Source organism: Rhyacophila brunnea, unplaced genomic scaffold (genome assembly GCF_057557595.1).
Source record: "Rhyacophila brunnea isolate RB1 unplaced genomic scaffold, BYU_Rbru_1.0 scaffold_17, whole genome shotgun sequence".
NCBI classification, from domain to species: domain Eukaryota; kingdom Metazoa; phylum Arthropoda; class Insecta; order Trichoptera; family Rhyacophilidae; genus Rhyacophila; species Rhyacophila brunnea.
Genome location: NW_028232827.1, coordinates 38,068,791 through 38,357,148, shown reverse-complemented (window position 1 = coordinate 38,357,148; position 288,358 = coordinate 38,068,791). Strand labels below are relative to the sequence as shown.

At 35.2% G+C, this 288,358-nt stretch overlaps 7 protein-coding genes across 10 annotated transcripts; 4 read left to right on the top strand and 3 right to left on the bottom strand.

Moving 5' to 3' along the window:
- Positions 1-91,049: 91,049 nt before the first annotated feature.
- On the bottom strand, positions 91,050-97,227 carry LOC147074049 (glutathione S-transferase theta-2-like). The gene is made up of 6 exons (XM_085944314.1): positions 97,160-97,227; positions 95,199-95,355; positions 93,861-93,948; positions 92,911-93,061; positions 92,021-92,204; positions 91,050-91,634 (listed from the first exon to the last, which is right to left on the bottom strand). Exons 2-6 carry the CDS (start codon positions 95,308-95,310, stop codon positions 91,483-91,485), a joined length of 687 nt encoding a protein of 228 aa, XP_085800440.1. The 5' UTR covers positions 95,311-95,355; positions 97,160-97,227; the 3' UTR covers positions 91,050-91,482.
- A 625-nt stretch (positions 97,228-97,852) lies between these two features.
- Usp5 (ubiquitin specific protease 5) lies at positions 97,853-114,324 on the top strand. The gene is made up of 16 exons (XM_085944575.1): positions 97,853-98,028; positions 101,232-101,357; positions 102,489-102,674; positions 103,247-103,353; positions 104,091-104,256; positions 104,796-104,963; positions 105,291-105,452; positions 106,020-106,123; positions 106,697-106,877; positions 108,883-109,094; positions 109,318-109,440; positions 111,002-111,104; positions 111,198-111,323; positions 112,211-112,361; positions 112,784-112,999; positions 114,007-114,324. Exons 1-16 carry the CDS (start codon positions 97,924-97,926, stop codon positions 114,177-114,179), a joined length of 2,409 nt encoding a protein of 802 aa, XP_085800701.1. The 5' UTR covers positions 97,853-97,923; the 3' UTR covers positions 114,180-114,324.
- A 903-nt stretch (positions 114,325-115,227) lies between these two features.
- mRpS18A (mitochondrial ribosomal protein S18A) lies at positions 115,228-117,931 on the bottom strand. Its single transcript, XM_085944322.1, has 3 exons — positions 117,799-117,931; positions 116,772-117,044; positions 115,228-116,599 (listed from the first exon to the last, which is right to left on the bottom strand). The coding sequence occupies exons 1-3, from the start codon at positions 117,905-117,907 to the stop codon at positions 116,442-116,444; spliced, it is 540 nt and encodes a 179-aa protein (XP_085800448.1). The 5' UTR covers positions 117,908-117,931; the 3' UTR covers positions 115,228-116,441.
- Positions 117,932-118,522: 591 nt separating this feature from the next.
- Positions 118,523-125,966, top strand: thoc5 (THO complex subunit 5). The gene is made up of 5 exons (XM_085944312.1): positions 118,523-118,751; positions 120,595-120,732; positions 121,302-121,592; positions 122,249-122,591; positions 123,096-125,966. Exons 1-5 carry the CDS (start codon positions 118,647-118,649, stop codon positions 124,313-124,315), a joined length of 2,097 nt encoding a protein of 698 aa, XP_085800438.1. The 5' UTR covers positions 118,523-118,646; the 3' UTR covers positions 124,316-125,966.
- Positions 125,967-131,907: 5,941 nt separating this feature from the next.
- Positions 131,908-150,398, bottom strand: Slmap (Sarcolemma associated protein). 4 transcript variants are annotated; one of them, XM_085944134.1, is made up of 13 exons: positions 150,229-150,398; positions 149,829-150,020; positions 140,192-140,308; positions 139,596-139,715; positions 139,300-139,434; positions 138,891-139,112; positions 138,485-138,634; positions 137,977-138,123; positions 137,600-137,773; positions 136,868-136,967; positions 136,315-136,466; positions 134,839-135,015; positions 131,908-133,850 (listed from the first exon to the last, which is right to left on the bottom strand). In XM_085944134.1, exons 1-13 carry the CDS (start codon positions 150,250-150,252, stop codon positions 132,867-132,869), a joined length of 2,694 nt encoding a protein of 897 aa, XP_085800260.1. In that variant the 5' UTR covers positions 150,253-150,398; the 3' UTR covers positions 131,908-132,866. The 4 variants fall into 4 exon arrangements, with proteins under 4 accessions (XP_085800260.1, XP_085800261.1, XP_085800262.1 ...); XM_085944135.1 differs by having other exon boundaries at positions 131,908-133,847; XM_085944136.1 differs by having other exon boundaries at positions 134,839-134,970.
- A 929-nt stretch (positions 150,399-151,327) lies between these two features.
- Lis-1 (LisH and WD40 domain-containing Lis-1) lies at positions 151,328-252,323 on the top strand. The gene is made up of 10 exons (XM_085944213.1): positions 151,328-151,461; positions 171,255-171,446; positions 236,565-236,718; positions 237,478-237,624; positions 242,130-242,286; positions 244,854-245,031; positions 245,160-245,295; positions 246,722-246,877; positions 248,509-248,704; positions 249,270-252,323. The coding sequence occupies exons 2-10, from the start codon at positions 171,409-171,411 to the stop codon at positions 249,341-249,343; spliced, it is 1,236 nt and encodes a 411-aa protein (XP_085800339.1). The 5' UTR covers positions 151,328-151,461; positions 171,255-171,408; the 3' UTR covers positions 249,344-252,323.
- A 1,491-nt stretch (positions 252,324-253,814) lies between these two features.
- On the top strand, positions 253,815-274,337 carry Rpn1 (regulatory particle non-ATPase 1). Its single transcript, XM_085944627.1, has 16 exons — positions 253,815-253,960; positions 254,048-254,104; positions 254,199-254,722; positions 256,620-256,778; positions 257,856-257,985; positions 258,978-259,203; positions 259,377-259,610; positions 261,069-261,217; positions 263,232-263,337; positions 263,640-263,806; positions 267,013-267,193; positions 268,792-268,943; positions 269,258-269,442; positions 270,147-270,352; positions 271,521-271,639; positions 273,972-274,337. Exons 1-16 carry the CDS (start codon positions 253,898-253,900, stop codon positions 274,164-274,166), a joined length of 2,853 nt encoding a protein of 950 aa, XP_085800753.1. The 5' UTR covers positions 253,815-253,897; the 3' UTR covers positions 274,167-274,337.
- The last annotated feature ends 14,021 nt before the right edge of the window (positions 274,338-288,358 follow it).

Genomic DNA, 288,358 nt, shown 5'->3' with positions numbered 1-288,358 from the left:
GCAAAAAACAACCTGAGAACTGTTTTTTGTAATTAGAAGAAAAGTATTGAACTCCCTTGAATACTAATGAGTAAGTGAGTCGATTTACATTATTTTTAAACATATATATGATACTACAGCACACTATGAAACAATAGATCTCCCTGATTGGTTAGAAAGGTCTTGATGACAGAACTCACATTATTCATTAAAAAATGTGAGTTATGACACCAATAGTCAACTTTGTCAACGATTTTCACATGGTTTAAAGTGACCTTTGATAGCCAACTATTTTTTTTATTATAGATTAATGTCTTTAGAATCACTTATATTTTACTAAGAAATTACAAAATCGCATGTGAGTTGTTATGACTCTAGGCGACTTAAATGCACAATATCGTAAAATCATCTTTAAATGACGCTGAGTTATCAGCGCTAGAAATATCAAAAAACAGAAAGTCAAAAAATACATGGTCACATATAGATTTCTTATAACTTTTAAACTACAGTACCCATACGTAAGTGACGGAAATTCAGTTGGATAAAGCCACAAATAGTATCCATATAACACCATAAAAAGAGGTCTATAAATATCTTTTAATCCCTCTTCACCATAATACCGTACTTCAATTGATTGATTCGGGGATCAAGCAATACCCACTCTCACTTTGTAATTAACTTTTCATTCCGTAAGGCGTAAACCCTAGAAGACCCGGAAAGTACATAGGAAGGCTCACACAATTTTCATCACCCTGTAGGGGTCATTACCTTACCATCTGCACGAGTCAATTTATAATTACATGTACCTTGTAACATAATATTGTGAAACAGCAAAACAAGCGATTTATGTGAATAAATCAATTTTTAACAGAAAGCTAATTTAGCAAAATAATTATATTTAATAATTATTTATAATTTACAAAACATCATGATTTGCACAAAATTGTTTATATGAAAATCAATCGTGCCTAATAATTAAAAAGTGCTTAATTGTCTAAAATTAAAATCAGTTATTTATAATTTACAAACAAGCTATGCATTGCACAACAAAGCATGATTATCAAAATATCCAAATAATGATCAGCATTTTCTATTGTATCGAATCTGTATAAAACACTCAATTACATGAAATCAATTGTCAGTCAGTTATCAAAGATTTAACCGTAAGGTTATCGTTCAATTCCGCCCGATCGACTTAGCAATTTCTCATAACGCATAAACTGCTTTCGTTCTACTAAATTAAAATCGGTAAACTTATCTGTAATAATTAAATTGATATTTATTTGGAAGGAGATAATAAAACCAGGGTTCATTTCATTCACGCATCAATCTTCTTATTATTGGAGTCAAACAAACCTACCCTCCGGTTCCTTATACCATCTCACTTCCGATAACCCTATTACAAATAGCAGTGGCGAGGGGGGAAGATTTGACATAAATAGTGGACACTAAACTTTGTCAATCATGCTTATTCGTTTTCATTTCATTGAACTAAAAATACGATTTGCAGATTTTGCTAGTTAGTTTTTAAAATTCAATTAAACCCTGCCTAAACCAAAACATATTTTTTTAGGTGTACTATGGGCGATCCGACAAAAATAGTGCACACTTTTTCAGTCATACTTTTTTTTCGTTGAATTAAAAATAAGTAAGTACATAATATTACAGATGGTGTTGGCTAGTTTCTTTTAAATTCATTAGGTTGATACATCAGTGAAACGGCAAACGATTTTCAACTATAGGCGCGACGAAATTTTGGACTCGCTGCCATTCGGAGAGAGAACGTCGAGCTGGAAACATGTCAATTTGTTGCGTGATGGCAACGGGCGTATTAATTCTTAAATCGTGTAAAGATGACTAAAAACGTTACCCATTTACTTTAAAAAGAAAACATGTCAATGAATATATTATTATTGTTACTGATAGAACATACGTTAAAGTGCCCACCACCACCCGTCATATATGCACAACCGTGGATATGCACGGCCGCTTTCTATGACGCTTTAAACGTGTTTGAAAGAAGTGATTTTAAGTGCTCATTCCGTCCCGAGACGGAGCCGCACAGGACTGATGCTGCAACCATGCACCGTAGTGCGTAAAGAAGAAAGTTAAGAAATATCAATAAACAGAACATTAAATGGACACATGTTAGATTTATATGACAAATTATATTTCGTTTGACATGTGTCATTTGCACCCGCGACCCGCAAGCCGCGCATCGCCTAGCCACGATCTTTTTAGACCGTGCCTCAACTAAGGTATAGCCTTTCCTAACGAAACCATAATCGATAAAAAAAATATTCTATTATCTACTATAGCTTGGAAACGTCTGAACTGTTTAGAGCGAGATAGATAGTTTTGACGGTAACTTATTACTAACAATTATTATAATACCTCGATAAATAAATATGATAAACTATCATCGATATCCGCCGATAGCAGTCTTGTGTATAGAATAGATACGCTGACGGTTAACTTATTTTATAATTAACCCCCTCAATACATAAATATGTTAAACTACCCTCGATAGCTTTAGCTTATTTAGCTACGTATTTTTTTCGACTTATACGAGGTTTAAATGAGAACCAATGATACGTATGCATAATGAGTAGATGATACCATTCTGGGCAGTGTTAATCTGTGTGTCCCTGATAACTACTTAGAAATGGAGAGCATTAGTTGTTTATTCTCCCAAGGTGCAGAACCAACCTGACACTGGTAATGCCAATTGGGAGGGCGATAACTATGTTCAACCAAATTGCTTCGGGTGTTGATATATTCCACTTGCGTGAGGTGAATTGAGGTGGGCGCTATTTTATAAATTCCTCCTTAGCAAACTCGTTGTACTTCTTTGAACTTCTACAGATTTTCATTGCTTTTGTATGTTTATAATATTATGTTCTCTTTTTATATTTTCATTTTTATCGCTTTTATTACCTTTTTCTTCTTCTTAATAATAATGTTTCATGTCATGTTGTGAACGTCTTAAACTTATAATTTGTAATGTCCACAATATGCTAAAAATAAATTAATTGAAAATTGAATAGCCGCCGATAGCGGCCTTGTTTATAGAAAAACCTATAGTTCTCCACTGATGACTCTGTAGCACACTTATAGATTGGAGTAACCTCTGATATCTTACACATTTTCGGAAATATTGTAAATCCATTAAACAACAAAATATACTTCGACCTGTATTACTTTGTAAATAGGGCTTAACAAAGAGTAAAATACAGTACCAGACAAGGTATTAATAAAACACAATGTTGACAGTTACAGCACGTACGATCTGTTGCGATTATTTTGTAAACTGAAACGGAACGTGTCTGTTGCACCACGCTAAAATTACATAACTAGTAATGTTGTGCATTGGGATTAAAATTAGACCAGCGTTATACAAACTTGTTTAGACAAGGTGCCGCTTTGTTCGTGCTCGTTTCGCTACGAAGGGTTGTTTCATCTGTGTCAGTCCCATATGACTCATATGCTATGTCTACGTTTGCCTTAAACTTTCTTTATATTACCTATGTCGTTTCCAGAATGTGAGAATATTTCAAGAAAAATAGATAAAAATATTTGTAGTATAAATTTCTATAACACAAAAAATTTAACAGTAATATTAATAAACTACTTCTTTTATTCAACGAATATGACACAATATTTCATCGATAAGCATTTCATGTAACAACTACTAGTTAAAATCGTCGTAATTACCTAAAGCGCCCGTAGTTTAATTCGTAAAACATACTGGCACGAATTCAGCAGATACAGGTTCAAGTCCCGTCGGGTGTCGTATTTTTTTTTTTTTTTTTACAAAAATGATTTTTTCTAGTGTGTATAGATATACGAGTATAAGCATGAGATGTTGAAAATGATGAAAAAGAACTTTTCATATACAACGTTTTTAAATTTTCTGTTGAATTATTATGCTCAATATGCTCAAACTTGTACTTGATTTGAAGTAAATAAAAAAACAAACAGACAAACAAATATAGAATACTGAAATGTCATTTTGACATTTCATTTTGATTTCCATAGTAACGCACGTATAGGTATATCAATAATTTTGTTGCTAGGACCACTCCTTTAGCAACCAATAAGTCTTTTACTTTTTACGGATTTTTCTGAAATAACTTTCCATACAAAACAGAATTAACTGAAAATGAATTCAATTCTGCTTAAAGATGGCTAAAAGTATTAAAAGAATGCATTGGTATCGTGTTCTGATATTATATTCTAAAAGTTTCAAATGTCTAGCTAGTCGGGAAGTTACTTAAAAATCGATTGCAAGATTTTTACTGGACAAAAAACCACCGGACAAACAAGAATACGAGCTAATAAAAATGTTGTCAAAAAGAATATTAGTACTAAATATAAACTTCATATTATACTTATAGCGCCTGTACACGTGCATGGATTTACTGACAGCAATCCTGTGTATTTTAAACTAGCGTGACAATACCTGTTTACATGTAAAAGTCTTGACTGTCTCTCCAATCTCATTCTTCAAGAGTGAGCGAGACGCGATGTTGTCATTTTATGGTACTGACAGGTAGTGAAAATCGGTTAATACCGAAAATACCGGTATTTTGGACTTTTAAATATTTGAAATAGTATCAATAAATAATTTAATACAGGTATTGCAATCCCTAATACATGATACCTACGTATAATGATCTTGAAATCGTCCTAACAAAACTAAGCATTTTGCTAGCTATATTACCTACTGATGTTAATAATATGCTGAATCAAAGTGAACATCATCATAATATAATACACCCAAATCCTTTAGGTACCTCACTAACTCCACTCAATATTATACCAGACAATGTGTATGGGAACAATAGGAAATGCTTCGAACAATTAAATTAAATAATATTGCATGCATATTTTAGGTAGGTGGACGATTCAAGTGTATTCAAAATAGCACCTAGATCGGATTACATCATGGCACAGCATGGTGGGGTTTCAATAGTTCCAGCAAATAGCAAACAAGAAGAATGGTTTATAACTTTGACATAATAATATAATACTTACATATATATCAGGGGTGTCAACTAATTTTTACATAAGTTCTACTTTGGAAAAGAAAAATCCTCCGCGATCTACTTTTTCTGAAATTAAAGCCTCAATTACATTGAGCTTCTTTACGAGCTGTTTATTGGCGAATTTAAAAGCGGGCGATTCAGCTACTGCGATTTGATGATTACACACAAAACTTTCCATTCGCTGAAAAGCCACAAGCCAGCCACTATTTTGACGGAACGTAGTTCGTTTTTTTACCGGGAGGTTGGTACTGCGCTCTACTGCGCAGACGCAGTAGGCCCACACCCCGGCGAATAGCGTGTAAAGTTGACCGGCTTTCAACTTTTCTCGGTAGAGTGTTTACAACCTGCTTATTAGCTTATTCGATGATTACACTGGGCGTCTTTAGAGGCAGATTGTAAATTCGCTAATAAACAGCTCGTAAAGAAGCTCAATGTAATTGAGGCTTAAGACGGTACTTCAGTGAAACGGCAAATAATTTTCAACTATAGGTGCGACGAAATTTTGGACTCGCTGGCAGTCGGAAAGCCAACGTCGAGCTATGAACACGTCAATTTGTTTCATGATGGCGACGGGGGTATTAATTCTTAAATCATGTAAAGATGACTAAATAATGTTACCCCTTTACTTGAAAAAGAAAACATGTCAATGAATATATTATTATTGTTACTAATAGAACAATAAACAGAACATTAAATGGACGCATGTTGGATTTATATGACAAATTATATTTCGTTCGGCACGCGTCATTTGCACAATCCGCGCATCGCCTAGCCACAATCTTTTTAGACCATGCCTCAACTGAGGTATAGCCTTAAGGATTTATAAGTATATCTAGTAGGAAAATTAAATAAAGAGTTGCACATAGAATTTTTTTATTTACATAATTGTAGTTATTTTATTTTGATTAGGTACCTCAATTTTATTTTGAGCTTCCGGATACTACACAGCTCGAATTACTTAAGCTCAGCTGAGGCATGGTCTAAAAAGATCGTGACAGGGCGATGCGCGGATTGTGCAAATGACGCGAGCCGAACGAAATATAATTTGTCATAAAAATTCAACATGCGTCATTTTAATGTTATGTTTATTATTATATTCGTAATAATAATAGTATATTCATTGACAAGTACATGCGGAACGTTTTTTAGTTATCTTTACACAATTTACGAATATATTCCTCCGACGCCATCACAAAACAAATTGACGTGCTCACAAGTCGACTATCGCTCTCCGACTGGCAACGCGGCCGAAATTACGTCCCACTTACTATTGAAAATTATTTGCCGTTTCATAATTTATGCACGCTCTTAATGTCCTAGATTGTACGGTGTCTACAATTTTTGTATAATTTGGTAGCATTACTGCCATCTGTTTTATGGTGTTAGAATTAGATAATTTGGATAATAGACATAATTATGTATAATAAATAAAATCCCATTATACTTCTAAATTAAGAATAAATAAATAAAATATTCTTGGTGAAAATCATTTCGCGATCGACCTTATTGACGCCCCTGAATTATATATTAGCATCGTCATCATCATCATCATCATCATCATCATCAACATCATCATCACTAAGGCGTCCCATAACTCAATAAGCTTATAAGTTTGTATATGGTATTACGGTGACCTTTAGTTACCTTGGGAATTTGTCCAGCGGTTGTCTACTCGCCGAGCGACATTCCAGCCCACTGCCATTTCATCTACTAACCCACCTCTATCACATCGCGTACTCTTTTCTGTTTCCTTATCCATTGGTCTCTTTTGTGATCTTTACGCGTTATGATCAACATGCACCTTTCCATGCCACGTTGCCAACACCACATTTCTAAGGCATCAATTGCTTCATACTATAATACGGTTTAAGTACCAAGTTAATTTTCTTTTGTTACAAGAGACTTGGTATTAGTATCAATAACGACAAACGTGACATCTCTCCGTTACTATTTTTCATTGATACGAGTATCACCGAAATGTTGTTTTATCTAAAATCCAACAACACCTCTTTTACAAATCGTGCAGTTCTTTTGAATAAAATGTTGATGTACATTGTTATTGGTGTAGTTTATTTGACATATTATGGCAGGGATGGCGAATCTATGGCACGCATGCCACCAGTGGCACGCGAGATGATTTTGCATGGCATGTGAATGTTTCATTTTGAATATTACTATTTTACACATATTTAAAAAAGTTTTACAAATAAATATATAGGTACATACGTATAGGTACGTAGTATAAGTACTTACTTATTTATAATATTAAAAAAATATGACGACAATTCCATTCGTGTTTTCTTCGGTTTTTCATATTATGTTTAGGTACCAATCGATGCGCAAACGGAAACGACTAAATTCAGGCATAAATAATGACAAATCGCATTCTATAAACAATTGCAGGCAAATCATTTTAAAGAATAATCATTATGTTTAATGTAAATATGTATACGATTGCATAGGTCGGTCCTTAGGATCGGGGAATTAAACATAAAAATATTCAATCAACATACCTTATGAAATTAATCATCGACAGTCATTAAAATAATATAATAACTGCTTATTGTTTTACCTCAAACATAATCTCTAAAGATGGAAAACCGTTCAGTGATGGAGAATATAATATGAAAGAAGAGTGGTTCAAATGCTTCCATGATCTCTTTGAGTAATTTGAGTAAAACAAGGAGAAAAATATTCAAATAATAAAAGATATGCCTTCGGCTAGAAATACGGTGAAAGATAGAATATCAAAAATTCAAAACACACTCGCATTAAAAAAAAAACTGCTTGGCACGTCGGACAGTTGAAAAATATTTAATCAATAAAAAGGTTCGTCATCCCTGTATTATGGTATTGTTTTTCAACTGCACCAAAATAAAATTTTGTTTGTATTCACCTAGGTGTCGAGAATAAACGTGACACGTCGGCGTCACGATTTTTCGAGATACATCCTCTCAATAAACGTATTTATGACAAAACACTGATCTCAATGTTATTTTATCAAAAACGCAACTACACCGTTCTTCCAGAAGAAATATTTTGTATGAATAATGATTCAGTTATTGAATAATTTATATTATCCATTTTATTTATTTGACGTAATATTAACAAGTATATGGTGAAGTATTTTATTAATTCTTAGCCATGGAATTTTTTATTCTTCTATTTAATGATATCTTACTTATCGTTTGATTTACTTTGATGTCTGAGGGGTGAAGTGTTATGTCATTTAATACAAATAGATCTTAGACAGTCGTTTATTCTTTTTTTTCTTTAACCGCGTTCGCCCCTTGTCCGCTTGTCTGTCACTATTCGAGCGTACATATTCGTACACAATTTTTGTAGACCTATCCCTCGTATCTACTCAGTGGCGGCTCGATGACGTTATAGGTGGTAGGGTTTAGCAATTAATTAATAAATATACATACCTACCTACATTAGATATACTTATTTACCAAATAATAATATAATTTTATTAATGAGGTAATGGGTAATTTTTCAGAATAAATAATATGATTATCTGAGTCGTTACTTAATCACATCTGAAAAGCGTGCTTTAAAATATTAACTTAATTAATGCTAATAATTATTATAGACTTACCATTACCAGTTTTGAACAACGAGCGTTTTTACTCACTTAGGGGTCTTTTGATTCACTCCCCAGTATGCATATGCTAACACTAATACATTCACATTATTGTATAACGAGTATTGTATCGCGGCGGTGGGATGGGACTGAGTGACCTCACCCCAGTCAGTGAAAAATGGACCCCACAGCTTTCTTAATTTATGCATAGGTATGAGTCACCGTGAAATAGGATGTTTTTAATTTAATTGATGATTTTATACCGCATAATCATCATTATGTTATTACATTAATAATAAATATCTCTTTAAAATTGCTACAGGATTAGATGTAGAAAAAAAAATACCTATTTAATTTAATTATCTAATTAGTAGGTATATTATGACAATAATAAAAATATCGGACGTGTATTTTTGACATGATAACGATGTGGGGATGGTTCCTACGAACCCTTCAGGTAGAGCCGCCCCTGTATCTACTATAGTATAATAGGTATATTAGGGGTAGCTTAATCATAACACGTGTCCGAATCAGTGAGTCGCGGATCATTTTTATGTAACTGATGGGCAAAGTTCGAATTTTGTATGCAAGAGATTTGTTTTTATTTAGTTAAAATTAGTAGTTAATTTATCTTACATCTACTCATTACCACGTTTTACTTAGCTCGTATTCTTGTTTGTCCGGTGGTTGTTTATCCAGTACAAATCTTGCAATCGATTGTTAACTAACTTCCCGACTCGCTAGACATTTGATACTTTAGAATATATCAGAACACGATGCCAATGCATTCTTTTAATACTTTTAGCCATCTTTAAGCAGAATTGAATTCATTTTCAGTTAATTCTGTTTTGTATGAAAAGTTATTTCGTCACCATTATTGGTTGCTAGGGGTCTGGGGTCCTAGCAACTAAATTAGGTATTAATATATACGTGCGTTACTATGGAAATCAATATGGCATGTCAAAATGACATTTCAGTATTATTTTTATCAAGTACAATTTTTTTTATGGTTTAAGCTAGTCAAGTCAAGTTTATATGATTCAACAGAAAATTTGAAAACGTTGTATATAAAAAGTTTTTTTTTTATCTTGTAATTATTTGAGTATAATGCCGGGTCCACACTGGCAACATGTCGCGCGACAACCTCGTTAAATTTTACGATAATTATCATAATTGCTTAAGAAATTTTACGATAATTATCATACTTATCTTAAAATTTAACGAGGTTGTCGCGCGACATGTTGCCAGTGAGGACCCGGCATTAGGTACAATAATCTATTGACATAACGACATAGCTGTTATCTACCAGTATTTGACAGTTCTCCAACATTTGTGAAAACCATTCATTTCCGGTATGATTTTCATCAATTGAGAAACAATTATTTTCTCCTTCAATATATTTTATACTCGCAAAATAATGTTCAATATTATTACTTTTTTTTGAAGTACTTACTAGTTTATAGACATTTTTTTTATTATAAGACAATCTAGATTTTTTTCTGCCAAGTGGCAAACTTCACTCAGAGCTTATCCCCATTGTAAGATTTGTTAAAACCAGAATTTCTACTCCAATATTGTTTATATCTTTATATTAAATGCGTACTCCCAAGGGACGTCATCTTCAGCGCTATCAGGTTCTTTATTTTCAGACTTACATTATTTTCGTCGGAACATATTTTAAAGTTTATGTACACCAAATTTAAAAAAAAATCAGAAACATACATTATTAAGAAAGAGTATTGAATCGGGTAGGATACGAACTAACGGAGTTATCAATCAGTATGACTCAAATGAGTTGTTTCAAATAACCATGCTATCTGAGTATTTCAAAAGTAATTTAAATTAAGCTAACTCGCCAGCTACAAACATGATTTCAAACATGTACAATGGTTTCGAAATTTTAATTAAGTAAACTATTTTTTTTATCAAATTTTTTTTCTCATAGTATAGATATATTTTTGAAGTATTCCAAATTGTACCTATTCATTTTTTAATAATCAAAATATTTTTATCACCTTTTTCACACCAATAATATTAAACATATAATGCGTAAATGAGAAAATATATCGCCCTTTTGCATTGTACCGATATAAATATATGCCCGATCTAATTTTTCAAAATTTGATGATATAAAAATAATATACGGATTAAATCAACATATTTAAAAAAAACTTTAGTATATTTTTTTAAATTATTGTCAAAATTATCGGCTAAACGGATCAGATGATATTTTAACCACCCTATGACAAAGACACAGGTGGCAAAACATCTTCAAATAAATGTCACATCTGCAGTGGGCGCTAATAATTGACAATGAAATGAAAGGAGAATAAAATATTATTTATGAGAAAACACATATTAAACGTCACATACTATCCCTAACTATTCCCACCCTTGTTCGAGTCGAGATCCTACCATAATATTATTTATATAAAACATTTGTCAAAGGGAAATGAAAACACATTCAAAATAATCATGGATTAATTATTATCAATCATCACATTTTCTCTCATTTTGTCTATGTTTGTGTACATCTTAGTTTGCAATAGTCATAATATTTTCTTGCACTTTTATCTAGTTATGACTTTTTCTAATATTGGATGTATAACTAAGTTCTCTCGGGAATATCATCTGTAAGGGATCTTGACATTAAGTCAACAGTAACCCGACGTTTATGGCTTAAATGTGTAACAAGGCACTACACATATTTGGCGCCATCTTGCGTACTTCCCAGGTATTTTCGAATGATATGGTTGTAATTAAAAAATTTCAAATTTCAATTCAATTCGAATTTATTTATTTTACATATACTGAACATAACAAATTATAAATTTAAAGCGTTCACGACATGACATAAAATAAATGTTAACAATGTTTAAAATAAAAATACAGAGAAATGTGAATAAAATAAGAAAAGAAAATAAAATAAAATAACAAAAATAAAAATAAAAGTAGATGGAAGCACACAGAGTGAACTTTGATACACCCTATCTTAAAAACTTATAAAACAACGTCCATCTAAATTCACCCTCACGTAAGTGGAATATATCAATATCCGAAGCGATTTCATTAAACATGGTTATTGCCCTCCCAATTGGCATTACTAATGACAGGTTAGTTCTACACCTTGGTAGAACAAACAACGGATGCCCTCGATTCCTAAGGTAATTATCAGACACACAAGCCAACACCACCAAGAATGGCAGAGTTCACATTTATGCCTCGTATAACTCTGAAAAAATATGTAGCTAAATAAAGATTCTTTCTAAATTTTAAGCTACAGTATGTAAGCATACGTAAGAGAAAGTCAGTCGGATAGTGCCACGGATAATATCCATACAGCCGAAAGTAAAGGAGTCTCAACAAAAATTTTTGGACTCTCTCCACCATAAGGCCGTACTTCAACTGATGCGGGGCCCAAATGATCTCCAATGAGACCCACTCTCAAGTCTGCTTCTAACTAAAGAGTTATAGAAAATTTTTAGTACCGTAACATCCGAAAAGACCCGTGAAGTACGCAAGACAAAGCCCAACATCTTTAGCGCCTTTTTGCAAATGGTATATATATGACCACTAAACGTCAGTTTACTGTCAAACGTAATGCCAAGATCTCTTACAGATGATATTCACTAGAGAACTCTGCCATGCATCGAATACTGGAAAAACAATACTCGTGAGGCTTTAGTAAGCGATAAAACATTGCATTTATCAATATTGAAGTCCAGTTTGTAGTAAGCGATAAAACATTGCATTTATCAATATTGAAGTCCAGTTTGTTACGCCTGCCCCAATCTAATATATTATCTATATCAAGTTGGAGTTGACGACAATCATCCAAGGTGACAACTTCCATGAAGAGTTTCACGTGATCAGCAAACAACAAAAACATAGAATTTTTAATTAACAATGCTATGTCATTTATAAAAAATCAAACAATCATTCCATTCAGCATTAAATACATACTGCATTTTGTATAAATTTGAAGGACAATGCATATATCCTCACTCAACTTATCGAGTCCGTCACGTGACGCACTACTATTATCACGAGTTCTTCATTTGACATAGTTAACTATCACTCCACTCGAAACAAGTTTTTCAGTTAATCAACCTAAACAGATCTCGATCACATCTTCTCCACATCATCTACCGCCAAATGGTATTACAAATCTTTATAAAATCCTTGGTTCAAAGCCGATAAAGCTGTCCTATTCAACAACAACAATAACGGTCGAGGGCATTAGAGAGATAATCGACATGCTGCATAACAATAATTCGTCTTGTATTAGTTTGAAAATCAATGCGAAGAAATCCAACGTTTTGTGAAATTGCACCTGTCGAAATACAGATTTATTCCTGATTAACGACGGTCAAAACCAGTGATGTCCTGTGGGGGTAGACAGATTTGGCGTCGCTTGGGGGCAGCAGTTACTCGAAGGCCGGCAAATCGAGGAGAATCATTTGGTGTATTATATATATATATAGAAATAGCTACTTAAACTTAGTAATAACGAAAACATCTTTACTTTAAATAATGAGCTCATTGGTTGGAAACAAAATGTATTAATTAACATAAAAGGTTTAACAGGACTGTATTTTTTCTCGAGTTCGCGGTGTCAAATTTACTTCCGTTGCACTTTAACGTCCATGGCGACCAGAAACGACGTGTTCACGGATGTTTTAAAAAAAATAGTGTTTTAAAAAAATGGGGCGGCATTTTGTCTAGGGTCATCACTGGTCAAAACATCGAAAGTGTCGACCCGAATGGAAATGGCTGGAGCAACATTTAAGGTGATACTTCAGTGAAACGGCAAATAATTTTCAACTATAGGCGCGGCGAAATTTTGGACTCGCTGGCAATCTGAGAGCGAACGTCGTGGTGTGAATACGTCACTTTGTTTCGTGATGGTGACGGGGGTATTTATTCTTAAATCGTGTAAAGATGACTAAAAACGTTACCCATTTACTTTAAAAAGAAAACATGTCAATGAATATGTTATTATTGTTACTAATAGAAAAATAAACAGAACATTAAATGGACGCATGTTGGATTTATATGACAAATTATATTTCGGTCGGCATGCGTCATTTGCAACCGCGACCCGCAATCCGCGCATCGCCTAGCCACGATCTTTTTAGACCATGCCTCAACTGAGGTATAGCCTTAAGTCGATGTGGAGTGTCTGGGACGAGTGTGCTTGATTAAAATCAAATGCCATCTATTCAACGCTTGCGTTTTGTACGAGACACGGCACCTTATGAAGGCTCAGAATAACCGTATACAGAGAGAGTGCGGTAGTATAGTTTTAGTCGGCTCTCACATCAAAACTCGTCTCGCCCGCAACATGTCGAAAACGTCGATGTGACGCCATCGTTATTCATAAAACACACAGTGCCAAATGGAGCTCTGCAGATTGGTCGAATGCGACTTTTTAGTTTGAAAAAAAACATCTGGAGGCGCATGCAACTATTTTCATCCGAATCCCAAAATGTCACACTTCGTCACTTATTTTGGCTTGACGAGTGACGTCATTGTCCTCGCAAGGCCTTGCTATGCGCACACAAGAAAGTTGTATGTTGCGCTCAGTTTTGATTTATGACTATTATCCCGGACGAGACGATTTTCAGTGTGCGACTGGGCTTAAGAGAGAAGAGAGAAATAAGAGAGCGGACCACACAGCCTCTCATCACGCTGTGAAGAGTGAAAACACCATGTTGGACCTAGCTCGACTACATGCTGCGGATGTCTGAAGAGAATTTCAACCTTGTTTGCTTATTTTTTAAGTCAACCGGATTCCGACGTCCTGGAAAGGCTACTAAAACTATCTACAGTACGGCATCATACATTATGTATGGCGAAGTTACATGACCTGGAATGACGCGAGCGACAGGATTCTTAGAGGCTCCGAGTGGTGTCCATATGCTCCAACTAAGAGGCGGACATGATAAAAGATGAAGAAGAAAGTTTGAAGCAGGCTTGAAAGTAGCTTCGGGCCCCACATCACTTGTAATGGTACAGAAAGTTCAAAAAAAATTAGTTACTTTAGCGTGCATGTATAATGGGTTACAGTGTACGTAAAACATTTCACCGTGGTACAGTTCGCCGTGAGCTTTTTATCGGAAAGAGATGACCATATACTATACGCTCTGTAATTTTATTAGATTCAATATGAACATTAATTCAATTTTCATAGCTGATTTTGGCAAAATTCATGATTTCAAGAATGAAAACCTAACCTAACATATCCTAAAAAATAATCTAGTATATCGGCTATTTTTTAAATTTGTTTGCTGCTGGCTTCCTGTAAAGTGTAAACCGACAAAAACCGTGTTTTATTTAGGCTAACTGTATACGTACAAGTTTCCGGACACTGTATAATGTACTCTATATATATGACTTATTTTCCGATAACTTGTGTTGTCTGTAGGTAAATATTTCACTCACCTACAAAGTGTGTGATTTTTTCCATTCCTAACTCGAACCCACTTGTGTACACGTGTGTGAACACTGATTTAAGAAACGAAATAGTAACATAAGCCGGAAATATCTCTCGTATCCTGTTGTCTGTGATATTTGACGCCTCCGTTCGTTTTCCACGTAAAAATATAATAACAAATATTTTCATAGACAAATCTGGGCAAATAATCCTTCACAAAGGACGTAAATGTTCATATAATTCGACGCAAAAATAATAAATCCGCAGACAAAGCTGTTCGTATTATGGTTTGTTTACATACCTGCTGTCTGTTTCCAACTTCGTTTTAATAAAAAAAAATGTGATTTGAATAATAATTCACACTCGTCGTTTCCGTCTAATAAAATAATCCACAAAGAAAAATTCACAGATTCATATTTCATACGACCGTCAAACTTAGACTAGCAGCTTCGCTCATGATCCATGGGGTGAGAATGGAATTTCGTGATTATGTCGATTTGGCATTTTTTTTATTAGCCAACAACACATATTACTAATTTTGAAAACACTTCTGAGAAAATATATAACCAATAGAAAAAATCTTTTTGAAAAAAGTAAGACACCCCGCAGGTATCGAGCCTGCATCTCTCGGGTATCGCGCCCACGCACATATAGAGTTGTGTTTCGGGAATTCTCAAGAAATTTTCGAGATTTTCCATCCCGAATCTCGAGAATTGAAATTTTTAACATTTCGGGAAATCTGTTCTCGAGATTCGGGATTTCTTTATTATCAAATATTAATTGAAAAAAGTGTACAGAAAACACAAACCGTTCAAAGACTGATCGGGGCATTTAACATAATTAAGCCAACGTTTTATACCCACGGTGGCCGCGCGGCTTAAGCGTTGGACTATAATGAATGAATCCTGGGTCTGGCAAGTACACATATTGTTTTTCAATTGTTGCGTGAGTCAGGGTAATCTAATTGGTTGAGCAAGTGGCTGACATCCATTTCTCGTAAAAACAATTTTTTTAATACATATCTCTACTCTGTGGAAGCCCATATTATGATCCTGTTAGGATCGGACATGGTCGAAAAAAAAGCCAACATCGACTCTAAATGAGCGCAATTTTTGCAAACGCAGCGATTGACAGTCTGTGTTTTTTGAAATTCCATTTTCATAAGTGATGTTTTTAATTATTTTTGTTTTTCTCCTTCTATTAAGTTTGTCTTCTTACATAAATAAAAAAAACATATTTATTGGAATTTACATGTTTTTACACTGATTTTATGATTTTTACAGATTTTTTTTAAATTTCCCGATATCTCGAGATTTCCCGAGAATTCTCGGGAAATACCCAACTCTACGCACATAGTCCACTATGCAAAAGGAGTCATACTTAATTACGACAACTCACCGAAATGCTTTCCAAATTGAGCTACTGAATGAAAGAATGTATTACGCATAAAAGCTAGATACCTACTGTTTAATCTCCTATTAGCATTACTCACCCTTTGTTTAGATCATACATACAATTTATTTATATAATATACTTAGAGCCATCCCCTATTTTACAGCGTTCTCTGTACTTAGATAAAGTACATATTTGTTCATAACACCCTATTCAGCATCGACGATTACCCGTCTGAGCCTTCAGCTCGTACGAGCTTTGATGTCGGTTGTCCAGTTTCGAGAATAATAGATTGATTCTTGAACCTCCAGGGCGTATTTGTGTACGGAGAAAATCCTCGCATGGAATATGCAACATAATATTTTCTATTTTATCTCAGGGCTTAATTCTGCTTTTGGCAAATGCGACAGACCGTACGGTATTGAAAGGAGTTTATAATATGCGTTGCGAAACCAGGGTTGCCTATTTTAATATGTAAAATTTAAAATTAATATGTACTTCAAATAAATATTTCAAATGAGAACAGGCGGCTAATAGATTAAACTATTTTTTTTATCCAACGAATAAGACACAAGATTTGAGAATGTAACATTCGAGATATTGAATATACATAATTTGAAAACATCTCATGTATATATCTCATGCACACGTTAAAAAAAAATTTGTAGAAAAATAATTACAAGATAAAAAGAAATTTTTATATACAACGTTTTTAAATTTTCTGTTGAATTATTATGCTCAATACGCTCAAACTTGTACTTAATATGAAGTAAATAAAAAACAAACAAACAAATATAGAATACTGAAATGTCATTTTGACATTTCATCTGGATTTCCATAGTAACGCACGTATATATTAATAATTTAGTTGCTAAGACCACCCCCTTAGCAACCAATAATAGTCTTTTAATTTTTACGGATTTTTCTGAAATAACTTTCCATACAAAACAGAATTAACTGAAAATAAATTCAATTCTACTTGAAGATGGCTAAAAGTATTGAAAGAATGCATTGGCATCGTGTTCTGATATATTCTAAAAGTTTCATATGTCTAGCCAGTTGGGTAGTTCGTTAAAAATCGATTGCAAGATTTGTACTGGACAAATAACCACCGGACAAACAAGAATACGAGCTAATAAAAATGTTGTAAAATACGACACTCAACAGGACTTGAACCTATATCTGCTGGATTCGCGTCAGTATGCTTTTCCAATTAAGTTACGGGCATCTTAGATAATTACGACGATTTTAACTGGTAGTTTTTGCATGAAATGCTTATCGAATTACGTTATAATATTAAATTCAGTAGATACAGGTTCAAGTCCTGTCGGGAGTCGTATTTTTTTTTCTACAAAATGATTTTTTCTAGTTTGCATATGCATGCGATGTTTTCAAATTATGGTCAATAAATAATAACATCAAGAATTTATACGCTAGATATTTGAAATCTCTGTCCTATTAACAAATTATTAGAAACTTAATAAAACTAATACGATCAACTGACGGAAATTGGTATAATTTATAAAATGTATTTAAGTTCTAGCTCCATGAGTAAAATATTAATATAAATGTATATAATAGTAGTTACAAAATTGTCATCAATTATAATATGGATACAAATTATTACATACTTACATACAACAATTTCTTATAATGTTTAGAATGTGACATTCGCTGTTGACGCACCATAAGTCAGGAGGCTGTCATAAGAGTTATTAAAATAATGAATAAGCTGCTGCGGAGAACGGTGTTTATCCAATAGAAATACTGTTAAACTATGATTATAGTATATAGTTAAAATTAAATATATTAGGTGTCGAATAGTCGAGAGTTGAAAGTCCGAATTTATAAAATAGTTTTAAAAAACATTTGAATATTTGTCTTATTTTATTGTAATATACTTATACTCTGAATCAAAATATTATTGAAGTTATACTTCTTTTGGCGCGTTTGGGAAATCAGATCAGAGTGTATTTTTGGCGTGTGACATGTAACACATAATTTATTTTTTCACACGAAAAAAGATGCACTCGATTCGATTCGAACCACCGATTGTTCGGTTATCAGCCGAACGCACTACCTTTACGCCACAGTATGATACTGCAATCGTGACGATTATACAGTATAATATTATAGTTTAGAATTGTTCCATTGCCTAGGCAGCGAATTTATTATTGTAGGCCATTTGCAATCCCTTACGTAAACAAACGGTTAAACGTCATAGTGGCAGTTGTTACTTTAAAAATAAAAACAACGATAAATAATTATATAATTTAGTAATATAAGTTAAAATTTATAGAAATAAACCAACGGCGCTTCAATAAGCGGCCCGTTTTCTTACGTGTGTAATTTAACAAGATAATTAAGAGGTAGTCGAATAATTTAGGTTATTACAAGTTTTGTTTTTGTTTTGTTACGCCAAAGAAGTATAACTTTTAATGCGCGTACATAAGTACACACACACAGATTTTTTTATCTATACTTGGAAAGAACTTAACAAAAAGTATGTAATAATAAACTAAAACTGTCCATCTTATTTGATTTTTTTCTTTTAATTACTTAAAGAATATCTTTGAATTAAATGACTATATATTTAACCTTTTTTTAATGGTGTACGCATTACTTAAGGGCGGACGTGCTCAGCGTGGGTCAAAATGGAGCTTTTTTTCTATTTTCAAAGCATGATCCTGGACATACCTTATACGTTGTAGATAGGGAATCCAATCCCGAGCCAAAATTCTGATCCCGGGATTATAATTTGACAATCCGGGATCCCGGGACTGGTCCCGGGATTGGCATTTTTTCCATTGTTAATATAAAATTTTTATATTTACAAATAACATTGATAAAATCGGTCAAAAATAAATCTAGTAAAATTTATACTATTTAAGACATTTATTGTTAATATTGTATACGTTCAATCTTGGAAATACACAAGTTTAATGGAGTAAATAATATTGTAATATAAATAATAATATGAATTTAATAGGAGATTGCTGTTTCTGATAGTAAAGACTTAATGAATGGATTAGCGAGATTTAAAATAGTAAAGCAAATAATCATGGCGTACTTATGGCCTTTCCGCTTCATAAATCTAATTAGTCAGCCTAATATGAAACTGCCCTAAAACGTATGATATCATGGTGGAATTACTTTGTTAAAAGTGCGAAGCATTGTTTTTTCCAATCTTTCCATTTTTAATAATTTATGTGAAAATATAAAATGAATCGGCAACCTACACATGGGTATAAATCAAACTTCATTCAAACTCAGTTTATTTCTAATGTAGTTATTTTTTATTAAAAGTATTTTTTCTGTTATATTTTCGCTTTTATTTTTTTTTCCATAAAAATTGATTGTTGTTGGCACTCTTCATCAGTGTCATTCTTCAGTGAATTTACGAGATGGTGCACGTTCAAAATATTCTGCAAAATGACTTAACATTAGACTAAATTTGTCGCCGCGAAATCGTGACAGTAGGCGACATGCACCTCAATTTGATTCGCGCTAAAGACGGTACTTCAGTGAAACGGAAAATAATTTTCAACTATAGGTGCGACGAAATTTTGGACTCGCTGGCAATCGGAGAGTGAACGTCGAGCTGTGAATACGTCAATTTGTTTCGTGATGGCAACGGGGGTATTTATTCTTAAATCGTTTAAAGATGACTTAAAAACATTACCCATTTACTTTAAAAAGAAAACATGTCAATGAATATATTATTATTGTTACTAATAGAACAATAAACGGAACATTAAATGGACGCATGTTGGATTTATATGACAAATTATATTTCGTTCGGCACGCGTCATTTGCACAATCCGCGCATCGCCTAGCCACGATCTTTTTAGACCATGCCTCAACTGAGGTATGACGACCACTTCTCGCATGAATAATTAATCCTGTACTTACGTTGGCAGCCCTGAACGTTTTGTGTTTTGTATTTATGTGCATGTCTCGTAGGAAAGTTTCCCTTTAGTTTAGAAGCCATAATACCTGGTAACTCCAGAACAGTGAGCATACCACCTTTGTAATGATGAACTATAAACTAAATATGAAATAGATTTTCCTAGAATTGAGCGTTTGTTTGCTAAGCCCCCTGTATGGCTTTGAGCGAGTTTTGTACGATTTGAAACGAAACGAATGCCAAGTATTTTGAAATGTTCTCAATGTCTTTCGCATAATACTGTGCTGCATTAAACTCATACTAGCATGAATCACCAAGCATCGCAGCATCCTCTACAAAGGATTATTTATTATGTTAACTGAATGAATCATAGAGAACGCGGGTGTGTATGGTGTCTTCGTGATTCGAGTTTGAAAAAGGTGAACTTAGATTCTTTGCAAGAGCGTTGCGCACTATTTTTTTTAACCAGCAGCCAATTTAGCTAAAAAAATATTGTTAGTACATCACGGATATCACTAAAACAACAATGAGGTCACCTCACGTTGAACTGCACTGCATAGACACCTGCACGACGTTTTGAACGTTTTTATCATATTTCACATGCCTACACTTTTCGAATTTCATGTCAAAATACTCAAAATAACCTTTTTTGTTTTTAGCTGTTGGCACTATGTATTTTCGAAAAGAATGTTGTCTATTATCTATGGTCTGCAGGTTGGGTTCTTTTCAAAATATTATCTATGGATATAATATAGCAAGTATTTTAACGTACGCACACGTAGAAACTGTTAAAATTAATTGAAATTAGCATGAATAATTAATAATAATTCAAATTACTAATACATTATAGTAGGCACTCTTCATCACTGTCATTTTTTAGTGAATTTACATTAGTGAGATGGCGATGGTTCAAAATATTCTGCAAAATTACGAAACCATAAATTTAACGTCGCGCAGCGTGACAGTAGGCGACGTGCATCATGATGTGCACCTCAATTTGGTCGCGCTCAACCGACCATTGGTGAAATATTGTTTCGCTTTGACTACTTTTGTCGAAACTAAGTTTATTTGTATTTTTAAAATGTGGTACTTACATCACTTTTGTTTGGTATTATTTAGTTTATGTGAAAACTATTTGCTAAATGTTTGAATGTTTTTTGTTTATCTGAATTTTGACTAAGGGACTAATAATGATAATATCTATACGACGCAAAATTATACACTACGATAAAGTGTTGTTATCCAGGAAGGATTCTAATTGGCATTTCTATGCGAATGATCATTGCATTGTATTGCGAAGGCTCGGATGGGAATCTTCCAATAATATTATTGATTACTTTCGTGTTTATACATTCTAAGAAAACGTCTCAAGGATTTCGCATTATATTAAATAAAATTTATTATACAGGTGAAACCCAGTGTACCGTACGTAGTAACCGAGCAGGAGCCTTGTTTCCCCACATTTATAATACAATGGGAATATCTTGAATTTATTTGATACCACGAACGTGTTTTCGTTCGCCATATTATAAATAAATTCAGTGGCTACTCTTCTTTAGAAAATCCAGAAGTTGGAGCCCACCTGTACTTATTTTACAACCATAATATAACACTCACATTATTGTTACAGTAGAGTAGTTGATAAAATTCCCATATTTAAAGCCTCGTGCGTGGATTCAAATCCCCTCTCTGGCAAACATTACATCTTGTCTTTTTGAAGTTATACTTATTTTCCCGCGTTTAGAAGAGGGGAAATTTGAGAGCTGCGCGCGCACACCGTTACGAAAGTGCGACATGAGGAAGTTAGCCGTGATCGGGGTATATACAAAACGTTCATGTGCGAATCAGTCAGCTGTATACAAACGCAAGATACTCAGCATATCACGTGGTTATTTTATTTTGTTTAATTGTGTTAAAAGGAAGGCAATGGAACGGAAGGCAATTAAATCCTTTGAGATGTGGTGTTGGCGACGAATGCTTCGTATTTCTTGAACGGAACACAGGACAAACCAGTCAATCATCCAGAGACTGAAGATAAAGGAACGGCTTTCGACAATATGTCTGAGAAGAATTCTGCAGTTTTTTGGACATATTATTAGGCGCGGACCGGACAACCTGGAGAAACTGGTAGTTTTGGGTGGCCTCCAGGAAAGGCGAAGCAGAGAAAGAGCGTCTGCGCGCTGGAGCGACCAAGTGAAAGAGCTGACTGGGGGCACCATCCATTCTGCCCTGAGAGAAGCGGAAGATCGAGAAGGGTGGAAAGTCTTGGTCGCTCAAAGGATGGCGAAATTCAATTGTGGTCACGATTCTCAGCCATGAGTGCACGGCCAAGAAGAAGAGAGTAAAAATAATTTAACTGTGTATAAATAAATATCGTTTTAATTTGATCATGATTTTTAATCAAAACTAAATTCATTGCATTAAATATCTTTCTTCAATTATTTTATCGTATTTTCTACTTACGTAAATTATAGGCACGCGGGATAAAAAAAATAATTGTAATTGTTACAATAAGTGTTTTTTTTTTTTTTTTTGTGATTTTACCGAGGCTTTGACTGCGACTCGCTGTCATATCGCCTCTTCTCTTCTAGAAGGGGATCCGTCGATCAGGTCCTCACTCCTATTCTGTTAAATAACTTTACAATTTGTTATAATTCGATAATTTCCTATCCTATTTAGCTGCCGTAGCGGACCGAGAGCAGCCTTGTGTATAGAATAGACCCGCAGGATTGAAAACCATTCCTCGCGATAACAGGCAAAAGTGTAACTTTCTCGCTAACTGTGACTATAATATCTAGTTTTTATAGTTCTAGTGATTTATATATTTTATTATATTATATTAAACTACACGAAAGAATATTAGTATATACATATGAAAAAGTTTATACGTTTATAAGAAAGGGTGTGTACGTATTTTACAATTAAACTTTAATTTTTATTTTATAACACGAGCCGCCATTGGATATATCTGCTAAGACGTCGTGTCTATGAAAGCATTCAATAATAATTAGTATTGTGACGGAATGTCGCTACAAATTTCGTATTAGTGCATGTCTTAATGTACACTAATATAGTAGTTAATCATTATTAACCCTAACACAAAAATTATTTATATATTATAGAAATTTCTACATATATTACCTATAAGATACTACAATTGAATGACATTACTAACTACTAAAATACATTTTTCAATTTTTCATTATGTTTTACACATACAAATTATATTAGAATTAGATTGTATACATCATTAATGTCTCCAGTGGCGAAGGGTTGAGGTAGGTTGATAAGATCAGCCGTATATAGTGCACACTAAATTTTGTCACTCATGCGTATTTGTTTTCATTGAAATACGAGGTGTTGGCTAATTTTTTTAAATTCAATTAAACCCTGCAAAACCAAACCATAATAAATAATATATAAAAAAATACTTTTTAATTTTTCAATTTTAATTTATTTTACATATTGTGGACATTACAAATTATAAGTTTAAGACGTTCACAACATGACATTTAGAAACAAAGAAATATTATTAAAACAGTATTATGTAATACTGTAATTATGCAATATTAAGTTATTCTACAGTATAAATACAAAAAATATGAAGTATATAGGTACAAGGAAGTACACCGGATGAGTTAAGCAGACCCTATTTTAAGAATTTATAAAATAACGTCCACCTATACTCATTGTCTATCTATAAAAATCTAAAATTATGCCAATAGACTATTTATCATTTTAGATATTTTATAGATATAATGATATTTTTTTATCTATTTTAGTTTGGTTTAGGCAGGGCTTAATGAATTAAAAAAAATGAACCAACAATAATATGTATAATATTATGTAACGAAATCCAAAATAACGAATCCAACGAAAACAAATAAGTATGAATGGAAAAGTGTGCACAATTTTGTCGTATCATCCAAAATATACCAAAACCATTATGGTTTGGTTTAGGCAGGGTTTAATTGATTTTTAAAAAACTAACCATCACCATATTTAAATTATTGTAGTCTTAGTTCAATAAAAACAAATACGTATTACTAACAAAGTTTAATGTGTACTATTTATGGCGGATCTTAACAGCCTACATCCACCCTTCACTACTGATTTCTACAAAAGAGTTTTAAAACATTGAATGAAATTTCATATCTCACTGTTTTTTTTTATGAAAATTCATAAACCGTGTTTAAAAAATGAGTTTGTTAACTTCAATAAAACAAACGAGAGTGCATTTTTCTGTTTGCAATCTGACTGCAGATACGGATTCGCTAATATAAAATGATGTCGACTTTTTTCAATCGTACGTCTCTTCAACAGACATAGTTTTGATTCGAAAACTTTTATCTCCAAAGATCGGTCTGCGAGTAATTTATTTACCTTTACATTTACCTTTGCGCAGCGTTTGCATGACTATATAAATATATCTCTATTATATAATAATATATTATTTTTTTAATATTTGTTATTTATATTGACAATATACGGTCCGCATATTGTGTTGCTATGGTACAATCCGTGATGTATTTGAAACTGTCGACGCTCTCGATGATGATCTAGATCAGGATAGGTGCTATTACACAAAACGCTGGTTTTCTTCGCATACCAACGGGGTACACATAACGGGAGATGGCATTTTGCATAGAGAGCTCGCTATCCGAATGGGAATGGCTGGAGTAACATTCAACTCGATGCGGAGTGACTGAGACTCACGATTGTGCTAGTTCAAAACCAAATGCCACCTATTCGACGATTGCATTCAGACGGTGCTGCTTTTCGGTAGCGAATCATGGCACCTTACGAAGGCTCAGAGCAACTGTATACTGAGCTTCGAAAACAGATGTTTGCGATGGATGGTATGACTTTAGGAGCAACGAGGAGATAAGGGAACGCACCAAGCAGCCTCTCATTACGCTGAGAGTGGAGAAGCGACGTTGGACCTGGCTCGGCCACGGGCTGCGGATGCCAGAAGAGAACCTCAACCTGGCTTGCCTGTTTTTTAAGCCAAGCGGATTCATTCCGACGTCCTGGAATACTATCTATAGAGTGTATACGGTGAAGCTACGGGATGCTGGTTTGACCTGGAACGAAACAAGAAGACTGGCAAGGGACAGGGATTCTTGGAGGCGCCGCGTGGTGTCCATATGCTCCGACTAAGGGATGGACATGAAAGAAGAAGATACAATCCAGTTTTGTATGTTTCTAGAAAATCGCATTTGAAATAGCTGATTTAATATTATTGTTTAAATAGAGAAAATATCTTCTCAAATATATACCCTGTTTGAACGTATGAAAATCGTAAGCTCAAACTGGACTATCTGGAATATCTGTGCAATTATTACACATCGATTACTAATGTGTATCCAGATGTCCCTTTTCCCATATTCCTTGTTATCATTATGCGATCCCGAAGGGTTGCCAGTCTGTAGGACGAGCAATAATACAAGCTACATCCTTGCTGTGAATTCCTTACTTTAACATTTATCCCCATTTCTACTCCCTAATAGTTCCAACTAACCCGCCCCACGCCACACTTGGTCCTAATCGAACGTATCACGAGGCCCTACGATTGGATCATCAGCAGTTGTTTACGCCTGAGAATGTCTCAATAGCAGATGCCCGAGACTGAGGTTGCCATGCACTTAAGTGTGCTTTGACTGAGTTTACTGAGGCTTAATTTATATAAATGATTCTAATTAATTTACATATCGTCACCTCAATACTCCAACTAGATAACTCTGATTTAGTAATTGTTGGGAAAATGTATTTTAAACTTTACTTGATTAATATAAATCTAGGCTAAAATTATTATTTAAAATTTAAATGGAAAATTGTGCTTGTATAATTGGGAACAATTAAATAATGTTCAATTCTATGAAAAAATATTGTACATAATATATTATTTGATTTATTTAATGCATTTATGGTTTAAAAAAAAACCTTCCGACCACGTCCGATCATAATAGGATCATATGGGCCTCCACAGAGTGAATGTTTGTATTAACGGGTTTTGTTTTTACGAGAAATGGTTGTTAGCCACTAGCTCAACCAATTAGGTCCATACTCTGACTCATACACAAATTGAAAAACAATGTGTGTACTTTCCAGACCCAGGATTCGAACCTGGGACCCACGACGCTATAGGCCGACGCTTAAGCCTTTTCAAACACAAAATTAATACAGTTCCCGTTAACTTCTGGCTTATCTAGTCTTATCATTTTGTAGAGAAAGAAATGTTGAATCATATTCAATAACTAGGTATCTCAAAAACAGTGAAAATTAAGTTATCTAGTTGTAGTATTGAGGTGACGATATAATATATAAAAACATAGCTAAAATTATTTTCTTTCTTTCGATCATGTCCGATCCTAAGATGATCATATGGGCAGATCAGAATGAAGGTTTGTATTAACAGATTTTGTTTGTACGAGAAATGGATATCAGCCACTTGCTCAACCTATTAGGTCCATACTCTGACTAATACACAAACTGAAAAACAATTATATGTACTTGCCAGACCCAGGATTCGAACAATCTAATATTTAAAACTTAATCCCCTTCATCATCTTCTAACTATAACAGTGGCTATATAAAGATTAAACAACAATAGTTATTATTTTCGTTTGCTATAATTATTTACATACATCGAATATACAGTTGCCACCACTGCTAATATAAAATCCACCCTTAAAAATAAGCTCAGCACTCATTTATACGCACATTGCTCAGATAACCCTAACGTTATTATAATCTTCGAAGCTATAAACTCCGCCGTAGCACCATGACAAAGCATCGTAGTACCTCTACGTTACGAGACGAGCGTAGCCATAGTTACATTTTGTCTCTCGCTCACGACTGCAGACGGTAAAAGAAGGGCTACGAATGTCTGTTGCCACTTGTTGCGCTCAATGTTTACGTGAGGGAAAATTCAGAATCATTACGTTGGTATGTATGTACCCGTAATCAAACAATACAGACAGGATGTAGGATTTAACATAAGCCTTTCAGTACCTGTCAGAAGTTATATCTTAAATCCAAAAATAACATTTCCAGGAAAACGTAATTTAATACTTTTCAGATGATAGGTAGATGATAGGTAGATGATTATCTCTCGATACGGTAGGAACAATAAGGGATTGCAATACCAGTATTGATTTAATCAGTTTCACCGTTAAAACAGATAAATATTAAGTATCTTATCAATCAACGTAGGTACCTAGCTATAAAAATCTCTTATGGTGGTTGCTCCGATGGATGGAGGAACGAGTTTTATTTGCAACGTAAACAGTCGGTACAAGAGTATGTTACAGTAGTCATGTTACAATACTTATGATAGTGTTCCGAGGTCCGAATCTCGGTAGAATGAGATGTTGTGCGGAGCGAGACTGAAATACTAACAGACCGGGATTTTATATTCGAGTGACATGTGCAATGAATTATGATCCGCTATTTATTGACGTACTCACAATCAAAATAATATTTAGGAAATAATTATTATAATTGAGTCAGCTATTTTATATGGAGTTTGCGTCATCGGATATAGCTGACTATGTGGTAATATGGATATCGCGGAAATTATAATAGCAGTAAACTATTTACTGAGTTTGCCATAATTGGACAATACGGAAAAGGATGTTAAATAATTTTTTAAGTATTTAATATCGCCGTTCAATATGCTGACACGTATTGGGTTGTATATCTCCATACATTGATATTGTATAGCGTACATATTAAAAATGGAAAATAATATTAGTAGTGGAAATGACTCTTAAATATACCTTGAATTTATTAATGATTTGAACTGAAATATTCCTTCAAAAATATTCATCAATAGTAGAGTCGTTCAAAGAACTACACCGAGTTAGCTAAGGAGACTCTATTTTAAGAATTAATAAAATAGCGTCCACCTAAACTCACACTCACGCAAGTGGAATATATCAACACTCGAAGCAATTTGGTTGAACATAGTTATCGCCCTCCCAATTGGCATCACCAGTGGCAGGTTGGTTCTGCACCTTGGGAGAATAAACAACTGATGCTCCCTATTTCTAAGATAGTTATCAGGGACACACAGGTCAACACTGCCCAGAATGGCAGAGTTCTCAGTTATACCTCGTATTAGTCGAAAAAAATAAAAACATGACGGGTGGAGATAGGGTAACTCAAATCAGTCCTATTTGGTGCCACGTAGGTACTACTTGCAAGTCACACAACGAAATCGACCCATAACTTCCGTTTCCGTCAATAATTTTCCGGTCAATGGTAATTTTTTGTTTTAATTCAATTAATGTAATGTTTCTGCTTTTATAATACGAAAAATACCGGTATTTTCTTTGTTTAAAATTGGTATTTCGGTATGAATACTGGGATCCCGTTTTTGGAATACCGGTATTGCTTTCCCTAGCGTATGCTGTGTTTTGGTTTTGTTTGTTTGCCTTAAATCGAAGAAAACAGAACAAAAATTGGTGGCGCAGTTATCATGTCGCAATAATCGCAATTATTATAAAGTGGAAATAATGTTCGCTTATGAAGCTGTGTGGATTTTCGGTTTCAATCCTGAAACTAGAAAATTCATACGATGTTTTCAATATGTATTTGAATCCAGAATAACACCTAATAATAAGACCTAATAGCAAGTGGCTAGCATTCATTTATCGTAAAAAGGTTTTGTTATAAGAAACCGTCCCTCACAAGCGACGATGCCAATAAACTGATGGGTTTACTCATTGCCGACTCAAGTTGAAAGCCGATACATTCACAACGACTGGTCTTACTTTTCCCACCCCTCCCGTTGTTGCTTATGGATGACCTGTCATTGTTCTATAGAATGCTCATACTGACGCGTCTGTCATGTTCACACAGAGAATGGTTTGATTTGAATATATGAGTTACATGATAAATAACACACTAGCATTAACACACTTTCTACAAATATTATGCCTCTAGATCAATGCTACATATTTTTTGGAAATCGATATTATCACCGGTTTTTGTGTGAAGAACTAGTCTGACTTTTGAGCTGATGAATAACAGGAATGTATATTGTTTATAAATAATACTGATAGTTAATACTATATTTGATTTGAGATTTTTTTTGTAATTCAATTTGAAATGAGAGAGGGCGAATCAATATCTCAAGCAATCTGGGATCTGATTTTGATAGCTGAACAGTGGACCACTCGTTGATTTTGCAAAAAGATATGCTCAGGCTTTATTAATCTGAAGATGGCGCTGGCTTACTTAATAAATAATCGTTGGGCTACTGGGTATACTAAATTTCATTCTTTGCTAAACTGATGAAAAGGTATCTACAACAAAAGTAGTACGAGAGGTGCCCTGGTTTGTAGAGTCTCCTTTGACGAGGAATGAGCTTTAATTAATACTGAGGCTAAGAACAAGGGACACAATGGGCAAAAGATTTGATGTCCTCATGGGAAGAAGCAAATCGCAACTCTGCGAAGAATGTCATGTTTTAGAGGACATTGTACATATAGCACTACAATGCCCTAAATTTGAACTTTACAGAGTACAGCTGTGAATTGCGGATATCTATGAGAATGTCGACGAATTGAAGGGTGTCCTGGCGGTGGGTAAGACGGAAGAGCTAGGCAAAATTGTAAAGTTATTTAACAGAATAGGAGTGAGGACCTAATCGACGGATCCCCTTCTAGAAGAGAAGAGGCGATATGACAGCGAGTCGCAGTGAAAGCCTCGGTAAAATCACATAAAAAAAGTATTAATAAGTCCACAAATCAATATTTTTGTTACGACGTTTTTGATTTCTACGCTTGGAACACAGTGGGTGATTTTAATATATTTTTTTTGCCGTTGTATTGTATTTTGAATAAGATCTTATACTTGTTTAATACTTATTTTATAGCCACGCTTTTTCAATACGTTGGCAAAATCAAGATTAAATTGGATTTTTTAAGAATGAATTCGTATTATTTAAATTATCTGATTTCTATAAGTCAAGTGTTCAAACATTCTTTTCATAATATGCTTTTAACATGTTTTTGAAAGTTGTAGATTATATTATGTACGTATTTTATATCTATCATTCACGCAAACAATGATTATTGTCTCGCTAGTATTTGTAATATTTATAATATCGACTAATCACATATAAATATATGAACAGTTTTAACTACATCTCATTTAATATCAACAACATTAAAAGTTACTTTCGTAAACACACAATATCACACCACTAATAAGAATTTCTTGTCATGTCAATAAAAAATATACGAATTGATTATACCTCACTAGGTATACTTATTAGTGTATCCACAATTGGTCAATTGAATTCAGTTAACTACTTAACTGATAAAGTAAATATTAAATGTACCTATATTGAATATTATTCTAAAACAATTCAATTTTTACTTTTACAGTTCTGTGATAATTATAAAATATTTTACTAATTATCAAGCAAAAAATTAGCAAGAATTCTGACTTCGTACTTATGCGGTGTTGCCTGAATCCTTTGCGACTTTCGCAGCTCTAATATTTTGAGGTACCTATGCATACCGTCATGTCCGGAAACTTGTACGTATGCAGTTCGCCGTATCACACTTCACCATGAAATGTTGTATCGGAAATATATGGCCGTATATTAAAGACCGTCCAAACTCTTTGGGTCGTATAGTACTGAAATTAAATTCATGTTTAAATAAAACACGGTTCTTGTTGGTTTACGTTTACACTTTACAGGAAGCCAGCTGCAAACAATTTTTAAAAATAGCCGATATATTGGATTATTTGTTAGGTTAGGTTAGGTTTTCATTCTTGAATTCACGAATTTTGCCAAAACCAGCTATGGAGATTAAATTAATGTTCATAATATTGAATATAATAAAAATTGGAGTCCGTATAGTATACGATCATCTCTTTCCAATAGAAAGCTCACGGTGAACTGTGCCACGGTGAAATGTTTTACGTAAAATTTACATGTAACCGCATAACGTGACCATACGTCCCGTTTTTATATAGCATATCCCCGTTGTCCAAAAGCACAGCTTCGGGACGCCGATGTGCCACGTTTTCAGAAAGAGAGCAACCTACAGTAAAAATTTCAAAAAAGCCGCGAAAAATCAAATAATCAATGGAAAAGCATCAGCAGAAAGGGTCTTTTCTCTTATTTAAGAAGTACCTACTGGCCAGAATTTCATTCTTATTTTAAATCAAAACCGAATATACTCTGTTCTTCAGAAAAATATGAGACCACATAAATTGTTTATTTTCATGTGGTCGGTCATTCATGTTCTTTTCATTAATAACTAAAACTATGAAGAAATATGCGTTTTCTTGAATAGGTACACATACTATTATCTAAAAATTAGTAGATGTTCCGTTTTGAGGAAAAAAATAAATGGTCACGTTAGGTATGCATGAAAAATACGTTCTTTATAGATTTAGCCTAAATGTATGAAATTGAAGCAACAAAATACTTAGGTATTAAGTTAGCTACATTTCAGATCCATTTGCAAAGATATTCACACTACTGCTATGACATTTATTTGCCAATTTACAGAGCGAATTAAAAGACAATCTTTACAAATTATTTATAGTCCAAATTCTTTGTATTAATGATATTTTGATGATGTTTCAATTTAATGTAACTCGACATTCTATGCATCTCGGCCTAAAGCCGTATGTATGCACCAGTGGCGAAGGGTGGAGGTAGGCTGTTACGATCCGCCATAAATAGTGCACACTAAACTTTGTCAGTCATACGTATTTGTTTTTATTGTATTAAGACTGCAATTTATAGAATATGGTGTTGGTTAGTTTTGCTTGCTTGCTGCTGCGAAAGCCAAGCCATAATAGATAATAGTCAAAAATACTCGTCTATCTAAAAACTATTAAAATTATACTATTAAGCCACACATAACTTTGGATATTTATGGATAGAATAATATTTTTATTAATTATAGTTTGGTTTAATAAATTTAAAAAAATGAACCAACAATATGTGTAATATGTATTATTAGTCCAACGAAAACCAAATAATTTGCACATTTCCATCGTATCGCCCAAAATATACCAAAATTATTATTTTTTCGTTTAGGCATGGTTTAATTGATTTTTAAAAACTAACCAACACCATCTTTAAATTGTTGTCTTAGTTCAATAAAAACAATTACGTATGGCTAACAAATTGTAATGTGCTCTATTTATGGCGTTAACTACGCTACTGGTAAGCACAGCACCGTGTTAGTTGCATTGGAGTGAGACAATAATATGCACGTTTGAAAATTACTATTTACTTACAGTAGCTAATTAAATATTGGCCATTCTCAAATAATGCATCCCATTTCGGATGAATTCGATTTCGATCCCACGTGGCTTTGCATGTGCTAATAATTTAAGGGTTACGAAATTCCATATTGATACACAAACCACATCAAATGCCTTTATCAGACTATCGACATTTCATGCCAGTCTCGAATGACATCGCTTTAGTTTACATGTACTTGCAAAATATTAACACACAAACCGCGTCAAATGCATGCAAACAACGCTGCGTTTGATGCATTTAATGCCAATATCTACGAGTACTATGACATTCGCTTTGAGAAATCCTGTTTAGCATTTTGGTAATTAACATGACTGTGATAGCTTTGTATCGAATTGAAACTGATGAAAGCTACCGGTCGCCTGGGAAAATTAAATTTATAAAGTCATTGTATAATGCAGGGTTTCCCAAACTATGTTCCGCCGAACCTGAATAGGTGCTCCGCGACAATTTGGAAATGTTTTATACACTTTTGCAATATTTTCTGAAAACTAGTAAGGATGATTCCTGGGTTCGGAATCTATTTTCCGTGACAGCTAAACCAGTAGGCTTAAGCTCAAGTGACTATGAAAATCTTATTGATTTAACTAGTGACTCTGATTTGAAGATCAGCCTTTAAATGATTTCTGGGCGAGTTTGTCAGAAGAGTAGGTACCCTAATTTTTCAAAACAAGCTATTATTGTTTTCATGGCCCCCACAAGGGGGGGCTGACAGGGCTTTAGCCTGGGGCACGGGCTCTGAGTGGGCCCGGTGTGGCGTGTTGATCAGATAATTAAGATAAACACATCACAAATTTGCTTTAATAGTTAAAAAAAGTCGCCTGCGGCGCTATTATAGTTCATAACTATTAACATTTGTTAATTTTAAATTATATAATTGAACGATGTAATTTTTGATTATTGCGTATTGATACTCGACAACTCCATAATAAAAGTAGATGTATTAAAAATAGAAAAAAAATATTTAATAATACACTGAATATGAGCCCTTAATTTGAGCTGTAACAAAAATTGAAAATTGTTAGTGTGATGTGTCACACTGCCTTTAACATTAGAGATAGGTAGGGGGGCAGTCAAAGATCCTAGCCTGAGGGCCCGCTTTTCAAACTCTCGACTCAAAATTATCAAAGTCATTACCTAAGTGCTTTATTTATTCATATGTTTATATTATAGTTGTGTACTTACTAAATAAATAATTTGTTTTATTAACATTTTTTTAAATTTTAACTAAGTAGTAGGAATCAATCTAAAAAATAAGCCAAGTTTTACGTTAACATTTCCGGGTTTGCGAAATGTTCCATTGCAGAAAAAGTTTGGGAAACCCTGGTATAATGAATGAATAATATTATAGGTGTTACGTGTGTGTAAATGTGAATATATTGTAAACTAGTGCTGCCCAGCCCGACATGTTATTTATGCATCGCGATCCACCGTCTAATTCTAATGTCTGAATCATAGGTAGGTGTCAACTTTTTGACCTTACTAAAACGACATACTAAAAACTTACGAAAAAATTCATCTAGAATCCGAGTCGATTATAGCTCGTCCTGGCAAAATGTTTTTCTTAATACGATCAAATTTCCCGACCAAATTGAAGATTGATTTTTTCCCATTCGTTCCAAAAATGTTGGTAGGTGAGGAGTCCGGATATAGGGGAAGGGGGTGATGAAACAGAATACGAGGCACTGACCTTTATGATGATTTGAGGGATGGCGCCAATGACATTATTAATCGACAGCGCACTCAATACAGTAGCTAGCAAGTAAATTCGCGCATAGCGACATTCGCACATGTATAGGTACAATTTCCATTATGCGATATCACGCATCGGGAATTTATAGCATTATGACCTTTATTGCAATGGCGTTAGAACAGTGTTTCTATTGTCAATGTTCATTTGAGCGAACCCGTTCGAACCGAACCATTCGGCAGACCCGACAAAAAAGTGAGTGTCATTTTTTTCCAGATGCTTCGTCCATATTAATTTCATTGGCTGGCGCGCACTAGCACTGTCACGGGTCATACACTCACGCACTGGTTTGTTTTGGGTCACCCTGTTCGCAGCACTTGACACACAGTTTATGGATGATACATGAGGGTGAATGAAAGATGATGATCTGTATGATTGATTGATCAGACTCCCTGTGCCGGTAACACAGCCTGGGTCAAGGTTCTGATCGTTGTATTGAGTCCTTGCTAAACGATTGTGACACTGTATCAAGTGCACTCACTCGTTGTTGTCGCATAACACCCTGTCTCTTTGCAACACGGTCTCTAATGACCCGTAATTGCTAATTGATTGTCTGGTGACAATAACACTGGCGATTAAGAGGTGGGTGGGGAGATAAGGAATGTAATGGGAATATAAATGGCCCAACCAGATACTAATTTTAAAATACATGACAATACTGGATTTTTGGGACTTAGTTATCATTTATAAGTGCACGGGGCCGCATGCAATTCTGTCGTATCGGTGTATCTCGCTCGGTCTCCTTCTCGTTGTAGTAGGTACTTCAACGTGGTATATTTTCTAACATCTTTTTATCCGTTAGTTATAATTTTTAACGTTTATTTATTATGCTGCAAAAAACATGTATCATTGATATACATTATAGTTCAACTTGGTGCGCGGCACATACAGCGATGAATGTTCGTCAAATTGTGAGTAGACTAGACACATTCGAAGATACCGAAATGATAATATATCATAGGTTCGTGAGAGAATATATCATTATCATTTATGACAGTGCTTCTCAAACTTTTTCTTACCACGGCACCCGAAATCAGAAAATAAAAATTCAAGGCTCCCCTCCCGAAAATTTTTAGTCTTTAGTAGGTAACCAACAGTACTTTATTTACCATTAATTATTATTATAAAATTATAAGTACAAATTTACTTAAAGTAATAAAACATTTCATTTACTTGCTTATAAAGCGAAATAAAAAAAAATAAAAATTTATTACCAACTTATCAACACAATTTAATGACAGGGACATCAATATCTGGTACAATTTTTGAAATTATAATTCGCAGGGTTTGCTCCAAAGTCACCGTTGAAAGACACGAACTGTGTTTATTTTTTATTATCAGTAATGATAAAAATGCTGTTTCGCATAGGTATGTTGTCGCAATTAGGTCAATATAAATTGTGTATAATATTTTGTTTAACTAAGAAATCAAAATAAATTATAAACATCAGTAGATTGTTTATCCATATCGGAAAAAGTATTGTGATCGCGTGAAAATTCGACCTCGTATCTCGTCCAGTGATCACATTTTTATGATTTTTTTTCAAATACTGAAATATTTCACGGGGCAGCAGCTCTAGTTTGAGAAGTACTGATTTATGAGATACAGCTCCTAATAGTAAAATAAAATTAATAAACTGGTCACTGTCATAAAAAGGTAATTCATCACTGTTATAAATATAAGATTTACATATTTTTTCCACAGTTAATTTAATGACTTTATTGGGCATTACCGGTGGAGAAGCGTGCGTGTGAATTACTATTTCGTTCATTCCTAGTGAGATATCCTGGGTTCCAAGGCTAATTCAGGATGTTGGTAGAACCAGGGATTCACAAAATTAAATAATAAAAATAGTCTTTTTGGTTGAGCACGTTGTTTTATATTTTCACCGGTTATTTATACAAAAAAAAACTTATGTTATACAGTGCGCATATTATTATGGTATATATAGTTAGTTTCTTAATTAATTATATCTAGTATCCTTATATCATAATTATTACTGCCGAAATGCGTTTTATGGTTAAGAGCGTACTTCAGTGAAACGGCAAATAATTTTCAACAGTAGGTGTGACGAAATTTCTCACTCGTCGCCTGGACTCGCCAATCGGAGATCGATAGTCGAAGTGTGCACACGTCGATTTGTTTTGTCATGGCGTTGGATGAAAATATTCTTAAATCGTGTAAAGATTACTAAAAAACCTTCCGCATGTACTTGAAAAAGAAAACATGTCAATGAATATACAATTATTATTAGTAATATAACAATAAACATAACATTAAATGGACGCATGTTGGATTTTTATGACAAATTATATTTCGTTTGGCACGCGTCATTCGCACAATCCGCGCATCGCCTAGCCCAGTGGTCGGCAAACCGCGGCTCGCGAGCCACATGCGGCTCTTTGGGTATTGGAGTGCGGCTCTTTGCCAAATTCCAAATTCACATTGTTTACAAAAAAGGTATACCTAATTGTTGTCGTTTTAAATCCGTCCATTGCAAAAGTCGACAAATTAAATTTTTCTTCATTTCCTATTGACACGAACACTTTTTAAATAGTTTTTTTTGTGGATTTAACAAGCAAAGAGTTGTGTAGCTTCAAATTAGTAGGTCTTTCCGGTATAGCTTTCCGAGCTCATATTCGAGTCTACATAATATGTATGTGAACAATCATTTTCAAATAGGAACAATATAAATAGCATTTAGAGAAGTCAAATAACCAATGAGAATTTGGAGTCACGCCTAAAATTGAAAACTACAAGTTACATACCAAACATACAGACACTCCAAAGAAATGCAAGGAAGGTCATTGTTCACATTAGTTTTAAGGAATGCGTGAAAATTGTATGTACCTAACTCATTTTCTGTTAAAATTATATTTATAATTTCAACAATAAAAAAATTTATATTTGCGTTAGTTTTATTCGCAAAATCTTCTTCACTCGATAAATAAACAATAACAGTCACTGAAATAAATCATATTTATAAAAATATATGTATGGCTCTCGAAATTTTTTTTAACCGTTGTGATACTTATATTTGGCTCTTTTGGTCCAAGAGTTTGCCGACCCCTGGCCTAGCCCACGATCGACCATGCCTCAACAGGCGCGAGAATTCGCGAGCTTAATATCGCGTTAATGAGAGTCGTGGGGTCGATGCTCACTCTTTAGATGGCGACCCCCATAGACTTATATATTTTTCCGACCCCAGTCTGATTTTTTTTCTTTCGAGCAGTGTTGTCATCTTTTTTTTTTACATACTCCTTAATATTAATTTCCCATGGCTTTCGTCTCTTTTATTTGGCACAACCACATTTTTCCCTGACACACTATTATTATAATTGCAATTCTTACGTGCTATTACTACTACATGTCGTCGGTGTTTTGTAAAAAGGGCTAATTAACCGATATGCTATTTTACTTCTTCTTCTTCTTCTTCCACCCTGTCACGTCCCAACATTGGGGCATAGGGCAAGCACAATTTGGCGCCATTTCCCTTGATCCATCGCCAAATCCTGCGCCTCCCGCCCTGTCACATCTACAGCACGTAGGTCGCTTTTGTAGCACCGCTGCAGGGTGAGGGAGGGCCGGCCACTGCAGGAGGCACGGAACCCTTGAGGCTGTGCCACAAGGGTACGAAGTGCCGCACTCTTTGGCGGCATCCGGAATACGTGTCCCAGCTACGTAAATCGTCTCTTCGTGATAACTTCAATAACTGAAGGCTGTTGTGTCTGCTCACGAACTCGGGTGTTTGTAACGCGGTCGTACCAATGTACCCCTAAGATTCGGCGGAGACATCGATTCTCAAAGCTCAAAAGCCGAGACTCTTGAAGCTTAGTAAGATGCCATGTCTCACAGCCATACAGGAGAACAGGTAGCACGCACGCGTTAAACAAACGATATTTGGTCTTCACAGAATACAGCCTTGACCTCCATGCGACTCCAAGTTGGTTGAACGCAGAGCCCGCCACACCCATGCGGATTCCAAGCTCACTAGAAATACCACCACGTGGATGATTATAAATATCTAACAAGTTTATAATAAAGCTTAGAAAGAATACTGTCATTATAATAGGCATTATTATATAATATTTTAAAAGGCCTAATATGTCACATTCGCTTTTTGTTCGTAATATTAAATTGATATTCGCCCTTACGATTATTGGTTTTAAGTACTTTACTGTGGCGATACAAATTCGCCGTTTTTACACAACAAAGCTAGTGGGGTACATGTTGTATTTTCATTAAAATCTCGATTTCTCCAAAATGGTTGATTCGCCCTTTCCAAAAAACACCGACGATATTTACCCTACAGTATTAAGTACTCACAAAAACTTCCTTAAAGTTATTGATTTAAAAATGTACATCTCTCATACAATCCTGCTGGTTAACCGAGGAGTACGATCGAGTGTTTTTCTAAACTTTTTTTTTATTGACTACATAATTAATGGGCATGATTAGGCCTCTTAAAAGATTCATAAGTACTTCCGGTATAAGACCGGAAGTGTGAGAACGTATCACTAGACTAACAAGAATATTCTTGGCTTTGAGTTAAAAGTATTGGAGGTTCTTTGATTATGTTGATGATGGTTGGCGCCGTTTGTTACATTTGATTTTTCGTGACCCTTGACGTCATCGGATTTATCAAAACTGAACGCCTGCAATGATTCAACCACCTGACGCGTATGTTTGAATAAGCTTCGAAAAAGTGCAAATAAATCGCACGTACAAGCACTTAGGATTTGGATGACGGTTTTTAGCAATTTCAGATTTAAGCACGTGTAGTAGCCCTTTTAATATATTCATCAGCAGGAACGGATTTAACTATTCGGTGGCCATACTCGTGCGTCAATTTCCTATTTCCCATAGAAAAAATATTTTCTACAAATTTCAATTACGTTTCTACGCGTAAACTTGCATTTCACATATTATTTGGTTTCATTTTTAAATGAAAGCAAACAATATTAATTAATCACTATCAAAAGCTACTCTCCTTTCTCTTACATAGCGTATAATGCAATTCCCAAACAATTTGAACTTAAGCAATAAGGAGTCTTTCAATATGCATGCCGTACCAGGAATTTTGAAGGTACATACCTAATTGGATTTTGTACGTGTCCAGTCCAGGATAGGGATTGCAATACCGAATGAAAATACCAATACCGGTATTTGCTATTAAATACCAGTATTAATACCGGTATTCGTTGAATATATTATGGAAAAAAAGAAGAATCTACCAATAAATATAGATGCTTACTTTATTTTTTTCTAAATATTAATATTTTATTGCAAAAATATCTAAATATGTAATTACATTGTAAACATGTTGTTACATGTAATTACATATGTAAACCTTTAAAAATAGGTAAAGTTAAGAAATGCTGAAATTTGTCCTGTTAAATCTTTTATGTTAATTAATACGTTTTGTTTCCAATTTCAATATCGATATTGTCTGATTTTTAAAACCGGTATTTCGGTATCAAAAAATACTAGGATACCAGTTTTGAAATACCGGTATTGCAATCACTAGTCCATGTGTGGCATATTATAAGGGTACCAAATTAACGAAATAATGCAAATTATACAGCGTTATCATAGAGGTATTGTTGTTTTTATTTAATAAAACGCAATTTTTTTGTAGTACTTATTCCACTTTTATATAAAAGATTGGACCAGTTTCGTCCGCCTCAGAGGGACATTTTCGAATTGAAAATGTCCCTCTGAGGCGGACGAAACCGGTCCAATCTATTGTATAAAAGTGGAATAAGTACTACAAAAAAATTTCTTTATTAAATAAAAACAACAATACAATGCAGTTCCACCATGAATTGACAGTTAACAAAATAAAAGAAGAAAAAAATTATCATTGAGCTATTAAATAAAAAGAGGGGCAAGTATTCTCTTTCTCATACATAAGAATAAAGCAGTTATGATCATATAACAGAATGAAGCAGGCCAACAATTAATAGCCGACAACTTCGATAAAAATAGCGACGCGATAAAAAAAATGCAGGTCATCATGGAGGATTTACTTTGGCCTTTTGACCGTCATTATAACGTACCCATACCTTAATTTAACAATGTTAACGTGGAAGTTTTGCTGCAACTTGATTACCATCCTGCCTAACCATACTTTTATATAACCTACCGCCCCTAGAGCATTATATTCCGTAGAGATGACAAAATTTTCGCCTGCAGCGTTAATATTATTTATTTATTTCCGTGTATGTGTTCGTTCTGTATAGAAAGATCTTTGCATTAAATAACGTCTCTTGGCTAACTGCTTAAAACGCGTTCTTCAATTCTTCGGTCACGTAGTGAGAAGAAATCAGGGTAACCTGGAGAGAAGAGTGATCTCTAGTGGCATCGGAGGGAGCTGGTTGCGAGGGCGTGCACCTTCCAAATGAAACGACACCACCAAGAAAGTTACGAAATCAGCAATAGCAGAAGAAAAAATATCCAAGTGTAATCGTGACTGTCTGTCACCTAATTATGCTGTATGTCCCCTGTGTTTCGAGACATTTGAACCCTGGGGACCGTCTGCTTGAAAACGGCGGCTGAGATTGGTCATCGCTTGACTGATAAAATAGGTGAATGCCTTTCAAATGAGTACATGAGATAGCGAATATGCACATAAATTCAAAGAGATGGAGCAGTCGCTGATTTCGGTACATTTGAGGCATCCACGTGACGTATTTTATATAGGTACTTGGGGAAAGAATTAATTCGATATAATATATCTATTCTCAATGCAATATTACAATATGTAACTGTTTGTTTCCTTTAATAAAATAGTATCAGTTTAAAAAAATATGTTAGTGATAGTAAGGGTGGCAATTTGATTGTATTAAAGAAAGGCACTGGGCTTGAGTACATTCTCTCTTCTTGGTCGTGCACTCATGGCTGAGGATCGTGACCACATTTAAATTTCGCCATCCTTTGAGCGACCGAGACTTTCCACCCTTCTCGATCTTCCGCTTCTCTCAGGGCAGAATGGATGGTGCCCCCAGTCAGCTCTTTCACTTTGTCGCTCCAGCGCGCAAACGCTCTTCCTCTGCTTCGCCTTCCCTGGAGGCTACCCAAAACAACCAGTCTCTCCAGGTTGTCCGGTCCGCGCCTGACAATATGTCCAAAAAACTGCAGAATTCTTCTCAGACATAACGTCGAGAGCCGTTCCTTTATCTTCAGTCTCTGGATGATTGACTGGTTCGTCCTGTGCTCCGTCCAAGAAATGCGAAGCCGCCGCGACGCGGCGCCAACACCACATCTCAAAGGCATCAATTGCCTTCCGTTCTCTTGCCTTCAGGGTCCACGACTCAACTCCGTATAGAAATATCGAGAACACTAATGTTTGCACAAGCATCATTTTTGTGGCAATCGAAATTCCCCGATCCTTCCATATAGTGGTAAGGCTTGTCATCGCATTTTTTGCAATCTGTGTGCGCCTTCTTCACATCCGCCCTTTCCACTGATGGTCGATCCAAGATATACAAACTCATAGGTTCGAGGTTTCGAGGTTTTGGGGTGTACTTGGTGTTGGTAGAAGGTTGGCCCGATCAACAACCATCAACTTGGTCTTTTTCCTATTAATAAGGAGGCCGTATTTTCGACTCTCTTCCTCTACCCGGTGTAGCAGCTCTGTGAGTTCTCTTTCATCAGCAGCGATTAGTGTGGTTGTAATATTTGTACCCTTCCGAATCGTAATATATTGTGTCACCCGTGTAGGGGTACCCCATTATTTAACAAAATGCTCCAAGGGTTGTAGAGGTATATAAACCTAGAAACTGTCATGTTGTTGTCAATGGGTATTGATAGATCATATACAACTACGCAAAAACGGGGAAGGAAACGGTTACATCTCGACCGACTTAAAACAGTTTTTTCAGGCCTTTCAACAATGTAGTCAATATACACGCGCAACTCCGCGTAACATTCAATCTAAATTCAAATTATAATGAAAACTTTCCAACTCAACATAAAACCAATGTGATAGTTCTTTATTAGTGCTGTGTTTATCCAAACTTTATTACTACACTATAGAACCGAGAAAATACCAACACCGTGTATTATTCAACTGTGTCCCGAATATATCATGTCACGCATTACACACCAAGCCACCTTCTTCGATACGAAAATTAACATCAGCACCTAACTTCATCCCCCGATAGGGTTCCACCACCCAAAAAAGGTTAAAAATCACTGCATAGATCAGTGGTTTCCAAACTTTATGTTACTACGCCTCCCTTTTAAAAAAAATCTAATCTTGGCGCCTCCCCCCCTTTATTTCATTAAATAATACAGACACCTTTTTAAATAGCCAAAAATGTACTACTTAATACAACAAAGAAAAAAAACTTAATTATGTATACAAATAAACAACTACTTTTATTATATTCATTTTTAAATTAATTTGTTTTTCATGCGATGGACGTGCTTGTTTCTTAGCACAAAGTGCTCTTTTTCTACTAAACGGGGTCGATATTTGGATTTCATTGCAGCTAAAGCAGAAAATCCCGTTTCGCATAAAAATATGATGTTACGAATGGTATAGCAGTACTTTACTTACAACTTGCATTGCTTTTCTTGACAAAGTATTATATTATTTCTCCACTTCGATTCAATCAAAATTGAACTAGGGTTTTTGTTTCAATGAATTATCGCATGATAATTCTATCATTTTTTTTCCTTTTCAATAGTAGTCAATCCAAATTCATCATCGTTCATTGACAAATGGATTCTATCATGGGCCCCACATCCTGAAGTGGGCCCACCTACCTATCGCTGAGGTTAAGAGCAATCTGGTGTTCTAAAGTAGTGTTTCCTAAATTATCCACGGGAGTTGTCATTTAAGTACCTATAGCAATCATCATATAAGTATCACATCAAATTGCAATGCACTACTACATATTTAAAATATTTAATATTGGTGGAACAAAGTAGCGCCGTAGGCGACTTTTTTTGAACTATTAGATTAAATTTGTGATGTCTGTTATGCCTGGGCTCTTTATAAACTATGCATTTGCAAACTGTAAAGCTGTGACTACATTATTTGTGATAAACTTTTCGCGCCTCCCTTTGCAACTCTTCGCGCCCCAGTTTGGAAATCGCTGGCATAGATGATACGATCGGCCAAAATCCATCGATCGACTCGTTGAAAATGCCTGGTCTACGTGAAACAAAACCACATGCCGTAGTGATATTGATAATTAATATATAAAGTTGCTTATATGGAAAATGATTTAATGCTCTACCTCAATAATGCACTAACATAATTTGATTCGAAGAACCGACAACCGCTAGTCGAAATACATCGCAATATTGCAATATGATGCGTTTAATATTACAGCATCAAATTTTCCGATTTAAACAACGTTTGCACAATATTAAATTATTGTGAAATATAAACACATCACGTTTTCAAAAAATAATGGCATCACCCAAAAAGTTAGTGGGGATTTACAACACATTTCAAATCAAGACTTCTTTCAAAGATAATTAAAATAATTTTTATACAATGCCTTCACTAGCAGGGTTATTCTAACATAGGTACCACCTCCAAAGTGGTAAATATGATAATATGTCGTATTCTGGCAGTTAATTATCCCGGGAAGTTAACTGTCAGATGCACGGCACCCGGCTTCATTTAGCAATGCTATGAAGTCTATGGTCAGGGGCCTTATGTTCTAACTTGTGACATTAAGTCACCCGACGATATGACGTAATTGTGACGTAAGCCAATACACGGTCGAGGCAAGCCGCCCAACGCACACGGCTCAAACATGCTGAAACACCTATTTGTGTATGGGGACAATGGATAACGCCAGTGTTTGAGCAGCGTTAATTTCTAGAATGCTATTATCACTCCGGTAGTACGTCACAATGATGTCATATGACGTCATGTCGACCGGGCGACTTGGACTCGCAAGTTCTAACATAAGGCCCCAGGTGTGAAATTTTTTAACACGGCCACCCATGACCGTGCTAACCGCGAGCTGTCAAATGTCGTTGAGTGACACAGTTAACACGTCTTAAGCCGGGTACTCATTAGCGAGCCGTAACTGTGACCGTTGCAGATACAGTAACCAGTGTAGACGCCAAATAATTAGTTCGTGAGCCTAATAAATAAATATTTGTCATCTAGAGTCGGTTACAGTATCTGGAATGGTTACAGTTACGGCTCGCTAATAAGTACCCGGCTTAACTTGATTACAAACGTATTACATTAGAATCAAGTAAGACGTGTTAACTGTGTTAACAATTATTTTAGATAACCGCCTTGTTTATGAAATCGCTCCGAGTGATATACGTGTTATTTTTTGAGCAATAAAAATAACGGAAACTTGTTACCGAGTTAACTATTTAGAATAACGCTGCAGATTACCGTGATACCGTTATTTTTCTTGATCCAAAATAATACGGATATCAGTCGGGACAATTCCGTATACACGGCGGTTATCTGCAATAATTGGTAACACAGTCCAATTTAATATTCTAATCGGATGCATTTGGAATCAAGTAAGAGATTGCCATTGCAGAATGGCATATTTACAAAAAATATGTAGCAGTACTACTTAGAGCTCAGATACACGACACTGGAGGTGCTAGTCTCGCAATGTTGGTATTAATTTTCAAAATCGCTTCATCTCAATTCTCAATATGCAATTGTCGTAGTCTATCTCGCTCTAAAATAGTAATAAACACGGTCATGAGTGCGATATTAAACATCACGCGTTACAGTTCACATCCTGGGATATTTATTAATCTCTGAATACGATACAGCATATTTATCACCCTTTTGATTTTTGGGGTTAAGAGATATGTTAAAATAGATCCTCAGGGCCGTATTAACCCTTTGACTCCTAGCTGATTTAGCCTAGCATAATATGTGAAAACTCCCAAGCGTTTTTTGCCAAAAAATCGTCGATTTAGTTTTTTTTTAAATAAATAATTCTACACGTCATGTTTTAAAAATTTGAAACTTTTCTTGTGTGTTCTCAATGGTGTATAAAGCAATAATAAGTACTTAATAATATTGGTAGTGGTACAGTTCGGTTATGAGGAATACAGCGGCAAACACATTTTGAAAATAGCCGATATACTGAATTATTTGTTAGTTTAACCTAACCAAACCTAACCTAAACTAACCCAAACTAACAAATAATCCAGTATATTGGGTGTTTTCAAAATGTATTTTCCACTGTATCCCTCATAACCGAACTGTACCACTATGTTTTAACTACAGAACAAGTGTGACAACATTTTTTTTATTTATAATTGATATATCAAATTGTATAGTAAGTATAATCTATTCTTACCTAGTAACAGGATAAAAAATAAACATATTATTATTTCTCTATGAAATAGAATTTTTATAAAGTACTTAATCAAAAAAAAAAACGTATAGTGTCAAGGTATTCAAGAATTATTCAATTCACGAAATCGCATGAGAATTCGATACAGTATCGAGGACTAACTGATATGGGAATGAAGTAATTTCAAAAAATAAGTTTCAAAGCACTAAATCCATTATAATAATATTTATTCATGTATTTTTTCACCATCCTACCAAAATAATAGTGGGCATTAATTGTTTGTTCGGTCCAGGGAACTCAGAAATAATGGGAACTGAAATACATAACGGGTACGGCGATAGCAGATAACCGACTCGAGTAAGGAAGAATCCGGGTTAAACTTACAGACGTGTCAAGAATACGTTTTACGTCAAATACTGAAAACTGCTCTCGGTTTATGCATATACGCTCATTTAATGTTGGTGTATTACACACACTATTGCACGTGCACAATGCGTGCTTCATTTTCGTAGGATACTCACACATTCAAAACCCTGCATCAAGATGCGGCGTATTGAATATAGCCTATCGGTATTCTATTTATTATCTGTTCTGTGGTTCGGTCAGTTCATAAAAATTACAAAATTTATAATGTGATGTGAAATAATATGAATCATAAAACACTAAAAGAAATGTCAGAACTTAAAATGTGTAATAAAAATAATGTTTTATTATTTTTATGACCCTCTTTGGCCTCGAGTTCGACAGCAAGAGCAATAATAATTATGTCTTGTGAGTTATTAGGGTTATGACCAGCGGTGGCTCCTTTAATACCATGCAAGTGCTACGCACTGCCTGCATTTTTGAAGACATCGCTCAACTTTTCATTGTTATTCATACGTGTATCACTCACTTCGCGAAGTAGAACATGTAGCAGTATTATGAACAATGAGCGCAAAGCGATTGCGATCCAAATGGATTTTCATTTTGCACAGGATTACAATGAGGTCATTGTATACTACTTAAGCGGTGGCCGTATGTTCCTGTAATGGCGTTTTGTGTAGAATTTTTTACACATTTTTAGATCGGCGCACGAAACGAAGGACTCTAGAAACAAAAACGCCAGTTTCTGTTTTATAACAATGTTGGCGAGTTAATTTTTAACAATTTTACAGTTAACATATTTAATGAATCGCCAACATTTTACGAAAATGCAAACTGCTGCGTTTATTTCTAAACCAATCAAATACATTCAAAATAATAAAAAAAACACATCGGCGGTTATTTCTTTGGCTGACGCATTATTCGCTCGGAGCGTAAAGCCATAAACTGTGACATTTATATTTCTTTATTGATATTAAATCATTCTAGCTGTTCAAATACTTTTTTGAGAAATAGTATAAACAAACAAAGACATATTCAATTTACCTTCTGAGAAGTCGGTAAGAGAACACGGCAGCCTTCGGTGATTGAGGTAATCATGAAAAGACGCTTTACAACCTTACGTGGCTAGGACACGTATTTCGGATGCCGCCAAAGAGTGTGACACTTCGTACCCTTATGACACAGCCTCAAGAGTTCCATCGCCATGGCCGGCCCTCCCTCACCTTGCAGCGGTGCCACAAAAGCGACCTACGTGCTGCAGGTCTGACATGGCGGGAGGCGCAAGAATTGGCGATGGACCGACTAAAGTGGCGCGAACCTGTGCTTGCCCTACGCCCCAATGCTGGGTCGTGACAGGGTGAAAGAAGAAGATCTTCTCTATATAGAAGGTAAACCATTGCGTACTACCAGAAATACTACCAGAATGCTATTCTGAAGACCACCGGCCGCCACTGGTTATGACACAATTATAAACAAGTGCGATACTAAAATAAATATTAGTCACACCTAACACAGAGCGAATGTAGTGTCTATAATATACTAGACGAAATATGACGGAAAAAATTGGAATAAATCGTAAATTTGGTTCCAAACTTTCGGCCGATGGGATCGGCCCAGATGGAGTTTTTGCATAGGTATGGTGGGCCGAAGTATCGACCGAATAGGAGTAAAAGGGGGTATTAAAATGCATGGCTTAATCGCAGATTAAGTTAAATATACAGATATACCTATTGTTTCTATACAAAAATGAGAAGTCATACTAATAAATTGAAAACAATTCAGAAAATCATAAACTCTGAACACGCCAGAGTATACGCCATGTTGCTATTATTTTTCAAAAACGAACACAAACTTAGTCCCACCAAACTAACCAGCCCCGCACCACACTCGGTCTTAGTCGAGCATACCACGCTGTGCTACGTTTGATGTGAATCATCAGCAGTTATTTACACCTGATAATGTGTCAGGTGCAGTTACCCAAGACTGCGGTCGCTATAACGCCCATAACGAACAATTCGCCATACGACCTCCTAAACGTTAACTCATTTTCAATCAATCTATACTCAGTACCTACTTGGCCTTGAAAAAATGAAAGGCAATTATGCATCTTTGAAAAAAATGTTGGTCTTCGGAGCCATGCGCGAACCACGAATTATCGCACTTACAACAATTCATCGTGACTACGTAAATCTGGACAGGTAGCAGCGGTAAAGTGGTGAGGTGAGGTATAGGCCTGCATCCAACCGTTGTCGATCGCGCGGGTTTAGTCTATTATGATACTGACATATGTGTCAAACATAACTTGAAAACACCTCAGATATATACGTACCCACTAGAAAAATCATATTTAAAAAAAATACGAACCTCGACGGGATTTGAACCCTTATAACCATTGGTGTCGCCCCAATCTGTGCATTAACCAATTATGCTACGATACTCCTATCTAATTACGGCCATTTAAACTAGTAGGTCATACATGAAATGCTTATCAAATTGCGTTATTATTGACTATCGGTGTTTGTGTATTAAATTAAGGAATATTAATTACATTAATTACTAAACGACGCCAGGCTCTCGCCAATATTTTAGTTGCTACGTCTACTTGAACTTGCTAAGAATTTTTAATAAACTATTTCTTTTATTCAACGACTAATTCACAAGATTTTGAGAATGTAACATTCCATATATTGAACATAACTTGAAAACAATTCAGATACACCCACTAGAAAAAATCGTATTTGAAAAAAATAGATATGAGGAGAAAATTAGATAGGAGTCTCGTAGCATAATTGGTTAATGCACAGATTGTGCGCGACACCAATGGTTATACGGGTTCAGATCCCGTTGAATAAAATAAATAGTTTATTAAAAATATGTGTCAAAGATATTACAATAGAAATATTACATAACAAATTTAAAATAGATTCTCAATGATTTAAAAAAAATCAAAATAATATTACTTGTACATACCTAATTTTAGCTTACCTACGATATTATATTGCGTACATTCAAATCAGTTCATTTCTTCAATGTCTGCTATTTATAACCTAATTACTATGTATTATTATAATGATCAATTCAACAACATAATTGGTACTTCAATTCATTTCAATAAGATTATATTTCAAGTAGGGACCTACTGATTCAGCATTTTAAATGTTCCTACCTATTAAATATTATTGTTTACTACATATGTCATGTTTTGACAGTCAGTTTATTTAGATCAATAATATTGCTTTTGTTTACTTAAAATATTGTTGACATCTTATTATTCCCATCCGTAATAAACACAACTACACGAACGATAGTCTTGAGGTTATCGCGGAAGTCCCTCATCATCGTCATAATGTACGGCACTACAACCCTTAGCGGATCTTGGCATCCTCCAATAACGTTTTCCACCCTGGAAGATCCAGCACCGATGCTTATCAGTTGCTTTGGCCTACCAATCTTAAGGGGGAGACGCATGCCAGCAGAGAACCTAGCGGAAATATACGATGCTTGCAATTTGAGATTTTTTTTGATAATTTACAATTTCAACTGTATTAATTAATAAATATGTATCCGAATACATTAAAAACATTTTTTATTTTTTTTAAACTTAAAGATAAACTTACGATTGTAACAAAATGTAATAAAATGTGAATTCGTTGCAGGGTCAAATCTTATTATTGCATTATATTTTATGGTCATAATTATCATTAAAATTTAGTTTATTAAGTTTTAGATTTTCTGTCGTTTAGATTTTTGACTAATTCATCGTTTTAATATTTTTTATATTTATTTTTAAAAACATCGATTTTTATGAAAAATATAAATGTGTATAACTTGAAATCCTTTTTATTTATATCAACTTGAGCTTCAATATTGTGACCATGCCTAAAATAAAATTTGATATAAATAAAAAGGAATTCAAGTTATACACATTTATATTTTTATAAAAATCGATGTTTTTTAAAATATATATAAAAAATATTAAAAGATGAATTAGTCAAAAATTTTAACGACAAAAAATCTAAAACTTAATAAACTATATTTTAATAATAAATATGGCCATAAAATATAATGTAATAATAAGATTTAATCCCTGCAACGAATTCACATTTTAATACATTTTTTTACGATTGCCAGTTTATCTTTAAATTAAAAAAAAAATTAAAAATCTTTTTAGTGTTTTCAGATACATATTTATTAATTACTACAGTTGAAATTGTAAATTATCAAAAAAAAATCTCAAATTGCAAGCTTCGTATTTTTCCGTTAGGTGCCTCTTTTTGCCTCTGATAGTATACTGTGGCGACGATAACGAACTAATAAAATGTTTATTTTCCATTATACTTGATACGATCATCAATAGAAAGTTAGTTTTTTTTTAAAATCATTGTATTAATAGTACCGGACTACCATCAAATTTCTATTGAATATTTTGCTTCCGCATTCACACGTGTTTATCGAATTTGTCCCGGTTTCTAGATTATTAATAATTACCATTTATAGATGGCGTCTCATCATATCACATGAATTGTGTCAAATCAAATCTTATTTAGGTATGGTCACAATAGCTGATTTGATATAAATAAAAAGAATTTCAAGTTATACACATGTATATTTTTATAAAAATCGATGTTTTTTAAATTAATATAAAAAATATTAAAACTATGTAATACTAATTAGTCAAAAATCTTTCCAAAGAAAAATTGAAAACTTAATACACTAAATTTTAATAATAAATATGACGATAAAAGTAAATGTTATAATAAGATGGGGACGTAAACAAAATTCACATTTTATAACATTTTTCTTAAATTATTGAAGGTTTATCTTTGACTTTTGAAAAAAAATCTTTTTAAGGCTATACCTCAGCTGAGGCATGGTCTAAAAAGATCGTGACTAGGCGATGCGCGGATCGCGGGTCGCGGGTGCAAATGACGCAAGCCGAACGAAATATAATTTGTCAAAAAAGTTCAACATGCGTCCTTTTTATGTTATGTTTATTATTATATTCGTAATAATAATAATATATTCATTGACATGTTTTCTTTTCAAGTTTTTTAGTCATCTTTACACGATTTAAGAATATTTTCATCAGACACCTCGACTATCGCTCTCTGAATGGCAACGCGGCCGTAATTTCGTTCCACATACAGTTGAAAATTATTTGCCGTTTCACTTATATACGCTCTTAATGTTTTCAGATACCCACATATTTATTATTTAATACAGTTGAAATTGTACATTATCAAAAAAATGTCTCAAATTGCATGCTTCGTATTTTTCTGCTAGGTGCCTCTTTAAAAAGGGCTCAGTAAAGGCTTCACCTCGATGTCTACAAATGCTGAAAAAGCAACTACACATATGAAATTCGAAAAGGCATGATGTATTTCAGGACTTTCTCTGTTAAAACTGGATACACATGTTGCATTTAAGTAGATACACTCCATATTATATTTATTTTTCCAGAATCCGTCTGAAGCTATTTCCAAGAATAATTGCTCTTCTTCCGCATGCGATAAACCTTCTAGCATAGATGTTGTATTAATGCTTGTTGTACCTAGGGAATCCATTCCCGAGCCAAAAATCTGATCCCGGGATTTCGGGATTACAATTTGACAATCCCGGGATTGGCATTTTTTTCCATTGTCAATATAAAATTTGTATATTTAAAAATAACATTGATAAAATCAGTCAAAAATAAATCTAGTATAATTTACACTATTTAAGACATTTATTGTTAATATTGTATACGTTCAATCTTGGAAATACATAAGTTTAATGGAGTAAATAATATTGTAATATAAATAATAATGTGAATTTAATATGAGATTGCTGTTTCTGATAGTAAAGACTTAATGAATGGGTTAGCGAGATTTAAAATAGTAAAGCAACTCATGGTGTAGGTACTTATGGCCTTTCCGCTTCATAAATCTAATTAGTCGGCTAAATATGAAACTGACGTAAAACGTATGAGATCATGGTGAAATTACTTTGTTAATAGTGCGAAGCATTGTTTTTTTCCAATCATTCTCATTTTTATTAATTTATGTGAAAAAATAAAGTGAATCAGCAACTTACACATGGGTATAAATCAAACTTCATTAAAACTCAGTTTATTTCTAATGTAGTTATTTGTTAATAAAAGTATTTTTTCTGTTATATTTTTGTTTTTATTTTATTTTCCATAAAAATTGATAAAAAATCAATCCCGAAACTTTCGGGATTATGTTTATCAATCCCGGGATTCATAGGGATCGAAAATAGCTCAGGATCCCGGGATTGGAGTCCCTAGTTGCGCCAAGCGCAGACAAAGCCCGGTGCAGCGCATACCCCCCCCCCCCCCCCCATCAAACTCTTCCCGTACCCCAGGGAGTACGCGTACCACACTTTGGGAAACACTAAATAAAGAATAGAATAAGTATTTTTCCGTTCACAAGGCAATAAATTTGAACCGTTCATTGCTCGATCTATTTATTTTAAAATTTAGACCCTGACAAAAGAACATTGCAGCTTTCTTATTGAATATTGCGTATTATTGAATATTTACTTTATATTATATGAATTGTCTCTCACTGTTTTCATTGTATGTAGGTATTTATCTTTATAATATTTTCATTTCTTGTTGTGAACTGTAAACATTTCGAATGTAAATTTTATAATCTCATGTCGATAATTAAAATGTATTGAAATAAGTGTGATTTCAGTTCTGCAACGGCAGTGAAACCAATGGTGGAAAATGATTATTATTTCGTAAGGATACCGTCCTTGATGAAGTATATTTGTCTTCATTTAGGGTGGGAATCTTTACGGAATGGTTATATCAAAACAACTCCTTACAACAGAAGAAGAAGAGTGGAGATGCATCATTGGACTTGTGGCAAAATATTATTGTGCGATGGGCTGGGACCAGTGACGTGGGTGATTTTTAATATCTTCTGGCATATTGTTTCGTTATACATTGTTTTATTTATAAAAACAACCATGCACTTACTTACAAGTTATATATTCAAATATTCCTGACCCTATATGTAATATGCAGAAGTAATGTGAAAAGTATATCTGTATGCGAGATGAAAATGGAGATAAGTCTAAAATCACTACTTTTCGGGAGGGCCAAAAGAAATTTTATGAGAAGCTGTTTTTTGTGTGAAATTCACTAATAATATTCAGAGGCGTTTATTAATTTATCACATCCTTTTTTCTTATTTATGAATTCAAACTGTGCATTACGGTTAATTTGGCATATCAACTTAAAGCCTTATCTCGCTTTTTCATTCGCACTCAGATGTATTTGAAAAAGATAATGTTATTTTCTATTTTATAAGACATATTAGTCTATTACAAAAATAATTACAGGATAAAAAGAACTTTTTAAATACAACTTTTTTAAATATCCTGTTGCTTAATATTAATTATAGTTATTATGCTCAATATGCTCACACTTGTACTTGATATGAAGTAAATAAAAAAAAAACAAACAAACAAATATAGAATACTGAAATGTCATTTTGATTTCCATAGTAACGCACGTATATATTAACAATGTAGTTGCTAGGACCACCCCCTTAGCAACCAATAATAATCTTCTTTTTACGGATTTTTCTGAAATAACTTTCCGTACAAAACAGAATTAACTGAAAATGAATTTAATTCTGCTTAAAGATGGCTAAAAGTATTAAAAGAATGCATTGGCATCGTGTTCGGATATATTCTAAAAGTTTCAAATGTCCAACAAAAATGATAAACAACCACCGGACAAACAAGAATACGAGCTAATAAAAACGTTGTAAAATATGTTGTATAAAATCTATCTTTTTCTGTCTTGCTCGAATAACTTTTTCGACTTCTTCCCGTTTCCACAGAAACTTTAAATTCGGTACACAGATGATAATACCATGATATTATATTCTATTGACATCTTCGGACGGTTCGGTAGACCAAACTTTTAATCTACATACGATAATATACAAAAAAATAACATTTTATTAATGATCCGATCTGACCTTCACTAATAGTTTTGTAAGATTTCTGGATTTAAATGTAAAACAAACATGGGTGTCGTCGATCTACTTTTCGAGATAATGGAACTTATACGTTGCAATCCCTGTCTACCCGAAGAGTAATTGTTCTTTTAAAGCATTTCTTTTTACTTCTTCGTGGGTTCATTTACAATCCGTATATACTGGCAAATATTAATTTTCATGTTCCCACCAATATCACTCATAGCTCCACGGTCTTCAAGATACCTCGTCGCAGGACAGATGTTATGTTTCATGATGCTGTGTATCGTGCAATTAACTTATTTGATGGCACCATAAAGGTTGATTTGTTTTTTATTAACTATATAATGTTTGTGGACGTATTAAATAGGTTAAATTTATAATTGTATAAATTGTCATATTTCATTAATATTTACACATGCTGTCTTTTTATTGTTATTTGCAATTAAGATATTTTTATACATTTGTATTTATTATGTATTATGGCGCATTGGCCAATAACTGTAATGCCGTAATACTCTTTTTATAAATAAATAAATAAATAAATAAATTGGTGCGTTGACATTTTTCACATATAGCAAAGGGAGGATAGGGACTCTAACAATATTATTTTAGTTTTTGTTAAAAGATTTGAATGATGATATACGCGTGCGCGTTGGCTGAGCGATAACACGGTGTCGGTTTATGAATTCGTGGGTCTTGGGTTCGAACGCGGGTCTGGAAAATTCACATATTGTTTTTTTTTCAGTGCGTCATGGATCTAATAGGTTGAGCATGTGACCTACATCCATTTCCCATAAAAAAAACCGTCACGAAACGTCTTCCTGAGGTGATCCAGGTCTTTCATAGGGTTGTAGAATCAATTAAAAAATAAATAAATATGCTTTTTATCATATTTCCTTAAATGGTCCGCCTTACCCGGACTTCCCCTATCTAAATGTATGTATATATGCGTAAGAATTCATAACTATGAATGCTGTACCTTACTATTTTAATAGTTAGATGCCACATAGGTTTAATACCAAAAGACGTCGAAAAAATCCTTTTTTATACCTATGGAGATGGAGCCTGAATGTATGAATTTGAAGCAAAAAAGGGACGAGTTGTCCACTGATTTAAGTTAGTTAAAAATGATTTCGCATTGCAAATTCGTTTGCAGAGAACTTCACACTACTGCTATGACATTTACTTACAATTTTCAGTGCGTATAAAAATACAACCCGTCACTATGAATAGACAAGTAGCCAAAAATCTACACTTCGGCATCATTATTTAAGATAATATTGGTGGCGCTTTTCGCAAGTGGACTGTAATTTTAAGGATAATGTGGATACCGGATCTAGGGGGGGGGGCGATTTAACAGAATGCCAGACACTGACCTTTATGATGATTTATGATAGCTCCGTGGTCTGGTTGCACAGTCACTCGCGCGGTATTGTTTGTTTTGATTACCCGGTGCGCGGCACTTGACGTTACAGTGTTTATGAATGATAATGAGGTTGATGAATGATGATGAGTTGTATGATTGATGAGGATAGATATGTCTGTAGGATTGAATTCATCAATAACTGTGGTTTAGCGTTAACAGGCACACACACACCAGTGTCTTGAACTAACTTTTGAATAACTCTGTACTATCTAACATGGCCTCGTTCGTATCATATCAGATAAAACTCGACAGCTTTTAGCAAGCCTACGCGCTCGGCGGTTCTGTGGGTCTATTCTATACTACTTATCGACCGCTAAAGTGATAAAGTGATAAATGTTATCAAACTTAGGATAGGTTTCTATCAAAGTCTTAGCACGTATTGTAACAATTACAATAAGATGTTTGTAATTGTTGAAATAAATGCTATATTTTAACAGCACCTCTCTTGCTGTAGGAGGGGATGACAGGGCTCTACCTTGGGTGCCCGGGCTCAGGAGGCGCCCCGCGTGGTGAGTCGACCAGATAAGTGAGATAATCACACTCACAAATTTGTTCTAATAGTACAAAATATGGCGCTATTTTTCTTCAATAATGTTATCACGTCACGACCACGCGAGGCTGCTCACTCAGTCAGTACGCGCCTATTTAGTAAACGCTACTGTAGAATGTCACACAGCCTTTATCCTTAGCGATAGGTAGAGGGGTCCGCCAAAGATCCTTTGGTGTAGCCTGGCTTCCTCCGACAAATCACTCCACCTGTCCCTATTCATAGTGACTTTTCAGTTCGGTACCTACCTACTCCAAACATGCGGCACTTATTGGTGACTCCACCCAGTCAGCGAATTTTTGGTCTGCATCTTCGACATTACTCTCATTGCTGGATATAATAGGGTACATATGACGTAGCCAGCGCAGTCTCGCAATCTTAACCGATCTCCTCGGACCCTAGTTCTTCACTGCTACGTTCATCTGCTGAAAATTATGAGTTTATCTATCCAGTGGGTTTTAGGGCGTCCTTTAGTACCACTTGGATACCACTGTGTGACGACATTTGTCCAGCGGTTATCCACTCGGCAAGCGACACGTCTATTACTATTTCATCTGCTATGCGACCTCTATCACATCGCGTAATCTTGTCTGTCTCATTATCCATTGGTTTCTTCTGTGGTCTTTCCACGTTATACACACCTTTCCATGCCACGTTGTGCTACTCATAATATTTGTATTTCTCTTACATTAAGTGTATATGTTTCACATACATACTTAAGCACTAGTAGCACACATCGGCACACACTTTATGCTTAAGATACACTGGGAGGTCACTTTTGTACTACAATGTATTTAGACGCCCAAAAGCGCTTCATATCAGTTTGGTTCTGTGAGCAATCTCTTAACATAATATGCATTTTAATATAAAAAAACTATTTACTTTTTTCTTTTTTTTTCAGAAATTTCGAGACTAGATCTTCGCCCGGCAATGAAGGAGTCCAAGAATATCGCGACTTCAGTTCATGATTCGCCCGAGAAACATTGAAGCGCTCAATTGAGACATTGTTCAAGAAACATGCCACCATATTCAGCACTCGCCATGGGATGCAGCACCAGCTGCCCAATATGTTTTTCCCTGGACATTGCCATGCGCATTCACAGGGAGAAGGAAGACGGAAAGGACCTAGAAAATCATTATAACTTTGATTTCCAATCCATGTACCGACACATGAGCAAAGTGGTACGTATAGTTTTAGGAGCAAATTTTATCGTAGAGGAGGTCTCACCGAATCAAAGAAACTCTGAAGCGTCTGAGGAGCATCGTCATTTTGTACCACTAACCAAAAACATGGCACCGGAGGCTTCGACTGTAGTTTCTACATCACAGCTCGCAATGTCACAATCTTCCAGATCGCCACATGCCGCGGTGGAAGAATGGCGATCTAATATATCATCATCAGAATCTATGCTAGAATCTTGGCGAGTCTTGCAATCGCACATACCGGCTCATCTCGGAATGCAATCGCTCTTTAATATGGAAGAAGGTGGTAATAGTGCCATTACACAAGACTTGCAGGCTGACAGTCAAGCTACAATACCAAAGATCGTTAATATCGTAGAAGAGAGTAATTGTACTCAAGACTTACAATCTAATCTTCCAATACCGGTGATCATCGATATGGAAGAAGGGACTAATAATACTGCAGCGACTTCATCACATCCTCCAATTGAACACTTGCAAGCGTCACAATTATTGGAAGAATTTGATTTTAATAATTCATCACAACACATGGTAGAACCCCTGCAACCTGATATTTCCGCAGTGAATCCAGATCAGTCAATGTCGAATTCCTTTCACATTCCTCCATTATGTAATAATTTTGGTGAATCATCGAAGGAAATTAATGAAAAAGTAGATCAAGTATCGTCAAACACGCCACTAACTGCAGAAGTAGTCACAGATCAAATATTATGTGATCATGAAAAATCAGATTCTGCGAATTCTGACAAGGAGACGGAGATAACTACCGAAGAAGAAATGGGAGAAACTACAGAAGACGAATTACTGAATGAACCGGAGGCGGTGGATGTGCTGGAGGTGCCGAAGGTGCCGTCCATTCGTATCTCACTAAACATCGATAGAATTGGTCATTCTATCGGAAGCATTGTCGGTAATACCGCATCTAACTCCAGCACTATAGTTCCGGAGATCAGCACCCCTGATATTCATTCAACCAGTGATGGGGTTTCAGAAATTCAAATGGCAGACTTCAAAAAACCGATTGTGCGTTTGGTTGACTTTAATATTCACAAGCAAAACATCTACGGAATGGACACAAATAATGACGATTCCATGAAAAGTCTTATGCAACCGAAAAGTAAACGCAAATCTCCTTGTGACAAAAAACCTATGAGACGAAAAAGTTGCAGTTCTGTGTTTGATAATCGGACCAAAATTGGATTTCAAAAAATACAATTACGGTCACATTTGAAAAATCTAACCGATAATCAGTCAGAAGTTCAGCAACCGACAGAAGAGTCTTCGAAAAAGGCTGAACGACACAAACCAGGGAATAAGACTTTGACTAAAATCAACACGAAGGCCAAAAATGTACACCGAAAGTATCAAAGGGCTACCATCAAAATAAATACATATAAAAAACTTTTTGGCTACGATGACGAACTCAAACTTTTGATGGACATCTCTGAAAATCAAAACTCTAAACGAGTAATGATTACTCCCGTGCGTGAAAAGATTTCGAAGCGACTCATAGATACCATGGTTTCAATGCCTAAAATGAAAAGCGCAAAAGGAAATACGCAATACAAAAAGAATCAGAAAAAATCTGGCAAAACGATAGTTGAACATATTGAATCTGGGAATGATGAATCTTCAAGCAGTACGCAGGAACAATTAATGGATGAAACTTTCCAGAATGTCTATGTTAACCTTGAACGGATACACCTTGGTTTGTACAACGATAAACCGGATACAACAAATCAAGACAAAAAAAAGAGGCGCATGTCTGAGGGTTCAATTATACCTGACGGAGAATCCACCTTCAACCATCCTCATAAAGCAAGCCCTAAAGTGCAGAAGAAGTTAACAAAAGGTATTTATAAAAACTTGATTTACTTCTACTATTTAATTTTTTACACTACAACACATCATGAAGCCTAATTACAACAGTTAAACATATAACAGAATTTTATTGTAATTCGGGAATCAAACCGGGAAAAACCTCCGCTAAGAAAAACCAGTGAGAGATGCCACCAATTCTATGTATATTTAATATTTTATTAACACTAGAATGAAAAATATCTTTTCAATTCTTTCAAAGCTTTCAACTTGTAATTATTATTTATTTAAGAAAACAAAACATTGTGGACATAACAAATCTAAATTCAAGAAGTTCACAACATGACATTTACATTATAACAATTAATATTACCCTCACAAGAGAGAAGAAGAGAATATAATATTATAATAATAATTATAATTTTAAAATAAACATAAGTACAATAATTTTACACAGAAAAATAAAATTTCAAATACATAGCACATCACTGACAACGTCTACGTTTTTGGGGAGTGCATTGACTAGTCTTGCACCCCTCGCTAATGGTGCCTGATAGGCTTGATCCAGAATAAATCATAGCTAGTAGGTAATTGACAGACGCATTTAAATTCAAATTCGTGTACGAAAACAACATTAAAACTCCAATAGGCTTGGATTGAGGTAACTATATGACATCATATATTATTTTGAAGCCATCCATAGAAGGAAATCGCACAGTTGAAAACCACATACAAAAGAATACCAAAAAATACATCTGAAAAATTTACATTTAAGCCGAAATACCAGCCAAACCGCAATAAAAAAAAATGTGGAATCTCCATCGAGTGATTTAAAATATTCATACGGCTCCCTCTAGTTAGAGTCCAAAGTCATTGATATCGTCTGAATACTCTAAATTATACATAGTATCTAAGATTGCCCAAAATAAAGTCAGTTGGATATACTCACGGACAATATTCATAGGTGAGATTGCTGATCATTACAAACCTTTTCCAACCGAGGAATCACTTCTTAATAACACTTCCATTACTGTAATACCATCTTAGGTACTTAGGTTACTCAGCCCATTAAACTGCAAAAATTTTAATTGATATGAACTTCATCATCTTCATATTTTGGCTATTCCTAGAATCATCAATATTACATCTAATTAAAATGATATCTATAAATCGATGGCAATACCCAGTAAATACATATAATTGATCGATATCTATCAGATGCTTAGACTATAGATACATCTAGACGCCACCCGTTGCATTGCTAAATGAAGTTGCGTGACGTGCATATGGTTTGGGGGCGAGCGAACGCATTCATACACAAATGTTTGAGACCATAGACCATTTCGCTAGTGCTCGCCCAAAGCGCTCGCACTAGACGCTCAGAATTAAATTCTAATTTTCTATTTTTTTTACGTTATATAGTATTTTTAAGCATCAAAATGCAACCATTAGGTAAAGATATCCATAATTTAAGTTATTTTAAAGAAACAGTAGGTCACTTATATTAAAATATATAATAATATACAAATAAATTATCACGAACATGTATCAACTACCTATGAAACGTAATACCATCTTCTTGCTTATCAGTACGACTACCACATATTAATACAAACACAGAACCATCTTTTCTACTTAACTAACTAAAAATATTTACCACTGACTTTATGTTTAACACAAAAAATATCAATTTTAGCAACACACGTTCGCAGGTTATCAACGCTTAGTTAAGCAACAAACTAAGATTTGGCGGCGACACCACAGCAAATCATCTCACACATCTGTAAACCTTTTATCGTACTCTAGCGCATGTCGCAGAGATTATAAGGGTGCCGAATACTTTCTCACTCGCACGTATGCATCGTTTTTGTTCAGGCCTTGATCAGATGTCTCATAAAATTATAAATTAACATTACGTACAGAGTGTCGTATTCAATTACGAACAAAAGAAATAATTCTAAAAGTATATGCGACAAAGAAAGACATACTCAATTGTGAGATAGAGATATGAAAATAAGGCGTGAGATCAAGATAGGATTATGTCTTGTTGGCTGTAAGAATATATAGAAATACTCGTATTATTATAATTAGGTTATTATGCCTTTTTAATCATTTTATAGATGAAACAAATTGTGAATAATGATGCTGAAACCTTATTTGTCTTTTGTCATAATAGACACTTTCCTTCTACATACTTTAATATTGTTAATACTAACTAAGGTGACACCACCGGAACGGACAGAATTTATTAGCATCATAAAGGGAAGGTTAATCAGACAATCAGTGTATTACCTTGGTGGTGAACCTATGACACGCGCGATGATTTTGCATGGCACGCATTTAAGGAGAAAAAAAAACTTATACTAATAATAAATGACAGATCGCATTGTACAAAAAATAGCAGGCAAATACTCTTCAAGAATAAGCATTACGTTTAATATAATTATATAATTGCATAGGTCGGTCCTTGGGCTTCATGTGTCACATATAATATTATCGCACTAACCTCATCGGGTGGCTGGGGATGCTGCACTGCGAACCTAGACCACTATAGCTAGAAAATGCCTGATCTGATCGAAGGAATTCTGGTCTAAATTTGTGCGTTAAGAACCAAACTAATTTATACATTAACGAACAATTTCATTTTTACCCACAAAAAATGGCTGCACCAAATAAGAAACAAAAACTTGGTGAAGCTATTAGTAGTAATTCTGGCATACAGTTTCAAAATTGATGGACCGAAATGTATGGCGTAGGTAATTGAGAAAAGTAATAAAGCCATATTTGTGCTATGTTCTGTGAGTGGTATCTAGAACAGAGGGGGGCAAACTTTTTGGATGGAGGGCCAAATTCAAGAATTCAAAATTAGCGGCGGGCCGCAAGTAAAATACCATTTTTAGATATACACAATAGTGTTGAATTATCACTAAAAATAAACATTACAAAAAAATTAATGAGAAGAATGAAACTGTTGTACATTTTTTAACATTTTTCTAAATTCAGGTCTTAATTTTGTAGTTGATATTCTCAAAACTGCTTGCGTGTAAATGGGCATCGGAGATATTTGATCGTAAAGAATTTTTATTGAGGTTCATGATCGAAAATGTTTCTTCACATATATGGGTTGATCGAAAACTAACGAACATTTTTCTTGCATAATCTTTAAGTTGGTTGAATTTATCTGAATTAAGGGCATTGTAAAATTTGGAGATTTCTTCACGACGATGCAATCATTCTCTTAAATCAGTGTCACACTGCAGACCAATAATCTCAAGTTATAGCTCTGTCGGTACACTATCAATATCTATTGATAATGAATCGCGTACTATTGCTAAACTTGTCTCAATTTTTCGGAAATCACCAAATCTTTGTGAAAAATCGTCATTCAGAGCTTTAATAATTTTACCATATTTTTCAAATTTATTTTCTGGTATATTCAGAAACTTCAAAGTTGGAAAGTGGTCCACGTTGTTATTCGATATTTGTCGAAGGAATTACTTGAGTTTTAATTGAAATCCATTCAAACTTTTTACAATATCATGGGCATATATTTTTTTCCTTGCAACGCCGAGTTAAAAGTATTTCAATTTGTCACGATGTTCAACGTAGAAAATATTGGTTACATAGTGTGAGACGAGAATCAAGGAAGACGTACTGAGATAATACATTTACGAAACAACAAATTCTTCAAATTTCAATCTATTGTCAATATTTTTTAAAAAATTATAAAAAAGTTATTCGTAATCAAAATTACAATTAATGATGGCGGGCCGCAAAAAAATACCCGGGCCGCAGTTTGCCCCCCCCTGATCTAGAACATCATCATTTTTAATAGAATTCTTATAAAACTGTTTTTACCTCAAGAAAAACTGTTCGGCACGTTACGACAGTCGAAAAATATTTGAGTAATTTTGGTATGCGTACGTAATAAGGTTTGTCATTCCTGGTGTATTACAATAGTTGAATTCCTTACCTGGTCCTATGAGGTATCTTGACGGACTTTTTACGGGAATCCGTCTGTAGTAATTTTCTCTTTCCATTATGAGGACATGCCTCAGTTTCAAATACACATATTGATTAGGAAAAAAAAACTCTCAATTTTAACCAGCCAGCGGGATTCGAGCCACCCGTTTGCAAGCGAGCCGCGCAAAACTCTGCGGCATGACAGCGGGCAACATCCTTTGTGAGTGTACCAACATTTTCCATTATTTGAAGTCGTCTGACTGTAGGAATCGAATATAGCTTAGCCTCGATGAGACTCAACCGCCGCTTTAAAGAAAAGGGGGGTAGTTAAAAAAATGTGATGCAATTTAAACAGGAAAAACAGTGAAAAATTTTCATGTGACAACATTTATGGATGACATCTTTCATATTATCAATACTTTTTTTTTAATAATTCATTAAAACATGTTTTGTATATTTTAATATATTGCGATTATAAACATACCGCATTAGTGTGTGGTTTGATAGTTCTGACAAAAAACAAGGAATACTCTTAGCGGCGTCGAGTAAGAGAAAGCGATGCAATTATCAAGCAACCATAACGATGATCACATTCATCCTGCTGCGCACTAGTAGAAATTATATATGCGCATGTTCCAGGTAAAATTGTTCCACGATAACTTTTATTTTGATTGTTTTGATGTTTTTTCAGGAAAGGGAGAACGAAATATTTCAATGCAGACGGCCATCAAGCTCTTCGCGCAGAATAAAACTTCCTTTGAGCAAGATGAATGTTCATTAGTCGATAATAACGATGCGGAAGATGACACAACGGCGATTGACTCAACTCTTGAAGAAACTGTCACATCAAACTTAACAATAATGCCACAGGCGGTAACAGCAAATGTTTTTGACGAGCGGTTGGATTATTTGCCTGATCTGTTTTTGGCAGCAGCTAAACAGAGAGAAGAAAATTCCAAAAAAGCTTCATCTACAACCGACAATATACTCTTAGATTCGAGTACAGTAATGAATGCGGAAGGTGTACAGCAATCAGAAAAGTTATCTGAAACTACCATCTCTCATTTGGCAACTTTTCCACAATGTGATGTTCCCAGTATCAGTGACCAATTGGTAAACAATGAGTCTTCATTCACTTCCAGTGATAGTGTAGATTCAAGTATAAAAATAATGAAAGTGAAACATGTAGAGCAATCACAAAAAGAGACTCATACTGCAGTTCCATATTTGACAACTATTTCACAATCTAATATAACCGGTGACAGTGACCAATCGGTAAATTATAATTGTGTCATAAATGGTAACTCCCATGATACACAATCAACAGTTGTAAACCAGTATGGCATTCGAGAAGAAGCTGAACCAACGCAATACATCAGGAATGCAGCACCCAATACTCGACAACCATTTTACACATATGAGTAAGTCGAAAATAATTGATGGTTTGTTTTATTACTTGTAATTTTACCGGGTCTACGGCCGTATCTTTTCCGAGTTCATGTCCTCTTCAATTAAAAATAATTTATGGTTTTATTAAGCTTTTCCCCAATGCCAGGGCACATTTCAGTTCCTTGATGTTTTTAAAGACATCTGCAATAATTGCAGTTGCGAATTATTCGCAACTAACTCTACATTGTGCTCCGACTTAATTGATAATAGTATTTGCACAACGTGACAATTTGTTATTCACTCATTCCATCATCAGAGGTGGTTAGAAAAGAAAAACTTAAAAAATATTGCTGACATCCAAACTTATTAAGCAAACACATATTTTGTGATGGAAACTTTATTACATATTCATTAAAATAAAATTGACTGTTTATTATAACATAGTCCAGTCATATGATGGTTTTACCTGGAAATAACTTTCTTAAAGGAGAAACTTTGCATATGCATAGTGCTAGTAATAATAAAAATTGGATATAGTTATGCAGAAAGTAGTCAGTCCACAAAAAATTTAAAAAAATGAGATATGAAATGGATCAGATGCAAGAAGGTTTTCTCTACGTTCTGCTGAAAATAGCTAAGCCGCAAAAAAAATACTATTTGACGAAAATGACTTTTTGATGTACTGAAAACAACAAAACTACTGCCCATCGACTGCGAAATTCCCATATCTGTAGTTACTTTAACAAAAATGATACAACCATTTTAGTAATAATTTCCCATTTTTTAGCCATATCACATGAACAGCCGAAAATATTTAAAATAAAAGTTGAAGATGATTAATAAATACACATCTTCAATGAGAATAAATTTTATCATATCTGTTACAGTTACAGAACTGTAGAGTAGGAGATAATGTAAAAAACAGAATTTCAAATTTATTTAAGTGATGATTGCGTTCCACTTTTAAATTACTGTGTATCGCATGAACTATCTATTTTTTTTAAATGGCTGAACATTTTTAATAGCTCGATGTTTTCCAAGATGGCAGTAAGTAGTAGCACTTACTAGAAACTGACACTATGATTATATAAAGTCTCTCCATTCGGGACATTATTTCTTGGTAGGGGGTTATTTTAACCTAAAATGACTTAATCCATATAACTAAACAAATCGTCACCCTCAAGGAAGAACTCACCAACCAACAAAAGTAAAATCCTGAGATAATCGACTTTTAAGCTTTTTGAAAATTTTAAATTTCTCTCATTAGAAAACGAAAATACATAGAAGGAAACGGTTTTTTTTGTTTGATTGGTTATTTTTATGTTTATGTACATTACATTTAAAACATGTAACCTTTTTCCTGACTTTTTCCGTAACACAAATATCTTTTTGGTGAATTTTTTGTTTTTGTAATTTTTGACATAAAACGTATAGATAGAATTTTGGTGATTTTTTCTAAGATTAAGATTTTCTAAGTTAAAAATTGCAAGATTTTCTGTATAAATAACTCATTTTGAGCAAAAACTGTATTTGGTGAGTTCTTCCTTAAGGGGGACGAAATATCAAGTTCACTATTTGTCCTCTTAAAAGGAAAAACATTATTAACTGAACATGTCCTTCATTTGACAATGTCTCATGATCGTTATAAATTTATGTGTTTTAAAGCACTATGCGACGGCTGTTCAAAAAATATTCAACCTTTGGTGCATCACGGGCACACGCGAGGCTAAAACTTTACCAAAGATTACCACCTGGAGATCCTTCGTCGCGTTGTTGATGCCATGCAGCGCAAGAGACTGGATCTATCGGCAGCGGCACTCAACATCTACGCACTAGCTCATTCATCGCATTTAATTTAGACTTTCTTAGCATTCCTGCGGCTCGTCAAGCTCACTATTCTCCCGAGATGGCCGTTCTCCAAGCTGAAAATGCTACTGAAAGGTATCTGATTTGAGTCACTAGAAGAGATGCAAAACGTGACAGCCCGGCTCAATTCTTCCGGAAGTGCTTCCAACAACGGCGGAACCGTTGCAAGAAATGTGTGCTATCCCAAGGAGACTATTTTGAAGGGGATTATGGTTTCAGACCTCAACGTGAGTAATTGTATTTTTCCCGGCCAAGAGTCAGATATTTTTTGAACGGGCCTCGTATATTTTATTTCATTATAATTAAAATGAATCCCAACTGAAACACAAAGAACTGCACTGACACCATTTTCCATGACATAAATATCTTTTGAATGAAAACAAAATAATATGATTCATTCAAAAAATAAATATATTTCCGAAATATCAATGTAATAAATATGTGAATCGTATGTTTTTGTATAGGTGGTGTACTATATCGCAATAATATTTAACAATTGAGCCCATATCCGGAACACGAGTATTATCGTGATAACGCTGTTTTTTGGTAAATTAGTTTAAATTACGGGGTATTCACCTCTCCATGCAATCACCAAATATTACTTTGATATTCTAACAAGAGGTGGCAGTAGACAGTCCAAACTGACAACGCGTTGCACACTGTTTTTCCGTAACCGAAATGTTTAACTGCCAATATCTCTAATATAATAACGCTCGTTTTCCGGATATGGGCTCAATTGATATATCTATATTTTTTTGATTCATTTAGAAATTAGATCGTTGAAAAATTATTGAAGTATTCTTAGACTTGCAGCATTTCAATCTGCATCAAATTTTTTTCATTAATTTGAAAAATTCAACTTGCTACTTAACTCTATGCTTGCACTCGAACAAGAAAGTTTTCTGTATTATATGGAGTTATTTACGGCATTGCATATTCTTAACATATTATTTGTTGTATCAAACTCTGATGATCTCTTTTGCTGACAGTAAAATTGAGCCCTGGGCTTTTTGAAGACTGTTCTGGTGTCTTTTTATGGATCGTTGAACCGACTGCAGCTACCGTCTTCAATGTTGTAAAAGAAGTTTTTTTTACTTTCAGAAACGATTTCGAAAAATTCATTCAACAACAATTCCTGTTGGTGACTGCCTCGATAGAGAGTTCGCCCACGTAAGTTTTTCACATTATTTTATCTGAAGAAAATAATCGGCAGATTTCCAAGGGAAGACTGAGACCTTACCGGAGAAACAACGTGGCGAGGGATGTCAGGAAGTTATAGATGATAGACGACAGCCGAGGACCGACTATCCATTTGGGCTGTAGTGCCATTGGAATAAGAAGAAAAAATATCAGTATTAAACATAACAACACCTGCTCAAAGTATAAAATCAAACTCTTATGAGGTACGAACTCTAGCCGAATATATGCCACAAGAGTGTTTACGAGCTCTAAAATTCCGCGCGTGCAAGACCAACAATAGAAAATGAGCGTGTATACACCCTGTACTTTACACTGATTATGCTAGATTGTTTTAAATCTTTTAATATATTGTACACACACTGCCATCTCTTGGAATCATGGTGAAATACGTAACCGAAATACAAATTTTTCATATGGCCCACCGGGTACCGCTATGCTTATACCTCCCAGCATTTAATGCAGGGGTAGTCAACCTTTTGAGACCTACCGCCCACTTTTGTATTTCTGTTAGTAGTAAAATTTTCTAACCGCCCACTGGTTCCACAGTAATGGTGATTTATAAAGTAGGAAAGTAACTTAAAGTTACAGCAAGTTAAAGCATATAATAATAATTACTTACCAAATACTTTACGTCAGACTTTCCCTAAGTTTGGCAGAATAAATCTTTATAAAACAACTTACTGTAGTTAAATCCATCTTTTTATTTATATTTTGCATACATAGAAGCATGAAGTCTAATGAAATTACATTTAATTAATTAAATATTTGGATATTTTTGACAGGCATTTATTTATTTTGCGATAGGTTTTCAAATCCCTACCGTCTACCATGAAAGCTGGAACACCCATCAGTGGGCGGTAGGGACCTGGTTGACTACCCCTGATTTAATGGGTTAATACATATGCCTACCGGAAATCTAGTTATATAACCACTTGGGAAAGGATTGGAATGAATGTGAAACTGTTAATTAAACCTGAAGGCAGCAATCGTGAACTTTAGGTATACGCTTGAAACTATGTTATGCAAAAAAGTTTCCGTCACTTGTATTAGATGTTTAGTGTCAGACATCAAACCTCATCAGCACCGCGATTTCCTAACTATCGTCTCGTGTGGCACCAGACGACATGACGTAATTGTGACGTCAGGCAATACACGCTCGAGCGGGCGGCATGTACGTGTACGTGTGAATTACGTCATGTCGTCTGGTGCCACACGAGACGATAGTTAGGAAATCGGGGAGCAGAGCTTAGTTTTACACCGTTGCACTGTTGAGCGGGTGTTGCTTTATGAACGTTCTATTGAACACTGATTTTTGCTTCACCTAATTATTCGAAAATGCACAACAAGCTATTGTTGCATTAGGTGCGAGGTTAGGGTTGCATTTTGGACGGAAATGGCTTTTGAGGTTTATAATTATCTGACTGGGCAATCTCAATGAACGGTTCAGTTATTTTTTAGTATAATGTCTATACCTATCTCGAATTAACTCTTTAAATTTGTTTCAATTTTTGTTTTTGTTGATTTACAGTGAAGAGCTTCACGACACTTCGGTAAGCCAGCTGTCGGTCAGTGAAGAGGACAGCTGTAATGGTTCATCGAATCAATTAAATCAATTGACTCAGCACGATGAAATATTGAATACAATTGAGAGTAATTCAACTGTGAGTCCAGACCGATCCCAAAATATGGCAATACATGAGAGTTATCCAGATGAAGACTCTTCTGAAGTATTTATAGATAACGATGACACCATTGATTTATTAGAAAGCAGTATCAACAACGAAAATCGTCTCGTTTGTATAACAAACGACTTCAGAGAGACATTAAACACAACACAAAATAAATTATCGTTAGAGTTATTATATAATCAATGGCTGTCGCAAATAGACGAATGTGTCAAGCCCACATTGTTTAACTCTCCGTGCAGCTCGAGCATTAACTATTTAACGAACCCGTCGCAGAAAATTTACTTGAACGGGTCAAGAATAAATACCAATTTTTCTGCGTTGGAATTTCTCCTTAAAAACCTCGCATCAAACAGAGAGAGTATTCTTAACGTACCTTGGACACTAAATTTTACAGCGGATGCAATAAACATATACAGTGACTCGAAGACAACTCGCGGCGATGGAAATAGACAACTCGCAGTTTATGAGTCTCTCGATAGATTGAGAAATCAGAACTCAAAAGATTGTGAAAAAATTATTAATTTGGACAAGGAAGATGGTGAGACCACTGCGAAAAAAAGCTTTATAGTGACATTTAATCTGTTGGAAGATGACGAGACCTTCGATGTTAAGGTACTAGAAAATATTACAATCACCAAGAAAACACCCACTTGCATCAATCCGGATGAAATTATACTCATCGATGATGATAGTACTGAGATAATTGACATTAATTCAGTTGAATCATCAGAATCGAAACCGAACAAAACATCTATATTGAATGTTAATAACAAATCAAGTGAGAGTGCCGCAGGGGGGTATATTTTACCCGTACCGACTGTGCCGTGCTCTGAAATCATGAACGCGTTGATTGAAGAACCGAGATATTTATCAAAAATATCTGAAGACGTGGCAAACGTGGATTCTACAATTAATAATTTGCATTCTGAAGTAAATAACTTACGTATAACAGAGCCAATACAGAGTGATGAACATAGCATACTGAAAAGAGCCTTGCCATTGGATAATAATGATTGCTCAGATGACGCAGTTTTGAATGGGTTTTTGACAAATAAGGTCTTCATTATAGCTCACCGTCAAGATTCAAAAATGTCAACTAATACAAGCAGTAGCAATGTTTGTATCATGACCGACGACCGTAGTAATTTGATCACACCGTCTACTCCAACTTCTCAGATAGAAGAAACCGCAACACAGCACAAACAGACATCCGGAATCACCGTTGAAATGTTACCAAAAATAGAAAAAATCGAAACAATCGATCATGCCGATTCACAAGACGATACAGATGATTCCACTCCGATAGAGCCACCGTCAAAAATAGAAGTAAAAGATGAACTTGTAATTAAATCTCCAGTTGATGATACTACGATATGTGAATCAATGGTATGCGATTCGACAACGGATTCGACAAGTCATAATACGGAAGGTCTCGCTGAAGAAATGTCACGTACATCTGGTAACACTGAAACTTCCAACAAAAGACATCAAGCAGAAAATACAACACAAAGTGTACACCGTGTTGTCAGAAAATTACTTGTAGGTCAAAGAGAAATTTTAGATGTTATTTCTTCCACAGCAGTACCTATGAATAACGATAGCGATGAAGATATTCATCAGAAAACAGTTACAGTCGGCAATGAGGAATTGAGTAGATTGAAATCGCAAGATGTCATTGGGTCCATGTCAATTTCTTCAATAACAAAAGAGTTGCCGAGAAACAAATGTATCGATTTGCCAGTGACGGTGACCGAGAATGATAATGGAAGTGAAATAATTCCAGTACTGATGCACGAAGAACATGTCATAGATAACATTTCAAAGCAAGCGAAAAATTCTAATACAACAATATACGAGAGACGAACGATGGCTCTCCTCATGGGAAAAATACCCGAGAAAGAAGTTTTAGCGGAAATAAATAAATTTTCGCTTAAGCAAAGTCAGGGAAAAAATACAAAATCACAAAAAAGAAGGAGGTCACTTGATTCTCTATGTCCGATAGGGTTTGTTCAAACAGAGCCAATTAACTTGTTGAAGAGGACACCTTCCAAATTGCAAAAATCACGCGGCTCTCAATCCAGAAAGACTACAATGAAAAGGTTGCCGAACGAGAATAAAACTATGCAGTGCACACTAGCAAAAGAAATCAAAGCTCAAAGAAACATTCCCAATGAATCGTTACCGTCTTCATTAAGACTGGTGAGGAAGCCTCCGCTTCCAGAGATTGATCCCAAAATTGATAATCATGTTGCAAATATCAACATTAATAATACTCAATCTAAAAACATTCACCATCCTGTAGATTTGTCAACAGCTGGACGTGAGAGGGAGAATCTTCCCATGGTAAACAAGAAGAATAATGTGCACTTGTATAAAGCCACGGCAAAACGTGAAACGCCTTACCCAAATGTTTCCCATGGTCTTTTGAGGAGTATCGCTCAAAAAAATATGCCACGCATCGCGGTCCCCCCAATGGATCGACGCAAACAAGTGACCTCGGGGTCACTTTATTCAGCATTTCCTTCCGGACTTTCTGTAACTGTGGCAAAGAAGAAACCTGAGCATCCTCAGAATACCGACAAATCAAAGGACACTTTACCAAATGTAGACATATCATATTCGACACGGGAAATGTTGACTTCAGGCTCAAAAAATATTCAACCGAATTTTCCTGTTTCTGAGAATTTTACTGCATACCATAAACCGGACTCGAGAATAACAACAGTTGAAACAACAAAACACCAAAATTTGCAAACGGCCGCGTCGTCTTTCAATCACCCTCCTCCGCTACCGGCCGTTATACGAAATGAAAGTCAAACCTTACCTAATATCCAGTACCAGGTTACCTCCGCACCTCATCAAAGAAATGAGTTTCTGGGCTACAACAGAGTGAATGCAGGAGAAATTACCAGTACAGTGAACCAACAACCTCCGATTCATCAGCAATTTTACCCTACCGAATCGCTGCCGAAGGTACAATCCATAGAACCGTTGCAGGGTCACAATAACGGAATCAATTTCCAAGTTCCACCACCGCCGTGTATGCAGTCAATTTACCCGAATGGATTTCCGGGTCAACCGGACGGTATGCATCATCACCACCAGATGAACAACCCCAACCAGTTTATGATGAATCAGATGCACAGTAATTTCAGAATGAATTCCTTTAATCCAAATAATCAAGCACCATTCCTCTATCCACCGCCGCAAAATATTTCTCAAAGTTACGCCAATCCGTCGGTGTGCAATTATTCACCGTCCAATAGTGATTGCCGGCAATGCTGCTTTGGCCAGCCTTGTCCGTATCATTTTAGTCATAATCGCAATGTCAATACTCCAAGACCGTCAGCATATCCGACGAGAGCCGATTGGGGTAGGTCTCACTACAATCGCCGCGGTAGGCATTGCGGTCCATTAAAAAGCCACGAGGACTGGAATAAATCAAAATAAAGAATCTCACATTTAAATGAAGAAAACTTTTTTCAATCGAGATGAATTTTCATCAATCAATTGTAACCGTGGAAGATTTTCTCTTTACTCTTGAAAAAATTATCAAATGGACAGGACGGATAAGAATGGACATAATAGATAACCGATTATTAAACAATTTGCCAGCGGTCAAACCAACAAACAAAAAGAAGTGAATTACATCAATACTTCATTTACTACTAATACAATGTGTGAAACAAACAAAATTAATGTCACGCAATTGGAAACTATTTATAAAACACAACGAATGTAACGAATTCCAGTGGAAACACTAAATATGTAATAATAATGGGAACCCCTGTAATAAATTATTATCAGTGACGTAAACCAACATGGAAGTTCAATGTACAATTTGCCAGGACGACATGATCTAACTGGAAGCAATACACTACAACCAACGTATGAGAGTAAGTGAATATTTTGTAACTATTTTTTTTATTCAACGAATAATTGAGGTCCACAATTCAATATTTTCGGGAAACAACGTTTTTATGTTTCAAGCTTCAATTATTTGTTTTAACGTGAGATTATTTTTTCCGTTGTATTCTATGTCGAAATAAGAACTAAATGGCAATTTGTTTCAGCCGATAAACTCCTAAATGTAATAAATATAGGCAAAATAAAATTGGACGTAGCGCTATTTGTACCTCACTTTTTAATTTATTCCGCATAAGGCACATATTTCCGTGGCACTGTTATGAGTTTACCAGATGCTACAGCATGGGAGACGCCCTTTTCAATATTGAATGTTCCCTTATTGGTTTACTTAAGCACGCGCGAAATCAACCAAGCTTTAAATAACATGAAACACGGACTTGGCGCTTTTTGTAATAAATCGAGACTTAAATTTTTTTTTTTGTAGGGTTATGTCGCATTTTGGAATTTATAGATCAATACATATTGTGTAAAATTATACAAAGAATACGTGCGTATTTTTGATTTTGACCAAATGTGGACTTATCGCTTTTTGGAATTAGACGCCTCAATTCACAAGATTTAAGAATGTAACATTCTCATTATTGAACATACATAATTTTGAAAACACATCTGAGAAAATATATTATAACCAATAGAAAAAAGTAAAACACCCGGCAGGAATCGTGCATCTCTCAGGTGTCTCGGGTATTTGATTTAAAATACAAAAGCCGATCGCCAATAGTAGCTCTATTTAGAAAACACTTCAGAGAGTATTAAAAGCCACTAGTTAAAATTTGTCACAATTAAGCATGACGCCTATAACATAGTGGTCTATGTGCATGGGCGCGATACCCGAGAGTTGCGGGTTCGATTCCTGCGGGGATTAAAAGGAAAATAAAAAGAGATATTAGAATGCCCGTAACATGCTTAAATCTTTCTTGCCGAATAAACTTAATTGCCAGCAATTGACTTGCACCACAATAAAAATTAGGTATGAAACAGATACTCGGAGTAAGGATGGTGTATTAAGATTAAGTCCAGTCTGACTATCATTCATCATCGACACAAATCATACATTTTGTATTCGTCCATAGCTAGAATTAACGCTTTAAAAACAGTTTAATGAAGGATTTTTTTTGTTAATTTACAGAAAACGGACTTCACAAGATGGCATCTGACATTCGCAATAAAATCATCACGGGGGAACCATCAACTTGTAACATCTCGGTCAACCATCAGCACGGGACAGAAATGAAGATAAGACTTCTCATGTCCGCCAGATACCGACTTAATTAGTGTTGTCCCTGTCCCTAGGCAGAATGTCACCTTTTAGGATAGTTACAATGCTGTACCTTTCCATTTTAGTCGCAATTATTTGTAAAATATCTGTGGTCTGTAATATGTGAATACTGTTAATTTCGAAATATGTATACAATTTTACAACGCTCTTTTATATTGTGATCAAACCCAGCAACAGATGGCTGTCTGCCATATAGGTCCGCCGATGTTTCAATGGATATTATTATTTAATTCTTCTTCTTTTTTGATTTTTAAGAGATTTCAAATATAAATTATTGAAACAATGATTGGTATCCACATAGTAAGTTTTATAAAATTTTCCATTGCAATTATTTTCTCGTTTTATAAATTTAAAATAAAGGTTCATTGGCTCAGCGCTCTATGCATAGTAGTAATTATTTAATCAGCAGATTTCCAGATAAATAAAAAAATGCATAACTATAGACAGATGACACTATAAGTCGCACTACTGGCAACAAAATATTAAAACAAAACTGACAACTGCTGCAGCTCAAATAATTACATTTTTTAAACAGAAATACATAGTAAATATTGTTTCGAACAATCCAAGATTGTATTGAATACTGATTACCTAGACAAACACCAACAAAAAAAAATTTGCAAGCACAATTGATTAAAGCGTCGATGACATTGAGCTACTTTACAAGCTACTAGTCGGCGAGTTTAAAATCGGACGAGTCAGCTAGCACGATTGTCATGATGACACACAAAACTTTCCACTCGCTCAGAAGCCAACAAGCTAGCGAGTTGAAACCATCATTTTTGGTACTATTTAACAGGACGTATTGAGTAGTTCGTTTTTTTACCGGCAGGTTCGCTCTACTGCGCAGACGTAGATCCGCCCACACACCAGCAAGTAGTGAGTAAAGTAGCCCGGCTTTCAACTTTTCTCTGTAGATTGTTTACAATCTGCTTGTTAGCTAGTTCGATGATGACACTGGGCAAGTTTACAAGCAGATTATGAATTCGCCGGCTTGTAGCTTAATGTCATCGACGCTTTATTGAACACAGGAAGCGTGTTGCCCACAATTCAATAGTAAATAAAAATAATACTGGGAATACTTATCTGCGAGTGTGCATTTTCAATTAAAATAGGTACTGATAAAGTAACCATTAATTATTTAAAGATTATATTTTATAATATTCTATTTATATTGTTTTCATATTTTTACCATTGTAATTAATGTAAATTGAAGAATGTCTTAAAAATCTACGGTGACATTTCGGTCTCGTTTCACACTATCAAATTTTATCACCGCAACTGTTTTCAGAAAAGCGGTTGCAATGGAGCGAAGAACTGTATAACAGTTTTCTATTGAGGTGATAAAATTCTCTCCGTGTGAAACAGAGGTAAATCTCTGTATTACTTATCTGTTTTTCTACTTTCAACTGTACATAGCAATCTTAACTGGTTAATTTTACATAACGTCGACATTCTATGCAACTTCTCTTCTAATGAAAAATATCAGTTTTTCACGTATCATAAAATGATCAAAGACCACAGATATTCAAATATTTTTAATTAAATTGATGTCAATAAATTTTTAATAATATTTTTGTTTAGGTAGATGTAGCAATTCTGTGTCTATGATATTGGATTTTACAAAAAAAATGTAAATTAAAAGACAGATTGGTTACAGAGCTTTAAATACAATTAATTAATTAATATTCAAATACAATTACCTAATTAATATTCAATTAGAGTTACATACCTAATAATAATACATCTACAAAATAATACGTTAATCCATATTCATAGAGTTGCACATATCTCAGTTAAAAAGCGTAACATCAATTCTAATTGCAGTAGTTAGTGTTCTAATTGTCTACTTATGAATGTTAGATAGGTACCAATGAAAAAAATCTAAAATATTATTTTTATAAAAAAAAATATGTCAATATTGTGTCTATCATTATCAACTGGAGTCAATCCACAGCTGGATTAAGGTCTCCATTAGTTATTCCCACTCTTCGCAATGCTTAGCTTTCTGCTCCTTAGCGATCCAATCTATGGTGGTGGTCAGTGGTGGGGGGGAACACGTGATTCCACACGTCAGTTGTCAATATCATCTTTAATAAATTCATATACCTATCTCCTAGTCAACAACACATCCGAAATCGTTCATTCTCTTTTGCAAATCTTTAAAAAGAACATCAAATTTCCAATATTTTTCTGATTCTGTAAATACTTTTCCATCTTACGTATATTCATAAAATATCCTATCGAGCTAATAGAATAGAATAAATAAATAGAATTAAATGGGAGATTGATTTCAAAGTCGTTTATATACATCAGCTGCCATTTTTTTTGTATTTAACGAGTTACTTTAAAAATAAATTTTAATGACCATATAAGGACATTTTATTTTGCTGTTCGCTTTTTCAAATTGTTTACTAATATATTCGCAAAAAGAAAATAGTCTATTTTGTAGTCTTAAATTTAATGTGCTTTACGGTTATTTGACATTATCTCATTATGTCGGAATATGGAGGTTACCGACTTTGAAATTGACACCCTCACTTGTCAATTTATTTTCATGAACCCAATATTGGCAATTTTATTTCAACTCAGGTATTCTTCCATCCTTTTTTGTGAAAGACGCTAAACATTTTCATCAAATCTTGTAAATTGTCATCTGATTCTATGTTAAAGAATGTGTCCATAATTATGTCATCACCTGCCGATGTTTTGTAGCTTCGCGTATGTATGGTGTGCATGTTTTGCATTGGTATGTGTTAAGACTATGCCCTACTTTATCTCTGTCAACTTTTCAACCATGGATTAAACATCTCTACAACATGTATTAAGCACAAATATCGTTTTGATTTGATGCATCCTTCACACGTGGCTGAGCCAGGTCTACCCACGCTTCTTCACTTTAAATGTGACAAGATCAAAGAGGCATACCACCGCACACCCGGTATACCCGCCACAAGCATCTGTTCTCGAAGCTTAGTATACGGTTGCTCTGACAATTAATAAGGTACCTTGAAAGCAGCATGGTTAGAATACAAGCGTCAAATAGGTAGCATTTGGTTTTAACAGAGTACAGTCATGAGTCAAGAGCCTTTACAAATTGCCATCTCCTGTGAGGTACACCCCGGTATATTAAACTGTCGACATTCAATATTTTGCCTGTCACTTATCAGGGTGTAATTCGGATCAAGACAGGTGTTATTGCACATAATGTTGGTTTTCTACATGTCGATTTTCAAACTGATTATGAAATTGAATATATCGACCGTGTTTAGGAAAAAGGGCGTAACCCACACAGAACAAATTTTACAGGAGAGGCAAAAAACGTTTTTTGAATGATTTTGGTTTAATGTTAACAAAAAAAAATAGACACAGACATTGTGTGCATGATGATTGATGATTTGGTTTAATATCTTTTCGATCTACTAATAATTATAGAAGTTATTACAGAAAAATCATTAAAATGGAGGGTAAATGCTTTTTTCCTTAAATTAAAACATAAATAAGGCTCAATTAAAACCGGAATTTAGATAATAAATCAGCATTTGCGGCTAACTCCTTTTTACAGAACGTGTATTTAGTTGTATACATTGTTAATATCTAGTAAAAGCACTGCAAAGCAAAAATCGAGGGTTACGCCCTTTTTCCTAAACACAGTCGATATGAAACATGAATAAATGAAACATGAATTATGAATATGAAACTGAACTATTATTATGCAGTCTGCGATTGTATCTTTCTATATTATCAAGGGGAACTAAACAGCGATAAGTTCACCTGCCGAATCAACTGACTGATAGAGTTTAGCGGAAGTAGCTTGCAGCAAAAAATTAGGGACCACCGGAAGCAACTAGGGTGAGCCCTTCATCCACAAGCGAATCGAACCCCGGTTGATGATGATGATGATATTACAATATATTTCATAAAAATTTACAATATATTGATAATGTTTTGAACATATTTTTTTACCATCATTTAAAATATATCTTAGCATGGTGATAACAAAATATGAGGTATCTATTTCTAAATACTGATAATATGTCCATTATTCAATATGTGTAAAGTATATTTTTGGATTTCTAGCTAGAATGATTTGTTTTAACGTTGGTTTCATTCTTCCATTTAAAACAATATTCATCACAATAAATATAAATTTATCATTGTAATAAATTACAAAGTGTCAAGTTTAATTTAGAATTGGTATTCAGCACCATAAAATACATTTCTAAATTTAAAATCAATCAAATCCGATGATAATTATAGAATACTTTAATTTTGCCAACCATCTTGGTATCTCATAGGCTTCCAATTGCAAAATGTCAAGATTTACTTCAAATTAGTATTCGGCAGTCTAAACCGAAAATCAATTAAATCAGATAGTAATTAATTATAGAAAATTTAATTAAAATTCCGCCATTTTAGAATTATTGGGCATTTGGTTAAGTTTGAAAGTGACTCAATATATTAAAAATGACCTTTAGGATATGCCTATTCTTGCCAAAGTTCAAGATTTTATACCAAAGTGCAAATTTTTTTAGCTATACCGCTAGCTAGGCTATGGGACATAGGTCATTACATATTGTATGAAGTTACATAATAGAATATGGACATATATTTTTGATAGATATTGACAATAGAAATAGATGCCTCATATATATTATATACCAATTAAAGAGAGTTTAATATTACTAATATTTTACCAAAATTGTTGTAAAAGATAATATTATGTAGGTACATCAAAGACGTTGAAAGAAACGGTTCTTCCAAATAGAATAAATATTCTATAGATTCCTTATCAAAATTATTGTTAAAGCAAATTCCAATTTAATGTGAGTGCCATTTTTCTGCTAGTCCAACAATCTGCTTCTAAATATCTTTGGGTAACTTCAAATTTTCATATTGCATGAATTAAACTATAAATTCATTTAATTTTTCTTGCGTTGATTTGTGTTTTAGCCGATGAATCTTCAGTAAAAATTCACGTATTGTTTGAAAATTTATAGACCCGAGGGTCTTGACTTTTATAATGTTTAGAGTCCATATCATCTATAGAAGGTTTTCTTCAAAATCTTTGATTCGCATACATTTTTTCAAAGTTTTCAAAATTGTTTTAAATTTAATTTATGAAATATATCGAAAGAACATTTCTATGTTGTCTAGTACGTATGAAAATTTGATAGAATTAAGAAAAAAAAAATGTGTTCCATAATGTTGTTGTGAAATACGTGTTTTTAAGTGTCAATTTTTGGGTCACCAACGACCAATAAGTCATAAACGCTGTTAGGTTAAGTTGTGTAATAAGAATATTAAATTTCATAGATGTAATTTTCAGTGATTAGATTAAAAACGTTTATGTGAAGTGTTGATTTTACTTAGCGATCATTGCACAAATTAATGAACCTAGAGTACCCAATAAAATAAATTGTATAATTTCTTTTTAATATGTCTTAAATAAAGTATTCTAAAATATCAGGTGTTTAGGACATAGGAGTGGCGAAGGGTGGAGGTAGGCTGTTAAGATCCTACATAAATAGTGCGCACTAAACTTTATCAGCCATACGTATTTATTTTCATTGAACTAAGATTACAATTTACATATTATTATCGTGTTGGTTGGTTTTTAAAATTCAATTCCCTGCAAAAAACAAGCCATGATATAATATAATAGTAAAAAATACTCGTTTATCTATAAAATATCTAAATTCATGCAATTAAATCATACATAACTTTAGACATTTTTTAGAAAGAATAATATTGTTTATCTATTATAATTTGGTTTAGGCAGGGTTTAATAAATTTTAAAAATGAACTAATAATATGTGTAGGTAATGTGTATTCTTAATCCAACGAAAACAAATAAGTATGAATGAAAAAGTGCATTATTTTGTCGTATCGCCCAAAATATACGAAAACTATTATCGTTTGGTTTAGGCAGGGTGTAATTGATTTTCAAAAAAACTAACCAACACCATCTGTAAATTGTAGTGTTAGTTCAATAAAAACAAATACATACGACTGACAAAGTTTAGTGTGCAATATTTATGATCTTAACAGCCTACCTCCACCATTCGCTACTGGGACAGGTAATAATAAAAAAGGTTTTTGTTTTTTTATTTGTTAAAAGTGACTGCTGATTTAAAAGAAAAATAATCACTTACAACAAAATCAAAACGGTTTGTTAGTCGTTGCATCATAATGCATGTACCTGGGTGCGATTATCGCATTGCAATATTCCAGCCAAAACTCATTGTATTATAGCACCTGTACACGTGCATGGATTTATTTGTATCAATAGTGTATAGTTTAAACTATCGCCATAATAATTGTTTACATGTAAAAGTGCTAACCGTCTCGCCAGTCCCATTCTTCATGAGTAAGCGAGATGCAATGTTGTCATTCTATGGTACAATTTGAGTCTTAAAAATCGGTTAACTTCAAAATGAGTTTTTTTGGCAATTTTTTGGAAATTTCCGGCAGATTTGCCACTATTGTTCTACTACCCAGACGCAGATATCGAACAAATCCCAACTGTCGCGTGAAAATTCAGAAGCTTCTGAACTTTTTTGATTCATGCATGCAATCTTGCAACTTCCAGGATAATAGTTGACAAGTGTATTCTCTTGTTATGGCCGCGATATTACGTTCTGTCAGCAGTAAATCCAATGAAGTCCCTAGACAGAATGCTGCCTCATTTTTTTATACAATTTTGTATCATCCTTTTATGACGCCAATATCTAATAAATATGATTTATGGATACATTACTAACAAAATATATATCACTAAAACATACGAATTAAATTTAGATATAAAAAGCGAATAAATATAATATAGGTAATTATGTTTGACACTTCATCCAAATTCTTCACTAAATTATCAGTCTGAGGTTATATTTGGTTGATATTTCTGACACATTTGGTTTATACCAATTGGCAATACACAGATTTATTAATTTCACACCATTTTTGCATACTTACATGTAAACAAAATAATTTTAACTATTTCTATATACTTATACCAAATGGTTATCCTCGATTTATTGCCCTTCGAGTAACTGCCACCCTCAAGCGACGCTCATTCTGCCTACCCCCACGAGACATCACTGAGTAAATCCATGCACTCGTAAACGGCGTATAATGCACAAAATGAAGAATCAAGCGCAATGTTCGCATACGCAAGTAAAATCAAATGTCCACATTCAATTGGGTTGCAATGATCGCATAAATAAAATCACCACATTAGTTGGTAGTAAACATATTAGTATAAATACATAATATGAGCTTTTCAGGTGCTCTTTCTACATTTGACCAACGAGTCACTAAATCGTTCTTGTAAAATAAAATAAAAATTGTATTATGTGAGCACTAAATGTTTGGTGGTTAGTTAAATTTAAATTATGTGTGATAAGTGTTACTAAATATTGTACTACATACATAGTACATACAAACTTTATCTTATGAGCTCTTTGGGTGCTCTACATTTGACTAATGAGTCACAAATTCATTTGTACATACATAATATAATATTATGTAATAAGATTATGTACTTCTTACATAAAATAGATTTCATGACATGTTACCAAATGTTTGGTGATTAATTAGATTTAAATTTGTTTTGTAGTACTGTATACTGACTACCAACTCTTATTGTCAGCTTCTTGGGTACTCTAAATTTAACCAATGACCCACACAATCATTCACGTAAGTAAAATAATAAACTTGTGAAGGTAGAAGGATAAATAGATCTCACGTGTGTTGAGTGTCGTCCATGTCGTCTATATCGACACGCCCTACCGGGGGGAAGGTCTGGTTGGGTTGGAAGGGTTGTAGAAAATGTCACAATTTTTTTGAGAATATAAATATAAATATGTGTGTAAATCTAACTTTTTATTATGAGCTTACTCCTATGGGTCCTCTACATTGTAACCAAAGATTCAATAAATCATTCTTATAAATTAAGAATTCTTATATTATGTAAATGGATCTCATTTGTGTTGCCAAAAATCTTTATAAATGACAAGTCTGGTCATTGATCGAAGAATTGTAATGCTGATGATGTTCAAACATTACTTGTAAGATTTTTTTAAATCGGCTATAGCCTGCATCGCGAAGGCAGGTATCAGGTGAATATTTGAACGTAGAATACGTCTTGAGGTTAAGGGGTTGAGAAATGAAATAACGGCTACATTCTGGATGACTGAGGTTGCAAAGTCAGCATGATTTTGTTTGTTTGTTTATCGTATGAGAAGAGCATACAAAATAATTTTGATAGTATATTACGCATTTCATATGTGCCGACACTTTTGATACTTCTAACGGCTATAACTTTCAGAAATTGTAACCATTCTTCACAAATATAAGTGTTTTACACAGATCTCATTGAGACAAAACTGCAGACATCTCACTTAATTATGTAGCTTAGTTTGTACGTTACAGGCAGCTGAAAATCGCAGACTGACGCAAATCAGGCTTATTTTACACGCCCTGTATTTCGTGCTCAATCTCGGATGTTCTACTTTTCAATGGGATATCACTTATTACTATACGGTGATTAGTTGCCAAATTATAGCTGTTAATTGCTACTAATTTCATATTACTCCAATTCTAGGATAGCGGTACCTCGTATGGAACTGTTTGAAAGACGTATTCTACGTAAAAAAAGGTTGAAATATTTGTGTACATAATAAAAGTGTTCTATTTGATTAATGTTGCCAAATAATAATACTCTAATGTTTTTTGTTAATTATTGCCATATCGCCCCTCAGCAAAAATTAACACAAATTTGCCAGGCATGAATGTTTTTATACCGCTTCACTCCATCTTTAGTATTGGTAACCAATTAACTATTTATTTTATAAGATAATAGACTATTTAACATGAATCTATGGGTAGAATTATTATTTTTAGCATCAGAAAAATCTACCAAAGAAAAACATTCTCAGAAGCATAGATATTAATTTATTATTTAAAATTGGAATGTATACTGCCACCTAATATATTTTCAAAATATAATAATAATTTTAAATTGCCATCTGTGAATACTTATACATACTAATACTTTTAAAAATAATTTGGTTTGTGTCTACAATAATAGTTTTCTTCTATGTAGTGAATGGATTAATGCTTTTAATTTGACAAAATTCACTTTCCTGGGAATTTTCATCAACGCGTAAAATAAGTGTCGGTTCAAAGAGAAATTATAATTTTAGGATCAACAAATACATAGTCTTAAAGTTGCATCAGTGATTTAAATTTTTATCTAGAAAGTCTTGAATCAAAATATTCGATTGGTTGATGCTGAGGGGGAGGCAGTTATGTTTAGGTATTGTTTAAATTTGTGTAAATAGAATTAATTATCAATTACAAAGAAGCCATTATTATTTGCTCACCAATACCATAAACTGTGATTAGTATTAAATAAGTCCGCAATCGAACATTGCATTAGTTTTAATCATTTAATCATTGATGTTAAAAGAATATTAATACTTTACCCACATGTTTGTCTATAGTCAGCCCTCAATGTGCCCAAAGAATTTGATATATCATGATATAATATTCTATAGCTATGTCTACACTTGTTCACTTCATCTTACAGTTCGCTTCAGCATATAATTATGCTTTTTAACACCGTAGTTTTATGCATGCGTTAGATTGAACGTGTTGTACGCACTCTGTAAACACTAATTATTATTGTACGTCAAATAGTATTCAATTTTTTACAGAAAGTAGGGTTACCAACTTTTTATATACTGATTGTTCAAAGAATATTTTTAGTTTTGAATTTTTTAGTAGATTTGGCTTATTTGGTGTATAATATACTATTATACATTTTTCGCAGTATCATTCGGTTGGCAATACTGACGTGATGTTCAAAATTACATGCGCTCATAATGAAAGTTCATTATGAAATCGACCATATTGTAAATGGTTTGACGCAAACCAGTACGTACGCTAAGCATGCCCTGCATTGTGTTCCTCTAACAAATGTAAAAATGCACGAGTGTAGACATAACTTATGAAAAATTTAATTGTACTTAATAATATATAAATATTTATTACTATATTATGTAGTAACCAGCCTGCGACTGCAGGATACAAACAATGTAAAAAATTAATATAACCCCATTTATGTACTTATCGTAAAATAGTACTAAGCAAACTGACACAATGTCCAAATTTACATAATTATTTCAATGTGAGTGCCATATTGTAACAAGAGCTAGAAAAGGAACCAAACCTTGGGAACCCCTTAATTATTTTGGAACCGGAACCGTTCAAATTTTATAAATTATTGTAGTTCCAAAGGGTTTTATTGTCTCTTAATTTTTATTTTGTATTATATTATTAATTTGTTATGATTGTTCACTAATTCTCGAGGCAAATGTGGTTGAATAGTTACAAATTGTGGTGTGCATAATATAATATTATGCTCTACCTGATATTTGAATCTTGAAAAAATCTTGTAAACACTCAGTTTTCAACGGTTGAAATTAAAATAAAATATCTATAATGTACAATAAAATAGGTAATGTAAGTAAACACATAATATTATATTAGTTTTAAGAACTGGAACCGAAATTCCAATTTTTCCACTGGAACTCAACTCGGTAATGCACCCTTGTATAAAAAATGGGCTTATTTTTCCTCTGATTAAAACATAGCTGAATTACCATATCTCAAAATCATCTAATCCCTTTTCAAAAATATAATTAAGTAAGTAATAATGATAAAAAAAGTCTAATATGTGATATTTCGAAATAGCAGTCATTTGGGTAATTGGGGTGAGTTAAAAACTCGTGTAAAACATAAATTTTGTTGTCGGGTTGTGAATGAGGTGTCTATTTTCAAAATCAATATAATATATCCACAATTTAATGTTTGTGGTAAATGAGGTTTTTGTTTTTGAATCTTAAATGATTGGTCTTAATGTTAGTTCACTTTTCCATCGTGTATTTTCCTATCAAAATAATATGTACATTTTTGTTAGCCGATCAACCCAATCGGAAGCAAAATATAATTGGACCATAATTTGTTTATATTATTATAAATATGTTTCTGTAAAACATTATATTTTTTTAGATTGTTGATTTTCAAAAACCGACTTTTTAAAGTGACGTAAAGAAAAGTTGATACACCCATTAATCACTACCTTTGTCTGTAGTGGTATTCTTTTAATTTGTTATAATTGTTTACCTCCATCAAACAACCAGTCTTCGCCACTAGTAGATACTTGACAGATTTTCACTTTCATGTTGTCAATTATTGAAAATTTGATACAATAATAATATTAAATACAATGTCTCTATAAGCAAAAACAAGACATGGTTGTTATATTAATTATATGTATCAATTATTAGTTCCTACGTTTATTTTATTTTATATACTTATATACTATGTGAATCCAATATTTTACTCATTGTTGCGTCGACATTTTTATAAAAGATGGCATGCATATTTTTAGACCCTCGGTAAATTATTACCGAGTTATTACTGTAATGATTAAAAAGTTATCGATGTATAAACATATCAGTGTGGTCATTTATAATTAAAATTGATGTGTAAATGTCAACCGATAATTGTTGTGAAGCCATATTATAATGGCCAATTAAAAATATTGTATTTGTCCCAGCACACTGGCAATATATTAATGTAATAAATTAAAAGCTGCTACATTGTTCCAATTAAAGATCTTGAAGAAAACATTGTTCTATATACTAAACATAATGAAAGTGAAGACAAAAAAGGATTCTTGGTGTACTGATTAGATTAGTTGCGTTCTCACACATCGGTTTGGTGAACATTGTATACCTACATACCGTTGGAACAATTTTGATACATGAAAATATTTTGTTTTTCTATGTGGAAATAATAATATACAGATTTTCTTGGTTTGGATAGGCGTTAGAGCAGCATTCGTATTCATACACCTAACAGTACACTTTGCCATATTACCTTTTAAAAATAAATAGTCTATGCGACTTGCCCGAAATGTCGAAGAAAGAAGGAGAAAGAAGTACACATGGACAACCCAAAAATGAAAACTTTCAACTCTTCTGGTCTAAACTTTCACTAAACATCTTTTATAAAAACCTAATGCATCCCACCTACTATGTACTTATTATGATGGATTATGTTAGGTTTTGGTTTGATTGTCAATGTCATTGATGACTGAGATATTCCCATTATACATTAGTATGTATCAAGAGTATAAACACCCATTATGCTAATAAATTTGGCCACATTCAATAGATAATTTTATCTAATTATGGAGGTTTTCTGAAAGATCTATGTCACCAAGTGTAGACAACAACACTAAATAAATGTTGGATAAATCTCGAAATACTATTACGGAACAGAAAAAACATTGATCTTTGATATCTATGTATAGATTAATTGTATTGTATTGGTTGGGCGATGTAGCAGTAACTTAAAACTATCCATTCTGTATGCTTACCCCATAAAATATTGATGTTTCTGTTCTCTGTATTTTTTTATAAGTGGATTTTATTGTAAAAATAAAATATGAAACTATCCCTTTCAATGCGTTTTACTTGAATACCCAGGTTAAAAGCAAAAGGGCTTTTATATGGAAATCTTTTTTTTAGTCCTTGCTTTTTCGTACAAGGTGATTGTTAGTAATTTTGAACAATCACAAACACCCAGGCTTTGAGAAAAACACATAAATATTATCTCCTCACCACGAATTGAACCCAGAATTCTCGGGTGGAATACCAGCGTCTTGCGCACTGCACCACGAGAGCCGCCTTTTTTATTTAAATATGGAAATCAACTATTCGTTAGAAGACGATTTACAGTGAACTTTCCATTGACATATCACAAAAAGTGATAAATGTGTAAATTTATCACTTCAAAAATTCAGGCAATTAAACACGGCTTCTCTTGGCCGTGTTAACTTTTAGAGTGAAATAGAGTATGTAATGAAAAAATTGAGATGTGACTATTTTGAAAAATAAAACTACCAATGTCATGACCTATGCCATACCCGCGAGCTATAAAATATTGTAGGTTTTGTTCGATTATTGTTTCGCTTTTTTTTGAAAATTTCCCTTCAGGTAGGAGAGCTTTAGAGATACACAAACTTGACCAAACTTCGCAAAAAAGAGATGTATTTCAAACAACATGTGTGCCGACTTAAATTTAAATGTGTTACCAATTATTGTAGATAATCACCTCGTGTATGGAATTGCTTCTGTGTTAAGGTGAAGCCTTTGGCTCAATTTACGATGAAATGTGACTTCAACGCCATCTAAATGCGTCTTACCATGGATTTCTAAAAATGATTACTAAAAACTTTGGTCGATCGCAACCAGATGGCAATAAAATCTAAAATAAAATATTGAGTGTCGCCACATATTAAAAATCATAAGCTTGATAAAAATGCATTTAAATTTATTATATATTTACTTCCCTATGTAAAAATAATTACCAATAATATATTAACTCCATAAAATATTTACAATTCTGACATGTCTATTTGATTTGATTTAAAGTGTTTATGATTTTTTCATTTTGTTTACCGTAGTTTTTTTACACTGGCAATAAAAGGTAACCTGTCCAGTCAATGAACCAGATTTTTTTACGTTGTCAATACTAATATAAATATTTTTCTACAGTAAAGTTTATTTATAGTAGTAAATGAACATTTAAATTCAAATGTTTATAAGATTGAGTTTAATCTTGAACAATTGACAATTACATCGAATTTCTAGAGGTGGAATAAAAAAAGGATATTAAATGAATAGCAAAACAAATGCCATTCGAAATATTATTAAACAAAATAAGGAATATACAGTCGTACTTGGTTATTACGAGGAAGGTTGGACCGGCTGAATTTGCTCGTTATAAGTGGTACTCGTTATATCAGAGAATAGGTATTTTCATTGTCGGCGAAAACAACAATTAGACACTTAACTAGTGTCATAAACGTAATCCGTCCCCTACGGCATCTTGTCCGATCGGATTTTATTGCTTAGGGTCGAAATGTTTTTAAACGATCAACACATTAACAGTATTTTAGCTCGGTATATCCAATAAGTTTCTCGTTATAACAGTGAAAAAAATGTAAGGAGAAAATCATATACCAAATGTCAACGATTGTTTCCTCATTACATCCGAGATCTCGCTATGTCCGAGATTGTAATAACGGAGTTCGACTGTAGTTATAATAATTATGACACAGACGATATATAGACATCCCAATTTGTTTCGTTTCATCCATGTCCGATCCTAATGGGATCATATGGGCCTCCAGAGAGTAGAAGGTTTGTATTAGCTAACTAACTATATCCAAGATAAAAATAAAGTAAGACACGCAACGAATTGAATAAAAAAGAAGTTGGAAGTAAGAAAAAACGTAAATAAACATGGGAACAAATGTTGATAAGCAAACCCAAGGACAAAATAAGTGACAAATTTAAAAAAAAATGTAAAACATAAGAAAAAAATTTAGAATTTGAGGTAAGTGCACCACTGATTACATAATATTCTAAGATAAAGACAGAACGTTATTTCTTTGAAAAAATCTAATGTCGATTTTAACGAAAATGCAAGATAAAACAAAAGATAATTATATTTATTTTACCTATGTTATGTAAGTGAAATGGATATGGAGATATAAAAAGAAGCCTTTTTGGCCCAGTGGTTTCTAAGTGTGGACTTTTGTAATTCCCTGAAGATCTCGAATAAATAATTAAAAATTATCAACACCTATACCATATTCCTAGGTATCTACTGTGATTGAAAAGTAGATCTTAATTTTTTGTATTTATGATTGCTTCGTAAAAAAAACAATATTTACGGCTTTATGATGTGGCAGATAAATGAGCAAGTAAATAGTGATCCAAATATTATGAAAAGTCCAACTATCAAAGCATCACGGCATAAAATTAGTAATACTACGGTTATACACAATTTATTGTACATACCTATTGTTATAATTTTCTTAGTTAATTTAATCGTTGTTTTAATTTAATTTATTTGAATTCAAATTCATCTCTTATGTGTTCATTCACTGAATTGTTTACCCTAGCTAGCGTATATTCTTTACTATTTTCAGCATACTAAATTATCAACCTCCACTTTTTGATAGGATGACAGACAGTTATAATAGGCACGTAGATAATAATTTTAAGGCCGTAGACAGGAATGAACGTTCGATGGCCCAAATATAGTACAATAGTATGTATGTAATTAAAGTTAGGGTACAAGTCGGTTATCCTGGATACAGCGGCAAACACATTTTGAAAATAACCAATATACTAGATTATTTGTTAGGATTACCTAACCTAACCTAATCTAACTTAATCTAACCTAAACTAACCCAAACTAACAAATAATCCAGTATATCGGCTATTTTCAAAATGTGTTTGCCGCTGTATCCAGGATAATATCGGCTATTTTCAAAATGTGTTTGCCGCTGTATCCAGGATAAACATATAGAACAAAAGTTAGTGAAGTGGAAGTTTGTCGAGGCTGTTTTGATCGGGTTAATTTGTCTTTGAATAATATTGTGACTAGAAATTTTAACAATTCTTATTATTTTTAACATTGTATATTGTTCATAATTTTCACGACTACCACGTGAATAGACGATTTTTTTTTTACTTATAACATTTTAAACACTTAACATAAATATGGATAAATTGTACAGTTACTAGACAAAGATTAAATTTGATGTGTGTCAGAAGTATCTTAGGCATTTTCGCTCGTATGCTTTCTTTATATTATTATGAAACTATATTTATTTTAAAATCGCTTTATAAAAGGTAGGTACGTCAAAACAGTAATAAATATCTGAAATAATTACACAACACTATTTCAGAAAGTGGAGGTTGATATATGTAGTCCATTGACATATCCTTCAATATCGCAAACAAAATATTATTGACAGCAGAATTAACAGAGTGCTTGTCTTCGTACCTGGCGAACCTTTATTTTCAATATATGTGTGTGTGTGTATTTTTTAATCTATGCAAGTATTGTTTCAAAAATGGTTCGATTTATTTCCGCGTTAGCAGCACATGTCGATCAAGTCTTGTCAAATATTATTTACAATCAATTCGTTAATATACAAAAATACAAGATTAAATTTAAATAACTGGCCTAAAAATTAATAAATAATATTTTTAATAGAAACGCTAAGCGTTTTTCGCGATTAATTGCGTCTAAACCGAGATTTTTCGATTTTAATTGCATGCTTTCTAACCTCTAAATCGATGTTTTTTAAATTTGAAAAAAAAGATATAAGGATATAATAAATTCCAATTTCCGTTTAGCGTTTCCCTAGGTGATAGATTTACGTACATTTTTATCGTAATTTTGATAATAAATCTTATGTCATTCATTCTTACCACCCGATAGAAATGTACCGAATTTGACACGTATTTTTGGTATATAGAACTCCACGATACTTCTTAATTTTTTATTTTATTTTTCTCATTACTTTTAAATATATATTTACCGATTAATAATTTTTTCTAGCTATTTTTCGATAACAACTTTACCTAGAGACATCACCTTAAATAACAGAAACATGTTTCCGTGATAACTGTTAAGAATAGCTCTGCTGGAATGTATCTTAGCCTTAAAGCAAAGTATTATGCATACTGTGCCTGATAGTGATAGATAAATGATCATGAATTACAACAAATTAAAGGCTAAATCTCGAAAAGATAACTATTATTATTTATTATGTTAATATTATAGCAACAGTAAAAAATATAACGTATAAAAATAACAGGTATTAAATTGCACCATAATCCACATGAATATACTAATCATAACACTAATAGCAACTCCAGACAATCTGTTGATTTGTAGGCATATTCTTCATCTCCGATAGGACCTCATGACTGAGGATTGTATCCCCGACGATTCGGCTATCGTTTAGTGACACGCGAAGCATGTAACAATGAAAAATCTACAGCACTCTTAATTTGCTGTCCGTCAGGAAAAAACAGTTTCCCATCCCTTCCAACATTCCATCAAATCAAAATCCTAGTTTTTCCAGAGTATCAATTAACAAGAGAGTACAGACACAATGGATACGAATCAGTGTATTCTCTGGTGCTGGTGTGACTATTTGATACTTCAATTTACAACTTTGAAGATCCCGCCTCTCGTTTCTTGGCAATCTTATTGACAATAGTGTGCGCCTCGTCATAGTACGGATTTAATTCTGACCGAACTCGCTCCATCCAAGCTGTTATATTTGGCCGCCCCTTCTTCGGGTCGTACCCGGCCATTCCTGAAAAATAACAATTCATGCCATGAGATATGGTTATAATAATTACTGTTGCATCAATATACTGATTATTTTATCCACTTTTTTAAATAAAATATGGGCCGGACATGTTGCTCGGCAAATGGGAAACCGTTAGACAATAATTAATGCAGTCATCCCTAAAATTTGTTGGAATTTTTAATTCGAAAAAATCATGCATTTAAGGGTTACAATAGGCTTGCCTCACACACCATCGTCATCACAAAAACACCACCCTTTTAGGTTGTCTTCTAAAATTTCACAAATTGAGCCTCTGTATTAATATGTTAAATGATGTGAACTTATGTTTGCCTTATGGTCCGAGTAATATAGTAAAGGAAGGAAGAAAGGAAAAAAGTAATGTTACTCACTAGGTTGCTCGATTTCACAGCAGCCGAATAAGTCTGCCACGGTGAGAGTGTCACCGAGTAAAAACTTGTGGCCGTTTCCCAGCCACTTGTCTTCGAACATGTCAAGCGCGGTCACCGTTTTCTTCATTTGATTGTCCACTCTCTTTTGACTTGGCTGTTCACCGGTTATCATAGGATCTGTTACCTAAGTATTCAACAGAACGAATAAATCAACATACAAATTTTACACTGTTTTCCAATCTTGGCAACACACGTGACAAAGACTAAGCATTTGCCTTCCTATATGTATGTATGTATAAACCACTTTCATTTTCCAATACAATCCATGAACTGTATTTTTAAATATACAGGCTAACTCCGGTTTTTTACATTTGGGAACTTCATAAATCATAAATAAACCATACTATAGTTAACAGAGACACATCAGACCAAGGAAAACTAAAATATAGTTATTGAAAATCATTGTGAAGTGGGGCAGGCCTTATCTCAAGGATATAAGACATGTAACCACCTAGAAGGTTCCTCTTTGATATACGAGAAGGGAAAAGACACAGCATCCCCAAGGCCATGGCAGTGGAGGAAGCTTGCGCAGCAGAGGAGAGTAAAGATATGTTTGAGGCTTTCACGGTTGTTTTTTATTGTAGTAGATTTTTGGGTTTCCCATATCAACTCTTGATAATGGCCTCTGCAACGAGCCCGAAACGTCGAGTAAAGAAGGAAGAAGGACACACGGTGGAAACCCAAAAATCTACTACGATAGAGAGTAAAGATGTTTCCTGGAAGCTGCCAAAACCCACATTAGGTTGCAGTTCTGATGATGGTGATTTAAGAGTTAGTCTCTAATTCATTTTATTGTTAAAGAGTTAATGGAGTAAAAAAATGGTGTTTACCAATAACATGAAGTACAGAGCGCACGGAGCCCTTATTCCAAATTGTTGCCATGATAGGTACTCATTGACTCTTGCTTGAAGTTTTATGTCAGATGGAAATAAAGTCTCAGGCAGAAGCTTCATCTCGCGTAAATATTGCACAATTGCAACACTGGAACAATTTAATTTTAATATTATAATGGTACATAATTGGTATATTTTGAGTTAAACTTAAAGAAACAGTTATTGTATTTCTAACATTCTTAAAATACTTCATCACTTACGTGATGATCTAATATAAAGACGCATTTAGACCAAACAAGCGAATGTTTTTTCTTCCCCCACTCCGGAGAAATTCTTATGCTCGCTCAACAAAAAGCGTTTACGTCAAGAGAATTTCGCTGGAGTGGGGTATTTCAAACATTCTTAAAATACTTCATCAGATACGTGATGATTATAAAGCCACATTTAGACCAAACGAGCGACTGTTTGTTCTTCCCACACTCCAGAGAAATTCTTATGCTCGCTCAACAAAAAGCGTTTACGTCAAGATTCGATGGAATGGGGTATTTCTAACATTCTTAAAATACTTCATAAGTTACGTGATGATCTAATATAAAGCCGCATTTAGACCAAACGAGCGACTGTTTGTTCTTCCCACACTCCAGAGAAATTCTTATGCTCGCTCAACAAAAAGCGTTTACGTCAAGATTCGATGGAATGGGGTATTTCTAACATTCTTAAAATACTTCATAAGTTACGTGATGATCTAATATAAAGCCGCATTTAGACCAAACGAGCGACTGTTTGTTCTTCCCACACTCCAGAGAAATTCTTATGCTCGTTCAACAAAAAGCGTTTACGTCAAGAGAATTTCGCAGGAGTGGGGGAAGAACAAACATTCGCTTGTTTGGTCTAAATGCGGCTTAATATTATAGTTTCATCATAAAAGATATTCGTTTTATCAGTACCTTTCTGTTAATATGAATCCATTGTGTTCAATGACGGGCACCTTTTTAAATCTGTTAATTTTTTCAAAATCCTCTGAGAAATGAGCACCTAAAGGGAAAGAAATAAATAAAATATGATTATTACATTTTTTAAATAGAGAATGTTTTGAAAACAAAAGTATAAACTGATTTGCTGATGCAAAAATCTGTGACAATAAATTATTATTAGCAATATTGAAGAAGAAAAATGAGTCAATTAATCAATATTGGAGCTATTTCATGCCAATTAGCATGCAATACTGATGCTGCAAGGAAAAGCAATTGCAAATGAGTAGCTACTAAGAGGAAATTGATTACATGAATTTAATTTAAATGTGCATTTATGACATTAATTATAAAATGTTCAGATAGTTAAATTTTGTTTAAAGTAAAATAAGGCTCTCGAATGGTTAAATCGGTCCTTAGTCATTGATCAAGTGCATTCCTTAAATGAGTCGCACATACAAACTCGACTTCAAGCTTGTCCGTGTCTCGGCGCGAGTCCACGTGGACAGCTCAATGAGGTCACATGTAGCTCAACCGCGCGATGATTGACACACGGCGATTAAATGTGGATGGCTCAATGAGGTCACATGTACCTCGACCGCGCGATGATTGACACACGGCGATTAAATGTGGACGGCTCAATGAGGTCACATGTACCTGAAATGCGCTGGAGTCAAATAGCACCATCTGCACAAGGCCTATGTGTAAGTATGTGATTGTTAAGATTGATTAAACAGATATAAGTTAAATGCACTGCTGCCATGCAACATTATTTATTATTGATTAATTTAATAAAACGCAATTTTTTTTAGTAGACTGCGAAATCTTTAACGTGAGACCTGGCGGTAGCGCTCGTGTTGTATCTTGTCTATGGTTTTCGATTTCGAAGTATTGTAAGTACTGAAACGCGAGAGGAGGGGATGTAGTTCTCCAAGCCGCCGCATATCACCGATTTTGCATGCTTATTTCACTTTTATTATTAATAAATCTGGACCGGCTTTTATTTTTGAATTGTTAGTGACAAAGTATTATTGGTCGGATAATGAAATGTATTGGTAGATAATTTGTGTAGCCTTTTGATTTTCTTATGGTAAATACCTGTTTTATAAATATTATTCAGTTGAAAATGTCCCACTGAGGCGACGAAACCGGTCCAGATTTATTAAATAATAAAAGCGGAATAAGTACTAAAAAATTTTGCGTTATTTTTTTAATTTTATTTTTTCATTTGGTTAGCATGTATGAAGTAGTTCTCACTGAACGCCTGCATGCAGGACTTAAAACATAAAATGAATAAAAAATAAATTTACATACCATTTTTTAGATCCACAGATATAGGTTGGAAAGGTATTTTAGCTGTCTTAAATAGAATGTACAGCGCCCTCGATGGTTGAGATAAGAAGTCATAGTACAGCTTAAAAGACATGATGTTAATATAAAATGGAGCTAGCTGCCGTTGCTTATACAATTCCTGGAAGTATGATATCTTAGACTATAGATACATCTAGACGCCACCGGTTGCATTGCTAAATGAAGCCGCTTGCCTTGCGTTTGGTTTGTGAGCGAGCAAACGCATTCGTCTACAAATGTTCGAGACCATAGACCATTTCGCTAGTGCTCGCCCAAAGTGCTCGCACTAGACGCTCAGAATTAAAATATAATTTTCTATTTTTTTACGTTATATAGTATTTTTAAGCGGTCAAAATGCAACCATTAGATAAAGATATCTATAATTTAAGTTATTTCAAAAAAACACTAGGTCACTGATATTATAATATATAATAAAATACAAAATAATTATCACGAACATGTATCAACTTACCTATGAAACGTTATACCATCTTCTTGCTTATCAGTACGGCTACCACATTTTAAGACAACACACAGAACCATCTTTTCTACTTAATTAACTAAAAATATTTACCACTGACTTTATGTTTAACACAAAAATATCAATTTTAGCAACACGAGCTCGCAAGTTATCGACGCTGTGTGAAGCGTTTTGCCCCGATTTGATGGCGATATTTTTGGAAACTAGCTTACACAAATGTAGACTTTTTATCTTACTCTAACGCGTGTCAAAGAGATCGTAAGGGTGCCGAATACTTTCTCACTCGCACTCATGCATCGTTTTTGTTCAGGCCTTGTATGATATATATTTCAATAACATTTTAATTTGAAGTGATTAGGTAATCCGGCACGTTCAATAGTCCGGCATTTTGCAACTCAGCTCTCCTGCTCTATAATCCGGCAGGTTTCACATTAAACTGCCGGATTACAGAGCGGAGAGCCTGCCCGGTGTTCGGTGCCCGACCTTGACAGATAAACACGTGTTTGTTTGTTTTGTATTGATTAAGTAAACAATGTTAACGATTCTTTTGTGTATGTTTACATAAACTAATAAAGATTTTTACTGTGCAAATCTGTGATAGAATTATTTCCTATAGAGGTGAAAAAATATGGGTGGCAGATTACCGAGCGCCTACTGTAATAACCAAGTCTAAAAAATATTATTGTATAATATACCTACTTTTTTTTTGCACAACTATAAACACGATTTGGTATTGGCTCCATTTAAATAAGCATGGTCTTATGTTAACTTTTTTTAGCATCAAAATTATTCATCTGTTTATTATGCATGTATTTGTCTAAACTAAACATAGAGCTGTTGAATAACATGTCATAAAATAGGGTCCAAAGTCTTTCACATGCAAAATAGTAAGAGAGCAATAAATGCTTGAATTTTCTTATGTTTTTCATTATTTATAGAAATATAATGGCTTGCCATTTAAGACACTTGCACAATATGTAACTAGGCCTGGTTAGAACTTTTAATGTTGTTTTCGCTTCAGATCACCGATCCGTTCTATTTATGTGGTACAACTTAACAATACATCGGTTTTTTATGCTGGCTTATTATATCTTATCTTAAATTGAATTTCGTACAAAGTTCACAGCCCACCTGTCGGACCCTACGATAGGTGACATATTATTTACAAAAATATCTGAAACTATTGGTAAAGTTATAGTACTCCATATCGTTTTTGTGATCGAGGTCTTTTGAGACCAAAAACCTAACACAACCTACTGAAAAACAACTCAAAACGTAACACAAGCTTATTTTTGGATTACAGTAGATTGTTTTTGGTCTCAAAACACCTGAACCACAATGACGATAATATGGAGTACTACAAAATTACCAAAATATTGTATTAGAATCGCGAAATAATATTATACAAAAATATTAATAGTTAAAAGATGACATACACACTCACCTATTAATTAATTTCCTTTTGACAGCGATACGGACTTGGACTTTAGGTTTGTTATGCCATTAGTCTATGGTTATGCCGGTGACAGATGAACCCATAGACTACTATAAATACTATATTAAGATGAACCATAGACAAGGCTATCTAATTGTAGATAAATTTTTATTTATATTATTTTAACAAAACATAAATTTATTTATTATATTAGCATTTATTGTATAGTAGGTAGTTCATCTTTTTGATAAATCAGTTTATTGATATTCCAAATGAATTCCAGAACGACGTGTAGGTAAATAGTAACATTGCGATTATTGGTATTGGGTACGTAATGCTAAAAAATTACGTACCTTTAAAACTCTACACATAAACGTAAGCATTGTATCGTATAATAAAACCAAGGGAGTAATTTTCTAGAGTTTTTTTATTAGGACTTATACCTACTTGACATAGCATTTATGTCGTCTTCTAAAGCAGCATAAAAATATTAGATAGGTACATATTCGTTGAGTTTGGTTTCAACCACTTCATTTTTTTTGTAATTATTTCATTATAATTATTTAAATCATTAGGTACCTAGGTACCTATTCCGAAATCAAAATAAATATTCATCGTTGCTCGACTTATTTTTGAGTTCCCTGGTCTATGGTATAGAGATTTTTGAATTTTAGTTTTGAGAACCTGTCATTTTGGTTCTTTGTCATTGTCAATGTTTTTATCGCTTTAGGCCGGCATTTTCTCCACTGCTAAATAAATCATAATTACTAATTATGTCGGCAATCGATATTTTAACACCTCATTTGGCAAAAATAAGAATCCCATCTTCTCACCAAAAAATTTACAAAGACGAATGTGTTTACTCGTATGACGATCCGGTGAGTTGCACAAATAAATAACCTAAAAATATGTGATGCTAAATTTTATTTTAACCATTGAAAAGTGACATTCTTGGTCTCGATAAATAATGTTCTTTCGATTATTATATTATACATATTAATCCACATGAATTTACTGGCGTTTTTAAATGAAATATTTTTTTTTTTGACAGTAGATATTTTTATGTACAATTTGACACTATATTGCGGGTAGAACAGTGTTTTCTGAAGTTTTTCTCAAGTATTTAATATTCAAACCACCCTTCAAAAGATGATATACATTGGCGATGACTATAAAGGAATTAGAAATAATCTGGTTGGCATTATATGGACACAAAAACACAGATAGCGTAATATCAAACATAATCGGTGCCCATAGCAACATGTTCCAAACAAATGAATTTTTCGCGTGAGATATCATTTCTGTTTTTGCTGGACAATTTTTACTCGTTTCATTGTGAACTTTTGTAAAAATAACTGAGGAAAATAGAATTGGAACTAAATAAGTAAAAACAAGCACAGATAATATGTAGATTTTTAAATAATTAGGCTCTAAAAAAACACATTTTTTCACACTGCGCTTCTTTTGTTTCGATGTAGTTTGTCTTCGGCGTTCGCATGTTGACAAATGCACTTTTATCTAGTTTAAACTCTTGCGTAACTATGTAGAAATATTCTGGCTCTTGCTTATCGGTCGAATTATTTGCATCATTCATTTTGAAATCGTCAATTAATTTGTAAACACCTCCGACGATGTCTTCAATTTCCTCTGTAAAGTTTACATGAACGACGTTCAGCGGATGTTCAATAATTTCAAGCATCTCTTCGTCCGCTTGAATATCTGTCTTATTAATTATAAATCTATCTGCATAACTGACTTCTTCAGTATCATTTTGCACATTGTCGTAAAAATCATTTGTCAAATTTGTAAAACAAAAGATTGATAAATTATAATCATTCGATAGACAATATTCTGCACTCATAGATTTAAAATTGTGTTCCGGTCTTTCTCCGTATATTCTTACAGAAGACATTGTAGTTGTCGCTATTAATTGGATTAGCCATTGAAGGATTACACCGGCAACCATTATATGCTTACTGCTCATCTTCTCAAAGTTGTATGTAGCAATCTTCTTCTTCTTTATAATAACGTCATGGATAATTTTTTCGTCGTTATCATCCACATATTCAATTTCCTTTTGAGACGTTGTCGGTATTTCAAAAGCAATATTTTTATTCGTTTCATTATTATCATTGATTTTATTTGTTTCAATTGAATCCGGTGCATCGCAGACTTCTTTCCAGCACAATACACTTAACCCAACGTAACCGGCGAATGAATTAACGAATGGCAAAATCAACGGCGCGTATTCCACAAATATATCGACAAAAGAACATTTTTCATCACCGTCGAATAGATCCATCCCTTTAGCGAACATAAATCTAGAAAAAACCTCAATATTATCGTTCGATAAATATTCATTTTTAACGTTAGATTGTGCCGCATATCGTAAAACGAATAAAACACCGCACACCACACTAATTAAACTCTCCGATAAAAATAACACCTTAAAACCGGTTCTATCTTTTTTCTTTGATCTGTACAAGGACACGGCGTAAAATATGATAAACAAAATGGATGCAGTTATTGTTGTGATTCCCAAAAATAGATTATACATCGCGTACATCCTTTGATACTTGATATCCGCTGGATGAATGAATCGCTGTGTCAAAAAATAAAAGATGCAAGCCCGTGTTTCGAAAATTGATTAAGCGTTGTTTATTGTCTTTTAAACTGTATATTTCATTTTTTGCCATAGGGGTCTTTACAGTTATAATCAAGTAGATAATTGAAAATAGATAAACGTCTCTGTACCTCTATTCATACGTGTAATTTAGTGCAGCAGTTTCTTCATATTTATGTGGGTGGGTGGTTAGCTATATGACAACCCACATAATACACAATTTTGCACTGTTTTTAACCAAAACAGTAATGACTCATGCCAATAGATACTAAATACCTATTGTAATACAAAATTTCATTTTATTAGATAGTACATCATGCCATGCTAGTTAATTATATATTCAATGGAAAATTATATAAAACTAACATTTAAATATTATATTATGCGCACGCAGTGGATGAATGGTGGTAATGTGTCCGGTTTTGGAGTTGTGAGTTTCGGGTTTGAATCACACGTCTGACATATTCACATGTCACATTTCAATACAAATGTTCTCATCGAACTAAGACTATAATTTGCAGATAGTGTTGGTTTTTAAATTCAATTTAACCCTGTCTAAACCAAACCATAATAGTTTAAGTATGATTTTGGAAGATCCGATAAAAAAAGTCCACACTTTTTCATTCATACTTTTTTGTTTTGTTTTTGTTGAATTAAGAATACATATTACAGATAGTGTTGGTTAGTGTTTTTAAATTCACCAAACCAAACCATAATAGATAATAAATATTCTTCTATCTACAAAATATCTAAAATGGGATAATTTTAGATATTTAATCGACAAATGAATATTTTTTGACTATGTGACGCTATCTGCAAATTATAGTCTTAGTTCAATGAGATCAAATACATATGACCGACAAAGTATAATGTGCACTATTTATGTCGGATCTTAACAGCCTCCACTCCTTAACTCCACCCTTTGCCACTGCTATATAGTCATCTCGAAACTACCAATATTGCAGTTATCGTAATTTCACCAAAGACCTCAAATATTATTTCACCGTGGAGTAGTGCCTGCCAAATTTCTCATCTTTGAGATTGAATCCCACGTATTGTAATTGTATTACAATGTGTTTAATCTAGATCTCACTCCCGATGGGTCGGAAAAATTACTAACAACCATCCCTTCTAAAAAGTCTTTAATGAACCACACAAATACTTTGTAAGACTCGATAGTTTGGGCAGTAAACAAAAAAAACGTGGGAGGTGCGGCGTGTGAGACAAACAATACAACAGGCGGCATCTAAACACTATCGGCGATAATGACCATAGACAATAAACAGTTAATTCTGCATCCTGCGCATGGGATGAATCATTATAATACAATTTACTCTACCTGAGGCCCAATGATTGATTCTGCATGATGTCAGATTTTGGAAGAATCGTGTAGGCCAGATACCATCTCTGAATGTAGGATTATGGAATAGAAGATAATTCATGGTTTTTTGTTTGCAGGAAACAGAAACAGGTTTATATATTTCACTGACCAGTTTTCTAGGCTTTGGCAAACAATTCGTGGAGCAATACTTCCACCATTCTGGAAACCCTGTATTCTTCCACATCCATAGGACAAAGAAAGCCGTGAGTATTTTATTGTAATATGATCAATATAGGTTTGTACGCATATAACTTCAGAATTCTATCAGCATAAATAACAAAGACATGTCATGTAAGCCTTTTGATAACAGCAGTTTCTATAAATTAGCTTGCAATGACTGTGACTGCAATTATATTGGAAAAACCTCTTGTAACTTCAGTTGTGCAGTTTTTTTTTACCATATCCGATTCTAAGAAGATCACAGTGGCAAAGACTTCATATTAGGCGATTTAATTAAAATAAATCGAAATTAAAACGAATTAAAATAATTTTTAATTGCCTATTAACATATTATTTAAATAATAACTCCATTATTTTATAGTCTACAAAAAAATATAATTTGCCAACGACATCTGTCTGTAGATATGTATTATAAATTGGTTGTCGACTTGGTGTACAAGACAGCACATAACAATTCCACTAAGTCGTAACAACCTATAACACAAACACAATCTAACAAAGCCAAAGGCTTCAATTAATTTGGTACATTTCATGGATATAACACATACAAACGATTACACACGTATTGTAAAAAACACATGCATATAATGTCAAAATCTGAGGCTATAGGTAATATAACCTTAACATGTTTTGTATGTAATATATTCTCTCGAAGCTCGAAGAAAAGACAATCGGACAAATTTACTCACCCAGTGGTATCCAAGAGGTACAAAACTAGAGGCCGCTGGATCGATGAAATGATAAACTTCTCTGGAAGTACGTGGCAAAGCAACGCACAGGACCGAGAGAAGTGGAATCAGCTTGGAGAGCCCTTCATACAGCAGTGGATAGATTCAGGCTGAGATGATAATATTCATTATTTTTTTACGCTGAATCTGATCTGCAATTGAAGCTGAACGAGACAGTAGAACTTTCTAACCTGAGTCCGAATCGCGGTTGAGCATTACTTTTTTATATCTATTTCAGTGCTTGTTGCTGTTTTTTCGTGAAATAGCTATTATAAAAAGGTAAAGTATAATTTTATTTGTTCAGTAAAATGAACAGATGAACAGAATTCAAATTCAAGTCCTATAAATATATATATATATATATTTCTGAGGTTCGTGTTTATGTTTCTGAAACCCCGTGAAAATATGTTTTCGACATTCTTTTAGATCCCTCTCCCGGAGCAGAAGGGTGACGGACCGGAAAAGAAGATCACTCGGTTAGCCATCGGCGTGGAAGGAGGCTTTGACCCGGAGTCGGCAAAGCAGAAATATGAATACACTGACCACTATTCAATTGTCGTCATGCCCAACTTCACAACCATCGAATGGCCCAATGACAATTTGCCAACTGTCGTGAGTATTATGCGTATATATTATGTAATTTAATTAAGAAATTAACTCATTGCGATTAGGAAATTACTAGCAAAATGCAGAGATGATTGGTCGTTGGCATTTATGACAATTATTTGGACAAGTAAATCAACAACGGCAGCGTCACCTGCAGTGAAAGGTGACAACTACAGCGTCGTGGGTCCCAGGTTCCAATCCTGGGTCTGGCAAGTGCACATATTGTTTTTCAATTTGTGTATGGGTCAGAGTATGGACCTAATAAGTTGAGCAAGTGGCTGACATCCATTTCTCGTAAAAACAAAATCTGTTAATACAAACCTCCACTCTGTGGAGACCCATATTAAGATCGGACATGGTCGGAATGAAATCAACAACCATTATACGTTCATTTCACCACTAACTTTTTAAAAGTTTCACTTCTACCATGACTGTACTTACTTATTTTAACTCTTCTTCTACATCTTACATCTTCTCCCGTGTTATCTGCATTATCTCTGAAGAAGAGTTTAACCACGCTCAATTGAATTATTATTTAATATATCGTAATGGCAGTTCTAAAAGTCTCCTCTTTGCAGGTGGTGGAATCCGTGAAGGGTATCCTTGCGGCAGAATCACCGTTAAGACTGGCTGAATTAGAAGCCCTCGCTGGCACGTGGGACGGGGAGACGAGGCAAATTTCAAAGTGAGTTTATGGTTACAAATGGTTAATAATTTATCTCATGCTCTCTTTCATGTCTCATGCCCAAGTTTATGAACAATAATTTAAATGAAATTGAAATTTTCAAAATACATGTGTTCTTCTGAAATATGAATCTTGACCGTGCCATTTTGAGACATTTACCAGTAAGCGATGTCTACCGCTAGTCAAGTGACGTTCTTGTACTATATTCAACTCTGAATCGAGGTCAACATTTAAGAATATTCTGATACACAATTTTCAAAATCTCAGAAACATACATATTACAAGCAACCCGAGAAAACTTCGATTACGATTAAGTTAGTAAAATGTCATTTATCCTTAGTTTATTATAAAGTCGATTTGATTGCGTTTTTTGAAGTACCGCAGATAAAATATATTTATTACTCTTGTTCCAATAATTGTCCTAGAGTATACATAGCACACTATTGAATGCAGGCTTCCACTCCTTTCGGTCCATAGCTTTACAGATCCACGTATTTCCGTACTGTTGTCTGCTTCCTTATCTATTGGTCTTTCGATTTTATGTCCACGTTCCATTGGTCTGGAGTGACTTTTGAGATAGGACTTGCTCTTCATCTTGAGGATATTTTATATTTAAGGATGCACAGCATCTAAGAACGCCACTGCCGTGATCAAAAGATCAACAATACATTTATACAAATATACATATTTCATCATGATTTTTCACTGACAATACTTTTGGTATGTTGCTATTCCAGACATGCCGCACAGCTAGTTCAATTAGACAACGGCGTGAAGGTGCCCCCCACGGGTTGGAAGTGCAGTAAATGCGATCTGACGCAGAACCTCTGGTTGAATTTGAGTGACGGCGCCATTCTGTGCGGAAGAAAGTTCTTCGACGGCTCTGGGGGCAATGACCACGGTGTAAGATATTTGTTCCACCATAGATCTACCAGCATAAATTATCTGCTGCATGCTAATATTAGGCATATCAATTAGTATTTTTTCTTCCGTGATCAGATTAGTTCTGAATTCGGGCAGCGGATGATTTTAGCATTCTTAAAAAGTGAAGTGTACAGCTGGTGTTCAAGACGTGGCCTGCAGTGGCGAATACTGCCTGGTGTAAGGAAGTAAACGATGGGTAACCATAAAATACTCACATACAATTAATCTGATACATATTGCTATTGATAAATGCACACTATCGGCCGTCATTTTCTTTTTCATTTACAAACAGTGCATGCAAAAGAATCTTAATTTTATTATAGTTAACAATTCAACCATACGGAATCGATTCCCACTGTGTATTATAGTCAAAATTTTTGAATGGCAAATAAACCGACAGTGACAAAGTTCATAGTTATTCTTGTGAATGACAATGGCCATAAATTATGCAGCGATATGCCACGTTCGTTGGATACCTTTCTATTTTACATTTAGAATATTGCTATTGTGTTTTGCAGGTGAAACATTTTGTTGAGACTGCATATCCCCTGGCTGTAAAACTCGGCACCATCACAGCCGAGGGGAAAGCAGACGTCTTCTCATATCCCGAGGACGATATGGTTGAGGACCCTTACTTAGCTGATCATCTCAAACACTTCGGAATCAATATACAAAATATGCAAAAGGTGAATTTGTATTGATTATTATATTTTAATAAGACCTCTAATTAACGAATTAATCACATCGCAGCCATTACAAACGCTTGATGGCGATGAGCCGTTTACTACTTGTTATCTAGATAAATCATGTTAATCAGTGGCTTTCAAAACAATAATTAGAAGTCCACCATCATGTTTGGGCTTATAAAGCAGTTTTATGTCTCCTGTAAAATTAAAATTTTGTAACATCGAAGGTTTTAACAGCTCAATGAAAATATGATTTTCATAATAACTTGTCATTAAGAGTGAGACAACAAAATTAATAACCAATGTATTGATTGTATTGTAATGTAGACTGAGAAATCGATGGTGGAGCTAGAATTAGAGGTGAACCAGCGGGCGGGAGAGTGGGGAGCCCTTCAGGAGTCTTCCAGCCAACTGCAACCCGCCTTCGGTCCCAGACTGACCGGCCTCGTCAATTTGGGCAACTCATGTTACCTCAACAGTGTTTTGCAGGTAAAATTATTACTTGTCTATAGCTTTTCTTCCCAAAATTATATGTCACTTAATTACTAATGATTTCATTTTTTTAAATTTACAAATGAATAATTGTGTGGATCAGAACCAGACTTCTCCCACCCACAAAAATGAAAAGGCTGAGTTAGACATCTGATCGCTATAAAATATTAATTTTTTGTCACTAAAAATTGTCGTCTTACGACACTATCATCTAAAATCATTTCTTGCAATCACATCTAATACTTAATTATGAGTGCCATATTTGTCTATTCCACATAAAAATGGAGGGCAAGTCTGACATTGGTGAATTGCTGGAAGAAACAGATGAAGATTTCTCAACAAAATAACAGTGAATACAAAACAAAAGCATACCTTCCTATCAAAGAAACATTTTATAATAATAAAAATAATTTTTTGCCATTGTTTCCATTTTCAACGTCGCTGTGTGTCGATACCCAATAAATGAAAAAAGAGCTATTTAATGGCCACTTATAAAATATTTGTTGATTGTGTAGGCATGGCTTTATGAAATAATTAATTGATTGGGTTTGGATTATTTTTCAGGTCATATTCACAATACCCGATTTTACAAAGCGGTTTGTAGATGGTGCTCCAAATGTTTTCAGCACCTTCCCTTCAGATCCAGTCAACGATTTCAATATCCAAGTGTAAGCATATTTTCATAATACATACATATGTATATACTTAATGCTAGTCTATACTGATAATAAATAGTTTCCTTTTGATCAGCGCTTTGACTATTTCCACAAAATATACTTCTTCCAAATGTTTGTCTGTTTGTTGTAACTCACACTACCAAGACGGATGACGATGACTCTTTCATAGTTTATAGACTACATTATTGGTACTAATTTAGTAGAATTTCATCTAAATTGGTACCTCAGACATAACTCAAATGGTTCCAAAGCTGGAAGATAAAACTTTTAAACAATAACACCACTCTAAGTGGTCAGATAGTAGCGGGGTATTGGTGAGGTGAGTGACAGGTAAAGCAGCGCATGTCTAGATCCAACCGTTATCTATCTCTTTGAATCGAATGAATTCAAATCTATTTCTTCATTCTGTACATCTGTCTATTCTCTATCTATCTCAAGTTGTGGCCTATCTCTAGTTATTTATTAAACTCAATTTTTAATAGATATATTTAATAGATAGTTAAAATATAAATAAAATAATTAAGTACATAGTGCAATAGTTTACAACAATAATTTCCTCCGCAGTGCCAAGCTTGGAGTAGGCCTCACATCAGGAAGGTACGCCTTCGCTCCCGAAGACGGAACCCAGAAGGGCGTCTCCCCCCAGATGTTCAAGAATTTGATCGGCAAAGGCCACTCGGAGTTCTCCACCAAAAGACAGCAGGACGCTCAAGAATTTTACATGCACTTTTTGGACATCCTCGAGGTAAATGTTATATTGTATATCTCTCGTGGCCAAATTACACAAACAGACCATAGCAGTCTCGATGCTGTTCATTCGATGATGTCTCTGTGAATCTGAAGAGGCCCAAATCGATATCAAACCAACAAATAGTGGGTTGATTACGAAAATAAATATTAATAAACCGGCAACGTTGTACATGGTTGCCGGCGAAATTTCATATTGGGGAACTCCGCATTGTGTTGGTTCGCAAGCGGCGGTTTTGTTTTGTTTTGGCGCGGCAGAACGTGGCCGGCTACCAGACAGAAAACACTGTTCGCTCGCGCTACGTATAAAATAAATTATATAAAATGTAGTAATCTAGTATATAATAAACGTAAATACATCTCGTCGTTTCCATCACAATTCCGGTGTGTTAATTGTCCACCTTCAGTCCTAAAATCCAGACAAAAAACCATACTAAAAATAAAAGTAACAGCTTGCTATTCACTTTCGAAAATGGAGGGAGTGACAATGCTTATTGTGATTGGTTCAAAGCATACATTGTATGTAAAAATTATAAGTAGACCAAAAAATATCTTGCTCCACTTGGTGGCAACTATTTTTTATTCAATGAATAATATCTAAGATTTAAGAACGTAGCGTTCATTATCGAGTATACAAATTTTTGGAATACCTCGGAAACAAACCCATTAGAAACATATTGATACCAAGCAGAACTATCTTCTAAATCTTGTGTATTATTCATAAAGTCATTCATTCATAAGCAAATGCAAGTATGTTAAATTTCGAGACCCTGAAACTATCTAAAGCCCATATTCCATTGGCAGATTGCGTCTGGCCCGATCGTCTGCCACGACTGTCAAACTCTATTCTCTATGGTTTTCAAGGATCGTGAGCGATCGGGTCGAAAGTGGAAAATTTTCTATTATCCGTCGTGCAATCCTTTCATTATCAAGCGAAGATTGCCGAAAGCCTACGAAAATAGCCGAATATGCGCCTGAGTCATGCAAACGGTCGTTCATTTCATTCTACTGGTCGATTTCAACTGAACAACTACAAGATGGCGAAAACTTAAAAAATATATATGGAGTATCACCGAGGACACAGTCCTCGTCGAATAAATACACGCCAAAGATATAGTGTGGAATGTAAAAAAACCCGCCATATTCAATGGCGATCACGCTGTTCTTCAGTTAGCCAACTTTTGACCCAGTGTTTTCGCTTACGGCGAGTCCTGACCGCCTGAGCCAATTGAAATATATAGCCATACTCGCTACAATAAATGAGTCTTTGGATTATTCGATTTCGATATTCGAATTACTCAATTGGTTTGGAGATTCAAGCTCGCCCAGTTATTCATGATGTAAATTAACAATAAGTATACAAACTTTCTATAAATGTCAAACGGCCGCATAAATTTTAACACATCTGATGCTCGCTAGGTTTGACAGCTGACAGCTCAGTTTTGTTGACGTAAAATTGCGCGGGAATGCGTTCAGTGTAGCCACCAATCTAAGAAATATCTAGTTTTCACTCAACCTATATTTTTAATAATAGCAACACTAGTATTATTTTAACCAATCAAATCAAGGACCAACGAGATTGAATCGTTGCGTGTAATTGCAAATAGCTAGCGACGACGGTTGGTGTCGATCGTTGGATCGGGTTGGGTCTGTGCGTCTGCCAATGGAATATGGCCTTAAGAATCAAGGTAAAATGACAAAAGATCGCCTCATATTTGACGGAATTTGAGATAATATTTTATACTTCATAACTGCCGTTATGGATTGCTTAATTAATAAAGGTTAATGGATTCCAATGGATGAAGTTTCGGTCCCGCTCGGTACCCATTTTTTGGTAAGGTTGTTTGAAGGTGTTAAAAAGTTATTCTTTGTATTTTCGTACTTCAAACTATTCTGTACTATGTTTGGACTAGTAACAAGATACTGATTGTGATTTTTGTTTTGTATTCTTAACCTAACTGGCCTGTAAACTGACCTAATGGAGAGAATCGTTTTGTTTTCAGAGAAACAGCCGACACACCAGCAACCCATCACTAGCTCTGAAGTTGAATGTGGAAGAACGCGTTCAGTGCCCAGAGTCGGGGTGCGTCCGCTACACGCAGCGAGCCGAGCACTGCCTGGTGCTGCCTGTGCCTCTGCACTGCGCTGACAACCGTCCCCAAGTAGAGGCGTACGAGGCCGAACGGAAGACCATCGAGGATATGGGACAGAGGATGTGAGCGATTCATTTTCTTAACTTATCTAAAAACTCTCCAAAGACTCTGGACTCTGCACTCGACAGAGCCTAAAAAATTATATGAATTTTAAGCCAGCATTCCAGAAATGCTACCAAATGTTTTATGTAATACTAAACTTTTTTAATCTAGTCAATTTTTCACTTAAACCATTATAATATTATTGCTAATGTGATGTTAATGGTGTGATATTTAATTTGGCAGGGATCCATCGTTACAAGTCCGCCCTCACATCCCGTTCCAGGCGTGCCTCGACTCTTTCTCTCAAGAGGAGAAGGTGGAACAATTCTTCAGCGCAGCACTCAACAAGAAAGTCACAGCAAACAAGTGAGTCTTGGATCACTTTTTACAATCTCATTAATTAATAGCGCATTGTAAAATATCTTAGAGTTTCTTATTAGTTTTTGTAACTTTTCTTACAAATTCATGCACTACATGCGACCACAAAAATTCATTCTTTTTATGGTTGAGTGTTTCAATATAAATAATGCCGTTAGTCTTGCATGGGCAGATGTAGTTGTATTGAAATATTGTATCAATCATTGATTTACTCGTATGTCGGCAAGGTGTAGGCGACAGCATAGAGATGTTCAAACAAACCCACAGAAGAGCCTGAGTCCATGCCAGCACGTTTTCATCACTGTGGTGGATGACAGAGACTCTGCCAGAGAAGGCATACAGGACACAGGTCTCAACATCATGCTTAGCGGTTTCCGCACTCATTTAAATTGGAGGGATTTAATATAGGGGTTATACGCACATCGTTTATAACTGCAGCCTAGGCATCACCATGGGTGATCTTGCTCCATATCAGTAGCAAAAGGTGGAGGTAGGTTGTTAAGATCCGCCATAAATAGTGCACATTAAATTTTGTTAGTCATACGTATTTGTTTTTATTGAACTAAGACTTCCAATTTACAGATGGTGTTGGTTAGTTTTTAAAAATCTCTCCACGACCGCAAAAATTCAATTGGCTCGTCAGAGTCCGTATCGTCGACGTCATGATCAGTCTCATGCTGTTCCAATTCCTCTTCCGACATATCATAATCTGAGTCCAATTCCTCATTAGTACGCACATTTTCTTCCTCCATATTTACGCACTATAAAACTATGAAATGTTTTTAAAATGTTTAACTACAGTATTAGGGAACGCCAAATCACAGAAACCATTAAACTCACACACAATAGTTATTGATATCAGTATTAATTTTCAAGCCCTGCCTACACCAAACCATGATAGTTTTGGCATACTATGGGCGATACGACAAAATTGTGCACACATTTTCATTCATATTTATTTGTTTTAATTGGATTAAGAATACATATTACACATTGTTGGTTCGTTTTTATAAATTCATTAACCCCTGCCTAAACCAAACTATAATAGATAAAAAATATTATTCTATCTATAAAATATCCAAAGTTGTGCGTGATTTAATTGCATAATTTTAGATATTTTATTGATAGACGAGTATTTTTTGACTATTATCTATTATGGCTTGGTTTACGTAGGGCTAATTGAATTTTAAAAACTAACCAACATCTGTAAATTGTAGTCTTATTTCAATGAAAACAAATACGAATGACTGACAAAGTTTAGTGCGCACTATTTATGGCAGATCTTAACAGCCTACCCCCACCCCTCGCCACTGCCCCATATGTCTGCCATTCACGGTGCCAGATTTTCCGGGCTCTTCATTCATTTGAAACAGCTTCTCGCCTGCCATCCAGGAAGGCTTTTTTGATTTTAGTCGGTATATGGGCAGAGAGAACAGATCATTGTGCTCTGGCCCTCGCACACATTCTCAGGAGATTATTGACATAAGTAATTTTAAAATTCAGGTTTAGTTCTGAGAGTGGACATAATTTTGATTACTTTTTATTGCAGGACCACTCGCCTCGCTACTTTCCCAGATTTCCTAATGATCCAGCTGAAGAGGTTCACGATCAAATCGAATTGGGAACCCATCAAATTGGACGTCGAAGTCGAGGTAATGATGCGACTACCTGTTCTTTCTTAACTACATTAAATTGGATTCTGTTTAATAGTCTGAATGAAACATGATCAATTCATTTTGTTACAGATGCCGTGGGACATGGACCTGGCGGAATTGCAGGGCACCGGATTAAAAGAATTCGAAACACTCATGCCTGACGTGACTGTCGACGTACCCGCTCCACAGTTTGATGAAGGTGTCATCTCACAATTGGTGCGTGTAACTTTTACATTTTTCAACTTGAAGTCTCACTCTACTCGTCTCAGAGTAATGATATATAGAGAGCGACTATTGTTCGGCAAAATGAAGCTGTGTTTCTTGTGTATAACGCACCGTAGGACCTCGATTTTATTATTATAAACTTAACTATGAAACGTTATACCATCGTGTTGCGTCTCAGTACGGCTACACAAATTAAACACAACATAGTTAACCATGTATTCTACTAAAATAACTAAAAATAATTACCACTAACTTTATATTTAACACAAAAACAATAAATTTCAACAACACGTGCTCGCAGTTTTTAAATTAATGTAATCAGTCAAATCCATATTTACCAGCGACGTTTACAAAAAATATTTAATTCAGCAGTAGAAATTCTATCTATTCTTTCGCATAGTGCGGAGATATGAGTGTTTTTTTTTTTTTTTTAACCATGTCACACACTTATGGTTCGTTTTTGTTCAGGCCTTGCTTCTCGTATATTTGAAAACTAGAGTAATTTTAATAACTCCTATTAAAAATATAATAATGTAGATTGCTGGTTTTGCATTCATCTTCTGGATTATACTGTATTTGCAGCATCCATGACGGGACGTGGTTGAATTACTTCATTAAATTTAATCATGTTTTAGTGAAACATTTAGAAATGTCAAAATGACCATTTTAAATAAGAAAGAATTAGGAAGAAATAAGAATTAAAAAGAATCAATGAATTTCTATGTTACAGCATAAGAAACGGACATAGACAAAGAGGAAGAAAAGAATATTTGCCACCTGTCTTTGTATTGTAAATTTCTTTATACATAACAGTACATAATTTTGAAACATTTAACCGGGGTGCCGTGTAACTCTATAACTACCTGATATGTTAACAGATGGACATGGGATTCCCTGGTGAGGCGTGCAAGAGAGCACTATTCTTCACAAAAAACTCTGGTCTGGAGGTGGCCACCAACTGGATCATGGAGCACATCTGTGATGCTGATTTCGCAGACCCCTTTGTCCCACCAGGCACTAAGCCCTCTGGTAACTATTACTGATGGTAGTTTAAAAATGTAACATTGTTCATAATTGTCTTTTGTTAGAATATTATTTAATATATCTGATAAAACTTAGCATGTGATGTTTATATCTTGGTCGATGCTTGAAAGGGTTTCTCTTTAAAATCCGATTAAGAAGTGGACTGTGGACATTGTTGAGAATAATTGCTCACAGGATTACGAATGTGGTGGGAAATGATAGACAAGTCTTTATTGTGTTCTTTTGCAGTCCTACCATCCTCACCGGTTGGGAAACTCTGGCCTAAAGGATACCAATATAATAATTTATAACAGTCAAAATTGAGTGTTCGATATTCTGATTTCCCATCATCACGATTACTTGCATTCTTATTTATTACGATTTATATTCAAATTTCTGGTACTAATCAAAGTCGTGTCACTTCGCAGGCGATAGCCTACTGAAGCCAAGCGAAGAGGCAGTGGAGATGATAATGTCAATGGGCTTTGGCCGATCGCAGGCGGAGAAAGCACTCAAGGCAACGGAGAACAACGTGGAGCGCGCCGCCGACTGGATCTTCAGTCACGCGGGAGAGCTCGACTCGGAAGCTCCCGAGGCTGTCAATATCACTGACGTTGAACCTCAATTCCGTAACGGAAACACGAGTGAGATTATTTGTCATTATTGTTAGATTAAATTGATCAAAAAACTGAAGATTGAGGTGTCTAATTACAAAAAGCGGCATGTCCACAATTCGACATTTGCGGAAAACAACGTTTTGTGATGTGAGTCAACGTTGTGGCAACGTAATGTGAGATAATTTTTTCCATTGTATTCTATGTCGAAATTAGAACCAAATGGCAATTTGTTTCAGCCGATAAACTCTAAAATGTAATAAATATACGCAAAACAAAATTGGACGTAGCGCTACTTGTACCTCATTTTTAATTTTTTTCCACATAAGGCACATATTTCCGTGGCACTGTCATGAATTTACCGGATGCTACAGCATGGGAGACGCCATTTTTAATATTGAACGTTCCCTTATTCGTTGACTTAAACACGCGCAAAATCAACCAAGCTTTGAATAATATGAAACACTGACATGGCGCTTTTTGTAATAAATCGAGACTGAAAATATTTTTATTCGTAGGTTTTTGTCGCGTTTTGGAATTTCGATCAATACATATTGTGTAAAATTACACAAAGAATATGTGCATATTTTTTCTTGATTTTGACCAAATGTGGACTTATCGCTTTTTGGAATTAGACGCCTCATTTATTCAGTATAAATGATTAAATCCAATGTTCTTTTCTACAAGACGTCTTTATGTATACCTATTGCTTATTGTTAAAGTGGTTTCTCATTTCGAACAAGAAATGAACGTCCTACTTCAAATTGATCCCAATGAAAAACACATTTATATTTGTAACGGAAACGTCATTTTGAAATGAATACATAATTTATTATCAATCATATCCAAATATGTCACCACGATAACCTTTTTAGTTTTATTTCCATTTGCCTATATGTATTTTTACGCAAATGTGGCGTGGGGTCACAAACTACTTAGCTATTAGAAAAATGTGTTGTGACTCGAAAAAGGTTTAAAATTACTGCCATTGAAAAGAGTTTTCTTCGACATATTTAGTAATATTGATTTCCTTACAGAATACAAACTGGTGGCGTTCATCTCCCACATGGGTACATCAACACACGTCGGCCACTACGTGTGCCACATCCTGCATGAGGGCCGCTGGGTCATCTTCAACGACAACAAAGTGGCCTTCTCTGAGAATCCGCCCAAAAACCTCGGCTACCTGTACCTCTACGAGAGACTCTAACCTTCTTCTTCTTCTGTTGTTGATATTATAAGGATAAGCAAATTGTAAAGATAATTATGAAGTCACTGCTGGTTGTGTCTGTTGTCAACGTTGTAATTTTGAGCGGAATAAATGATATCTCTTGTACAACAAGTGTACAACCTCAGCCGTAGCGTATTGATTTTTCCAAATTCCTAATTCCTGGCACAGGTTTAGGTCAGTGGCGTGCACATTATTTCGGGCCAGTAGAGTAAAAAAGATAGCTGGAAATGGTACCAATCCTTGGAACCTGAGAACCCTTCGATTATTTAGGAACCAGAATCCTTGATGAACAAATCTTTAGAACCTGGAACCGGAACACCTTTCAAATGACAAGGTTCTATTCTTCTATTAATTTTGGAAATCATTGATTTATGTTTGACAACATAATATGGGCCTCCACAGAGTGGAGATTGTATTAACAGAATTTTGTTTTTTACGAAAAATGGATGTTAGCCACTTGCTCAACCTGTTAGTAGGTCCACCAAACACACAAATTCCAACGTGCTGTTTTACAAACGTTTTTTTAATGTGATTGAAGTTGTACAAATTGTGCAGTTTCATATGCTCCACCTTGTAAAGATATCTTGAAAAAATTAATATCTACTTTTTGAAAATGAAATAAGTAGGTATATTGGTATCATTCTAAAGTGGCCTGTTTCAACGCTAGCAAACAATACCACTACAACTTGCTTTTTCCGTACCCACTGCGCCACTGTAGAATTATTCCAGTATATTATTTTTTAAAGAAACTTAACTGAACCTTAGAACTGACAAGACAAAAGCTTGGACAGCAATTAGGGACACAATTTTGGGGCATGTTTAAAGCAGTGACAACTGCATCTCGACAAACTGTTCCATCATACCAGTTTAGTCTCATGCTCCAATCGACTCCCACTACCACCAGGGATCATCTTTGACAGTTCTTTGGTAGTTCTGTGATAACCAGATCATTACCACAGATCTGTAATGTGTACCTAACTGCTTTCTCTTGTATAGTATGGGACAGTTTTAAATAATACGAAACAGAATTGGATATAATATCCAGTTTATTTGGAAAATATTAGTGTAATGACCTAAACGTAACTATTAATGGGTACATACAAAATACAAAAACACCGCTCTTTTTATTCTCGAACATAATGGATGACTTCCCTGGTAACTCTCTTTATAAATAAAATATTGAATCAACTCATGCAGTATATAAAAATGCAGAAACTGCCCAGAAAACCATATGCATAGAATGCCGGAACCAGCGAGTCAGGCTATGTACACATCCCCTGAGGGTGAGAGAAGATCTGAAACGCTGAAACTGAGATGATTGGACTCCGCCACGAGAGATGTATGACCAAATCAATTATTGGAAAGCATGTTTTTGGAGATGACCATATGAGGCGTCTAATTACAAAAAGCGACAAGTCCACAATTCAATATTATCGGGAAACAACGTTTTTATGTTTCTAGCTTCGATTATTTGTTTTAACGTGAGATTTTTTTTCCCGTTGTATTCTATGTCGAAATTAGAACCAAATGGCAATTTGTTTCAGCCGATAAACTCTTAAATGTAATAAATATAGGCAAAATAAAATTGGACTTAGCGCTACTTGTACTTCACTTTTTAATTTATCCCGCATAAGGCACATATTTCCGTGGCACTGTCATAAGTTTACCAGATGCTACAGCGTGGGAGACGCCCTTTTCAATATTGAACGTTCCCTTATTGGTTGACTTAAACACGCGCGAAATCAACCAAGCTTTAAATAATATGGAACACGGACTTGGCGCTTTTTGTAATAAATCGAGACTTAAAATATTTTTTTTCATATGTCGCGTTTTGGAATTTATAGATCATTACATATTGTGTAAAATTATACAAAGAATATGTGCATATTTTTTTCTCGATTTTGATCAAATACGGACTTATCGCCTTTTGGAATTAGACGCCTCATATATATCATGTTATGTACCAGAGTTTGGCAGTTCTTTGGCTACATAGAAAAAAGGGACAATGTTCATTGTCAGTGGGATCAGGCCTCGACATTCAAGCATACAAATGGCAGAATACAGTCATGACTGAAGAGATATAATAATAAGGGGTGCTTTTGGATGGAGTCACCGTTCGTCAGAAAAAGATGTTTCAAATAGTATCATTTTAGAATTACCAGTAGGCAAGTGATGGTTTTGTACTTTGACATTTCAATTATGAATGACAGCATATCTATAAATATATTAAATACAATTTGTTTATTTATATATAACATTTCTTTTAAATCTATCTGAGATTTTGGGAATCTTCCGAATGAAGATGGTCGATTCATCGTAGTATGTATTGAACTTCCTCCATTGATAACGTTTCGTCGGATCCTTCTTGCAATTGGCTGGTGTCAGATTAATCATGAGACCTGGAAAGAATCAAACCAGACTTTTAGTTAGCGATAACAGTAATATAATATAAGAAAAAGAGAAATTGAAAATATAATGGTTATTTATGTCTTCAAGCGTGTATAGACTGATCTCTGGTTTTTTCTATTTGAGCACTGAATACCCGCTGACAAAAGATGCACGCATACTCACCAGCTTTCTGTGCCATGGTGACCATCTTGCCGATCTTTATCTGCTGTCTCCGGCAGAGGCCCGTGATCCTCTTGGGCAGCATGCAGCCGTCCGTCCTCACAAACTGGCTGAGGATGAGCACATCCGTGTGCTTCACATCCAGGTCTAGGGCACACATATAGCAGTGCTTTGTCTTGTCTAGTTCTATTTCCGGTTTCAGCATCAACGCTGTACGCGGAGACGTCACGGTGACACCCTCAATTATTATTTCCTTTCCCACATTGGTGGTACGGACTGTGAACAATAAACAAAGTATATAAGTAGTACAATAAAAAAGATAAATAATCTGTGTGTTAGTATTAATTCCTCGGTTATAATGCAGTTGTCAATCATCCAGACTGCAGATAAAGGAATTGCTTTCAACAATATTATGTCTGAGACGCATTTTGCAGTTTTTTGCACATATTGTTTGGCGAGGACAGGACTACCTGGAGACTGGTGGTTTTGGGTGGCCTCCAGGGAAGAGCGCTGGAGCGACCAAGTGAATAATCTGACTGGAAGCAACATTCACTCTCCCTGAGGATCGAAATAAATTTACTTCTGCTCACTACACATTCTTTTTTATTACTTATAATATGGTTTCAAGTTGAAAATGTGAACATTCGGTCTGCAGAATTCACAAAAATATTTCTCATTGGGTTCTCATTTCACGAGTTCTGTTACGCAAGTTGGATATTATAACGTTTACTAACAATAGTGTGGGAGAGGTTTGATTGTCATTCAATCAATTATCTGATGGTTGTAAGTATAATCAACTTTGTGAATTTGAATTTCCACGAGGCCAGTGTTGATTTTCCATAGTTAGAACTCCGAATAGTTTGTAAATGTTCCAAATTGTTTACGCTTTTAGTTTTGTGCCACAATATCTCCAGAATCACAAATGGAATATTGACAGACATGGTCATTGAAAAATACAAGTTAGGATTCATGATACCGCTCTTTAACACTATTAAATAAAACTATTTTTTATAAGACAAGTATTACTTACTCTCTTTTAATTGATTGACTGCTGAAATTGATATATTTCGCTGTATAATAGCTGGGCATAATAAACTTTTCGCAAAATATCGAAATCCTAACCTACATATTCCAGCCATCTTGACATCTACAAGAGCATAGACATAGACAACTTTTTAATTTTCGTAATTTTATAATAATAGTGTTGCAAGTAGGTATATGGTTTTTATTATTCCTAAGTTGATGCGATTGATGAGATGATTACAAATTTAATGTATCAAATAAATATTAAAATATTTTTCGTTATTACCCAACACCAGGTGATAACAAACAGATATCTCAAGGACTTCAAAGTCAAATTCGAATAATGAAAGGAGTTTTACCTACCAATAAAACTCTTATTATTCATGTTGACTTTGAAGTCCAGGTAACTTCTACCTGGTTCCTTGAGTCATATCATAATGAAGACAAAGGGATCCCAAACTCCATACATAAAAAATGGACGCGCGGGTATGACCAGTAAATAAAAACGGAGAAATGACCAACGACAAGAAAAAGGAAAATAAATTAGTAGAATATAACCTCACGCGAAGAAGAAAGAGCAAACCCTATCTCAAGGACTTCAAAGCCAATATGAATAATAAGAGTTTTATTGGTAGGTAAAACTCCTTTCATTATTTGCGGTTGCCATCATTAATTATCTATGCACTTGCCCAAACATAGTCTATGCTACATGTACATATTAAAAGTCTATTAGTCTATGGTATATGCTAAACACAAATATAACTCTTGACTGACATAACCTAAATAAATGCCTAATATTTTGAACCAATTCATAAGATCGAAATAAAAATACATAATATTACACTGAATATTAAAATGGGAAAAGATTCTGATATAAACACAAAGAGACGTCGAAAACTTACAAGTGTATCGACACCGCCTGTAGAAATTGTAAAACCGGTGGAAATTGACGTTTATCAGGTAAGTTTTACAGTTACCGACGAAAGTCAGCATTTCACTGCTAATTTGAATTTAAGAGTGTGTTCTTTTGAGAACTAACCAAATCCTAATGCGCCGCTAGACATTCATGCTTTAAGCGTCAATTACATTGAGCTTTTTTACGAGCTGATTATTGGCAAATTTATAATCTGCCTGTAAATTCGCCCAGTGTAATCATCGAACAAGCTAATAAGCAGGTTGTAAACACTCCACCGAGAAAAGTTGAAAGCCGGTCAACTTTATAAGCTACACGCCGGCTTGTGGGCGTATCGCGTCTGCGCAGTAGAGCGTGGTGGTGGAAAAACGAACTACTCATTTTGAAATTTACCTTTTTGACGTTTAATGGAAACATTATTATGGAGCGTAGCGACCTCCCGGCAAAAAAACGAACTACGTTCCGTCAAAATCGCTCGCTGGCTTGTGGCTTATCAGCGAATGGAAAATTTTGTGTGTAATCATGAAATCGCAGTAGCTGAATCGCCCGCTTTTAAATTTGCCAATAATCAGCTCATAAAAAAGCTCAATGTAATTGACGCTTTACCGCGAGCTTACCTGCGCAAACCTGGTTGTATCGGGAAGCCCGTGTGTATGGACGGGAAAACTGTAGCTCGCGCAAACCGAAAAGCACGGCCTGCGTAAAATTCGACTTGCTTGAAATTTTGGTTTGTGCAAACTCTATCTTCGGTAAAACTAAGTCCCGTTTCAGACGGGACACCGGTGTCGCGCTCGTATATAATAAGGAGGTCTTTGTATTCGAATAAAAGGGTCTTTGTATTATGTTTATGAACGCCCCGAGCTAATGAGTCAAAGCGTGTATGGTACACTTTTCCGTCGGCCACTACATCCTCAAGCCGCCGATACACATGTTTTTATGACCGCAGCCAGTTTTATGTTCTACTTTACATCGCGAAATTATGCGTTGACTCATTAGCTCTGGGCGTTCATAAACATAATACAAAGGCCCATTTATTCGAATACAAAGGCCTCCTTATAATATACGAGCGCGACACCAGTGTCCCGTCTGAAACGGGGGTAATACGTGTGGACGGGATACAATCCACGCTTGTTCTCAGTCCGTCGAAGGTTACGGTGTAAATTATACGTCTTAGTATCCAATAAATATAGTTCAGACAAACTTAACAATCTTGTATTCTTTGTGTAAAACCTTTTAAATTACCCTGCACGTGTCCGGAGTAATTAAAGACCAGGCTTGATGTTAAATTGCTGCCAAAAATCTCAAATCCCTACATGCTTTTCCAGTAGCTAGAAACCTAAGGAGATATAGAGTCACGCGTCACGGTGCTTTTTCATTCAATTAGAGGCGTGACCAAATGTAGTAACTCATATTATGCATTCTTAAATAATTCCGCCAGTCAGCCAGGCCTTCTCTTAAATCGTTGAGTAAATTTATATGGGAGTGTTTGTTTCTTCTTATTAGCCATTGTTTGGCGCAATTGGATCTGTGGCGTTTATTTATCTTTCTTTTAACTAATAAACAATAGAAAAACGCGTGTGACAAAAACAAATCGTCACTTACTGACATTGCTGCGATTCCAATAAAACAGGATTTTCATGACGACGATTCTGTCGTAATGAGGTTTGTGCAAACTTACTTGTGCCGTGTGGACATCACAAAGTGTTCCGTATTTTTTACACAAACTATACTGCACAGGTATGTCTAGCCAGTGCATAACACTACCTACTATAAATAACCCAAAAATAAGTAAGTAGTTATGTTACGTTTTGGTTTGGTTATTCAAAATAATACAATCACAAAAACTATATTATGAAGTACTCAATCTTTCCCAAAATCTTTTTTTCATAGCGAGTCGTAGCATTTGAGGAAGCCGAAGCAAAGCAAAGATCGGCTGAAAAAGATGCAGCTCTGTTTCACAAAACTTGCGAAGAAATTCGGCAATTGTTCTCGGAAATCGCGGAGCTCAAACACCTAAATACAGCGGAGGTTCGATTCATTCTAAATTATTAACTTAGACATTTATAAATTTCATACTTCCTTAACTTTCCATTCTATGGTGTTAAATCATATTAGGTACGCTAAATAGTTCAGTTAATTTTCACTTTATATTTCAGCTATTCCTGGAATCATCGACAAAACAATTAACAAGTAAAAATATGTATATTGGTGTAGTTCTAAAGCCACCATTTCTATTTTAAAATATTGAATTATTGTAAAAATGTGACAGCACACCATGGAATGGAATTTATTAGCACGGTAAGAGAAAGGTTATATTGGGTAAACTACTATGTTCACATCAAGCAGGAACATTTGGTCCTCCGCAGAGTGAGGATTATCTCAACAGATTTATACTAGGGGGACTTTGTTAGCCATTCACTCAATCCATCGAGTTTATGCTGTGGATCCAAAAACACTGAAAAGTCATCATTGAATCTGATCCAGTTGTGGGATTCGAACACGCAACACGGACTATGCGTCCACCTTTCCCCTGTGACCATATTGTTTCGCTAATACTTACATATATGTTGTTATTAAGTAAACCATTTATTAAACAGTCTCGAGAAGAGATATCCGGCAAAAGAATCCATGCGACACTTCTGCTTGTCACCCTAAAGAAACTGAACCGATTGGAGAAGTTCAGAACTAAAGCCGGACGAGACGCTCTGCACAAAGAGAAGCAGAGATTGGACTCCACGCATCTTCTTCTGCAGAATCTGTTATACGAGACAGATCATCTGGATAAGGAAGTCACTAAATGTCTGCAATTCAAATCCAAAGATGAGGAAATCGATCTGGTTCCAGTTGAAGAATTTTACAAAAGCGCACCTGTGCAAGTTACAAGACCGGTAAGTTCATTATGTACTATTACTATATCTCATTTGAAGATGTAATATTGTCATGCAAATTTAAATAAAAACGTGTAGACTACTAATTCTGTGTAATTGTAAATTCAAAGAGTTTTCAAGCTAAGAAATACCTTCGCTAATATCAATTAGTAAAATCAATCTACCAATAGGTATGTATTATTACAAAATCTAAATAAGTTAAATCTAGATTACGGATACATAGATGTTGCCATTAAATTAACAAATATATTCCTTAGCCGGCTCTCACATCTAAACTCGCCTCGTCTGCCGCACAGCCATAAATCAAACCTTCCAAGAACGGCGATCCGGTGTTGCATATGAAGATCGCAGCGACAGTCGCACGTAACCTTCGAAATATATAGATATTTTTGGATGCGGCGAGCCGGTATAGGAATGACCAATTTGTAAGCGTTTGTATGTGTCCTGATGTCTTCGACTCGGAGCCCGAGAAGCATGCAATTTGTCGATTTGCAACAGCAGGTGTTTTTTTCAAACTAAACAGTCGCATTCGACCAATCTGCGGAGCTCCATTTGGCAATGTGTGTTTTGTGAATAACGATGATGTCACATCGACGTATTCGACACGTTGCAGGCGAGGCGAGTTTTGATGTGTTTGCCTATTATGTTATTTTCAGGCAATTACCAAAACTGATGATCACCAACTCCGACTGGCCAGACTGGAATGGGAATTGCGGCAACGTCGCGAGCTGTCTGAAGTGTGCTCACAGCTGCAGGAGACAGCCCGCGGCGTCTCCTCGTCTCTGGCTGAGGCCAGGGCCCGTCTGGATGGTCTGGCGCCGCGACTCAAGGATGCCCTCGTCGCCGCTGAGCCTCTCCGCGAGGCCCTCGGGTTGAAAGCCTCCGCAGCTTCCTGCTCTTCCAAATCACCAGTCAATCTACTACCTCCGCCATTGTTCTTGCTGCACGCTAGAGCTCAGGCTTATGCGGAAGCCTTTGGACACCATTTGGTGCAAGTAGGTTGGTGATCTTGTCATTTTAATTGATTCTTGTCTATGCTTTAATTACACAAACAGCCAATTGTTGCGAGTCAACCTTATATAGGAATTATACGCAATGATTTTGCTACCATTTCGATTGTCCGAACGCTAGTTGTGATTAATTCATATCATATATTGTGTTGTAATAAAAATTATAAGCAAACCAAAAAATATCTATTAGTCAGCTTGTTGGATATATAAAATTTTCTCACTTCAAATATCAACGCAAACTGTTGGAAATATATTTGGACTATTTATTAGTAAAAGTTACTAATTGTATTTGCTGGCATAGGTATGTATCATTTTTGTTTTGTACCGCTGTGGCTCGGTTGGTAGAACGGCCATCTGTGAATCCGTGTGTTGCGGGTTCAATAAAGTGGCTAGGCTAAAAGTGTGTTTTTTTTTAAAAACATTTGTGTCATGTTTGAACTAATAGATTATATATACAATTCTATCAATATAAGTTTTGTTATAATTTTTTCAGACATGTTCGGAGACGAGGACGAAGCGCGTAGACTGGAGCAGATTGAACCTTCGCCGAATATCTTCAACGAATCAGATTCCGACGGTGACAGCAAAGAAGAAGAGGACAGCGAGAATAAGAAACGCCACCACAGAAGTGGTGCCAAGATGTCCAAGGAGGAGCGGGCCCAGGAAAAACTCAAAGCCGTCATCAAAGCGCATCCTCTCACTGTTCGGCTGACCGTCAGACTCAAAGAGGCTTCTCTGTCACTATCCTTCTCATTTTTGATCCATTTAAAGATAATCACAGTTCAGAGTTCTATCGATCTTCCGAAACCTGCATCGGGTGTGTCTTCAGCGGATGTTCTCAACAGTCACAGCGTCCTCCATGGCCTCTATCCTGGAGACTACGGAATGGACTCTCCTCATTTAGCTACCGGATATATCTTAAGGTCCGCCGGCGTGGACGGAGGTTTCACTCAGTTCATTCCGCAATTGGGTCACCCTTACATTTGGGCACAGAGGATGTGCGGATTAGATTTTTTGGCAGTGTCAGCCAACGACGCCGCCGGTAAAACAGCTAAAATGCCAAACGAACCGTGTCCGAATTTAAGCGGAGCCAGTGTAGAGAGTGTCTTGATAACTTTACAGAAGCGCCTCAAAGCTAGAATCAGTCTCATGAGAGAACTTCAAGACTTAGAGTCAGGAAATATTCCATCATTCGAAGGAACAGGCACGTCTTCGGTACGCCTTTTGGGGTCCTTGACTCAGTGGCAAGCTATCACTTGGGCGGATTACAGTCAAGCGATATCCGCAGCGGAAGTTATCGAAATGGGCCTCGTATCCCGTAACGATATGCTCTATCGAGCGATCATAACGAGACAGTCAGCCAAGCTAATAGCATTGGTGGCGCTCAAAAGCGACTACCCGAAACGTAGCCCTATATTCTCTCTCACATTACATTGGAACGGCACGCATCACGCGGGTACGGATGACGACATCAGAGACATCGAGAGGTGCGTTAATACGGACTGGTGTAATGTGGACGGCGACGGAGAGACCAAGATGAATCTGCCCGGCCGGCTGACACGACTGTTGGCGTGCGTGGACATCTTGCTGGAAGCCGTGGGATCCTCCGAGTTTCCACCTGACAAAGTCATGTTCAGACCTGTCAAAGGCAGAAACCGGATCAAACCGTATAAATATTTGAAACAGGGGTCTGGGGTGTTTACCCAGTATTAATTCCTGATTTAATTTGCATAATAAATTCAATACCATCCAAAATAGTACTGCAAAGCTTTGGTTATGATCTCATATGTATCTTAAGCTGGATTCATACTAGACTTACGTGACGTGTCGTGATGGGGTCTGACGTTATTGCTAGCGTGCACATCTATGTGTCGTGTTACTGATGCTATTTTGAATCATTACAGTCGTAGCTTTCGGTACGATAGGACGAAGAAAATGTTAGATTCCTATTGAGTGATTTTGAAGAAGACCTCGCATTTCTTCTGTTAGCTCAACTTATGGGGGGGAAAAAAAGAAAAGAAGACATTGGGTTCATCCCATAAATACACTAAGAGGGAATAAGGGAGAATTTCACTGTCTTGTGAAAGAACTCTAGGACCATGAAGAAAGATCTTATATTTTAGAATGAACAGATGAAAAGATGCATACACCATTTCGTCAGCCTATAGCGACAAGAGAAAAACGGCGTTCACACCAGAGTGTCGCGTCAGAGCGGTGGTGGGGGCTCTGATGCGATCGGAGTTTAGCAGTTTGTGTCACGATAGAATAGTATGCACGCCGTCATACAAAATATAGTCTTCCGATGTGCTTCTGATCCATCACAACACGACACGTAAGTCTAGTATGAATTCGGCGTTAGTCGACAATTGAATGAATACATGTGCACCGGTTATGAAGTTGCATAAATCAAATTCAACTATGCAATTGTAAATTTGACATAAATGTTTATAATATTCTGTAAATAAAGTCTTAGGCCCTCCTCCCACGGCGCAACTGAAATCTGGCGGAACTGGTTGGTGATGGTACTCATAAACTGACCAATGTGATGCTTCGCACACGGCGCTACTGAAGCCACTTGAAATAAAAATCACATAACCTCGAACTGGCAAACTGGACCATCAGCTGTTTTGTACAAAAACCGACAACACGCACGCTGCTGCGTTTACTCGAATACAATTAGGTTATTTCAATTTTGCTTATCTTGTACTTTTGACGTCTTGGGTTGTTAATGGTTTTTATAGCACGACACTATTGTTTGCAGCGCTACCAATTTTGGTAAGAAAATATGATTTTTTCCCGAATCTAATGATGTTCGTACCACTGTTTTACGGTGACTGGAAACTTCAGAGACGTCGCGTCTCTTCGCGACCGTTTTGAAGTCAGCGAGCCGCCATTGAAATACATTGGCTAGATACTGGTTGGAATTTTAGTTTCAGTTCCAACGGACATAAGTTGCGCCGTGGGAGGATGGCCTTATTCTCAAATAACCCATTACTATTTCAAAGGAGAATAGTCAGAATAGAAGAGTCAGGCCGGGACATTCAGATTAGATTATATTTTATATACAGAAGTCCATTGTTATTATAGGAATAAAATGCATATAATTTTGTGTACAAAGCAGTTTCATAATATTTTTTGTTTCACGCATACATAGGGTAACCTGTAATCTTTTAACCATGAATTAATGTGAAAATAATTTGATTAGACTGTTCACTCAATCAATTCAGTCTCACTTTGTATAGTGTAATATCAAATTGTACTTTCAGATCTTAAGTGAATTACTGAATATTTGAAGTAAATTATTCCACTATGTACTGTAAAAATATTTGTGTCAATGTACAATATTAAATAATTTGATAAATAACAGACTTTAATATATTTTTTTATCCAAACATGGTAGGTAAAATACAGTAATTGAGTATATAACATACCAGCGCCATCTTTAGATTAATAAAGCCTGAGCATATCCTTTTTCACAAGCAACGAGTAGTCCACTGTTCAGCTGTCAAAATCAGATCCCAGATTGCTTGACATATTGATTCGCCCAATTCAAATTGAATTATAAAAATTCTCAAATCAAATATATTAATAAATTATAAATAATATTATACATTCCTGTTATTCATCAGCTGTGAAAGTCAGACTAGTCCTTCACACAAAAACCGGTGGTAATATCGATTTCCAAAAGATATGTAGCATTGATTTATGCATTACATTTGTAGGTGTGTTAATGCTAGTGTATTATTTATCATCTAATTTATCTATTCGAATCAAACCATTCCCTGTGTGAACACGACAGACGCGTCAGTATAAGCACTCTATAGAACGATGACAGGTCATCCATAGAAAACAACGGCAGTGGCGGACAAAGTAGGATCAGTCGTGAATGTATCAGCTTTCTACTTGAGTCGGCAATGGACATACTGTACAATAATTATTGTATCTTAGGTCAAGATGCAAAGAATGTCACGAATCGCTGTACAATATTATACCCCGTTTACACGTGCATGGACTTACTGTTGACAGTAAGTATTATCGCGGCCATAACAAGAAAATGTATGGGTAAACATGTATTATCCTGCAGTTGCAAGCTTGCATGCATGAATCATTTTCGATCTGCACCTGCACAGTAGAAAGATAGTGGCAAAAAAACGAACTATACTCATTTTGAGGTTAACCGATTTTCACTACCTGTCAAATAGCATCATAAAATGACAACCCAGTAACTCTCGGGTGGAAGGCAAGCGCCTTACGCACTGCACCACAAGAGCCGCCGACATACATAACATTATTGTACCCAACATTTTCTTACCATATTTAGCTACAATACAAAATCACATTCTCTGATGTACAATGATATTTGTCAAGTTTGAATATTTTGACATTTCAACTTTGGATTATTTGTGTTCGAGATGTGAGTGGCAGCATCTCAGTTCAGATTATATTGGTGTTAAATGTCTGTGGCATGTCCCCATCATCCATACTAAAGCGCCCCCCCGGCCAGGATCTTTGGTGGCCCCCCTACTTATCGCTAAGTTTAAAGGCATATGTGACGCTTATCAGAAGCGTTTTCTAAATTATGTTAGAGGTAAAAGTAAAGGCCTTCAGTGTATTTTTAGCAGCTTTTTGTAGTTTTGGTACATCTACTTGAATTATGGAGATGTTGAATATAAACACAAAACAGTCAAAAATTTCACCACACAATCTCATGACGCGTAATAGTGCCGCAGGTGACTTTTTTATTATTAGAGCAAATTCGTGATGTGTTTATCTCATATATCTGATCTACCCGCCACGCCGGGCCCCTAGGCTAGAGCCCTGTCAGCCCCCCCCCCCCTTGTGGGGGCCATGGTCTGTGGTATCGGAAAGTCTTATTCCACAACCAATATGGTTAACTAGGGAGAGGATAGGAACATGTAAAATCTAGCGTTTTTCATATCATTAACTTCAAAGTTTTTGTAAATTAGTCAGACTTTTATAATAAATAAACTGACTGGCTGTGTTTTCAGGTAAATTGAAAAATTGGAAACTTGCTTATTAATAATGAAAAAATACTACTTATTCAAAAAATCTATTGAATTTTTACCTTAAAAGATTTTTTTACATGACAATAAACATTTACATTATTTTTCCTGTTAAATAGTCAACAAGAGTTGACACACTGTCGGTGACATAGATATACACCTAAAGTAAGAGAAGTATATTTTGTAGAGTTCCGAAGGTCACTAAGAAGTCTGCAGCCATGATATAATGAAGTCAGAGGGGGATATGTGCACTGTAGATCTGTGTCAGAATAAAATAAAAAGTATAAACGCAACATGAATTAAACTTTATTATGATATAAAATATTGAAATGTTACAAGAGTGAAGTGAAGTGATACATCACTCCTCTCTCGAAGTTTGCCTTAGTAGACTTATCAGATATGCATAGAAATGAAGCATCCCATCAAAATTTTAACCAACATACTCGAAAATTTATCAAATGATTATGACATTACCTAATAAAAATGACATTCAATTTTTTTATTTGTCTACAGCTATTCACATCACAAACACTATTCCCCTTTCTTGATTATTAATTTGTTCACATAAAACTGAGTAGACAACTGACGGGTTAATTTCCCGACTCACTCTTTCTGCTTCAACTTAAACTATCACAATATCTCAATTGTTATATTATGAGTTATGACTATAATCTCTGATATAGAAAATCATATTCTTACTTATTGTACTTGTTATAAATTAACCACTTGCGCAGACGCATCTAAGAATGGTCGAGTAGTACTTTTTACTTCTACTAACAATATATTTTTAAACTAGCATTTGTGCGTTGCAAAATGAGCAATTTAATGTTACCCGATAAAGGGGATTATAATATTATGATCCTGCGTAACTCACATATATATTTCTAGGCCATCTTGAACAATAATATTAAATATAATTCATACATCCATCCAAATTAAAACTTACAGCTCTGGATTTAAAAAAATAATAATCAGCTGTTTCACACATTTATATATTGCTTGTTATAATATATAGCTGTCCACCGCATTAATAATCCCAATTTTTTACATAAATATTTTTTCTGCAGAATAAAACTAAAACAAGTGAAATTTTGTCGATTAATTGATTGGCTTCACAAAGAGGTTTCAGAGCAATTTTATTTAAAAAAAAAAAATGAATATTAGCCATTTGCTCAACTCATTAGGTACACATGTTGAAAAACAAAATGTGAGTTTCAACGGTAAACATAGCACATGGGGACGCCGCATTTTGTGGCCAAAGAACCTCTGCGATTGGTGCGAGTGCAACTTCACCGAACTGTACCGTGTACTACAGTAAAACTTCGTTAATATGAATTCCATGGAACTGGAAATCGAAAAAAATTCGAATTACGAATTACAAAATGTATGGGGGAAAATTTTTTATTTTTTTTTATTTTCATTAACTTTGTTTCCGATCATAGATGTGCCTACCGAAATGGGTCATAAAATGTCGGGATTATTTTTATTAACTTCATAAAATAAGTAATTTTTGATGTTTTAAGAAAAGTCTGTCACAATTTTCAATGATTGATTGGCTCATGAAATAATGTACTTTATTACGATATATTGAATATTTTTATATGCCAGGACTCTGAAATCATTTCGAATTACAATATTTGAATTAAAGGTATGGTTTTATATGAAAATAATGTTCAAGGGACTTTTTTTTCGGGAAAATTACGAATTACGGCGAATTTCGAATTATCAGTGTTCTTACTAACGAGGTTTTACTGTAATTTTACTGTCAAAAATCATATAAAAATCTAAACCCGGGATTGAAGAAGTTGTAATACTGGAATTTCAGAATCAAGAAAAATTTGAATATTGCATAACCGGATTTATAATTAATAAATTGAGTAATGTTCTTACAGTGAACGACTATAACTAAATTGAAGTTAAAGTATCTTTAAATGGACCATCTTTCCGCAGTCACACAACAGCAAAAATAAAGAGTTACCAATCGGGTATTACCACATTCCATATTAATATTGAAGCGAATGCTGAGTCTCGGTAACATTAAAATGTAACATTAAAATGCAGTGTTGAATCACTTTAACACAAAAAATGGGAAAATAAAAATAGGTGACATCTAAACAGCTCAATATGAGTAACAATCACAATCGCATATGATTCTAGTTCTACGGTTATATATACAATTGTATCAGTATTCTTTATAAATAATAACAAAGCTTTTCTCATTCGAAAGCACTGGGTAACAATCGATAGCAATACTTTTAGTTCAAATAATTAAATATAATTCTGTTTCGAAGACTGTTTTGGCATCTATATGTGTATTTTTTAGGCAATTACTTAATCCAGGACATGAATATCAGTGACTCTCTGGCATTCTTTCCTCCTATTCCATTACCCTAAATAATCAGGATAAAGTGAATGGAGACACCTGCACACTTTTGTGCGTAAATAGATATTTTTGTCATATATAAATAAAGCTCTTTTCGGAAGAATAATTCTCTGCCGTATTTATGTTTAAAACGGGGACGGTAACGATTGGAGTGGGAGATACAATACAATGCCGAGCTCTACGGTCTGTATGACGATTGCGAGACTGCGCTGACAAGGTCACGCGCACCATATCAACATCAATGAACCGGCTAACAGAGGAATGTCTTATCATTCCAATAGGTTGCAGAAAATAGAAGCCAATGATTCATCAGTTAGATATAGTTACCAATGATTGCCGTATTACTCGGGTTGCAAAACTGGAAAGTGGCCGTGATGGATAGGGCCACGTCGAGAGTTATGGGAGAAAGCCTTTGGATTGTGGTACTCCCGATGGTGGTGATAAACAAATTCAACTTTACATTTATTTCACGAGTCGTGTAAAATGACACACATTTTGGTACGATTAAATATCAGACAACTGGTAATATATAAAAAAAAAATAGTACTACAAACTATTTCTACTCCACCATTCTTCATATGAGTCTGCTCATTTAGACCTTTTGCAGGCACAATATCGTGATTTAATAAAAACTAATTGAAAAATTAAAATAACACATGCATTAATTTCTGCTCTATGCTCTTTTAAACAATGAATAGTAACAATATGTGAACGATTATGATATTTAACGTTTTGTTGGGAAGATTTTCAGCTTGCTTCTACAGGATATCAGTTATTAATTAATATACCTCGGATTAATATACAATCGACACAATTTCATCGTAAAACAAAGTATGAAAGAGAGCTAATGTGATATTAAATGCTATATATTATTATTTATTATCTATAATTTTCAACTGAACACTTTTATTAATCAGTTAATTATTCGTGTAAGAATAGCCGAGATCCAATTAACTATACTTTCAGCTTCTTATATCGTCAACAAAAATAATGCTTGTACTAGTAATTCATTGTTTTAGTATAATATACATATGGAATTCGCGGAAGGGGCTCATTTGATACATATAATATATATATTTGTTAAATCACTAACAATGTATATTGCGATGAATCGTGTTTTTAAATAAGTATTTTGTACAAATCTAAAACGGAAGAGAACTGGCAAAGTGGAACATGACTGAAACACGTTTTAACCCAAGATACATTATTGGCTTATTTAAATACATATTACTATAAAAAGGTTTCAGGCATCAGAAAATATCATAAATTTATGAAAAAGCTTTCCTGATCCAAAAAAAATAAAAACCACAATGTGTTATGGCTATTCAGTTTTATGCAGAATGAGACACATTGATATGCCAAAGAACAAATAATTGGCAAATGGATTAAATTATCTCCACGATTTTTGACAAAATATATTTTTGCATATGAATGTAGTCAAAAAGTCACGTATTTATATAGACCTGATATTTTAAACGGAACTCAACATACGAACAGCTCAGCTAGCGGCCAAGTGTACAAACATAACTCGGTCGAAAGTCGGAGAATACCTGAAATGGAATTATCATTCTGATTATCAGCCTGATTATGTATAAAACTGAATAGTGATCGATAATATGTAAGTAAAAAATATTTAAATTAAATGCTTCGTACGGAGTGGAGTCTTCGCATACGCTGAAGTGGAAAATTGCCATCGACATAATATTACGTATGGCACAAATGCACAAATGCTCATCTCTCTATAAACCTTTTTGACAGAACGTGTTCAACCGACTCACGGTCCACTTTCTCATTCAATAAATTAGAATTAAAGTCTGATCATCTCATTCGCTACGGGGTTCTTTTTATTTACACCTTAGGAAAAAATATATTATGAAACATTTCTTTTTCTTTTCTTTCAGAAACTGCAAGGTTCCGTCCGATAGGTATATTTACAATTGTATTTTCATCATCTTCAAAAATAATAACAAGAAAGATTTTCAAAAAACACAAAAGACTAATAGGTAATAAATAATATATAAACATATTTTCATAACATACATTTACAAAATACAAAATACACAAAACGAAAACGGCACCGAACGATAATAATTTTTTTGTTGTAAATTTTATTAAAAAATTTAAAAAGGCTGTGAAGAATAAATATACCAAATAAACATGATCGTTTGATGGCTTCCTTTTAAAAAAAAAAAAACAATTTGCACTATAGCTTTTTAAAAATTTCGCATAGCACGGGGAGAACGACGCTGCGGTCTCCGCCCTTCGAAGACGAGGTTTCCGGCGGCGGGAGAGCGTGATATATTACATATACAAGGGATTAAAATAATCTAAGGACTATACAAAGTAATAAAGCTAACACAATCGGACGACTGGCGCGAGTACGACGCTACCGTGCGAGTTAAAGTAGGATATAAAAAAATATAACCAATCCGAATCGCCGAAGAAGCTCAGCGATTGTCTGGAGACTCGCGCTTTTCACGCCGGCTAGGGCTTCATGCATGCGGCCGACGCCGCACATATTATATTATATTTACTCGTATTTACAACAGCGCACGTCTCTGCGCAACAATTCACTAGGGATAATATTATAAAATCGTCGAGAGAATTTTCAATACGACCGAAGACTACGGGAGACTCGATAGAATTCAATGAAAAGGTTATCGCGTAACATGTCAGTAATTAAATTCGCTGAAATGTTTCACCGAAATCAACAAAACACTTTTAAAATTGAATACAAAAAAGACTGAGGGGAGTTTTTTTTGTGGCACTCCTCGTTCACTATTTACACACTTTCGAAGCGGCCCCCGTTGCACCGAGACTACGGACGAAACGAGGGGGGATCCCAGGTGGCCGTCAATCAAGAAACGTAGTGGTACATTAGCACATAGAAGAGCACGGCAGTCAGCGGCACGATATAGATCAGCGCGTCCAGATAAGAGCGTTTCGCCAGCCGGTCGCACTTCTCCGTCATGGTTCTCAATTCGGAGGCGAGGTGCGACCTGTCCAGGTTGACGTGCGCCCACTTCTCTTTGGTGGCGATGAGCTCCTCCTCGAGCTGCGACATCTTCTGTAGATCGACGGAGACAGAGCCGAAGGAGGAATCGGCCGCGGGGGACTTCCCCCGCTCGCCGTTCCACATGAGGTCGGCGGCGGCCATACTGGAGGAGATCAGGATGTGGCCGTCGACCGGGCGGGGCGGCGACTCGCAAATGTCTTCCGAGGACACGGACGCTTCCGATGGACTTTCGTCATCGGATGGTTTCAACTGTTTGTGCTCATCATCACCAGAGCTGCGATTCGCTTGACTGATTTTCTCTTCCAGGATCGACTGAATATCGGTCAGGGCCTCGACCTGTCTTATCAACTCTGCGGCTCGTCGCTCTCTCTCGGCCAGCTGCTCTTCCAAACTCTCGACTTGCGCTAGTAGTTTTACAATCTGATCGGCGGACGGGCCCTCATCGATCTGCTTCTGTAGGCCTTCGGCGAGCGCAGTAAGCCTCTCTGTCTCCCTGATACTGTCAGCTTCGGACTGAACCGCCCTCTCGAGGCGACTCTGCAGTAGGTCTCCCTCCTCTTTGTACTTGCGGTCGGACTCGTCATCGGACTTCTCACTCCCCTCCCCGGAGACCCTGGCTTCGAGCGCCTTGCACTCTTCTTCCCTGGCGGTGAGCTGGTTCTCGAGCGAGAGGATGTCGTAGGAGAGACGCTCTTTGGCCAGGGTGAGCTGGCAGATGTCGAAGGTGGAGTTGGCCTGGCCGGCCTTGGCCGCCTCCAGCTCCTTGGACAGATCAGCTATCTTATCGAATGCCTCCGCCAACTCATCGTGGAGATACAGCACCTGCTGGAACAATCCCATAAGCATTAGATATCATTCATATTTCAGAGCGGGAAAAGACAACCACAAATGATGCCCATTCTTCCTAGATAGATTTTCATGAATAAGTATGTACATGAAAAACCTAACCCTACAACGACTGTAGAGACAATGTAGACTTGATAGAAACCCAAAACCGTCCAGATCTAAAATGTAGTTATATTTTGTGAAACTAAATGCAACAAATATTGGTAATACCAACCACACGACGCAGGTAAAAGCTATAAATAGAGCAATAACTAAATAAATTGCGAGACAGTTACCGTTTATCACCATGTTCGATCCTAAGAAAATCATATTATAGGCCTCTACAGAAAGGATCAGATTTGATAAATGGATATTTGCCACTTGATAAATCTAATTAGGTCCATGCACAAATTGAAAAATGACACGTGAATTTTTCAGACCCGGGATTTGGATTAGGGAAGCTGACATGTTATCATTCGAGCATCATGCGCTGTTTACCATATACAATTGGTAATTTCTAGAATTTTTCATTTCAAATCGAGGAATAATTTACTTTCTGACTTCTACCATATTGCAAAAAACATTAATCTTAACATTCTTAACAATTATCAATTATTTTTTACAATTATCAAATTATTTTTTACAATAATTGTAAGTTTATCTTTGACTTAAAATAAAAAATATTTTTCTTTTTCATGTTTTCAGACACATATTTATTAATTAATACAGTTTAAATTGTAAATTATCAAAAAAATGTCTCAGATTGCAAGCCGCTTATAGAAAGGCTCAGTATAGGCTTCATATTAACCCAGTGCTCGTTGAAACATAAATCCAGCCCTGCTAATGCGTAACAAAAATATTACGATTTGAAAAATAGCGAAAACAATATTTCAATATCTTACTTAAGAATGGAAACATATTATTATTATCATTTCACAGTATCCAAACAAACCGCGGTCTACCTCCATAAAATATTGATTGCGCTTACCGTTTGACCATTGTCGATGGCCTGAGTGGTCTTGATGTCATCGGAGATTTTCTTGATCTGAGCTTTCAGAATTTGTTTCTTGACATCGTCCTCGGACACAACATTCTCTGGGATCAGACTATCGCTGAAGTCCTGCAACGCGACATCACTATTAGCGACACCCAAAGAGCAGTTTGACTATAACAAGAGGAGCCTTATGAAATTTTAGAATTAAAACACATTAAGTGAATTCGCATAGTAGAACTCCATTATAATGGTTTAAAAACAAAGTTTTTTTGTTAATTACAGTAAAACCTCGTTAGTAAGAACACTGATAATTCGAAATTCGCCGTAATTCGAAATTTTCCCGAAAAAAAAGTCCCTTGAACATTATTTTCATATAAAACCATACCTTTAATTCGAAATGATTTCAGAGTATCTGGCATACAAAAATATTCAATTTTCTTAAAAAATCAAAAATTACTTATTTTAAGGTAATAAAAATAATCCTGACATTTTATGACCCAATTCGGTAGGCACATCTATGATCGGAAACAAAATTAATAAAAAACAATTTTTTTTTTTTTCAAAATTTAAATATTTTTCTCCCATACATTTCATAATTCGTAATTCGATTTTTTTTTCGAATTTCGGTCCCATGGAATTTGTATTAACGAGGTTTTACTGTATTGGATAAAACTAAAAGCATGTATATGGATCCCAAGACACAATAGAAAGAGAGCATACATTATGTCCTTACTCTTTCGTTTACCAGTGGCGTACATAGTAGCATTTACTTAAGTATTTATTTATTTTTACATAATAAAAAGATCCAAACCTAATTAATGTATGTAGATGTGAACCTATATTATTTTAATTGTTCTCTCAACTATTTTAACACACAAAGACATTTTAAGTCCATAGAACTAAATCTTTTTGGTAAAGGCTCGATGACATTGAGCTACTTTACAAGCTGCTTGCTGGTGAATTTACAATCTGCTTGTAAACTCGCCCAGTGTCATCATCGAACAAGCTAACAAGCAGATTGTAAACAATCTACCGAGAAAGGTTGAAAGCCGGGCTACTTTATACGCTACTTGCTGGTGTGTGAGCCGGTCTGCGTCTGCGCAGTAGAGCGATAGTGGCAACCTCCCGGTAAAAAAACCAACTACGTCCTGTCAAAATAGTCGCTAGCTTGTAGCTTCTGAGCGAGTGGAATGTTTTGTGTGTCATCATCACAATCGCACTAGCTGACTCGCCCGCTTTTAAATTCGCCAACAAGCAGCTTGTAAAGTAGCTCAATGTGATCGAGGCTTAAACTAATGATATTAATCTGGGAATACTTCATACACTTCTCAAATGAGGACTCTGCATACAAAAATGGCACTTACTAAAACTTGTTTCAGTGATTTTTATAGGGAAACCGCAGAAGTCTACATCTGGAAGAAAATTCTACATCTTTGGATAAGACACATAATTTAAAGAATTATTACTAACCGCGTTATTTTGATTAGCAGGCTCTTCTTCTTCGAGTGTTCTGTCGAGCTGGTTACATTCTTCATCCACTTGAGTCCTGACATCGCCTGCTTCCAGATTCTCCTTGTTGCTATAGTACGTATCGCTTTCCTCTTTGTTCGTTTCCTCAGATTCTAGAATTATTTAACAAGGTTAAAATTTTCTGGTACCTTATAACATTTCAATGATTATCACTTTAGCACGTTTCCGTTATTATCATTGGTCAAAATCAGCACGTTAGGTATTCTTCACACTAAACATGATTAAACGGTTAGCGGCGGCTATCTTTAATTCTTGGTAGACATGTCGGTCAAATTCGGATATGTTCGTGCGATAAGAGTGCCAAGCGGATAAAACCGAACCAACAGAGGCGCAGTTAAAAGATATCACCTTTTGACAGTTCAGACGGTTAACTTTTTTACATAATTAACTACCAGAATACGTAAAGTGATATATTTATCACAATTAGCTCTTTTTCGATGTTAAGTGATACATTAGAATAAGCCTGCAGATATATGTATGATATAATTCTCACCGGAACTGGTTTTCTCAAGGACGAAGAGTTGCTTTTGTAAATCTTTCATTTTCTTTCTTTGATCTTTAATGCTATCCCAAGTTTTGCTTCTGCACCCCGCCTGTAAAAGTTTCAACCGATTAAAAAAATTAAAAACAGTACGCCCATGTAATACTTTCTTAGCTAATATTTAATATTAACTACAATTTTTAAATAAGTTTTGGATGTAAAGTGAAATAAAACATATTATGCTATTATTATGGGCAGTGTGTGTGGTGCAAAGGGCTGACGACAAATACCGATGAGGTGGAGTGACCGAGTGAAGGGATTTACTGGAAAACCGATAGCACCGATGATAACAGTTGCAGTGGATAGGAAGAATTGGAGAAGGCTAATCCAGAGATCTAATGTACCCTCCGCGAGTAGAATGTATCGCATTGTGATTCGCATGTCACTCAATGCAACTCGACTTTATCAACGGTAATCGATCATGAGAAAATCCAACGATCACACAACAGTAATTGGATGTACAACTTGTCTTGCACATGCGCACGAATATGAAATATCATTAGTAATGCTGAGTGAGTAATCGCAGAATCGCAAAAATGTATCAAACTATTTGGTTCAAATTATAAAATGAAAAAAGTCCGATTTCATTTTGTTACTGAAAATATTGAATTTTTATATGCCACGCTTTGCCTTTCGGGTCCGGATATTAGATTTGCATCTTGTACGATTTCAAAGAATACTCACAATCTTAAGCATTTCTTCAGGCAAGAGGGCTTGAACGTATCCGGGCAAATTCTGAATGGCATAGACCAGAGCCAATTTTTCTCGGTCGGCCAATTTCCTTTCGTTTGTGATCCAGTCACTTCTATCATTGTCCAACGGCTCCTCCTTGAAGCCGTTCTCACTGTTTTCGGCTGCCTGCAATGCACAAAGATAACCTCAAATTAGAAAGCATAATAAAATTAACTTGCCAGCCAGCGGCGGCTGCTCAAACACTCAAACATGAGTGCGCAGAACTTGTTGCAATTTTATAAAAGAAAACTTCACTAAGTGCATCTCGGAAGGGAAAACAGTTGAAATAGAACTAATTGAAAGAGCAAAGAGTAATGTAAAATAGGGACCTTGTGTCTGGGCAGGCGGTTATCAGGCTGCTGCGTGAGATCGGCCACTTTCTGCTTCTCCTGTTCCAGCTGGTGATGGGTGGCGGCCAGTTCTTCTATGCTTTCCTTCAGCCTCTGCTCCAGAAGCTCATTCCTTCCTCCGAGAACCTACAATCAAACATTTTCACTTGTCAATAATTTTTTTGTGAAAAATATGTAATGATCTCGAAATTTTAAAATAGTAACTGCATGTAACCAATACTGCCACATAAGGATTCGAAAATAATATGGCAACACTCACTCAAACTCACTCTAGTGCTTGTAAAAATTGTATATTTATTCATTCAAGTATCCTATTAACAATAGTGAACGTATTATCAATATTCAACCCCTCTGACATGTTTAACATATTATATATTATCTACAATTTGATTTTTTCAATTTTTAGACATTTATAGAGCTATTGTGCTTTATGCAGTTTATCCGAAACATCATAATAGGACCATGATAATTGGAAAGAACAGATCACCTGGACATCTTGATGTGTCCGTTCGGCGTAGGTTCTGAGGAAATTGCACTCGTCCTGGGCGGAGCACGCGGTGAGCTGCAGCGCCCCCAGCTGACTGGACAGCTTCAGCCGCTCCTCGTGTACAGCTCGCAGCGTCTCTGTCGACTTCACCTGCATAACCAAAACCACTAATATAGATCCATGTACCTTTATGCTACGTTCAGACAACATAGGTATCTATCAAATAGACTATTTAATTGAATTGAGTCCACTTTACATGTGCTCGCACAATTCAAACATTTTTTCGTAGACGCATGAAAAGAAAAAAATAAATATACATAATATATAAAATAGTTACTAGCGGATGGAAACTTTTGATATTTCAGATATTGTTTTATTAAGTATCACTATTAATAGAGGGACTGACCTCATAAGCGTGCTTGTCCTGAAGTACGTGCTGCAGTTGGGTGGGAGGGGCGTTGGCGGTGGCAGCGGCCAACTGCGTCTCGAGATACTGCACCCGGCTGAGCAGGTGCTCCTCGCACACTAGCGCCTTCCACGAGGAGGCCACCGCCCTGCGACAGTTCTCCACCACCTGCTGCAGAGAGTTCAGCTTCGCCTCTAGCATCTGCTCGCGCTGGACGGCATCCTAAATAAAACAATTATTTTACCTCCATTTTGAACAATCACGGTTATAAAACAAGAAACACAGGCAGCTACCTGAAATGCTGAATATTTGGTTATTCTCATATGAGAATTATTAAGGCATAATTAAAATACATACCAAATTTCAAATTGACTACCTAAACATACCGATATGAAAAATGAAGCAATACCTGTAGATAGCTATTGAGAACGCTGAGCTCGTCAATGTAGGAGCGGGACTTTAGCTCACAGCTGGATGACGCCTTGGCTTCTCTCCCGTCCGGCAAGAATAACCTCAGCATCGCCATTATGCAACCGTGAGTCACCTGCCCCAGCAAAATAACAACACTTGTATTTGACTACTTTGAGAACATACTTCATTTGGAATAAGTTCGGAAACATAGCTATAATTTTTCTTTAACCGAATGGGACTTACACCCAATCTAAAGATGCTCTAAATTAAAAAGTACATTGTGACCAAACTCACCCGACATGAATTTTCGATGACGTCGACACCGAATTGTACAATATCGCCGGAGCACACTTCTTTGCTGTTGTCAAATATCCGCTGGTTGTTGACAAAGGTTCCATTGCTACTTTTCGTATCCTGAAAACAAACAAACAAATAAACGCGTAAAACTAAACATATCTAATTCGGAGACCGACAAAATCAATTAAAGAGAAACAATGAGGGGATTTTTAAGAAACATAAAAACTATGGACACCAGAGGCGAATCCAAATGGTAAGGGCTATCGGTGACGTGGCAACTCCTCATATGTGTTAATATCATTGATAAGAGCTTATTGTTTGTATAAATATATTTTACATGTCTATAAATGATAATATGTATCTCCACCATTTCCAGATACTACAAAGCAATATAAAAAGTGACCACGGCTGCCGAGATAGTCAACTCTTGGAATGCATCATGGCATTTTATCACCATTTTTATTGACTTTGGGGTTAAGTGTTATATTAAAATAAACCTGATGTTAAAACATGTGATTTACAATCAAAAAAATAAACTAAAAATCAATATACCTACATGTTTATATAAAAAATATACATAATAGAATACTAACCATAAGGTAGAATCGGCCATTTTCAAACCATAAAGTAGCATGAAACCTCGACAAAACTTTACAGTCGAATATAGCATTATCCGGCATTGCCTTAAACTTCGCAACTGACCTCCCAATCTGAAAAGAAATAGTAGATTACAAAAGAATCATTTGATTAATCAGGCATTACACATTACAAATTGCCACGGTTGCCAGTACTTTCAAATATCCATCCACCAAATTCAGGCGGGACACAGCTACTCTTAAGACAGTTTAAAAAGTTGTGCGTGTAGATCACGCACAGTGCAAATCCGATCATTGTTTTAATTCGTTATGTACTCAGGCATTGGTAACTCACTTGTTGATGGTTTATCTCGAAAATCACCTGTTAAATGTACTGAGACTTGTCGATGGTATGACAAATTTAAATGGGAGAATGTAACATTCGTGTTGTGGTTAACATACTAACAGTGGCGAAGGCTCCATACTGAGCGATTATTTAAATCCTACCTTCTAAGAAAACTATATCTTCAAGTATTTATTTCAAATATACATAAATAAAAATATGGAATATTTTAAAATATTAAGAGTCATCTATGGTGTGAATTTGAATGTAGATTGGCCCGACTGTTTAAATTAGTCAAGTTTAGAATCAAACAAAAAATTACAAGCGAGTAGCGACATTTGTTTTTGTTCTTTGAATGACGATTATTGAGAGCATAATCGAAAATTGTTTTCTATACTTATGATGACTCATCTCTTCAAGCAAGTCTACAAATTTTGTCGCGTTTGGAAGCGCTCGAGAGACCCGCTTCCAACTCTTTTTGCAAAGTTTATTGTCTATGCCTGCCGCTTTAAGCAAATAATAAATAAATAAGATGATTTAAAAAAATAATGTCTATTGGGTTCAATCAGATATAATTATTAATTGTTTTTAAAAATAACAAATAATTGTATCTCGTGATAATTATTTAGATTAGTTCAGTCATAGACAAACACAATTTATATCGTTTTAATCAGATTGTTGTTCAAAACATGGTGGTATAGTTTTATTTTGTGAGACAATTCAGTGATTTATTGTGTTCTGAATGTGGATAGATTATCTTCTTTTGTACCCTAAGTCATTCGTCAGTGCTTTAAATACAAATTATTTGTAAAAATGTCTAGTTTTCCAATTGAAATTGGTCATTGTTGTAGTACGGATCAAATTTTAAAAATATCGTTTTCGAGTTTGACGTTTATGTGTAGATTATCTTATCGATTTCTTATTCGAATCTTTCAATTATAGCTATTGGAAAGAATTATTAATTAAATTAAAACGTGGGCAAACATTTTATGTTTTAAAAAAAATTCTGCAGAAAAACAGACGAATTGACTTAGAGTACAAATAATGATCATATTATAGTAAGCCTTTATATTAATTACCTACTGAAATATCTTGAAGTGTTTTGAATGGCAAAATGACAACAACGGCTTTTTTAAAAGCCACCAATGATGTATTTTTGGGCGTATGTTACGTGTATGAACGTTTATGAAAATACATAATTTAAACTCATCGCTCAATTTTATACCGTCGGTGAGGTATTGAAATTTCAATGATTCAGTGTGTCGTTGTCATTAGTGTGTACATATTATTATTCATCAGTACTAATATCGTAAGTATTATCTTCTTATTTCCTGTAAGTGTACCTTACAAGTGTGCTATTTTTCTCTGATCTCTACAGCCTACCTCTTCCCAAAAGTCACCCTTCGCCACTGACTAATACATAATGTCAGAGTATAATTAAAAAATTAATTCTATTAGGAAGTACTATCTAAGTATCCATCCAACATAATGATAATTTAAAAAAGAAATTATCGGTTTATGAAAACTAAAATATAACACGTAAGAAAAACATTTGGAAATCTTAAAAGTTTTCAGTTAAAAGTGCATTTTATTTTATTGAAAAGCGCTTTTCACAAATCATCACTTGGTAAGAGTTCAACTATTTCCATCTCCAATAATTATTGTCTCACATAACATATATTTACGGCACAATATTTTTTCATCGTATATCGAAAAAAAAGGGACCGTAAATAGAAATTGTGCCATAGTTAAAAAAGACTTTATAGTGAAATATAAGTGTACCTACTGTTTTTGTTAATATATTCTAGAGCAGGCTTGGCGAACGAACCTTTTAACGTATGCGTGCCAAAATTTCCCAAATATTATTTTTCAACTGTCTGACGTGCCGAGCAGTTATGGGAATAAATAGTTTTTAAAAATTCTATTAAAAAATGATGATATGATGCTAGATACCACTGACAGAATATAGCACACATACAACTTTATCACTTTTTTTCAATTACGCGATACATTTCGGTCCACCAATTTTGAAACTGTCTGCCAGAATTACTACTACTAGCTTCATCATGTTTTTGTTTCTTATTTGGTGCAGCCATTTTCTGTGGGTAGAAATTAAATTGTTGTGAAATGTATTAAGTAGTTTGGTTATTTATGTGGGCATTTTCGCCAAAGTTTGTACATGTTTGAAATTTGGGTAATATTATTTTTTCACTCAAATTAACCATTTTTATATAGCTAGCAGATTCCTTGTTCTATTGCTGAATTGGTGATAGCAATTTTTCAGCAAAATATTGATTAATACAATATTTATATCATTTTTATTATGAAATTGGGCATAATAAGTTTCCGTTCCGTGACTACGAAACTTAGCTTTTAAAACATGAATGAAACACTTTTTATCACTTAAAAGAGCTCTATTAGATTAAAAAAACCATACACTTCAAAATAAAACTACAAATAGTCAAAAAATATTATTGAATTTTAATTCTTGGGCACATTTCGTTCCCCTCCGTTACCCTATGTCTATAATGGCAGAGCATTTTTCCTTTAGTATTTGAAAAAACCAATCAATGTTCGTTCTGCTATTTTTTTAAAGACAATAATCACTTTTACTAAATTTTATTGGAAAAATAAATAAGTTTCGTTATTTAATAATCAAATGAAAAATAGTTAACGTTCAACTTTTTTGGGGACATTTTCGGAATGGAACGAAATGGTAACGGAGTGTAATTTGTAAAGCTTAAGTTACATGTTACCATAAAAACAAATTTTTGTTTTATGAAATTTATTTGAATTTTTTGATAGACAGATAAATATTCAACGTGCGTCAAAATAACAAAACAAATCAAACTTAATCACTAAAATAGACATATTTTATAATAAATTTCACAATACTTGTAAAATAAGGTAGGTAATAATTTTGACACACTATACATTACCATAACTTTATTTGGCATTTATATTATTTGTAACTCAGATAAAAAATATTTTTAAGCAAATTAACAATATATGAAAAAAAAAATCAGCAAGGGATTCAGACGCGAGTTCCTAGCGCGGCACGGAGTATATAACTTTTACGAAAATAATTATAGTCAAACTCGGTTATTACGATCTCTGACATAGCGAGATCTCGGATGTAATAACGAAACATTTGTTGACAATTGGTTTATGATTTTCGCCATACATTTAATTCTTTCACTGTTATAACGAGCAACTTATCGGATATACCGAGCTAAAATACTGTTAATGTGTCGACCGTTTTAAAACATTTCGACCCTAAGCAATAAAATCCGATTGGACAGGATGCCGCCGGGGTCGGATTACGTTTATGACACTAGTAAAGTGTCTAAGTACCTACCTTATTGGTGTTTCACCGACAATAATAAAAAAGTATCCACGCATATGGTTGAAAAATCCAAGGTTTGTGAAGTCCGTAGGTACCTACCAGCGTTAATTACAATAAACAACTTCTTTTGTAGTTTATGAATGCCATGCTCGTTTCGGGGATTTTTACGATGGTTTCCAAATTTTTTATTTTCGGCTTTTTGTGTAATGTGACATGCTCATTTAAAAATACCTATTCTCTGATATAACGAGTAACGCTTATAACAAGCAAATTCAGTCGGTCCCATCTTCCTCGTAATAACCAAGTTCGACTTTATGTTGTCTTGAAATTTAATTGTATTCATCAACATAAAATGTAGCTATACAGGTTGATTGTAATCAAGACGTACTTTTCTGACATTTCGTGAATACCTACAGTTCTAGGTATTAAATCTAATCGAGTACACATTTCTGTTAAACGTGACAAAAAAATACTTTTTCATACATTTTTATAAATTTCTATGCCTAAAATGTATGGAGAAGTTTTAAAATTTTGGTGGCGTATAACAGAAAGAGTATGACAGAGCCAGTGCCTGTCTCGCAATTATTTCAGTCTGGTGTTTTTTCTTTTCCTTCTGTTGTTTTTTTTTATCTCCATACTTTTATGTGCGCTATTTTTGCGTATTCAGACATATCACATACTTTTTTAATCTTTATTATATTATTATATTATAGTCAGGTTATTTTTTATATTTTTTAATGAAAATATTTTTGTTTTTCATACGAACAGACAAAATAATTTTTTTTATAATCTATGAAGAACTAAACACACACTGTAAACCCAACTTTATGCATGCCATTTCGTTACTTTTACATTCCACATATACGTTACCACCAATATAGTTTCGGAGTGGAAGTAACGGATTCTGTTTCAGAAGTGTTTGAAGCCAAAATTTAGCTTAGTTTTATTGTTAAACCTGCGATATGTTTTATTATATCTGTAGTATGAAAGATAAGCTCCATATGTGTAGTATGTGAAATAGAAATATGTGTTTTCTTACCTTATAAATCGTGGTAACAGTAGTGGAACTTCTTAAATGACCAACCCAGAAAGCAACCTGTTCCGATAGCGATACCGACACACACCAACAATTTAAAGTGTACATGGCGATCAGTGTTATACAAAAATGTTGCTACATTAAAAAAAAACATATTTATAGTGAAAATTTTTCGCCTTCATGCTAAAATCGTGGTAACGGAATGTGGAGTTCCACTTTTTCAAATATCCTGGGACACACTTTAAATGTGATTTTTTTTCAATATTGGTACAAATTTACGAAAAAACTATATATTTTCCAAAAATATATAATGTAAGCTGTTGAAAACACTACGAATTTAATTTTACACACTCAAAATTAATGACGAAATCAGACTTTGTTTATTTGAATTTATGGGTGGGACATGGTAAAAACGCACTACCTTTCGATCTAAATAATCAATTAAAAATATATACAGGTCAGATAGTTGTATTTAACTGATTGAATAGAGTAAATTAATAAATTTGCATGTTAAAAGTACATAACTTTCCAACATTTTATAATATAATAACTATGAAAAAATCAATCAAAGTCATGGGACATGCCAAAAACGCAATGTACAAACTTTGGCGAAAATGCCCATGTACAAAGTGACACCAGAATTGCTCAGATCAGATGAGGCATTCTCTCGCTACAGTGCTTTCAAGCATTGTAAATCGATCAAAATTAGGGGCTCGCGGCGCAGCATTCCCCGCCGCCTGATGAGGTTAGTGCGATAATATTATATGTGACGCATAAAGTCTAAGGACCGAAATATGCAAATTATATATTTAAATTAAATGTAATGCTTATTCTTGAAGAATATTTGCCTGCTATTTTTATACGATGCGATCGGTCGTTCATTATTATTATAGGTTTTTTTCTCTTCGAACGTGTGCCATGCAAAATCATCTCGTGTGCCAGTGGTGGCACGAGTGCCATAGGTTCGCCACCACTGTTTTAGAGGATTTTTCTTAGGTTTCATATCTTCAATAAATAATTGTTATCTTCAAATTGTTAGTATAAGTAAATATCCGTAGGAATGTATTTTTCGTATCATTTTAGAATGCCATGTTACGACTAAAGTGCCATTTTTCAAGAGACAACATTAAACCCAATTATTCCAGTCCAAACACGGATATTATGGAGAATAAAAAAGCAGCTGGATCCATTACACACTATGAAGCAAAGAAACTGGAGTAATAAACATGCGAGGCGTGAACAAACTTATCATAAAGAAGAGAACTTCAGGCAAAAGGCAAATATCGCGAGTTGAAGAATTTGAGGAGATGGTTTCATAAGAGCAAAACCTCACTATTAGGGTCAGCGGTTTCGAAGGTGAAGATTGCAGTGATGCCAACAAGACCTGATCCATAAACGCACAATGCAATAAAACAAGATTTCAATGATAATTATTTTAATATGGACAATTATTTAGAACCCTCATCTATCCATGCGGCATCAAGTCACATTCAGTACTTTTTCTGATATTTCAGATTTCTGCGATCGTTTCAAATTATGTATGTTCAACAAAGAATAATGCAGTCTTATATCACGTGTATAAAAAAATATATCTTTATTTACTAAATATAACAGTAGAATTACAGGAAACAGCCGATCAATGCAAAAAAAGTGGGATGAATGTAGTATTTTAAAATTATTACAGAAACGGTAAAAAGTGATTCGCAGAAAACAGCTGATTTGACAGTTCATAGATAATAATGGAATCAAATGACAGCCGGTTTAATTTCCCTGATGCTAAAAAAAATAAATGATGAGACTACTTATGTTTTACTCAAATAATTGTGTTTTCCAAATTCTCTAGTGTTTATTAATGACGAACCAAACTATTACAGACACTGACGAGTGATTAAAATTGAAGCAATATAACACCATGTTGAAACATCTTCATTAGGTTTGTTTCCTAACTTTTTATTTAGTTTTTTCTTTAGATTTCTCGTACTTAATGGGCTAAATTCAAAACTTTATAAAGAACCGTAAATCTAATTTTTGGCTGTTCTAAACATAATTTGAACGGTCATGCAGCATCCTGAGAGATATCAACTTGTGCGTCTTAAAATGCAAGTCAAAATTTCCAGTCAAGTCAAGTGACGCCTTGACAGAAAAGAACATACTGGCTCAAGAACATCAGAGACTTGTTTGAACCCAGCACCCGCACGTTATAGTGGCAACAAATGTAAAAATTGGCAAAAATCATAGCCATCGTCCAATAGCAAATAATGTCACAGAAAAAAAGCAGATTTTTTAAGAACATTTTCTTTATATATATAGACTAAAAATATATTATGAAAAGAAGAGAGGGTTGCAGAGGCCATTCTCTTGAAAATTGCCTCTGTGATGAGTCCGAAAAGTGTAGGAAAGAAGGAAGAAGAACACACGGTGAAACCCCAAAAATCTATTACCTATGATAATAAACAACCGTGAAAGTCTGAAACATAATATGAAAAAGAAGCTGACACAATAGTAATAAAGGCTAATAATTAAGTCAGCTATAAGTCATTTGGCATTGCAGATTGATTTGTAGCAGATTTCTGTCAAAACTGTCAAAAACCTTATGCATAACAACAGAATCAATCTCATAAGATAACCATTAAACTTATTTTATTATTTACTACATACAATGACCATTTTGAACACGACACATGGTCCAACTTGTACCGCAACCAAATCATTCACATAATAATTTAACACAAGACCTAGCGAGACAGCTGGCTCTGCTAGATTAATAATATAATAATACTGTTGAAATTACAACTGTTTTTTGGTAGAGTAAATAGTAAATGATATATGACGAAACCATTAAATATTTTCCAAGACGAAACCTCAAAATTCCTCGGACTGACCGGGTGACTAAAATATTGATGTTAGCAATCGAATGGGAAAGGACTGAGAAGTTCTGCATTGCCCACATTATGAGAGGACAAAAGTACAGCATTCCCAACTTGCCATCTAAGGAAAAATCAATGGTAAGCATAAGAGGATGACGCCACAGTTTATGGCTTAAGAACCTCCGTGATTGGTGCGAGTGCAGCTCCACCAAACTATTCCGGGTAGCCGATGATAATGTAGAGATCGCGCTGATGATGTTCGACCTCCGTTTGGGGATGGCACAATAAGAAGAATTAAATATTTTACTATAGTATCCCATAAAGTCTCAAATTGCCACTTATTACCGTTTGGTTTAGCAATCTTGATCTTATGCAACAGTATTATTACACAACAACACACAAATCTCATTTTAATGCACATATTAAATAAGTATGTATAGTGAATGCAATAATCTCGAGTAGCATTATCAGGGCCGGATTTGAGGACTAAAGAGGTTATAACCAAGGGTTTCTAAATTGGTAGGGACCCCCGGAGCCTGAAAAATAAATTGAAATAATGCTGTTGGATGCTGTTGAATCATCCCGCAAAAACAAGGTCAAACATACACAATTTGTGGACGAATCTAATAACATAATAGGTATTTATATAGACGAATATTTTTTTTCGCCAGACCCAGGATTCGAACCTGGGACACATGACATAACAGGCTGACACGTTACCTGCCCAGCCACCGTGTCACTTTTCAATGTGTGTTAGGACTCAGAGTATGGACCTAATAGGTTGAGCAAGAGGTCATCATCCAGTTTTCATAAAAACAAAAATTCGTTAATACAACCTCCGCTCTGTGGAGGCCCATATGATCTTCTTAGGATCTGACATGTCAAAATATTTATGATGAGATTTTGTGGTACATTTCAGTTGTCCTTTTTACAACTAAAACACGGGTAATAAAAAGTAAGATTGAACAAATATATAATACAGTACACTCTCAAAAATCCACCGCTTGATTATCCGACAACTACTATAATCCGCCGTTATTTTTACTAGTTGAAAGCACAAAATCAAGCTCTATAATTCGCCGGTATTCGATTGTCAAATTCAGTAGTCCGCCACGTACAAGTATACAACGTAGATGAGACAGGTTCATTTTGTAAACTTCTCTTTCGTAAAACGTACGTTCATCCAAGGAGGAAATTGCCCAAGGACCGCGTCACAATTATGCCGTACTCCAATGCAACCAGGACACACAAACTGAAGCTTATGGGCATAGGGAAACCCAGGAATCCTAAGCCATTCAAGAATATCTGCCTCACTGAACAACTGGTTGTGTCAAGTGATTTACTGTTTAATATTTAGTTAATAAACTTAGTTTATAAATATGTATAATTTAGTAAATAATTGATTTTGATTATAAATAAAACCGTAATCTGCTAGTACAAATTTCTTTTACGTAAAAAAACCATTTTTACGAAATACCTGTTTTAATTTTTACCATACCTATTTTGTATGTATGCACTATAATCCACCACTTTCACTAATTGGACACTCGTCTGGTTTGTGGGGTGGCGGATTACCTACTGAGAGAATGCTGTAGTTGATCAAATATGCCTATAATATGAAAAAATAACATTTTTTAAATTACATTGGGTTTTTTGGGGACCCAATAAGTACCTAGTATTATTCCAGGGTACCCGTAAGTGTATAGCTAAGTACCTAAGTATTTTTGAATAATTGAAACATATTAAGTAATTAGTTATGAAGGGCAAGTCCTACACAAATTATTTAATTATAGATATGTTTCTTTATGAGTTTAGAACGATGTTCCATTGCGCCAATTGCATAGATGTTTTAAAGAAATGACAAAACTTTAAAACAAATTAAGTAGATATTATCACAATAATTTCACTTGATCTACAAATACATACAATGTCAGATTGCACAATTGAGATAGAAGGGTTTTAGTATTTTGGGATTAATTAATTGTATAGTCAAAACATTGACAGTGACAGCTAGTAAAAAACGTAAATAAGGAAAGTTGAATGGTGATAAAAACAAAACACACCTTAACAGGTTCTGCCAAAAGTAACGTCCTCTCCTCGAAGGGGTGAGAGTTTTCCCTGCAGGTGAGGACCGCCTTGGCCACGGCCAACGCGAAAGGCTCCGTTTCGGTTTGCGGGTGGGAGGACATCGTCAAATTGTTATCGCTGTCAGGGCCACCGTTCGCCCAATCCACATTTGCTACCATCTCTTTGAGCTAAAATGTCAAAATTAACACGACTCAATCGCGATACACTTTCCACTGAACACGTTCAACACGCATCACGACGATCAAATCCAATGAATTACGATGAAATATGATTCCTATCGACTGTATATGGGCAAATGTACGGGGTGAAAGAATAATATAATCGCGGAGATCGCATGAAATGTAACATCACCAATATGTTGTTTTGACGACATACCTCATTTTTTATCTTTTTTCGCATTCTTCGTTCGGTTCAATCGACATTGACTTCAACATTTATAAACATAAATGTTAAAGATGTGGGTGTGAAACGAGCCACTAGATCTGGGAGGTAGCAAAATGAGCGCACACAAATCGGACATTTGTTATGTTAAGATTTTCATTTGTATTCACTTATTGCCATGGTAGAATTTTTTTTCTTATGTTGTCATTTTTTTGTTCCTATCTTCGGTGGACTTTCACGACAACGAGTGCCTAAATATACCTATAATCTATAATATTTTCATTTGGCCACCGTATCTGAAGAAAAACAAATTAATTTGGTTCACAATTTAATAAGGTTTAATATAGGTACCTAGTCAAAACATAAATCGAATGTATTAGGTATTTAATTTAAGAAAAAAAAAATTTTGAAGTGTCCTAGTATAATAATAAAAAAATTGAACACTAATTTATTAGGTACTGGAACGTATTCATTTAATTATACTGGTGAATTATTATCAAAACTACCTTTATTTTAAGGAATAAAGTTTAATTGTTTATAGTTTTTAAAATATAATAAAATAAAGTTAGATTCCTACCTATCCAAATTAGGTCTTTTTGTACGAGTGTGGCGGAATGGCTTTGGACACTTTTTATAAATTACTAAAAAAATTATCTACATCATATACCTACCTACCTAGATAATTTCATTTTTAAAACGTTTTCCTAATATTATAATTAGGTAGGTATTTGGTACAGTGACGTCCTATGCAAAGTGCCGCCCTTAATCAGACTTAGAATGCCACCCCTTTCATTTTTAGTCACAAATTGTATACTTACCTATAGAGTTTGCTTACAAACAACAGAATTTATGTATTGAAAATCAAAACACGTAAATTTTATCAAATTAACTGCTGATGCAATTTGATCAATACGATTTTATAAGAATTTAAAATGTACTATGATAGGACTAGGTATTATCCCCCGGTTTAATTATTAAGAAAGTTGGGAATATGTTTTTTCTATCTGTTTTTCTGTTTTACCGACAGATTGTATTATGGTAGTGTCTATTTGAGACGAAGCGCGGCGCTAGGTGTCAAATTTTCAAACGTCTCATTTCTCAAAAACATTTTCTCCCTCTGTCGCCAGTTTGAATAAACGGATTTGCGAAATTGTCCAGTTGTGTAAAGTGTCGTTTGTGTTTCGGTTTTCCATTGGATTTTGGATTTATTTTAACTCTTTGATACCTGTAAGTAACCATATTATTTGTAATCTGAATTGTAGTCATATTTTAGCCTTTTTTATGAAGTCCGAGTGCCAAACTTAACGAAATTCTCACGGAACAACATCCGTCATTTTCCCAAAATGGCCGTTGTGACGAAATATTTGTGTGTTGAAGTAATTAAACTCTCAAAATCTATCCCTACGAAAGCCTTCGGTGTTGTTTATATGGATATATCCGATCGTTTGTTAATCTTTTTGACATTTCTAATTCGATTCCTGCGCCATTCCTTTCTTGCGGGCTCGCTTTGATGACACATCTTTTAATCGATCGATTTTCTGACGTCTGTTATTCTCAGTACCTAGCAGCTGTAAGAAAAATCTTCACGTATCTATTCGACTTTACTATTCTTCTGTCGCAATACTGATTTGTGCATAGCCGTTAAAGGTTTCGGAAAGAGTTTAGTTTCTTTTAAAACGAAATTGTACAGCGAGTTTGCAAACTTGACTAATCGATTTGGCGATCAATGCGCAATGTCCAAGTCCATTTATTTGGTCGTCATTTCAATATCCATTTCAACTAGCAAGGTCGATATTCGGAAATTATGTAAATAACAATTTATTCAAGATCAGAAAACACATAAGTTCGTAGTTCCCATATGAATACAAAGTCTAATATTTCTATAATGTTAAAATTGTCATCTGTTTGGATACTGTACCAAATCATGTATAAAAAGTTAGTTTTCTTTTTACAACTACTTACATACGTAACTATAATATTTTTTTCTTGTAATACTTACTAAAAAATCTTCTCCATTGCCTGGATTATGGATCACTGTATGTCATTCAATCATTGACAATAATTGTTTGTTTTTTTTTATTTTGTATTTTTTTTGTATTATGTATTCAAAAATTGTATCATAAGTTACCTAGGACAGTATTGTTTAAAAACTATTGACAATTTCGAACATGGCATTGACGAATAAATTGGTATTTATTTATGTACCTATGTACTCAAGTACCTAGTTTATTATTAATTTAAAAAAAAACACATTTATGGCAATATTTGAGATACTATTCCCTGGATGACAGCTGCTGTCAAATTTGCTTACACAGGTAGGGTAGGTTCCTTACCCATATTGTTTTTGATTGGACATCTACCCTAATTATAGAGTTTATTATAGCCATAAACGACTGGAAGGCTATCTAAATGTGGGAGAAATTACTCTTAATTTTAGTATTTCGTTTAAAACATTAAGTACCTACCTAGATTATCAAAAGAATAATGCAATGCAAAATGGTGGTTGAACTAATTTAACACAACAGATTTTACGTAATATTTCATCTTAAGACCCAAGTAATCATGGTTATGCCGCATGGCCCCCACACTCTGAAGTGGTCCCCCAGGCCAGGATCTTTGGTAGTTCCCCCCCTACCTATCACTGAGATTAAAGACAGTATGGCGCTCTACAGTAACGTTTTCCAAATGGTGTTCGAGGTGAAATTAACAGTAGTAGATATCTATTTTAGTATATTTTTAGCGATAGCATCCATTTGAATTATTGTATTGTTAAGTATCGACGCACATCAAAAATTGCATCGCATAACTACCTACATGTTTTAAAACCATAATCAACATTAACATTTGAAGTAAATTAGCGCCGCCGGCGATTTTTTTACCATTTGGGGTCAATTTCTGATGTGTGTTTATCTCACTTATCTGATTGACCTACCACGCCGGGCCCCTCCTGAGCCCGGGCCTCCAGGCTAGAGCCCTGTCAGCCCCCTTGTGGGGGACATGTTATGCCTAGACCAAAATACATTGGATTTATGATTCCCGACGCGGATTGAACATAGACAAAAATGTTTTTGGCCTAAACTTTCAATGTTTATATTTAAACACGAATGGAAGGCGGTTTTATTTAGTACGGTCCTGGAAAATATGTGCCAGAAAAGTACACCTGTAATGTGATATGAATTGCAGCTAATTTAATCATTAGTCATGGTGACCTTTTTTCAGCTTCATTTAAGTGTAATTGGATCCAAAGTGTCGCTATTTGTAATCTTCCTTCCTGACAGAAGGGTTACCAACCGATCTTCATCTTCGCAAATCGTCAGTTAATGCAATATACTTTGTTTAGAACGGATTTCCTATTTATTTATCTGTGATTACCTCAACCGTGCCTCTGTGTTGTAACAAAGGTTAGCACGTGTCCATAGCCTTGGTGAGTGTTTTGTGTATTCCCATATTATTACCTAAAAGTATGTATAACTTCAATATAGGTACCTATGTGTACATATTTGGAAGTAATCCAGATAGCTGTATCTAAACTGGAAAACCTGTACTCCGCCACTCTGAGGACAATTATTAGAGAGAAGCCACTTCAGTCAGACCGGACACTTCCACGTCCTCTTCGTCCTTTGATTTTTCTGATGACTACCAATCTCTGGATCGTTCGGGCGATATGACCCAAGAAACGTAACGTCGGGAGTCGTTTTTACCTACTTCAGAATAAAGGCGTTTGTGTGCTAAGGAGCACCTTCCTCCAGCCTTCAGTGATTTTGTTTCCACGCCGTAAAGACATCGTAAAATGAGAGGCCTAGCCATCGTACTAGACGTCATGGCTATGTTATTAATCTTCGTCTTTCAAATCCTGTTTAGTCTAGATATGGACTTTTGCAATCCCTATTCACATAGTTAGGTTCACGACTACTATAAACAGTCATGGACGATTTCCAGACATGTCAGTGTCATGTTTGTCTTTGCTGACTGACTTCGATCAATCTTTTATCATTAATTTAGTTTGGATAATGAACACATCGATGGTTCGTTTAGTGCAAAGATATCGTATGTCCAGTTTAGTATGTTTTGAGGAAATCGAAGTTTAAAATGTGACATTTATATAGAGATATATTATTGTGTATTTGAATGATACGATATCTTCTCAAATATTTTTTCGGCATAAAGATATGATGCAGACGAACATTTTGTGTATGTTAACTCAATTTTGACAAAAACTGGACATGCAATATCTTTGCACTAAAATCTAAATTTTCTGTTGTCACCGGACCAGTGGTGCAATTGGGTTTTGCCCATTGAGATCTTGAACATTGGTTATTCCAAATAAATTCAGAGATATTCAGAGGACATCTTATTTTCTATGTATATTTAAGTAGATACCTATATATTAGATATTTTATATTATGTTAATTTTATAATATGCGCCATTCGTGTCGGGCAGTTACTCGTCACTGATCTAGATGTAGGCACCCAAGTTATAATAAAAGGCGTGTTTACATTATCTTATATTCTAAAATTTAAATAGTATTTTCTTTGAAGTAGCTTGCACGTTTTTACGCAACAATACCTGCTTATTTTCACTTCATTCATTACGTTTTTGAAGTGTATGTAAATAAGTTATGTGAAGGTGAAGATTGGCCCAGTGCCATGGTAATGAATGTGACCAGCTCAAAAGTCTTCGGAATCGACGTAATAGAATGCTACACAATGAGTGATTTGACAGTTCTTCCAGCTTTCAAAAAGCTGTCACTCGGCTTACCTTAAATTATATTAATGACGTTCGTTGAATTTATGATGGTCGTATTTTAATTTGTCGTTGATTAAATTTAAATCTGATTATAAAATAATACGTCAGCTTTATTTTCGTGAAATCGAAACGAACCGGTTTTAGATAAAACATAATATCTATATTATATTTTTATATTAAGTATTATAACTTTTAATAAAGAATTAAGATTCTAAACCAGTGGTTCTCACGTGAAATGTAACTGTGGCCGCACAATTGACATTGACAGTTCTATGGAAACGTTTGGTGGCAGCACCAAATTTCACTTTTGTTATGATTGAAAAAAATAAACCTAAATTTTATTTATTCAAAAAAATATATCAATTTATTTATAGACAAGTACATTTAATATAAGACATTTAAACATTTTAGTACATAGTTATCTATTTATTTAAAAATAATGCAAATGGTAATTCCTCAATACTATTTTTTTCAATGCGAGCCGCATGGCTGCTTCTAAGTTTACATCTGTCAACTGGCTTCGATATTTGTTTTTTATGAAGTGCATTACACGGAATGATCTTTCACAGTATACAGTAGTAGGAAAAATCGACAATATTAATAAAACAATAATTGTTGCCAATTCTTTTAATTGACTTTATTCTCAGAACTAACTATTCCACACATGATCTCATCGCAAAAAATCACATTATGGATCATTTGAGCGTGGAAAGAAATTTAAGACAAGTCTGTATTCTGTGTATGTCTAATCATCTGGTGGCCGCACATGAGAATCACTGTTCTAAACTGTTTACCGTTATACTTACTTGTCTTTTAATATGTATAACTTATACTAAATTAAGTACTTATGCATTTTTTTTAACTGTTTCGGCATTTAAAACATTACCTTTCTCATCCTCTACTTCTAACAGTATAAGCCAGCGTGGATCTTAGCCTACTCCAGAAACCGCCTGTGTCTTGAACTATAATCAATTCGTGAGATTCGTCGATAAACCGATGCTAAGGCAGGTCATCTGTTACTTGGATACCACTGTCTTAATTATTCAACGGGTTATCCACTCGCCGAGCGACTTTCCAAAGCATCGCTAATTTAGCAATATATATTATTATAACGATATCTTATCAATTTTTGCAAACTCAATTACTCATTGGTTTTAGAGTTGCAGGAGTGAGCGAAAGAGATGATGTGAAGTGTTCTCTGTACACTCTCGGCCGAAACAGAGGAGTCAGGAGTTGGCGCTGGAATAATTCCAAAATGTTGCAATTCATCATTCACTTTGGCTAGGCGCGTGACGTCACTGTTCTGGCATGGCATCGCCTATGCGTACGGAAGAAAGATGCAACAGTACGCCCAGTTTTGATTTATGATTAGGTATATCCCAATCGGAACGATTTTTAATGTGCGACTGGGCTATAACTTAACCTGCAACCTGGATGGTCGTCGAAAGTGTGATTCGCCGGTAAACACTACATCTCTAAATGGGCACTAGCATGTTACAAGTTTGGCAAACATGGTTTTCTAGTGAACGCGGTGTGCCATGCAGCAGACAAATGTCTGATGGCTGCTATCTGCGACAGTTGAATATGAAGTCATCGCGACAATAAATTGTGAATAACTCGGCCGCGTCGCGAGAGCACGTTCAGCGGTTTTTGATTCACCCAAAACTGCGTATCGTAACCGCAACCGACCGGTTTCACTCTTTACTAAAATATGCTTTATCTGGTGTTTTTAATCGTTCGCGGACCTCCCGATGACCGGCGGCGAAGAAAGTAGTGTTATGCGATCGGCGCTCGGTTTTCGCGTCGCCGATTTTTTTTATTGGAGCAAAATTCGCTATTCGTTTTTAGAAATTTCGTATGTAATGTAAAGTACCTTTTTTATGTGGCAATTAAGTGCACACTGAAAAGGTTATTTTCAACATTCAAATGGACCATTCCGACATTGCATGATATTATAAGCGATATCTCATATTTGGATAGGTAGTTCTAACATCGGATACAATTATTCGATCATATTATTAGCAATGACTTTTACTTCCACTTTCTTATTGTTTAGTTAGGTTATGCGCGTTGAAAACATTTTCATCATTGAATATTATTACTATTGGCCAATCAGTTTATTACGAACATATTATTAAAACTCGTTGAAGCTATTAATTGGTCGTTGGCGATTTGATTTAATGCGGAATGAATGGGGATCCCGGTCGTCCTGGCCCCCCCATATCCTGAACCGGGCCCCCAGGCTAGGATATTTGGCGGGCCCCCCTACCTATCGCTACAGATAAAGGCAGTGTGGTGCTCTACAATAGTGTTTTCCAAATGGTGTACGCGGTAAAATTAATGTGCATATTTAGTGTTTTTTTTTGTTGTATATTTTCATACATCCATTTGAATTATGGAGTTGTCGAGTATCGGATACACAATCAAAAATTGTATCGTACAACCACATAATTTTAAATAATAACATTATTGAAGTAAATTGAAAGTTTTTTTTACTATTAAAGCAAATTTGTGATGTGTGCTTATCTCACTTATCTGGTCGACTCGCCTCGCCGGGCCTCTTCTGAGCCCGGGCCTCCAGGCTAGAGCCCTATCAGCCCCCCCCCTTCTGGGGGCCATGATCTAGATAATATAATTAGATGAGAATATAGGTTTTTAAAGAACCGGGTCCGAACGGTAAAACCGGGGTTCCAATTTCCGAAGCGATCCTTTAAAAAAAATTGGGGGTTCCAACACAATAGCTACTGGCACACTTCAGCCCAGCTGGAGGCATGTCTATCTAGGGCCCAACGGACAGCGGCTGAAGGTGAGCATGATTTCGCGGAACGAAATGATAATGAGAGATCTTATCGGCGACAAGTAATCCATGATTGCTGTCAGGATGCTAATAAAAATAGCGGACCAGCCAAACTTCTCTCATTCGGCTGTCCTATTTTGGTATACAAGTACTTGTAGGGAAACTGAGTATTTAAGTGGACAGTATTTCAACATGTAATGGAATGTTACGTACCTAGCTTAAAAAATGCTACCAAAGTTCCCGATTCGCGACATATTATTCTCGCTATAACGAGCTACATATTTCTCTAACTTTCGATTATTTTTCATATTGTGAGGTTTTTCAAGTTTATCAAACGAAACACATTAAAACAGGTTTGGGGCTCTAGGTCTAAGAAATAAATATATTTTTTGACACCTACAATGTCCCATGCATGGCCCCCACAAAGGGGGGCTGACAGGCTGCCAGCCTGGAGGCTCGAGCTTGGGGGGACCCGGCGTGGCGGGTCGACCAGTTGTGAGATAAACACACACCAGAAATTTGTTATACATATTATAATAATATAACTACATGATAATTCACGCATATAATTTTATATTATAATTATTTTTAGTGTTTCCTGAATAATAATGGTCATTTGTCCAATATCGAACGGTCGAATGCTACTTGGCTAGCGCAAGAGGGGGTCGAGACCAGTGGTTCATAATATGATACCGAGTGCCGACAACTCAATAATTCAAGGGGATTTATTTAAAAATATAGAAAATCGCTTAAATACACGGAATACCATTTGGGGAACACTGCTGTAAAACACCACACTGCCCTTAACCTTGGCGATAGGTCGGGGGGTCCGCCAAACATCCTGGCCTATGGGCCCGCTTCAGAATGTGGGGGTCATGATCTAGATACATGGTACTTCACTAAGTATATTATGGATATTTTATTTTGTTTCAAATCCTTAGCCGGCTCTCACATTGAAAGTCGTCCGTGTGCCGAACAAACCTTCCGAGAACTGTGATCCAGTGTTGTTAGTGAAGACCGCGCACATCTACCTAGCGACAGTCGCGCGTAGCATTTGAAACGTAGGTATAGTATAGATATTTGAATGCGGTGATCGGTGAGCCGGTATAGGAATGACCAATTCGTAGGTGTTTGTATGTGACTTCGACTCGGAGCCCGAGAAGGATGCAACTTGTCGATTGCAACAGCCAGATGTTTTTTTCAAACGAAACAGTCTGGGGAGCTCCATTTGGCAACGTGTGTTGAATAACGATGACGTCACATCGACGTATTCGACACGTTTTAAGGTGCACGAGTTTTGATGTGAGAGCCGGCTAAATGTTGTCATTGTCACTGTCACTGTCAATTCTTGGTGGAAAGTATTTGTTATCAAAATAAAATACAGTAGGTATGTAGTACTTATACCAAATTGTTTGGTAATAACCAGGACCGGTTTCATTCGGTTCAATGGGGGGGGGGGGCACCGTCAACTGATGATATACAATATTACTAATGCAAGTTATCACGAATTTAATCAAGCTCACGAATTAGAAGGCAATTGAACATCATTTCGATGAATCCCACTATCTAACCGTATCTAGAGTGTCGTAGTTGAAATGAAGAGCCAGGGTCGAATTATGCGACTTTTTTCGTCGATTTTTTAAATAAAATTTTCAAGGAGGGCGCTCCAAGCGGAGGTGTGAGCGGTGCGAAACACCCGAGGTGCACGATTCAGGGCAGCAAAAGTCCGAAAGAAACACTTTTAATAATGTTATTAAATATACGTCATATGTTATTAAATAATTACATAAAATGAACTTTATGATGAAAAAAAATCACCTACGGTGCAATTTCCTTCCACGTAATTTTTCCTCCATCGATAATTTACTATAATTCAGAATATATTATTTAATAGGTAAAATATATCATGGTTTTTGTTATCATCAATAAAATAATTGTTTTAACTTTTCATTGACTTCTGTTATATGTTCACTTCATATTTTTGATCTGGGGGGTCCCCGCTTTCAAGTCCCAAATAATTTATTCATCTGTAATATAGGTACACATTTGGATTCTTGGCCTAATGTAACTGAACTATTACATTAGCCCACGATGGCCGAGCGGCTTAGGCATCTGCTTATAATATCCTAGGTTCGAATCCTGGGTCTGGCAAATAGGTACGCATTGTTTTTCAATTTGTGTTTGGAGTCGATATGGACCTAATAGGTTGAGCAAGTGGCTAATATCCATTTCTCGTTAAAAACAAAATCTGTTAATACAACCTCCACCCTGTGGAGGCCCATATGATCCTCTAAGGATCAAACATCATGCAGTAGTAGTAATAGGTTGAATAAGTGACTTCATATTATATTAGTCTATTGAATTAAGCATATTTCTTTACCATTATCAGCTGAATTAGTAATATAACAGATCTGTCAAAGAACCAAATTAAAATGAGTAAAACGAACACCGTATACCTACCTACTTCTAAACCGGACTGAGGTTCGCAACGCGATATGACGACGCCCACCTGGCTGGTCTTTGTGAGCCGAGACTGATGGACTGTTATTTATTATTCATTCAAACAATTCGCTAGGACTCCTGCATGCTTTTTATTATGGTCAGCTGTTGTGGCCGTTGGAATGATTACAAACATACGCATAGAACTAATAGTAAGTCAGTAGGTACTTCACGTTCAGAGCGTTAATTTTATTGTCAATATGACACTGAAAATGTTAAAAGAATTTTCCCACACGTGTTCTGGTATACCCACTGTCAGTAGGTACAATCGTTGTAGATTTAATCGATATTCTTTTTACAGCATTTATTTCTATTTCGTGGGCTTATTAACAAATAATAGTATTCATTTTCATATTCCCACCAACGTCATTGTAACTCCGCAGTCATGGTTTGCCCTGCGATGTACCTACACACTATAGTCAGTATACTATGGTGTTTCATGAATCTGTCTATAGTGCGGTTATCATAATATTTGGTGTAGTTGCCTTAAGGGTGTTCAGGTTGATGATTTTGTGAATGGTTTACTTAATAGGTACTATCGACTAGTGTTGCTTTGTGACCCGGGATCCTTCTTTCGGTATCTTCATGCACTATGCACGCTAGGAGTGTATCATGAATCATGGTGATTGAATGATAATATATAAATATATAAAATAACCAAAGCACTCGAACACTGTACTTTCGATAAATTTTGTAAATTTTGATATCCATTGAAAACCCACTTAGGGTTTTCAAAGTATTAATAATATTACAATTAATAATAAGTATACAACGTTATAATGTTGTTTGAACGAATAAGAAAATGTGTTCTGTCTATCTATACGTATAGTATTTAAGCAAAGGCAAACGGCCTATCTGAATAGTCTTGATAATGGTGTTACAACCGAAATAGCTATCGACAAACCTTTTAAAAACCTGTAGAATTTAATATTAATTGTATTTTCATTTCTTGTAAAATAGAATTCTACCAAGTAAATGCTAACTCAATTAATTAATTGTATTTATAGTCAATACATGTTTGTTTATATTATTTTATCATTGTTGCCCATGTACCTATAATCCTTCAATTATGATAGCTTGATTAGTGCTCGCAGCACAAGTAATTTTAACATTAACAATTAATAGTGGCTGGCTTTTAACTGGCTTTATTTGTGACGGTAAACAATAATAAATAATATATAGGATAACCGAGTACACTGTGGGACTAATTTATTGTCTCTAGCGGGTTGTGTGAAACTATGCAATTCCTTTACTGATACATAAAAAAAATATTAACTACCCGTTATATTGAGTCTTGTAGATTAGTCATACAATACTAGGGCATTGATTGTTGTGTTTTTTTTTACAATTCATTGAACATTTAGGCATAAAGCCCACCAAAGCGGCGCTCGATGCGCTCACTACGAAGTAGGCCCCCTCCCACCCGCGCATTACCCTTCACCTATGTAATAAGGGGCTCAAGCAGCACAAAATAATTATTATTATCAGCGTCTCTCATAACAAAGCAATAAAAATATTATTAAATTTCTCGGGGCTTGTAATTAAAATCGGACACGCAATAACTAAACAAAGAGTTCGCTGTTATTAAATAATGGCTTCTCGCCCGTCGCTTCGACGACGCTTCGAGGAGCGTGATTTTGCTCGCCGTTTTCAATGAATGGACTACGTTGTATTTTCGTTAAATCGTATCGCCGAGAAGCCAAAAATCGAAGACTCATGGGGCAGGCGGGCATAATGCGTCGTCAAATCCAGTGCGCCACTTGTGAAATTTTGCGCGAGAGCCCCACTTGCTGCGTTAAGTGGGTTTTACGCCTAAGGGCTAAGATACACGGCACTGCAGTTGGAGTGCGTCGACGCAGGTCTTACTCGATTTCAAATGCATCCGATTGGAATCTCCAATTAAATAAAAAAAATACAATTGCTTGTTGTACCTCTTTCTGGTTGTCACGGGGCGACCAAACTTTTTCAGATTTTTTAGTCTCTTATTTGATTACATAATGTGTCTAGCCCAACTGCGAATTGTCTGTTTGTATTTTTATAATACAGCTGGTATACACTGTTGCTGATGTTAATAATATGTTGGACAACTTAGTATTACAATGGAATATTACATACTAACCTACCAGTAAAACATTTGTTTGTGGTGGCTTTGTTATGTTCTATCATAGTTAGTGGATTCATTATTGCATTATTAAACATCTATCTACACTTGCAAGTCCTATGAACTGTTCAAATCCTTAGTCAATAACTCTCGGTTATTTATGCGTTATGTATACTATTTGTACCTACGTTTAATATAAGTTCTTGATACGATCTCAATATGCAATCAACCTGACTCGTACCAACAATATGCCAATTCAAAAAGTCTAGTCTGTTTTAGGTAAGGTCCAAAATGTTCAACGGTACCAAAAATCGTGATCTCCCCGTAAAACCGCGGCCCAGTTCGATTTCCTCGTGGCATTTCGTTTCCGATTTAAAAGGTCGCCTCTCCAAGTATGTGCACTGATTGCCCTTTAGAATAACCATAGCATTTTGTGTGTTACAAATTTATTTAAAGGAAACTAATTCTACGCTATGAACGAAAATGTTACCTCCGGGGCTTCGTGATGTTTACATTGTGAAAACATTTCTGTATACATTAAAGATCTTTTCGTGGCTGATATTCTGTCATTTTTTGAGCGATTAAGACTTTTCACCCCTCTCGATCCTCTACTTTTCTCAGGGTAGGGTGAAGGATGTCCCCAGTCAGCTCCTTCACTCTGCTTCTCCTTCCTTAGAGGCAACCCAAAACCACCAGTCTCAAAGTTATCCGGTTCGCAATATGTCCAAAAAATTGCACAACGCGGCTAAAACATATTGTCCTGAGCCGCTCCTTTAAGGTGATGTCTCTATGTAAAGTTGTTATCGAAAAATAGCTAGAAAAGTTTATTAATTGGTAAATATATATTCAAAAGTAATGAGAAAAATAAAATAAAAAATTAAGATGTATCGTGGAGTTCTATATACCAAAAATACGTGTCAAATTCGGTACATTTCTATCGGGTGGTAAGAATGAATGACATAAGATTTATTATAAAAATTACGATAAAAATGTACGTAAATCTATTACCTAGGGAAACGCTAAACGTTAATTGGAATTTATTATATCCTTATATCTTTTTTTTTCAAATTTAAAAAACATCGATTTAGAGGTTAGAAAGCATGCAATTAAAATCGAAACATCTCGGTTCAGACATAATTTATCGCAAAAAACGGTTAGCGTTTCTATTAAAAATATTATTTATTAATTTTTAGGCTAGTTATTTAAATTTAATCTTGTATTTTTGTATATTAACGAATCGATTGTAAATAAAATGAATATTTGACAAGACTTTATCGACATATGCTGCTAACGCGGAAATAAATCGAACTATTTTTGAAACAGTACTTGCATAGATTAAAAAATACATACACACACACATACATTGAAAATAAAGGTTCGCCAGGTACGAAGACAAAAACTGTGTTAATTCTGCTGTCAATAATTTTTGTTTGCGATATTGGAGCATATGTCAATGGACTACATATATCAACCTCCACTTTCTGAAATAGTGTTGTGTAATTATTTCAGATATTTATTACTGTTTTGACGTACCTACCTTTTATAAAGCGATTTTAAAATAAATATAGTTTCATAATAATATAAAGAAAGCATACGAGCGAAAATGCCTAAGATACTTCTGACACACATCAAATTTAATCTTTGTCTAGTAACTGTACAATTTATCCATATTTATGTTAAGTGTTTAAAATGTTATAAGTAAAAAAAAAATCGTCTATTCACGTGGTAGTCGCGAAAATTATGAACAATATACAATGTTAAAAATAATAAGAATTGTTAAAATTTCTAGTCACAATATTATTCAAAGACAAATTAACCCGATCAAAACAGCCTCGACAAACTTCCACTTCACTAACTTTTGTTCTATATGTTTATCCTGGATACAGCGGCAAACACATTTTGAAAATAGCCGATATACTGGATTATTTGTTAGTTTGGGTTAGTTTAAGTTAGATTAGGTAATCCTAACAAATAATCCAGTATATAGGCTATTTTCAAAATGTCTTTGCCGCTGTATCCAGGATAACCGACTTGTACCCTAACTTTAATTACATACATACTATTATACTATATTTGGGCCATCAAACGTTCATTCCTGTCTACGGCCTTAAAATTATTATCTACGTGCCTATATAACTGTATGCCGTCCTGTCAAAAAGTGGAGGTTGATAATTTAGTATGTAGAAAATAGAAGTTATTATTATTCTCCATAAAATATAGGGTAAACAATTCAGTGAATGAACACATAAGAGGTGAATTTGAAAATAAATTAAATTAAAAACGATTAAATGAACTAAGAAAATTATAACAATAGGTAGGCACAATAAATTGTGTATAACCGTGGTATTACTAATTTTATGCCGTGATGCTTTGATAGTTGAACTTTTCATAATATTTGGATCACTATTTAGTTGCTCATTTATCTGCTACATCATAAAGTCGTAAATATTGTTTTTTTATGAAGCAATCATAAATACAAAAAATTAAGATCTACTTTTCAATCATAGTAGATACCTAGGAATATGGTATAGGTGTTGATAATTTTTAATTATTTATTCGAGATCTTCAGGGAATTACCTAGAAATCACTGGGCCAATAAGGTTTCTTTTTATATCTCCAAATCCATTTCACTTACACATTTATAGGTAAAATAAATAAAACTATCTTTTATTTTATCTTGCACTGTTCTTTAAAATCGACATTAGATTTTTTCAAAGAAATAACGTTCTGTCTTTTTCTTACAATATTATGTAATCAGTGGTGCACTTACTTCAAATTCTAAATTTTTTTCTTACGTTTTACAATTTTTTTTTTAATTTGTCACTTATTTTGTCCTTGGGTTTGCTTATCAAGATTTGTTCGCATGTTTATTTACGTTTTTTCTTACCTCCAACTTCTTTTTTATTCAATTCGTTGCGTGTCTTACTTTATTCTTATCTCAGATATAGTTAGTTAGTTAATACAAACCGTCCACTCTGTGGAGGCCCATATGAACCCATTAGGATCGGACATGGTTGAAACGAAATGAATTGGGATGTCTATATAATATCGACATTGTCATAATTATAACTACAGTCGAACTCGGTTATTACAATCTCGGACATAGCGAGATCTCGGATGTAATGAGGAAACAGTCGTTGACATTTGGTATATGATTTTCTCCATACATTTTTATTCACTGTTATAACGAGATACTTATCGGATATACCGAGCTAAAATACTGGTAATGTGTTGATCGTTTAAAGACATTTCGACCCTAAGCAATAAAATCCGATCGGACAGGATGCCGCCGGGGACAGATTACGTTTATGACACTAGTTAAGTGTCTAATTGTTGTTTTCGCCGACAATAAAAATACCTATTCTCTGATATAACGAGTACCGCTTATAACGAGCAAATTCAGCCGGTCCAACCTTCCTAGTAATAACCAAGTACAACTGTATATTCCTTATTTTGTTTAATAATAATTCGAATGGCATTTGTTTTGCTATTCATTTCATATCATTCTTTTATTCCACCTCTAGTAGAAATTCGATGTAATTGTCAATTGTACAAGATTAAACTCGATCTTATAAACATTTGTACTTAAATGTTCATTTACTACTATAAATGAATTTTACTGTAGAAAAATATTTATATTAATTCGTATTGACAACGTAAAAAAATCTGGTTCATTGACTGGACAGGATACCCTTGTATTGCCACTGTAAAAATAACTACGGTAAACAAAATGTAAAAATCATAAACACTTTAAATCAAATCGACATGTTAGAATTGTAAATATTTTATGTGGAAATATTAATTGTAAATATTTTTACATAGGTAAGTAAATATATAATAAATTTAAATGCATTTTTATCAAGCTTATAATTTTTAATATGTGGCGACACACAATATTTTATTTTATATTTTATTGCCATCTGGTTGCGATCGACGAAAGTTTTTAGTAACACATTTTTAGAAATTCATGGTAGATGCCTGTAGATGCCTTTAGATGGCGTTGAAGTCACATTTGATCGTAAATTGAGGCAAAGAATTCGCCTTAACCAGTTTACATGAAATTCGTTTTAAAATCAACCACGTGGAAACCTGGATGATCACGTCGTATTGCATCACTATTGTTTTGCTGTAGGAGTGAGAGAAAAGTAAGGTGTGAATCCCTTCGCTTTAAACTGAGGCGTAGCTCCCCTTACCGTCGCGCAGTAGGCTTTTTATAAAGTATGATAATAGTTCGACGATAAATGTCACGAGTTCCCAAAAAACGTTGTCACGACGAATGGGAAATTTAGTATTTCTTTGTGACAGTGAAAAACAAGTGTTGTTATTTAATTTGCAACGCCTTAGTGTCCTCGTCCAAATATAATACGTTTGTTCAAGTTGAAGAATGTCAATGGGAGAGTGTGGTAGATTACTGAACAGCCTACCTGTTTGAAGTTGGACATGCTTGGTGTGCTTTGGGCTTTTAGTGATACCCAACTACAATACATATGTTGATTCAGTCACCCGTTAGGTCATAATATAATCTATCCACCTGTACGTAATTAAATATGGCATCTCAGCTATAAAAATATCTTCATCTCCATAATACTATACACGGTACACAAATAGTCAGGTATTACGTATTTGATATTAAAACACATTCGTTCTAGCAGCTGTTTTCGCCCACTGTTTCCTCCGATCTATATCCACCTCCGGTTGTATTATTATTTACCTGCGTCGTAACGCTGCTCGTTTCGTGTTTGTGGAGGTCAGTGCGATTCGATCGATAAACGTAACCATTAGATATTATGTTGGAGACGTGAAAGAACATTGTTTGTTTTCAATTTTAACCGCGCTCTTATCAAGCCACTTATGGTCATGGGCCATGATTTAGGCCATTTAGGGAATCGGCGAAAATCGAAGCAGTTTCGCCCCATATTCCGAAATTAGTAGGAAACCCAAAAACATGGGAAGTGGATTGCCTTCTGAATGAGACTGTCAGAAGGTATAGTTCTCTATTGTGGAGAAATAATTGATAATCTTTAACATGATACCATCAGTATGGAATTATTATTGTTTAATTTCACTAATATGACAAGTCAGTTACACCTTCTTCCATAAATAAAACTATTGTAAATAATGTCTACATAGTGCATGGTACATGTTTTACTCATGATCTCCGACGCTAACGCGTTACGAAAAATAGACGTAGAATAACTATAGACGCGCAGCCCGCGCCCCGCCCCGCCCCGATTACTTACGCGCGCCGATTATTTTCGTTTTACGTTCAGTAGCCTACATTCTGTGCGACATATTGTTCGTCTGTTATTATTACTTCTTTAGTTTTATTATTGTTATTACATTATTTTCAGAAAATTAAAATTATTGTTTGAATCCTTCGGTTACTTTGACAAATAAATTTTCTTTCAAATTTGGACAACCAGAATTCAGAGAATTAGTAGGCAAAGCATGTTCCATGTTTAATAATTTTAGACGTCAGTTACCATCGTCTGAGGGGCCGAAGGGGGCGAAGACTCCCCGCGAGGCGCAAAGCGCCGAGTTTTTCATCGACAACCTAATAAATTCTGAACTAGATTGACAATCCCGACTAGCTAAATCGTGATTTGTTTCAACATCGTGCAATTCACATCGTTTGGCGGGTAGGTGCTTCGTTCCTTGTGACAAAGACCGTCCAAAATTCTCGTAAGCAACAAAACAAGATACACAGGGAACACACAATAATGGGAAGTGGGTTACTTTCTTGGTGAGGCTGAAACAAGGTATAATTCTTGAGTTTGGAGAAATATGGGAAACACACATGTTAAAGAAGAATAATAATAATATGTTATTTTCAATAGTTTGTATCATAATTATGCATTACAATTTGTCAAGATTGGTACCTAATATTTGACGACACTAGGCGGTGCTTTGCTCAGGTTTTGGCCTGACCGTCATTAATTAATAAACCGAAACTGGATTTATTGGTCCATGGCGACTGGCTTTCGTATTTGTTTTAATTTGTTCTGTGGTATGTAGGTAGAGGACCTACGCATATTTTATTCCTGGCACTGATATGTGTTTTGGGCGTTCGGTAATCTCCTGGGAATGTGAAGAAATCTTCTATTTTTCCAACGACTATAACAAGGCAGTGCACAGACAGATTTACTATATGTATTTTTCTCTACCCACCGAGCCTGAGGATTGGCGAAAATTCGAGTGTTTCCCAAAATACACGAAGCCGTCCATTACTGAGAATCGTGGTCATTTTGGAATAGGTACTGCGGACTTCTAAATAATCTTGCTCCATTTTTCTCCATCTTTCGCAAGCTGTGTTTGATCCTATCGGTTTTCCAGCGGATTCGTTCAATTTGTTTTTTTGGGCCTCATAATATGTGTTCGTCGTCTGATCCTTATATACCAGGCACACTTCTTAAGGCCATGCATTAGTTGAGGCACGGTCTAAAAAGATCGTTCCTAGGCGATGTGCGGATTGCGGGTCGCGGGTGCAAAAGACGCCTGTCAAACGAAATATTATATCTCATATAAATCCAACATACGTCCATTTTATGTTCTGTTTATTATTCTATTAGTAACAATAATAATATATTCATTGACATGTTTTCTTTTTAAAGTAAATGGGTAACGTTTTTAGTCATCTTTACACGATTTTAGAATTAATTGGCCCGTCGCCATCACGCAGCAAAGTGACGTATGTCTGACTCGACGTTCTCTCAATGAATGCGAAGCGAGTACAAAATTTCGTCGCGCGTACAGTTGAAAATTATTTGGCGTTTCACTGATGCGTCACCTTAAGACAAATTGATGTTTCGATGCTTTCTGGAACACCACACAAGCATACAGACAGAGTACAGTCTTTCTCTGCGCAGCTCGTGCAACACCGGGGCATTGTTCTATCCAGGACACCTACAGTACGTTGTAATCGGCTAAAAACGTTTTTATTTATTAGAAGAAAAATAACGTGAGTGAGGTGACGTTTGTTCATATTCACATTCATATTCAGAACACTTTATACGAATCATATTGCCAAAGTAAAATATTCGTTTGAATTATGTGTAGGATGATACTTTTATAATAGATCATTTTTACATCATTCTACCGTTAGTCACTAATCGCCTGATTTCGCCACATAAGTTATGGCGCATATTAGGCCACACATGACTATGCATCTAGTCTTTAGTTTGTTATAGTGACAATATTATGGCAATCTTTGGAATATATTTTGCTCATATTACTTTCCTAGCTTAAATATTATGTTTACTCGGGAAATGACGTAAAATTATGTGGCTGTCTCTCCACAGTATGAAAATTTTATTAAATCATCACTTCTTGCGGAGTTTTTTTTAATGTACCTATGTAGGTATATCTATTTTATTACCTTTCACCGAAAAATTTCCAATACACATACCTATAAGAACGCTGGTGCTATTTTTAAAAGGTAGAACGATGCTGAGCAGACTCTCGGATCTAGTCTTTAGCAATGAATTCACCAGGCTCCCAAATTAGCCATGTCTGGAACCGAATAAGGTCATTCGCTCGATAATCTCACCTTCTACGAATGTGTACGTAGGTATGTGGTCCGCACAAGGCTGCATGCATTTGGTACCTATGCTGTGTGTTGAACTGTTCAATCTATCTGTGGTATATTACTATTTTTAGTATAGTATTTACTGTGACTTGCCAAAATTGTAAAAGAATTTTTCCTCTTATAGTATAGTAAAGTAAAACTGTTTAATGTTGGGTCATTCAAACTCATAAGTACCTACTCTATTGACTTTTTTCATGTTTGATAAACTTTGGTTTATAATTATGTGTAACAAAACAACTCCACTGGCATGACAATCACAGCAGGGTAAAGGAAGTATGCGTATTTATAGATAACTTATAAACTCTGACCAAATAATACTATAATTTGAAAACGCTTCTGAGAAAATATTATAGCCCATAGAAAAAATCTTTTTTGAAAATAAAAACGACACCCAGCAGGAATCGAACCTGCGCCTCTCGGGATTTGCGCCCACGCACATAGACCACAATGTTATAGACATCTTAATATCCAATTGCGACAAATTTTAACTAATGGCTCTTACAATACTCTGCAGCGCTTTTTAAATTGAGTCACTATTGGCAATCAGCTTTTGTATTTTAAATCAAATTAGGTATCAATTACCTTAATTACTGACCGACGTCACGAATCACTTTTTTTGGTACATTCTTAAATCTTGTGAATTATTCGTTGAATTAAAAAAATGGTAGGTACTATGTATATCTTTTCGACACAAATTGTAAAGGCTCTTATCTTATTACTTATATGTACGGTAACCATTCGTCCTTTATGTAATGTATCTTCTACGTTCTCCTTCCTTTTGAAGTCAGTACATAATTGGTAATTTTGAAAACCGTAAAATTAATATACCTAAATAAAAAAGTAGCGTATAGACAAACAATGAGAAATAATCTTTACGTCCGTATTATGATGGGTACAAATTCTCCCTGACATGTCCAACGCCCAGAATATTGTGCCGATTTCTGAGATTGCGTAGTCAAGAATACCCCAAAGTCTGCCTTTGACTTTTCCTCTATAATGTATGATCATTAGTGACACAATATGCTGTTCCAATAAGTTATACCTAACTACATAATTTATCAGATGTATGTAGCTTTATTGAGCTTGATAACCACCTACCAGTTATCTTGGTTTGACAACATGCTAAAGGCCTTTTTCTAGATCCACCTTTTTGAATGGTTCAACATCTTGCTGATTTAATTAATTCAGTTTTTGTCCTTACGCGTTATGCCCAGCATGAACTATCTTGCCGTGCTCACACATACACTGTATAAACCTAAACTAATCGATGAATTTTCTTTTTTGCCTTCAGGTGATGGATCATCGGCGGGTCAACGAGTAAGAGTGAATCAGTAGAAGCAGTGAGTGTCCGTCAGTAGTAGCTTGCAGACCCGACGAGCGCTGTCATCGGGCCCGCGCCGACTGGCGACTGCGACGAGACCGGGGCTACTCGTGCACCGACCACCATGAAAATGGTCTTATCGCAGCGACAACGGGAGGAGCTGTAAGTCTATCCAAACTGCGTCACTTGAACACTATCGATTGATTGGTACCCTTAATATGATATTCTTGACTTGATTCTGGAGCCAACCATTCCTTAATCCAGTGGTTTCCAAACTTGATGTTACTAAGCCTCCCTTTTAAAAAAATCTAATCTTGGCGCCTCCCCCCCGTTATTTCATTAAATAATACACTTAAATTAAATAGCCAACAATGTACTAAGTAATACAAAGATGAAAAAAACTTAATTATAAAAATAAACAATGTTTTACTACTTATATATATTATATTCATTTTTTAATTTATTTATTTTTCATGCGATGGATGTGGATAGCACAAAGTGATCTTTTTTCTACTAAACGGGATCTATATTTGGATTTCATTGCAGCTAAAGGCCATATTCCATTGGCAGACGCACAGACCCAACCCGATCCAACGATCGACGCCAACCGTTGTCGCTAGCTATTTGCAATTACACGCAACGATTCAATCTCGTTGGTCCGTGATTTGATTGGTTAAAATAATACTAGTGTTGCTATTATTAAAAATATAGGTTGAGTGAAAACTAGATATTTCTTAGATTGGTGGCTACACTGAACGCATTCCCGCGCAATTTTACGTCAACAAAACTGAGCTGTCAGTTGTCAAACCTAGCGAGCATCAGATCTGTTAAAATTTATGCGGCCGTTTGACATTTATAGAAAGTTTGTATACTTATTGTTAATTTACATCATGAATAACCGGGCGAGCTTGAATCTCCAAACCAATTGAGTAATTCGAATATCGAAATCAAATAATCCAAAGACTAATTTATTGTAGCAAGTATGGCTATATTTCAACTGGCTCAGGCGGTCAGGACTCGCCGTAAATGAAAACACTCGGTCAAAAGTTGGCTAACTGAAGAACAGCGTGATCGCCATTGAATATGGCGGATTTTTTTACGTTCCACACTATATCTTTGGCGTGTATTTATTCGACGAGGACTGTGTCCTCGGTGATACTCCATATATATTTTTTAAGTTTTCGCCATCTTGTAGTTGTTCAGTTGAAATCGACCAGTAGAATGAAATGAACGACCGTTTGCATGACTCAGGCGCATATTCGGCTATTTTCGTACGCTTTCGGCAATCTTCGCTTGATAATGAAAGGATCGCACGACGGATAATAGAAAATTTTCCACTTTCGACCCGATCGCTCACGATCCTTGAAAACCATAGAGAATAGAGTTTGACAGTCGTGGCAGACAATCGGGCCAGACGCAATCTGCCAATGGAATATGGGCTTTATGCAGAAAATCCAGTTTCGGATAAATATGATGTTATGATTAAATGGTAGCAGTACTTTACTTACAACTTGCATTACTTTTATTGACAAAGTATTAGGTTATTCTTCACTTCGGTTCAACCAAAATTGAACTAGGGTTTTTGTTTCAATGAATTATCGCATGATAATTCTATCATTTTTTCCCCTTTCAATAGTAGTCAATCCAAAACTCATCATCCTTCATTGACAAATGGATTCTATCATGGGCCCCACATCCTGAAGCAGGCCCCCAGGCTAGGATCTTTGGCGGGCCCACCTACCTATCGCTGAGGTTAAAGGCGGTAAATGTCACCCGACACTGGCGCAAATATAATTCGAAAATGTTGCACTGAAACATGTGCAGAAGTGACTTATTCATTCGTTTCGGCCTGCCGTGTGACATCACTGTCCCGGCATTACCTCGCCTATGCGCACGAAATGGAATACAGTTGCAGCATTGTGCCCAATTTTACGATTTTCATTGTGCTACCAGGCTAATGCACATACTCGTATTTTGGTATTACTTGTAATCACTGGAATTTCCGAGTTGACACTTCAACGTCTACCGTCGAGCGCCTATCATACTGGATTTCCGTCGCGTCGCCAGACAAAAACGTTAGGCACCCGTAATTTTATTATCGTCAACATTGTATAGTTGTGTAATTTAATATTTCACGGAGTTATCAAACTGTTGTGACACATGCCTCCCACTTGCGAGACAATCCGACATTTCGCGTGGGATTTCAAATATAACAACACAGCCGGAATCTCTGAACAATTCTGATAAAATTGATGCTGCTCTGTAGATCCATATTTTACGCCTAGGTTTTTTTCCGGGGGAAGTCAGTGTATCACATCGGCACGTTTGTGCCATGCTCCAAAGGTTGAATTAGTACCTACCGTGATGTGAACACGGCCAAGTTAATGCCCGATCTCATGTGGCGATTTTTGTCGTTCAACTGTCGGTTGAATGTTGCACATGAAATCGAATGAATGTTCCCACACGTCGCTTCAACTTGAATCGATAGTAATTATAATGGTGAATTTGTTGGTTTGTGCGTCTCCGTAATTTATGATATTATAAGTGACCTGTCCGATGATGAGTGAAGTGATCTCTGCATTACGCCGTCCTAATTAGGGATTGTAATACTGAATGAAAAATCTGCCAAAATTCAAATTAAAATTTATTTATTTTACGTAATAATATAATGAACATAACCAATTATACATTTAAAGCGTTCACGACATGACATAAAATAAGATATACCTAATAATTTTTGAAATATAAATACAGAGCAATGTGAGTTAATAATACAATAAGAAATAAAATAACATAAATAAAAGTAGATGGAAGCACACAGAGTGAACTATTGATAGAGATAGATAGACCCTATCTTAAAAACAACGCCCACCTAAATTCACCCCACGTAAGTGGAGTATATCAATTTCCGAAGCGATTTTATCAAACATGGTTATTGCCCTCCCAATTGGCATCACGGCAGGTTAGTTCCGCACCTTGCGAGAACAAACAACGGATGCCCTCGATTCCAGAGACACACCAGCCAACGCCACCAAGAATGGCAATGGAAAATACCAATACCGGTATTCGTAAAATTATTTAAAAAAAACAGAACTGCATATCTAGCAATTGATATAATATAAGTATGTGGAGATCTCGTTAAAATATTAATATTTTATAGCATGTGTCATTGTTGGTCACCAAGGACGCTGAAGACCCACAGAAATAAACCGTAGCAGTCCTGTTTAGCCTTTTATGTTGATTAATACATTTTGTTTCCAGTTTCAATACCGAATATATCGCTATTGTCTGATTTTTAAAACCGGTATTTCGGTATCGTAAAATACTGGGATGCCGGTTTAGAAATACCGGTATTGCAATCCCTATTCATAACAGCTCAAGGTCTGAAACTACATATTGAGAGACCCGTAGCGTTCTTCACTTGTTCGGATCATCGTGTATGCGACCTCCTTCTTCCACGTCGACTCTCGATGTTCCCACTGACATTGGTCTTTTCAAAATTTTTGTAATCATTCTTGGCCTTGTGGCCAAATATCTGCAGAACTCTCTGAATACATATTATTTTAGAGAGCTGTTCATCCATGTTTATTTCTGTCACGAAGATATTATTGCATGAAATGTCGAATTTAAGTATAGTGTGTAGGTACATTATAATGATTATCATGTACAAATGTAATTATCTAATTAGGTGAATCTGAAAGTTCTGAAGGTTCTGTTGAAATGAACCTGCTAGTGGCGACGGGTGGAGGTAGGCTGTTGTGATCCGACATAAATAGTGTCCACTAAACCTGTCAGTCATACTTTGTTTTCATTGAACTAAGGATACAAATCGCAGATGGAGTTTTTTTTTAAATTTAATTAAACCGTGCACTGTTTGACGGATCTCAACAGGCTACCTCCACCCTTCGCCACTGAAACCGGCATTAGTAAGTGTTAATTGTAGCTAATACAATCAGTAGACCTACGGTAATTTTTGCTTAAATTTCATACATTTAGGTTCCATCTGTATGGAATAGAAGAAGGTTTTTTCAACATTTTTGTATTGGCTCAAGTATTTTTATCTCTCTCATTGTCCATGAGAATATGTCAAAAGTATTAAGTAAAATATATTTATTCGCATGTGATTTTATGCAGTAGGTACGAGGCCAAATTACGGAAATTGTCCGTGATTCACGCCAGGTTTCCCTTGAGATTTACGTTGAACTTTGAAGTTAATGGCTTAGTTATATTACAATTAAGGACTACTAATAAAAAATCGGCACATTGGCATTCACGAATTGCATCGTCTGTCTCGAGTTTTCATAGTTGACATCCAATGCTATAGTCATCAGTCATGTTTGGTTCTACAACCCTTGGTGGATCCTTAGCCTTCACCAGAATGTCTGTCCAATCCGGACTATCCAGCGCCGTCGCTTTCTATTTATTTTTGCCGAAAATTTCCCGTGGTGGAGTCCCCTCTCCTCGGAGTCTTTTTTTGTCCTCAGGAGATGCGTACAAAGCCGATTGGTATATTTGGTGTGTTTAATGGTTTAAATGTGGGAAAAAAGAATACTTCAAAACGACCATACCCAAACAAAATTCAAATTTAATTTTCATACATATATATGGCTGTCCACGATGGCCGAGCTGCTACCTTCAAAATCATATGTTGTTTTTAATATTTCTTTGGATCCAGAGTATGAACCTAATGGGCTGAGCAAATCGCTTACAGTTCAAGAAACTTATCTGTAGAGCGGACAAAAATGGAATTACATTGACGCCATATTCAATACGCCATTCCACTGTCAGATTATGTTCATTTGCGAGTCTTGATTTGGGTAGTTTTTGATTGTGGCTCCCCAGGAATTCTCCAGATAATTTTGTCGCACTGTTCATCCATTTCTCGTAAAAAATAAACAACAAAAAAATCTGTTAATACAACCTTCACTCCGCGGAGGCCAATATGATCTTAGGATCGAACTTTCTGACACATACCACATCCCACCTACGTTCCTTCAACAGGTACCCTTCGCCACTGGTACTTTATCGGTGGCATACAATCCATATACACTAGATAAGAAGCGTCCCAGATGTGTAAATAATACTAAGTATATAGTACGTAAATATTTTCTGAATATCGCAGATTCGACAATGTCACACACCATACTACTTCAATTAGTTATAAACCCCTGAGTAGATAATATGTATCATATTATAATAGGTGAGTAAACATACTTTTTTTCAACAGAATCCCTATAAGTAAAAGTGACATAGGTATTCCTTACTGCTTTGTACATAATATCTGCACGCAACGATAGCGGGTAAACTACCTGTAATAATGGCGATAACATTGTGGTATTCTCAGTTTTATTGCATCACAAAGATCACTGATCTCGCTGGTACGGTCCTGTTCCACCACCTTGCTCCCAAATCGCGAAGCACTGTTATCGCACAGTCGTGTATTTTTCTACTGCGAATGATAAATTCGTGTTCGCATGCTTATTATTACAAGGTTCATAGTTCAGCGACTGTACGGAGATAGAGTAATTCAATCGGATTTCGGTTAGTAACGATTTCTTATTGATCTGTTGCCTTTCTCTCAGTTTTTCTTGAAATTGTGAAATATCGTTATTTATGGCTGTATTTATGTTTCCCCCCCGGAAGTATCAAAGGGTCCGTATTTAATTCGGTCGGGCCGTTGATTAGGTATGAGACTTTCGACGTTGACCATTGCCATGCTACAATCCATGCACTTTCAGGCAGTATTGCTTCTTTGGTCGAACCTAGACGGAAAGAGACATTTTCTTTCGGCCAATAATGCAAGTTGACTAAAATCTAAATAATTTCATCTCAAACAAACCATGTCGTAATAGCCCAACTGAAGTTTTGACAGTTCCGCTGTTTTCACTGTTAACAAGCAAGCCTCTTTGAATTGTGATTATCTTTGTTGGACTGCTGAGTGACCTGAGTTCAGATTTTAGGGATCTGTCCTTCTCCTTAATATCCTTTAGATATTATGGAACATTTACTACAAACACGTATCTCAATTTTTGTCAGTTTTGAGTTGTTTAATGTAATAAATTCAGAATTTGAATACGCACATCTTCCAATAACACGTATCTCAAAACATACTTTACAACATAATAGATTTAAGGTGATACATCAGTGAAACGGCAAAAAATTTTTTCGGTATGTGGAACGAAATTTCGCAGTACTCACCAATCGGCGACCGACCGTCGAGGTGTCAATACGTCAATTTGTTTCGTGATGGCGACGGGGGTATTAATTCTTAAATCGTGTAAAGATGACTAAGAACATTACCCATTTATATATTTACAAACATCTCAATGAATATATTATTATTGTTACTAATAGAACAATAAATAGAACATTAAATGGACGTATGTTGGATTTATATGACAAATTATATTTCGTTTGGCATGCGTCATTTGCACCCGCGACCCGCAATCCGCGCATCGCCTAGCCACGATCTTTTTAGACCATGCCTCAACTGAGGTATAGCCTTAAGCAATAACAAAAACTCGTAGCACAATAAAATACTTTTATAAATATCATAAACTCGTATCTTGAGTTACGTGTTTGTAAGTATACAGAATACTGAACTCCGACCGATAATTGTACTGAAGCTCTTTCCCGTAAGTCAAGATACGTGTTTGCTGCAGTAATATTCACAGTAAAGTTGCAACGCATTTTCGTAGCTCCGACAATATGACTGATCGGTCGAAAGTATAGTGCGATAAATTGAAGAAACATAACATTTTTTCATGAAAATATGTGTAACTATACTAAATGGATATTTCATAGAAGAAATTTTATTTCTAAATTAAAAACTGAGAGAATAAAGTTGTTATTTGCTTCTCCTGAAAAGTTGTGATTTTTGAGATACGTGTTTGTAGAAAATTACGGATGATAGTCGTTTTCGCAACTACGATATTCTCAATGGAATATGTTGGAGGTGTAATGTAATGACTCCTCCGACACCATATTTCGAAGGCGTCGATTTTACGTGGAGACATATTATATGTTCTTGTTTTATATACAGGAATGACATACTTACTTTATGCCTGGAAGTGGCAATTATTCTCAATATTAGGTTTGTTCCATTTAGCGTTGCGGGACGGTTTGCTTACATTTGGGTAATGCACCTGTATGTCTGTATTCACAGCTATTTAAATTATGCTGTTCCCGCAACCCCAAAAGTGGAGTCATCGATTAGAATCACCCAGGAATCAGTTTACGATCGGAGATTTGAACTATTGAAATATCTCCGGGAACTTTGTTAACCAACAGTCAAAGTGACACTCTCGCCGTCCTTAAATTATACGATTCAGTAAGATTTTTTAAAGTATACTGTTGGAACCGCACGCATGCGCACAAACGTGTAAAACCACAGAGCAGATAATACATTATTTCTCTGTGTAAAACAGTCGCAAATCGGTTTGTGATTCGAATGCGGGAATAAACTGCACAATGGTGCTGATAAAGGCTTCGTAGTCTGGTTATCAGTGCGTATCTCAAATGGAAGAGCTAATGAACTCCATATTGAGTATTATTCGGCGCAGTATCACTGGCCAGTCAATAGTTATCTAATGACTCAACTAATGCACCTGTCTTTTGTATACGGCGTGGAGTATATCACTGAAAGTGCATTGTATTATGACATTATCGCACCGGTATTATAATGTAAGTAAGCCAACACTGCGTGACATATTGTTTCACTTTGCATTCGAAATTAATTTTATACAACAATTAGTATGCTATTCTTGTATAACGATATTTCATAGATTTTATTATCTAACACCATTAGTAGTTATTTAGAACTAGAATCCATATCGTGTTGTCAACCCATTTTTACGTTCCTGCTCGTTTCGGATCGGGACGTTAATCCCATTTGCGAAGAAAATATTATACGCCCTTATACTATGTGAATGTTTTGCTTACCGGGCGGTAGATTGGTGAATTGTTAATGGAAATGGCATGAACGTGTATTTTTATACAGGTACAGGGAACATTTGAGACAGTCATTTATTTCTAAGAAAATAGCCTGTCAAATAAAGGCATCGCCATATTTACTTAGTAGATTATAAAAAAAGACTACTCACCTAGTAACTAGTTAATCTATGAATATTTTGTTTTACATTTGTTTTTATGTACAACAATTTTAGTATGGTTAAATCGGTAACTATAATAAATAAATTAATATTCTCTGCGTGGGGTGTTTGTCAATAAAAAAATACTGGCTCGTGTTGGCGCCTTGCTTTGCGATTGGTTATCTATATTATACTGATAGTTTATTTTACTGAAAAAAAAACTCTTGTAGGTTTTGTTCAAGAAAGTAAATCTTAGCGTACCTACAATTAATGTGAATCTTGCTACAAATTAGGAATTGATTTGATTACTTTTAGTAAAGCTTCACTATTTTTATTACAATATTTTTTGAGCTCCATCGTAATATAAGTTTTTTTCAACATCTTTAAATAAATATGTAATAATTGTATACATTTAACGAGAGAATATATTTAATGCGGCAAAATATCTGAACCGCAGTTTGTAGTGAGAATATCAAATAACTTCCAAGCAATAATTTAGTTTCACAACAAAACCTCGGGAATGCTAGAAGCTTGTATAATGTCCGATAGAAATGTAATAGCATGACTACTTATGGGTAGAACCGAAATGTCTAATTCCCACAAAAGCCTATCGCTTGCAATCTTCACCGGTAGTTGTAGCTTTCTTACAGAACGTATTATTTCTCGTCTCCCGCGCAGTCTTTTCCTAATTCACTCTGACACCGCATTCCAGCACGAGTGCTCGGCTGTCTTATTTCAATTAAAGAAAATTACGACGGAAAAAGTTCCGAGTTGTTTTTCCAGGTAGACACGCGTTTCTGTATTTTTTCCTACTCACCTTTTGAGACTGACAGGTAATTTGTAATGCTGTGTATCGGGATGAGGTTTCTTTTGTGTCAGTCCTGATGCCGACGTTTTGTTCGGTTCCAATCTTATGTTTTTCTTCGGCTTTCGTGTAACACAGTTATGTGAGGGGCAGTTATAATAATTCCGTACGGCTAAGGCGAAGCGAGCGACGTGTTTATATTTGCTTCATTATGTATTGATTGGTCTGCTTATTTGAAGATTATAATTTTTAAGGTTAAAGTTAATTGTTCTGCTGAGGATTGTGGTAGGTAATACAAGTGGACTGATAGGTAATCAAGCTACGTAAATCGACTTGGAAATATGCGATTGTAAAATCTACATCCTTTTTTTCCACACTCTGTAGTTGGGGTCGCGTTCTTAAGTGATTTTATTTATCCTACATGCTTATTAATGGTAAGTCGAGCAAAACATTCATGTTGTATTCGGTTGCTCTGAAAATGATAACGTCGTTTAAACACCATGTCCGTTATGATACTCCAATGTTGGGAATAAAATGCTTTAATATTTTAATACGAAGGCTGTAACTGTGCCAATCCTGTTCCGCGCATGAATATGAATATTGGTAGGTTTTGGGAAAACTTCTGCTACTCACACATTAAAAAAATACAACATGTAACTTTTGCACACGTGTAATTCACAGCACTATACTCAGCATCCCGTGACTGCCAGACGTATCGGAGTATCATGCCCAAGGATAATGTAGGAGATTAGGACGCAGGACCGAAAAGAAGAGATACAATACAATTTCGCAGAATAAAAAAACATTGTAGTATTTCTATTCATTTTGTTGAACGTGTTACTTTCTATTCTTTTGATGTCATTATTTTTAATAAGCGATAAAACGTTTTCAACTGACATTCCAATATACCGAACTGATTGACATGACACCGTTGACAGCTAAGAATGTCTCGTCTCTTATCATCTCATTCTCTCGGAACATATTCTTAATGATTGACACGGTAGAAATGCTTACGTAAACCACTCTTTTGTGCGACCGTTAAAATTAAAAAACAATTTTTCAATAATGCATTCATTTGCAACGTTTATCAAAAAACCGCAAAAATTCTTACATAACGATCCGACACGCTCGCCTAGTGCAGAAATATACTGTCATCGTCCACCAGTGTTACCATAACACTTTGTAAAATATTTGCTTTCGCGAATGAATGAATTTTATTACATATTATGCGCATAACATGATGGTTTGTCTATTCTCAACCGCTGTGTCGTGACAACCTGCAGGGTGTATCGTCTGTAGCTGCCAGGTTTATCGCGAAATATTTGATGAGGGAATTTCTTCATGTAGCCCAATGAGGCCGCATCTAAGAAACTCCAATTATATGCACTTTAACTATGAATTGCATGGTTTTACCTTTCAGCAACAACTATTTTTTGTGGATGATATTTTATTTAAAAACGCGCAGTTGTCTGCAGTGGACCAAGTGTGCTGACAAAGTAGTTTTCATCCACATATGCCACTGCTAATTTATAATAATATTAAACATTACATGTGATCGATTGGAATAATAATATATACATTATTTTGTAAAAATCCAACTTCTATAATAATATTATGTGCTACTTAACCAAAAATATAAAATTCGGATTCATTTAAAATGCTGCACATAGTTACACAGACTCCGCATGTCCCCATCTCTGTATTTAGTGTATTTGACTGTACTCAATAACATTTTTCATTCATATTTACAATAATTATTCTCAATAGAGTTGACCATACACCAGAATTAATACTTATAATAGTCTATTTCACCATTTGGTCTTTTTGGTAAAAATATCTACTTTAAGCGTGTGGACCGTGTGGTCTTCGAGTGCATCATCCGTAGATTTTCTACCTGCTATACCTATTATATGACGTATTATTACGTATAGATAGATGCTGTATACAACGCAATCTAAGTTGCCGATATTATTGACTTCTTAAAGATGGTCGCATTTACGCTCCTAAGGATGATTCTACATCGCGCTCTTGACTCATACACAAAAAGAAGAATTAATCGAATTTCTCCCGTATCTTATAAAGTTTCAATACTTTTCAGTAGATTTCTTCTTGCAATTACAAAATTAATACGAGTTGGAACATTTTACTTCCACTGTAAATATGTAGTTGCATTCACCAGCTTTCTAATACCAAACATAACGAAATTAATATTATATAAATCGAAAAATAAGCATATCTTCCATTCACCCATTTTACCACCCATTGCATTGATTATGTGTTTGTTCACCACACCTTCACCATTAGCGGGTCCCATTCAAATCAATCGTAGATATTATATATCACGTGAGACATGTGTCGCTGTTGTACAATATTGAGAACCCATGGTATAGTTAACGGTGTCATTGTTAGGGGTGTCCTCGCCGCGGCTCGCAGCACACCCCGGGGAAATTATTTGTTTGCGTCTTAGCAGTGATTCTCAATATTCACAGCTTTATTTTGGAATGTTTCTCGTATATATACACACAACATATATATTTTTGATTTTATAGTACATAATAATATGCGAATTTCTTGTAGAAACAACATGGCTGGCGATCGTTGTTTTAAAGTGTTTATGTAAGAACTTAGTCTTTTAAGTTACAAAAAAAAATATATTACTTTGGTGCATAAAATAAAATAACATCGTTGGCTTCGTAAAAATGTAACTCATATTACAGTCTCAGAAAATTGTAATAGGTACTTACATAATATTTTATTAATAACTATCTGTTGATCTATTTTTATTATCAAGTGAAAAAAAAACGAAATAATATGTAGCCTATATTAATTGTTGAATTATTTATTTATTATGACATAGGAATAAAAAAACACTTGATTCCCGTTTTTATTTTATGGATATTTATTTCTATGCAAGATTTTGATAATTTGTTTGACATGGGTAATAAAAAATATCAAAATATTTTATATTATAAGATGTTTATTATGTAAAACCATTTAACGCGAACCTTGAATTATTTTTTTTTGTATTTTAAGATTCAATCAATTGAAATATATGTTTTGAACAGCAGCTATCCCGAACTTGTGGGTTTTTTTTTAAAATTATTTTTATGATTATTATAATAATTGCTTATTAATCAATCACACGCACGATTCTCTGACAGCGTTCTTGTTGCACAGTAGCCTAATCGTTTGTTTTTTTTAAATTTATTTTTTACTTAAAACGTTCATTATGATGTCAATTAGCTTTTTAGCGGACGTCTCACTTATTTAATAGCTATTTTCCCACTGAAGGAATTATCATTCAGTAACTTGACTTTAACAGTGGGTATATATTAATTTAATTGGTGTATGTTTTTATTCGTTATCTGACTGATTCAATATTTGGATTATTCGTCGTTAGTGAATTCAATTCAAGTAACTTGTACTACATCTACTTTTTAACCACGAAGTGACTCAGTAAGTACATATCGACCTACCTAAGCCAAAAGGGCGTAAGTAACATTTTGGCGTTTTTGAGTTAAATATGAGGTTAGGTTCATAAAAAAATCATCTACAGACTGCCAAAACGGCGTTCTTCATACGTGATCGCAAGCTGAATTTCGATTTTTCAATTTGGGCGTAAGTGATAATTCTCCAGAAACCCAATAGGAATTAACGGACCTAACACCTATTTGGCTGTCAGAAATGTCATAGGGTAATGCAGTTACGTCCTTTACCGACTTCATTGAATGGCATCTATTATCTGAAAACGTGATATAGGTATGTGTTGTGTAGTATCTCCTAATCTTTGGTCTTTATCATTTGTAACATTGAAATTGATTGGTTTTTTCAATGGCAAGTGTTATTTTGATCGTTTTCTGAAAAAATGCAGTTAATAAAAATAAGTGACATTTTATCATAATCATTATTATAATGTTATTTGTAACTGTACTACCTAGTGTTTGTACTACAAACACTAGGTAGCAAACACTAGGTATTATTCCCAAGAAGTTTCACAGAGACTACTTGGATATGGCGACTAAAATTATTAATAATTATAAATTAATCATGTTAACTATTTTTATTACATTAATAAATCTAATTTCATCTTCACTGTTCACTGTTCACCATTACGTATATTGTTATTCTTGTTTAATAAGTGTAGTTTTTATTTTATTTTAATGCAATATTGATATGATTATAATAAACAAATAATACATAACAGAAACCCCAACAAAAACATAAATAAAATAATGGAAAAAAAACAATTCGGTATTTTCTTTATGAACTTCGTATTTTTTCTTGGACAGCCAAAAGGAATTAAGTGATTTAAAAATTGTAATTGTAAATAAATAAATTAATAAAAAATACATACTCAAAGACAATATTATTCTTCCATAAATGAAAGAGAAAAACTCCAATACTTAGAAAGAAGTTGTGAAGAAACGAAGTTGTTCTCATTAACACGATATTTTGTCACTCTTTTTGCTCTCCTGAATAGTAGCGATTTGTCACTTACGCCCTTTTGGCTTAGGAGATTCGATATGTATTGTTTCATTATTATCGTAACACGATAGATAACATGGCTTCATTGTATTATATACCTACATAGTAATATTACTAATAATACGGCTTCTTCTGTTGTATCTATAAGCATGTATGCATTATAAATGTCACACTATTACCAAATCTAACTTGCTACGCTAGGCATTCTATCTATGTTTCACTCAAAGAGTAACTTTCGTTTGGATTATAATTGGAGGGAGTCTTGCGTAACTACTTTTTGTATTATCATTTTAAAATGTGTTTTAAAAGAGGTTTTCGCGATTTAAAGTTAGCTTCAATCGAATCTAAAGGTTAGTGCAGGATCCCATAGACTTCTCGTATACATAATATGCGGAACGCATTCTGACAATTGGAATAGGTTTTAGGGGTCACCAAGATATATAATGTCGATGTTGCCAGGCGATATTAGTGGTCAATTTTTTTTTATTGAGGTTTTAATTTTTTTTCTTATAACCCAACAAAAATTGTTCTGAATTCTTCAATAAAACCAAGACTGAATCAGGGATTGATTGAAAATGCAATAATTGTACCATGCCATCGGCATGGTCGTAGAACGGTTCGTCCCATTTGAAAAAATAAAAATAGCGGGTAGTGCAATGTGTTCAAAATTATCGATTCTTAGGATCCTCCTTGGCTTAAATTATTTTATTTAGTAGCATGTTTGTATAGAATCACCCAGATTGGTTTCTTTACTATATCTATGCATATGACATTAGTTTTAGTATTATGGTTAATCCAGAAACAGTGTAGGTTGCATATATAGGTAGGTGAATAAATTAAATAACGATAACCACTAACCACACTAAGTACACATTTTTATTAAAAAAAAAAAAGAAACAACAAGTCAAATTGAATTGAATCGCCTGGCAACATCAACATTATATATCTTGGTGACCCCTAAAACCTATTCCAATTGTCAGAATGCGTTCCGCATATTATGTATACGAAAAGTCTATGGGATCCTGCACTAGGTACCTAATTTAATCTTTGGTCTTGGCGACCTTTTTTCAGCTTCGCATTAAATACCTATTTAGGCTCCGTTTATCGTTGGGACGATTCATAACAAACTAAAAGGATACACTCGGGATAACCTGGTACTGATACATGTTATTTAATGTACCTGTAGTATATTGTAACACACACACATATGTTTTAACATAACCTAAAATTTAAAAAGAAACTCAGTAAATTTGTTTATTTTTAATTATTATTTAGCATAGAAAATTATCTTTCATAATACACCTATATACAAATATTACTTACGATTACCGATTCAATAATTTTATAGTATGTAAGTAAATGTGACAAAATGTTTCTTACGTTGTAATAATTGCATAATGCATTGCTGGAATAATAAATGCAGGTGTTATGCTTAGAATATTATAATTTGTAAATTATTTTTATTAGTCAAAGTAAATGTTAATTATTACTAATCGCTTATTGTTTAGTCTACTCCACTTCCGTCCATATAGGGAAGGCTCCTTCGATGAATTAAATTTAATTAAACCCATTTTTTATTCAATGACTATAAATTCCGAATCATGTGTCTTTAATTTCACTTAATTTCCGATTACGATTCTTTGGTCATGAATGATATTGCGGTCCTCGAATTGTCTCGTAACAGTATGCGTCAAAAACTTGATAAGGTAAACCGGTTTTTTACAAGAATGCGTTGTAAATTCGTGGCTCGTGATTATGTCACCGAATTCATTGTTAATTAAATTATTCAGCAGTTATTTTTTTATCTGCTCGCCGCGCGGAGAGTTGATCTAATCGTATCGGACTGATTTGGCTCATTTTACTTTTGACGACTTATTAAAGAGCCATTCCATTTTGTCTAAGGGCTCGTCCATGTATGACGTTACGTCCTAAGTGGCCCCTGGTACAACGTGATGCTCATTACAACCAGCCGCACTATCAATGACATGTGACGTGTGAAGCCAGTGACACGGCCACCAAGACATTTTAAAAAGTTATAGCTTCTGGTAAAACTCCTTGCATTTAAGATATTATATTATTAAAATTAAATTTTTCGAAGATTTCGAAGAAGGGACAATCGTTGGACAAATTTAGTCATCCAGTGGTATCCAAGAGGTAGGTACAAAAAGTACGCAAGGTAGACCTAGCGGCCACTGGATCGATGAAATGATAAAGTTCAGCGGAAGTACGTCGCAACGCAACGCACAGGACCGAGGGAAGTGTAATCATCTTGGAGAGGCCTTCACCAAGCAGCGGATAGATTCAGGCTGATGATGACGATTAAAATTTAAAAATATCCGTTATTCTAATAATTATCTTTTCGAGGTTTTAATTTTGATCTAAAGGTACCTGTGCACTACCTCTTAAGTTATGCGTTAATACATACAAAGTAGTATTATTACTTTAATCAACATTGATTTCACTTACTGATCAGAACATTAGATCGTATCGAATGTTGGTTTTGTTTACTCTAAGAACTTTTTTGTGTCAAACCCATTACGTATGGTACCTATATTCATTTAACAGAATATCGTCTTATTGAAGAAAATTTTCGATTATTTATAAAAGTATGTGCCTAATTATTGATTGTGTTAAAATGTGGACACAAGATTGTGCTCGTTCAGTAAATTCATAACAGCTATTGATTTTCCTATTATGCGGTGTGAAAAGCTTTTTAATATAAACAAAAACGATATGTATGTATTTTGAATTAATACAACATTATCCTAATGAGGCGGCTCTCGTGGTGCAGTGGGTAAGGCGCTGGCCTTCCACCCGAGAGTTCTGGGTTCGATTCCCGGTACCTTGTACGAAAAAGCAAGGACATGGTTATTAATAATTCTATAAAAAAAAAAAAAAATTATCCTAATGATGTTAAGTTATATACAACGTGGACGAATTGTTTGCTGCCTTTATCCGATGCTCGTAATGTGCAATTCTTATATAAGCCAAATTATATTTTATTGACCCGGTAGACATTTTTAAACATTAGAAATTTAGATTTTTTAATGAATCGTCACTTTTATTAATGAATGACACTATAATGATAATGCATAAAAGGAGCACCAGTAGTGACATAAGTAGATCGCCACATAGGTACGAGTACGTTACCTACATATTTATGCGTGAAATATGATTTAAATAATATTTAACTGCTTTATACAATAAGTTATATGCATTTTAGTCCTTACATTGAAGGATTTTCTGTGTATAAAATGTTATTAGTTTCATAGCAACGGACATACATTTTTGTTTGTTATGGCATTTCGTGTCCACATTCAAAAATTACAAACAAAATACGTATTTTACAGAATTTCGAAAAGTCGATTTAGTTAGCTTGGTGACCGGTCCATTTGTATTCTTTCAATCTTTATTAAGATATCTATGTGTGCTTGACGCTTCGTAGCAAGTCCCATTTTAATCATGCCGTGATACGAAACCAAACTTCGATGGTATCGCTAGTTAGTTAAGCCTCAATTACACTGAGCTTCTTTACGAGCTGTTTGTTGGCGAATTTATAATCTGCCTGTAAAGTCGCCCAGTGTAATCATCGAACATGTTAGCTTGTTCGATGATTACACTGAGCGATTTTTCAGGCTGATTATAAATTCGCCAACACACAGCTTGTAAAGAAGCTCAATGTAATTAAGGCTTTAGTCATACTTTTAATGCAATGTGGTAAACTGTTTGTTGCATATTGGAATACAATAATAATAAATAAAAATCTTATTTATTTCGAAGCAGATTACCGCATTGCATTCAAAGATAATCTTTAACTATCACTACTATTAATTGTAATTCGCAATTCAGTACTACGACCTGGGTATAGTAAGTTAGCTTCGTAGAGATCCTAATAGTGTACGTAAATTTGCTATCTGAGGACAATATAACAGTAAACTGAGAACCTTAAATAGTATTAATATCCCAATAAAAATTGTTATCTTATCGTTTTCTGGTATATCTATTGTATTGTAACAATCAAAAATATGTTTTTCACTATCGAAATTATAATATTATTATGTAGTTATTAGTTCTATATATTGTCAATATTTTCCTTATTGTGTTCCCAGAGTTTATTCAAAATCACGTACTCAATTGAAGTCACATACTAGTTGGGCCGATAGCAATCAATCTCCGTTCAAATCCCATACATAAAAGCGGCCGGCTCATTATAAAATATTTCATATCGGAGTCCTCACCTCCTCTAGCCCCAGCCGGGCGATGCTCTGGCCTGTCGCCCATTGTTGGCAGCGTTCATTGCTCCTCTGCATTCTTCCCAGATAGTTAACTGTCTACGACAGGTACGATACGATCTCGCGCACCTACCTGCCGCGGTGTGCTCCCTCTACAAGAGGTAGAGTGGAGACGCAGGTATCCACTGATTATCTCTGGAGGAACACCCCGCTGCCGCGCCCCTCGGGACTATCTCACGCGCAGTGATTGCAATCATAGGCATAGATAATAAATAATGATGTGTGTGCTGTCAGCTTTGAGTCACGAATGCCCAACCTTTTAGAATATTTGAGAGTCACCTTTTATTTTTGCATTGTTATGGGGATTAATTGTTATATAAGTATGTATTGAATTGGGTGATTTCTCCCCGTCCCCCTTAGCATTATTAAATCTATGTACCTATACGAATAATCATACAAAGTTGAAATGTACGGACGTACGGTGTATTCATTTTTGTTTGTCTGTTTGTTCCGTTTTAACTTATATCGCGTATAGACTACATTGTTGATGCCAATTCAGATTGAAAGTTATGAAAAAAACTTAACGAATAACGCACTTGCAACAAATCCATCGCGAGTAGGTAAAGTGGTCAGCAGTGGTGGACTTGATGAGTTTGGGTGCCGGTGAATGAGCGCGCGCCTGGAAGCAACTGTTTATCTCATTGGTGTGGAGAAAAAAAAACACAAACAATCTTACCAATCTTTTTATCCGTTATGTAGGTATACATGTATACCAGTCCACTTTTTATCTCCCATATTTCATACAAACGGAGTCGTGGGCTATCGTTAGTGTTATAATAAGCTCTTACATTGGTTTTTCCATTCGTACTTGAAACGGATTTCAATGGAAACAAAATACTAAAATTAAAACATCTTCACTACTAGTCTGCCATTTCATCTACAATTTTCATTCGGATTATATTCATTTTAATAGCAATCATGAATCTTTGCTCTTCGGGGTGTGTCGATATTGGAAATTTTTGCGTCGTTATAATATTATTATGACCGAATCAAAGAAATATGCGAACGGTTGACAAATGCTCCGGTAATACACCGCTACGATACGTCTGCCTACAAATATTGATGTGTCTACTGCTTATTACTACGAAATATTCAGGTGTATGTACTTACTGCTTCCGTACAATTGTGGAACTCAGGTGTACCTAGTAAATGTTTTTAAATGGTATAAAACTAATTGTCTTAACTGTCTTTTTCGTGGGAAGTTATGTTTCCCAAACTTTGTATCACCTACCGTACCTGTACTGTTTTAAAACTTCACTGTATATGGCTTAATTTACTGTATTTTAAAGGTCGTCACAAGATAAGATTTTTGAGCCAGCGTCACTCCCAGACAATGACGTCTTTGCTCCCAGTCCATCTTCAAGGGTCGACTTTAGTTTACATCACAAAAGGGCATGGAAAGGTGGTCGTTGGTGGACGAAAAGCTTGTTTGTTCATTGTATTTATAAACATTAACTAGGCTAGTAACATTAATGCAAGGTGTTATTGTGTCAATGTCATGGCTTCCACACGGGGGGGGGTGACAGGGCTCTAGCATGGGGGCCCAGCGTGCGAGTCGGCCAGATAAGTGCGATAAACAAAAAAGTCCATAATTTAAAAGGATCTGTTAAAAAATACAAAAAGTCATTAAAAATACACCTCAATTTTACCACGTACGCCATTTCGTAAACGCTACTGTAGAGCGTCACACTGATTTTACCTTTAGCGGTAGATAGGGGTCCCGCTTTAGATGTAGGGCCATGGTCATGCAGACCTTGATAATAAACATCTGAGCGTAAGCAGGAAACTTGACTACAAATGGAGATCTTTTAAAGAGATTCGCGGTTTACTTGGTGGTTTAATTAGTAATTTGTTTTCAGGAGCATTCCATAGTAATGTTATCCCATATTCACACATGAAGGTTTACTTCAACGTCTGGGGCTTAATTTAACAAAGTTATCACTAACTTGTAGGCTGTAGCATTGAGAAGAGATTGTAAAATATTTATTATTACGTTTTCACATCTCACACTCTCTTCGTCGGCATACTGTCTGGAGATTCGCCCGCGGCTTCTGACTGACTTCCACGCGGGCCTCTGCCGTAAAACAGGGCGGAGTCAAGAACGCGATGCTATCTCATAACGATTAATATAAGATTTGATGGAATGGGCTTCAAATTCCGCCAAGCTATATGGAGATATTATCAGGTGGTATAGTAAATATTACTGTTGCAATACATCTGTTCTACTTAACATATTATTGAATGTATAGAACTAAAAATTACTGATTACATATTTATTCATTAATTATAATAATTAAATGCATATACTTGGTACTTATTGTTTATATTTTTTTGTAGTTTTTTCAGGACCGGTTTCGTCCGCGTAGTAGGTATAACGTGATGAAAAATACATTTTCACGTCTATTTATACTACTAATTTTTGACAATAAAAAGATTGTGTGCGTGCGTTTGTGAATCTGGTACGCCGTTTTTTTAAATTCGTTATTAGGTAAGTACTTTGCAATGGTAGCTCTAGTGGTTGGTAAATTCGCTCGTAGAAATGTCGTAGCTTGGTAGGTATATCTCGAAAACCACTTACTTATTAAAGTATCGCGACCTGTCGATGGTAGGTAACTATAGCAAAAATCATTAATGAAAGGGTGAGACAATCATATAGTGGCAAATGTAGATACTACTACATGTTTTAAAGAATAATTGACAATTAAATTATATTAAGAAGGATCCAGTTGCTAAGAATTTAATAATGAGATTATGGAATTTATTTACATATATATATCAAATACTGCGTCAATCGTAGTCCACCTCATTCGAACCGTAACAAACAACTGGTATGTCATTGTTTCGCAATGCAGGCGTTAGCCACTCCCTCGACTGACTGATACTGCGAGTATGATAGAGAGAGCGCAATGCGCCGTTCCACCATAGCAAACCCCTCGGTTTCGATATTAGTTTCACCTGAACGAACTTGGCTAAAATCGTTTCACTATATAATATTTATTGAATGCATAATTCAAAAGAATATTCAAAGAAAAATCTCTGTTGAAAATTATTTCAATTAAGTGTAGGTGGGTCGTTCTTATTCGATTAATTTAATTTTCCTATATTGCGTATGAAAAATACGCAATATACCGGTGTGCTTATGGAAAGACATCAAATCTATATTTTGATTACTAGTTTGGCAGTGAAAATACATCAGTTGAATTTTTGTTGGAAGTTTAAGATCTCCATCTCGCTCCGCCTGAAGCGTATACCCATGAGTATAGCCGGGAAACCTGCTTACTTTCTCGGTCATCCGCATATTATGTGACTCAGCCATTGCAGCGAAAATATAAAACCGCACTATAATTATTATATCATTGCAAATCGGAATCAGTATGACTGAACTGTCTTGTAGCATTTATTTATTATACGGCCTTGTTCTTCTGGTAGGCAACATTTTCATGTTAATTCATATATTTTTGAATGCAGAATTTATATTACATACCTAAGTTTTAGATATATTATTATTCACTGGCTGTTTTAACCAAATTTACACATCGCTAGCTCACAACTTGCGCATATTATGTTTAATGACTGGTTCTCACGAACTGTTGAATAGCACAGAACCTTATCATCACGCAATGGGTTCTGATATCTCTGTGAAAAATAACCCAGTGTGGGTATTCGCCTCCACCATAATCCGTGTTCTGGGCAGATTCCATCCAGTGCGTGGTCCGCCGATATTTCTGCCGTCTGTCTTTCAAAATGTCAGATGTTTTTCCTCGCGTTACTCGTCCGTCCTGTGTACATGACCCAGTCTTCTGAGACGTCACATTTTAATTGTTTTAATTGGTGGCAGATACGTATACGTGTGTTTGTTAAGTTATTCGATTGACATTCATAGAACGGAATATGCAACGGAGCACCCATTGTTGGGTTTCTGGCACCCGGTTTCCAAACCATACACGACATTTGGCCCTATCGTGCTGTATCCACTGTAGTATATATATTTTCATTTTATTTATTATATCTTCGACCTTACAAATTATTATTTAAATACGTTCGCAGCATGACATTTAGATTACAATAATAAGTAAGGTATAAACCTGCTATAAATAATACAAAAATAACCGTAACAAACGAGTTAAACACGCCCTATTTTAATTAATATGTAAAACGTTCATCTTGATTCGCCACACGTAAGTGGAATACATCGATATCTGAAGTAATTTAGTTGAAATTAGCCTCTAAATTGGTAGTTGGTAGTATTGGTAGTACACATTGGGCGAACTGATGCTCTCAATTTCTCTAGTATTACAGGGACAATGCCGTAGTTGTTTTGTAAAAGGGGCGAAATAACCAAAATGCTATTTTACAGGAGGATTTTTAACTTTTGACATTTATTTATTAATTACCTGTGGATGATTATACATGTCTAACAAGTTTATAAAGAATACTGTCTTTATAATAGACTTTATAATATAATATTTCAAAAAGCCTAATATGTATGTCACATTCGCATTTTATCCGTAACTGCGTGAATATTAATTGCCTTTACGATTATCGTTTTTAAGTACTTTCCGGTGGAGATACAAATTCGCCGTTTTTACAAAACAAAGCTAGTGCTACATACTATTGTTTATCCATTAAAATCTCTATTTCGCCAAAATGGTTGATACGCCCTTTTTACAAAACACCGACGATATAGGGTATCCAAGTTTACAATAATGAGTTCTCATAATAATTCATGTAAGTATTATTTTCCAATCCGTATATCGGTAAGGTACCTACTTAACTATTCCAATAAATTTTTACCCAAACTGTCTAAATAAATAACAATGCCTACATAATTTATCATAGTATCTATACAAACTATTTACATCCAGTAAACTTATAAGCACGGCAATAACTCTTAAGTTATCTGGAGAGAGTAAAGAAATAAACATAATGGTTAATTAAAAAGTGAGGCGAGGCGTTTTTCTTTCTACTATCTATCAATAAGCAAACAACGAGCGAAATGGATTACATATTATTTTTACACAATGAAAACTGAAATTAGAAAGCAAAGATGTGCTGGATCGATATTAATATTGTTATTATTTTTATAACGAGGCGTTGAAGAACCTGACGATATTGGGAGTAGGGTACAGAATTGAATCGATATGGCGATGCTTTGTCGCGCTTCAGGATCGACCCACACGAACCGCAGGAAGCTAACGGTTGTCACGTTTCAAGTTACCCACACAAATGAAGAAAATCTTCATATTTTACAATATACGAGGAAATCGTAACGGAAAGGGAAAGAAAATAAATACTATACGGTGGTTACCCCTGTCATCTCTTTGAGATACAACGCAAACCAATTGTTTTGTATTATGTGAATTATGTAGTTTGATAGAACTATTGTAATTTTTCAGTAATTGTATAGAGTTGGGAAAAATAAGAAGTTATTTAATGTTTGAGTTCGTAGTAGATTTTTGGGTTTCCACCGCGTGTCCTTCTTCCTTCTTTACTCGACGTTTCGGGCTCGTTGCAGAGGCCATTATCACTCTTGATAATGGCCTCTGCAACGAGCCCGAAACGTCGAGTAAAGAAGGAAGAAGAAGTTATTTGTAATAATGAGAAGAGTATGTCAATCTGTTTATTAATTTCAATTTCAATATTTTTTTTTTAAACATATTGTGGACATTACAAATTATAAGTTTAAGACGTTCACAACATGACATTTAGAAACAAATATATATATATAAAACAGTATTACACAAAAAAGAGATAGATCAGTAGATAAATTAGATAGGTACAAGTGAAGTCATTTAAAAAATGTCCTATTCACTATATTATTATATACAATATTTTTCTACACATTTCACTGATTTCCCTTTATTCTTTCCGTGCCATATCCGTTATCGGATATTGGCGATGATTTCGACTATCTTTTGCCTGTCTCGCTGCTCTTGCTGATATCAAGCCTGTGTCTGAGATTCTTGAGGTATTTCTTTTGCCAGGGTCTCACTTACCGGAGAATGATAAATTTCCGCACGATGTGGTCAAAGTATGCAAACATTTCTTGTTTTTACTTCTCTGATTGTTTCATCCTCTAACTCATTCGGGACTTCTTTCAAGCTGACACGGAACATGCTTCTATACACCCACATCTCTAAAGCTTCATGTGTCCGCGGCGTAGTTTCTTTGAGTGTCCATGCTTCTATTCCGTATATTAGGACTTAAAAGACACCATTTTACCAATCTCATTCTGAGTCCCATGTTTAGGTTCTGGCTACATAAATATATAGTATTATCCTCAGCTGTAAAAGCTGCTCTGGCCTTATCGACTGGGCATTTCACTTCACTTCACATGTCCTTTCATCTATTATAGGGGACTCGTTTATACTCGATGTATTTTTAGTATTTAAATTTATTACGTATTTGGTACAGGCTTCCGTTACCCTAATAAGTATTTTGCAGACCTTCCCGATTCAGTAATGAAACAGACTCCATTTACTTTGATCTCATCAAAGCTTTGTCAAAAATACATATATTACCACCATACGGTAGTGACAATGTTTGTAATTATAAATTATACATATATGTAGGTATATCATATACTGTTATATGATTGAAATATACGTTAGTCACACTGTAAAATACCTACCCTATTCATATCTACCTTTCATATACCTAACTAAATAATATGATACTTTGCTTTTGAAACCATACAAACGGCCAACCAAACGAAGCGATTTACGCGTAAGCGCATTTTAAATAGGTATTAGATCGGAAAAGTCTTGTCAAAATATGTATGTAAGTCACCTTAAATTGGGTACCTCCACCTCCACGTCGAAGCAAATAACGATTAGTCTTTTTACGTAACTAATTCGAATCACTGAACGTTGGTTTGATTCACTTACCACTTACATTTCACATTTCTCACATTCAAACATTTCAAGAACCTAGTTTGCGAGAGAGATACATGGTAGAGTAGTGCTATTATTACATTGGGCCTCCAGGAATTAGCGATTATTCGGGACAGAATGTTTTAAAATTGGTTTCACCAGTATGTTTTATTAAGGCTCGATCGTGACTACGCGACGCGAAGATTGTGCAAATGACGCGTGCAGAACAAAACATAATTTGTCATAAAAAGTCAACATGCGTCCATTTAATGTTATGTATATTGTTCTATTACTAATAATAATAATATATTCATTGAAATGTTTTCTTTTTCAAGTAAATGAGTAACGTTTTTTAGTCATCTTTACACGATTTAAGAATTAATTCCCCCGTCGCCATCACAAAACAAATTGATGTGTTCACAGCTCGACGATCGCTCTCCGATTGCCAGCCAGTTCAAAATTTCGTCGCACCTATAGTTGAAAATTATTTTCCGTTTCACTGAAGTGATAAATAGTATCTAAAACGGAAAAAAAAGATTCTCCGTAGTGTATGCCAAGCTTTTTTCTGATTGAAAACTCACAACATGGCGGCTGATCCATCACCGTAATTAATGCCTACATTGTTGTAATAAAGAGTCCGGTAAAATTTACTAGAATTGGATGAATTTATTAAAGATTTATCCATAAATATTATTTGAACATTTTCGTCTCTGCCTGGTCAATTTTCCGCATAACCCTTTTAGCACATCGTTGAAGGGCGCTTCTCATTCGGTTATACAGCCGAAAGGTTGGAAGGGATATTATTTTACCTTATTTACGCGCACGAACGTGGGTTCTTATCGTATATTTTCTTCGACCGCTCTCGTTTTAGTTTACAATGGGTTGTTAATATTACTACTAATTTCGTATAAATACCATTATACATTTATTGCTTATTTGTTTCAGTGATAAGGGAAGGAGTATTGTGAATTTTAGATGACGCATATTCAAGAAATAACTGCACATACTAATTTTAATATTTTTAGTCTAACTAAGCTTCTCGAGTTGATAAATTGACAACATGTTTCTAGCTTGTACGGAATCACACGACTAGACAAATATTTTATTGGTGGTTGTCGGGAAATTTTGACACTAGTCGAATGACAGCGAATAATTTCATGACTCGAGCATGACTATTTCCACAATACACTAGTCGTGGGCTTCCAACAGTAAGTTGTCAATATTTATTATTCACTCGTGTAAAACGAGGTCTACAAATGCACAATAATTATCGGCACAAAAGTGTGAAGTACATCAGTCATTGGATTCCGCATTTACCAAAAAAATATTTTTTAGACCATAGGTTAAGTATTTCAAATCATGTGTGTAGTTTTAGTCTCTTTCCCGTGCCATATTGGCGTATTTTATCAATCAGTTCAAGTCTTTGCTACCCGGAATTCTACTCTGCCGTATATACCCACTACTGTCGCGTATATCTTGAATAAGGCTGACTATGGTCAGACCGTGGCACTGAATTCCAAATTACGATGGTAGTGATAGTTATTGATTATCTTCGAATGCAATGCGGTAACCTGCGCTCGCAATAAACGAATAATTTCTATTGCATAATTCGTTCAAGTTATTAACCATTTAATTTAAGTATTTCATTATGCAACAATCTCAATTTTCTACAAACAGTTAACCATATTCCATTCGAAGAATGGGTTATAGCTAATTGCACTACCATCTATGTTTACAGTTTCGTGTCACGGCCTGACTGATAGTGGGTCTTGATCTCGAACTAACTCCTGAAATGGCACAAAATATCTATGATGACGATAACTGAGAGCTTTAATTAATCAATACCTTCCTATTAAATTTTCTATTTTCCGCTAAGTTGTAATAAACTGGTTAAGTTTCCATTGTAGCATTTAAGTGGGTAATATTTTTCTCCTTCGTGACATCTCTCGTTGGTCGGTCTTATCGTCTTGGAATTTATTGAATTAATTTCGGGTATCCATGCCAATGTATATTGTCATTTTATAAACAAACACTGATTCCTTGAATAGGCGACAAAGGGAAAATATATACGCCGATTGAACAAAGTTGCCTGTTTAGCATCGATTTCCCGTACAAAATTCTATGTGCACTTGTTATATCAATACGGTTGCCATCTTTGAGTTATCATCCGGACACTCAGCCGACTTGAAAGGTTTGTAAGGTTAAGGCCTATGAATTTAACTTATTGATATTGGTAATCCATAGGTATAATTAAATACTGGTCGTTAAATCAATTCACCCACTAGAATTTTGGTACTTCGCCACAATATGGTTAAATACTGTAATGCAACATCAAGGCGTGGTAGATATTTTCTTTAAATTCTGCTTCATAGGCGTTACGTATATCAGGTATGTCCAACTTCGAGTAGGCTGAGATCTATCACACATTGTCATTTTGAGAACTTAAACAAACGTATTATATTTGGATGAGGACATTGAGACGTTACAAATTGAACAAATACACTTGTCTTCCAACGTCACAGAGAAATACTCAATTTCTCATTCGTCGTGAAAATGATCTTCTTTGGATAGTCACCGTCAAACTATTCCACTACTGTGTAAAGAGCCTGTTGCGCGACTGTGCGAAGAAACTACGCCTCAGCTTAAAGCGCGGGATTCACCTCTTCACTTTATCTCACTCCTGCGGCAGTGATGCAATTCGAATCGAGTGATATGACGTGGTCACGCGGGCTTCCTCATAGTTAATTTGAAAACTACATTCACATTAAAAAAAATAGAAATGGATAATGCTTCCACTTCAAAATGTCAATGAAATCATATTATGTACCTATATTACAACCGAACGGACACGCTTTCTACATTTACCTACCTATGAACATATGGTGCGATCGACGCGTTGGCCATGCCTGTGTGTAAACGTATAATAGGTGAATATTACACCATCGTTAGCAGCCTGGATGTATCCATTGTTGGATGAAGGCCTCTCCAAGCTGATCCCATTCATTGCCACGTACTTCCGCAGAACTCAATTATTTCGTCGAACTGGCAGTCTCTAGAACGAAACTGCTTTCTTATCAAATTCAGAAGTATCATTATACTGCAAGATGAAGGCCACCCACTTTTCTCAGTTTCTAGTTCCTTGCTGTCACGCATATCCGAATATAACATCTTTATACAGTATGCAGAAAAAGCAGACATTTAACCACATAAATCACACCTCTCGCTTCTCAGAACGAGTATGTATTAGAATTAGATATTAGAATATAAATACATATATACATCTGTAAACTGAATAATGGCAGCGACCATTCTACCAAATATCTTTCACTCCTATGCAATCCGGAAGAAATCTTCTACATTAATAATTAGGTAATACTTATCTACGTCTTATTGTTAATAATAGATTCTTAAAATGCCAGAGACGAAATAGCATTCTGGGGTTCCGATTTAATCAAGTGTAGGCATTTTTCCACAAGAAAAACGGTGAACTTGTTTCTTAAAGAAAGTGTGAGAGAACTTGGTTTTCATCGTAGTATTGTGTGGAAAATCTCGTGAGAGTGACGGTAGCTGTAAGCTGACATATAGACACAGAAAATCAATATTATTTAGTGTTTCAGTATAATAATAATATACACTTAAGACGATGTGACCGCAGAAATGTATAAACATTGCTCTACATTATTTTATGCTGGTGTAATTTCCAAACATGTTCCATAACCACACGATAATTGCAAAAATTCTACAGTAGCTACACAAGTCGCATCAGACAACCCACTCGTGAGAACCGGTTGATAAAATGAGAGTTTATCCGAGAACCTGTTGTTACTAGAATGATATCTATCACTGGGTCGAGCGACTGTGCAACACTATTTTTATTTGTGGGAACTCATTATTGAGGATCGTAAATTGTTAATGTTGAGTAAAGACGTTGTTGAAGGATTGATTTCGACATAAACATGTACGTGTTAATTTTAAAGTGAGATGATAAGTTACATGAGACCTAAGATTCCCTCTAACTAAGTGCTAAGATATGCGGCGCTGAAAGTTACAGGAAATTGTAGAGACACGGTCTACAAGTTCTCATTTTGCAAATGTTGTAGAAAGAAGTATTAAATAATTACAAGATAAAAAGAACTTTTTATATACAACGTTTTTAAATTCTGTTGAACCATATAAACTTGACTTGACTAGCTTTTATTAAACGATCAAAAAAATTTGTACTTGACATGGCATATTGATTTCCATAGTAACGCACGTATATATTAATAATCAAGTGGCTAGGACCCCAGATCCCTAGCAACCAATAATGGTGTAAAAATAACTTTTCATACAGAACAGAATTAACTGAAAATGAATTCAATTCTACTTAAAGATGGCTAAAAGTATTTAAAAAATGCGTTGGTATCGTGTTCTGATATATTCTAAAAGTTTGTTAAAAATCGATTGCAAGATTTGTACCGGACAAAGAACCACCAGACAAATAATAAGAATACGAGCTAAGAAAAACGTTGTAAAATAGACTAAACAATGCCAAAATTTTTATTGCATCCTAATAATTACTTCTTTGTTAGGTTAATAATTTAAAACTGGTGGTTTGTATACAAAATTCACTGTTCAGATGAGTTTATGATCCGCACACACACCATTGAAAAATCAGAGTGAACGTTGCCATCAGTATTGTCAGATTTACACTAGAGTACATTGAAAATCAAAAAAGCACACTGTCTGCACACATGCAACTTTCGCGTGCTTTTCATTCAATTTTAACTCGCCCCTGAGCTGAAACTGGCTCGACCGGTGAGAATTGCATTGCTCGGACTTGGCCGAGTAACGTGATATTGACATAGTAGCCCGCTCTTCCTTCCGGGACCTTTGAGCTGCAACTGGCGAGTGACTCGTCTTGCCTTTGTATCTGTATGGCAGGGAACGCAATGCCGTGATTGACCTTTCATAACTCCCGGGAGTCAGTGAGTCAACCTGTTACTGAACCCCGCAGAAACTGTTATTTCGCAATGCTGGAAAATATGATAGAACAATATTATGACCATACCGAAATTGGATTTGATGTAAATAAAAATAACTTCAAGGTACACATTTTTATTTTTTGTAAATATCGATGTTTAAAAAAATATATAAAAACAATAAATTACTAAAAAATCTGAACGACAACTTATTAAACTTCATTTTTATAATAAACATGACATCAAAATAATAACTGTGAAAGTAAGATGAGATTCTTTAACTAATTCACACTTTGAAACGTTTTCTTCAATTGTAAGTTTATTTTTGACCTTTTTAACGTCTTAAGTAAAAGTGTAATGGTAAATTTCTAATGTAAGATGTAAGTAAACTCTATCTTGGGGACCGAACGTATGTAAATAAACTCCGTGTCATATTTTTTACCGCTCACCATCCTTGTAATGAGATCACATCTGCTTAGCTTCTGCCGTCCAATTTAAAAGTAACTATAAATGTCTGTAGCAGTAGCGAAAGGTGGAGGTAGGCTATTAAGATCCGCCATAAATAGTGCACATTAAACTTTCTTAGTCACACGTATTTTACACAATATATTGTTGGTTTTTTTTTTTTAATTTATTAAGCCCTGCTTAAATCAAACTATAAGTAATAGATAAAAAATATTATTCTATCTATAAAATATCCAAAGTTATGTATGATTTAATTGCATAATTTTAAATATAGATAGACGAGTATTTTTTTGACTATAATTCTCTATTATGGCTTGGTTTTCGTAGGGTTTAATTGAATTTAAAAAAACTAACAACACTCGACAGTCTGCACATTGTAGTATTAGTTTAATGAACACAAATACGTTTAGCTTTAGATTGACAAATTTAGTGTGTACCATTTATGTCAGATCTTAACAGCGTACCTCTACCCTCCGCCACTGGTAGGTTGCAGTAGTTATTGGGGTACCAACTACCAGTGGCGAAGGGTGACTTTTGGAAAGAGGTAGGCTGTGGAGATATGATAAAAAGAGCACACTTGTCAGGTATACTTACGAGAATAGTACGATATTTACTACTAATGAATAGGCACACACTAATAAATGATAACGACACACTAATTCAATGAAACTTCAAAAACTCATTGACGACATAAAAATGAGCGATGTGTTTAAATTACGTATTTTTCAAAACATGTATACCCATCAAAAATCATTAGATAAAATTTATTTTTATTTTTAAAAACAATCTATACTTACTTATTTATTAATATTCGATTAAACGCCGTTGAAATTATTTTTTTAATTATCTAATTATTAATGATTTTGGACAAAGTGCGCAGTCGTGACAACAATATTATGCGCGAATGTTTTAGGCTCTGCGAAAGGAGCTTGCCTCATTTCGTACAAATCAGCAGACTTGCTGAGGTTACGAGACGTAAAGTCCATACAAAAAAAATTCAGAATTATTCCAAACATAATCGGAAATTTATTTACTTCGAGAAGTCGCGGCATTTATTATTTAATTTACGGCGCGGCGCGCTGTGGTTTTTTTAATACCTTTGCAGTTGTTTTGTAAACTGTGTAATACTGTAATACATTCCTACATATGCGATCTCGTTGGCAAAATAAATTATTTTTATATAACATAAAATAATGAAGTGATTAAGTATATAAATATCTCAATAAGCATTTAAAAAATATTTTTCTTAAGAAGGTAGGCTTTAAATAATCGCCTAGTATGGAGTCTTCGCCACTGCCAACTACATATTAACTGCTTTCTTTAAAATGATCTAAATGATCATCGACGTATTTTAACACCGGGATTAAAACATCCGGGATTGCGGCATTGCAGACCCTACTCCTTGCAGGTGAGAGTGCAACACTGTCACGTATGCATTAATTGTATTTATTGATTCGCAGTACGGTGATTAATATTGCACTTGAACCGGTTGCCCGCGCTCACCTACGTCAGCGATCAAATCGTTTGCACATCGCGTAATTGCGCAACGAACGTGAGTACCCACAAATACATACACGATCTTCGCAAATAATATAATTTCCTAATCTGATTCGACGTTAAATTGTTTCGTGTAATCGATACGTTGTTATTTTTGTACCGCTATTTTGCCCGTGAGATACCGGTGATCATGGCCCTACAACCTGAAGCGGGCCCTCAGGCTAGAATCTTTGGCGGCCCCCCTACCTATCGCTAAAGTCAAAGGCAGTGTGACTATCTACAGTTGTGTATTCCAAATAGTGTTCGAGGTTAAAATTAGGGTATTTTTAGCGATACTTTTGTATTTTTATTGACAGACAATAATCAAAAATTGTATTGCACAACCACATAATTTTAATTTATGCTTTAAGTGACATAGCGCCGCAGGCGACATTTTTTACAATTAGTGCAATTTTGTGATTATCTTATATGTGTTTATCTTACTTGGCTGGTAAATTCGCCAGGCGGCCCCCCCTTAAGCCAGGGTCCCCAGGCTAGAGCCCTGTCAGCCCCCCTTGTGGGGGCAATGCCGGTGATATAACCATTGGTATTAAATTTGATGTATCGCTGTAAATTATTAATTTACGTTAACTATTGACTAGGTTTGAGTACGTTATATTTCCTTTTTTAATTACTAATTGTACATTCATTTTTTTGTTCGCTATTGTTATTTTTTTATTGTATATTATTATGGGGCACTGGCCAAAAAACTGCTATGCAATGATATTTTACGAAATACACATATTTACGTGCAATTTCATATTATTATCCAATTTATTGTGGTATATTAGATTATTGGATTGGCTTATGTTACACATAATTACGTTTTATTCGTTAATAATCTGTAATGGTCGGTATTTACGATTTGTAATGTCGAGAAAACAATAAACTCTTCGATTTATCATTGAAGAGTTTTTGGACCGCGTCCAAATACTTTGCTGTATGAATGACCATTATGAGTAATCAGAAATCTCAAGTATTTTCCGAGAATACTATCAAACTTCTTTCTACGAATTATTCTTACGTTAAATTTATAACGTCTTTTTAAAATAATGTCTGCTTACGAACTACTGAGTGGGCTTTTAAGTAGGTATTTGCCTGAATCAAGGCCTCTTCAAGCTGGTTCCATGCCTTTGAGTCATGTTGGATAGATTACCACGTATTTTTTAACTACTGCTTAACTTTAAGAGCATACATCAGTGAAACGGCAATAATTGTCAACAGTAGGTGCGACGAAATTTCGCACTCGTCGCTAATCGGAGACCGACAGTCGAGGTATGATCACGTCAATTTGTTTTGTCATGGCGTCGGAGGAATATATTATATGTACTTGAAAAAGAAAACATGTCGATGAATATACTATTATTATTACTAATATAACAATAAACATAACATTAAATGGACGCATATTGAATTTTTATGACAAATTATATTTCGTTGGCTCGCGTCATTTGCACAATCCGCGCATCGCCTAGTCACGATCTTTTTAGACCATGCCTCAACTGAAGTATAGCCTTAACTATTTCGTTGTTCCAGCAGCCTCTAGGTTTACCTTTCGGATGTTTTGTACGTACTATTGGGAGACTTGATTTTTCCACCGGTTGCCTCATAGCTGACTATATATGTACTTCCAGCTGTATGCGCTGCCCATTTTCATTTAAGGTCCTATCAGTGACTTACGGTTCCATGATGAATTGCCTGCGAAACTGGATTTTCGCCGGGGTTTTCTTCCTGTAAAATTTTATTCAACGTTGTTGGGAGATATTGTCATCCACGTTCACTTAGTAAAGTTCTTAGTAAGTTTAAAATTCATCGTGGAGTGTCAAAAATAAGGCTGTTTAGTTTTATTCATAGGTTTGTGAATCTGTGGTAAAAGGGTATGTTGGCCCATTTCACTAATTGGTAATTTTGAAGGAGCCGTGGAACAGTTGAAAACCACCGCGTTAATGCATGCCATTTTTTAAATATATTTCTGTATTATTCCATGACAGATCAATCAATTCAAAAAGTTTATTTGTCCATATTGCTTCCTCATACAAAATGACACATTTGATGTTGAAAATGTAGAATTTGCAATGTAAATTATAAATGCAATAGTTCCCAGAAATAGTAGGTCATCATTATTATTAAAATATTGTGTTAATCAGTGTCAGTGAATGTTGTGTGTGGGTTGTTTTGATAACAGCGGTCAACAATTATGGTTCATTGTCTCATACTGTCAAAGAGATGGCAATTCATGATTTATTCTCATTTATACCTAGTAGGTACCTAGTTATTTTATATTTGAATTCAATATACAGGTGTTTGGTATCTATATACAAAATTATATTTCAATACCCGTAGCGATTTGGTTGGATACCATTATTGTCCTCCCAAGTGGCATCAACGACGGCAGATTAGATGACAAAAAACTGATACTCCCTAATTCTTGATAGTTGGGACACACGGATCAACACTAGCAAGAATGCCATAGTTCTCATTTACAGCACGAAACTTGTGGTCACCAATACCGCCTATTCTCCGTGCTTTCTTCCTGCCGTCTTTTCTGCCGGCGTACGTACTCGCATTACATATTCGTGTCCAAACAGTCGTTGCTGCAATGAACACCTGTTCTGTGACAATCAATTCTTGACTAGACATGGTGGTTTCGTTGGCAGGCGCTATGAACTTGGTCTTCTTTTCTTTTCTTTCGACCATGTCTGATCCTAATAGGATCATATGGGCCTCGACAGGGTAGAGGTCTGTATTATTGGTCTTCTTACCCGTTTCATATGTCCACGTGGCGGAGAAATACAAGATGCAAATCACATCCTCTGTGAATGTCTAAAATGTGTACGGAAAGGGAGAGCTGCTCAAGTCGGTTCAACCAGCTGTTGGGCCCATCGGACTGTCCGACCTGGTCACCACATAGGCCAATTTTATTGCATTTAGAAAATTTGCGATGTCACATTGTCAACGTGAAGATCTCTTCATTTAGATTGTTCGGCAGTTTTGTGCAAGCTTTTGTTACTTACTACAATTTTTAGTTTTGCCTCTACGTGCTACTCTCTCCCATGTGTACTTTTAAGAAATCGTGTAAATTCAGTCTAAACACATTTCGGTGCATGGTGACCTTAGTCTTGGGTAACCACTCCTCAGACATTCCCAGTCATAAATAAAGATGCTTCACATCACAGTCTTGTGATACACCTGATTACGACCGGGCGTGTGTGTTTTTTTGGGCCATTAAGGGGGGACATGCTCGTCGAAGGTCAAAATTGAGTTTTTATTGTATTTTCAAACCATGATCCTGGACACTCCTTAAACGTTGTAGATAATCTATTTATATAATTTTGAAGCCTTATTATCCTTTATAGTTATTTTACACATTTGATGGCTGCATGAAGTATTTTTGTTACATAAAATAGTATTCTTTTAAACCTCTCGCTCTAATGTTTTAGAATATAGTCATATTTCGGTACAGAACTGTGCAGTGGTGTTAAGATTTTTTACATTTATTAATTTTTAAACGTATTTATAAAACTATTAGTATAATTTATGACGAGATAATTTTTGTAAAATATTCACGATAAAAAATTATTTTGATAATCTCTGTGATCCCAAATTTGACAAGAATTAGGCATTTTATTATTCAAAAAATCGGCAAGATTAACACATTTGAAGATGATTCTAAAGATACTTATTATAAGCTATGTCTTTGACCATTCAAGTGTGATAAAAATCTTATGAATAATGATTGCTTTATAATAATTATTGACCTAAGAATAAGGTAGTGTTTTTTTGAAATACGCCATTTCTTTTGTCATTCCCTAGTGGTTAAGCTACAACATACGGCCGTAGCCATAAAATGACAAACTATAATTAAAGTAGGGAGTAAAATTATGTTAACGCGCGTGTTTGAACATGTACCTAACCAAATTTTTTTTTATTTTTTTTTTAAACGGTACATGTTCAAACACGCGCGTCAATATCATTTTACTCCCTACTTCAATTATAGTTTGTCAATTTATGGCTACGGCCGTATGTTGTAGCTTAACCACTGGGGAATGACAAAAGAAATGGCGTATTTCAAAAAAACACTACCTTATTCTTAGGTCAATAATTATTATAAAGCAATCATTATTCATAAGATGTTTATCACACTTGAATGGTCAAAGACATAGCTTATAATAAATATCTTTAGAATCATCTTGAAATGTGTTAATCTTGCCGATTTTTTGAATAATAAAATGCCTAATTCTTGTCAAATTTGGGATCACAGAGATTATCAATATAATTTTTTATCGTGAATATTTTACAAAAATTATCTCGTAATAAATTATGCTAATGGTTTTATAAATGCGTTTAAAAATTAATAAATGTAAAAAATCTTAACACCACTGCACAGTTATGTACCGAAATATGACTATATTCTAAAACATTAGAGCGAGAGGTTTAAAAGAATACTATTTTATGTAACAAAAATACTTTATGCAGTCATCAAATGTTTAAAATAACTATAAAGGATAATAAGGCTTCAAAATTATATAAATAGATTATCTACAACGTTTAAGGAGTGTCCAGGATCATGGTTTGAAAATACAATAAAAACTCAATTTTGACCTTCGACGAGCATGTCCCCCCTTAACTTAAATGACTTGTTGCAACGTCTAGTGATGGTCGTGTGCTAGTGGCCCTATACCTGTGTTGTATGACGGTCGCTAGTGCGCAGTATTCCCGTTTATATGCCGTCTACCTCTGGCAACTAGTCTTCGCCATTGCAAGGTCCGTATCTTCGGTCAGGAGCGGATATGGTTAGATAAAAACATTTAATATGTGCTATGTAAATCAGCGGATGTGAGTGTTGTCCGTGACGAGCATTGCAGAGAAGGTCGCACCGGCTTGACGTAGCGCGCCGGAGCAAAAGATACGATCCAGTCCGTAGTGAAAGTCATCATCATCTCTTTTTTACCTCCTGTCTCTTATTTCCTTAGGTACTGCTGATATTCTGGTTTATAGGCATATTCATAATACGAGAGTAATGAATTAATTGTTTTAAAAATTACTACTACCTATACGTTTACCAATTCACCAAAATCACTCGTAAATGTCCGAATGATACGTATCAAATCAAGTAGGTACGTATTGCTGAATAATATGCCAGTAGTCATATATTTTTGTGTTTAAAGACATACGAATTATTTCCTTATGACAATGAAAACCAAAGGAAATTTAATACACGTTTTCTTCTGGGTGTGCTGGCAATACAACCCAATCCCTGTCAATTTGAAAACCGATTTTAATTTTAAACATTTTATTCTACTTCGTGTGTTCATTTTCAATCCCATTAGTACCAGAAAGTACCTATTCATTTTCATGTTCCTGCCAATGTCACTCTGCGATTTCCATTATAACCCATCGCAGGACGAATCTAGTGTAGCATGATGCTGTCTATCCTGTGGTATCAGTTTGACTAAGCTGATGAATGTTTCCCTACACCTCCTTCCACTCATCTGACACATAGCTTCGTTAGTGAAAAGTTTTTCCGTAATTTCCACCAAAATTTAATATGTTGTTTATACAACTTCTTTAAAGTGAACGTTTAGTGTTGAGTACCTCCGGATAGCGGTTATCTACTTTACGATCGATTTGTCGGGATGGACAATACTATAATATTGTGACATCGCGTACTGTACCCTCTTAAAATTTATATCGTAGATATTATACAATTTTCAAGGGTACATTTTGGCATGCATGTGTATGTGCGAGAGTTCGCAAGCCAGTGAGTCTATTTATTTTATTATATTGTTTATGTAATTGTTACAATAAGTTAGCCGTCTAAAGTCTCTAAACTGTCAAAACTGTCTATCTCCCTCTAAAAGTTTACACAGCCAAGAGAGAGGCTGTTAAGACGTAGCAGTTTTTAACAGTTTAGTTTAAAGTTTAGACGGTTAACTTACTGTAATAATTAACCGCCTCAATACAATACAATATGACAAACTGCCGTCGATATCCGCCTTGTGTATAGAATAGACCCACTGGTGTGGATTGCGCGGAGTGTCTGGACATTACGAATGGATGCGGATATCCCGCCACGGATACAACGAAATACGGCGGGGGTAGGTACTCCCTGCAACTAACTAGGTGTGAGGTGTAAGGTTCGCAGTGAGTCTGCTTTTTGAACATCGATTCCTCATATCCTCACTTGTATGCGATTCTTGAATACCGCATACTCGCACAGCATTATTTGTACGCTGCAACAAAACACAGTACTTATTATAGTACTGTTTCGTCCGCGTCCGCTCAAAGGGACATTGTAAACTAACTCGATTCAATTTCAATTTATTTATTTTTTAACATATTGTGGACATTACAAATTATAAGATGAAGACGTTCACAACATGACATGAAAGATTATTATAAAGAAGAAAGAAAAAGAAAAGTAATAAAAGGGATAAAAATGAAAATATAAAAAGAGAACATAACATAAACATACAAAAGCAGTGAAAAAACAATTAATTATACATCTATAGAAGTTCAAAGAAGTACACCGAGTTTGCTAAGGAGACCCTATTTTAAGAATTTATAAAATAGCGTTCACCTAACCTCACTCTCACGCAAGTGGAATATATCAACACCCGAAGCAATTTGGTTGAACATAGTTATCGCCCTCCCAATTGGCATTACCAGTGGCAGGTTGGTTCTGCACCTTGGGAGAATAAACGACTGATGCTCCCTATTTCTAAGATAGTTATCACTGTTATCAGGGACACACAGGTCAGCACTGCCCAAACCGGTCCTGACTAATATTACAATAAGTGGAACTAATACTTCATATCGTGTTATTCCACTTCAAATGTCCACACAAATTTTGGCGAATCTAACAAACTAAAACTCTTATTTTGGCTTGAATCGCTCAAGTACTGCGGAAAACCATGAGATATTCTTGACAAGAATTCATCGGGCGGGGATAGTCGAGCAGAGAGCAGAATATTATTTTGCACTAGTGTAACTTTCTTCCGACATATCGCCATGTATGTAAGTAGGTGCGTCGCCCATTGTTGTCGAACATTTTTTCGCGGCTATTTTTTGCGCTGAGAAAAAAATTTCAATGTGAGTTTTGTTGTGTGCATTATACTATTATTCTTCATTCTGTTTACCTTTCAAGGTGGTTGAACTTTGGACGTCGTGCATAATATTCGCGAGACATTTTGAAAGTCTGATCTATCGACTATAATCTTGTCAGATATATTATCAATATAGTGACATCATATTATTATAATATGTTGGTATTAATATGAATTGGTAATTGTGTGAGAATTGTATCGAACTCAATAATATGCCCTCGCAGAGATTGTTTGTATAATGGTTTTTCGATCTTCCGGGAGAATTCTAAGGATCCAATAATAATAGGCCTTCTGAGCGGTAAAGCTTTTATTTTCCTCACAGGAAAGAAAGCTTTTTAGAGACAAGTTAATGTAACCTCTCCGCTCAGTCTTAAGCAGTCAAATAAAAAGGATTTCAAGTTATACACATTTATATTTTTTATAAAAATCGATGTTTTTTAAAATAGATATAAAAAATATTAAAACTATGAATTAGTCAAAAATCGCATAGGTGATGCTTAGAAAACTTAATAAACTTAATAAACTAATTTTTAATAATAAATATGACCATAAAATATATGTAATAATAGGGTGCGGTCCGATTTAACAAATTCACATTTCATTACATTTTTTACAATTGTAAGTTTATCTTTGACTTAAAATAAAAAAAAAATTATCTTTTTAATGTTTTCAGATACATATTTATTCATTAATATAGTTGAAATTGTAAATTATCAAAAAAATGTCTCAAATTGCAAGTTTCGTATTTTTCCGCTAGGTGCCTCTTAAAAAAAGGCTCAGTGAAGACTTCGCAAAAAGTAAAACACTATTATTGTTTATGTAAATATTATAGCAAATTTATGGTGTGTGTTTATCTCACTTATCAGGCCGACCCGCCACGCCTAACCCCCCCCCCCTGAGTCAGATCCCGCAGACTAGAGCCCTGTCATCCTCCCCCCTTGTGGGGTCCATATAATACGAGTGTCAAGTACGTATTACGTAATATGAACGGCTTGATTTGATTTAACATAATGTACGAAAAATCCCATACAATATGCAGCTCCACTTTTGCTATCTTGTCATGTCATATGTATAATATGTAAATATGCCAAATGAGGCGCAAATAGTATAGCAACACGCTACTCACTAGTAATATATTATTAATAAATTAACTGCAGATTTTCTTACTCAAGCAGTATTAACATGTATTCCGAGCGAAATGAACTGCTTCACCACACTTACCTAGATTAGTTTATTTATCGTTACCTTGCAAGCTTACACTGTCTATTTGTTGTGGTTTTATCTCTCGTTTACTAAATTATGTAAGTGAACCTTTTTCCACGCGTATCGTAAAGGCAGTAACTGCCACCAATTGCTTTGTGGATCTAATATGTGGGAGACAAAATTGCCTCAAACAACCGACGCGTTAGCGACTTGTTTATTTTTCATTGTTCCAGCGTGTATTCTGTATGTATTCTGTATTCTGTATACTCATAGATTCGAACAATCTCATCTAGTTTTCCGCATCTAATCTTATCCTACAAATTTTCTTATCTACCTGATTGTCGTGTCACGTTGCGAGTCAGAACTGATTTGATAAGAATGATTGGACTGTTAAGCAATTACGTATGAGTCATTTCATTAATATTTATATGTGATTGTAGTAAATAGGCACTTCCCTGTATAATACGGCAGTCATTATCTGTTTATAAACTGTACTATTAACATGAATACACAATAATATATTAGATAAAGGTATTTATAACAGTATTGTCCTCTTGAAAATAATAACATCAACCCTATATTAGGTGATTAGGAGGTAAATGACTGTAATATTCATTATTTTTTTATTATTAGCGCAGCACAGAACACTATATTATTAGTTTTTTCACAGTCGTTTAAGTCTTCTACATTTAATATTGTCTAATATTGTAATAGTGTTTTTACAATTTTACCTTGAATATGCGCAGATGCATTTTTTATAGTGCGCATCAGTTAGGCGGGGCCAATGTGATTATTGTTGCGACTAGCACTTACATCAAGTCTTGTCAAGGATGTCTTGCTTTCTGTCAAAACTGCCAAACCTCACGCTAATGTAATGTGTATAATATATTCAACTTATTGTTTTCCACTGCTCTTACATTTTTAGTGGCATTTATTTTCATTTCGCTGGCTAACCAATTTGGTATCCGTTATCAAATACGAAACAACCCATTTGAACCAATATTTTACTAAGTTTAGGGACCATGCTGTGCCAGATTACCTCTGGTTCGGCGGCCAGTTATAAGAAGATAAAGAGCTTTATATTTTTGTCTTTTGGGGTCACAGGCCATGGGCATGTGCTAAGACAAAGAAGACAATTATACTTACAATATCTCCAGTCTCCACTTGTAAAATAATTATCATCAATTATCAACATTGCTTCAATGTCCTGCATATAAATATTATGTTTGATTTATAATATGTATTCAATAGAAAAAATTACAAGATAAAAAGAACTTTTTATATACCTCGTTTTTAAATTTTCTGTTGAATCATATAAACTTGACAATTCTATGTATTAATAAATACTTTTTTTTGTACTTGATAGAATTACTGAATAAATATTATAGAATACTGAAATGTCATTTTGACTTGTCATATTGATTTCCATAGTAACGCACGTATATATTAATAATTTAGTTGCTAGGGCCCCCTTAGTAACCAATAATAGTGAGTAGTAAATATTACTTTTAACGAATATTTTCCGAAACATACAAAACAGAATTAACTGAAAAAGAATTTAACTCTGCTTAAAGATGGCCAAAAGTATTAAAAGAATGCATTGTCGTCGTGTTTTGATATATTCTAAAAGTTTCAAATGTCTAGCTAGTCGGGAAGTTAGTTAAAAATCTTCAATCGTACAAATTTGTACTGGACACACAAGAAAAAATCTGTAACGGACAAGAATACGAGCTAATAAAAACGTGGTAAAAATAAATTCGACTTAGGACCTGGTTTTATGTTGTTTTTTTTTTGTTGCTTTATGCATTAGTAATAAAGTCATAATTTACCATCCATATTTTAGGAGTTTTATCACATTTTCCTGTTTGTTTATCTTATTTTTTTTTATCGACACTTCTCGCAATAAAGCTAGAATATTAGGTACACCAGATTAGCTTGAAAATCAACATGCTGGCCTTACGCACTTCATCATCAACATTCTTGTCGATGCGCTCAATGCAATTCGGTGTTTCAATGCGCAGACAGATATACAGTATGTGTGTGTGGTTTGCGTTGCGTTGCAGACAGATAAAGACAAATATATATACCTACTCATCAGCAACATCTTGGCTACGTGTTAAAACTGTGAACTAACATGCTCCTCCCATGTTTCTATTATAAACTAACAAGCTCCTCCCATTTAGTCGACAACAGTGCCTAGAAGCGTAGCCAAGAAGATGTTGCAGAAGAGTACATCTTATAATTAATACATTAAATATTACATACAAAATTACTAAATTTCTTACCTGCATTAATGTTAAATTTTAGACCTATTCTATTAGTAGTTGTAAAATACTAAATTCTTTTTCGATCCTAGTTCTAGTAAAAACAATGTTTATAATTAAATAATAAAAATAATTAAATTGTGTCACAGTTTTTTGAAACGTTAGTGTCTAGGCATTTTTTTCAATTTAGAAAAAATCTAGCATTTTATTCTGCCATTACCCTAATTATTAGGGCCTAATATCCAGCATATTTTTGTGAATGACAGTTGGCAAAACTGTTCCCAGTGTTGATAGAAACCGATACGTAATAATCAATACCGACTTGTCAATATTCGTTGTTTTCGGTAGAGTTTAATATGTACAGGTATCCACGGCGTAGCAAAGAATCCGTGTAGCTTGAAAATTTTCTTTTTCAAGGCCACGTTTATATTGTGATGCCATACATATATAAAGTTACGTGTAAAATCTTTCATTCATCATCATAACACACTATTGTGTCTATGCCAAATTGACAAACATCAGCTGTGATCTCTGGTTAAATACATACACGCAAAGTTGATAAGTGTCTGAGAGGTGTCTATGTCGTTGCATTTGATGAATCCAAACTATTGATCTGATAATAGTATTTGACGGTTAGTTCTTACATCATTTACCATTGCAGTTGCTTTTCTCATTTTAAAATGAAATTGAAATTACAAAATAGTAAACCAACCAATGCTGACAGATATATTATATTATGGAACTAGAAATTATGTAATTTGTTGGTTGTAATGCAACATGTAGAATATAGACTACCAGGAAAACTATATCCACTGACAGATTCACGAGTTTATTCAAAAGAACTTTTACTGACTAGCTGAGTTAGTGCGATATTGAATAAAATTGATATCTATTATCTATGGCATTACAAAATAATTGTGTATTGACGCTTTGATAACTAAAATAACGATTGGATTAACCGCGAATGTAACTAGTTACACATTACAGCAATAGATGCATTTATTCTTATCACTTCATAAATGATGCAGCAACCATAAAGGTTAAAATCAACCTCAAAATTCTGGAATTTAAATATGGCCTAGTGTTTCATCTGGGCTCAAGAGAAGTGGCTTATTAATTTTATTTGTGAATTAAACCCCATATGTGACCGTTGTTTCTAATTGTAAATTTAGTGCATTCCGATGTTCAATAGAACGATAACTGTTTTTTGAAAATATATGAAAACCGGATTACCTGGTGAGACTGGTGGTTTCGGGTAGCTTCCAGGGAAGGCATAGCGGAAGAAGAGCATCGGCGTGCTGGAGCGGCTAAGTGAAGGTATTATGGGGACAGCCACAGAACAGATAATAAATATATTTCCGATAGGCTATATACCAATACAGTACATTTTGATGGACGGTTATGAATGTGTGAGTGTCCTACGAAAATGAACTGCGCATTATTATAGACTTGCAATAGTGTGTGTAATACATCAATATTAATGGGCGTCAATGCATAAACCAAGAGCAGTTATCAGTATTCGACGTATGACGTATTCTCGACACTTGTTTAAATTCATCCCGTATTATTCCTTACTCGAGATCGGTTACCTGCTTCTTCTTACCCTTTAAGTATTTCAGTTCCCATTATTTCTAAGTTCCCTGGATACAGCTCTAGGAGAAGCATTGGATCGAGACGTGGAAATACTCAGTCGCTCAAAAGATGTCGGAATTTTTCATGGTGGTCACGATTCTCAGCCACGAGGGAACAGCCAAGAAAAAGAAAGAAAATCGTAGAGTTTTCTCAAACGGTTATTATGCAGTATTCACAGTCTTCATATTAAGCTGTACACTTCTTTATATTTCATTGCCCGGAACCCTATTTGATATTATACAACCCTAAATAAAAACGTGCCCCATAAAAAAAGAATATAGGTACACGTCGTAATCCTGCGTGTCAGGTGCGAATGTAAAAAGAAGAAAAAACATCGTTGAGTTGGGCAGAAGAGATCAGAGGCGTTCGTACATTTCATTCGCCATTTTTTTTTTTTTTTACAGCGTTGTTGATTTTCTCTGCATTTGTCTCTCGCATTCACACCCCCGGCGGTGTGCTCGCAACCCACCCACACAAGCAGGCGGGCAGTCAGTGACGCAGGGGCTGTTTATCTTTTCACCCTCCCCTCGGGCGAACCGTATTGCCCGTGACCCGCCCACACGATATGACGGAAAGGCTACGTCCAGTCTGGATGTTATATTTGGCGAACGTTGCTAATTCGGAATACAGTTTTGCGGCTGGCAAAATATATTATGTGACCATGTCCGATCCTAATAAGATCATAATATTATGGGCCTTCACAGAGTGGAGGTTTGTATTAACATATTTTGTTTTTACGAGAAATGGAGGTTAGCCACTTGCTCAACCTTTTAGATCCATACTCTGAGTCATACACAAATTTAAAAATAATATGTGTACTTGCCAGATCCAGGATTAAAACCTGGGACCCACAACGTTATAGGCCGATGCTTAAGCCGCGCGGCTATCGTGTACTGTATAGTACGTATCAATATATTGGCGTTATGAAAATGTTCTGTAAGCCCATCCCGTCTTGGGTTTATAAGGGCTGCAAGTCTTTATTATTATAGAAATAACATAATTTTGAGAAACCTCAGAAACATAGTTGGACCGAATGGAACTCGGACTTCGCGTCATTCACTTTACGAGTGAGTGTTTTGGCCTTTAAGCTAAGGATTTATATCTTTCTTTTCCTAATTCCCTTTGTTACTTATTTTTGCCTAGTAATAGTTTCTCGAATTCTCGTAATATGCGTTTATATACTCCCATTTCAAAACTTAAATTTTTCTGAGCGTCGTTTTCGCGAGTGTCTCCACTCCGAACCCCCAACAGAACATAATATTTATATCTCCGGTAATTTAATCTTATGCCAGTGGGCTATAATTACCTTGTCGTTCTCTTAATAATATGTACATCCTACAATTTCAAAATAGGTAAAGGCAAATTTACTCGTCAAGTTAGTTATGGCTAAAGTTGTTATCCATCCACTCTCTGAATCAAACACAGGAATGATACGAATCAGCGCTAATCTGGCGCTAACGTTTTAAAATGACGTTCCGCGTTGTCCACTAATTTATTCGACATAAACCCGGTTTTAATGTTATTCAGTTAGATAGGTATGGCTTATTTGAAAAACAGAAATGGTATTTAAAACGCATCTGACGCCGGCTATGAATGCTCGTCTCGCTGTTCGCCCGCCCACGCGCTCCTCGAGAAATCAATACGGGCGTCGCAGGGGCGCCGGCGGCGTCTCCGCAACCTGCGTCTGCCGGGAACTACGTCTTTGCTTCGCCGCCCCCCCCCCCGGTGCGTCGCAGTTCTTCGAGGGCTTTTCGCTCCGACCGCGGACACGTCGGGGCACGATGACGCGCCGGATTTGCTTGGCTATTTTTTCACTTTTTTATTTACTCGGCCGACGTGGGGATTGATTTTTATTTGCCGCGCGAATCGAGTGCTTTACTGTCCTGAGTGGCAGTAAACACTTGCATGTTGGGTGAAATATTATTACATCGATTTTTCGGTATGAACATACAAATGCAAACTTTATTATTATTTTCAAGTCTTTAACGAGCTATGCCATGAAATACGTTACATTTTTTTTTTGAATTAAATAAAACATATTCGAGGGAGGATAGTGAAATAGTTTTGACTGTCTTCTTCGTGTCGGGTCTTCAATAGCTACAATGTGTCGCTCCATAAGTTGGCGAAGGCAACACCATTTTCCTCGGGCAAGCCTTGCATGAAAAGAGGTGCTCCATGCTTTGCATTTCACCGCACTCGCAGGTTTGGTCATCAGAGAACCTCGACTTCACCATGTGGTCTCGAGTGCGCCCTACCATGGTTCTCAGTCTGTTAAGGACTTTCCATGTACGGTACCCGAGACTGGTTTCGGGTGGAAGATGCTCTGCTGGCTTTACCCAATCTTCGAGACCTTCAGAGGCTAGGTTCGCTTCCCATGCGGATAGTCTATATTCTTCGGGTGGGATTGTCTTGACTGTAGGATTGACGGTAATGCTTTATGACAATTCTAGAAAGTTTTTAAGTCTGGTTGAATTTTGAGTAGCCATATTGAAGTTACTATTTGCTGTATTTGCTTGTCAACATAGCAAGATGTCGGCATTAACAAAATGGCGGCCTATTTTGACGTTTTGCTATACTTACTCTCGTATGATGTACCTACGATTTACGATTTTCTTGATTATTTATTGACAATTTACAAAAAAGCACGGTTGTAACAGTGTTAAGTAAATCTCAGACCACACTATGTGTTGTTTGCTACAAATAAATCTGCAATTCGAAATGACCTGCAGCCAGTGGCGTAGGGTGGAGGTAGGCTGTTAGATCCGCCATAAATAGTGCACACTAAACGTTGTCAATCATACGTATTTTTTTCATTGCGATAAGACTACAATTTACACATGGTGTTGGTTATTTTTTAAAATTCAATTATACCCTATGAAACCAAGCCATAATAGATAATAGTCAAAAAATACTCGTCTATCTATAAAATATCTAAAACTATGAAATTAAATCATACATAACTTTGGATATTTTATAGATAGAATAATATTTTATCTATTATATAGTTTGGTTAGGCAGGTCTTAATGAATTAAAAGAAAATGAACCAACTCTATGTATAATATTATGTATTCTTAATCGAACGAAAACAAATAAGTATGGATGAAAAAGTGCACAATTTTATCTATCGCCCAAAATATAAAAACTATAATGGTTTGGTTTAGACAGGGTTTAATTGATTTAAAAAAAAAACTAACTAACACCATCTGTAAATTGCAGTCTTAGTTCAATAAAAACATACGTATGACTAACAAAATTCAATGTGCAGTATTCATTGCGGATCTTAACAGTCTAACTTCATCATTCGCTGCTGCCTGCAGCTAATTTAATAATTAACTATAATTACCCTTTTCCTAGCTTCATTGCATATTATGTTTACCAGCTACCCATAAAAGCATTGAAATTTGAAATCAATAATGGTTTCAATGTTAAGCAAACTCGGACTTTATTAAATAATTGGCCCCATATTAGCCCCGCCCCAATTGTTTGAAATGTGGAGGTATTTTAATTTTACACACATTTTTTAGTACCTCTATACTGTAACTATAATCTACTAACTTAGAGGGTGAAGAAAAACGGATGAGTATCTATATATTAACACCCGTGTCTTGAATCCAAACACAATCTGCGCATCGCCTAGTCACGATCTTTTTAGACCATGCCTCAGCTGAAGTATAAGCCTTAAAGTTTCTATAAAATACATACACTAAAATCTAAATGTATATAATTACGTATCGTGGAAAAGTAGGAGTGTATTAATTTGTCAACGCTACCGATAAAAAATCCATACGTTGGTCTTGTGAAGTAGTTGGTCTTACAAGAGGGGAAAAATGTAGATATTGAAAAGAGACGACTATCTTGATTCTGTAAGAAATCAATGTGAATTGCAAGTTCTCCAAAATATGTATTTTGCAGTTTGCATGAAGAAAAAACGATAATTTGGAACGGTTCAACTAACGTCAACGCAAACACAGTGGATATAATATGGCCTACGACCTACACGGCAGACGGTGGTTGCCTACAGCTACACGATAATCCGACCAAGTGAAAGATTCTACAAGCTTATTACATTCAGCTATAGCTGGACTAATACAATAACTGGCGTATGTGAAAGGAGTCACGCTCCTCAACAGTGAGGACACAAAAACTAAAAGATGTTGCATCACCCTTTTCCGATTTTTCTGTGAATGTTTGTATTGATTCAATCGTAAATATTTTCTCCTTAGATTTCGCACTTCTAAAGATGTTCAAACTTAACACAATATCGTCAGAAATGATCCTCCTTAAATCCTCAACTTATCCCAATACCCTCCGAGCACTCATAAAATCTATCGCTGTATATAGCTGTCCTCTCGGGGATAAGAGTTCATGCCTCTTCGAACGCAAAGGGTCGCGGCGAGGGCGACCTTTTTGGAGGTTCGGGTAGGTCGGCACTGGGATTATCCCTCTCCACCCCCTCAGCCCTCCGCTCGACTCAATTACGGGCCGCCGTATCACGTCGTCCTAATTGATTTACGCTCGACTGGATTATGGCCGCGATAATTAGTGCCAAACTAACTAACTAACCCTGTTTCTGTGATATTAGGTACATATTGCGTGAATGATAATTTTAAATACATGAGCTAGTTTTACAAATTGGTAGTAATATTGCCGGATCGGTGTGTGTGATATAGCATAAAGCATAATACCAATGGGAAATTGGATAATTTGGCGCCGCCGCTGGATGCCAGGACGAATGGACGATTGATACCTGGGCGCCGATACATATAAATGAAATCTAATAGAATAACTACATATACCAGGAAATATGAACAGCAATATGTGAAATATTCTTGAAGATCCAATATTAACTCGAATTGTGCAAGACCTATTTTTTTATTACGTATTTTGCGCATTAATATACCTACTAGTAGTTTACAAACCATTGTTCATTTCGAAAGTTGCGCAATAAGTGTATAGAGCTTTTCGTTAGCGAAGCAACCTGCAAAACCCTCGAATACAACCGACAAAATGATAAATAAATGCTGCTCAATGTGGCTGTGTCCAGGCGGCTGCGCCAAACAAATGCAATGCATTCGGCACCAGCAAGCCTTCCGGGGGTCCCTTGCCCTCAGGGTCCAAAAATATGGAGAACATTGTTTGCAAAAGCATAATTTTCATTCCAATTGAAATCCCCGATCCTTCCATATAGTGGTAAGACGTGTCATTGCATTACTCGTCCACTGTTTCTAGGTTTTGAAGTATACTTGTCGCTGTTAGAAGGTTAACCCGCCGATACTCGTCTGCGTCTATAAGGGTATTTTTGACATTTCCGAAGCTTCGAATAATATGGCATATCCTCGCTGGTTGTCGTATGTTTTGCAATAGCGTTTCTTACGAGGACAGGTTGTTGATTATTAATTACGAATCGCTCGATTGAATTTTAAGTGTTACTGTCAATGCTCTGAATACAATATTATTGTTGTTGATAGTTAAGATTCTGGTTTGATGCATTTATTTTAACCGAATGAATCTAAACGCCATGCGATCGGGGGTAATCGCATTACCTATATAGGTACTATATTCCAATCGTGATCTGTGGTTTATAATTTATATTCGATTGTTCTTTCTCGTGCTTTCTAATATTGACTGTTTTTGTTTTATCTATGTAAATTATGACTTTATCGGTCGTTTGTCATTTGTTTTGTTGATGGACTATAATAATTATTGTGTACCTATAACACAAGTATGTCGAAATTTGTGAAAAATGTTTTCTTGTGGGCACGCATTATAGTTATGGGGCATATGCAATGCAATAATAATCATCTTCACAGGCCATCTGGCACGATCCTACTTATAGGTACTACTTCGCATTTGGGCCCTTCAATTTTAATTATATTAAATTCATCGTTGTCAATGTTTATTAAATTTCGAATTTTATAAAAGTACAATATTTATTTACCTATATGTTATTAGGTTAGCTTTGTAATTCGATATTCGGGTCTTAAAACATACGCAAGGCTTCCCCTATATTACAGGTTCACCTACCGCTCAATGATTAGGTTTCGTTTTGTCGCGTGTTTCTGTCGTGTGTCAACCGGGTGGAATTTCTCTATCCGCATGAAGTTTGTTATAACCCACTAGCTATCTGCTAAAACACATATTTGAATAATTATTTATTAATTTGAGCTTTTCTTAGACACAAACGCTGTGCGTGGACAAATTTCGTATAGGTACTGTTTGTATGAGCTATGTGACTCCTTGCGGAATTCGGAAGATGTAAGAGTTAATCTCCGTCATCGGTTTGCATAAAACTTAAAAATCGTTGTGTAGACATGCTGGATGGTAAGGGAGAGAAACAATAATCTTCTTCAGCAAGAAAATTGTACCTAAACTTTGATTTATATTTTATTATCCATTTTTGTCTATTCTCCCGTATTCAGACATTGCCAGTCATAAACCACAGTTATTCTTCACAGCCAAACATATGGCGTCGTGATACGCCCGATTAAAACCGGGTGTAATACGGGATGCGCTGATTTAGAGTGGTTTATGTTGCACCTACATAAGAGAACTCTTCGCCATTTTTAAAGGTTCATGATAAAATAATACAATATTAAAAAAATATATATACACACATAGTTCCATAACAATTAATAGTGTTATGTTGGATACTAAACCAAACCAAGTATTTAGGTACTTTTATATGCAATATGGTTCACCACCCTACTACCCCATTTCTTATTTGTCTCTTGGGCTAGGGGAAGGAAAACTTGTACGCAAGACACCAACCATACCAGCGCGACAGCATGATTTATTAAATTTAATAATATGTCTAAAATAAATGTGGAAATTCAAATTATCTAGTATTGGGCAGACAGCGTCTTAATACTATTCAACAATCAATGATAATACAAAGCCAACTAAAAACTATAAAGTATCAGTAAACAGCAATGGCTTGAATTGAATAAATTGAATGAACTAAGATTGGACAATTGAGACAATGTAAAAGAAATGCATGACTTCACATTGATTAATCGGCTGACTCGTGTGAGAAATTCTATTATTCTCATCTGTTTATTACAGTTCTATCGAAGCTTGTAAAATTGGAAGTTTTCCGAGAACACTATTGAGTTGTCAAAAAAAACTTCTCTTGGATTCCATGTTAAGTACTTTTATTTATATAATATCTTGTTATTATTCGAGACGCGCAATGCCGACCCGTTTCTGTTTCGATTTAATTCGTCCGTAGGGCTTTCGAAGTCGCGATGAGAATATTTTACAGACCTCTTTGGAATACTCCAAAGTCTTTCAATATAATAATATCGTTTTCTTCGCGGGCTGCTTCCTGACGATGCTGATGTAAGAAGATTGTATTATTTTAGTACATTGGTGAAATTTCTATTGAACACACTTTAATGCAACATGGCCTTCCCGGCTCTGGTGGAGACGTCTCTGTCCTTCGCCATGTGTAACATATTCTACCGGGTATTATGCGTCCATCTGTTTTTCCCAAGTATTCATATATTATTTAAGAAGATATTAATGTTTCTAGCTAGCAGGACATGCACGAGATTAGCCACCCTGTACCGTTTCACTAGACAAGTCACCCATTTTATTTTTTCTCACCGGTCTTTGGAAAACGGCTATATGTTATACTTAAATGGCTCTTGGCGGATTATACTATTCCACTTTTAGGGTTAGTGTTTCCAACAATATAAACTATAAAGCAAGAATAACCTAACGCAGGAACGCCTAAAATTGCCTAGTCTGATCTGGCCGAAATTATATACCCAATTGTTTGTAAACTTTTGCCGCTACACAAATGCATGCACGTGCACAAACATTTGTTGAAAACTTTGTCACACGTCCACACCTGCAGACATTGTTTCCAAAATAAATTTAGTTTGTACTGTCCACATTGTTCAAATTTGCGCGCTTTAATCAAAACAACATTCCGTTAGACCACGAGTCGCCACTTCACAACAGTACATTTGCGCATGTTTTCCATCCGCGGCGGAATACAAAAAAAAACATTTGTATAAAAACGTTTTAAATGCAAACGTTCGTAAACAGTGTCTATACAATTTTATTTTACGGACAGATGTATTGGGTCTATCTATGCCCTATGGTTAAGCATTATTTGTCTATGTTATAAATTCACCTTGTTACAACAAAATTACCTCATTTCGTTGAATATTACCCGCAAAATTCTGTAATTAAAAAGACTACGTAGCTAATCTAATGTATTTTATATGAGGAGGATGAATGCCTCCGCAACTCCTTTCACTCTTCTCGGTTATCAGATTTACTTCGGCGTATTTACGGTGCACCGAATCAATTTGTCGAACCATCATTTCCTTGTTTATTGCATTTATTTTTAGTTACAGGTCACCAATAAACTTTGACTCGTACCTAATAACTAATAGGTACATTATTATTGTATACATACACGCGGGATACAAATAATCTTCAGAATGCGCCATTGCAACCGCAATTATAGTCTCGAGTCTCGACTTCTTCTTTAAAAATGTCTGCCACCAGTTCCGTCTGCGCACTTTTACCGGAAACCGCACTACACAATGGATACATGGTCCAAAAAATACGTTTCTGACAGTGACAGTGTTGCTGAATTAAAGAGTGCATAATAATAAGATTAGTATAATGAGAATTGTAACTACGAGGGTGGGTCAATAATTCCTTAGAAAAAAGCATTAAAACAGTTTTTATTTTTGTATTTTTTTTTTATTTCTCAACATAATCTCCTTGGAGCTCAATACACTTGGTTAGACGTTTCTCAATTTTTTTTAAACCGTCAGAAAAATAAGTTTTCGGAAGGTCCTCAAAATAAGCATTTGTCCGATCGATGACTTCTTCATTTGAAAAAAAACGTTGTCCACTTAGCCATTTTTTTAAGTTTGGGAAAAGGAAAAAGTCACTGGGGGCTAAATCTGGCGAATACGGTGGGTGGTCGACCAATTCGAACTTCAATTCTTCAATTTTAGCCATTGATCGTAAACATGTGTGAACACGGGCATTGTCCTGATGAAAGAGGTCCAATAAAGATGCATAATAATCCCCTGTTATTGTTTTTCCTTTTTCCAAATAGTCAACGAAAATAATTCCACGTGCATCCCAAAATACAGTAGCCATAACCTTACCAGCTGATTTTACGGTTTTCGCCTTCTTTGGACATGGTTCGCCATTCGCAATCCACTGCTTTGACTGTTCTTTCGTCTCGGGAGTATAGTGGTGTATCCATGTTTCATCTGCAGTCACAAAGCGACGAAAAAATTCATCCGGATTGCGTTGCATGAGCGACAACAGGGCTTTAGAGGCCACCACCCTATTGCGTTTATTGTCGACTGTGAGCAAACGCGGCACCCATCTTGCAGAAATTTTTTTCATGCCCAATTTGTCATGTAAAATAGAAATGACGCTACCTTTTGAGATCCCTGTAACCTCAATTATCTCACTCAACTTTAATCTTCGGTCACTTAACACCATATCGTGGATTTTATTGATCATTTCTGGTGTAGTCACCTCTACAGGACGTCCTGAGCGTGGTTCATCCTTTGTTGATGTACGACCACGTTTAAATTCATTTAACCAGTTATAAATAGTTGCAATTGAAGGAGCAGATATGCCGTGAACTAAATCCAACTCATTTTTTATTTCCTTTGCTGTTAACCCTTTTATATTAAAATGTTTAATAACAGCTCTAAACTCAATTTTCTTCATTTTTGTAAACAAGCAATTTTTTTTTAAATGTACGAGAAACAACAACCCGACCAATCTGATTGAAACTTCGCAGCATACTGAATCGGTAGTGCCGCTGCATGAAAACAAACCGCTTACAGTACTAGTCGCGCCACCTGTCGGCTTTTCTAAGGACTTATTGACCCACCCTCGTATCATGCCTCCCGGTCTATGCTGAACTTATAATATAATTGTAGCCCGTGCGACAGGTTTAATATTGACATTTTAAAATTCAGACGTAGGCATTTCACGACTGTGTATTTTTTTCAGTGACATTATCCAAAGTTTAATTATAATTAAGTAGTTATATCTTATTTGCTATTAGTAGTGGCACCTATGTTTTTTTTTGAATCATACATTTTTGACAGCTGTTGTTAAAACCCCAACATCAAATCAAAACAGCGAACCTTGAATTTAGGGTCTGAATCGTATTTTAGAAGGATGAGGTGTTTCCTTGAAAACTTTTCTGCGTGATGGTATTTCAATAGGTTGATCTTACCACCGTTTTGAATGGTACAGTACAGTTTTAAGACCGGTAAGACACGTGTATCGATCGTTACTTAACCTATTTCTTTTATTCAACGAATAATTCACAAGATTTTTGACCATTCTAATTATTGAACATGCATAATTTTGAAAACAAAAGAAAAAATATTTTTTGAAAATAGTAAGACACCCGCATCGAACCTGCGTCTCTTGGGTATCGCGCCCTGTGCATTACCACTATGCTACGATTGCCATGCGTAATTCCGACAAATTTTAACTATTGGCTATATTTTCGAGATATAGTGTTTTCAAAATTATGTAGGTACTTATATTAAGTTTAAATTTAAATTATTATCATTTTATTTGCATGTTTTGGCAAGCGGAAAAGGGGCTATTGATTAAATAAGTTTGGGAAACACTTGATACGGTTATGATAATTTCTTGGATAATCTAGCCTCACCCCAACCTCACTTACTTGAGCTGGCACTATATACCGCTAGACCACAGCCGTCATCCAGCTATCTCTATCCCGAGCTCTCTCACTCTCCAATAGGTCACACTCAGTCTCCCTGCGTCATTCTTGACGTTATCCGCCCATCTCATCCAGATACTGCCTGCAGAAGTTTTTTTATAAACTTTATGGACTCTTCTCTATCAACGTAATCGGCCCATCTGAGTCTTACTATACTGGGCTTAAATTGATCAGTGATCACAGAGATCAGCATTCGTACGGAGGCGACCCCGATCTCAGTCAAAGTTTTTTTCAACGAGCCGAATTTTCTCGCTCGCGGCGCTACCTCACCATCTCGACACAAACACACACATAAACAAAACCACAGACGCGCAATGTGTCATACTGCGGTTGTTATTATTAGTATTGTCAAATCTTATTTTGTTTCTATAATAACGGGTTTTTGTTAATATTGCGTGCAATAACCCTACCGATTTGAGGGAGTTTTGAATACCTACCTTCGGTCCCATTATGCCCGTTTATATCCAATTGTAGTTATGTAATTATTAGTTTTGAGTAAATTAAAATTCAAGATTGTATCGAGATCGTAGATTTAATATAACATCGAGATACCTGTTATATTGTGCGAGGGCTGACAGGGCCCTAGCCTGAGGGGGCCGGCGTGATGGCTCGAGCAGTCACATGAGATAAACACACACCACAAATTTGTTCTAATAGTAATTACAAAAATCGATATATTATTTAAACATTTAAAGAATATTAGCATTATAAAATATGTGGAAGTGTGATGCAAGTCGATATTGTAATAATATGACAATTGATATAATCACATGACAATTCACGTGTACAATTTTATTTTAATTATTTTACCATGTTTCCTGACTAACAAAAGTAACTACATATTTATCAAATATGGCATCGTCGAATGTTTCTTGGCTACCAAAAAAAGGGGCCACGATCAGTGGGTCTATTCTTTACTTATCGACCGCTAAAGTGATAAAGTGATCAATATTATCAAACTTAGGGTAGGCTTGTATCAAAATATTAGCACTTATTGTAACAATTACACGAAGTTGGTTTTTATTGTTGCAATAAGTGCTATATTTTAACAGCACCTATCTTGCTGCTGTTAAAATATCGCACTTATTGCAACAATAAAAACCAACTTCATGTAATTGTTACAATAAGTGCTAATATTTTTATACAAACCTACCCTAAGTTTGATACTATTTATCACTTTAGTGTTCGATAAGTATAGAATAGACCCACAGAGCTCCATAATGTGATACCGAGTGCCGACAACTCAATAATTTAAGTGGATTTATTTAAGAATACATAAAATTGTTACAAATACACGGAATGCCCTTAATTTTACCCTGGGTTCCGCAGAATTCCATTTACTACTGTATAACATCATACTGCCCTTAACCTTAGCGATATGTAGGAGGGCCCGCTCAGGAGGATGTTGGGGCCATCATTACACTTACTTAATATGGCAAAGTAAATTTTCATTTAACAAAGTAGCCGTTACTCTTGCAATGACTAATGGCGATTCTCCCTTTCGATAATATAAATTGTCTACTCACAGAACCTATATTATAATACGAAGAATAAAAGTAAACGTCGATTTTAAATAGTAGGTGCCTACCTACTAATTATTGTTAGGTGACGTAAATAATTTATTATATGAAGGTGTATAGTGTATACTAATCATATCAATTTCGGGAGTGACCTTCGTTGATTAAACACCGACCTTGTCCGCCATAATATAGGTATATATATACACTCTACACTCTACAGCCTATACCTATGTCTCCCAAATACTTCAAAAATATTATCAATGAATTGTTATCAGCAAATTAATTTTATTGCTGTCATATAATAATATGGAACACGTACGAGTATAATATAGTGTGTAGGTATTTACTCAAGTAATGAGGAAAGTGACATTTGAAAAAAATCGAATAAGTACCTAATCTAATATAATTAATTATAGTTACAGGTAAGTAGGTACAACATTCGTACCAACATAAATACTTTTATCGTTTGAAGGTTCGGAGGAGTGTGTGGGGGTGCTATTAAACATAACGTTAAAATAAAGATAATTTAGGACTATTAAAAAATACATAAATGAAATTAAATTAGGCTTAGTGTTTACTGTCTAAACTCTAAAGCAGTGTCTCCCAACCAGTTGTCACGATTTTTTTTCGAAAACTATAATGTGTTATTATTTCAACCAAACATTTTTAATTTAACAACTTAATTATGTAGTTGTAAGTTGTAACGTGTGTCACTAACCCAATAAAACGCCGGTGTAAAGTATTTTTCGTTCACTGCAGGGTACATTAATACCCAGTAGTCCCTCGCTCATTCCATTTCTTACGGTTCTGCGCGTCCGTCCTCCATTTTAAAGTACCTACCATTTTTCGACTCAGTTTAAGGACTAATAGCGGAATGCACAATCTAAGATTTCGTTCCCAAGGATAAGTCGCCGAAAAGCATTACTTAACTATAGACAATCCTGAGTACAGAGTTAAGGAATCCTTAACCATAGACTACTTTTGTTATGAACACGCCCCCTTCTGTATTACCATTTACCACTGACAGCTGCTGTCAAAATAAATTCGCATGTCTATAACACAGTCCATACACTCAAATTCATTTAACAATGTATCTCAATATGGATATTGATAGTGTTAATTCGTTTGGCATGTACTTGCAGAATATTATTTTATTTTTATACGCCAGCCCGCCGAAATACAAAATACCAGATGAAGAATGACAATTGACGCTAGTGTTACCATGTTAAAAAAAATCTTGTGGTGCCTGTGGAATCACGTATAATGACTTATAACGGAAACATAAGAGTATTATAATTAAATATTAATATGTATTTATAGTTATTGCATTTATAAAATGCAGTTGTCATATTTTTGTCATCGTTTAACAATTATAAAATAATTTACCTAATTTACCTAACGAGAATTTTTAATAATAGTATTATTTTCAATAGAAATGATCTTAACTAAGGACAATGTTTCTGCATAGTGTTTTCTGCTAAGGAAATTTTAGTTATGACAAATGTTTCTGCATTCCGCTCTTAATAATTATATCCTATTGTAACTATATATCTACATATTGAATCTTCTTTTATGTCAAGTCTTCGGGTTTCAACTATAAAATCATTTCTCAATTCAATATAAATCAATTCTCCCTCTGCACAGCTATAGGTATAGATAGATAAATATATTATAATATAATTTTTCCTATGGTAAGGGTATCCCTTGCCGTTACCCAAAGTAGAAATGTCTCGCTTCATTCATATGATAAAGGCATGTAATATGGTGTTTCTATTCAGGCGTATCGAATTATTATCTTTTTAATATATTGTGCAGTCTATTTATGGTCCATTTATCGCTTCGAAGCCGCCTGCAAAGTGCAAACGCATCGCCTTTTTACTAGATATTTTAATAGTGCGAAATTAATTATTCTTTATGTTGGTAAATAGTTACCAGTGTCATGGCCAAATGATTTTCTTTACATGTGATTGAGAGGATGGTAACTGATATCAGTGATAACAGATGGTAGCCAAGTGCATGGATGGATTAACAAGTTTTGTAAATTGTGTAAATAAAAAATATTGTAGTTAATTTTACACACCTATTTTTAACATCATCTAAAATTAAAGATTTGGATTTATTAGTGTTTTTTTTAGGTACCTACCTAATTATGCAAAAAATAATATCATTTTTACGAGTCACGGGAAACAAGTGGCTCTCATCCTGGGATTCCGAGTTCGATCTCGTTAAGATCACAATATACGTATGTCATTTTATCAAAGCCTTGGGTGTATCTCAAGGCCGAGTATTTTCACGCCGTGGCACTGAATTACGAATTACGGTGGTAGTGCTAGTTATTGGTTATCTTGAAATGCAATCCATCGTAATACATGAAGATTTTTGATTGCATATTTCGTTCAAATTATTTATATTTATTTCAATCATCATTTTCTATTTTCAACAGTTTATCATATTGCATTCGAAGTGTGTGCAATAACTACCACTACCATCGAAGTTTATATTTTCGTATCACGGCCTGACTATAGTTTTTTTTTTTTGATTATGTCCGATCGAAATCAGATCATATAAGACAGTGGTCTCCAACCCTCGGTCCGCGGACCGGTACCGGTCCGTGGATCAAATGGTACCGAGCCGCCCGAGGAACATTAAATTATTTCCATTTTATTTACTGTGGTGTATTTCTCTCGGGTTTGTGTGACTTAACATGGCCGAGAGGTTAACCTGGAGCTAAAAAAACGTCACCTAAAGCCGCTATTGCCATTTCCGACATCCTATCTGTGTGAAGCGGGGTTTTCTGCAATGACAGCAACCAAAACAAAACAACGGAATAAACTGGACATAAGCTACACACTTCGGATGTCATTGTCTCCTATTACCCCCAGATGGAACCGTCTCGTTGCAAAGAAACAAGCTCAGGGTTCTCATTGATTTAGCGTTCTAGTGAGTTAAAATATTAAATCACTTTATATTTTCTCGGTGTAACTGTATTTTATTTTGAAAGCACGTTTAAATACAATTAAATTATAATTATTAAATCAAAACAATCTAAAATATAAACAATCAACGTCCCCCCTCAGCGGGCCACTTAAAATTATCAAACGTTGACCGGTCCGCGGCGATAAAAATGTTGGGGACCACTGATATAAGGCATCCGCAGAGAGGTTGTACTGTTAGTGGGCCTTTGTTTATCTATGATTGTACCAATGTCACACTTTTACTACACTACAGCCATTTTGGGCCTCATGGCCTGACGTAATGTTAAAAATTATTTTTAAAAGTCGGTTAAAGTCATTCAAATTAGGTTTTTATTAAAATAGCATCGTCCACAGGGATGACATGCACACCAAAACGATATAATATTAAACCTGTGTGTGAAATGCAAACGGAAATCTAAATAACTATCTATCTAACCTGCAAGATAGCCAGAATTTGAGTATTGGAAAACATTGTATGCATAGACTATAGATACATATATGTATGTGAATTTCTATGTTTCTGAGTGACATTAACTAATTTTGCCGCTTTACGATTTGGCATTATGTTTAACTCATTTTTCAAATTTCAACACTTTTCTCTCTTTTCCCTTCGCACCTAGATATAGCAGTTGTTCTGTTGTGCTCCAATGGCAACTCTAATTATGCTGATAGCATATTTTTACATGCGCTTTGCATACAAAGCAGTTCCACGTGTGAATCTTTTTTTCACGCAGAAAGGCGTGACGTGGTAATGTGAAAAATACGCCCAATACATGTATTATTTTAAAATTTATTATCATTTTAACCTATTCGGTCCTAAGCCTCTACTTTAATTTATTATAACATAATATTATAGGTAGGTACTCGAATCGGACAGGTTTTTTTTTGCAAGGGAAGAATTTTGTTGAATTCCAGTGTTGATAGGTAATGTATAAAATGTATTGTGTAGATATCGAAAATATACCATAAGTGTAAATAATGCCGCAATTTTCGGTCTTAAGGGGGGACATGCTCGTCGAAGGTCAAAATTGAGTTTTTATTGTATTTTCAAACCATGATCCTGGACACTCCTTAAACGCTGTAGATAATCTATTTATATAATTTTGAAGCCTTATTATCCTTTATAGTTATTTTAAACATTTGATGACTGCATAAAGTATTTTTGTTAAATAAAATAGTATTCTTTTAAACCTCTCGCTCTAATGTTTTAGAATATAGTCATATTTCGGTACATAACTGTGCAGTGGTGTTAAGATTTTTTACATTTATTAATTTTTAAACGCATTTATAAAACCATTAGTATAATTTATTACGAGATAATTTTTGTAAAATATTCACGATAAAAAATTATATTGATAATCTCTGTGATCCCAAATTTGACAAGAATTAGGCATTTTATTATTCAAAAAATCGGCAAGATTAACACATTTGAAGATAATTCTAAAGATACTTATTATAAGCTATGTCTTTTACCATTCAAGTGTGATAAACATCTTATGAATAATGATTGCTTTATAATAATTATTGACCTAAGAATAAGGTAGTGTTTTTTTGAAATACGCCATTTCTTTTGTCATTCCTTAGTGGTTAAGCTACAACATACGGCCGTAGCCATAAATTGACAAACTATAATTAAAGTAGGGAGTAAAATTATGTTAACGCACGTGTTTGAACATGTACCTAACCGAATTTTTTTTTAAATTTTTTTTAAACGGTACATGTTCAAACACGCGCGTCAATATCATTTTACTCCCTACTTCAATTATAGTTTGTCAATTTATGGCTACGGCCGTATGTTGTAGCTTAACCACTGGGGAATGACAAAAAAACACTACCTTATTCTTAGGTCAATAATTATTATACAGCAATCATTATTCATAAGATCTTTATCACACTTGAATGGTTAAAGACATAGCTTATAATAAATATCTCTAGAATCATCTTCAAATGTGTTAATCTTGCCGATTTTTTGAATAATAAAATGCCTAATTCTTGTCAAATTTGGGATCACAGAGATTATCAATATAATTTTTTATCGTGAATATTTTACAAAAATTATCTCGTAATAAATTATGCTAATGGTTTTATAAATGCGTTTAAAAATTAATACATGTAAAAAATCTTAACACCACTGCACAGTTATGTACCGAAATATGACTATATTCTAAAACATTAGAGCGAGAGGTTTAAAAGAATACTGTTTTATGTAACAAAAATACTTTATGCAGTCATCAAATGTTTAAAATAACTATAAAGGATAATAAGGGTTCAAAATTATATAAATAGATTATCTACAACGTTTAAGGAGTGTCCAGGATCATGGTTTGAAAATACAATAAAAACTCAATTTTGACCTTCGACGAGCATGTCCCCCCTTAAGGGATTGGCGAGATCACGGCATTTTGCCTCGAAAGATTTGTTATTGATTTAAATATGACTGATAAATATTTCATATTAAGGGCCCGCTGAAGAGCCCGCCGTTCAAATATAATTCAGTATAAAAAGGACCTCGGCGTCGTAACTACGTCAATTTAAATCGATCTTTTCGCAAAAATCACTAATCATCGGAGATTTTATTTCAAGAAATATTATTATTATTACTGATAATTTCTGCCGCGCGGAGAATTATTATTATTTTATGAACACCTGCGAGATGAAGCCGATCAGAAAACAGGGCTGTCAAAATAATATTAAGCATTCATATTTTTTAAATGTTAATTTCATCATGGTTTTTAATCAAACCTGTGCAAGTACGTACTGATAACTTGGGTGGATTTTGTAGCAAACATACTATTGATATATATACGGGTATATTATTATTATAACCCAATTCAAATTGAACACAGGTTGATACTCAAATACTATTATAGTATGTTTATGATTTCGAGAAAATAATACGATGGTATAATTAATCCATATCAATTATTTGAAAACATTACATTCGCACTTTGCACAAAATTACAAACACATTCGAAGTTTGCCGCACACGTACAGACCACGTGATATTTGTTTACGCAAAATCGTCGCTTTTCAAAATGGCGAATTTGATTACCAGATTTTACTGCGATGAATCAGTATGTTCCTTTTTGTCTTTTTTTATTCGTAGGTTTGTTTACTATGTACACCGAGAAATTTCCATTTATAAACTCGGAAACGATTTTTACAGAAGAGTTTTGGAATATAATGCAACCAAAACTGGAAAAAATTCTATCATGGGTGTTGACTTCCTGAATTAGCTAACCCCAGGATGCCACTACGTGAACCACAGTGGATATTAAGCCTTTTCCACACTGGCAACCTCATTAAATTTTACGATACTTACCATAATTGCTTAATACTTTGGACGCGGAAGACGCACACGGTGCGTAATGACCAGGCGGCCGATCGATGTAATTAACGTGCATTTTAAAGGGGGCAATTAAAATCTCATTATCTAATCAGCAGCGAAAGCGTTAAGAAATTTTACAATAATTATCGTAAAATCTAACGAGGTTGCCAGCAAATTAACTTGTTGTCAGTGTGGACCCGGCATTAGATGCACAAAACTTAAATAATATATATTATAAATAAAAATTTAAAATTATAAATATATATTATGATTTATGTCTTCGACAGCCCTGATGAAATAAATGTGAAATATGAGTCGGATCTGTCACAGAGCAAATTTATTAACACAAACAACTTTGACACGACCTTTTTATATTAACTAGTAGACCAGATATTATGGACCAAAAATCATATTTTCAATTCTCAAGGCCAATTCTGTAGAACGTCCTCTTAAGTGACATTTTTTTTTAATTATTATTTAGCAGGTAAACTAATATAATATCTATGTACCTATCCCGAATGTTTTCCTTATAAAATGTCCCATTATTGTGGAATTTTTGACCGCATTATGACGGCTTGGTGTAGGTACCTAGGTATTATGTCAAGATACGATCATTCTTTAAGTTTTGAGACAATGGAAGGCAATGTCCACAATATTTGTCAACATCATCATCAGCCTGAATCTATCCACTGCTGGATGAAGGCCTCTCCAAGCTGATTCCACTTCTCTCGGTCCTGTGCGTTGCGTTGCCACGTATTTCCGCAGAACTTTATCATTTCATCGATCCAGCGGCTTCTAGGTCTACCTTGCGGACGCTTTGTACCTCTTGGATACCCACTGGATGATAAATTTGTCCAACTTTGTGAACGTGTGAAACATGGACCCTAAGTAAAAGAGAGATTCGGAAACGTAGAGTAGCATAACCTGGTATAGAGAGATGCATGCTGGGCATAACGCGAAAGGCCAAAAAGAGGAATGAGTGGATAAGGGAACAGAAAAGGGTTTGCGATGTAATAAAGTTTGCTAAAAACCTCAAATTAAAATGGGCTGGCACATAGCTCGAAGAAAGGGCAATATTTGTAATAACCAACAATTATGAAAAATATTATCTCCCTTGTGTTAAGAGTGTGTTAAGATAATCTGGAAACCTGTGATTATGGCATTTTCAGCCAGGGAATTCTGGAATTGAAAATCTAAGTGCGTATTCGTCAATCCTTTGCTACACATTATTTGTCAGGTGTTCCACTTTAGTGTTCACTTATGGTTAATTTTACATTATGAATCCGTACTTTTTGAATAAGTTTCTAAAGCTAGTGTTATAATATAAATTATAGCAAGTCTATTTATTTTTCCAGAGATTGAAGGATACATTGTAACTACCTAATTAATAATAATTAATAATAACAATGCAAAGCCACCATTTCACACCACCCACACATCCAGACGTCAGGCGTAATCGTGACACTTGATTCATTGTGACCCAACACATCCGAGTTGATGAGTTGCATTGGATTAAAAAATAAGGCATCCAATGATCCAACTCCAGCTGACTCACACGAGCATTTTTTCCACACAGAAGAGGGAGACAAAAACACACGATATTTTGGCACATATTATGTATTATTGTTATGCCTGCATTGAAGCTATGCTAAAAAACCGATAGATGACTCAAACTATGGAATAGATTTTTTTTTTTTTTTTTAGAATTATTAATAACCATGTCCTTGCTTTTTCGTACAAGGTGGTTGTTAGTAATTTTGAACAATCACAAACACCCAGGCTTTGAGAAAAACACATAGATGTTTTTGTCATGACCGGGAATCGAACCCAGGAACTCTCGGGTGGAAGGCGAGCGCCTTACCAACTGCACCACGAGAGCCGCCTTATGGAATAGATTACGACCCGGAAACAACGGAGATTTCCGGAAAGAGATTTCCGGAGAAATCGGAAATGTATACGCAGAAATAAGGGTTTAAGGTTAACTATGCAATGAGGTTGATTTTGCAGATTTTCGTCAGTATTGCATCGATTATAACAGGGTTGGTGAACCTTTTTACGTACGCGTGCCATACTTTCCCAAATAATATTTTTAATAATAATTTCATTTGTTTGACTTGGCTGTCAGTATTATTTTCATTATGACATGTCCTATGCCTATATACCTACATCTGTTTTAATATGGAAGAATGTAATTAATATTATTTTGTTAACTAAAATAAATGTATATCAATCAATGAAACGACCTCTTGGAATGCTGGGTACTTCAGCTAGTAGTATATTATAAAAAAAAAATTAAAACTTTGTTACAAAAGTGAAAATCATACAATGACAATAAAAAGAATGATATTATTTATGTTCTCTTTTGTCTGTAACATTACCATCAGAATCTGAAACTTCTTCACATTCCATAAAATGTTAATGTAAATTATATAAAATTTTACAGATTTTCATAAAGTCGTTAATAATTTCGATTTTCACACCATTATCAAGACTTCGAAAATAAACGACTTGTCTACACAACTATAAAACTCTTTGAATGAGACCGGATGGTCTCTCCCCCTTCCCTCACCTTGCGACGACTATTCAGATTCTCAGATTCAGTTTTAGTCTTTTTTTAAATCACATTTTCCCTAAAATATCATTTTTTGGCAGCGATTGTAAGACGCCATCGATTATAAGACACCCCGAATTCAGTGACAAGAATAAAAATATACATCTCTTAGTTGATGCAATACGATATTCCACAAAATGTGTCTAATATTGAGATTTTGTGTGAGGGGTATGTCGTCAATATTATATTATCAATGCTTACAACCAGTCCTCCTTAAATTATATTATGCATTTAGAAATGTAATGATATGGAAAATACATTTTCCTATCCCAATTCCTGAATGTAACCGTATTTGTAAGTATATAAATTGTGTGAATCACACATTATACAATGGGTGTCAATGATACATGATTATTGATAGTTAAATTTCCTTGTTTGCAGGAACAAAGCCATTGCGGATTACCTGAGCAGCAATGGATACAACGACGCCCTGGAAGCGTTCAAGAAGGAAGCGGACATGCCGGGTGAGATGGACCGCAAGTTCGGCGGACTCCTCGAGAAGAAATGGACCTCTGTTATCAGACTGCAGAAGAAGGTTAATATTAATATTCATTCTATTTCTTCATCATACCCACTTTTTTCTCTAATGAGCCCTGCCGGTAAACAGATAGACATGGTATAAAAACTGTTTACAAATTATACCTGTCTTCTCAGTCATAATTCTCTTATGACTGATGAAATCTAGTCAACATTTATGCAATCAAGACTCCACCCATTATAGTTATAATATGCTTCTCAGGGCAGACTGAATACTGCCCCCAGTAAGATCCGTCACTTATTCGCTCCAGCGCTCTTACTTTGCTTCGCCTTCCCTGGAAACTACCTGAAACCACCAATTCCACCAGATTATCCGCAACAAACAATATTTCCGAAAAACTGTAACATTTCAGCTATATTTTCAACAGCCGTACATTTCAAAGTTGTATAAAAACAAAAACATTTTTATCAAATGACCATGCAAACATTGGCATTGGCATGTGCATGAAGAAACAAGCGAGTGTGACCATATTTGGGGGAAATTTTTTAAAACTATTTCATTGGAAGTAGCAACTCATTGTCTCAAGGTTTTGATTAAAGTGCGCAAATTTTTAACAAGTGGACTCCAAACTACATTTATGTAATGTTTGCAGGTGTGAAACATACATTTTGAGTTTGAAACAAATGAATTGTGCACAAGCATTTGTGTAGCTGAAACCATTCAAACCATTGCATTTGGCCGATTCAGTACAGTCTTTGTGTAAGATGACGGTAGAGTAAAAGCAACCTGTTCCTAATCACCTGTTATGTTTTTCAGGTAATGGAATTGGAATCAAAATTATCAGAAGCACAGAAAGAATTCACAGAGGGGGCTCCCACCCGAGCGAAGAGGACACCCGCAGAATGGATTCCCCGACCGCCAGAAAAGTTCTGTCTCACCGGACATCGAGCGCCTATCACGAAGGTTTGTTTGCTCATTTGAATTATTATACTATGGATAACTTTCACCATGCAACGAGAATCTGATCTAAATTGAAGTACAAGTACAATTACATTTGCTCGTCATAATTCAAATTCACTGAGTCACCTGAAAAGTTGGTTTCCCGACGTGCTCAATAGATTGTGACAACTTATTACCAACAGTGGCAGTGACGCTAGTATAGTAATGTGAGTATTGCGAGCATTTCAGTTCTCCACACTGCAGCCCTTCTAGTTAAAATTGTCATAATCATCTCTGTTCAGGAAATGTGGAAACTTAAGAATTTCCTGTGTAAGGTGCAGATAATGTCTTTTAATTATTATTTCTGCCTTATCTTTTATCTTCAACATGTATTTACTTTTCTATTATAGAATGGCTGATGGCCAAACGGTTACATGTCAGGCTTATAATGTCGTGGGTCTGGTGGCGAGCGTGTGCTTGAACTCAGAGTTATGGACCTAATAGGTTGAGCAAGTGGCTAATATCCATTTCCCGTAAAAACAAAAATCTGTCGACTTAAACAATGATTTGTTTTTAAATTAATGCTAGTCTGAATTTTTTAAAATATGCATATATTTTATTTATAATGTATTAAGTGGCACTTAGGTTGTTATTGGGTTGGAACTTCCTTTGTCAATGTTTTGTGCTCATTACAGAGGTCATCCTCAAGAGATGATATGGTCAAGTTTAATCGTAGGTTAGTTTGGAATTTCATTAATTATATCAGATCAAAACTCAATATTTCTACCTAATCTTCTGTCGTTTTAAAAATACACCCAAACTCTTCTCAACCGTATGTTGACCACATTGATAGCCGCGCTATTGGCATAATATCTTCAATCGCACAGACCATCACATGTTCCTCAGTTTTCTCAGCTCTAAATTCAACCTAATTCTACCAAATGATGGTATTATGCGCCATTGGCATAATATCATCAATCGCAGTTGCAACGAACGTACATACAGACCGTCACATATTCCTCAGTTTTCTCAGCGCTAAATTCAACCTAATTCTACAAAATGACGGTATTATTTCTAAACCATCTTGTAAACAGAAGTATAGGTATGGTTCTTAATTAAGAAATAAAAACCCCATCATCATCATCAGGGGCGCGACAACCCGGTGTGGGTCCTGGCCTCCTCCAACAGCTCCCTCCACCTGTCCCTATCCAGTGTGGCCGCTTTCCAATTTGGTACCCCCAGAATACGGCAGCCACTGGCAGCTCCATCTAACCAGCGAATCTTTGGCCTCCCTCTTCTTCTACGTCCTATTGGATTGCTGGACATCACTCTCTTTGCCGGTTCATTGTCATTCATACGGTGCACATGACCTAGCCATCGCAGTCTCCCAATCTTAATTGATTGAACTGCGCTGCAATCTTCGTACAGTCCGTAGAGCTCAGCATTATATCTTCTCCTCCAATTGGTGCCATCCCTGATCAGTCCATATATACGGCGGAGAATTTTTCTTTCAAAGATGTTCAGGGCTCGTTCATTTCGCAGAGTTAATGTCCAGGTTTCCGATGCTTAGGTGAGCACTGGCTTTACAAGTGTCTTTTAAAGAGTGCTTTTAGTTCGACGAGATAGTAAGCGGGACTTAAAATGTCTTAACAGACCAAAGTAGCATTTATTCGCAGACATGATTCTCTTGTTGATTTCTTCTGTAATATCATTATGTCGAGTTACAAGAGATCCAAGGTATATGAAACTGTCGACCGTATCAAACTTGTATGCACCAATATCTAACTTGTATGCACCAATATCTAACTTTGGTGCGACTTCTCGTGGTGTGACATAGACAGGCATGTATTTAGTTTTTGCCTCGTTTATTTGTAAACCCATTCTTTTGGCAGAGGCTTCTAGTGCTGTGAATGCCTTTTTCAGCGCCAATTCTGATATGGCAATGATGTCGATATCATCGGCATACGCCAGCAGCTGCACAGACTTAGTAAATATCGTGCCGCTGCCACGGGCATCAATCTTTGCATCCCGTATCGCCTTTTATAGCGCAATATTGAAAAGAAGGCATGCCAGAGCGTCACCTTGCCTTAGGCCATTCAGTGATACAAATGGCTCGGATATTTCCGCTTGAAGCTTTACCCGGCATTGTACTGGTGTCATTGTCATCTCTACAAGTTTAATTATTTTCGTCGGAATTTCAAATTCTCGCATTGCTTCGTATAGCCGGTATCGATTAATGCTATCATAAGCTGCCTTAAAATCGATGAACAGGTGATACGTGTTAATATTGAATTCAGTGGTCTTTTCTAGAATCTGCCTTAGAGTGAATATTTGAGTAACACATGATCTCCCTCGTCGAAAGCCTCCTTGGTAGTGCCCGAGTATTCCTTCTACAATGGGTTCCAGCTGCTGGAATATCAGAATCGACAACAGTTTATATGCAGAGTTAAGGAGTGTCACCCCTCTGTAGTTACTACATTCTAGTTGGTCTCCTTTCTTGTGCAGGGGACAAATCAGCCCATCCTTCCACTCTTCTGGCATCTTTTCTGAAGTCCATACTTGGTGGATTAGGCTATGTAAATGTTTGAGCAGGCTTTCTCCCCCACATTTTATTAATTCACTCTGGAGGTTATCTATTCCAGGCGATTTGTTTGTTTTTAACCTTGACATGACACCTTTTACCTCATTTAATGACGGTGGTTCTTCGTTATCATCCATGCCACTTTGTACTGATTCCTGGTCATGAGTATTAATGTTAGTGTTGCCGGCATCATTATGGGGGGTATTTAAATGTTGATCAAAGAAACCCACCCACCGGGCAAGAATACGGTGCTTTTCTGTGAGTATCATGCCATTGTCATCCTTGCACATTGTGATACGAGGCTTGAAACCCTTCCTAACATTATTTATCTTTCTATAGAACAGCCGACTTTCTTGGGCTTTATAGTGTTCTTGGAATAGGATCATTTCCTTTTTTAAATAATCACGTTTCTTTTTCTTGTGTAGTTTCTTTTCTTCACGCCGGCGCTTTTTATACTCATCGTCTGATGCCCGTGTTTTCTTCTGTAGCATCATTAAGTAAGCCTCATTCTTTCTCGTAGTGACTTCGCGGCAATCTTCGTCAAACCATTCTGATCGTTCACCTGTTTTTCGGCGTCCTAAGGTATCATTAGCTGAGGATACTATGGCAGTCTTGCACTCTTCCCAGTGTTGATTCACCTCTTCATGGTCTCCAACCTCAACATTGTCGCTCAGATGAGTGTTCAAGCTCTCCTGGTACCGAGCCAGTTCCTGCGGAATCTTCAGTTTCTCTGTGTCAAAGGGTTTTGCTCTTGCTCCCATTTCCTTTTTGGTGTTCGAGATCTTTGCTCTAACTTTTCCACACACTAGAAAATGGTCTGAGTCTACATTAGCCCCTCTGTATGTCCGGACGCTCATTAGATCCGATCTGTGCCTGTTGTCTATCAAAATATGGTCTATTTGGTTTATTGTGCACCCATCCGGGGATTTCCAAGTTCCCTTATATATATCCTTACGGGGAAACATTGTGCTACCAATAACCATATTTAGTGATGCTGCACAGTTAATTAGTCGGGTACCATTGTCATTACTTTCATTGTGAAGACTATGTTTTCCGACAATGGCAGTGTAGATCTCCTCCCGTCCTATTTTGGCATTTAGATCACAAATAAAAACCCCAAGTATATCTAAATCATTCTACACTGACACCATGAGTAAGGCAAAAGCGTTTCGCAGTCGTAGTAGGTATTGGTATTGTTATACAGTAAACTCCCGATTATCTGTGTGCGGATTATCCGTGCACGATACGGTGTATACAACGATATAATAGCTCTTAGGAAAATTTTAACTGATATTAGAAGATCATTAAAAGATTCCTACAAACCAAAATCACAGATTTTCTTAATAAATAACGAGTATTAAACATGTTAAAATAATTGTCTGCTTTAGAAATAGTACTTTTCTGTGTTTTTCGTTTATCTTTGCCGCCTCTCCCCACCATTAACCCGGATAATCGGAAGTCTACTGTATATTGTTACAATCAGATCTTGGATTCTGAGCATAATTCGTTTCGGATATGTGTTTGTAATCCAAAGCATTCATATATCAAAGCGAATTTCCCTATAGGAAATAATGGAAACTCGGATGATTTGTTCCAAAACCCAAAAATATTTATATGAAAATGTTTAATACAAAATACCTTTTTATAATTTTATTATTTAAATTTTTAAGCCACTTTAATTAACAAGGACTCTATCCAATGACACTTGCTTTTGAGAATTTCTCAGCGTGAGAGAGAGATAGAATATCTATCGGCTCAGTTGTGATCGTGTGACGCTCGGAAGACAAAGTGTATACATACTTCTCGTATTGCAAGATCTCGCTATTTTATCAAGTTAAATTTTATTAAACTTTTGCTCGTCCTGCAGAACACTCGCTGACCAAGTTACTCGCGATCCGAGAGCTGTAAATATACTTATAAATAAAACATTCCTCTTTTGTGTGTCCAGGTGATATTCCATCCGGTGTACAGCATGATGGTGTCGGCGAGTGAGGATGCCACAATAAAAGTGTGGGACTTTGAGAGCGGGGAGTACGAGCGGACGCTCAAAGGACACTCCGACTCCGTTCAGGACATTGCTTTCGATCACCATGGCAAGATGCTAGGTAATATTCACATACACACTATTAAATTTACTTTGCGCTGGTATGTTTACAAAGGTATAATAATCTTGACATTGATACACTATGGAGGACTACCGTACTTAGACATTCGTATATTGCTGTTCGAATGTTTTGATTATGTTCATTGATATTTTGTACATTGAAAATTATTAAAGATAACATCCTTTTTTTCATTGGCTTTACAATCCAATGCAGATATTTACCTTAAGAAAAGGTTTCACGACTATTTTTTTTGGAGAAATAGATGTTGGTGTAAACCATATTGTATAATATATTCTAGACTCAGTGTTCAAACCCAAGACCTACAACTTCGTAGGCGGATACGTTACCACCCGTCCATTGCAGGCACACGACATATTTACAAGAATACTAATAATTATATAAAATACATAATATGGGCAAAAGTGTGTAGATAGATAAGCAAAGACTTTCTCTTTTATCTGAGTTGTTCTGTCAGGACTGAGTATCATGACCATCTTTTGAGCGAGAAAGGCCGAGAGAAGTTTGTCTCCAATAAACTCCTTCACTTAGTCTCTTCAGTGTACCAATGCTCTTCCTGTACTTCCCTGAGGGCTACCCAAAATGACCAGCTTCTTCAGTTACCCCGCCCTGTGATTAAAAATTGCAAAATGTGATTTGTAGACCGCCATTCCTTTATTTCGAGTATTCATATTATACCGATTGCTTCATTCTTTTGTTCTGTTTGCACGACTCCGCTAGGCCTGGTAATATTTCCTATCACTTTCAACGTTCACAAGTTTCTGTCAATCATCGATCCACCGAAAACATGCTCTTCCTGCACTCTGTTTTCCTTTTGGATCATTAAATGTGAGTTGCTTCAGCAGTGATTCATCCATATTATTATGTATCGCCTGTGGCAGGCACTGAGTTTTGATAAATAGGATGACATCAACCTCATCAAAAAGCTTGTAAAAAGCTCATGATCATAACAATGTCGCCAGATGCCATCTTCGCAAATGGGACTAAAGAAAAAGTTCTTTCTCACGATTCTACACTCAAAGCAACTGGGGTTCACAGTCACTGACAACTGGGGCTTTTGTTTTTCGTTTCGACAAAAATTACGCCTTGTTGCGCCTACGACAACTGAAGTGGCGAGTAAGATCATATTAATGCGCGTGTTTAAACATGTGCTGGACTGAAAAAACCGATATTGTTTTTCCGGTTTTCGGTTCAGTTCCAGTTCGATGCCCTGGTGACAACGTTCTATCTATAAAATATTTAAAATTAATGCATTAGATCAGTGGTCTCCAACCTTTATGTTACTACGCCTCCCTTTAAAAAAAATCGAGTCTTGGCGCCTCCCCCCTTTATTTCATTAAATAATACAGACACTTTTTTAACACACAAGTTTTTACTACTTACTTATATCAAATTCATTTTTTAATTAATTTTTTTTTCATGCGACGAATGAGCTTGTTTATTACCACAATCAATTTTAAAAGAAGTCAACCAAATTCATCATCGTTCATTGACAAAAATTAATGGATTCTATCATGAGCTCCACATAGTGAATAGGGCCCACAGGCCAGGATCTTTCACCCATATATTAAAAATATTTAATAGCCCTGAAACAAAGCAGCGCCGCAGGCGACTTTTTTTACTATTAATAAAATTATATGAAAAATGCATTAGCAAACTAACCAAGAACTCAGGAAATAGATTTTTGTTTGCTTCAATATATCTGGCGTAGAAATCATTTAAATGTGGAGACATGTATTATTGTTATATTATATTTAAGAAATCACGTCAAAAACAATTTAAAAAAAAAATATCACACCCTGCCTACACGCTTCAGTTGACACTTTAGCTACGAGTGACATTTAAATTTGAGGTTATTGTTTTCATGCAACCAGCGGTCGTTTTGTGCATTACCGAAACAGAGCGTTTGCAAAAGCGCCATTTTTAAATTTCTCCGCTCCAAATATTTTTTTAATAGGATTTAAATATATTTATTATATATTAAAATAAACATTCATGCACTGAATTTTTACTGTTACGTTAAGATATGAACTTTTATTTATTTGTAGATATTATGGTATAAAAAATAATTTATTCAAAAATTTTGGCGCCTCCCCTGGCAATAGATCGCGCCTCCCCTGGGAGGCGCGCCTCCCAGGTTGGAAACCGCTGCATTAGATCATAATTTTAGATATTTTATAGATATAAGAATTTCTTTTATATATTATGGTTTGTTTGGGCAGGGTTTAATTGAATTTTAAAAACTAACACAATCTGCAGTTTGTATTCTTAGTTCAGTTATGACAAATAAGTAGGTATATCTGACAAAGTTTGGTGTGCATGGCGGATCTCCACAGCCTACTCACATCCTTCGCCACTGATATATACATTGCTCTGCCATTTGGAATCACCAATGGTAGGTTTATTTCATGCTTCAGGTGAAGTAACAAAATTGATGCTCCCAATTTCTCAGTTCACCAGGGCTGCAGTTCATTAGAATTAGATCAAAATTTCACGCCGTTCCGAGTAAACAGTGGCATATAATATGTGATTTTTGTTTGTTGTGGCAGTATCATGCAGTGCAGACATGTCAATCAAGCTGTGGGACTTCCACCAGACGTTTGAGTGCATCAAGACGATGCACGGCCACGACCACAATGTGTCATCGGTGGCGTTTGCGCCCAGCGGCGACCTCGTCTTCTCCGGCAGTCGAGACAAGACAATCAAAGCGTGGGATGTCACAACTGGGTGAGACTTATTCCGCTGTATTACTCCAATCTGTTTTGTTCACTGCTTTAAAAATAATTATCAAGTTAAATTTCACCCATTTTTTTATGTTTTGATTGTTTTATCAATTTTGTTTTTCTAAATTTTAGGTATTGTGTGAAGACATACAGTGGGCACCGGGAGTGGGTTCGAATGGTACGCATCTCGTTAGATGGGTCTCTATTGGCATCCTGCTCCAACGATCAAACAATCAGAATCTGGCAGACAGACTCCAAAGATTGCAAGGTAACATATTGAACTTACTGTTCCTCCATTTACAGGTGGTAGCATCTGCTACAGTACCTGGTGCACATTGCATTGTTGACGATGATAACCGCCTTCAAGACAGCATATAGCATCTTCGGAAGAACATTGATGCAAGCGCAAATTTTCAATGCTAATAACGTAGAGTAAACAAAAGTTTGAGTTCCCGATGGCTGCTTTATGCTTAGGGTACCATATTCGAAAGAAGTCACTTTAGATAGGGACAGGTGGAGAGTGGGTCGATTATTAGAGCCCCGTATCAGTTGAACTACGGCCCAAGGCACAAATTCGATCGTAGTGCTAGGTATTGCTTATACTTCGAATGCAATATAGGATCGAACCCACGGCCCATGATATTCTAGACCAGTGCTGGCGAACCTAGTGCATGCATGCCAACAGTAGCACAGGAGATGATTTTGCATGGCACGCTTTGAAGAGAGAAAAAATACCTATACTAATAATAAATGACATCGCATTGTATAAGATATTGCAGGAAAATATTCTACAAAAATAAGCATTACGTTTAATGTAAATATATAATTGCATAGATCGGTTTTTAGACCTTAAGCGTCACATAATATTATCGCACTAACTTCATCAGGCAGCGGAGAATGCCGCGTCGCGAACCTCTAAATTTGATCGATTTACAATCCTTTGAGACCACTGTAGCTAGAGAATGCCTCATCTGATCGGAGCGATTCTGGTGTTAATTTATGCGTAAAGAACCAAACTAATTATGTTAATACATTAACAAACAATTTAATTTCTACAAATTAAATAATAAAAATAAAATTAATGACTGCATCAAATAAGAAACCCAAAACTCGGCAAAGCTAGTAGTCATAATTCTGCCAGTTTCAAAATTGCTGTACCCGAAATGTATGGCGTAATTGGAAAAAAGTGATAAAATGATAAAAACTATTTTTTCGTTATAACTGCTTGGCACTTCAGACAGTTGAAAACTAAAATTTGCGAAATTTTGGCACGCATAATATCTAAAAAGGTTCGCCAACCCTGTTCTAGACTGTCACTTTACCAACTTGGACAACTCGGCACTCATATTATTATGTAAATGAGAACTTTGCCATTCTCACTAGTGCTAATCCTGATATCAATCATAGAATTCCGAAGCATCAATTATTCTTTGTTCTTGCGCATAACTAACCTGTCGTTGATTATGCAAATTATTATTGCTTTGACATTGATATTTTCCACTTGCTTGAGTTGAGTTCAGGTGAACATTATAAAAATTATAAATTTATAATGCTCGCTTTGTGTAAATCAATAAATTTCAATATGAAAGAGTTATTGGAGGAAGCCAGGATATATTCCATGTTGGCATAATGACGATTTTACTTTTTTTTTCTCGATGTAATGGAATGGATAATGGAATATTGTTTGTTTGCAGGTGGAGCTACGTGACCACGACCATGTGGTGGAGTGCGTGACGTGGGCCCCCGAAACCGCGGCGGGGCCCATCAACGAGGCAGCCGGCCACGACAACCGCAAGGGGGCTCACCTCGGACCCTTCCTTGCCAGTGGCTCAAGGGATAAAACAATTAGAGTAATACTCATTGCATATTTCTTTATTTATTAATTCAGATACAATCCTTGCAAGATTAATAAATTCTTTAAACTTTAAACCCACATTGAAGCGAGAATTGACTGTACTACAAAGGCATATGACATACTCAGTGCTGTAGTGATCAATAAAATAGTGCCAGGATTTAAGGGGGTTTTTTTAATCTAAGGCGCCCCCTCAATTTTGTAAAAAAAACATGATACATATTCCCAATACCATAATAGTGATGAGAATTGATTGAGTAAGTGCTGGATCATGCTCCGGCCTGGAAAAAAGGTCCCGGATCACTCTGCCCCCTACGCCACTGATACTGATATACTAAAATTTTATTAGTTATTATTCATGCTACATGTCACCGTAGCACATTGTCTCCCATCATGCTTCAATTAGAAAACAAGCTTAGATTTGCTATGCTGCAATGTATTCATTAGTACTCAGTAACCAGCAACTTTGTAATAAAAACTCCATTTAAATAGAAGTTTTTTTTTTAGTCAATTAAATGTGGTTGCATTTTTTTTGTTGTTGTGTTTGTATGCTTGACATCTGTGCTAGTCTGCTAAGATGCAATAAGATTGGTATGTCTTTTTACAAAAGGAAAAGGAGAGATACAGTAAAACCCCGTTGATTCGAAATCGACGGGACTGAAAATCGAAAATGTATGGGAAAAAAACAGTGAAAAAAAATGTTTTTGTTCTTGCAATTGTATAAAATCGGTACCGTTATAATTTCTTTCAGATTATATGTGGTGGCATGGTTCATTCATCGAATTAGTGGTATTCTCGCTATAAATAGATTTTATGAATTTTAGTGAAAATTTTGAATTAACCGTGTTTGAATAAGGTTCTACTGTTAGTCTAAATCTAAAATCACTGTACTTTTCTGGAGAACCAATGAATAAACTCAGTTTTGGACAACTTTTAATTCCTGTGATTGCTAAATATGTAAGCGGTGTTGACTCAAACTGTCCCCGTTCTACTCAATGACATTATTAATGGACAACGCACTCAATACAGTAGTTAGCAAATAAATTCACGAATAGCGACATTCGCACATGTATAGGTAGACGTCACGCAATTTCCATTATGCGACATCACGCATCGGGAATTTATAGCAATATCACCTTTATTGTAATGGCGTTAGAACAGTGTTTCTAGTGTCAATCTTCATTTGAGCGAACCAGTTCGAATCGAACCATTCGGCAGACCCGACACAAAGCATCGGGAATTTATAGCAATATCACCTTTATTTTAATGGCGTTAGAACAGATTATGCCATTCGGCAGACCCGACAAAAAGTGAGTGTCATTTTTCTTTCCAGATGCGTCGTCCATATTAATGTCATTGGTTCTACTACATATTATAATATGCATACCAGTTCATTTGCCGCACTTGACTCATTTTGCAAATCGTAAAACGTATCGAATACCTCATGGAATAATACACTAAGTTAAAATAATCTGTTATTTAGTTTTTGAACTATTGTTTTGTAGAAAAAAATAACACACCAGCCAATTCCTTTTTGAATCTTTGATTTAGTGTGTTATTTCATTAGGCAGTCGTTATCTCCCTTTTTTTCAATACACAATAATATGTTAATGAATAAATGTATTTCAGATATGGGACGTAGGCACGGGCGTGTGCTTGATGGTGCTGTCGGGGCACGACAACTGGGTGCGGGGGGTGGCCTTCCACCCGGGCGGGCGCTTCCTGCTGTCCGCCTCCGACGACAAAACCCTGCGCGTCTGGGACATCAAGAACAAACGCTGCCTCAAGACTCTCTACGCCCATCAGCACTTTGCTACAAGTCTCGGTAAACACCCCATATCTTATTCTTCTCCATGCATTGTCAGATGGGTCTCATTTATCTTACGCTACTCGTTTTAAATATAGATAGTAAGGGGTCGAACTATGTACTGTATTAGAAGAATTAATAATATGAACTTCTTGTAAGATAAACATTCAATAGTCGTACTTTCATACGTAAAAAATCCATTCTCAAACTTTTTTTGGGTGGCGGAACCCTTGTGCTTAAAATTTTGTAAAGTCTCGAGGAACCCTTACCTGACTGACACTTATTGGTTCGTAAAATCGATTCAAGTTGTACTTTCTGCACAAACTTGTGTTTTCTTGTGGACCTGATCGGGAATGACTGGTCTAGATGAAGGTTTCTCTTTAACGTTGTTAAGTTTATCCCAATATAACCACTAGATGTGAAAGTAAAAGTGATTTTATATAACATTGTAAATAAATATGATTGAATATTATGAATTCGCTTATTTGTAGTGTAATAAGTTATAACTAATAAATTATCTGGTTGTGAAGAAACTCAATGTTTGACATGGTGCTGATGAAAGTGTGCTCGTTCTCTGTTTCAGATTTCCACAAGGTGTTGCCGTTTGTGATCTCCGGCAGCGTAGACCAGACAGTCAAAGTTTGGGAGTGCCGTTAGGCCCTGCGCCCCCTCCCTCGGAAGCCATGGGCGACACGCGGACAGTCGTGCCGCGTCTCATGCAGAACAACAATCATTTCAGCACGTCCTCACCTGATTATTTAATTGATTTGTTATTTATGTTGATTATTAAATACTATTATTTCAATAATTGTTTACGATATAAAATCTTGCGATTCTCAGCAGTGGGGAACGGTGATGTTAGAAACTAAGCGGACGGAGAATGGACAGTATGTTTTGTGAACCGAGTGCTCTCCTCGAATCGACAGTGGATATCTGCCAGGACGAGGCTGCAGGAGTGACCGTAGCCCTGGAATCGAACGCGGCGCATGTCCTCGCGGCGGCGGAGGAAATGACACTTTCTTGTGCGGGGCATTCCGATTCCGGCAGGAAGATAACGAGCGCGTCCTCCGTGACAACCGTGTTGAAGCGTCGTAGGAAATTTTTTGAATATATAATGTTATTTTATTTTTTAAGTCAGATTCTAGGTTTACTTTTTTGTTTTCCCTTCGTCTCGCTTGTTGAAAATTTCTTCGAAAGATCTCTGTTCATTATTGAGGTTAGATGAACGCTAACTCTATTTTATGGACTGCACGCCCCCGCAACACGACTCATCCGAGCTAATTACAAACTTGACAATACATCACTTCGTAAATTTACAAAATGGACGTGCTGAGGATTGAACGGATACAAGTGCACCAGTGACCGAATTGAGTAAATCGACATCAAAGATAAATATTTTCAATATCTTATTCTCAAATGATCCATCATTACTATTACGAGATAAAATATTATGTCGAAGAGATAAGTTGGGTCAAAATATTTAAATTAAATAATGTGTTACTGAGAAATAACATTTTATGTGTGAATAGGAAATTCAGTGTAAGTAATAAAATGCTTGTAATTTTATGTACAAACCGATTCCCATGTTTGAATCCTGTTTCACGTTTATACGCAATAGTGCTAACGTCACTTACTCATTTAATCCTCAGCACCTCAATAATAATCATTATTTATGTGAATAAAAAATATAATATACTGTTTGCAATCCTCATATTATAATATGTCACTGTTTTCTTGTTACTCTAAGAAAATAAAGATGTTATTTTTGAAATGTGACGATTACGGTTGCCGGCTCAATAGGGTTTTCATTATTCTTAAGTCTAATGAATAGGTGTCGCACTCGGATGGATGTAAGGCGGATAACTCATCTCGTTCTAGCGTCATAGCGTCACTGAGATTGCAATATCCGCGGAAGGAATCTCCCGAACACGGAGCTCTGTTATAATTGTGACGTATCTTATTTATGATAGAATAGACATGCAATATCATCGTTATTTTTTATTTTATTTGTCTCTTAATCTGTTATGGCGATTTTTATAGAATTTTATTATCACGAATGATAACGAATGATTCAATATTTATCCGATAACTGATTGTAGCCACGTTTACTTAACTTTGAATACATTGATATGCTAAAAGAGATCAAAACTACCAAATCATAACGACAAAAATCTATAAAAGTAAAAAAAAGATTTGTTAAGAATGTTTTATTGTATCTTTTGATAGTTTGAAACATACCTATAATACTTACTGTGTATAAAATTTCTACTAGATTTTAAAAGATCCCTCATTAAATATTATTATAACCCATGTAAACTGTTTAAATTATGAAATTATACCTTTAATAATTGCATCACGAACTTTTACGCCGAAAATAATAATATAAATTATTGTAGTCAATTGGAAACTATTATTGTCATATATTTGTCGATTTTAAGTCGATTATACATTATACAGTAAAGCTGTAAAGCTATTATTATTATATAAGAGTTACGGCAGTTTAATGAAAATGTAAACTATCCTATTAGTATTTCTTGCCGACAGTGCGTTGGTGGAAACTCACTAAGTTCTCAGTGACAAAGTCTTGTATTTATTTTATAATTATTGTACTGGCAGTGTACATACATACATTATTACGAAATGAAGAGTCATTTATACCATTTCAATATTGTCAATTGTTCCATCGAGAAATCTTATTCTTATTTTCTGTCATTCTTGAAATATTTCTGTAGCTTCAGCTATATATGAAATTTATACAAACTATAAAACATGTCACAGTAATACAGGATAGTAATATATACCTGTACACTGCAAGAAGCTATCAATCTTCTTTTTTGGATTTCTTTAGATGATTATAGACGAGGTTGAAATGGACAATGTTGGATTGGTAATAAACAGAAAGTGCTAAGTGAAAGATTATTTCAAAGAGTCGCACACTAGTTTTAAATTGGTTTGCCGTTTAAAAATCCACCCGATTGGATTTTTATATAACATATTTTACCGCATTTCCAGTGTATTTTTCAAACGAGTACATATTAGAGTATAGTCCATAGTCATATTTGTATCTAAAATTACTTTTGACGAGTGTACAAATACGAAACACTCAACTCATTTAAGAATTTTGTTTTTTTTTACACCTCAATATTCCGATATTTAACTTATCGCTTTTACTGTAAATTTATTTAAATCAAGTTATTTATGTATATTTCTTAGACAATTGTTTGCAAATGAATATAATATTAAATTTAGGCATGTTTCTGATTCGATTTGAACGCCTCTAGTGCTTTATCTTCATGTATAAGTGTTTATATAGACAGCATTGCAGCTAACGACTCGCAGTTGTGTGGCGAAACGTAAACTAAAATATTTATATTATAAACTAGTATGAAATTAGCAGCACAGTGCGCGTCGCTATGTAAGTTTTTATATTGCAAATGGAGAAGAAGAAGAAGACACATAATGTTGTGCCCTTGTAAAAAACGTGTGCGGTCGCGTGACCCATCTGTAGGGAATATTTAAAAGCTTGGTCCGCTGATATAAAATAATATTTATGTATGCTACTTATCGGTAATCTTACCTATCTTCACTTACAATGTGACTATATTTTTTCTGTAAATAAACACATGTCTAAAATGAATGTTTTTTTAATTATTTTTTGCAACTTATTTCTGTTTTATTATCCCCCATCCCATACCCCATCAGACTCTATTCCGGGGATCTTTTAGTCTTGTGAAATGAACTGTTATAAAATAACCAAGGAAACACTGAAAGAATGCTATCACCAAAAACCATGCGCAGACCATATCAGAGGACAATAAACACATTAGTCTATTTTACTTCCTGCACACAGGAAGAAATCGCATCGTTAAACTGTCCCACTATATCTTCATGTTTCAAAAAAATAAACTTTTAATATCTACAATATGTAAGGCCGTCATCAAAATACGAAGTATCGTATCAAAGTATTGACGACTTTGACAGTCCTATCTACATACATTCACTTATTAAGTGGTCACTTTTGAATCTGTTAGTCAAGGCTCATTTAGAAGAGTCACTGCGGATGATCATCCACAGGGAATTGCATTCAGGCATTCACTTTTTGTTTACACGTGTCATTGAAAGTGAAATACTCAAATTTATTCCAAATGGCGTCAAGTGAAATTGTGCTGTAAGTTAAAATTCAAACCATTTGTGATTATTTCTTATGTGAATGCAGAAATTTCATCGATAGAAAGGCGTTGGTGGATAATGGAACGTAATATCATGGGAATGTGATGACAGTACCTACTGAGTGCGCATGCGCGGAATCATCCGTAATGATCAAAAAGTAGAACCAGTTGAACTTCATTCACTTTTGATTCCAAATGATTACTTTTGAAGATTCGTTGATGAATGTGCGTTTACACGAGTTACTGGGGATTCCTCCTCGATGATCAAAAGTGAAGCATGTAAACGGGACTTCTGTTAAGATTGGAGTGTCATCAAATTTGAATGGTAAGTATTGAATACTAGTAATAAAAATACAAGGGGAAAATAAAATTCTTTGATGAAATTTAGATGGGATGCGATGGTTTCAATATAGTAGGTTTACTCATTCAAATTTACATGAGTTTTGGTCTGAGCCAAAAAGGTTGGTTTGCACCAACATTAATCATTATTTTCCAAAATTGGTGAGCTCAGTGCGAATACACAAATTAGCCCCATTCTTGGTTTCAGTAAATAAAAGAGCATTTAATTTAATGCAGTCAGCGGTAATGATTTTAATTTGATAAAGTGGAAAAATATTAAATTGAATAATTATTATTCACAATATAACTACTCAATGATACCAGTGAAATAATATTATTTTCCAGGTTTATAATAATATATTTTTCATTTTCCCTAATATGAATCTAAAATCGATTTTTCGTATGTATAATGATTTATTATACATTTGACGTTTAATCGTTTTAATATACATTTTTTTAAAGACATAAATTGATTATATTATGCAACATCCCCAAAATACAATAATAAGATATTAAGTATCCCTGGACAATAATATTCATAGACAAATATAATATAATATTTTTTCGAAACGTAGCATTACAATATTTTTGATTAATCAAATCGCACGATTGGTACCAGTGTCTATGCGGTGACTTGTATAAATTCTGAAGCTCATCTTGTCGTGTTAAGTGTCATAGAATTTTAAAATAACAGTATTTAATCATGAAAGATACAAAGAAACCCGAGGAGGCTAAGAAGGCCGAACCGGCTCCCAGCGATGATTTGGTCAGTATCAGAAAAATAGACATATTAATCGACCGTGACACAAAACAAAGCCTAACCTAATGACATCCCTTTTTTTCATAATTTCAGTCAGAAGAAGATAAAAGACTCCAAGAAGAGTTAACAATGCTCGTAGAAAAGCTCACGGTAAATATGCAATCACAATATTTCGTTATTTTCGTGTTATATTACTGGTAAACAATTCTGCACACTCATCTATCTGCCTTATGAATGTTTCTAGGCTGCTGATGAAAGCTTGTACAAGCCTTCCCTTCAAACGTTGAGCAGTTTAATTAGAACATCAACAACTTCAATGACTTCCGTGCCCAAACCTTTGAAATTTTTACGTGAGCATTACCCAGCCATAAAAGAGGCGCACGAGAAGATAACAGACTCTGATACGAAGAAGTTTTGCGCGGATGTCGTTTCCGTGCTGGCGATGGGGGTTAGTGGCAGTCAAGAGGCGGCAGATAAACGCGAATGTCTTAAATATTGTTTGCTGGGGACCATGAACGACGTCGGCGACTGGGGGCACGAGTATGTGAGGCAGCTGGAGGGGGAAATAGCTGAGGAGTGGGCTGTCAAAGGTGAGACAGAGTCCAAAGACAAGTTGCTGCCGCTCGTTGAGGATGTGATCCGGTTCGATATGAGGCATTCTGCAGAGATTCAAGCCTGCGATCTGCTCATGGAAATCGATCGATTGGATTTACTAACTCAACACATGGAGACCAGTAATTACCCAAGAGTCTGCTTGTACTTAGTAGGGTGAGTCTTTTCTTGTTAAGTACTTATAATTAAAAATAATAGACAAATGTTTATAATAGCAGACAAAATGTTTGCCGGTGCTTTTTACTGGTTCTCCGTCATCTTTATCTGTCAGTCGCCATTTTGGAATTCAGCTATCTTTTTGTCATCGAATTATAGTATGCGGTCCAAGACATTGTAGTATTTCGGCAAAAATTATAGGACATGTTGAAAATGTAAGTTTTTTGTTTGTCAGATAAACATAACGGAGAATTCTAGAAATTCCGATGCCCTGCTTTATTAAAACACCTCTTACGACCGAAAAATGCTAACACTGGCCGCCGTCATTAACTGTCACGTAACGCAAGACTAGGTACGTCCATAGACTAATATCGCATACTGAGATCTTATATTATAAAGATTAGGTATACTTATTACATCCCTCGCTTCACGTTATTACGATTTGCTGTGATTGAAGTACGAACATTTCACGGAACTTTAAACATCGACAATATAGACAACTTTTAAACGTAATGAAATAAGCAATGGGGAATATTCGCAAAACCGGCGAATTCAGTTAATTTCATTTTTCAAAATTGTGGTATTTTTGATGTACTATACTTTTGTGATAGTACACGGATGAAAATGTAACTTTTTTAATAGTACGCGAACCAAAATGTACTCTAATTATAGTTCGGTTGGCAACACTGCGCTCACTGACAGATGACAGCGAGCGGTGGCAGAGAACCAGTAAAAAGACCCTGTTTGCCTCTAGATCTGTAGATTGTTGGTTCGAAATATTTCAAATTCACTGAGTAAATGAAATTAAGGCCGCACCACTCGCATCCGCAACAACTACTTGTGTCAATTCTAGCTAACGCATCCCATATGGAGTGTGCAGACATCCAATATTAACACTGGAAAATGCAGTCCATAGCTTGTGGTCACCACAGTAGCTAATATCAATATTTTTGTTCGGCTTCATAGGTTAAGAAAATGGCCAACCATCCATATTATGACACAAAGTCCAAATGCATAGAATGTCGATGTTATATTGAATTGAAATAAAGACAAAAGCAATGCATATATCAAAATAGAATAACAGATGTTAATCAATAAGGCAACGTTGCTTTCCGTGATTAAAATTGTTGCCATTTTTTAATTTCCGACTAATTATTAAAATATTTGGTTCTTGTCAGTTTACAGGAAGCCGGCGGCAAACAAATTTTTGAAAATAGCCGATATACTGGATTATTTGTTAGGTTAGGTTATGTTTTCATTCTTGAATTCATGAATTTTGCCAAAATCGGCTATGCAAATTAGCGCGGTTCCCCCGTCTGGCTTCTTGTAAACCAACTTTTTCTATTCTAAAAGTATGTAAATTGCACAATATGAATTGAATAATCATAAATTACCATTTGATATAAACTTTTAATGGTTACTTTATCGGGTGTCTTCATCATAAATAATAAAAAATAAATTATATTTTTTTATTGACAGCAACTATTGTCGAGTTAAAACTGCTAGTCTTTCGTGTTTGTGTAGATAATTGATATATTAAATAATTTTGCTTTGCTGGAAACAAGTAACCGACATTAAAAATCATATTTATTTGATTTCTAGTTGAAATATGCAATTATGGCGCTAACAATTTATACTATACATCGCACACGCATACCATTATACAAAATATGCGCACACACGAGTACATTAAACATTATGTACCCGAATAACATATTATGATTTGTGTTTAGTGACATTTTATGCATCTATGCCTTCAGTTTAGGTTGAGCTAGTGGCAACATCCATGTCTCGTAAACAAATGAAAATCTGTCACGAAATCTCTTCATAAAACAGCCAATGGAAAAAAAATGTCCTAATAAAAATCATAATTGATGTTTTCTAATTAATCTTTTAGATGTGCCAGTTATGTGGAGGAGCCAGAAGCTACCCAAATTCTGCAAGGCGTGTTGGTACATTACCTGAGGTTCAAAGAATACGCCAGAGCTATGATAATCGGTCTTCAATTGAACGATAAAAATCAGTGCGAAGAAATCTTCAAGCAGTGTGAAGATCCGTAAGTTTCAATTCAAATGCAAAGTTAGTCACAGTGTTCCCATTTATTAGTTAAATACAAATTAAGTCAGCATTATCAGCAGCCGTCTCAATCCACTGCTGAATGATGCCTTCCTGAAGTTTTCTCAGTCTTGCCAAATGTAATTGCTTGCAAAATAGTGGACTGTATAAGGAAGATTGAGTGTAAGATTGGGGGACTTTGTGTTGGAGTACGTGTTCATGGGATGGTTGTTTGAAAGATACTCAATTTACACTGCATTTAATTATTTTGTCACTGCGAGGAAGATATGGAAAGAAAGTTGGCATTAGAAACTGGCCCAAACAAAAATTATTCTGTCAATCCGGCATCCTTCATTTTATTCTCTTCAGTGCCATTGTGTGATTGATTTTTTCAATGGTTTTTTGTATACTTTATCTCATTGGTTGAACACTTTACACTAAAGACATGAATAAAATATTCAACATAACCGGTATGTCAACATAATCATTAATTATATACATATGTACCCAGTGGCGGCCGGTGGTCTTCAGAATAGCACTTTTTGGTAGTGCGCAATGGCTTACCTTCTATACCCAGCATTGGAGCATAGGGCAAGCACAAGTTCGCGCCACTTCCCTCGGTCCAACGCTAAAAAATGCTACACACAACGCTACCATAGGAACATTGGACCACGGTTTAAGAAGTATACAATGACCTCATTGTAATACTGTGCAAACTGAAAATCTATTTGGATCGCAATCGCTTTGCGCCCATGAACGAAGTATTGTTCATAATATTGCTACATGTTCTACTTCGCAAAGTGAGTGATACACATATGAATAACAATGAAAAGTTGAGTAATGTCTTCAAAAATGCAGGCGGTGCGTAGCACTTGCATGGTATTAGAGGAGCCGCCGCTGTATGTACCCTCTTCTTCTTGGTCGTTCCCTCGTGGCTGAGGATTGTGACCATCTTGAAATTCTGTCATCTTCTAAGCGACCAATAATAATGGCCTATTTTTAATAAATTTCTCGGAACAAATGAATGTGAAGGCTATCAAAATAAGTGGGTATGTAATTCTATATTATAAATTTACAGGCTACTACGTAAACAGTTGTGCTACATGCTGGGCAGGCAGCAGATCGCTTTGGACGTAGAAGATGAGGATTTGAGAGCCATCATGTCCAATGCTCACGTCAATGATCACTTTCTCAGCTTGGCAAGAGAGGTTGGTTACAAATCACTGAATGTATAACACTAATCTAATCGGTGAATTATTTTTCTTATAACATTTGTCTCTGATTATTGCAACATGTCAGAAAATAGTTTGATCTAGTGCAGGCGACCCACCAGTGGCTGAAACAGATTGCATACTTGTTGCAGTACTAGGGTGGGTGGTCACAGTGTTCAGTCGTAGATTCAACGACTTCTGTAGCAAGTCACACACGCAGACGGCCCATATAAACCATATTAGAAATGCCGTCTGCACCGTGTGGTAACCACAAGTGGATGTGCTTAGTGGTTGTGTCTGCCCATGGGCTAACTTTCTTACTACCATGGTTTAGTATCAAGAGTAATGGGTAGCACGAGGTCACATTCTGCATCTAATGTCTTGTCCTTAACCTAAACATACTGTAAATGTATTTGGGCAGGAAATGAGTAAGAGTGGAAAGGGTGTCAAGTGAGACAAGGCGATACAACAGTTACAATCTAAAGATTGTTAGTATTACAAACCCACTTCTAAAAATATTAATCTAATCGGCAATGTTTGTCTTAAGAGCGTACTTCAGTGAAACGGCAAATAATTTTCAACAGTAGGTGTGACGAAATTTCTCACTTGTTGCCTGGACTCACCAATCGGAGACCGATAGTCGAAGTGTGCGCATGTCGATTTGTTTTGTCATGGCGTCGGATGAAAATATTCTTAAATCGTGTAAAGATGACAAAAAAATTTTACGTATTTACTTAAAAAAGAAAACATGTCAATGAATATACTATTATTATTAGTAATATAACAATAAACATGACATTAAATGGACGCATGTTGGATTTTTATGACAGATTATATTTCGTTCGGCATGCGTCATTTGCACAATCCCGCATTGCCTAGCCACGATCTTTTTAGACCAAGCCTCAACTGAAATTAACTAAAGTATAGCCTTAATTGCTAGGCAGTACCAATCAGAATGAACTAATTCATGTAATGTATATCAATTTTAGCTGGATATAATGGAACCAAAGACTCCAGAGGAGGTTTACAAATCTTGGCTGGAGAGCGCTGGGTCGGCTCTCCGTCCCTCCCTCCTCTCGGAGCACCCAGTAGACTCCGCCCGCCAGAACCTGTCTGCCACTTTTGTGAACGCGTTTGTCAACGCCGGCTTTAGCCGGGACAAGCTCGTCACCACTGAAGACGGAAACAAGTGGATGTATAAGAATAAGGATCATGGTGAGTTAAAGATCGTTGTCATTATTTAAAATCTTTTTAATGTGTTTTTATATAAACATACCAGCCTAATTTCAATGCTAGAATGCTCCAGAAATGTATACAATGACAAAGCCTATACCAGAATCAAAATTATTCACACATAAAGAAATTAATTATATTTTGTATTTGTGTAGGTATGCTGTCAGCAGCCGCCTCCCTTGGAATGGTTCACTTGTGGGATGTTGATGGGGGTTTGACGCCAATCGACAAATACCTTTACACGGCGGACGAGCACATCAAATCTGGCGCCCTACTGGCCCTCGGCATAGTCAATTGCGGAGTGAGAAACGAGTGTGATCCAGCTTTGGCTCTCCTCTCCGACTATGTCCTGCACAGCAGCCCAACACTCAGGATCGGAAGTGTACTAGGTACGACTCATGCAATATCATATTCTACTTGAAATATTGTAAAGACTATACAATTTAATAAAAATATAATTGTTATGCAATGTGTCATTATCATCATCAGCCGGAGTTGATCCACTGCTGATAAAGGTCTCCCCATAGCTCCCTCCACTCTTCTCGGTCCCTAGTTCTTTGCTGCCACATACATCCACCAAACTTTATGAGCTCCAGCGGATTTTAGGGCATCCCTGTGGATGTTTAGTGCTCCTTGGGTACCACTATATGACTATTTGTCCAGTGGTTGTCCACTCGCCGAGCGACATCTCCAGCCCATTGCCATTTCATCTCCTTAGCGACCTCTATCATATAGAGTACTCTTATCTGCATCCTTATCCATTGGTATCTTTTGTGGTCTTTCCGCGTTATGTCCAAAATATACCTTTTCATGCCACGTTGCACCACTCTGTGAGTCCACGTTTCACACGTGTTTGTAGCACAGATCGGTTGAACATCAGAGATCACTTTTGAAGCTTACTATTCAGGCGCCCCAAATACACTCCAATATTAGTGGATAAAAATTTCAGTTTCTACAAGGCACAATACTGCCCTTCTTAGGAAGAAGGCAGTAACTGACTCTCACACACTTTCGAGATAAATGACATCATGTGTTTTTTCTCAAACTTTATTACTGTGAATTGAAAAAAAAACGGTGGTCATTTTTATTAGTAGGATGTTAAAATACAAACAAAGTAATAATAAACAAACAGTAACTGCAATGAATAGGTGCAATTACTGCCGTTTTGCTAAAAAAATGTATTATTTTAGAAGATGTCAATTTTTTCACTAAGGATTTTAACGGTATTTTAGTGATAATACTGGTTTTAAAATGAACAGAACATAATAGCTTTCAAAATTACCTAACGGATGGCATTCATAACTCAATTTCACAAATTTTGCGAGTTACTGCCTTCTTCCTTAGAAGGGCAGAATAGTGGTCAGCAGTTGCCTTTTTGTTTTGTTTCAACGAGTGTAATTGTTAATGGACCCTATCGATAACCCAGCTGCATTGCGGCTACTTTAGATAATAATAGGTGAAGATAGATGATTATTAAACGTAGCCAGAACCCAATCTGCGTTGTTGCACTCCTCTTATTGTTGTGCCATCCCCTATCGCCGGTCAGCCCCATCGTGGTGATCATCGGCTACCCGGTACAGTTTGGTGGAGTTGCATTTGCATCTATCATATTATGTTCAGCGCGTTGAACACGACGCCATTGTCCATATAAGAATTGTAGCCTTGGTGTGTTGATGTGTATTATTAGCCATTGGTACGTGTAGTGCCTGAAGATTACGAAAAGCAAAACCTGGGTCGCAATAAATGGCTCAAATAGAATTTTACAAAACTTAAATTCAAATTCCATCAAGTACCCTCGGTCGATAGTATTAAATGATTAAAGTTATGTAACTTTTTTTTTAAATCAGGTCTCGGCTTGGCTTATGCTGGCACCAAGAGAGACGATGTCATCGCACTACTCCTGCCGGTTCTCAGTGACCCCAAAAGTACAGCAGAAATCGTCGCTTTGGCAGCCATCTCATGTGGACTCATTGCTGTAGGATCATGCGATGCCGAGGTTGGTTACACTGTTAATGTTTGATTTAGATTGAAACGAGGAAGGAGCTGAATAGCGTGAGCTAACTTCTGTGATTTATTGACTAATGCAGTGTTATTCAACCGGTGGTCCGAGGACCGGCGCCGGTCCACAAGAATTCATTACCGGTCCGCAAAAGCTTTCACCATGCTATCAACCGACTATATCGCTACACGATTTGGGTAATTCGCACTAGATGACATGCTGGGAGAATTTTTGAATGCTGCTGATATTAACCAGAAAGTCATTCAACATCATAAGCCAACATTTAAAAGCGTTAGCTTTTCTCTGAAAATTAAGGGGGGACATGTTCGTCGAAGGTCAAAATTGAGTTTTTATTGTATATTCAAACCATGATCCTGGACACTCCTTAAACGTTGTAGATGATCTATTTATATAATTTTGAAGCCTTATTATCCTTTATAGTTATTTTAAACATTTGATAACTGCATGAAGTATTTTTGTTACATAAAATAGTATTCTTTTAAACCTCTCGCTCTAATGTTTTAGAATATAGTCATATTTCGGTACATAACTGTGCAGTGGTGTTAAGATTTTTTACATTTATTAATTTTTAAACGCATTTATAAAACCATTAGCATAATTTATTACGAGATAATTTTTGTAAAATATTCACGATAAAAAAATATTTTGATAATCTCTGTGATCCCAAATTTGACAAGAATTGTTGTGTTAAAGTGAATGTTCAAACACGCGCGTCAATATCATTTTACTTCCTACTTTAATTATAGTTTGTCAATTTATGGCTACGGCCGTATGTTGTAGCTTAACCACTAGGGAATGACAAAAGAAATGGCGTATTTCAAAAAAACACTACCTTCTTCTTAGGTCAATAATTATTATAAAGCAATCATTATTCATAAGATTTTTATCACACTTGAATGGTCAAAGACATAGCTTATAATAAATATCTTTAGAATCATCTTCAAATGTGTTAATCTTGCCGATTTTTTGAATAATAAAATGCCTAATTCTTGTCAAATTTGGGATCACAGACATTATCAAAATAATTTTTTATCGTGAATATTTTACAAAAATTATCTCGTAATAAATTATACTAATGGTTTTATAAATGCGTTTAAAAATTAATAAATGTAAAAAATCTTAACACCACTGCACAGTTCTGTACCGAAATATGACTATATTCTAAAACATTAGAGCGAGAGGTTTAAAAGAATACTATTTTATGTAACAAAAATACTTCATGCAGTCATAAAATGTTTAAAATAACTATAAAGAATAATAAGGCTTCAAAATTATATAAATAGATTATCTACAACGTTTAAGGAGTGTCCAGGATCATGGTTTGAAAATACAATAAAAACTCAATTTTGACCTTCGACGAGCATGTCCCCCCTTAAGATCTACGTAAAGGCGGACCTCTAACCTCTGAATTAATAATCCCTTTTTGGAAGATATTAAATCTTGCACACTTGATCCTCGTGAGCAAAAAAAGCTTATCGAGCTATCTTCTGACGTCACTCGAGTGTCCAGACATAAAATGCAATCATTATTTCAATTTTGGATATCCCTTGATAAAGAATATCCATCTCTGAATTATAAAGATTCAATTATTGGTCATTTTTTCAACTTCCTATTTATGTGGAAAGAATTTTTCAGTAATAAAAACCAATGGATGTTAATGCTGCAACCATGTATATCAAATTTGCTTACAAATAAGCAGCAGCAGATGTGGCACTAACCAAAAGTTGTAATTTTAAATCAAGATTTAATAAATAAAATTCTATCTATAATGGTTATTATTTCTGGCTAATACCAATCCGCGAAATATTTCTCCTATGTTCACCGGGCCGCGGGTGTTGAAAGGTTGAAGAACACTGGACTAATATACAAAGTGTTCTACATTAGCCATTTGACCACTTTTTTACGGTGTCTTTTCTCGGCAACTGGCCTAAATAAAATTAAAAGTGTTTAGTGAAGATAGTGTAATCTTTACATACGATTTTTGTTTCAGGTGACATCAGCTATTTTGCAAAGACTCATCGACAATGGAGGAAAAGACTTACAATCATCTACCTATTCCAGATTCTTACCTCTCGGTTTGGGATTGTGTTATTTAGGTATGGATCGGTGCCATGTTTTTTAATTAACATTTAAACCTAATATGTAAACACTAGAAATTGGTTTTTGCTAGTGTTGAAGTTGTTGCTTCAGTTAAGAGAAAATTGATGTAAGGATTGTCGTTTAATAATCCACTATCTATATTTGATTATTGATTAATTTAATACAACACAAATTCTTTAGTACTTATCCCACTTTTATTATTTAATAAATCTGGACCAATTTCGTCCGCTTCAGAGGGACATTTTCATCTATATTTGAGACTTGTATTTTATTATTGACATGCATATTTTAAATACAGGTCGCAAGGATGCCATCGAAGCTACGAGCGCCGCTTTAGAAGTGTTAGGAGATCCTCTAAAGTCTCTATCGCTGGCCGTTCTATCCATGTGTGCGTACGCCGGCACTGGAGATGTCCTGGTCATCCAAGAGATGCTACACATCTGCTCTGAGCATTACGATACCGAGGTGAATAATCTTTATCTTTTGTTTAATCACTAGTGAATACACACACATGATTATAAGAATGTTAAATTCTTTATTATAGAAAATACATAATATGTAATTTTGAAAAAACTCAGTCCCACAGTCGAATTTTTTTTCAGGTATGTTTTTCAAAATTATGTATTTTCTATAATAACCATTGCTGACCATCATATCGACCTAAACGTAAATTGGATATCTGACAAATTACACACACTTTATCTTCTTTTGAATTGCTTGCTAGTAAAATCTTTGCACTTCGAGTATGCTGGTGTATCCAATGAGTGGAAAGCTGATGCAGTTATAATGTGACATGTTCAACAACATCGTGTTTCCCAACCGCTGGTCCTCTAACCGATTTGAAAAATAACATCCCCAAATATCCAGAAGTGCTTATTATTAACTTTCATGTCTGATCCTAATAAGATCATTTGGGCCTCCACAGGGTAGAAGTTGTATTAACACATTTTTGTTTTTACGAGAAATGGATGTTGGCCACTTGCTCAACCTATCAGGTCCATACTCTGATTCAAACACAAATTAAAAAACAATACGTGTATTTTCCAGACCCAGGATTTGAACCTGGGACCACTAATCCACTCGGCCATTGTAGGCATTAATAATTTAGTTCTGACTTTTTTAATTATTGTAATAGTATTTTTATGTTATATTTTTTGTATTCGCAATCAGACTTATATATATATACTAGCTGACCCGGCAAACGTTGTTCTGCCATATAAATTATTTCTAGTGAATATTTTGGTTGTTAAATAAAAAATAACGAATGTATCGTAAGTGTGTGGGGATGGGATATATGACAGAAAGAGGAATAGAGCGCTGTTGACGATGACCGCCGATAAAAACAAAAAAACATCAACCATTCATTTTCTCAATTCAAAATGAGTAATGATGTTCATAATGAATGAATTACCTGTGACAGGATCTCGTTGTTTAATGTTTATGCAATATCCGTGTTGTCCCTTCCAGAAAATTAGCGGATATTGGATAGCGTCATATGAACGGTGTGTGTCAGCGATGAACTCCAGATTATTGTTTCTTCTTCGAATCACGATTTCTCGTGTCGATGTGCGCAATCCAGCAATGTCGTCAACAACAGGCGCATTGAATTGACGCATGTGCTCTCCAGCTGGTGATTTATCAGGATTGATGACAATAGCGTGATTGTCACTTTGCAATTCGTGCATGTATGCTTTGAAGAATTTCAATAATTCATTGTGCTCATTTATGCATTAGGCGAATTGAGGCTATTGTAGCCGCAACGTGCATCCACATGATTGATGTCCTCACCGCCCATAAAGTAGATTTGTAAAAATTTATGTGGTTCGTTTGGCATTGGCAGCAATGAGCCTACTTTGTGGTATACTTGGCCTTTGATTTTTAACGTAGAATGGAATTGTTGACCATTTGCCGCAGTATTGTGAACTATTTCTGTTGCTCCGAACGAAGTCATTTGGAAGGATGAATTGAATGTGCGAATGGACTTCAGGAACAGGTTTGAATCTGGAACCGTGCCGATGAGCAAGCCGTTCAATGATTCTGGTGGTATCTCAATTTCTGGTAGTTGCACTTTTCCTGATGCGCAACACATCCCAGCTGACTCATGTTTGAATTTGAGCGCATGACAATGGGGACATTCTTTGTCCATAGCACCAATCAGCACTTTTGGATGAGCGGCATATTCAATATCTGGCTCGTACTCGAATGCGAGACGAAGGAACGAAACGGATGTAAATGTTCGATGTACTTGTTGGCGTTGTCGGTCATTTGCTCTGCGTGTGTTAACTACGAACCGGCGCGCTTGACTCCTTTCCAATTGTCGTTGTTGATTTCGTTCAGCTCGTGCCTCTTGTGATTGGGATGCACGCAATTGCGACATGCTTACACGCACGTTTTTGTTATCTTGTTGGATTTGTTCGTCTGTTCTTTCTGCTCTACTATTTTGCATGTTTGTTGCTTTATTTGTACGACGGCCCAAATGGCCCCCCTTGCGTCTTGCTGGCATTGTGCACTGTAATACACGCACATAAAAATAGATAAATTAAAATAAATCGTACAAAATTTTGCACGCACTGCGTTGTGATATGCCGAATGAAATGTCAAAATGACGCGACGCTTTTCTTGAATTCTTCTCGGACGTAGCGCCATCTGTCATTCAACAACATAAATAATTTTGTTCTGTTTGAAATACGAACGACGATTAAATTTGTTCATACAAAAATAATAAAATCGCGATTAAAAAATGGGAGGGTGGGGGTAGGAGGGTGAAAATTTTGGGTTATATGTATTTTTTGATGCAAAATAATAAAAAAAATACAAAAAGAAATTTTCAAAAAAATAAAAGAAAAATTTTTCTGGATAGAGATACCCTAATCACCTAGCGGTATGAAATATACTTGTTGACCTATTTTCATATCTAACAAATATACATAAAAAAAATCATAAAAATCGGTCGAGCCATTTCGGAGGAGTTCGACCACAAACATCGTGACACGAGATTTTTATATATATAGTCGCGATTAAAAAATGGGAGGGTAGGGGTAGGAGGGTGAAAATTTGGGGTTATAGGTATTTTTTGATGCAAAATATTTAAAAAAATACAAAAAGAAATTTTCAAAAAAATAAAAGAAAAATTTTTCTGGATAGAGATACCCTAATCACCTAGCGGTATGAAATATACTTGTTGACCTATTCTCATACCTAACAAATATACATAAAAAAATTCATAAAAATCGGTCTAGCCATTTTGAAGGAGTTCGACCACAAACATCGTGACACGAGATTTTTATATATATAGAGATATTATATCTGTTATGATATTACAAAAGTTAAAAACCGATAAACAAAATACTACATAAATAATGGTTTTATTTCTACATCAGCGGTCCTGAAATATCTCGCATATTTTTACCGGTCCGCAGGTCTATAAAGCTTGGGAAACACTTTGTAGACCAAACATGTGCTGCAGTAATAACTTTTATATGTAGGTAATTAATACAAAATTTATTAACTCATTCACTGCAGACCAATTAATTAATATTTAATTACCACATTTAAATAACACGCTAATTATATCTAATGGCCATTTAACCCTGGCACGGCAGTCGTGTCGTCAGCACTGTATGAGTTAAATTAAAACATTGTAAAGTTTATCAATCTAAATGTGTCGGCAGAATGAGCAATCATCAGCGGAAGACACAGCCTTCAGCAAGAAGTCAGATAAGAAAGACAAAGAAAAGGAGAAAGACAAAGACAAGGAGGCCAGTGCAAGTGGAAGCAGCTCAGGCGCGGGAAGCAGCGGAGGGTCCTCCAGTTCATCATCAGACACACCCGCCACCGACAAAACACCTAAAAGTATGTTTTTATTTTCTGTTATGTCATAAGTTTTGTATCCAAATGTATACTTGTATAAAAAATGTCACCTGAGATGAAAACGATACGTGGTGTCAATTGACCCCTCTGCCTTTTCTCTCTTTGTTCTCTCATAAACAGCGTAAAGAGACTGGTACTTTTAAGAATGCCAAAAGAACAACTCCTGGTGTCAGGAAGGGATTGCTCAAGTCAGTTCGACCCTCAGCCAGGATTGATTGGCAAATTGTAATTATATCGTTTTTAAGTATGTACAGGAAAACCCCTTGAATACAAACTCACTTAATTCTAAATTTGTTGCAATTCGAATGAAACAAAAAATTCTATGATTTTAAAACACTTTAATAACAAACATCGTTTGACAACAACAAAATTATAATTCATTCAAAAAATATATAGTCGAACATGGTTATTATGATCACGGAAATCTACGAGATCTCAGATGTAATGAGGAAACATTCGTTGGCATTTTAGTTTATGATTTTCTCCATTTATTTATTCACTTTTATAACGAGCTACTTCTCGGGTATACCGAGCAAAACTGTTAATGTGTCGATCGTTTAAAAACAATATTTTCGACCCTAAACAATAAAATCCAACCGGGCAGTTAACTAGACCGCCGGAATCGGATAACGTTTATGACAGTAGTTAAGTTTTTACTTACCTAATTGATGTTTTCGCCAACAACATTGAAAAAGTATCCACGCATATGGTTGAAATTCCATGAAAAAAATCCGAGCTTTGTGAAGCCAATAGGTACCTACTAGCGCCGGCGTGTCAGCACTTCATTACAATAAACAACTTCTTTTATAGTTTATGAATGCCATGCTTGTTTCGGGGATTTTTATGATGGTTTTCAGATTATTTATGTTCTATGCTTAAATAGAATGTGGCGCGAAAAATGTTATATAACGATATAGCAAGTGATGCTTATAACTTGCAAATTCAGTCAGTCCCATCTTCCTCGTAATAACCAAGTTCGACTGTGTATATTTGTTTATTTATCCAATCTTCAGAGGTTGTTTTGTAACCCATCACGAGTTAGCTTCGAAATACCAAAGTGATAATCGTCTGGTTTTTTTTATACATACTATATTGTAATAATATTTAACTATTGATACAGCCATTTTGTTTTTTGATTCACTTTGAACATTATACTTATGAATTATTACATTATTCTGGGACTATATACAAAGAATCGTACAATCGCCACTGTGATGCGTGATAGAGCATAGACGTTGACGTTAATCTGCACCAAAATATACAGTGCGATGCAGAACCATCTGGATTAACTTGACAATAAACACCATCCAGAGTTAGTAATTTAGCCTGACTTAGTAAAGTGTGTCTTAACCCTATTTTAAATGGTTTCTTTCTGGACCACTGCCTTTTTTCCGTAGATTTACTACCTGCAGAAAACAATCATCCATAACCCTTGAGGGAACAAACCATATTATATTGTACGCACTCAGTTTGTGTCTAGGTTAAAATGTCACGGTGATTTATTTTTCTTGTTTAATTTGTATTATCTATATATATATATCTTTTACTAACTAACACATGTTTAATTGAATTTTCTTTAGGTAAGAAAGATGTGAAAGGAAAGGAATGGAGAGATGGTAAAGATCCAAAGGACTTGAGTTCGATGCAGGCGGTCGCCGCCCTCGGAGTGGCAGTTATAGCTCTCGGAGAAGAAACCGGTGCTGAAATGTCTAAAAGAATATTCGGACAATTGGTAAGCTCCAGTTTAATACAAATGCCATGAAATGTTTTCAAATTATGTATGTTCAATGAAAGAATAGAATGCTAAATTCTCAAATCTTGTGAATTATTCATTGAATAAAAGTAATAGTTTATTGTTTATCCATACAATAGTGAGTGCATTATTAAGACAGGAATATTTATCCTATAAAGACACCCAAACTCCAAATTCTATATTTTCAATTATTATTTTTATTATTCTATACTGATTATACACTAGATTTAAGAATGTTAGATCTCACCCAGAAAGTGAAAGATGTGAGTGATTGATGTTTTTTTTTACAATAGGGTCGTTACGGAGAGCCTGCAGTGAGACGCGCTGTTCCCCTGGCCATCGCTTTGTGTTCGGTGTCCAATCCTCAGCTCTCAGTGATAGATGTCCTCAACAAATATTCTCACGATGCCGATATAGACGTCGCTTATAATGCTATCTTCGCTATGGGATTGGTTGGTGCTGGCACCAATAATGCAAGGTAATTAAGCAAGTTCAATTTCCTCCGCAATCTTGCAAATGTTCTCTGTGATAGAGAATAGATGAAAGATTTTGAATGTTATTACTTTAAATAATTTGGTTTAATTGAATAAATGCACACACCAGTACAATAATTTCAGCAACACAAAGTCAAATATCGTTGTTGAAACTAGAAACAATATTGTCTCTCCTGTAAAGTAGCATTTTTGGAGTTACACAATTTTCTAGTTTCAACGACGATATTACTAGTCACTCAAAATTCACGTTTACAAAATATATCCGTTGACAACTGTTATTTAGAAATGGGTAGAATGCATTTCCGTTGGTAATTGGTACTCAATAGAACTTTGCTTTGTCACAAACGAATAAACTAAACACATTGTTTTTGTGTGTACAATAATTATTCGATTATTTTTACAGTTGTCATTCTTTTTCTATTATTGTGCGTAGCAACACTGTCACTAAATTACTAATTTCGGCTTGTTAGGGACAAGACACACGGCAAATCCACGCGGACATCGGTGCTACAACACAGGTCTCAGTTGATTCCAAATGGATCCAATTAGAATCAAAAAAGAACCACAGTTTACAAAATTACAGCGCCGTGCATCTTAGCCCCGAGGCTTAAGCAATTAAGTAGGTACCTATGGCTTTGCATCCGACTTTTAGAGATTAGTGTGTAATACATAATAAATGTTTTTTTAGGTTAGCGACAATGCTGCGTTCCCTGGCGCTGTTCCACGCAAAATCCCCTGTTCACCTCTTCATGGTACGTCTTGCACAGGGGCTGTGCCACTTGGGGAAAGGAACCCTCTCACTGTGCCCGCTGCACGGTGACCGGCAGGTGCTTAATCCCACGGCCCTCGCCGGCCTGCTCGTCACGCTCACTGCCTTCCTTGACTGCAAAAACAGTGAGTTCTTTTGTTGTTACTTTTTTGACTGTACGGATTATTCATTATTCATTACATATGTGCTATTCAGAATAACGTCATCGCTGAATATACCTCATTAAGGATGTTTGCCTTCTTCTGACTCTGTCATCTTTAAATTTTATATTCAAATACAAAATTGAGATGCATAGAATGTCGAGTTACGTTCAATGTCAAATGCCATGCATACATCAAAAAATATAATCACAGCTGCGAAAGTTGCGCGTTGCGTGTTCATGTGACGTTGCATACAATGTCAGAATTGTTGCCATTTTTTAATAATTGACATACATACAAATAAATAAGTATGAAAAACACAATATAAATTGAACAATCATAAATTAATAGTTAATACAAATTTTAAATAATGTAATGGTTACTTTATCACAGTGTTTTAACTGTAAAAATTGTAAATGCACGCATGGTGATAAAGAATACCTACAGCATGTGTATTTTCATATATTTTTGTAAACCATACTATGATAGTCTCTATTTACTACAAAAGTTGCCGACGATATTGATAATAATATGATAAGACGTATTTAATGCTGCTAGTCTTTCGTATTTGCGTATACAGTGAAACCCCGATTCTAAAAAAAAAAACTCATTTTTCTCCTGGAATTTTTTTGACGTCTTGAATTATTTTCAGTTTCTCAGCTGAAGTTCTAGTTTTCTTCATGGGGGGCATTTTAGTTGCGACTTATAAAAATTCGTGATACGAGATGCGAGGCAAGCCTATCATCTGTATGTATCGAACAATTCTACGAAAGCGAAATGAAAAATATTCAAACAAAAACGGTCAATCGGTACAATATTTGTGACCATAATAATTAGATGATAGATCGAGGAAAACGATAAATGGGGGAACGGTTAATGCGGGATTGATACTCAAAATAATTCTCAGTTAAAATTTTATCAAATCTGTTGCACACACATCGATTTATGCATAATTACTTACTCTAACATCAATCACTCGACAAACAGCTAATTAATGGTATGTGACATTTCATGCATCTCGGCATGATTATGTCCAGAACGTTCAAAAAAATAACTAAAACTGATGTCAAGACTTTTTTATCATAATTCAAGCAAATGGCCATGACATGACAATTAAGTTTACATATACATGTTATATTTATTTTATTTTCAGTAATCCTGAGCAAATCGCATTATCTCCTTTACACATTGGCCGCCGCCATGCATCCCAGATGGTTGGTAACCCTCGACGAAAACTTAGAACCTCTCAATGTCACAGTCAGAGTTGGACAGGTAAGCAACAGGTTTATTTGTAGTTTAATCATTTAACCATGTTCAACATTCAACATTGAAGTCCTGTCTAATGGGAAGTTGAAAAAAGGCAATTCTTTACTACAGTAAAACCTCGTTAATACGAATTCCACGGGACCGAAAATCAAAAAAAAATTCATATTACAAAATATGAAATGTATGGGGAAAATACTAAAATTCTGAAAAAAAAAATTTTGATTGTCAAATAAGCTATTTATGATGCTTTATAAAAAGTCGGTCATAATTTTCAATGACTGGCTCATTAAATAGTACTTTATTATGATTTATTGAATATTTTTATATCCCATGATTCTAAAATCATTTCATATGATTCGAATTCGAATTAAACGTATGGTTTTATATGAAAATAATATTCAAGGGACTTTTTTTCGCGAAAATTTCAATTTACAGCGAATTTCAAATTGCCCGTGTTCTTATTAACGAGGTTTTACTGTACATAATGTGCCAGATTGTATAGGGGGTGCCAAATAGTGATGTGCTGTAAAGGTGAATTTTTGATGCAAAACAAAAACTTTATTAACCCTTAGACTGCGTATGGCATGTAAACATGCCATAGACTTTATCTCGTATTTTTGACCAAACTAGAAGAGACACTTGTGGATAATATGCTTTAAAAATTAGTTCAAACCTTTAGGTAGACATATCAGGCAACAGATCATAAAAATGTCAAGTAAACCACAAGGAAATATATTTTTGAAAAGAACACTCGTTATTCAGTTGTTTGAATCGCGCGCCATTGCGAAGACGGGTGTACTAGTTGCGTCACCAGGGTTATCAAAACAAAACATTGGTCATGCATCGAAAAGTGTGCATCGATAATATTTTTATTTACCTTTTAATTAATTATTATGATTACGTTAGTGTTATGTATTTTTTCTTAGTGATTTGTGATCTCGATAGAAACATTTTGAAGATTTGTTTTTAGTATTTTTTGTCATTATAAATATAAGTGAAATAATTATTTCACCCACCAAAATGTCACTACCACATAATATTATCGAAGAAATAATGCTGGAAAATATTTTATCGATGCACAGCTCTCCAGTAAATTGTTTGGCTTTGTTCATTGTTCCATATTTGATATTTACATTATTATAATGGGTAATAATTTTTATTTTTATGTGCCACGAAACTGTGTTAGCTCTGTTCACATGCTCATATTATGCCTGGCGATTATTCGACAGGCCCTTTGTACAATGAAAAAGCCGACGGCGCCTCATAAATTATATTATAATAGTATTTTAGCAGTGCGGTAATTATTTTTAGTGTTTTATTCTCCAAAACATCCTAATGAATAAGTGGATGACATTATTTTATGGCGACGAAAATAAATATAGCTTCAGAATTTGAAACGGTAATAAAATTTGAGTTTACGACTTACTAAATGCGATAAGCGATAACCCACTGATTATTCCACAAGTGATTTAGTAATATATCTGTCATAGACCGTAACCAACTACGGCAGCATGTACTCAACACAGCCCTGTGTATGACAAATACAAACGCGGCGAATTGCTCGGTAGTATGTGTTGAAACAGTCTATGTGAAGAGTGGACGGCCGCCATTTTGAACGCGCGGTCAAAGCTTGGATATTTTTTAGCGTCTTCACTTTCTTCGATTTATTTTAGTGAGAATGTAACGAATATAGTTTATTTCTTGGTGCATTTGGAATAACTGATATATAGTTCATCTAGTAATCTATTTTTTAATTTTGGAATCGATCTGTTTTAGCTGTAGTGACCGTTTTAACAGATCACTTGACTGAAAATAAATTCCCGCGAAAATGGCTCGCAGCGAAAGGGTTAACCGGTAAACTGCGGAAAGCGCGTTTACGCGCCGTAATTACACCAATTAACTAATTGGAGCATAGAAAGGATTCAACAATTGTTCATTTTGTTCAATTACCTTTTGTCATCTTTCATGATACCACGCTTTGGAAACAGACCCTCTACCAGTCGCCCATTGCAGGCGCTTTATATTATTGTAATTTTATGTTGTGAATTTATACCCTCTATTATTATATAGTTAATGTTACTCTGATCAATATTTCGGTAGAAATGATATTACACATCTTGAAGAATAAAATAAATATTTGTTCCTATCCGTTGTTGCGTTTATTGAGTATGGTAATCCCTGAAATTACATTATAAATTCAGTAATTTTTCAAAGAACATGGCGTAGTCAATTCCTGTTCACTTCTATACCAAATACAAATAAATATATAAGAGTATTTTATTCAAACAATCAACCATAGAAGGTTACTGATATTTTTTACGTTTGTTTCATTCTTTAGGCCGTAGATGTAATAGGAAAAGCCGGCACGCCGAAAACGATTGCCGGATCGCACACACACTCGACGCCCGTCCTGTTATCAGTGGGTGAACGAGCAGAATTAGCGACAGATGAATACATCCCCCTTTCCCCCATCATGGAAGGCTTCGTTATCCTCAAGAAGAACGTAGATAGCACGGTGGCGTCATCAGTATAAACTCCCGAGTATTCGCGTTAAGTTCTAGGCTTATAATATTATATCTATACTATTAAAAATGTTTTATGTTTTTTTATTAAAGTAATTGATGATATCTGTGCGTAATAAATCAATGTCATATATTGGCTGAGAAAGATTCAAATTGAATTGAATAAATTTCTGATATTTGTATTTGCGTTTTATTCATTGTACACCTGTTTCCATCATTGACTTTCTAAGGCTGTTGGCTATGGCCACCACATCCTGAAGCAGGCTCCCAGGCCAGGATCTATCGCTAAGGTTAAAGGCAGTGTGACACTCTACAGTACCGTTTTCCAAGTGGTGTTTGAGGTAAAATTAAGGGTATTCAGTGATTTTTTCTGTTAAATAACCGGTTCTATCCCTCATGCGAGTTATCTCGTTCTATGACGGCAGCTTAAGCGTCTGCCTATAACATCGTGGGTCCCAGGTTCAAATCCTAACCTAATAATAATAATATTATATTATGTCCAATTATAACTAATAAAACCATCCGTATTAAATTTACTTTTTCTACTGTCATGTTGACAGTTTAAGAATTCCATACCCTGGCGAATTCACACACTCGGCAGATAATTTACCTAATTCATGAATAAGGCAACGGGCTTGACTATTACATGATTTAGGCAAAATTTTGCCCATTTCATGTAATAGTCAATTTCATAAATAGTTTTTTTTTTTGAGAAATTTGTACTAGCAAATTACGGTTTTATTTATAATCAAAATCATGTATTTACTAATACATATTTATAAACTAACTTTATTAACTCTATATTAAACAGTAAATCACTTGACACAACCAGTTGTTCAGTGAGGCAGATATTCTTGAATGCCTTAGGATTCCTGGCTTTCCCTATGACCAAAAGCTTCAGTTTGTGTGTCCCGGTTCCATTGGAGCAGGGCATAATTGTGATGCGGTCCTTGGGCACTTTCCTCCCTGGTACATTACTTTCTTCGCGATGAACGTATGTTTTACGGAGGAGAAGTTTCCAAAATAAACCCGTCTTATCTGCGTTGTATACTTGTACGCGGCGGACTACTGAATTTGACAATCAAATACCGGCGATTTTGTGCTTTCAACTAGTAAAAATAACGGCAGATTATAGTAGTTGTCGGATTACTGAGTGTATTGTATATCTCACTTATCTGGTCCACCCGCCTCGTCGGCCCCCCAGGTTATAGCCTTGTGGGGGTCGTGCTGCCAGCCCATCGCAGTCACTCTCCCCCTTCTATATATTGCGCAACACTTTCAATTTTATCATTCTTTTGACCATGTAGGATCGGACATAATAAAATCATATGGAAACAGATTTTGTTTTTTACGAGAAATGGATGTCAGCCACATGCCCAACCTGTTTGGTCCAAATACAAATTGAAAAACACAATGTTTTATTGCCAGAATCGACTTCGATCCTGGGACCCTGTTCAGAAGTTAAATAAATAGTGTCCTTAAACGTTTAGGTACTTGTAGGTACTAAAGGAAATTGAGTACCATTATATAATATGCAAACATGAAAGATTAGCAGTATTAAATACGTCTTGTTATATTCTCACTGTTGACGTCTACTTATTTCATAAAACAGATTAATGAGATAGAAATGTAATAGCCAGTCGCCATGGACCAAGCTTTTGAAGCCGGGCTCAATTTATTATTTAGGCCATAAATCACAATAAACTATCTCGATAGTTTTAAATACACAGTATTGGTGCAAGTAAAACTATGCATGTGTACAGGCGCTGTTAGTGATATCAACTGTATTCTGTGTCAGTGTGTATTTGCTATTGGTAAGTGAAGATGCAGAAAGGTGAAACCAGGGTCATAAAAATTACTCAAATGGAATAGGTAGTACAAAATTTAAATCAATTAATTAATAAACTATTTTTTTAGTCAATACTGAATAATATAATATAAATATATTCTAAGTCTGTTGGACTTTGGTTTTAGGATTTTTTTAATACATAGGCATGTTTACTATGGTTTTTCGATAATAAGATTCTAACATTTTTAAATCTTGAGTGTATTTGGATGTTAGCTTGTATTCAACATTGACAAGTAGACCAATTAGTGGCAAATTATTAGTAATTAGTAAGTACAGACAAATTTATATTGCAGGACCTACCTACGATAATTAAATTTGATGTTACAATGACGAGAATCAAGGATATTTGACATTATTGTTTCATCTTCAATGATACACGGTGCGCCAGCTTGGCAAAAGTAAACAATACAATGATGGAAACAAAGTATATATTGATGTGGACAGGATATGGAGTATTCGTATTTTTCTTAGTGCTTCTTGTAGTGTGTGCATGGTAAAGTAAAGTGTTTCAAACCATAATTGATAATAAATAACATCTCAATAATCATTGTGAAAACTAAAAACATTACTCTATCATTATTTTTAGTGTACAGTACACTCTCAGTAATCCGACACCCCAAAAACCGGACAAGTGTCCAATTAGTGACAACGGCGGATTATAGTGCATACATACAAAATAATATGGTAAAAATTAAAACAGCTACATATTTCCTGAAAATAGTTTTTATTGAGAAATTTGTACTAGCAACCATGTAATGGTTTTCTTTATAATCGAAATCAAGTAGGTATTTATTAAATTATGCATATTCGTCGCCGTAGATGTCAAGGGAGCCAGTCCACAAAATCATAATGCTGAGAAACAGGCACTCAAAGATTTTGTGTGACAAAAAAAAGTAACATTTTTTTATTGAACTTTTTTGTTTTTAAAGATATAACAGTGAAACTTTCAACATAGAATATACTTTGTGGTATTATCTTTCTGTTATTTTCTACACATAATTAAAAAAAATAGTATCTTAGAAGTTATGTGTGTTATATCTCTTGACCACTGAATATTGAAATGTGCAAAAAATGTAGTCAAAAGAGTTTTGTGGCTTAAATCCATTGACCACTGCATCTTTGATGATTTTAAAATGCTTTTGTGTACTTTACTCATTTTCTCCAAATTTGTGGCTTGGCTCCCTTGACATCTACGGCGACGAATTAAATAAGCTAAGTTTATTCGTATTGTATTAATATTGTACATTTTAGCAATGTCAGTAAATGAAGCACCGCTATCTATCTTTCGTAAAATTTCCAATTTTTGTTTTAAAGTTAATGTGTCATGTTTACGCTTTCGAGAAGACTCCATTTTGTTAACTTATTCAAATAAAGAATGTGGCAGAAGAAACAAATATAAACACATGCGTCAGTTGCTAGAATACACAGCGGACTAACTGAAACTGTTATTGACTCAGGTTAAATTTAATGGTCCAAGGAACTGGGCTAGACGGCGGACAGCTCATAAGAGTCGTAAGTCATAATATTGGCACGCAGCGGACTACTGAATTTGACATAAGCATACCGGGGATTATAAAGCTTCATTTTGTGCTTTCAACCAGTCAAAATAACGGCAGATTATAGTATTAAGTATTATAGTATTAAGACGGATAAGTGAGCGGCGGATTACTGAGATTGTACTGTATTATAAATATTTAAAATAATAATGAGAATTTTGAACCTGAAATATTTTTAATAGGTACTTATTGTAGAATTAATATAAGAATAATGATCACATATAAGTACCCTAGTTTTCTATAGGGAAACAACTCAAAATTTAAAGGTTTTGTGTTAATAATGAATGCCGTTCGATATATAAAAGTCTTCTCTTTAACTTTCAGAGTCAAAAATTTCTTCAAGATATCATAAAACCGGATAACTCTTTCATCAGAGATTAATCACCAAGGGCTTGAACAGACAGAGAGCGGTTAAGCGTTCTGCGTTCCCCTTTCAGAGTTCAGCGTTCTTTGTAGTGCATGGATTTCATCAAAACTATGCACACAGCAGGCAGTCAGACCACGCCGGTCCACACACTACAAAGAACGTAGAACGCCTGACTGCTGTCTGTCTGTTCAAGCCCTAATTCAATTACTGAAATGTCTGGGTTGATTCCTTGTTAAACTAAAATTTTATTGTGCATTACTAAATTCCATTATACTGAATTTTAAATCCATAATATCCAATTTCGTATCCCTCCATAGAAGGAGCCTTATACATTAGTAAATTTCTATTATATTTATCAAGTGCGTGAAGCATGGCTAAGTTGTTAAACTTCACAAATATTAACATCGCCTAGTTGCCATTCTGATTTTCTTATTCACGCAATATGGCGGGCATTTTTATGTTAATTGTGATTACTTACTCGAGTGCAGTTATAAACGGTTTTACACAAATTTTACAGGGTATTTTAACTAAATATCAATGCTAAGTCAGCGCTCGGAATGGAGCAGAACGCCCTGGAGCGCCGTTCCGGTTCGTGAATTCCTCGAGAATACCGTTCCGTCTCGTGGAATTCTCCAATATACCGTTCCTTGTCGTGGAATCCCAGAAGATAGCAAGATGTCTCGTAAAATTCTCGAGCCTCATCAGAATATTTCATATGGTGTTCCGGTTCAAAGTATTTTGAATAAATATTAAAATAATAATCTTTCTATTAAACAATGATTTTACTGGTTGAAAATCCCTGATTATTGTTCCTACATAATATGTCAATACAAAAAATGGGTGCCACAATTAGCCAAGTTAAAATTTTGTTCTTATAAATGCATCGAGATAGGTATATTTTTTCCCAACAATGCATTTCTAGATAACCCATGTGTCTAATAATAAAAAATAAAAGTTTTTATTGAAGAAAGCACCTTAGATTTATTGCTCTCTTCCGTGTGCTTAATAAGACAATATAAGATAGTCGTATATTACGAGGGTGGGTCAATAATTCCTTAGAAAAAAGCATTAAAACAGTTTTTATTTTTGTATTTTTTTTTTATTTCTCAACATAATCTCCTTGGAGCTCAATACACTTGGTCAGACGTTTCTCAATTTTTTTTAAACCGTCAGAAAAATAAGTTTTCGGAAGGTCCTCAAAATAAGTATTTGTCCGATCGATGACTTCTTCATTTGAAAAAAAACGTTGTCCACTTAGCCATTTTTTTAAGTTTGGGAAAAGGAAAAAGTCATTGGGGGCTAAATCTGGCGAATACGGTGGGTGGTCGACCAATTCGAACTTAAATTCTTCAATTTTAGCCATTGATCGTAAACATGTGTGAACACGGGCATTGTCCTGATAAAAGAGGATTTTTTTCCTGTTTAAATGAGGCCGTTTTTCTTCAATTTTGTTTTTTAGCTGGTCCAATAAAGATGCATAATAATCCCTTGTTATTGTTTTTCCTTTTTCCAAATAGTCAACGAAAATAATTTCACGTGCATCCCAAAATACAGTAGCCATAACCTTACCAGCTGATTTTACGGTTTTCGCCTTCTTTGGACATGGTTTGCCTTCGCAATCCACTGCTTTGACTGTTCTTTCGTCTCGGGAGTATAGTGGTGTATCCATGGTTCATCTACAGTCACAAAGCGACGAAAAAATTCATCCGGATTGCGTTGCATGAGCGACAACAGGGCTTTAGAGGCCACCACCCTATTGCGTTTATTGTCGACTGTGAGCAAACGCGGCACCCATCTTGCAGAAATATTTTTCATGCCCAATTTGTCATGTAAAATAGAAATGACGCTACCTTTTGAGATCCCTGTAACCTCAATTATCTCACTCATTTTTAATCTTCGGTCACTTAACACCATATCGTGGATTTTATTGATCATTTCTGGTGTAGTCACCTCTACAGGACGTCCTGAGCGTGGTTCATCCTTTGTTGATGTACGACCACGTTTAAATTCATTTAACCAGTTATAAATAGTTGCAAGTGAAGGAGCAGATATGCCGTGAACTAAATCCAACTCATTTTTTATTTCCTTTGCTGTTAACCCTTTTATATTAAAATGTTTAATAACAGCTCTAAACTCGATTTTCTCCATTTTCCATTTTTCCATTTTCCACAAGCAAATTTTTTTTTTGAATGTACGAGAAACACACAACAACCCGACCAATCTGATTGAAACTTCGCAGCATACTGAATCGGTAGTGCCGCTGCATGAAAACAAACCGCTTACAGTACTAGTCGCGCCACCTGTCGGCTTTTCTAAGGACTTATTGACCCACCCTCGTATTATAACAATGTTTTTTTGCGTGCAGACAAAATCATAAAATACATCATAATATTTAGGGTACCTGGTATTATGGGTATAGATTATAGAAGGACGTAAGGTAGATGGTTTGTGAAATACAGAAGTATCATGATGCAATCAATCCACTTTTCGAATATTCACGTCATTCTTATAATAATAATAAATACACTCATAAAACCATTGCAGGTAGGTGTATATTGGTATTTTATATTATAATCAATTAATGAAAATAGTTTTTATTAATATTTAAAAATTATCATGCTAATGGCAATGCCTTCTAAAATTTTCACATTTTTAATACTAAGCTTAAAATAATATTGATACTTATTGCATATTTAAGAAAAATGTATTAGGCTCTCATAGACCCCTGCAGGTAGATTGTTTATGAAAATGGCAATGGCTTCTACAATTTTCGCCTATTTATTACTAAGCTTAAAATAATATCGATATTGCAAATTTTAAAAAAATGTATTAGGCCCTCATAAACCCCTGCAGGTAGATTGTTTATGAAAAATGGTAATGCCTTCCACAATTTTCACCTATTTATTACTAAGCTTAAAATAATATCGATATTGCAAATTTAAAAAAAATGTATTAGGCTGTCATAAGACCCTGCAGGTAGATTGTGTATGAAAAATGACAATGCCTTCAACAATTTTCACCTATTTTTGATTTGCCTATTTAAAAAAAATGTATTAGGCTCTCATAGAACCCTGCAGGTAGATTGTTTTTGAAAAAATGTCATTGTTTTCTAGAATTTTCACCTAGCTTAAAATAATATTCATATCGCATATTTTGAAAAAAATGTATTAGGCTGTCATAAGACCCGGCAGGTAGATTGTTTGTATTAGCTATTTATAAAATAATATTGATATTCCACATTTAAAAAAAAATGTATTAGGCTCTCATAAAATAGAGCTCATAGATAGGTAGATTGTTTGTGAATGAAATATAAAATTATCATAATGTAATCTACTTTTCAAATATTCATTACATTCTTATCGATGCGCTGGAAAATGTATTAGGCACTCATAAACTTATGTAAATTTGCTGGTTTTATAAGTTTAGGAAACACTGGACTTAAGCATACATGATCATAGCATTCTGTTTTATAAAGCTTATTTTTTTACAGTTGGAGAGCATGTTTAAGGCCGAGAAGTAAAAATCAATGTCTGCTCACCGAAGTAACTATCTCGTCTAATCAATCTAACCAATCTAGTGAAGGAATCACTTACTACGCTTGTCCTAAGGCCCCTTTCACTCCACTCCCTGCGGGCACTACCGATGGACTATCCGATTTCGAGTGGGTTTATGGAAAAAACAATATTTATTAAAATGTCATAAAGTGCTATTTCTCTTAAATTATTCTAAACTGTAAATATTTGTAATATTCTACTAAAAAAATATTTATACTTCACTGATAATAAAGTTTCTGGAAAACTTTTCATAGATAATTTGTCTGCAAACAAAATAAAACAGACATTGATTTATTAAACTTAATTTCAGTTCTGTAAACATTCCATTGCATTTCATTATTTTAATTTTTGATGTATTTTATTATTTGTATTTCTTCAAGCATTAAACTAATTCTACTGTTCTGTCTTTTAGTAACGCCATGTGTCTTATTATTATATATTAGTCTATGGTTATATCTAAGTCATATCATAGTCATTTCATGGTACAGACCTACAAACTTATCTTAAGAATGGATGGGGGAGCCACCATCGAAAACTACCCAATCAAGACTCGCAGCTGGAAAGAATCTGACATTCGAATGACGTTTTCAAAATAGCGTCCATATGGTAGTTCGTAGTTCCATTTTTGACCGTTCTTTAGATAAATTTGTAGGACTGTAGGTACTCGTTAAGTGATTCGGCGTATTAAATAGACAACAGAATCGATTTCATGGGGTGAAAATGCCTTATATCTGTCACTATGAAATGTTAATAAAAGCCCATTTGCCCAAAAAATAATCAAAACCTAACTCAACCTGCTAATTAGATTCTTATTCATAGTTTATGCTAGGTTAGGTTAGGTCTGTTTTTATATTCCAAATAACAGTAGGTACAGCTTGAAAACTATACATACCAAAATAATCAACCCATGAAAACTGTACATTACTGCACATGTTAATTGTTACAATGGTTCTCTTTAATTAGCTTTGCATTTCACTGGGTTATTTTTAACAAGTAGGTACCTTAAGCGTCAATTACATTGAGCTTCTTTACGAGCTGTTAATTGGCGAATTTACAATCTGCCTGTAGAGTCGCTCAGTGTAATCATCGAACAAGCTAATAAGCAGGTTGTAAACACTCTACCGAGAAAAGTTGAAAGCCGGTCAACTTTACACGCTACACGCCGGCGTGTGGGCCTACTGCGTCTGCGCAGTAGCAACCTCCCGGTAAAAAAACGAACTACGTTCTGTCAAAATAGTCGCTGGCTTATGGCTTCTCAGTGAATGGAAAGTTTTGTGTGTAATCATCAAATCGCAGTAGCTGAATCGCCCGCTTTTAAATTCGCCAACAAACAGCTCGTAAAGAAGCTTAATGTAATTGACGCTTTATTCACAAACTATCTTCTTTTAGATAGGTAATCAAGTTATTTTAACGATATAATATGAATGACTATTTATTAACCCATGATGACCAAATGGTAGCATGTCGGTATAATGTTGTAGGTCTCGGGTTTGAATCCCGGCTTTGGATAATTCATATGTTGTTTTTTCAATGCGTTTTTGAATCCAGAGTATGGACCTAATAGGTCAGTAGCGAAGGGTGGAGGTAGGCTGTTAAGATCCGCCATAAACAGTGCACATTAAACTTTGTTAGTCATTTGTATTTGTTTTTATTGAACTAAGACTACAATTTATAGATGGTGTTGGTTAGTTTTTATAAATCAATTAAACCCTGCCTAAACCAAACCATAATAGTTTTGGTATACTTTGGGCGATACAACAAAATTGTGCACACTTTTTCATTCACACTAAATTGGTTTATGTTGGATTAAGAATACATATTACGCATATTGTTGGTTTATTTTTTTTAATTCATTAAGCCCTGCCTAAACCAAACTATAATAGATAAAAAATATTATTACATCTATAACATATTATCCAAAGTTATGTATGATTTAATTGCATAATTTTAGATATTTTTTAGATAGACGAGTATTTTCTGACTATTATCTATTATGGCTTGGTTTCTTCTTCTTCTTTGCCCATATCCGCCCCTTAACTGGAGCATATGGACACCACGCGGCGCCTCCAAGAATCCCTGTCGCTCGCCAGTCTTCTTGCTTCGTTCCAGGTCAAACCAGCATCCCGTAGCTCCGCCGTATACACTCTGTAGATTGTATTTAGCGGCCTTCCAGGACGCCGGAATCCGGTCGGCTTGAAGAACAGGCAAGCCAGGTTAAAGTTCTCTTCTGGCATCCGCAGCACGTGGCCGAGCCAGGTCCAACGTCGCCTCTTCACTTTCAGCGTGATGAGAGGCTGCTTGGTACGTTCTCTTATCTCCTCGTTGCTCCTAAAGTCATACCACCGCACACCCAGTATTCGTCGCAAACATCTATTTTCGAAGCTCAGTATACGGTTGCTCTGAGCCTTCGTAAGGTGCCATGATTCGCTACCGTAAAGCAGCACCGTCAGAATGCAAGCGTCGAATAGGCGGCATTTGGTTTTGACCGAGTACAATCGTGAGTCCCAGACATTTCGCATCGAGTTGAATGTTGCTCCAGCCATTCCCATTCGGATAGCGAGCTCTTTCTGCAAAATGCCATCTCCCGTGATGTGTACCCCCAGGTACTTGAAGCTGTCGACGCTCTCGATGCTCTGTCCATCGCTAATCAGAGGGAAATCTGGATCAGGACAGGTGCTATTGCACAAGACGTTGGTTTTCTTCGCGTTGATTTTCAAACCAACGCGAGAGGAGTTGTTATGCAACCTGTCGATTGTCTCTTGAATGCCCTCGATTGAGTTGTCGAATAGGACAGCATCATCGGCGTATTCCAGGTCGCATAGCTTCACCGTGGGGGTAACAGGTATGCCTCGGTCGGGTGGTATTGACTTCCGTAGTATGAAGTCAAAGAGAATGATAAAGAGAAACGGTGCAAGGACACAACCCTGTCTGACTCCGGTCGTGACCCCGAACCATTCCGTGACAGTGTCTCCAATTCTGACACAGCATTCGCTATTCTCGTGCAGGCTTTTGATTATGGCAATGATCTTGGGAGGGATCCCGTATGCTCCCAGTATCATCCAGAGGGAGGGGCGGTGCGGACTGTCGAAAGCCTTCTCATAATCCACAAAACAGCAGGCCATCGGACTGTTCAACTCATGGCTCTGCTGGAGAAGACATCGAAGGTTGTGGATTTGGTCTGCACACGCTCGACCAGGTAGAAACCCGGCTTGGTTTTTCCTGAGGACGTGCATTATTGGGTCCCTTTAGCAGGGTTTAATTGACTTTAAAAAACTAACAAGCACCATCTGTAAATTGTAGTATTATTTCAATGAAAATAAATATTATTATATCTATAACATATCCAAAGTTATGTATGATTTAATTGCATAATTTTAGATAGACAAGTATTTTTTGACTATTATCTATTATGGCTTGGTTTAGCAGGGTTTAATTGAATTTAAAAAACTAACAAGCACCATTTGTAAATTGTAGTATTATTTCAATGAAAATAAATACGTATGACTGACAAAGGCGGATCTTAATAGTCTACCTCCACCATTCGCCATTGTAATAGATTGAGCAAGTGGAACATTCATTTCTCGTAAAGACAAAAATCTGTTAATACAACCTTCTCTCTGATGAGGTCCATATTATTGGGATCGAAAATGGTGATATAAAAAAAAAATGTAAATTTATTAAATTATTTATTATTGTAAATTAAAAACATAAGAACAATTTAGGAAGTACTTCATTTACCATAAGAAACCGGTTCAAACATTTATTTAATTTAATGGAATAAAAAGTAGACATTTGTGGTTCAGACAGAACATAAGACTTCAACATTGCAGAGGGTATCAGACTTTTCCAAATATCGCATGTCATTAATGATTTTGAAATACAATTCAGTTCCAGTATCTTAGTAGACCAGCCCATGGTTTTGTCTCATGAGAACCCTTACTGCCGACAGAAGGCAACAAATTCTGCTAGTTCCACACCACACTTCATGACATTAACCAGTTCAGACAATATAACCAGGAATATACAATATGATCAAACAATATCGGATGACGAAGGGAATTATTCCATTGACGGCGCAATAAGAAGGTAAGTACTGTAATATCTGCAGTATTCCAACCATCGTCGAGCATTGGACCTCGATAACATGAGATATTGTAATATGTTTTTATGAGAACTGATTTGTCATTCAATTTTTCAATTTAATAAATATGTTGATTGAAAAAAATAAAAATATGACGTCCACAATCACGGCACATCTACACACCTACCTATCTTTTTATGTTCTACTAAAAATATATTTTTCCGACACGGATAGGAATCATTGTTCATAATATATAGATGTTTGTTGTCTGGACTAGGCTTTACGTTAATTTCCTATTGAATATTTGAACTAAATTATTCCACTATGAAAAAACCAATCCTAACTCATATTGATAATGTACATTTTTCTTTGCGTATCATGACCCGCCGGGCTGCATCATGAAATTGGTAGTAATTAAAAACTATTCCAGGTATCGCAATGAATAAGGTGACATTGTATAGGTAACAGATAAATATTTTATGTAATAATACACGCGTCAACAGCAATGGTGCCGGGGAAGGGGAGGGAGTTTGCCATGCAATTAAGGCCACGAATGTCGTCAGTCGCCCAACAATCACCACGCAAAGTATCCGTACTGTGCGTCTCAGCAAAACAAGCAAGGTGTGAAAGAAATAAGTGTGAATATTCAGATAATGTCACTATATTATATGAGACAAAAATACAATCAGAATCAAAGAAAAAGTGGCCTACAAGAAAGAGCAGACACGAAGAAATGTAAGAAGGTGCCACTCACTGCTGCAGAATGTTCTAGACTTTATAGACATAAAGAGAAAAAGGAGGCTCCCAGCACTAGAAGTGACATTACATCAACAAAGCCATTAATGTTGGGCATTACAACTACAAAATGAATCAAAATGAAAATGAAAATCATTCGCTACTCTGATTACCCAACCTGACTCTCAACCAGCGGCGGCTCCTCTAATACCATGCAAGTGCTACGCACCGCCTGCATTTTTGAAGACATCGCTCAACTTTTCATTGTTATTCATATGTGTATCACTCACTTCGCGAAGGAGAACATGTAGCAGTATTATGAACAATACAAAAACGCCAGTTTCTGTTTTATAACAATGTTGGCGAGTTAATTTTTAACAATTTTACATTTAAGATTTAATGAATCGCCAAACTTTTACGAAAATACAAACTGCCACATTTATTTCTAAACCACTCAAATACATTCAATATAATAAAAAAAAAAACAAAGCAGCACTACATGAGTAGTAGGTCGTAGCTGAATAATAAATAAGAACGATATTATAAGAGAAACATACTTTTAATGACATATAAATACATCAGAAATAAATCTGAGTTCAAAGGAACGCTGATTTACAATATAAATATTACCCGCGCAATGTTAGTTTATTTTATAATTTCCCTTAAATTAATAATAATGTGAAATTTAAGAAATAAACATACTGCTATTCACTATTGACAAAGTGACCCAGTGTCGTCATCCGTTTTTAGAATGGTTCAATTTGGCTGACGCATTCATTGTTTGCAGCGTAAAGCCATAAACCGTGACATTTATTTTTGTTTATTGATATTAAATCATTCAAGTGTTTAAAAACTTTTTTAAGAAATAGAATAAATAAACAAAGACATATTTAATTTACCTTCTGAGAAGTTCGACGTAACAGTCATTATTGTACACTAAGATAATATTATCTTAGCTTATTGACATTAGGTGATTAAGGTAATCATGAAGAGACGCTTTATGACCTATACATGGCTAGGTCAAGTGTTCCTGATGCCGCCAAAGAGTGTGACACTTCATACCCTTATGGCACAGCCTCAAGGGTTCCGTTGCCATGGCCGGCCCTCCCTCACCCTGCAGCGGTGCTACAAAAGCGACCTACGTGCTGCAGGTCTGACATGGCGGGAGGCGCAAGAGTTGGCGTTGGACCGAGGGAAGTGGCGCGTACTTGTGCTTACCCTATGCTCCAATGCTGGGTATAGAAGGTAAACCATTGCGCACTACCAAAAAATGCTATTCTGAAGACCACCGGCCGCCACTGCTCTCAACAGACAGTTCTACCGCAAACCTCAACATCTGTGATCTTGACCACAGCCATATTTTCATATTAAATGCCAAATTGTACTCATCTAATCCTCAGCACCTGAATAAACTTATTTCTTTTCAGTTTTGATAACTCCGTTTTGAGCATACAATCGAGTGACTCCGACAATGATGAAATCAGATTAACTACAATGTGTTCGCTGGATGAGACTCAAATGGATCTGAATCGTGGAGGAATCAAAATTCCAAGAACTCCACCGTACCAAGGAACTATCGTCAGATGATGATTGCTGGAAATGTATTCTGCAGTTTCTAAAATATAATGCAATGATTTGGACAGGTTATGAATGGTCGGACAGTTAAATTCAATGTTATAATGATTGGTTTGCAATAATACTCGGACAACTGACAGCGCCATTTGTGCCTAAGATTTATGCCTATGGGTCGTGACCCAGAATTAGGTTGATTTATTGAATGGGTTGCAACAATTACAATATTATTTATGAGATAATAACAATCTGTTCCAAATGAATTGTCATTGTTATAAAAACCTTTTGATGTACTGCGTATCGAAAGTATAAGCTTACTAGTACCTATACAGAATTTGTTAAAACTTTTTTTGCACACTCACATACTTTATTTATGTATCATTCATTATCACAGATTTTATCAATATTTATAAAGTAAAAGAGCAATTATAGAAATAGTTATAAAAAGTTATAAAAATAAATATAATTAAACTGTGCACCAGACTAGAA

Excerpts from the sequence above, each read along its gene's own strand:
- LOC147074049 (XM_085944314.1), bottom strand. The coding sequence starts at position 95,310 with ATGTCTTTTAAGCTGTACTATGACTTCTTATCTCAACCATCGAGGGCG. Across the intron at positions 93,062-93,860 it reads GGATTCATATTAACAGAAAG|TGTTGCAATTGTGCAATATT; the intron begins GTACTGATAAAA and ends AAATTGTTCCAG. Across the intron at positions 91,635-92,020 it reads CTGTGAAATCGAGCAACCTA|GAATGGCCGGGTACGACCCG; the intron begins GTGAGTAACATT and ends GTTATTTTTCAG.
- Usp5 (XM_085944575.1), top strand. The coding sequence starts at position 97,924 with ATGTCGGCAATCGATATTTTAACACCTCATTTGGCAAAAATAAGAATC. Across the intron at positions 104,257-104,795 it reads CTGGGGGCAATGACCACGGT|GTGAAACATTTTGTTGAGAC; the intron begins GTAAGATATTTG and ends TGTGTTTTGCAG. Across the intron at positions 106,124-106,696 it reads AACGATTTCAATATCCAAGT|TGCCAAGCTTGGAGTAGGCC; the intron begins GTAAGCATATTT and ends TTTCCTCCGCAG.
- mRpS18A (XM_085944322.1), bottom strand. The coding sequence starts at position 117,907 with ATGGCTGGAATATGTAGGTTAGGATTTCGATATTTTGCGAAAAGTTTA. Across the intron at positions 117,045-117,798 it reads AGTCAATCAATTAAAAGAGA|TCCGTACCACCAATGTGGGA; the intron begins GTAAGTAATACT and ends TATTGTTCACAG. Across the intron at positions 116,600-116,771 it reads CACCATGGCACAGAAAGCTG|GTCTCATGATTAATCTGACA; the intron begins GTGAGTATGCGT and ends GATTCTTTCCAG.
- thoc5 (XM_085944312.1), top strand. The coding sequence starts at position 118,647 with ATGGGAAAAGATTCTGATATAAACACAAAGAGACGTCGAAAACTTACA. Across the intron at positions 118,752-120,594 it reads TGGAAATTGACGTTTATCAG|CGAGTCGTAGCATTTGAGGA; the intron begins GTAAGTTTTACA and ends TTTTTTTCATAG. Across the intron at positions 120,733-121,301 it reads AACACCTAAATACAGCGGAG|TCTCGAGAAGAGATATCCGG; the intron begins GTTCGATTCATT and ends TTTATTAAACAG.
- Slmap (XM_085944134.1), bottom strand. The coding sequence starts at position 150,252 with ATGCGAAAAAAGATAAAAAATGAG. Across the intron at positions 140,309-149,828 it reads TTTTGGCAGAACCTGTTAAG|ATTGGGAGGTCAGTTGCGAA; the intron begins GTGTGTTTTGTT and ends ATTTCTTTTCAG. Across the intron at positions 136,968-137,599 it reads CTGAAGAAATGCTTAAGATT|GCGGGGTGCAGAAGCAAAAC; the intron begins GTGAGTATTCTT and ends AAACTTTTACAG.
- Lis-1 (XM_085944213.1), top strand. The coding sequence starts at position 171,409 with ATGAAAATGGTCTTATCGCAGCGACAACGGGAGGAGCT. Across the intron at positions 237,625-242,129 it reads ATCGAGCGCCTATCACGAAG|GTGATATTCCATCCGGTGTA; the intron begins GTTTGTTTGCTC and ends TTGTGTGTCCAG. Across the intron at positions 245,296-246,721 it reads CAGACTCCAAAGATTGCAAG|GTGGAGCTACGTGACCACGA; the intron begins GTAACATATTGA and ends GTTTGTTTGCAG.
- Rpn1 (XM_085944627.1), top strand. The coding sequence starts at position 253,898 with ATGAAAGATACAAAGAAACCCGAGGAGGCTAAGAAGGCCGAACCGGCT. Across the intron at positions 254,723-256,619 it reads GTCTGCTTGTACTTAGTAGG|ATGTGCCAGTTATGTGGAGG; the intron begins GTGAGTCTTTTC and ends TTAATCTTTTAG. Across the intron at positions 256,779-257,855 it reads TTCAAGCAGTGTGAAGATCC|GCTACTACGTAAACAGTTGT; the intron begins GTAAGTTTCAAT and ends ATAAATTTACAG.